Source organism: Phalacrocorax carbo, chromosome 4, assembly GCF_963921805.1.
Source record: "Phalacrocorax carbo chromosome 4, bPhaCar2.1, whole genome shotgun sequence".
Lineage (NCBI taxonomy): Eukaryota > Metazoa > Chordata > Aves > Suliformes > Phalacrocoracidae > Phalacrocorax > Phalacrocorax carbo.
In genome coordinates, this window is record NC_087516.1 from 74,344,681 (window position 1) to 74,633,038 (window position 288,358).

The 288,358-nt window shown below is 39.4% G+C and overlaps 3 protein-coding genes across 13 annotated transcripts; 1 reads left to right on the forward strand and 2 right to left on the reverse strand.

The window, feature by feature from the left end:
• Positions 1-128,770: 128,770 nt before the first annotated feature.
• Positions 128,771-146,686, reverse strand: C4H4orf33 (chromosome 4 C4orf33 homolog). Of its 4 annotated transcripts, none has more exons than XM_064450468.1 (7): positions 146,554-146,686; positions 146,001-146,119; positions 142,957-143,146; positions 141,021-141,081; positions 140,779-140,830; positions 140,448-140,647; positions 128,771-138,766 (listed from the first exon to the last, which is right to left on the reverse strand). In XM_064450468.1, exons 3-7 carry the CDS (start codon positions 143,135-143,137, stop codon positions 138,667-138,669), a joined length of 594 nt encoding a protein of 197 aa, XP_064306538.1. In that variant the 5' UTR covers positions 143,138-143,146; positions 146,001-146,119; positions 146,554-146,686; the 3' UTR covers positions 128,771-138,666. The 4 variants fall into 4 exon arrangements, with proteins under 4 accessions (XP_064306538.1, XP_064306537.1, XP_064306536.1 ...); XM_064450467.1 differs by lacking the exons at positions 146,001-146,119; positions 146,554-146,686 and adding exons at positions 145,892-145,926; positions 146,416-146,489; XM_064450466.1 differs by lacking the exon at positions 146,554-146,686 and adding an exon at positions 145,155-145,233 and having other exon boundaries at positions 146,001-146,069.
• Positions 146,687-146,722: 36 nt separating this feature from the next.
• On the forward strand, positions 146,723-192,659 carry SCLT1 (sodium channel and clathrin linker 1). 3 transcript variants are annotated; one of them, XM_064450463.1, is made up of 21 exons: positions 146,723-146,963; positions 150,036-150,103; positions 150,822-150,874; positions 151,809-151,878; positions 152,970-153,025; positions 153,402-153,534; positions 154,319-154,441; positions 156,412-156,477; positions 159,109-159,179; positions 165,007-165,097; positions 165,251-165,342; positions 167,027-167,204; positions 170,725-170,823; positions 172,494-172,565; positions 173,519-173,593; positions 174,098-174,243; positions 175,142-175,334; positions 176,706-176,902; positions 188,006-188,084; positions 189,159-189,254; positions 191,978-192,659. In XM_064450463.1, the coding sequence occupies exons 1-21, from the start codon at positions 146,930-146,932 to the stop codon at positions 192,038-192,040; spliced, it is 2,055 nt and encodes a 684-aa protein (XP_064306533.1). In that variant the 5' UTR covers positions 146,723-146,929; the 3' UTR covers positions 192,041-192,659. The 3 variants fall into 3 exon arrangements, with proteins under 3 accessions (XP_064306533.1, XP_064306534.1, XP_064306535.1); XM_064450464.1 differs by having other exon boundaries at positions 188,006-188,075; XM_064450465.1 differs by lacking the exon at positions 150,036-150,103.
• A 5,321-nt stretch (positions 192,660-197,980) lies between these two features.
• On the reverse strand, positions 197,981-241,909 carry JADE1 (jade family PHD finger 1). 6 transcript variants are annotated; one of them, XM_064450462.1, is made up of 11 exons: positions 241,891-241,909; positions 231,767-231,844; positions 220,153-220,235; positions 216,465-216,622; positions 212,531-212,718; positions 209,097-209,308; positions 207,451-207,618; positions 206,704-206,820; positions 202,415-202,945; positions 199,988-200,105; positions 197,981-199,068 (listed from the first exon to the last, which is right to left on the reverse strand). In XM_064450462.1, the coding sequence occupies exons 2-11, from the start codon at positions 231,816-231,818 to the stop codon at positions 198,167-198,169; spliced, it is 2,529 nt and encodes an 842-aa protein (XP_064306532.1). In that variant the 5' UTR covers positions 231,819-231,844; positions 241,891-241,909; the 3' UTR covers positions 197,981-198,166. The 6 variants fall into 6 exon arrangements, with proteins under 6 accessions (XP_064306532.1, XP_064306527.1, XP_064306530.1 ...); XM_064450457.1 differs by lacking the exon at positions 241,891-241,909 and adding an exon at positions 241,682-241,814; XM_064450460.1 differs by lacking the exon at positions 241,891-241,909 and adding an exon at positions 241,527-241,611.
• Positions 241,910-288,358: the final 46,449 nt, after the last annotated feature.

Sequence of the window (288,358 nt, forward strand, 5' to 3'; positions counted from 1 at the left end):
TGTTTGGACAGTCAATAGTTATGTCAAATATAGCAAAATGGAGAGTGATTTTAAGTTCTCTAGGTAGGATTTGGAGATAACAGAGGAAAACACACATTGGTGGATCTGTCAACAGTGGAGCCCCCTATGCCAACCTAAACAGTATGAACCATTCAAAGAGAACCGATTTTAAACACACTTATCTAATATTAAAGTGACAATAGGTAATTTGAAGAGAAAGATATACTTGTTCAAATTATCCTTCACGGCTCATAACTACCTCCCTTTGTGCTCTCAGAGTTTATCAGTGTTGTAGAAGGCATGTACTGACTTTTATTTTACCTTCTGTTGCCAAAGCACACCAAGGTTAATGAAGTTACTCAGCACCTCTGATGCAGCCAGGACGACATTTGACTTTAAAACATAGACACTTCAACAAAGCAAGTATCAAATTGCTTAAGGAAATAGTAACAAGAATTGTTTCCAAAGTATCATAAGTTAGTAAATGATGATGACAACTCTGCTTTTTACTTCATGTAAGGGCAAAAACTAACAAGGAACTGAGCATCTGCAGAAACCCAATGAGGTCAGAGAATTAGACAACACCCCACAAAAAAGCCATCGAGAAGTTGTTGAAGTGGAACCTCACGAAATTGATAAATACTTATCAACGGGCCTTTCTATTGGAGAAAAAAGACCCTTCTTAGGTTGCCAGGTGAATTCCTCAAACTACTTTTCTGTTTTCTCTTGGTCACATTGGAGACATGAACCACAGGAACCTTTTTATTCAGTCCCTATACTGCATGAGTCTTCTGGGAAGAAGAAAAAAAAAAAAAAAAAAAACCAGACAAAACCCACCACACCAAAAAAACCCATACCAAACAAAAAAAAAGAGGAATAAAACAACCCACCACGCACACAAAAGGAAGCAACTCCTTTAAAGAAACCTGACACCTTTTTCAATAATAAGTGTACCATATGCCTAATTTAGGAAGCTAAACTCCCCTTTAAGCCAAGAGTGCACACTTTCCCTTAAAATCTAATACATTGACATATGCTTCTTTGTCCACCATCCTAGATGCAATTCACTTGCGTACAGCCTGTTCAGGTGAATTGCAGGATTCCACTCACTAACTTTCCAGCCTTCATGCAAATAAAAATCCATCAGGTTTTCTTAAAACATGAACTACAAGCACTGTAAACATGCACAAATTATAAACTTCAACAATTACAAAGTTGTTATTAAAAGCTAAGGTAGCCGAGGGGTAGATGGCTTTCCACTGAAGTTTAACAGTTCTTTCTTGTGAAAGAAAGAAAACTTTCTTTAGCACAAATCACAGCCACTCCTTGCACTTGAAAACATCATTTGAAATATACTGCAGGTCTGCATGGAAATCCCAGAGCAGTGGAAGCAGGAAATCAAATTGTGATTTATTTTTTTTAATTCCACTTAGTCACATAAATCTTGTGCCATCAGACTTATCTAAATCCATTATAAGACCTGCTTTATCTTTTAGCTTCAATTTCTTTCATTCTAGCTTTTCATTTTTGAAGAGGACTTTATAATCTACTTTATTATTGCTCGTATTAGACATGGCAATTGTATTCCCAGGTGGAGGTTATTTCTTACAATCTGCTTTTACTATTTCCAGGCCACCAGTTCCTGATGTGATACAGTGAGCTCAGAAGACAGACAGAGAGTAGAGTAAAACAAAATACCCTGACATTGCAAAGACAGACATTTTCTACACTAAATATTGTTACTGTACTATGCCTAGTGTAAACCACAACATCTACCTCCAGCAAGTATTGATAAATATCCATTTGCCTAATTTAGATGAAAGATTCTATTAGAAGCTTATTTCCTCTGTTTACTAATGCACTACAACATGAAAAATATTTAAGCTTATTCCCAGCTGAATAGTATGAAATATCTAGGTCATTCACCTGCATGCTATTCCTTAATTACATAGCTCTTGGTACTCCCACTGAAAGAATACATTCCATTATAAAACCAAGAAGTAAACTGCTGAAATAGCATTTGCTGACTAACTCCAGCAAAAAGGTTTTCCAAACTGATTCAAGCTTTAATTTAAAACTGAGATCAGCATAACAGGGGTAGACACAGGGATACACACCAAAAGAGGAGGCTCTCTGTTTACAGGTGACGATGTATGTATTTTTGGTCTAAATACTCTCACACTATGAAATGGAGTATGCCATTAAGTTATAAATTTTGCCAATTTTTTTTTATATTCAGTACCTTCTAATACCTATTTAACATAGACTAACATAATTACAACATGAAACTATCAAATGGTTAACTGAATGCAAAGTATAAAGGTAGAAAATAAATGAAGTCCTTGTAAAAAGTGAACCAACAAAGATGTTTACTTGTGTAACTATTAATGTACTAGCTCCTATGAACAACTGATCTATTCCAAAGACACAAAAAAGCCCTGATGAGAAAAATTCCCTGCTCAACTCTTTTTGCATCAGTTTTTTAACATGACACCGCTCACACCTGTGAAGCTATACTATCATATTATAAGCAAAAGATTAATCAAGACACTGATCACTACCAGAAACGGAACACAGTCAGAATCTTAAATCCAGGCATTAATCTCCTAAAATTTAAAGTTTTCTCCTGAACTTTTTGATCCAAAGCTGTTCTTTGACTTTGAACTGCACCAAAAATGTTACAAGAAGCGTGAGACCTATTTTCTAGATGTACTTAAGTTAGCGCGAGCTGGTTGGAATCTCAAGAGATCAGTGCTTCTTTTATTTTTTACCTTTTTAATCCATATGATGATAATTTGAGTCCCTCATGTTTAATAGATTATTCACTGCAGTTATCAGCCACTTTTTTTTCTTTTTTAAATATTCTGCTCATATGGAACAAGTCTTTCTTTTCCCTTCCTTGAATTCAACAGATCCAGAACATCTAAAAAGCACATGTGTTTTCACCTTGAATTTGCCTTCACATTAATGCATCTGTATTTCACTGTAAGAAACATCTGGGACAACTTCAGGCAGCCTTTCAAAAATATGGTAGTCCATATGGCAGAACAAATGCCAAGAGACAAAAATAAATCCTGCTGTTGTTGCCATTTAGTTTCACTTTTAGTTAGATGAGAAAATAACAAAAGGTGTTTCTACAGCCAGCAGCCTGATATGCTGACATCACGTGCCTCCACGCCAGAAGACGCAACAATAGCCCTCTTGTCTTGGCCTCATTACCTTATATTGAAAAAGGGCTATGAAAATATTATTCTCTTAAAAGACAGGATGCCCAACCAAGCCCAGTAATTACTATTACAAGTCATATTCTTTAAGAAGAAGCTAAAATCTAAACTACATGATACACTGATTGAAAGACAACTGCCACAGGGCCTTTAATGCACAATGACAAGAACATGCAGGTCTAGAATACAACTTACATATTTTGCAGTGAACACACACTATTCAAAGCTCAGCTCAGAAAATCTAGTAAGCAGGGATGGGAGCCCAGGTCTTGCCACTTGCAAATAAGCATCCTCACAACGAGCCACGCTTCCTCCTAGTTTGGGGCATTCTTTACTTGTAACAGTCAATTCTGCTCCGAGAATACATTTCACCTTGTTAAAAATCTTACCCACACTACATAAGCATCATGTGTTTTAACTGATATACTAAAACAAACTTAAGACAGAAATAATCCCCACTATCACCATTTACTTCACTCAGTAAAACAGTAGGTTACACTGAAAGAATATAAATACACCAACTTGCTACTTTTTTTTTTTATTAGTAATGATTCTAAAGCATTGCATTGAACTGAATGTGCACAAAATAGAAAAATCCGTTCTGTTCACAATTGTAAGTTACAGGTGCAGAGTGTATTATATCACAGTAACAACTTACATACAGGCTAGAGAAAAACATTTTACTGAGAGTGATAATCCCGAGATGGGTAAGTAGCTCACAGACACTAGATTTCTCCATTGTGCTATGTGAAAGTTATAGCTGTAACAGACTTAGCTAAATTCTCTGGGTAAGGAGACATGGTGAGGACATATCAGACAGCCCTGAGCAAGGAGCTACACAAGACCAACCACTGTAGGAACTCTCATGCTCAGAAACATCCTCAAGGCATAATTCTGTTATTAGTCCCTTTATAAGAGGGGATTAAGAAGTAGCTGCTGATAGACCTTGGTTAAAGATGACTATCTTTTCTGAGCTAGCTTCCCTATGGCTCTCAGAGTGGGGGGAGAGGTGAAAAAAAATAGGAGGGGTAGGGGGTAGGAACTGCATCAAAAGAGGGAACTTTCCCCTGCCCAAAAAAACATAATAGCAACTACGTAGGAATCACCTGAGCTCTAGATAATTCCCTGTAGGTCATGAACAAAGAGGAAGGGTGAAGGCAGGTTCCCCTAATACAATCGTGCCAATCAAATTCCTGTTTCAACTTAAAGCAGCAAGAATTTAGCATCTCTATTGACTGCCAAGACCTGACTAGACAGCGGAAGTTCATCTCGATCTCAAGTTTCACTCTTGTTGCAAATATTTTCCTACATCAGGCAAGTACTGCTAAAATAATATAATGCTACTCAGCTACTGCACTTCTCAGAGTATGCTTCTAAGACTTATTAGAATAGTATTTGTGCCACTGGCATAGCTGTGTCCCTCACTAGAGGCATCTGCTTACATTATAAACTTTTAATGGAAGCAGAAGTTTTAATGTTTATGGTATTTTATGCAAGACATTTCATAGCTATAGAATGCAATCAGTAGACTTCTTTCCTTAAAAGGCTTTATAAACATTGTATACGCCTCAGAAGAAATCATGCTGAATCTGGTGTCACATCTTTATGTAATATTATGGTAACAACTGTTTAACACCCCTTAAAAAAAAAAAAAGAAATCCCTAAATATCCTCAAGCACAATTTAAAAGTTAAAAATTCCAATAGGAAGGAAAAAATGTTTAGTACTTGAACTGTACAGAGTACAGATAACAAAGTAGCTGATTTTTCAGCAGATTCCTAAAATGCCATTTTGAAGAAGATGAAAGCGTAAATCTTGATTGGAATACTTCTGTCACTGACCTTTTAACCTTCCCAAAGTTCTTTGTGGATTTATTAAAGGGTTTTTCTTCCCAGGCTTCAACTACAGACTTAACAGGTGCAGCATTAATCAAAATCCTGGTGTGCAACCTCCAGCTAGCCAGTTGTACCAAGTGTTTGTCAGTCTCACCCTCCTGCTGAACCCAAGCAAGCCCACCCGTTCAGGACTATCTGTAGGGTACAGGAAATCAAAGCATCAGGTCATGAATGAATCCTCTTTCTTTGGACAAATCTCTAAGGAAAAAGGCTCCACATGCTGACTCAGTACCAGCGCTTTGCTTCAGGAAGGCAGCGGCTGATCTAAAGAACATTTCCATCAGCAGGAGCTACAGATCTGCTCCCAGCTGCATCTTGCTTTCCCCTTTTCAAATTCCTCCCTCTGTGTCCAACATCTCTCATAGGCTTATCAAGGCGTGACTGACCAAGTTCACCCCTCCTATTAACCCCATTAGAGACCTACAAAAGACAGGCCCAGGTTCACCTGCCTGAAATAGGAAGATAACTGAAAGCGAATTTGGAGCCACAAACAACTAAAAGGCCCTGCACTATGATAGCGGGCTGCTCCAGGCAGCCATCCGTGACCAGCACAGAGTCCAGAGCATCATTCAGAAAGCAGTGGGGGCCAGCTGAAAATCAGCTCTGTTTCCTTACAATTTAAGTACAGGTCATCCCCAAGCAACGAGCCTGAAAGTCATGGTAGGCACCTAATCAAGCCAGAAATTGCTTCCCTGGTGTCAGCTCAGATGGAAAAAGGAACCTGCATGTCATCACCCCAAATAGCTAGCTGGAGTTATATTTCTGCACAATGCCAACTTTCAAGTAATACACAAACAGAACAGCATGGGTCAAAAAATTTGCCCTGTGGGATTTCTCAGAGGACTTTGACTAGACTAGGAGAAAATCCCATCCATAAAATTACACTTACTGCGTGAAATAAAGTTAGCATGAGAGACTTCACGCATCCTCCAGATATTTAAAAAGATATTGAGAGCAACTTTGCTGAAGAAATAAAGGAAAACCAATTGTAGTGAAGGAGATGTTATAAACTATGATTTACACATGAATCATTAACACATTAAAGACACAATTGCGCTCTGGAAACATCTGAATCCCAAATGAAGCACTACTGTAATACTGTTCCATGTACTGTAACAGTAAAAAAAAAGTAATACATTGCTATTTTACATAAGAAAGGGACTGGAATAAGGTGAAAGATAAAGTCTTCACAGAAATCAAATTTATACTCAAGTGGCATATTGTGTTCGCTTGAAGATTGCTCATTTCAAAAGGAACAGATGATAGCTGATTAATTCAGAGACAGGTAATAGATGTGATTGGAAGTGCTTGGTCTCTATACCCAAGCGATAGGGCAAGGAAGAGATTCTCAAAGAAATATAATAATCTGACAGAAAATATAATTTATTAATTTCTGTTCATCTTTTCTTGCAAAATATGACCGCTCAGATAAGCAAAAAGAAAAATTCAGAACACCTATTTATAATCCCTTCTTCCCTACATAGGGCAATTAGTCTGTGAGATTCATTGCTACAAGTTTATGACCTAAATGACAACAGCAGAATAAATAAGCAGTCAAAGTAAATTTTTTGTAATCAGTCAGGAGTAACGATGAACAGAAACCAACCAGCAACTAGCAAGGTCAGCCTTATCAGTTCCCAAGTACAGGGAAGAAAATTTCCTCTGTCTTTTCAAGGAATGTCTTTGAACCCTCTTTTCCTGTTTCATTCTTGTTTTTCTTTCTCATCTCCTTTCTTAGCCAGTATTTGAAGAGAACAAATTCAAACACTCAAGTTTCAGTTAAGAAGTCCAAACATGATAAAGGATGTTCTTAAAGCTACTGTCTTCCCAAACATTTTTTTAAACACACACACATCGCATTTAGTTATTACAGACTTACCACCAATTTCCACTAGTATTAAGTTTATCAGGGGAGGTGGGATATCTTCTTATGGAAAGCATTTCATTTACCACACAATTATAATTTTACAGTGGGCACTGTGTGTGAAGAAGGATGAAGCATGCTTACCATAAACACACCCTTCTTGCACACATATCTTTTCCCCCAGGGATAATTATTCCTTTAAGCATCTCTATAAAGCAGAGATCCATCCCTGGATAGAAGCCATTCTGTTACAAAACGGAATCTAGAAAATAGAGCAACAAAGCTGAATTTTTTAAAACAAGGGAAACTAGATTGCACTTTTACTAAAGAAAAGATTTCATTTACACCTATTCAGCTGTTTAATCTTGAACACATCTTGCTCTCTCTTCAGAGGAGCATGCTCCACTTCAACATCTCACTACAATGTAATATCAAATTATCTGTCTTCTTTCAGTTGAACTGTTCTTCAATTGAAAGTGATTATCTACATTTCCCTTCATTTTGATTTTCTTTTTTTTTTTCTGGATGGCTCATTATTCCCTAGTTTGCATATGAAATCAGTCTTCCTTTTAAACTGGCAATTATCTCTGCTTCCCGGAGAGGACAGAGTGCTCAGCCTGTAATGAACTTTATATGAACTACATAGAATAAGACCATACAATATGGAGCAAAAGGATTTAAAACATATATATACCTATAGCATTATTAGAGGTCAAAAGTAACAAAGTTGTTTTAAGTGTTACTATCTGTGAGATTAAACTGAATAATCTTCTAAGAAAACAGCCAATTTGACAGCACAAACAGGCTTGGATTATGCTGATAACAGTGAAGTATCATTCTGGAATTTAGGAGGGTGGGTGGGCTATTAAGAGATGTTCCTGCCTGCCTGTTTTTCCACTAGGCTACTCTGCTGCCCAGCCATCAGCAGAACAAAGCAAAGACATAAAGCAAGCCTCAGAGCAGTGTTTTCATGCACATCTTAAAGTGTTATAACTTATAGAAGTTGGCCCTTCTAGCCTAAGTTGACCTTCCTAGCCTAAAAGCAGAACCAGTAGAGATGAAGCATGTAATGCTAGAACTGTATGCCATCCACTGGCTGCATAAAATCAAGAAGGTACCTGGACACCTTGTTTCCCTATTTGACTTTTAAATACCCTGGGTACCTAACGTTAAATCTTTGGGCACATTCAAAACCAGCAAGATATAATCAGCTTGTGTGGAAGACTGATTAAAATCTAAGGACAAGGCAGAGGGAGTTCAGTATCTGCCCTGAGTTGTATTTTCCCAGCTTTCCTGCCTGCTAGGCTACAGATTTGGGCTCCTTCTTGAAGCTAGCCCAGTGATACTATAGCAGATAGGTATAGACACAGCTCACATGTACCATCAAGGCACAACTTTGTAGAGTCACTACCAAGCCCAACCAAGGACACATGGCGCACACTCATTATTTCCAAATATGTAACTTTGCATACGATCAACATGATAAACCAGCTCTGTTTTCCCTCCGTCTTCCAAAGATTTACCATTACCTCAGTCCTTTGTGTTTACAGACTTTTTCCAATAATTATTTCACATTTTCTTCCACTTCATTGGTATGATTTCTGATTCAAGTACATTAAGCCCTATCAATTACTATTTTCCATCCATTTAATATGCACGGGCTGACTGTACATTTGCTCATTTTCTTAGCTAAAACACCAGATGGTAGCAAGTCAAATGCTCTAAATACTTCCATTGCATTAATAACACTACCGTTAGAAACCAAACGTGTTATCTCATCAGAAGAGATAAAGTGAGTTTAAGAAAATCTATTGTCTATAAATGCATGCCAATTGGCATTAATTATCTTATAACTTCTTTTAATATTGTATTAATTGACTCTTGTATCGGGCTCTTCATTATCTTGCCTGGATTAATATTGGTCTGACAAGCCTATAATTATCCTGCCCATTGAATTTACCCATATTAAATACAGCACAGCATTATCTTATTTGCAATCCTCTGGAACCTACCTAATATTCTGAGACTTTTTGAAAATCAAAATTCTATTAATTTCTTCCTACTGTATATTTAATTTTCTGGTAAGTAGTCACAATTCAACTTGTAAGTAATTTTATTTTTATAGATATAGATATGTATAAAACCCCATATACACCTTATTTCTTTTAGTGAGACACTGCCCCCATTTTAATAGTTGATAGTTTCATTTTCTCTTTATTCTTTGCATTATTCTCACATAAACATACAAGTAACTTCTTTAGTCACTCCTTTTCAATAAACACCACAAGCTACTGTCTTTATCTGTTTTTACCCTAATTTAGCAAAACACTTGAGCTTATGCACCGTGTTAATCACACAATTCAAGAAATTAAGCTCATTAATTTTCTTTTTAAGAACTGTAAGCATATTTAAAGGTGAGGGGGGAAAAAAGGCAGTTCTTCAGTTACAAACTTGCTTCCTCGGAAATAAGCACACGTAATGGGGCTTTGATACAGTAAGAAGTAACAACCTTAAGTTACTTAAGCTTCCTCTGCCATCTGTACATAACTATAACATGAAAAAAAAAGAAAAGAAACATTTCCTTTGAATTCTCACAGAAACTTCTGCATTCCTTTTCAACAAGAGATAAAAGTCTTTTATTAGTCAGAGTAGATCAAGAACTATTTTAAATTTGTGTTGAAATTTTGATAAAGAACTGTGAACATGTATCCTAATTGCTTTGAATATAAGTGTTAACAAATAATCATATTCCATTCTTAAGCAGAGAAAGAAAAAAATGCTTAAAACACTCAGGCATTATCCTACTGGTTTTTAAACTAACCAGTTATAAACTATGATTTTGGTCTGGTTTAATTTAGACTGATTCCTAACTGATCTTATCAGGATAGTAACCTAAATCCCTCAGCAAGCATCTACTAGAAGAGGTCTTTCTGCCTTTGCAATCAAAGTTACAAATAACAGAAAGAATATTTTTTTTTTTTTTTTTAAAGAGAAGCAAGCAGCAAAAAACTTCTGGAATTTTTCCAAATTAAAGAATTAACTTTACTGTCAAATGCAGCAAATTCGTGAACTTGAAACCAAAGGCTAGTACATATTTGAACGCAGTTTCCCATCTACCTAGTATAGACAATTCCACATGTGACAGCATAAACCCTAGATCTGTTTCATGCCATTTTGTCTCACTTTCACTACTTTCTGTTTAATATGGCTGAGTTCACTTGTTTAGGAGGCAGTTCACATCTCTCCCATTTTTGCTATATCCTGTTTATATGTTCGCTTAGAGACGGACTATTGTCTAACAATAGCTCTTCTCAATATCCCAGAAGCCCAGGCTCTCCACTGCAAAACATTGTTTACAAAATATTTTTGGCACTCTGGAAGAATTAGAGGTTCTCATTTAAATTTTATGACACAGAAGCCAGAAGCAGCATTAAAATTTTTAGGTCTAGAAGGGACATCCAAATGCCATCACAAATTCTAATCATATGCTGCTGGGACACCTAGTCTTGTAAGCATAAGTGTCTTTTGGCAAGGAGAAAATCCTTTGAGTAAACATCAAAAACTCATTTTCACATCTGGCATTTCCAATTGGAGGGTCACATTTCAGCTCCTCTCACTTTCTTCCTTACCTTTACCTAAGTCCTGTGAAAAATGCTGATAACACCTTTGCCTCCTGACCGCACAAGAGAACACAGAGAACAAAAACACTGCCATACACCAAGATAGGTCAATCGGAGACTACACCCAAATTTTTAGCCAGCTACGAAAACTTTAATATGTACACACCAGCTGGAATTTAGAGGTTTCTCTATGCCTTGGTTCAGGGAAGCACTTAAGCAAGTGCTTAACACCAGCCTCATCTCAGAACAGTTGCATTTCAGCATCTTTGTAACGCAGAACAGACTTTGAGGCAGCACGCCCTGCCACACGCGCACACACATCATTGCCCAGTCCCCTAGCAAAACGCATTTTAACTTCAACACATGCGCTAATATTTTGGTAAGAGTAGACACATGCACATACCCAAGCAATCGACAGGTATCTGCATCCTCAGGAGCTCCCGGCTCAGGTGCAGGTTTTGCCTGGTGCATTTCCCTTGCGTGTCAGGATTGGAGGACCAGGACTGAGAGCTGAGAGGAGCCCCTCTTGTCATCAACCAGGTCAAGGACCAGCTCTTCGGTGCTACTGTGGCTAAGTCAAGGGGATTTCCTCCCCTTGCAAAGTGCTTTTCACTGCCATTCAGCTAGCCTTGTCACATACAACAAACGAGCATTCACTTCCTACTTCTCTGCTACTCTTAACTGAAATGAGATCAGCCTTTATCCTCAAATTTTTGTTTGTTTTTACCCTCAACTCATTTGGACAACCTGGAAAGGTTTTGTCCTGCAACATGAATCAAAGCTAATATTAACCATTATGTTTTCCTTCAGTATCTGAACTCGCTTCTTCCTGGATGTCCTGGATTTTAACTTAACATTTGCATTAAAAACTTCGTCAGTTTTCTACTAATCAATATTAAAATGCCCAAAGTATTCTTCTCAGGTATGGCAAGAATTAAGCATGCAATTTTCTTATTTCTGTGAAGCTCCTACAATAGTAACTATTCCAAGTACCCCCTGCAGCACACAAAAAAAACAACACAAATGCAGTGTTGTTAACACATTTTTTTTTTCAGTCCCACACATCAGTCTGCTGTGTTTTTCTCAAATCCTCAGGTCCTAACCTCGTGTGATTACATAAATTCAGGATGATTTACTTTTGTTTGCCTTTTTTTCTAATATATTTACAGTTCTGTGATTGCTGAAAAAAAATTTCAAAACTCAATTCAGATGTTCCCAAACACCCATCTATAACACATACAGCCTTTCAAACGATCTGTTAAATCACCTGAAAAACGTCAGAGTGAATTTCCTAACTGGAGAACCTTAAAAGAAAGAACAGAGGTTTATCTACCTCTAAGTCCTTAAGCACAGCATTCAGCCCCAAAGTTTGGTTTCATCTAGCCAAGGAAAGCAGCTATACACACAGTGACTCAATGTTTAAGAGGAACGGAGAGCTGAGCACCTTGTAAACCCTGAACTTAAATATTTGGTTTTGCATGCTGGAAACAGGATGTTCTCCAATCACACATGCTGCAGACTAGAAGCTATTTACATAGCCACACATATGTGACATGGATATCTTTCTCGGCACTGCCTTGTGAAACTTAGAAAGGACTTCACTTTTCCCCATCATGTTTATGATCTTCTCAGAATAAATAAAAAAAAAAGTATTTTGTCCTTCTTTCAGGAATAATACTATAATAAAATAACCAGATGTAAGAACAACTTGTACATTCAAATGCTACGAATCTTGATTAATATGTACTATGACTCCATTTTACAACGTATAATTTACAGGGTTCTTCCTATGCAAAAATTGCTTTTTTTCTTGCGGTTATCTCAGATTCATTGCAGCTAATTTTGTTGCATATTCCAGCAATTAAAGCTGCAGTCACAAGGTGCTCCTTCAATTTCATTAATGCCAAAGTGCCTCAGAGTTTTGTTCGGCACCAGTAGTACTAGATTTGCCAGGATCTTGATGGTCAAAAACATTTTCCAGGGTAGTCCAGGGACTTCATATCAAGAGCACTCCATGAGGTGAACTCTTCCTGATCCTTATTTAGGTCTAGTAACAACTGTAAAGCCATAAAAGTAGAATGTCTTTTTTTTTTTTTTTTTTTTGGCCTAATATTCATAATATTTAAGACACTGGAAAAAAAAAAAAGAGGGGAGCGTAAAGCCATGAAGGAAAACAAAATCCTTGTTTGATTTTCTTTCATTACCTGTTTAGATATGCAGGCAAGTCCCTTACAGCATGTATCTCTGCAAAAATTAACTACAGCTTCAAAAAAAATACAGTTCTCCTCAATAGAATTAGGGAAGAGGAAGGAAGTGTCTTAACGTCCACTCATCTTAGGTTTAGCTCTCAGCACAGCAAGCATTCACCTTAAAAAGAAGTGTGCAAGGAGAGAAGTAAAACAGCTTGACCAAAAGTGTATATTTTGTTGCTTGAATAATGGTGGGGAGTCTCATTTATTTTAAAATATATATATATATGCAAGTAAGAAGAAAGATACTAATATTGCTTCTAGGTTAAGTAAGATTGCCACAAAGCCTTGTGAAATAGATTTTAAAGCTTTCACTAGGGTGAAGGTAGCTCACGTTTGCTGAAATACGATTCTACACAAAGAAAAGGAAATTGAAGATACCCATTGAAAATGCACTTAGAAAAACAGAGTCACAGTGATATAAAGCCATTTTTAATCAAGTGCTACATTTACTTGAGCCCATTTTGAAACCCCACATAAAGGTATTGTGCGGAATGCCTTGGTTTTTGTAGTAAGCACAGGGACGATGTGCAAACACAACAGAAACCATTTGATAATCTGACCACCCTGACAGGATGACAGTGCTTCCATCATTGCACCTATGAAAAAATTCTCCCATAAGCACATATCATCTTGACACTGTTACACTAAAGCCAATGCATTTTCTCACATGCACAAAGATAAGCAGTGACTTAAAAACAGCTGTGCATGATCAGTGGCATGGTGAGTGATCTACATATACAGATAATGAAGGGCATGACTACCCCTCAAAGCCTGTTACCCTACAGATTTATGAGAGTAACTCTACACTCAACAGAGCACTGCCAACTGACAAAAGCTGGGTACCTATCCCAAATCTGCAGTCTTCCTTGCCAGCTCACAGCAACCTGCAGCCTTTATATCCATGAGCAGTAATGACAGCTAGAGGCAGTCACCCCACTTAAAAAATAAGTCCATTTATTCCACGTCTACTAGCCTGCTGCATTCACCAAATAAAAACTGAAATGAGTTTAAAAAAAATTGTCTGGAGTTTAATTCAAAGATACAAAAACCACATGAAAGAAAACTCAACTGTACTGGGTAAAATATATATGTATACACACAACAATATTTTAAAAGTACCAAGAGGAACAGAAGTAAAGTTAGAGCTATGACATAAGGATTTCCAGCAGCTAAAGTGTTTGTTGCAGAAGTGTTCCTCATGAAGCAATAGTCTGAGTAGAAAAACATTATATCACTGGCCTTGACTATTAGCTTCAGTAGCACATTTCAGTAACGGGTTTTTTTTTTTGCAGTACACAGAAAATATGGTCAGTCTATGTATATGCAAGAGTGAAGTGACAGCCTTCAGCATCATTACATACTAAGTTACTGTCAAGTTTTGCAGCACAGAAGGATTATACATTCAGTTTCAATCTTTTGATGACATTTGATCATCCTTTACTCATTATTGTCTTGGTCCTAAAATAATCACAAGGATAAATAAAAGAGGGATGCATGGGGAAATCAAGTTTATGAGTTGTATGTCTTTTCCACATTCCCTATTATCCCCTGCTCATTTTCCCTCCTTTTTGAAACAAAACAAAAATAAAACAAAAAACTGCAAAACCAAACGAAAAAAGGACTCCTCTTACACTGAATTAGAAAGAAACTGGCATTGAAAATCCCTGTCTAGCTCATTAGCTCCTGGTACCGCAAACCTTTTTTATGTTATTACAGTGGGTCGATTAAGAGTTTTCAGTCAACATCCGTACAAATAGGACCAGGGAAATGCAAATCACAAAATTGCCCAGAGCCATACATTTTTCTTATTAAAAAGCAAAAGCTGTCAATAGACACATATTTTCAACATTTTGGTCTTTGAATCAGTCAACAAGAGATTTGCAGGAATATACTTTGTCCAATGAGTGTTCTCCACAGAAACCGCTTTGGACATGTGCTGTTTAATCTGGCCAACAAATACATAGTGGGTGACTTAAAACCTCAGCTTGCAAGAAGGGTGCATTGGTGCTAGTGTGAATTTTCACTGAATCAAATACTTACTGGCTGTTTTTGAATCTCCAAAAAACTGCAAGTATTTTTTATGTACAAAAATTCTATTAGATACAGTTGTTTAAGAATGAGTCTCTGACATGACAGGAGGATAAATTTTCTGTTATGGCCTACAATGGGAGCTCAGACCAAGAAAGGAAATCATAGTACTTTCATACACTGTCTCCCTCCACCTTCAAAGCAGGTTGGGTTATCAAAGTTGTTGATTTTACTCCAAGTAGAAAAGCTGTTCCAGAACTAGGCTGATTTCAAGGTTAGCAGCCTTTTCTCTGCAGATAGCGCCTGGGGAGCTGGCACAGATCAAGTGATTTGCCAATGTCTCAAAAGGAAAAAAGGATCCCAATCCAAGCCAGGCAACCGTGCAAGAACTCTCCAGACCTACCTCAGTGCCCAGCTTGCTAGGCCAGCTTTTTCTACATAATCAATAAAGCCAGTCACATAATCCACAGAGGGAAAATGTTTACTGAAAAGAGAGCACTGAAGTAAGACAGACATGCAGTCCCTTCATTTAAGTCTGTAAAGATCAGAGCCCCCAGCACAGACAACATACAGGAGCAATCTGTAGGACTCTGACAGACTGGCTCAGGTACGGCTCTGACAGGTGTTTTGCACCCCTGCAGACTGCACTTGCTATAATGTCGCAACCCAAAGCCAGACCTTTCCTCAACTGAATGCTGCTGGAAAGCCTTGCCTTCCCTTTAGCGTCCTCAGCTTTGAAAAAGTTGCACAAACTCAGATGGCTAAAAACATTTAAATTAGACTAAAGAGTCAGATGTGAAGACCAGCCAGACCTCCTGGTCAGTCCTACTGAAGAATTAACCACTTTTGATATTTGCCACTAAGTCATTTAGACACAGAATTAATAAAAAACCCACACACCTAATATTGATCTGCATGGTTCATAAGTGACCTGTCATTTATGCCCACTATGAATCAATAACTTTTATCCTTTTGCTTTCTATCCTTAATGCAGTTGAGCTGTTCCAACATTTTTTGCTCACATCAAATGCCAAAACGAAGTGATTTAGTTCGAATACTTCTGCAGACTTTGTATGCTCTCCATTCTCCTTCTTTGTGACCCTTCAGCCCTTTTTGTTCCCTATACATGTAAAAACAATGTCACTATTTTCTCTACAGTACAGATAAACCATATCCTGTCTTCTCACTCAGTATGCCAATTGCGCCCTCCTTTTATATAAAAGTCTGCAATTTTATTTTTGCATACATAACATACATATGTATATATGGATGGACTTTAAAACATGGGTTTGCAATTATATATAATAGTTAATACTAATGTATACTGTTATGTATATAAAAATGCCTTTTTTATACTTATATTATAGTCCCTACATACATTTAGAACCTACTTTATACTTTAAGGTATTAAAACTGCTGTTCAGCAGCTGGTGCTCTGAAATGTCACCATCCCCCAATACATACTTGTATTTCCTTTAGTACCTCACTCTATTTCAGGAGTATCTGCAACTTAAAACATGTAGATTTTTCTGAGCTATCAAACAGTATATGTATTAAAGCATTAAAGAAAACAAAAAAAAAAAAACCACAAACCACACGCACCAAAAAAAACCAAAACACCATAGCACAACCACAACATTATTTGCCTGTATCAGCTGGTTTTGTCCCCGAAATGATAAATTATAATCTTCAAATTCCGTGCTGAGTCAGAGAATGTGTTTTGGTCCACTGCAGTATTCTTCTTCTGTCCTTGTACACTGAACTTTGTCCGCATTACTGCCTCATGCACATGGTTATGTTTACATTTAAAATGTAGGGGGACTTGCAGATTAATAACATCCTAGTTCATTATGATTCAATAGATTCAACTGGGGTGCAATATGCTGCTGGGGAGTAGTGGCTCCCAGAAAGCACACTCTCAATTTACACAAAGGCACAGGCTCACCTGTGGATGTAGGAGTTACGTTTCACAACAAACTGCAACAAAGAATTGGAAGTGCGAAAAGCAAACCAGAATGCGAGCAGAAAGCAGAGTTACACTTGCCTGCACTTCCAAAGCAGTTGAAAAGAGCTGAAGAGCCTCCTTCCATGTGAACGCCCCCAGATGGGCACTAGAAACACAAAGCTGTGAGGAAGCCGTGAGGCATTTCTGCCACGGGACTGGTAAATTTTTAAGCAAGAGTTGATAGCTTTCAGGTCAATTAAATCATGCATGTTTACATTCTTTGGATAAGGAGTGCCAAAAGCACCAGCCTTCGTCACCAAATTCACAGAAACAGAAACAACCTGGAACGAACACAAGTATCACTAATTTCTTAGACTGATTAATGTTATGGTACATAAGACAGCTGAAAAACACATTTCCTTTCAAATTCATCCTTCATCCACATTTCCACCCACAAACGGTGAAACAAAACTAATGTTTCTACAACTGAGTTTAACAGACACAGTACATTACTTTGATTACAGCATACATTAGGCTTAGACAACTAACTCTTACAAGCAGTCTGAGAGCTGATCGCAAACTGAAAGCGTAAAAACAAAATTGGGTCCTTCACCTAAAGTACCAAGAAAAAAAAAAAAAAGAATCAATACTCACAAAATACCTACAGGAGTGTAGGTACAAATGTTTCACACCACACGAAAACCTCGATAAATTATACTGAAAATGTACCGTATGAAGATGATTTAAAAATACTTCCAGGGAAGCTAATCAACTGTACTATTTGCTCTTTCCTTATTAAAGATACCAATCTGTTTTGTAAGCCCGAGTGATTATTTTTGAAGGAAATGGCACAAATGTACTTTAACAGCCTTTAGAATAAGAAGGAAGCTCTCCTCTTTTTTCTCCTTCAAGAAAAGAAAAAAACCCCTCTGAGCTGTCTGAAGGGCTTTCAAGGATTTTGCATGCTTAAACCTTTAGCAGGAGTATCCATAAGAAACATGTCACCACGTTTCAAAAAAAGAATGCTTCAGTGGCATTTTTGTAGGAAAGGTATTCTATCAAGGCAGTTACCAAAAAATACAATACGGACAGAAACTTGTCCTGAAGCAAAACATCCCTTTCTCGATCTAAAACCACACCAACAGGGTTAATCAAGTCCCTTGCCCATGAAGGACTCTGGTAACACACAGCTGGCATCGCCTGGGCTTGCAGCAGGTGCTGCTGTTATATGCCACAGCCCAGGAACCTTTACCTTGTGGATCCACCATTGCTTGCAACAGTTCTCAATTATGCTGATGGCTGGTGGGCTGCAGGCATTTGGTTTCCTGCTCAGCCTCGAGTAGGGACAGCTTTTGCACACTCACTAGTGTAAAATAATTGATCGTTAATCCATTGCTTATAAAGAAAAATGTGCGATTTCCTATAGTTAAAAGAAGTTTTAAGCACCCAGATCTTGTCACAAAGTATTTTGAGACACTTGTGCAAGTTCCGAGCTGAGAGGAAACAGAATTATTGGACGTTATATTAACAGAGGTAGGACTTCCAGGAAGATTCTGTGTTGTTTCTGAACAAAAATACTATTTTTAAATAAAGATTACTCAAAATTATAACGATTCTTAAAAGTAAATGGATTACTTAAGAAATGACATAAGGGAAGGCTTGAAACTTAACAGCATTTTCGATAAATTCGGATGCAATTTCCTGATCAAATATTTTCTAACCAAACAACTGCAATTTCATAAAATCCTACATCTATTTAGCATATAACGGTGAAGTATAACTGACTAGTTTGCTAATGACAAATCAAAGCATCAAAGCATAGCGGATCCTGAAAGTTTCCTGTTCACCATTATTCTCAAATCATTAAGTTTTCTTCTATTCAGGTTAAGACTCTTTGGGCCCTATACTCACAGCATGAAGTTCTCACATGAGAAACTCTCATTTAAATTAAGCAGCTATTGGGATTTACCCATTAAAAAGAGAGGGTTTTAAGGTATGTTGGGAAAGCTCACCGATTGTGGCTACAAAATCAATACCTACCAGATATTACCATAATATATACTATTACTTAGGATCATCCTATCAAAGTAGTTAATAAAAAAACAAGTCATTCTGAAGTGTTTCTTCCTGGCAGAAAACCAAGCAATCCATTGAAGTCCAAGAATTCATTCAAATCAAAATAATTCACATAAAGAATTGACCTGAGGCAAAGTGCAATTAATTCATGCATTGCTGGATTAGTGCTTATTGGTGATAATTAATTATTCATTTTCAAAGTAATTAACAATATCTCACTTATAAAGTTAGAATTCTGAAAAATAACCAACACTTGTAGATCATGAAAAGGTAGCCCTCATCTTTTGGGGGTTCTTCTGAGTTTGCTGGAGGTTTTTTCAGGCTTTTGGTTTTGTTTGGTTTTTTTTATTTAATCTCCACCGATGGTGCCCATTCTTCCTTCAGATTCTGTTCTGAGACCCTGCAAGTGAGAGGCAGTGCAGTTTGCTTTCTTCAAACTGTAGGAGCAAGCAAACTTTGCAAGTGATGAGCAAACTACATGACCCCTTAATTTGCTTTCCAACGCTATGTAATTCTCTGATTATGCAAATATACCCAGTCTGTAAGGAACAAAAGTTTTCTTTTATACAGGAAGTGACATTAACACCAGAGTCTGCAAACAGAATAAGTGGGAGGTCTGGCGCTACTACAAATACATCAGTAACAACAGTAACCAGTATTTCTATAGTCCCAAGGACAAAGAAAAGAGAGAAAGAGAGACCGAGCTGTTCAAAATGATTTACATTAAACTTAGGCAATCAACCCTCCAGGCAGCTCTGCAAAGCGAAGCCTAAAAATTCTTTTTATCTTAATCTTCCTTTAAAATTCTAGCCAGAGGATGAAATTCAAGGGTACCTTTTCTGTGGAATAATGCCATCATTTATCATCCAGGCTGATATGCAAAGTGACATAGGATATGGAAAATCTCTTTACAAGATATGGGATAAAATCCTGGACTCCTTGCAGTTTCTAACAAAATTTGCATGACCGTTCATTGGACAAATTTGCATCAGTGGTCCTTATTTCCAAACACTATGATTACAACCTTTCAGTTTGCAAGGAAGTCTCCTAAAATATGGATGTGTAATTCTTACAGCTATTTTTACATTCATTCTTTCTAAGACTCATTTTCTAGAGCACAGATTTTTTGTTATTATTATTCTAATTTTTTCCTCAAAATGAATTATTCAAGATTTACGTTCTTCAGTGCACACATCATCTAATGTTAAAGACGGACATACTTGGTAATTATAGTTTGATCAGGTGAAATCCAAATCAATGGTATATAGTACTGTAGAAATTATAACAGCAATTAACTTATGTATTGCTCCAACCTACCTGCTTATACCTATTACGCAAATATCAAATGCTATTGAAATTACAGTTTTAAAGGAGTAGGACACGGCCTGAATCTTGTTAGACATTAGAACTAGCTTAGCTGTTTGTCTTCTATCTTGACTACCCGTATACCTGAGGAACCCATTGAATATAATTTGGTAATTAAATATAGAGTATTCTACAGTTCAGAAGACTTATGTATGAAGCTGAATAGAAGCAGGAGAAATTTAGCACTGTAAAAGGGCGCACAAGCTTACTTAAGTACAGGTGTTACACTGAACAGAATAATGAAGGAAAAGGATAGGCGAGTGGCAAGAGCAGAAGATGCCATGACAAACTACAAGAGATATGATGAACTGAGCAGATCTTCAATCAAATTCCAAAAGCAAATGAGGAGTGCACTCCTAGTACAGGCAAGACACAAGACAGATATGCATAGGGAAGAACCTGTGAGAAGGACAACGAATTTTTACAAAAATTCTCAAAAAAAAAAAAACCAGATAGAAGATAAGTGGCTTGTCAAAAGAGGATTAAAAAGAGAAACTGAGAGCTTAATTATCGCCTCATAGGAATAGACTACTCATGCAAGATAAGTAGAGGTAAGATAGATGATAAGAAAGATTTAAGTCTGGAATATCAGATGCATAGCTAAGCCTCAGAGCTATTAGTTATAAGTGGATGTACCAAGCTGGCCAGAGATGAGTATGAAGTACAGCATGATAAAGTTGGCAGAGCTGTGCACTGCTTGCTTTGTAAAGAATGATCTACAGGCAGTACTACCATCTGCCAGACAAAGTTGGAGAACATAAGAGGAAAATTTCATAATATTTTTACACTCTTGTTATTCTTCATGAATCATACACTATAAAACTGGTTAGAGTATGACAAAATATTTCACTGGAAGTACAAGAAAGGATTCTGTTAAATGGGAATTGGGAAAATCTTGGTCATAGAAAAACATGTACATAATACTGATATTTTTTTTTTTCTCATGCTTTAGGAACTCACAACGATGATCTCATTACAAAACTACGTAAAATCGTAGATGGCCAACGTTGAGAATATAGATCTTTCCCCCAAAACTCCAATAGGCATCTCTCAAGTACTTATTCAGGTGACAGCATTCTGAATTCACCCAGGCATTGGCCCACAGAGCTGCAATGCAACAAAGCAAATCCCAGATCATCAGATCCCACGTGAAGGAAACAAGAGTCAGTCAACTATGAAACCACTTATCAAAACAGTCCATTAATTTATTTTACAAAACAGTATTTGCAAATGCTAGAGTTAGAGCTTTCTAACAGCTCAATGTCCAAACGGAAATCAGTAACAAGTGACGTCCCTCAGGGGTCCACATTGGGATCAGTACTATTCAGTATCTTCATTAATGACATAGGAGATCAAGTGCACCCTCAGCAGGTTTGCACGGGTCACCAAGCTGAGGAGTGCAGGTGAGAGCTAGAGGGAACGGATGCCATCCAGAGAGACCTTGACAGGCTTAAGGAGTGGGTCTACACAGATCTCAGGAAGTTCAACGATGCCAAGTGAAGGTCCTGCACCAGGCTCAGAGCACTCCCCTGTACCAATACAGACTGGAGGATGAATGGATCAAGAGCAACCTTGCAGAGAAGGGCTTGGGAGTACTGCTGGACGAAAGGTTGGTCATGAGCCGGCAATGTGCACTCGCAATCCAGAAAGCAAATAGTATCCTAGACTTCATAAAAAGAAGTGTGGCCAGCAGGTCGAGGGAGGCAAATCTGGGCAAGTTATAAGTCTTCAGAAAAACATTACTTTGTAGTTAGTAGATCGTGATCCAAGTTGATCTCATGATTCAAGTTAAATTCCCTGAAGAATACAGCCATTCTAGGCATGATCTCACAGCTGCAGGATCTGAGCAGGATTTCCCTGCATTTTGCATCCTCTAGGCTGCTATGGGCCACAAGCTCTCTTTGAGATGGCTCTTCTCAAAGAGCTGATTAAGAGATCAGCAAGCAGAACAGAGACATCAGCCAGATTTTAAGAGACAAATGAGACAAGACCTAAACATTAACCACAGGAGTACATGAGTAGAACAGAATAAAAGAATAAAATGCAGCAAATGGAAGTCAATAAATTAAATAAAACAAGGACCAACCTAACAAATAGACTAAAACTCAAAGCAGTTGTCAGTAGCCACAGGAAACAGGGACCAGACTGTCCAGAAGACTAAGTCAGCAGTCAAAAAGGGAAATGGGATAGGACACTAGTGTCTAAATGATGAAAAACTAACATACTTCAATTTGGAGGGCATGGATACTTCATATGAGGCACATGATAATTTTTTTATTAATAGAAACGTATATAGCGATGAGTATGGTCAAAAGAAAAAACAATGAGTATGTGACTGAGCACTTCGACTGAGCACTTGGATATTCCTGTGAAATATGTATTGCTGAAATCAATAGCTCTATTGTGAATAAAGACTTTCATTTTACTAAGAGAAAGAAAACAATCCAAACAGATAAATGTACATGACCATTTACAACACGCTTTCAGCCCAACTCAGCATTTAGACAGCAATCAAAACATCTTAAGTTTGCACTCAAATCATTGCAGAGAATGCTGGAAGCTGCTAGCTGAAAATAATAATACAAATTCTTTTCCCCTTTCACTCTTCTCTTTAGCAGTGTGGCACTCATGAAGCTGCCATTTGCTCCATTAGGATTCATTATTATGTACACAGAGCCTCCCACACAACAATATTGCTATTTGCCACCTCAAAGTAAACTAATAGCATTTTCAGAATGCAATTAGAACCTTTCAGGAGAAAGCTCAAGCTGTGTTTGGATAATATGAAGTTAACTCTCTGCTACATTTCACAGACAGGCACACCAAAGCTAATAAATTCTTCTCATGTCTTCAGATTATTAACACACCTACTAGCAATGTCAAGATGTTAGTTTAAAGAATTTCAAATATGAAACAGTTCAATAATCTGGTTTACGACAGCTGACTGACAAAGCTAATTAACTGCCTGGAGAAGATTCTTTATAAACGAAGCAAATTCTGTCTGAACATATTTCCAGGAAGAACAAAATGTTCGTTTTGTCTTTCTCTCTTCTCCCTCACAGCCCTCTCCATCCCATCTAGTCTTTGATTAAATGTTTCTTGACAGTGTTTATTGCATTGCTCTTCCTGTGATTTGGTGGTTTCTTCTTTTCTGTGCCCTTTGTAGCTTCCTGCTGGACGTTTCTACTTGTTTCCTCTAGACGTTTTTGTTAAAAGGTATCTTTTCAGGCACTCTACGCAGAGCACTTTCACATCTCCCCTTGCATCCTGAGGGAGTTTCATGTTTGAGTATCTACAAGCTTTCCCCAGCTGTGCGGTTGCCATTTCACAACATCCGCCTACTTTCAGGAATTGTTCTCATTTACAGCCCTTCCACCATGCATCGTTTCCAAAAAATAGAGATCCTGTTTGTATCCAATTCTAGTTACACAGAAGGAAAACAGTACTTTGGGGTTTTTTTCCCCCACTTGACTCATAGAATGCTCCTATTTGGGGGGAATTTTTATGCAGACGAAGCCAACACTGACAGCTCTAGTTATTATTAGTCTTTATTGTAAGGAGGCACTATGCAAGCACAGTATGTTGCTCTGCCAACACATCTCAGGTCTTGGCCTGAAAGACATCATTATGCCCATCAGATGGTGTCTCCTTAGTGAGAACAACGTATTTATTACACCAGATAATGTACCAGTTTTATGAAATGAACATACAGTAGAGCCAATAAAATTACCTATTGCTTAATATTGATTACAAATTAAGGGCACTGACAGTACTGAGATTAGAAAATACCTGCAAAATCCAGATAGAAACACCTGTGACGAGAAGAGTTGTTTTATGAAGATGAACAACATCAGACTTTTGTTCCCATCAGAATCCAACTCTAAATGTAACTATTGCTGCATTTGAACGTTACAGGCAGAAAAACAGCAGCAGAACTGGAAATGCTTATTTTTAGGCTGATGCTAAATGGTGCCAGTGACGCAGACCAGCAGCAGCAGATTAATTTTATCTGGATTTTTTCTTTTTCTTTTGTCATCCTAAGTTCATAAAGAACTATAGATATTCTTCATACAATGCAATTTATTGCTCAGATCTTTTTCTAACAGCAACGGAACAGACTGAAAATATTAGCACACCTCATTGTAAATAACAAAATATCGAGAGATCAGCAGATTACCAGCAAGACTTGCAGAAATTCTAGTTTCAGGTGCCTGATCCTGCTCAATCCTCTCAGAATGAGCAAAACCCACCCAGAGTCAATAAAGAGGACATATCTGTCCTGTGACTTCCTGCCTCATTTGCACCCTGCCCTTTCCCTTGCTGGTAGCATATTCAGAAAAGGCTCAGGTTTTCACACTGAATCATCACTTCAAGCAAATGAGCGGCATTATGCCCATTTTGCAGAACATCCTTGAGGAAGAGGGCGAGGTAAAAATAGTGGAGCAACCATCCCTTGCTGCATCGCCTCTCATCTTGGTAATTTCTCTTAAAGAGGAATAACTTTGCTGATCCTGCTACGCCTACCCTCCTAGCTTTGTTGTGGAAGACATTCACTGTCTTAAAACACCTACAACTCCCACCACTCCAATAAAGGAAGGACAAATATTAGTAATTTACAGAAGGCTAAATGAGACATGGAAACTGACTGGTACTGCTGCAAAACTGAAATCTGAGTTATTACCATTCTCCTTCCCCATTCTGCCCTCTCCAAAAGTTAGCGATATTCATATATGAACCTCTACTTAGACTCAAATTCGTGGAGTGCGTCTATTTAGAATCAAGTACTTTGCACAGTTTCAATCACAAACTGGACTGGAATTATCATTTTCCTTTTTGTTGTCCCATGAATTGGATCTGAATACAATTCTCGACAGACTAGCTGGGCATTAGATTTTGGGGAAATAAAACCACATGAATATGTGTTTAAGTATGCATATATTATTAAAGAATAATTGGTAAATAATCCTTATTAATGAGTATGTCAGGCTTGAGTCAACGAGTCCAGCCACAGATGAGTCATTTTTCCCCATCTCTCTTTAAAACTCACTGATTGTGCTTTGCTTTTAAGGTCTATGCTAGCTAATTAGGGAATTTCAGTAATCTATTTTTAATATGTACCATCTTCTGTTCTTTTTAGTGCAGCCTTAAGATAGACTTTTATCTTTATTGCTGTGCACAGATCATCTGAAAATATAAGTTCCCTACTACATGACAACTCATAATGAGCCTTAATGAAGCTTGGGAACAGCTGTTAAAAACTCCAGTTGAATAGGTTTGCCCAAGCAGCAGTAGCTTAGGATGCTTTTTCTCTTATAGCACTGTTGAGTCATCTGCTCACCATACATATAATGAGAAAAATCAAAAATGAAACACCAAAGCAGCTTAATCCTTTTTCCTTAGACATTTTATTTTAATCAGAGCTTTAATAAGTACATTATGAACCATCATCTCTTAAGCCTTTCACCTTTTTAATTATATTCCTGCTCTGAACATCGACAAAAGCAAATGTTATTATGCAAATTTTGCTCCGAATTCGTGTCCTTACCAAGTGCATAAGAAACAGAGTTCAAACTCCATTTTTAATTATACTATAGATAAGCCAGCTGCAAATTATTAGAAATTACAATGAGCTCTCATGATTTTACATGTTACCTAAGCTAAAAAAGATTATATATTTTGGGTAGGATAAAGGACTTAAGAACTATGAAGGTTAAACATGGCTGAAACAAACAAATTCCATTACTTCATATTGTTTGTCGTCTCTTGTTGACCTTTCAGTGCTTAGACACTAAGCATGAGAGACACTCAAGGTTTTTGTACTGCTTTTCTCCTTGCAAGGATGTGTAGGTTCCCTCCAGCCCTCCAATTTTTTTAAATGTAATTTACCAATCATGGGAGCAGTTCGCTTTCATGTATTAACTGCAAAGCACTACTTCATGAAACATCAGAATTTTTTTCCTCCAGTATGCTCGTTATCTGGTTTTGTTCCAGTAACACCTATAGGCCTAATTCCCACTCTACTAGGCACAGTACAGCTGCAGCAAAGAGATAGTAGAGTTCAAAAGCACATAGCTTAAGTCTAGAGCCAATGGATGAAAATAAGAACTCAGATGACAGGAGATAGGAGGAGATAGACGATTGCATTGATGCTGATAAACAGAATCCACAGAACATCTGATAAACTTTTTCTCTTCTTCCTTCAATCAATGTTTCCCAATAAATGTTTCAAAAAGCCAACACTGCTTGCCATTGCCAACATTTTGAATTATTTACATCAACCTAATAGAGCCAAAAACTAGCCATAGGCATCGGGCTCCAGATCTTTAGTTAATGTTTCTGAGCTTTGAATGTTTCATTATGAAATTTTTCAGTTGCTCTGTAGGAAAATGCCAAGAAATAGAAGATTCTTAGTAGATCTGTACATGCTGAGCAACAGGAAGTCTGTCGATGCCCTGATCTGGTGAAGTTTTACTATTAACTATAATGGCAGCAGAATTTCCTTTTATTACCTGGTTTTGAACTCCAGTACGATTTGACTGTCTTGCACAAAGACTTGGAACTGTTTGCTTGTGGAGAGAGTGTTATTTGCTGAGTTTTTCAAAGTTCCAGTCTCATGGGTCATAATGCTAGTGACACCGACAGTTTATTTTCCATGATGGTTTGCTTTGGAGGATACTACACAATTACCACAACACCACTTACAAATAAAAAGAATCACAGAGCCACCACAGAGCCACCGGTTGGAAGGGACCTGAGGGATCATGTAACATGGAAAAAAATAGATCTGCACAACTTAGACCTGAAGTTGGCAGCTTATACACTGGCTTCCTTTCCAAACTGTGACCGTTCTAGCAACACTGCTATTCTAAGCTCACTGCAAACAAATAATGCGCTATATCTAATAACTCTTGAACACAAAAATAAAGACTAAGGCCATGATTCTTAGTTTTAAGTACCTTATCTGAAGTAGTTGCATTGAAAAGAGCATAAAGCATCCTAGCAAGTATCTGATGCAAGACAGTTTGGGATTTGCAAGTTTCTGTAACGCACAGCGTTACGCACCAGAGTCTTCTGCATAAAGCTGAAATTTAAAGCTGCTTGAACTCCTTTATTTTCAGACGGGAAAAGTAAAAACAGAATAAGGATGGGGATTCTGAGGCAGCCACTTTCTCTGATGTGGCTCTCATAGGTCCCATTATCTGCATTTGGTTAGCAAATTCACTCCCGAGAGTCACAAAATAAAGGGAGGATGGTGGCAATGCTGTATAATTCAAAAGTTCTCATAAGTAAAATTAGCAAACATTGTAAGTAGTAATGGAACTATGCATGTGAAAAATAGAACGGTGACAGTGAGACTTCACAACAGCAAATAGAAGGAACATATTACAGTTCCAGAGTCATTCACAAACAGGCCTTTCCATGCATGAGAAACGGTTGTGAAAAATGCTCCGCGCGATTTGGATTAAAATCTTTACACACTATAAAAGGACAAGAGTACTAAGCAGCCCCCAAAAGTTGAATTAAAAGTCTATGTCCTGATTTAGTCCCAGTCAGCAACTGAGCCTCACCCAACCACTCGCTCATCCCCCCACCCCAGTGGGGCGGAGGAGAGAATTGCAAGAGCAAAGGCAAGAAAATGGGTGGGTTGAGATAAGAACAGTTTAATAATTAAAATAAAACAGTAATAGTAGTAGTAGTAATAAAAACAACAACAACAATAATAATAATAATATAATGAAAAGGAAAATAACGAGAGAGAGGTGAAACCAAGGCGGGGGTTCATTAAACAACCAAACCAAACACCAAGGGATGCAACTTCTCACCACCCGCAGACTGATGCCGCCAGTCCCCCAGCCGCGATCGCTGCTCCCCCGGCCAACTCTCCCAGTTAATATACTGGGCATGACGTCATATGGTATGGAACATCCCTTTGGTCGGTTTGGATCAGCTGCCTTGGCTGTGCCCCCTCCCTTCTTATGCCCCTGGCAGAGCATGGGAAGCTCTGTCCTTGACTAGCACAGACACTACTTAGGGACACTTAGCCGCTACTTAACAACAACTAAATCATCTATGGGCCATCAGCTTTGTTCTCATACCACCTCCAAAACACAGCACTACACCAGCTACAGTGAAGAAAATTGACTCTACCCCAGCCAAATCCAGGACAGTCTAGAAGCTGTTTCAGGAGAAAGGAAAAATAATCAAAACAAAACCAAGAAAACCCCCAACCAACTTCCCAATCTCATCCACTAATCTACCTAGTCTGAAAGCAAGGTGGCTTTATCAGGTTTATCAGGCCATTCATCTATCATACTTGGTGCCTTTAAGCATTATTCCCAAAGAAGCTATTTAGTCACTCTAAAGAAAATTCACCCCTTTGCATCATAAGGAAAAAAAACCAGCAGAAACCTACTGGCTCACAGACTGTTTTGCACAACTGCTCTCTTTTTCCTTGATATATGTAGGAAAGAGTTTGGATTTATTGAGAGAGAGGAAAGTGGGGAAAGAAGGAATTTTTCTGTCAGATTAGATATAGGTTTAGCTGGAGGGCAAGAGAGGACCATCTTCCAATACTTCAGGGACAACTCCATACAGAAGACTGCAGAAATTATATTCTGGCAGATTCCCAGGCAAACTGATCATTCCTAGAGAGTCAGGTTCCTGGCTCAACAGGAAACGTCGTCTTAAGAAATATGTTAAATAGCCCTCCCCCCTTTCTCTGTCAGCTTACGTATTTTAGAAAAGAATTGGCAAAGGGATCTCAGCACACCACACATCAGATGACGTAAACAGCTTCCCAAAGCCCGTCTTCACGTATATGGATTACTACCATGACAACATAGAGTAGATGAGCTAATAAAATTGCATTCGAGTTGCACCCTGTTCCTGGAATCTTGCCTCTGAGAGTGCCTTGTCAAGGCGCTATGTATGCTAAGAAACTGAAGAAATAAGCAATTGCAGATACATAACATTTTTTTCCCCACAAACACATAGCTCTTCAACTTCTTTCTCAAGGGGTTTAAATTATCAGCTGTTGTAAACATAAAATGCCATGAAACGTGAAGTCAAACAGGGAGAATGGAAGTCTAGTTCTAGTAATTGAGTCTCCCTAATGAAGTTACTGTGTAAAACTCTCAGGGACACACACTCCATTTTTATTCTTCTAAACATGAACAGTCAAGTTCAGCCTTCAGAGTAAACAAAACATGATTTACTTTAGCAAAGGACTTTTGGGGAAAAAATCATTATATATCAGTGGCAGGCAATCATTTGCTGAAAGAGATCCTTTTCTCTTGCCAATAGTTTTATTAAAACAGATTTTTAGCCTAGCCTTTTAAGGGGAGCACAGGTAGCATGCTATCCCAATTGTCAACAAGTTCAGAACCCATTAGTAAAATCCGGCTGAAATATGAAAACAGGGTAATAGTCTCAGACACAGAATACTCTATGATATGTGAAAATCAGCTGCTGAGCAGAGACTAGACATCTCAGTTATTACCTCTGTTAAGGCTATTGTGTGTTTCCATAGCCAGTAAAATTTCCAGCTAGTCAACTCAGCACGTATGTAGCTTCAGATCAGCAAGCTTAGGCAATGGCACTCACCTGAGCCACATTGGTAAGGGACACTGAAGGGAGAGGTGGGTTTGGTAAACAGAGGTAGACAGTATTATGAAAGGCAAAGGCAGGCATTTGGAGGCTTAAAGGCACAAAGCGAACCAGGGTCTACAGAAAATTATATTTTGTTACGGTTCAAATTGGTTTAAATTATTGTTCTCATTCAAAACTGTTCTACAAGTAGGCTGAATCCAGTCTTCCATAAACTATTCAGACTGTTTGGTGTTTTAACAGGACATAGAAGAGTGAAAAATGGACCATGTATACTGCACACCAGTTCTTGATCTCATCTGATCAAGATGTCTTGAATACTGTCTATTGTCAATACTAGCACTTATCACAGATATTCACCCACATTCAGCTTTGTGTAATTAGCTGATTCAGTCATACCGTATGGTTTCAACTGAATAGCTTGTTATAATTCAAAAGAAACAATGCAGAGAACATCTCAGAAGTCTCAGCATACTTGAAGGGCTTTAAGGATCTATCTTGTTACCACAAATGGGTCATCAGAGTTGATGAACCTTCTTTGAGACTTAGATGGCTTTGGGTACTTGGACACAGTCAGATAAGCTAGCTACATTGGTTAATGCTCAAGTTCAGATCTACTGCTCATCTGTGTTATTTGCGTGTTACTTCAGACTTGGGCTCCCTTTTGATGTGAACCATTGCTCAAAAAAAGCAAACAAAACCAAGACAAACCAGAACTTGATCATGGTTCTAGGTTTCATTCACTCCAGGAATGGCCCTTGTAAGTCAACACAGGTCAAATTAGGCTTGGGTCTCTGTACCCAACCAGGCCTCCAACACAATCCCAGCTAACACTGCTCTCAGACTTTCCCCTGAACATCCATATCACACAACACTGCCTCTGGTAGACTACAATATATACTTGAAACTTAAAAAAAAGAGAGAAAAATATTCTTAATGACTCAGAACAGAGCTAGGCAAAAGCTATGCAATACGGATGGATCCAGTCCACCCCACACCACTTCAGTTCAGGATCAGAGACTGGTCCTGAGGCAGCAGCTTTAGAAGCACACTCAAACCTAGTTGACTACACAGAAACAACAAACAACCATGTCCCTGTTCTGTGTACAGTGAAGACTCCACATGGCAGAGCACAGACAGGCTTGTAGCTTGCACAAAGAGAGAAAATAATACCATAAATTAAAGCTTTGCACTTCTATTTTAGATCTGTGAAAGACAGAATTTTCAAAGACATCCTGTACACCGGAGGTAACATCCTGTCCCAGGAAGTCCACTGGAGTTTTGCCATTAATTTCCATGGGGATGGGGCTTCTCTCACTCTTTTATCCAGATTTTTGTCTATGATATTAACTGTGCATTTAAGTAGTTATTCCAGGGAAAACAGGAATGAATTTCAGAGAAGAGTAATGCACATGTTTTTCTAGTCCTTGATCAGGCAGCTAGTGACAATAACTGGCTACTAAGTCAAACGTTAGACTTACAAAAAAGAGCAAGGGTAGAAGTATATGTTAGAGCAAACAGGAAAATTCATTTATTAAGTGGGAATATAAAAATAATCATGTAATTCTTCAGTACATCACCTGATCCAATCCATGAACAGCTTTGCAGTTTGTGTCAGATTACATTGGGCAGAAGTTACCCATCTTTAAAAATGCAATGATCACTGCCAGATGAAAATAGGCTGAAGGTATCAATCATCTGATCTGGCATAGGAAAGTCTCCTCCAGCCCCGGAACATGACAGTCCTACACCTTAAGCTACTGCAGCAAGGAATAACAGAATCTTCATTTCAGTTCGTATTGAGGAGAGGGGAAACTAATATTAAGGCAAGTACTTGGCCTACTCAGATTCCTACTTCTTCGGTTTAAACTGTACCTAATGAAATCTAACTGGACTAAAGATTTAGCACGGATATTCCATTGGTTTGAGAAAAACTTCTAGTAATCACATAAAAGGAGAAATTGCTTGAATCTTAATGAAGGTATAAAAGATTTTTAAAAAGAAATAAAAGACTGGTTAATAATAATAAAAACCTAAAGTGTACTGGTAAGACCATGAATTCAAGCCTTGATTAAGCTCTGTAATTACATATCAGGTAAAGACCGAAGCATCAAAACTAAACAGTACCAGTTTGTACAACAGCAGTATGCTTTAATGAATCCCTGGAGCTACTGTTTCAATTATTAGCAGGTTTTTTGGTTCTTTTATGATAATCACTCAAACAGGGTTGCTTTTCTAGGTAGACTAGAAAAAAAGTGCTAGTTTTTGCTGAGACTATCCAATTCGTTCCAGAATTCCACTGATGTTATATAAATGACATAATAGATTCCAGTAGCATATTAAAAATCAGTACAGAAAATGACTAGCAGCTTCTCTCTTCCCATTCACACTTCCTTCACTTCTACATATACTTAAAATGTGCATATTTCTACTCATTTTCTGTTCTTCCCAATGTCCCTCTAAAATTAAAAGCAAAACTTGCATTTTCAAAGCTAACATCTGTGTTTCATAAATTCCCCCTACTGCTCTATGTTCCCTAATTAACGTTCTTCCAAGCCAGAATATTCAGAAATAAATATTAACAAATATTCTAATAAAGTGATCACAGAATGGCGGGGGTTGGAAGGGACCTCTGGAGATCACCCCGTCCAACCCCCTGCTTGAGCAGGCACACCCAGAGCAGGGGGCACAGGGACGCGTCCAGGCGGGGTGTGAATGTCTCCAGGGAAGGGACTCCACAGCCTCCCTGGGCAGCCTGTGCCCCTGCTCTGGCACCCGCACAGGGAAGGGGTTTTTCCTCATATTGAGGTGGAACTTCCTGTGTTCCAGCTTGTGCCCATTGCCCCGTGTCCCCATCATTGGGCACTAATGAAGAGAGTCCAGTCTGACACCCACTCTTTAGATATTTATAGGTATTGATGCGATCCCCCTCAGTCTTCTCTTCTCCAGGCTGAACAAACCCAGGTCTCTCAGCCTTTCCTCATAATGGAGATGCTCCAGCCCCCGATCATCTTCATAGGTCTCTGCTCAAGCAATTCCACATGTTTCTTAAACTGGGGGGGGCCAAAACTGGACACAGTACCCCAAACGCGGTCTACTAGGGCTGAGTAGAGGGGGGAGGATAGCCTCTCTCGACCTGCTGGCCACGCTCCTTTTGATGGCATTGTTTTAACCAATACTTTTTTCTTTTCTCTGTTCACTAAGTCTCTCTTATTTATAGGCTTAGCTCTTCTAAAACCTTCCCTCTTTCCATCCTCCAACATACTAAAGGATATTTCCTTATATTCTCTAACTGGGTGCTCTAATATAATTTCATTCCTCTGTTTTTTTTTTTCCTGTTTTTGTTTTGGCTTTTTTTCCCCCCATGATTCTAACAGCTTGCTTTATTGACAATTTCAGCTGGCTGCATAACAGGCTACAGCAGGAGATCAGTGCCTGTAATAACATTCTCCACAATATCTACTTGTAAACAAATTTATAAGGCTCGTTTTGTTAATAAGCCAGACTAAGAAAACTTTATGAACACACCTAGTATTTATAGAAACTACTGTTTGGATGTCAGCAAAATTTAAATTTCTTCATGAGTCCTAGCAAAACAATCAAGAGAGCTACAGCATCAAATCTTGCAGGCCAGAACCTTGACACCAGCCACAGAGGGAAGCAGGGTACCACTAGACACATTCAAAAGCAAAAATTCTAATCTAGTAGGACTGCCTTTATTCTGAGCTGGTATGATTTTGTGTACATGCAATGTATTGCAAAAGGAGCAACTAGCAAACCAAACACCAGTTTCACACTGTGGCAGAAAGGTGTCCGTAGTGACAAAAACTGCCAGAAAACACTGCTAACAAAATACCTGCAGTTGATAGCATGGTTAATGTTTCAGAGAGAGCGAGCAAAAGTCTGAGATGCATTACTTCCACTTCTTTGCTACCACTGCTTTCATCAGTATTAGACAAGTGTACAACACAGCCCCACTATAAAACACACTTGAACGGTGTCTGAAGTGACACTGAAAGGATGAGATCCTGGCACATCATCAGCAAAATCAAGCACAGGATAGTTTTCACATATACCAAAGCAATTAAAGGAAAGGTATCTGAAACAGATGTGTGTGCATAAATATCTGGAAAATCTGCTGTTATCACCCGTGACTTACCCAGACATTGCCAGAAAACATGTGCATCCTGTTAATTGCCCATGAAAATTCAGACTATTTTGCCAAATCTGAATTTTCAGCTGACAGTCAGATTGGCAACAGGAAGAACAAAAACATATTTTGAAGACCTCCTAACCACCTTCTTCCTAGCAGGAGATAAATAGTACAAATTTTCACAGCCCATATTTTACATGTGTTTGTCACCGGAAGGTATAGCAAGTATTTAACCCACATGTTGTACAAGACACAAAACAAAAGCATTTAAAGTTTCTTTAACATCTTTGCTACCTATTTAGTGAGCTATTTCAGCATGCGTATAGACACTGTAGAACTAGCTTTGTACCACACGTGCTTTTCAAATAGGAACAGTGTTATAGCAAACATTGCTACTACTTTTGTTGTCCTTTTACCAAACTTATTCTGTATCCTGTTGTCACTGAAATCCAAGCACAAGATAGTCCAGCCATTTTAAATCTCCATAATGGTTAGTAATAAAATTATCCATTAATAGGAAATTTTTTCTAAATTTTGCACTATTAATTCAGAAGAGAGGTACAGAAGCATATGCTTTCCAGTGTAAATTTTCTTTAAAACTTTAATATCCTGGAATTTTGTGCCAACTACCTGTTTTGTGTCCTGACTGGGTTTTTTATTTGTTTGGGTTTTTTCTTCTTTCCACAGATCAGCAGTAAGTATTTGATATCACCAACCTAGACACTGATGTGGAAAAATGCCTACTGCTCATGTGTTTCATGCTGAAAAATGTACCACACTTTCCTCCTCTGGTTATGTTTCTCATGTTTCTTAGTTTTCGATACAGAAGAAAAACAAAATCTTGTGTTGTATGGTATGACGAGCTATCTTAACAGCCATTTAGAAATGAATTGCCAAAACCCTTTTACAAGTACAAAAACTATAATGAACATCTACTGCTGAATATTTATCACTGTATCCAAAGACAGAGATAGATGAAAGATGTAGTATTTTCCTCTGCTTAAGAAGTTTACTAGTTATAATATATCACTTTATCATTCTGCTTTATGGGGGTGAGGTGTTCAGCCAGTTTTCCTTATAGGAGGATAAGACTTACTTTTATATATTCCCAGTGCTTCTTAAAAAAAAAAAAAAGAAAATGTTTTTTAACACAGTTTTAACAATCTGTCCTTCCTGCAACTTGAAAAATGAACTGAATGACAGGTTAAATATCTGGCAGACTGGCCACTTCATACCTGTGTTCCTGTACAGCTTTTTTGACGCTTAGCAACTGTGCAAGCTGACCTAAGTGCTCCACAAGGTACTGATCCTGAAAGGATGTAATGCTCACCTTTTTGCCTGTGGAACAGCCCACATGCAAATAAACAAGGATAGGCTACCTTATCAAACTACGTCTAAAGATGCAAGTAAATACAAATAGATAGTACTTCAGAATAAAAATATATTTGCAACATATTTCTTTCAGAGCGAGATACAGTTATGTCCCTAAAGAAACTGATATTCACTGCATTTTTTAATCTTACTATATGCCAGTACTAGCCTATAATCATTCACCTTTCAGTATCACTGACCACTGTTTTGTAGGTTTCCCGCACACACAATTAAAAGTAATTGGGTTATTTCTAGCCATTAATGTCTTCAGCTACTTCTCACAGCTCTGTATGAGTACTGACACATTCAGAATAAAGAAAAGATCTCATGACAAGAAATACAGATCCATATTGTCTTTAAGGAAGGATCTTTAGGGAAGTTCTGATAAGATACTAGAAAAATAATGTTTAGTAGAAGAACAATGGAAGACTGGAGCAGGTTGCCCAGAGGCGCTGTGGAAAGCCTTACAGATATTCCAAGCCCAACAGGACAAGGCCCTGAGCAACCTCAGCTGATCTTGGTTTAACTGGGGCGTGTGTGTGCACACGTGTGTTAGAGCTGATAACCTCCAGAGGTTCCTTCAAACATAAGTTACCGAGATTTGGATTTTAATACAAGAATCCTACATAATGTAAGCCCACATACAGACTCACTATCCCCGCTTTCCACACCTCCTCTTAGTTTTTCAGCAGGTATCAGTAAATATGCAAACATCTTATCCTTTTGTAATGTCTCCACTGTTAACATCTGCTGTAGGATTGCACAATATCAGGATTACGAAAACTTGAAAATACATAAGTGAAAGTTTTATTGTTCTACCTACACACGTTGGAATCACACACATGCACAAAAGCCTTCACAAAAAGAACTACTGTTTCTCAGTGTGAAATAAAGCTTCCCCTCCCTCCCACATATTAGCATCAATAAGACTCGTTTGTAACACAGGTAGTATATTTTTTGTAAACTCTTGGGAGCTGCACAGAAAAGCAAAACTCTGTTTGCAGCACACCCTCTGCCTATGCTTTCTGGTTTTGAAGGGGAGGGTTTTGAACCCAGATTTGCCCACTGTTCTGTGGTTGCAACCTAGCAAAATTTAACCTTGACCAATCTGTTGAAAATGAGAAGATATCTATATTTTTATTAATGTCATGGTGACAGTCTAACAAATAGAATAGGGTCTGGAGTAAGTTGGGGGTGGGGGGTGTCAGTGGGTTGGGTGGGTTTTGGGATTGGGGGCAGGTTGAGTTTGTTGGGTTTTCTGGGGTTTTTTTAAGTCACGTTGGAAACTATTGCTAGTATATTCCTGGGCTGATATCACTCTTACTTATTATACCACTTATGAAAGAGCCATTATTATTAGAACTAGCGCTATAATCCAAAACACTTCTGGAGGATATCCAACACCCAACATCCACATGCAACTCCCCTTACAGCATATATTGTGTAAACGTGTATACAGACATTTTTCCTGCAAGTTTTCTTGTCCCTTGCAAGTTTCTTTTGTAAATATATTAAGGACAATTACTAGAAAAATACCTATTTTAATCTCCCACCTTTTACAAAATATGGCTTCATATTATCAAGTCACATAAATACTGAAGTCACAAATAGCCATAAATAAGGGAAAGTTGATTAGGAGCTTATTAGCCTGTACTTTTATTACTCCCAAGACTTCACACACTTACATGTAGGCATCCCTATCTTCCCAGAAATGCTTAGTTATGGTGCACACTTGCAATGGCTTCTCAGACCATTGCAGTGTCATTAAACACCATTATGTCATTATTGTTTCTTTATTTTTCAGTTCTGTTCACACAAGACAAAGACCATTAGCCACAGCCAGAATTTAGTTCAGTAGAGGCAGCAACACATGAAATGTCCCAGCACAAGTCAGCAGAATACTTGAAGAGTGAGAAGCAGTTATTTTTTCTCACCCATCACCACAGTGGTATACTCAAATTTTTAAGTTATCATTACTCATTTTCTTGATGAAATTCTAACCAATTTCAAAACAGTTAGACAAACAAACAAAATATCTTTCAAACTGTGTCTATCTGTAGCATGGTTCCAGTAGCCCTGGTGAAAATAATAGCAATGCTTTAAATTATGGTTGTTCAAGGAACATGTTATTTAAAGCTACCAAGACAGGTATATTGTCATTTAGTATAAAATAATTAATAATTACTTAATCATACAGGGAATTAGCACGAAAGATATAACACCGTAGCTGTATAAACACCTAATCCTTCTCATTTTATATAACGATACTACTTACTTTTAACTTAAATGTATTTACATGAAACTGATAAAAGTCACATAGTAGCCAAAGTCTTTTACCACCTTGCTCTTAATCGCCTTGCAACTTGACAAGAAACCGTAAAACGTAGGCCATAGGCTATTGCTTTCCAAACATAACCCTCCAGAATTTTTCCAACAAAGAACAGTTTAATTTTAGGGTGGTATCAAAGGCTGAGATGCCTCCTGAAATGAAAGGGGTATTGATAAAATACAATCTGAACACTGTTGGGATGCCCAGGGTTTCCTCGAATAAAACACTTGGGCTTTAAACCTCCAACACATTTAGCAAATTTTCTCTAAGGGAATACTAATTAAAGAAAAAAATGTCTTGGCAACTGAACCAGGTGCTATGTCATTCATTAACTCTGCTACAGCAGTTACATGCCCCAAACCCTAACAATGCCCTCAATGCAAATAATGCAGGTTGCCTTAAAATAATGAGCCAACTTTAATCTGGGTGCACTTCCAGGGAATCAATTAGAGCTAAGCCAATGCTAAATATGACCCACTGTACACTGGCTATCTTACGTGCAATAGCCGCTGATTTTATGCTGATACTTTGCCAAGCAGCCAGCTTGGCAAAAATTGAAATGGTCTTTAATCACAGTTTCAGTTAAATTACATTCTTCAGCAAAACATGCTCATGACAAACAAACTGACAAACATTAGCTTCACAAATTTAAGGTACAGCTAACTCAAACAGAGCCATTGCCAAATAAGTAAAATAATTTGAATAAAAAATATGGCCCAATAATGAACCTATTCCTTGGGCAGTGGCATGCTGCCATATGCAGACATAAGACACAAAATGGCATAGCTTTTCTAGAGTAGGTCTTTCCTTCCAACCATAAATGTCAATATTTTGAATTTAACTGAATGCATTTTTATAACTAAGTTTCATAAATTTGTATTGCAATGAGAACATTCAGTCAAAAATTCCAAACTAATTCTCTTTGCAAGCTGTTAAGTCTTAAGGCACTATTAAAAGCAACAGTACGGGGATAAGGAGATCAGCAGAGATAAAAACAGTGATCCCACTTTATTATTTTAGGTAAAATAGATACCAAGAAGGGATGAAAAATAGCAGGTACTTTAGGTCTGTTTCACCAAAGGATACTAAAAAGCATTTGCTTAATTATAGCACTAGCTTAGTAGAGATCAACAGGATTGCACAAGTACTTAAAGCTAAGCATCTACTGAGCTGCTTTGTGATTTAAGGTGTTGGTAAGCACATTTCAAAGGTCTTCTAAATTTATTTCTGTTTCTATTCTATAAGTGACACTAGTCAGAATGGCTATGTTAAGCACAGAAAACAAAAAATTTTCACCTCACATCTTCAACTTTTAAAAACTTCAAAACAAGTGAAGATTTTTCACTTAATTTTCACCTGTTAACCAGCAGATACAAGGTCTCTGAAGTGTAATTACAACCTAATTTATCAGGTGTAAACTACCCAGAGTAAAAAAATATCTGCTCACAGCAATCCTATTCAAGGGACAGAGAATCCTATCCTTGAGCAGCAACACAGAAACTATTTTTTTTTTTTTTTTTTTTTAAGGGAATGGTCTGTCTTGCAGCTGGACACTACTTTGTCAGCTGTCATTGCTCAGGCTACAGTTGCCAAACATTCTTCTGTTCCTCAAGTGCTTAAGACTCTATGGGTTAAAGCTGCCAAAAGAATGGGTACAGAATAATGCCTTAAATTCTGGTAGCAATAATGGGACTAAGGCAAGGCATTCCCTACTGTACTGCTGTGAAAGCATGCTTCAATAAGCTGCTGCATGTTGTTATTAGAGCTCTCTTAATAAATGTCATCAGTAGAGATACAAAAGCGGTAAGTTATTTGATTTCAAATTCTATTTCAGGTCATTTATTTTATTTGTTGTTATTGGCTTTCTTCTGTAACACTGACAGACAAAATAGTCATTTATATGATTCAGACACCTAGCCATCTCATTTTCACACTACGTGCCCCAAGAAAAGGCAAAGAATTACATGCAATGTTGACAATTTATATTCAGCAGAGCCACTGTGTGACATCTCAATCTGTTGAGATATATCATACAGTTACCACTGTAGGCCACTTTAAAATTATCCTACTTTCTTTCATAATGCCATGTGGGTAGGGACACATGCTGGCTTCTTTTTAAGTTCTTGCACCTCCTCACTCTAAAGACCTCTGCTGAGTAAAAATAGCTGTCAGCCTGCAGATTTCATTGTCATCTACTTTCAACATATTGATTTCCCCAGAGACATAAGTCAATTGATTTTTTTCTTTTAAGCTACCTTATACTTCAACAGAGATGCTAAAGTAGCAGCAAAACTAGAGACTTTCAAGGTACTATTGTATGCAAGTGTCTCTACACGGTTCTGTTTCCCTATGCTAACTAAAGGGGCTTCTATCTTTTCCAAGAGAGTCTTAACACATTAGACTAGACCTTTCTTCTGAAGGTGTTATAGTGAGTCAACAGAAACCAAAGAATGACATTAGAGAAACAGACTTGTAGTAGACTAGCTGATTTTTCCTAACATTAATGATGAGCTGTGAATATTCTTTACACATTTTGTCAGAATTTTCTTCACCTTTGATTTAACACACACAATCAGCTAGGCAATATCAAGACAGTAACTTCAGTACACAGCATTAAGGGGCATCTTTTTCATTCCACCCTGCTCAGCTTATGTCCTCTTAGCATAACCAGAATTAAAGACAGGCCTCAACATACAGTTTTTAAAGTGAAAAAACCAAAGTCTTGTAGAAAAGGTAACTTTATAAAAATACCATACATCAATACATTAGTCTATTTCTTGCAGGCAAATGCTGTGAAGTTTTGAAGTTTCATGAGCACATACAAATGAATGGTCAGCAGAACTGAGTAAGTAGCTGAAAAGACCTGTTTTGTTTTAGCTTCCTTTCAGTGTCTTAACAAATGCTTTGCATTCAGAAAGTATAAACAGACAGGGAAATGCATTTTTAAAAATATACACATATATATTTATTCTGAGTAAAATTTGACAGCAAAGAATCTTGACAGACCATCACATTGCTAAACCCTCACATTTTCTCATTCATGTGAATTAGTTTGTGACCCTATCACCAGAAACAGACGAAAGATCATATTTAATTTTTGACGGTATCTTCCATAGCAAGACACGCTAACCCATCTCTGGATTATTATTTCACTAGTAGGAGTTTCGAAAACACTATTAAGCAGTATTAAACATTCCTAAATGAAAGAAAGAGCTGACAGAAGACAACACGGGCACGTGTAACAACCATATTCTCAGTATTCAAAAGCTGGTTGATTTCTTATCATTTCTGTACAAATACAGCAGGGTACTGAGGGCCTCGATACTTCTTAAGGAGGCAAGAATTCAAGAGTTGTCAGGTTGCCAAAAAAATGCCATTCGGGGCAGCAGCTGTGCATGCTGTCAACAACCACTTCCACACAAAATGTAGTAAACCAATGACAAGCATAATTTTTGGTTTTGCTGTTAACAGATTACTGCAGGGAACGCGTAAATGGGAGCACAATCTTCTGCAACTGGAGAGAAAAGCATGAGAAGAAGAAAAGGTAGGTAATCTACTTCTTGGTATTGAAAAGTCACGGTGCTGCAAAACAGATATTAGAAATCTGATTTCTATAGTGCAGAAAAAAAATAAATTAGTAGCATAGTTTTACAATTGTGGGTTATTAAGAGATCGATACCTACAGTACGATTTACTATCAGTCCAACTGTTTATCTTTTCAGTCACAAAAGACTGTTAGGTAGTATTGAATCAAACATAATTTACAATTCAGCAAACATCTACAGTAACATAAGTCCAGGACAATAAATTGCAGTGCCAAGAATTCACTGACAACTACAAACGCTTCCTCATTTACTGTTTGCATGATCTGGAATTCAGAGTCTTAAAGACTCTTCACTAATTATCATCATCTTTGATCTCCAAAAAATTACTATGGTGTGTGTAGAACTGAAATCCATAAAAATCCTTACCGTCTTGGCAGAGAAATTAATTTAGTGATTATATTGCATATTAAAAAAAAGAAACTAAACAAAAGCCAAGTTAAAATTCGAACAAAACAGATTGAGCCAAGTAATCACCATCCATATTCAGAATGGCATGAAGGACTTTATCCTGAAAATGAAAGAAAGTTCCATGAATCTGGACAGGGTGCTGGGCCATCTTGTCTAGACTGTGCTCTTCCTAGAAAGGTCGGACTAGATGATCCCTGAGGTGCCTTCCAACCTGGGATTCTGTGAATCCATTTGCAGCCTGCCATACATATTTGTTTCATCATATTGCACCATGAATTATTCTTTCATAATCTCTACTAAGATCATTTGTACACTCATTTAGGTCTCATGCCTTCCAAATATGACAAATCTTTTCCTCTACATTTCTAAGTACCATTGAAGATATTAAAAAAAAAAAAAAAATCATTGCAGTATTAGTTGTTCAAGCTGTTTTGTATCTACACCACAAAGGAAGAAGATTGCTTCACTGAGTAACTTGTTGAATTTGGGTTCACGTTTCAAATATTTTCCAGTCCTGGCTGAAAGACCTCATCTTCACTCATGACATCATTAACTACTAATATCATGGTTTGAATCTAGTCTTCCATAACATTATAAACCAACAAACAACAGATACCTTCAAGTAGTTACACACATACATCTGACTTCAGAGGATCGCTTCACTCCTCAGTACAAAATATGGAAAACATTAAGGCTTTTTGTGAGATATTTTGAGTCATAAAATAATATCCTTGCCCAAAACCCTCTCTTCAATTACTTGTCTTATCTATACAACAGCCACAATAAGAGTCATGACCAGCTCCTGATTTAACTTAAATTCTTCATAGGTAACTGGGTCTTTCCTGGAACCCAGAAGAGTCAGAGCACCTGTACCCATTTACCACATTAGAAGCTCCATGACACAGCACTGTGAGAGAGTACAGAGAGAAATACAAGAAAGCTGAAGCCCTAATAAGTTCCAAGACCAACTTCTTAAGCAAGCTTTACCCAAGTCTACTTTACATATGCTATCAAAGACACTAGACCCTCATTCAGCAAGCAATTTCTACAATAGCAATTTTGTTCTATTATAGGAAGCATTACAGCCATCACCACTAAAATCTCCTTAGAGAAAGCAGAAGCAGGAGAAAAAAAGGACTAAAATTGGTCTGTAAAGCAGCAGTATTAGTGTTTTCCTGGAATAACAATTAGTACTTATGCTTTGCAAGTTTTAAGACAGTTGCCTGTTGCATTACAGTGACTAAAAGGTTCTAAACATTAAAAAAAAAAACAAAAACCAAAAAGAGGTTAATGTTTTTTCTTACTGAATCAAGTCCTACATAAGTAAATGCCAAAATCTCTGGTTATTTTAAAGAAAGCACCACACTAAACAATTTAACTAGAAGAGGATAACAATTTCCAGTGACAAGCTTTGTTAGAAGACTGCTCATTTTTAAGGAAAAAAAATATTTACAGTACTATGAGGCTGTTGCCACCAGCAATACTCAGCTGGTCATCACAGCATTATTTTGGACACTACAAGATTACTAAAGACTGGAAAATCAAGTTTTTCACTACACTGCTTCTTAAGCAAAACCGAGAAATTGCTGTATCTCTAAATCAACAGTAATAAGAGGAACCAGCATGAACATTTGTTGTACCATATGCAGTTCCCCAACTCCACACCCAGAGAAAACATACCTTCACAACCAGGTGGTTTGGGACTCAAGAAGTCTTTTAGTAGTTTTCACAGTGAAAAATGCTACACGAGCTCTGTTGCACAGAATGCCCTTTTGCCTCTACAGGAACAAACACGCCTCCTTCCCCCAGAGACAAAAGCAAAACCTCGAGGCACGAAGGAAAAAAAAATCGAAAGGAACTTTTAAGCCTCTCTTCCCCATATACAATCACTAATAGCACCTGGCAGCCTCCCTTTTGTCAGGAGCACTCATTAGTTTCACCTGAAGGCCATTTCTCTCTCACTAGAGCACTAAGCTATTAATTGCAGGGTGAAACAAGTTATTTGCTTCAAACTAGGAATGTAGCCTATTCCTTTCTTGCTAAGTTTAGTGGATAGAATATGTTCTGTTGAAGGCATGCACTTCGATTTTGAGACTGAGTTTAGCTTATTAGCTAATGTTCAAAGAATAGAAAAGAAGGGTGGTTTTGTGATTAAGAAAATAAGTGTGAACTATGTAGCGCAAGTTCTCAAGTTCTCAAAAAGTTCTTTCCCATACTTATTTTTCTCTGTATCAGGCAAGCATATGACATATTTAATGTTTCTCAGCCAGGATATGTTACCTGCTGTAGCCAATAGCATTTCTTTCAATAACAGCCTTTTTTATTCCATGTGAAGTACACAAGCTCAGTGCCTCAGTCTCCTTTTAGTATTATTCATTAGACTTAGATGAAAAATGCATACGATAGCCTCCAAGATCTTCCCCTTTTTCATATTTGTTATGTTCTTTCCTTCTTTTCAGGAGTTACCGTACCCGTATCCCTTTTCCTGATGCTGCTATCATTAGACTTTACATCTTAGTCCCTGAATACAGTAGAGCTCTAAGCATGCCCAGGACCCACTTTAAGCAGACTTAATGTAATCAATGAAGTATTATAGCATTGCTAACCAGTGTACCGCAGGATTAAGTATCCCATAATATGCTCCAGAAAACCCAAAGCTCACCCACAGCTGCCATGATTTCTTCTGAAAGAAGCTATCTGGGAAATTTTGTAAGATTTAAACTTGAAGCATATCTACACGGTACATTCAGCATTCATTACAATAATGGCCAGTGACTATATAGTAATGTACCAAGTGTGCTTTTAACAACAATCAAGGGAGTAAAATACATAGATGAACTTTTGATCAAAGTCCTAACATTACTATTACTGTGATTTTAACTGTGCAACCCTAATGCTGCATTAAAAGTTTATGGCAATTGCCTTTTCCCCCTTCTTGGGGCAAGCAACACTGCACATTTCAGAGTCAAAGGCCCCACAGTAAGGTGAATAAACCTTTTGAATAGACATATCTAGGGACTGTCATTTTTAAGAACTTCCTTAAGGGTGTCTACAGCCCAGTGTTGACATATAGGGGAGCCCAAGATGGGCTCAGAGTCCTCACTCTTCTAAGGAAATACCATCTCATTAGTATGAGGGCAGCTCTTTTGTCCAGTGTATAAGTACACAATGCCCAGAGAACTGATAAACTCTGAAGAGATTACTTAATTGCACCCAACAGTGTGAACATTGGTATAGACCCTTCTGCTAGAGTAAGCCAATATTCTGCAACCCATTTCACTGTTATCCTGAGGAACATCTCCAAATAAAGCCATGAAAACAATCCGCTCTGAAAACAGTGAATTGACATGGGAAAATTCAAAGAAAGCTACATCTTTCTTGCATTTTGCTTTCTCTCACTTTTTACCAGCATTTTATGCGATCTTAAAGAAGGTCCCTAGAACCCTATTAAACAGAGCTCAATGGATTTAATCCATTACATATTGCGCAGGACGTCTTTCGCAGAGGTGAAGCCTGAAAATTGAGGCACTTACACCTAGCTTTACAAAGATCTCCCTGCAGAGTGACTGCTGCAGTCATCCAGCAGCCCTTATAGAAGAGAACTCTAATTAAGGGCCTAACAACACAGTTAGATATCTAACATGAGGTATCTCCTTCGAAAAATACCATCCCCTTAACAGCTTGGTTTGGAAACCTGCTCAGAGAAATTTGCTTTAAATCTGCCCATAAAAAACACACTTAGCCTCTTTTGCAGTGGTAAAGAGGTCACTAAGAAGAATTGTTATTAATCATTCTCTTCTATGAGACACTGCCACCATCAATAATGCTATTCATTTTCTCACAAATTTCATACTCATTATAGAACTTTTAGATTTTTATTCTTCAGTACAGCTAGGAAAGAGATTACTCTGGTTGAGGTCAGTGTAATTACAGAGAACCTGGCAGGTTTGGTATCCTTTTCTTTCCTGTTAAATCACAGTCATTAGCCTCAAGTTGGACAACCATGATTTGGCAATGTAATATCGGCAAAACCCGCCTTCACACAGGTCTGGTAAAGCTCCTACAACTGGGCACTTATCAGATTGCTGAGTTTGTGCACTCTAACAACTAGCTTAATTTCTGTAGGATGCAGTGCCAGTTCTGTCCTTGGCTTGCCCAGTACTCTTGTTGTGCACAAGCCATCTCTGCCTGCCATCTGTTTGTGTAAATGAGATTTTGCAGCACAACTCCCCAACGCTGCATGTTCAGACCTGATCTTCCAGACTCATCAACAAAGACATCCTCTTCTGGTGCTGTGCTCTGACTTATCAATTAATCATTTCAAAGACATATGACAGCTGAATCAAACAGTACACAAGCCTTGCAATGGTTTCCAGAAAAATACACTGTGCTTTAAATAGTACAAGAGAAAGATACAAGTAAGCAAAACACTTCCACACATCTTATTTAATATGTGCTGGTAAATAATGTGAAAATCCTAAAAGTAACCATATCCAGGAGGCATTTAGCTCCCTAACTTCCAGTAAAATCAACAGGATTTAGGTAGATATGTGATTTTGAGAAGACAAACTTATTATAGGGCAGCTAAATATTTTTTTCAAACTAGCTTTAAGTCACTTATGAAAACAGGACTTAGGTAAATCATTATTGCTGGATTCTATGTGTAGTGAAAGCCTGTAAGTGAAGTCAAATCTACAAAGGCATTTTAGGCATCTGATTCCTATTGAGCCAATGAGAGTTAGGAGCCTATATGATTTAGCGCATGAGAACCTAAGCACATTTTAAATATATGCTTTTTCAGAAGTTATTAAATAGAAAATTGCCATTTTAGAAGCTTAGGCAAAATTCACTAGAATAAATTAAATCTGAGAGCCTTGATGCAACAGGAAATGCCTCAATTTATTTAATCGCAGTGCAGACCCACCTTTGGGTATTACAAAAAGAAGAAAGCAATACTGTGCTGCATCTTATTAAATACCTTACACTATGAGTTTTGTCTGGAGCTTATGCAGCTCAAGACTCTATTATATTGACAGCCTGAATGTGTAAAACATACCTGTTAGACTAACATCCAAGAAAACTGTTTCAAAAGCTTAAAAACTCACCTTCGCCATTCTATGAAAGTTGAAAGTCACAGTATTATCTGCACTCTGGAAATTGTTTCAGTAATGCTTAAGACTACTGGAAATGAGAATTTGAAAGATATAAGAATTATGTAGCATTCTGAAGAATCCACGCAGATTAAAATTGTTGCAACACAGGGTAGCATTTTCATCAGAAAGTTGTATTTAACGGGCTCAAGTCTGAAACATTGAAATCATACCATATATCCTTCTTCCACATTATTTCATGGCATCAGACCTAATCACTTCCCTTGACTTGATGAATCTTATGGAATTACTGTTAACCTATATTTGGCTGAGAGATCTGTTTATATGAAGCTGATTTGTAGTTTTGCTGCTGAGTAAAAAGATAAATCCATCTGCTGTCTTTCATCTCACCTTTTTATGAAAGCCTGCAAGATGAAGCCTGTAACAATTTTTTTTAATCTTACTTTGGCTGCTCTATTTTCAAATATCAAACGAGGTTTTCAGCACAGCCCACTGAAGCTTCTCTCTACTGAGGTTATAAAGCATCATTAATTCTTAGCTCTAAAAGCTACACATGCAAGATGGTCACATATTCAAATGCTCATCAGCCTCCTGCTTCAAACAACGGTTGTAGTGCAAGAAATATCATGAACAGGTTCTTTCCATATTGAATTAGTTACTTGAACTTCATTCCAAAGAGTCTATTACTTACAGCCAAAGAAGAAAGGCAGGATATCTCACCTCCTTAACACTCAATATTTTGAGTCTGTTTAATATTTGGGGGCCTGTCTTCCTCTGTTGACATACTTTTTAAATTCTAGACTGTCAAAGCCTTCAAGTTAACATTAAACACACTCCACAGTAAGAGGTACCCATGTTGTTTTAGTACAGCATGGATCCACCTGTAGGAAACTGAAAAGGGATTCTAATGAGATGCCTAAAGCCATTCACATCTGCAGCAGCTCATGGCTTTTAAAAAACAGCCTCAGATTAAGGGCTAAAATAAAACTAAACCTGAAATGTTCATCTGATTAGAGGAGAGGATCTTTGCCTAGCACAGGAGCAGGCACACTTCGGCTGCTCAGAAGCGAACAAGAGTAGGCATCCAGCTCTGCTGACTACCTGGCTGCTCAGTCTTACAAGAGTCCTGCTAGCATTTATGGATCACAGAACATCATTGCTCACGGATGCTCCATCTTCCCCTGTCAATCATCTAGTGCCACCTGTGCAGACAATGCTAACTAAAAATTGCACCTTTTCTGTTCATGAAGGAGATACATGCACTGACATAGTGGCAGATTTTTTGTGAAATTTGGATTTATATCACAGGATAAAATTTGCAGTAACATCTGGCAATAGGCTGCAGTTTAGAGTTTACATTTTATTCAGAGAAGTACAGAAGGTTTGGGCATGAAGCCATAAATTCATAACAATCCTAAATAGTGTCACTAAATACTAAATTTTGGAGTAAAAAAATGCACATCTTGCTCAATAAAGTGAAAGGTTGCACCAATGAAGCATGAGTCATTACCTGTTAACATTTAATTTACAGAACATTGAGAACAAGAACCCTTATAATGCTGGAAGTTGATATCAAAGAAACAGAGAATTTGAAAATTTAGGAAGGCAAAGATACAGTCAAACAGAAAAAATATTATGATGATTTCAGTGCAAAGAAGTCACACAGTGTACAACTACGATGGTACTCAATAATGCATATTAGAAGGGACGTATCAACAGGGCTACTCCACTAATTCACAGCTTCGTGACCCTAGATACATGCTCTCTGGGGAGGAACAGGCAGATCTTTCAGCCTCCAGCTGTAGAGGGAGTAAAAGTCACTGTTCTGCCCAAAAAGGCCTTGGACAGGCAACTTTCCAAGGTGGTTTTGCACAGAACAGTTGACTTAAATCCCCTCGACTTCTGGAGGAAGTTTGTTAAGACATGGTACTGTTGCAATAAAAAGACTAGTGCTCTCTGACAACAGCAATGCAGATCTCCAGTGACATATGAAACCTGGAAGTCCCAGTGACCTTAGAAGGCCCTTAAAAATGAAATTATGTGAGTTTGCTTCCACCTGGTTGAAACGTACAGATAACACTGTGCCATATACATGCTGGCTGGTTTTTGCGACGGACTGAAACCACATCATCTGCAAATTTAGAACTGTACCACAACACATATACCTGTCCATGGGCTGCAAGAGCACTGTTAACCTCTTGTTGGTCTTCAGGATAGTGAAAGTTATATTTGCTATTCCAATCTCTTTCCTAAAACAAAACGGAGCATCTGATGCTGGCTTACACAATATACACCTGGACTTTTTCCACTTACTTGCTCAACAGACTGGTCTTTGCATGTGATGCCCCCATTTGATCCTTCCCTTGTCTATATGCCATGGTTAACACAGAACCTAAATTAAGAACCGCCTTTACTTGTGATCATTTCTTCGTTTGCTAAGTGACAGGTTTATTGGCCATGTTAGTGATGTCACAGATTTTCTATGTATTTCAGTCATCTGGAGTGGCATTTGGAAAGGGCATTTTCTGCCTAAAATCAATAGCTTCTCTAGCTGCTGTAATATTTCTTCTTACTTAGAAATATTACTCAGAATATAAAAGCAATTGATTGTAGGCAGAAAATATACTTGCCAATTACTGATGGAGAGGGGAAGAATACAAAGTGCCCTCTAGCTTAAGTAGTTCCAGCTGGTGGCAGACCAGTACTAATCAGCACATGTGTTTCAGAGGCACCACAGCCCTCTCAAGCAAATGCCTGGTTTTCCTTCTTATAAGTTGAAACCCAAAGTCTGGTTTATTCCAATGAAAACATGAACCCAGATTTCCAATGCTGGATTTCTCAGAGATCTACTTTCACAGTAACTGAATCAGAATATCCTGTTGTTGAATTAAGGTGGTGAAAATGCAAGTTAACTTTGCTTATTTTTTATGCAAACCCTCCAGTAACTTTAACAGAATTGGAACACACAACCAGATCAGTGGAACCAATTTAAAATACAGGAAATCTTTCCTTTCTTCTTTGGACTGAGGTTAAAGTAAATAAGAAGTTGTGTACTTGATTGTGACAGGTTGTGATTACCTAAGAATGGTGATCCTAATTACTATACAGTAGAATATCAGCATAGCTTTGGTTTGGCACACTGCCAGAAAAGCTTCCAGTTCTACAGTCCAGCCTGATAGCCACAGCATTGAAAGTGGAACAGACACATACATACTTGCCCCATTTCATACTTTATGTAGACACAATTGCACCCAGCAAATTGCTCCAAACAACACAGTTCTTCCCTGTTCGTCATCTTACCTCCAAACCAGCTGCAACCACTTCAGCACTCATTTATTTTCTCCACTGTAACTAGCTGCAAGGAAGTATTGTAGATTTATGTCGTACTTCTCGTCATATACTGCTCATTCCCATGTTCCCCAGCTATGCATAGAGTATGCATCAGATGATCACAGTAAAGATGGAAGAAGAAAGGCCCAAAAAGGAGTTACACAGTTTCAACAAGCTTGACATAAGCCACGGCCAAATGGCCAAATCCCTGAAAAGGTTGGTTTGAGCAAGTTTTCTCAGTGAAATTATGGTATTTCATTTGTTTCTCTGCATATCAAAGCACTTTTGTTAGAGCTATTTTAAGGCTAATATTTTCTCATGCACCCCAGTGAGACAGAAGTACAAGTTCCAGTGACACTGGATTGGAGAACCTAACAAACTTTCTGCAGAACAGAGATGAGCACTCGTTAGCAAAAAATTGGTTTTGATTGTTTTCCATGCAGTTTTCAGAGATTAAGGCAAGTACACTTTTCTGGGCAGCTGAGGCCATTAGACCCTGCTGTACAGGGAATTCTGGATTCATCATTCAGAAACACTACTTTTAACACTTTTCTTCAAGATCTGAAATTCAGATACCAGTGCCAAACCTAATTAAAGTGTAAATCTTTCTTTTTTTCTTACATATGCCAAATAAACCCTTTCATTAGAAGGAAGCCCTTACTTTCATAGGTGCCCCAAAAGCATCTGTATGTTAAATCACCTAATAATAATACAATAATTTGAGAAATTATATCTTTCTATACTTACACAATTTAATTATGTAAGGATCTAAAATAAATCCCTTGATAAACTTGAGTCCTCCTTGATATATGTTGAGACCTAGAAGCCAATTCCCAGTCTTTTCTTTTGGGTTCTTTCCTTATGAATTTCTATATACTACCACTTTATGTACATCCCAGACATTTACTCAAATCAGGTGTCAAAAAGTGCTTTAGTGTGTTTTTAGTACCAGCAAAAAGAAATTTTGAAAAAATATTTTATTCAGGAACTATCGTAAACCAGAAATAAAAGATAGTATGACTTTTAAAGCAAAAAACCTAAAACCAAAAAATGCTTTGGCCAGTTTCTTTTCACAGCTAATTCCTTCTTCTTGCCCTGACATTATTCAGAGTCATTAAAGCAGGCAAAGCTTTCAGTTAGCACACTTAGTAGGTTATTTACATTTTAAAAGGAAGTCTTGGAACATGCTCAATTCCAAGCAAGCATTACCTAAAATTGAATTTTATACATTGGGCAATACTGAACTCCATTTGACATGCTGCTTAACACAGAATATGTTGACAAGTATGTCAGCAAAGAATACGTTTGCAAAGAATCTACAGCTTCATCCTTCCAAAATATTTTCTTCCGTCTATCAGGGAAAGTTTTTCACCACCACATGTGTTGCTAAGGTGATAAAGAAACATGTAACAACAGAAAACTACCCTCAAAAATACAAACAAAAACTTTGCACTTGAACCACAAATTTCTGGTTTCAAAACTGCATATATGAATTTAATTATTACTGTGTTGGACAGATAAACGAATAAACCTCTAAAGGACAAATTTCCAGGACATGTTTTTGTTTCAGGATGATTTTTAGTATGATTAAGCTTGAAATATCGAGACTTCACTAGGAGATTTAACAGTGTTTCAGTCCAGCTGTTACCGAATAAGGCAAATGACATAATGCTGCTCACATCCAACGGACCAATGAAGATAATAATGAGTTGTATTGAAAATTTATCATCCACTCAGGGATAAACCTGCTCTTCTCTAACTTTTTAAGTAGGATGAAAAGAACTTATTCATTCTCCATATCAGATGGTTTCTTGTAACTCTATTCACTTCTAAATACATCTAAATATTAAAATATATCCTACTACATAATAGACTTGTAACATGCATTAAAAAAAAGGGCTAGGAAGAGCAAGCAAATAGATTCATTTGGGCAGACAGAAAATGAACATTGTCATGAAAAGTTTCAATCGCTCACTTTATGCTTCACCATTTTTTAGGTGAGTCTACTACTCATATGGCAACCTTCTAAACTTGGTTTGCCCAAAATTCATTTTACATCAGTTTGGTCTGTTGCCCAGCAAAGAACTTAATAAACCTTATCAAACTGAAAAATTAAATGGACTGCCACCTTAGTCATCCCTTGTATCTCAGTCTCTTTTCCTCAGTCATCCCACTTATCTGCTCTGCAGTGCATAACCACTGTCCAACTAGGTAAGTGCTACAGTCAGCAGCTTTGCACTAGATCCAGTTTGAATCTATCATACTACCACAACTGAAGAGTCACTGTCATTTCTGCTCAGCCCAATATAACATATTTATTGTTTCTATTCTGATATGCTTTCGTTCTTCTAACTCCTAGCCAGACCCAGAAGCATAAGCAGAAAAATTGATTGTTCCACAATTTATTTTCTGAGAAACATGGAAACAGGAATTATCAGTAACCCTTGAATAATTCTCACTTCCAAAATTTGACCTTTCTTTTTGAGAATCATATGCTTTGAGAATTTGGGGTACTCACCTAAACCCAGCTGATTTTGCACAAGCTCAACATAGTCAAAAGGTGAGGATCATCCTCAGGAAGAGCATTTGTGCTGCTAGTCAGGATTTCTTCTGACACACCACTACTCAAAAGAATTTTCCATGCTGTCATTGCCCTAAAGATTCTTTTCACGGTTTCAGTAACAGTGGCATCTGTAGAGGGGAGCTCCAGCCACTTGAAACTCATTAAAACATACTTGAGATTGACAATGAGTTGAAAACATCTGTCAGACTTGGCCAAGATTTCAATCAAGTGTGATGCTGCTGTGTTACTTTGCTACATTGACTTAATAAATGACTTGGCTGCTGTCAATGCAAGGAAAGTTGGGTTCTAATTACTAGCCTGATTTTTTTTTTCTGTATCTGAAATGTACTTTCACTTAAAGGTTCATAGTCTACATGACATGCATTAAAATTAATTTGCTGAATCTAGAAGCTGAGGTAAAGTAATACAGACTTGCTTTTTAACATGCTGTATTAGGCATCAGCTAATGTATAACATGGAGTACATATAAAGAGTCTGCAACAGAAAGAAATCATATACTTCTCCCAAACATCCTAAGAAGAGTAAACAAGTGACTACCTGATACTTTCAGCCTCATTTCTATTTTATTAACCTCAACAAGTCCCAAACAACTCTGAGTAAAAAGCTTCTAAGAACTTAGTGTCATTTTTGAAAAATAATGTCCAGGAAAACCTCTGAGTTACACAAGTTATTTTTCAAAGAAGCTAAAGAAGCAAACACCTAAGTGAATATGTGCCAAATTAAAAAAAAAAAAAAATCAAAGGGCTGCATTACTATTTCAAATGGAATGGGAAAGAAGTAGCACACAGTTAATTCTTACCCTGAGAAAGCAGTGTTTTCTTTCAGATGTAAGTGAAGGGAATCCAATCTGTGGACTGTTGGGCTTCATCCTTTCTCTCTACTTTTTTTCAGCATCCATTTCATCCAAAGGTGTTACAGGGATTTCTTGAGCTCTGCCTTCTTGGGAACGGTCCCCTAAACAGGGTACTTTAGAGAAACAGTTTTACATGAAGTAAGGCCCTCAATAAAATCAACACCTTAGAGTCTAGAAAGCTGTTATAATATGATTTAGATGATTTAAAACTGTCATACATGATGAGTATGCTATATAGTAAATCTGTAGGTGCAGGGAGACCATGTCAATGAAACATTAATATTGATATAAAGCTGCATCACTTTCATTTTACCATTCTGATATGTGCAAAGTATTCTGGTAGTTATTTTACCAAAGGGATTATTTTATGAAAGTTGACTTCCAATAAGCAGATTTATTTTATTTTTTGGCCAGATTTCCGGTATTTTTCTTAAAATGTAAAATAAAAGAGCAAGTGTAAAAAAGTAGTCAGACTTACTAACTGTTCCGGGAAGCTTCTGCTTCTACTAAATCCACTGTAAAGATTCGTCTGAAGCCACCAGGACACATGAAGGCCAATAAGAAGTGCTTTTAAACATCCTACCCAGGCTGCATGCAGATATATGGGGGCTTTAATTCAAGGCTTTGTGTGTGGCCAGAAAGAATGAAAAGTTAACACACAGGTGTTGTTCTTTAAGAGGCAATCTGTCATTCCCTTTTGCAAGCACTGACATGTTCAGATTGTGTGTGCACCAAAACTGCAGCTCAAAGAGCGCTTTGTTTGTTTGTTTATTGCTTTTTTTTCTGAAACTGCTCCAATTCTTTGAAGTTATGGATATTACCTGAAGAAACAACAAAGATTTTGTTACCCATTATTTCAGGCATAAATTACTCCCAATTTGAATAAAGATCATTTAGATAAATATAATGAAAATCTTAAGTTTTGCCTGATGTGAAATTTCCTATATTCATGGAAAATCTCTTTTCCTTTGCTTGCTGTGCAGGAGCTTTATGAAAGAAGAAAAATTTTAATCTTTGGGTTATCACCTGTGGCCAGTCAAGACATCCTTTTCCCTACCTGTACTTTGAAATGACATATAAATGCAAAACCCCCCCATTTTTTCAAATGATGGAAGGCATTGTGCTGTGTTTTGTTTTGTTTTGCAGTATGGAGTCCTGTCACATGCATGGTTCCTCTGTGAGAGGCTGGCAGGCAGTCCATTTGCAGCTGTATTCTTATTTTTCAAAGTAAAATTCTTTATGCAGTCAGCAAGCACCTTTTCTAATAATTTTTCACTTCAGAGGAGCACCTCTACTTACACTAAGATTACAACATGAAATAATATAATACACACATATTCTTGCATGCATACTCAACAGTTTAAGCAATGTTTTGAAACACCATTATTGCAATTACTTCTCTTTTTCCTTTGGCTAAATGACAACAATAGATGTGTTCACAACATGCTACCCTGACAAAGCAAGGTGCTTTGCTCTATAAATTTGCCCTTCTTTTTCTTCATGATCTAAATCTGATGAAAAACTGCAGTTTCATGGGCGAGGGGAAGGGATGAGGGTCAAGGGCCAAGCTCAGCCTATAGTAATAAGGTATGTTTAACCTAAGGGCTACTCATACTTCAGAGACTCTCACTCCGTGAGCAAACTAAGAAATCAGAGGATTACACACAGAGTAAGGTGAAACCCAGTTCAAGAAGAGATGACGAAAATCTAGTCTTCATAAAACTGTAACAAGGTCCTTTGAGGCTTTTTAGTCCTTAGGATTTAATAATGATATCCATTGACAGTTTAGTCATTGAAGTTCTTGGTGGTGTACCAAGCACTTTAACAGTCATCCAGAGAACACGTCTGTTTCTTCCAATTCATAAATGCAAATTTATTTTACACAAGGCATGAGTAACCCACTCATTCATCCTCAAGTACAATCAGATGAAAACACATGTGTTGAGCAACAAGCCATACATTATTATTTGTTATGGATCTGCTATATCTACATTAATTTCTCTCCCTTATCAGAGGAGGGACAGACAAGATGACTAAACAGGCAATATAAATTTCAAGATTACAGTCAGGAAACACATCTTCATTACAAAGAGTTCTCTAGAAGCCCCTATAAACCCATAATATCTCACAGTCTCTAACAACACGTTATTGATGTTCACTTCTCAAAAACCGTCACTTGAAAATTCTGGTTAGGTTGTAATTTCTGGCTGATCTCCTGTCTTTCTTATATAAATAGAACTGCGTGGGTGAAATAGAACAGAAAGTCATTCTTGCATCTCCAGCCTCCAGGCTAGGAGAGACTATCAATGGTATGCTCCTCTTATGATGAACATTCACTAAACCTTTTGTTGAACTAGTTTCTAACTTGCTTATCTGTATAAAGTAGTTTTGCAATGTAAAAATATGCTTTACTCTGTTTTCTTAAGAACATTGTATCAATGCTTACAAATATATTTGCTCTATACATTCACCATGCTGAGCTCTGCTGTAAATCTGTAGCCTCCCAAATTAAATGTGGAATATGCTAACAAGTAACATATAGCAGTTGTGCTTGAGCATCATTTTGAATAAAGTTAACATCAATATGTAATTCTGCATTATTTTTGTTAAATACCTAAAGCAAGAAAATTAGTCTAACATTCATTTAGCAGCAACACAATATGTACCAAAGCATACAGTTGCAATAAAAAAAAAGTACATCTTCATATGCAGCTAAAGACAAATGCAAGCAAATTTTGTCTCTGTTCAAAGCCAACTTCAAGAAAACCAACCCAATCTTGGCTTAGCCCTATCAAAAAAGACAATGTCCTTGAGCTAGCAGCACCCATTTTTCAGACTTGACCCTATCTTCCTTATCCTTCTTCTATCATGCCTTGACTTTTATTGAGAAAATGTTCAGCTCCTAGAAACTACACCATCTTGTATCACCTAGCAATGACTGTGAAAAAACCAAGTGATCCTAACAGGTATAGAACAACTCCAATCCTGTCCTTCAGGTGTTTAAAAAAAAACAACAAAACAAACGACAATATCATGTACAATTTTTCGAAAGAAAAATATACAGGAACCTTGAAAAAAACCTGCAGAAGTAGTCCATTATTTAGCAATCATGACCGATGCACTCAACCTCTCAACCAAACTAGCAGCAGTTTGGTACAGGCCCCAAAGGAGGTAAAGGCCTGAGCTGTGGCCGAGCCAAGAACTCCTCTGGTTCTGGTCTGTTCTCTGAGAAGTCACAAAAGAGCTGAGTGGCATGGAGAGCATCAATGCATACAAGCTTGGAACACCATCATGCCATTGACACATGAATAGCAGGTGGCTTTCCTAAGACTCATTTATCAAGGAAAAATGTGACTACGCCAACTTGTCATGACAGCAATACATATTGTATTTTAATAAATATGAGTAATAGACATTGTTGTATCACTTTAAAAAATGAGATAAGATTTCCAAATTATTTCTATACAGGATGGCGCTCTCCTAAATGCATACAGACCTCCTAGTCTAATGAGTATCAAATTTTCAATAATAAAATCTAGAGAACATCTTGTGTATGCTCTAGAATTAATTTTACTCATTAAAACCAAAATTTCATAAACACCATGACTTCAAAATCGTCCTTTATACTTGTTTTAATCTCAAAAAAAAAAGATTTTTCTTTTGGAAATCAAAGTCTTTCTGCATGGCCTATTTGTGCTTCAAAACCTCTTACCACTGCTGTGTAACTAGCACCTTTAGTCTCACACAGAAGTAAATTTAGCATCCTATGGCATTCCTAGGAACAAAAATGAACATTACTATGAGCCAGTGAATCACTTTCAAAGCAAACACAAGCCCATTTTCATGTCTTTGTATTCTGTTGAAGTTTGTCAATGTCAAATCAACCCTCCCTAAAGACAACACATCTCCAATTAGAGATGTAAAAAACAGTTTGCATGCAATTTAAATCCTGCAAACTGGCAATCTTCTCATGAAAACCACAAACAATTCTTTCCGTTCTCATGCCTCAGTACTCCTGATTTACCATCATTTTTCAGTTACATGAATTGATCCTTAATTTCCAAGACAGGAAAAAAAAAATCAGCATTTTTGACAGGGGTTAGTGATTTGCCATTTAGTCACCACACATAGTCAAGCTTACACTGCTGACAGTTTAAGCGACATACTAAAATAATATTCTTCTCTGCTAAATTCTTAATGTACCTCATGGATTCCCACTCCACCCTCATAAAGAATAGTTGGTCTTTTCTCATCTTCCCCACTAAAACAATATAGAACTGGTTTCTGAGCATTTGCAGTTTGCAAACTTTCTTATGCTGAACGCCAATCAAATATGTTACCATGCAGCAATTACTGGAGATATATACTTAAGACCATTAGAACACCAGAAGAGACCCTGAATTTTGATTTAAATATATAAGGTTGTGTTCTTGTGAGACCAGATCTTCAGCTGGTTAAATCAGTATACTTCCTTTGCCTTCAGGGAAACTGCTGATTTAGATCCCAAATCAGCACAGCACTGTAGTCCCACTGAAGTCAGTCGGACATTGCTAATACTGGTGGACTGCTGAATCACAATTTTACCGTGATCAGGAATAAGAACCTTGTCTTTCAGGTTACTGAAATGGTGCTCAGAGACACATGGAAAACTGAAAATGAATGGGGAAATGTCACAATTCAAAAGAAGCTGACACCTGTCAATGCGCTTTAAAAAAGAAATGTTCTATTTAGCAAAAATGGTAGAATAATGATCTGTTCTGAGGAGTACTCATTCAAAATTAGGACTCTATTCATTAAAACATCTCTTGGCTTTTTGTGTGTGTGTGTTAGAAAACTAAAACTTCTGTTCTGATTTAAAAAATAGTACTTCCAAAACAGTCCAAAAAGATGGCATTTTGAAATTTACCGTATATTTGTTTTAGACTTTCAGAATGTTTCATTTCCCGTTCTCACTCATAACCCTATTGAACTTTTATTGATTTTACTCCCCTACCTTTTTTTAAGGCCTCAGCTTTTTTTAATTAACGTAATTTCTCTCTCCTCCCCTTTTTCTGCAGCATTTTGTCTTTTTATTTTTTTGAGTTTCCAGAAACTCTGGAAGAGTCTAAAGTTTGCTAGAAGATATTGAAGGTGTTCTGTGGTTTGTGGTGTGTCCTGTGACTGAATGACAGTGAAGAAAGTACATAAGAAATCTTCTACGACAGTACTACTGTACTCAGCACACCAGCTGGCCAAAGTCCGTGTGCCCCTGTTTATGCAGTATTAAGCCCATGCTCCTAGATGCTAAATTGATTTCTAACACAAAACGTTTAAGTAGCACGCAATTTCAATTTGAGTATTTACTTTTAGAATTTTTTTTTAATTCAAAATTACAAACTTCTGTGAAGCATTTTGATTTAGATGAAAGCACAATTTGCAGAAGAAAACTGCCATAGTGAGCATTTTTGGGCAAGTCTGCTTTGGAGAGAAAAAAATGAAGTCTTATTATTTAAAAAAAAAAAAAAATCTTTCTTTTAGGCAAAAATGTCAACTTGCTTCAGAAGAAGCAGATTTCTTCACAGGACATACTTCCAAAAGGAAATTTTTCAAAGCATGACATTACCCCGTCATTGCCCTGCACAGCTCAGTGGGGGCAGAGAAAGTAAAGGAGTAAAGATGAACTTGGGAGAGGGTGGGAGGACAAGCATTGTTTTAATGTTTGTCTTTGTTTCTCACCACTCTTATCTATTTTAATTGGCAACAAATTAGTCTTCCTCAGATTGAGTCTGTTTTGCCCTCAAGGGTAACCGCTAAGTGGTCTCCCTGTCTTTAGCTCAACCCAGGAGCTTTCTCATCCTGTTTGTTTTCTCTCTGTGTCCTGCTAAGTGAGAAAGCAGCTGGGTGGGTGTTTGGCTCTTAGCCAAGGTTAACTCACCCCACTGCATTGGGCTAGATTTTTCATAGAGGACTGGGAACTCTCAGCTACTTTGAACAACTTCAAAATCCTAACAATGGCTCTGATTCTGCAGCTCTTTGTATCCAGGAAAAGGCACAGGTCTGTGCACAGCCCTGTTGATTTCAATGTACCTGCCTGCAAGCACAACTGCTATACACAGAAGACCAAGCTGGATGGAGCCAGTGAGGCTCCATCAGAGCACAAAGCTCCACCTGCCTCAAGACAACTGCAGGATTGGGACCATGAATTGCTCAAACGAACCTGAAGCCAGTATAACCATCAAAAGCATATAAACCAAAACAAGAAAATCTCTTCACAATTAGCCCACAACCACTTAGCTATATGGTCATCAAAATACTAAGAAGAAAACCTGTTGCCAATATAGTCAGGGCTCTCTTAATTTCATGCACTGTGACTTCAACTATTTCTTCGTTTCTCATTTTATTTCTCTAAAAGTGGCTTCATTTAGAAGCAGGGAAACCACATTTCATGCTCTTCAGTTTCATTAAAGATATACAAAAGCCCTTACCAAAAGAAGACTACTCTAATTAAACCATTGTAGCAGAAGAAAATATTGAAATGATGAATCTGAAAGGATTCTGACATGGCCTATATTCTCTTGCACATCATTCCTTATGGTATAAAAAAAAAAGAGGAGAGCGCTCCTCCCTTTAGAAAAAGGGTTTAGAATCACATGATGAAACATGTAAAACTCAACCCAGAGTAACACAAATGGGCAATCTCACAGATTTTCTGAAGTACATCAAGAAAGGTCATTGATCACTTCTTCAACCGTGTGAGAACGTAATATTACACCCTCAGAAAAATCAACCTGTATCTGCTTGACAAGGAAGGTATTGTTAAATCCTGTGCTTAAAACTCATTCCATAGGAAATGTGATGTAAATACCACATGAATTACATAAGAGAAATTCAGCATCATTCAATATGTGCTGCTTAATCAGCACTTCAATTAAACCATTGCTGAAAATAAAATAAAAAAGTAAACCCTGAGTATTACTCCTTCCCTCAGGAACTGCAAAAGAATCTATCTTTTTGAATTACATATTTCCAGGAGCAAGAAAAATGGCAATGGCTATTCAAAGTCTGACAGCGGGAACAGAATGAAGTGGGGTTTTCTTTCACTTTCGAAGCACATGAAACTAGGGCTATAAGTTGGCTCACAGTGAACTCAATTTTGTGATTAATTAATTGCTGCAAATTCCAACAGTATTTTAGGGATCTTTTAGTTACAGGACAAATACATAAATCAACAGTTTGTTTCCACATGGGTAAGCAACCATTTCTGGAGCTGGCTCGAACCAAAGAACAGCTTATACTTATTCAAATCCTATTTCGTAGTGAATAAGGATCTTTAGCGCCCCTTTAGCATTCGAATCCCATACAGATAACCACAGTCTGTTGGTTGTTGCATCAGATGAGGCTGACAAACTATTCCAGTTAAATTCCCCATTGGTGAAGATCTCTATCACAGCCTCTTCTTTTCTTTTCTGGTTGGTCTGCAAAACAGCTTAAAAAGAAAAATGTGGGGGGAAAAAATTAAAAAAGCCTCTCCTATTGTTCTTGTAAATCTGTCCAAGGAAAGGAGATTACCATAACCTCTCTATCGGGGAGCCTCCTCCGTAAACACACCTGCCACCTTCAGTTCGTTATGTTCTTTACCTCCTCCGTCAGAGCTGTGCTACCTCACACTCCCGTAGCTCCAAGCTTCCTGAAGAAGCATCCTTCAGGCACTTTCTACATGGAAAGGAAAAACTGGGAATGCATATGAATATTCCCAGTCCTGACAAAGCCTGTGCAGCCCATATCATATCATGCTTCCATGTGGTTTCTCATACGCTAAGACTTCCTTCTAGCTCCAAGACAACAGAGAAATGGCATTGAGACAGGTGATTAGATTTCTTTATCCTTTTTTTTCATTCCAGAAAGAAACACCTTCACAGGCCTTTTGAATTATCTTCTCAGCCACGCAAAGGATGAGTGAAACAGATCCTAATTCTGTGGGGTTTTTTGATTCCTATTGACCTTGTCATATTAGCCCAGTGTCTAACAGAAGACCCAGAAAATAATTTCCAGTAATCCAAACCCTACTTATAATAAGCAAGATGCACAAGAGAGCAGAATCCAAGGAGGTCAAGAAACCAAAATGTTGGGTTTTTTCATAGCCTGAATGACAAAGACATACCTTCCAACCAGAAGAGCAGATGAATTAGTGAGCCTTTTCAATCTCACAAAAACCTCCCTATCAAATTAAGAGCCATGAAATATTAACTCCATTATTTTAAAATCACTTCTGTTACTCTCCTTACAATCTGCTGGAAATACTGAAATACTAGAAATACCTAGTAAACACACGTTCATAGCTCTGGCCCTACTATCAACCATGATCAAAGCAGTGAAGAGTGCAAATGCATTACTGACTGACTCTTGGGAGACTTTAATCTTTTCTCATAAATCACTTCTCTCCAGTTACCTGATCATTTGGATTTCAGAATAAAATGCATGTTTTCTGAAAGGTTCTGACTGATCTGAGTGGCTCACAAGTAGGACCATAAGGAGTCTTAAATGGCAAAGGCCACATGCTGTCCTGGGTTTTATGCATCTATTCAGGTAGATTGCCTGAAATGAACCATGACATCAGCTCATGAGGAAAGGTTTAATTTTTTTAAAAGAAACTGACTATTGGAGAGAACTGTAACTAATCTGGGTTTTTTTCTAGCTTGTAAAGTTTAGATGAAGTTGTATTGAAAATATATTTCAAAAATATTTGCTAAATTCATTCACTGAAACCAAATAATTTAAAAGCTTGCAGTATATCCATTTCTCACTTGCTTAGTCCATGTTAAACAATGGATTGCACACTACATATGCTGGTGGGAGAGTGGGTTCCCTAAAACAACACACTGGGAACCTGTGGTCTGACATACCTTGCCAATTTTGCCTGAAGCTGTTTCCATCAACAACAAAGAAAAGGAGGTATCATTGATTTCAACGGATGCTGGCTCAGATGCAAAGACAGTATACACAAATAAAGCTTTAGGGACTGGTTTTGATCACCCAGGGTTCTTTTTTTTATTGTTGCTCATCTCTGCATTTCCTGATTTTGCTGAAATAAAGAACAGCTGTTCTCACAAGCTTACCAATTCAAAGCTGTGAAGACAAAAGTTGCATCCAAATTTCCTTTTTCTTTAATAGCATAGTATAGATCTTATCTCTTTCAATGGAGAACAAAATAAGACCAAAAAAGGGAGGGAGGGGAGTCAGTCTCACAATTCTGCTAGTTGTGGAAAAATGGATCTCCCTGCATGTGTATCTAGACACGCTCTGCTGGAATTTCTTGCTCCCCAATAAGTGGCCAACAGAATAGATACAGATACTGTGGTGAAAAGGTTCACGCCCTGAGGACCATTCCCTCTAGGGTCATTACAGTGACAAGCCTGAGAACCTCAGCAGAGCTGGCATTTTTGCTGGACAAAAAGATACATGTGTATTCTTCACCACATGTGACCCTTGCACTGAGTTGTGATACATATGCATATCAGTTGTAGGCACAGCACAACCGAGGCAAATGTGCTCAGTGGACATGTTCCGGTTTTCTGGACATTCAGCACTCCAAACAAACATCCTGAACCCTTGTTTTCTGCCTCAACATTTTGCAGAATAAGTGGATACGGCCAGAGGAACATGAACATCAGAGTTAGATGTAACAGGCACAACCCCATCCAAGTATGTAGCTTAGCGTGTTCTACAAAACCTGCCCAGAGAGTTGGTCAAGTGTTTTACTACTGCAGACACACCACCAAAATAGCCCTACGTGCCACAGTTCTCCAGAAAGATACAGTAGCTTTCTCTCAGCTTTCCAACAGCATGAATCAGTCCAGGGGAAACACTGCACCCACACAGCTGCCATGTTTTCAGGTGAAACGTCTCAGTTTGGATCAGACTGTGCAATGCAGATGAAACGTACCTGCAGCCTCTGTACTCTCTAGTTAGCTCAAGCATCACCACACCACAGTCACTGCCATAACAAAAGTTTACATAATCCTTGAAGTGGGATATAGTCTGTCACTGAGGAACAGGAGCTCCACATTTGACCCTCGCTCCCTTTGTAAACTCAAGGAAACAAATTAGGCACTGTGCCTCCATGCCTGTTGCTCAAGAGCCAGGCTGCTGTGCTTTTCAAACCAAAAGGACAAAGATTGCTGGCTGCACGTAGGTGGGGGTAGACAATTAGTGCACTACACGCTCACACTCACGGCTAGAAAGAGGTCTGTCTCTCTGAAGACAGCAGCAAACAAGGGAGCATGACTTCTAGGTCTAGCACTTTTTTCTTCCTTTCCCTGCTGTCTCAGACAGTGAAATGAGGCAGGGATGACAGGTATCAAATAAGTCACTACTTACCTGCAAGTCAAGTGCCACACACAACTAGTTGGCAGTATAGATTCCCACATACATGAAGGGCCCATTCAGAATTCCAAATAAGAATTTACCTCACAAGAGTTTGCTCATTATGAGCTTTGCCTGGCCCTTGTGCTCTTGTAAAGCCCTCTTTGAGTATGTAGGCATGAAATAATCTCCTGCTGCCTGTAGCACTGGCCTTTTTTTCTTTTCATGTGACTGCAAACAGAAACTCCTTATTCAAAAAGGAAAAGGTTATTAAACTCAGCAGAGTTATTTTAAAAAAGATAGAAATGAACTGTGACTGCAATCTTAAGTGTGAGTCTTGCCTGGAAAGCTGTTTGACACACAAAGGGCAAGCAGAAAGCACAGATTCAAGTGAAGTGTGGCCATTTTCATGTATAGTCACTGTTAGGCTGACAAGACAGTAATCTGCTAGCTCATTTTGTTATGAATGGTCCTTTAATTTGGGGTTATTATTATTTTTATTAAAGGTTGCTTTAATCTATATGCCCTCTTGACATGACTCTCCCTTTTCCAAACAAGGGACACATCTCTAAAAGGATTTAGACATTGCTTGTACTTTACACCAGTGAGTTGCCTCACTGATGTCAGAGTGACTCACATGAGTAACATGAAGGCTGGTAAGTCTAAGCAGCACTGGAGCCCTGTCTGATTAAATCTTTAAATCCATAGCAGTTCACCTGTAAAACAGCATCACGGTCATGACAGGAAAAGTCAGCAGCTGGTAAGCCAATGAATCAACACCACATACCTCCAAAGGCCAGGTTTTAACTTACCTGTTTGTTTTAAGTAAGACGATGAAAGATGGTAAAATGGCACTCTTCATCTCTTTCATGCCCTTGTTTCTTTAATGGCTGGACTGCCCAGCTACAATATTTCTTTTACACATAAAGCTTATTAAGTGTACTCCAAACTTGAAGTTTTAATGCTGTTCTCTATACTAACATTTGCCTGACGCATAAACTGCCACTACAATCTCACAGCTACGCTGATGACAGTACAATGCCGTGAAACAACACAGTCTCGAGCTGGTCAGAATGATTATTAGCACCAGTCACACTTGACTGAAAATAAAACAGATAAGCTGTATTAAACCATCTTATTGGTAACCATCAAGAAATGAAATGAGCTAATTACTATTTCCTTCCTTTTCCCAGTGATCTGCAATCCCTGGATGAATGCTGTGTAAACCAGAAAGGTTTTTGTGGCCATCCTTTAGCAATTGACCTTTAGCTCTCCCCATTTCATTTGCCCTAAGTGTTAATTGACTTTGAAAAAGCAGTATATTATCCTTTTAGAAAAAAAAAAAAAATTCTGATTTGTGCCCGCCAACATCTTACAGCATCAAAGCCCTGTTAAATCATAGTGCAGTACAGCTGGAAATGAGTCTCCAGAAGAAATGGAAAGAGGGTGGGGGAAGGAAGCAGGTCTATTATTGAAAGAGCTCCACTGCCATCTAGAGAGAATCTGCACTAGCCAAGTTTCTGAAAGGGAGGATCAGGTTGTTAGTCAAAATATTTCCATTCTGATGCTGTTTTGAGGGAAGGTAGGGACTCCATTCAGGTTCTCTGCATCTATACATTTTTTTAAACCAACTTTGTAGTAATTTGCACTAAAAATAACGTATCCTGGAATACAATCCACATAAATCCTAAGGAAATCATCAGAGATAGCTTTAGAGGCTCACTTATAGGCTCTCCTGCAATGAGGAATGACATCTGTACAGTTTTGTTTCAAAGAAGCTCCTCTGAAGAGGTAGGTGCTCTATCTTTGCAGAAGGGTGCTTCAGTCACAAACAATTTACATTTTGACAGACATGCTTTGCTCCCAGCAGCTGCTTTTATGATATTGCCTGTCAGTTAGAAAGAAAGAATGTCCTATTTCAGGCTGTGATTTTTCTCTCTTTCAAATATATAAAATTGTCTTTTCTGAGTGTGTTATATGCAGCAGCTTCACAGAGACCAAGTCAGACAGAGAGCAGGAATCACCCGTGAAATATGTTACTAGTAGCAGTCTACTTTAATCTGACCAATTTAATTTACTCTGCCTCTGTCCAAAGAGCAACTGAACTCCATTTAGCGTACGTGATGGGTCAGCTGCTATGAAAACTGGAGAGGTGTTCCTCACCACCAGCACCTAATTCAGTTACATTCTCAAGACAGCCGACGCATGGGTACATGGCTAACTGTGTCTGGAACAAAAAAAATTAATTTGTAGCTTAGGGTACAGTCAGCAAGTAATGAAACTACATTGCTAATGCACCTCAAAAGGGAGAGTTCATTACTGCTGTCTCACAAAAACACTCACTGCCTATTGTGGTCCTCTTGGTCTCCCTCACTGTTATTTACTTGCTAATTAAAGAGCAATGTGGGGCTTGTAACAGCTAATAGGAACTCACAGGTTCCTCTGTCTACTGACTCCCTGAAAATTTCAAAACCAAAACCTGTTTGAGGACTAAGGACTGCTAGTACGAACCTAGCCGTAACTATCAAAATACTGCCTGGGTTTTTTTCATATTACAGTGCAATTTGTGTTTGCTTCCTTTGTAAAACCCTGTTGGGCTGAAATATCTTGAGAACAACAAAATTACTAAATTAGTTTGTGGCTACCTCCTTTAGCTAGCCAGTGAGGGGCTCTGTGATAGTGCAAGGTATTTGCCTGCTATGGCAGCAGTGGTGAATTAATACACATAATAATACACAGAAATAATATACACATAAATATATACACATAAATATACACAGAATGATAATACAGAGAAAAAGATGACAGTAGTTATGCTCTAGCTAAGAATATGTAAAACATGCTGTATTATACAATTATGAAGGGCAGTATCTGAATTATTTATACTCTTCATTTCTGAGGATGAAACATCAAAACAGGATTATCAAGGAAATTACACCCAGAAGAAACATTCTTCATTTTCACTGAAATACACTGAAATGAGAAACATTTGATTCCACACTGCCCTGCACTCCTTGACATTTATCCTGACTGGATGCTAAATCAGACCAATCTGAACACTTATTTTATATGGGCATGGGTGGCTACTCAAGGTGAAAGCAATGGAGAATCAAGCCTACAGAACCTATTATGCAAACCATAAGGTTCACTAAGCCAAGAACTGGTCTCAGTGAGGTGACTGGCTGTCTTCTCATTTCTGTTAACGGTAACACTGACGATTCCTGGATGGACAAACATAATGATTTTGAGCGATGGGTTTGTGAGGAGAAAGAATCCACCACTTCGATAGAGTATTAGGAAACACACAATACAGAAGAATGAAGTGGATGACTGACTAGATAGATCTTCCAGTCCAAACATGTTGCAAAATGCAGGAGGCACTGCTTCCATTCATTACAGCCAACAGACTTGTCAGGAGGAAATACCCCAATGCACCTTTAAAACCCAATTTGTCCTTTTTGCTGACAAACACAATTAAGCTGTGCAATTCAGGGGGAGAACAGTAGGCATAAGAATAGTTATCGTGAAAGGGCAAACCTTTAAACATGGCTAGACTGAGCTCTTTGCTGTTATCCTGCTTCTTACCTTGCCCAGAGACCTCAAAGACAGTCCTGAAATAATGACAAAGAAGAAGAGCTCACCTTATAACAACTAAGCATTAAAACTGAAACAGGTAAATGTCAAAAGCCAGGCAGTTGTAGACATAATACTGCTTCTGGTGAAGCAGAAGTGTACACTTTCTTCTTCTTCTTTTTTTAAAGGCAAATGAATTCAGCCCATAATGCTTGCAACATGCAGACCAACCCTTCGTCTACTATATTTTACACCAGAAGTTGGTTTAGGCATTATTGTCAACAGATAGTCCTGTTAATGTCAGACACAAGTACATGAACTAGAAATAGAAGGGAAGAAAACATTCATACTGAGGAAATGAAAGGATAGCATCTCTTTTGTGCCTGGAATTTATTGTGGAGTCAAAGGGCACTGAGGAAATTCTGTTTGATTTGTTCATGCCACTGGATATAATAGGATGGGCTTCATGAAGATACGAATCTCTCAGCTTTTTTGAACACTCACTTAATATGTATTATTTTTCAAGGGATATAAATAAAACTCCTTTACAGCCACTTATGTACAGTGTGACTGTAATCAATTTGCTTCACATCTTGATGCTTCCCATCCCTCGCTTGTTTATTGAAACTCTACACTTTGAAGGGTAGACTGTCCCTCGCTACTTTGCAGGGTTTTTTTTTGTGAAATGACTGGTACAATAAGACCAAGTGCCCACTCCAAAGGTAACTGTCATGTCAGGGTTCAGTCCTTGTTCAAAATTAAATTCCCTAGAACATATTCCCTCATGCTAGCTGATTTTCTGCATTTCAGCAAAAAGACAGGCATGGATAGATTTGCCTACTCTTTTCACAAACTTCTTCCTCATAAATTCATTGACTAACAAACCTCATTCTAGACAGAGGTTTATGTGTAGGCTTCTCATTAAATACCATGTAAAATATGACATAGCTGGTAGTGCTGCAATGCAATATTTAATTACTTTGTAGGATGTTTATTTTTATATTGATTGTAAATGTTTTGGCAAATAGGCTGGGTCTGCTCTGGAGAAAGCAAAAGCAGCAGTTTGATGTTGTTTGCTTAGTTCCTTCGATGACCAATGCAAGGAGTTACAACAGTCTAGTACTCGTCTGGAGATAACAGTTGCCCTTCTTGCACAAATGTCAGGGAGTTGCCTTCTTGGTATAGAGTGTCTCTTGAGTTTTATCATGATGGAAGGTCATCATGCGTGCATGTAGTCATGATACTCGATATCAAAGTCACAAAATCATATTCAGGGACAGCAAATATTATCCTGGCAGGGCACTAATGTTATTCATCACTTAAGCAGCCTGAGCCAGGTGCTAATCAAGCATAAATCACCATAACACCATTGCAACTAGTCAAGCTTCACCAATTTTCACCAGCTAAAAAACTGTCCATCATATAATAATATACAGAAGAGCCTCACAACACAGAGACAAGAATGAGCAAAGAGGCAGCAGATATGAGCACTTTAGACTAATATGTAAGTATTTGAGCAAGAATATAAGTAAATGAGTATATTCATCTGTAAGTAACCTCTAGGGATAACCTCTCTGAATTTGTTTACTTTTTAAAAAGCTTGAACAACTTCTTGGTCAGCCTGTTCCAGGCCTGAGTGGAAGCAGCAGTGTTTGACTTCCAATGAAGAATGCTGCAAGATGCTTTGCAAATTGTTGCATATTCATTTTAATACATGAGATGGGTGATGAACTGCTTGAGTGGATAAAAACTAGCTAGCATACTAGGGCCAGAAGGTACTTACAACTAGAAGCAGTTCCAAACGGAAGGAGTTGACTTGTGGAATACCGTAACATGAGTATTGATTTTGTTTACTTTATAAACCTGAAAGGAGGAAAATGCAGTAAAGCGATGAAATGTGCTGATGATACAAAATGGATGAATCAACAAATACACAATAGGAAAGCAATAAAAGTCACAGGAACTTGGCTAGGCTAGAATCATGGGCAGATAAGTGGCTTATGCAATTCAATTTGGAAAAGGTAAGATAATGAATCTACAGACAAAATAACAAGGGAACTCTATCTTCAATGGACAGAGAGGTGACTGCTGAAAAGGTTTGCATTTTAACATTCTCATGGAGGAAACGGTATGCTGTAAACTCAGGTTTCTCTGAAAAAAGCTCCCTTTCTGCCAGCCCTTTTTTTTTCATTAGTTCCTGCTGTATGGTAAAAGGCATTAGCCAGAAGAGAGAATTGAAAAGAATATGTGAAATCCTTCAACTTTTGGCCAATTGACTCCTTTTTTTATATAAAAAAAAAAAGAGACAAGAAACAATCTTTAAGCACATGGAAGTTAAAGGAGATTATTTTAATACAGGCCCAGATTAGGTGTTATGAAAGTGATATTTATAATATATGTACCACTTTGGTTAATAAAATGAAGCAGAACTGGGAAAGTAGGATGTGAAGAAGACAACAAGGAGAAATATATATCGGCTAATACAAGATACCTATTTAGGAAGTCTGAGAAACATTTGGAAAGAGGTGAGGAAGATTAACTACATCACTCTTAACGGCTTTACAGAAGCACAAATCCCAGGATATTGTTGTGAAACCTGTAAATGGACTGTTAAGAGGAAAAAGGAAAAATAAAAACCAAACCCTGACATCTGAGACAGGATTTAGTAAGGACTAAAAAATCCCAGAGCTGTCAGGATTATCCCAGTAACTTCTGTACGCTACTGAGAGCTCCCAAGCATTGCTAACACCACTTTGACCCCAAACCTTCTGTACCATGCCAGGAGTAGTAAGTAGCCACTATTTTTTAATATTTTACTCATCAGCAGTACAGTTTTAGCTGCCACAGGCTTATTTCTGCTTAACTTTGTGGTTTTGGATGAAAAACTGTTCTGAGGAGATGACTGGGAGGGTTAAGAAATGGAGGTAGGAAAATGTCACAAACCCAAGGAAAAATTAGTGAGAGCTGGAACATCCCTTTCCTTCAAAATATCCCCTCAGATGGGATATTTACTTGCACTGTGCAATTTAAATCTGGATCCCACTCCAGGCTTGACAAGGAGGGAAGTTTTGAATCCTCCTCTCCCACCTGGCAGGAGGCTACCTTAAATGCCCTATTGCCTGGTATTCTCTGATGAACTTCTGTTGGCCCTTTCTGTGGGAACATTTCCACTTTGCACATAATACCAGAATATTTGCTGGTGCAGAGACAATAACTCAAGTATTTTGTCTGTACTGTAACACACCTAAAGGCAGGTCACACACAGTCACTTCCATGCCACTCTGTTGCAGCAGGCACTTCACAAGACTGAATTACTAGCAAAAAAATTGTAAGTCTGCCTCCTCATCCTTCCCCTCTTCTGTTCAGTTCAGAAATGTTAGAAAGGCAAAAAACCCTCCCAGAATTCCTCAAAAGCAAGAAAGCTAACATTTCTATGGTCAACATACCAGTTCTCTCTTCATACAAGCAGCCACAGCAGAGAGTATCCACAAAACAACAAGTACCCAAACACATTTCCTCTCTCATACATGCCCATTACTGGAAGAGGCAGCATACAAGACCAGATCCTAAAAGCTCAACAATGCAATGAAACCTACTTTTAATAAATAGTAAATTACTAATAACAAATAAAAGACTCCAGTAATGTTCCAAACAGGGAAATATTGGGGGAAGAAAGAGATAATGAGGGCTTAGGTCTGCTCTGCAGTTTTTTTGGGGAAAAGAATAGCATTTTGCCCTTCAATGACTCGGAGGTCAAATACATGCACTTTGTGTGCACATACAGGCTTTGTTTTAACTTCCAACAATGCAAAGTTTATCTGGACCAAAGAGACTCTATGAGGTCTTTCCCTTTAATATCTAAATATTAGCCATCATTGTTGTTTTGTTTTCCCAAGCCATTACAGTCAAACTGATCCTACAGTCCACGATGCTCTTGTAAGGTCTTCAGTAACACCTGACTGGCCATGAACCTGACCGAACTCACCAGCAAAACTTGGCCAGCAACACTACTGACAGAACAGGAAGGACAAAATCCTACTCACTGGTAAAACTACACTTGCAACCAAGTTTTTCAAATCTGAATTGCTGCTCCTAAAAATAATAATAAGAACTATCAACACATGACAACACCCAGAGAAAAGACCATATGACAGGAAAGGCTATATTTTCTTGAAAACAAGATACAAGTTCAGTTTCAATGGTGGCCCACTTTACCTCACAGGAGCCACCCAATTTTCTAGTAGTGCCTAGAAAAACTAGAAAAGCATTGTTCAGGCACGTCAGATTACAGATATTTGTTCTGACATTCAAGAACAAATCACAGCAATAGGCAACCAGCAGAACAGAAGAAAAGCCACCAGTCAATCTAATTCCATGATTTTCACTGTGGCAGTTAAGTAAGTTACCATCCTTTACGCTCCTTTTACACGTCTGAAACATGTATAGGACATCCCAGTCCTCTCATTTAACCTTTCATGACAGTGACAGAAATGGTAACATGTATTACACTCTTATGTTAAAGAGGCCAAGTGTGACAAATGGCACAAGGCATATGCTCCGGGTGGCACATAGAAGTTTTGCACATTTGTGAAATATCCCTATTTAAGAACTACTCAGATGATTACAGCTTTCATTTGTTTCACACAACCACAAGGGGTGAAGGTAGGCATTACACACACACAGAGTATCGCAAATTTTTTAATATTTTGTGGATAATTACACTACTGCTAGAGGCTGAATACTAATTGCCTCAAATCAAAGTAAAATAAAAAGCAACCCTCGTAGCTGTTAATTTGACAGCTGGTCATTTCCTCAAATCTGATAAAGAATCCTTGGGCCGAGGCAGCTTTTAGAACCGCATAAGGCACATTCCTGTAGGAGGCAACAAAGCAGCAGGGCTTCAAGGAGGGAACCTGATCTTTATTTAATAGACTGGCAGCTACAAGAGAGAACTCCAGCACATTTGCAAATGTGCCTGTAGCTAATGAGTGCATGTGCAGCTCAGAAGGGTTACAGATCTCCACATATAACTCTGACCTAAAGCTAACACTCAATTTAGAATCAAATTATAGGGGGAAAAAATGTGTAAATAATTCATAAGAATTTTAATTGACATTTCTTTTCTGTGGCAACAAGCCCATTAGCATTATGGGTGATTACCTGTTTTTTAAATCACTCTTTGTGTTATAGTTGTGTATTATATAAACCACCCAGTCCCAATACACTGGAACAATCTAATGACTAATTCTGCAATAGTACTTGAGTGCAGTCACACAAGCAGCCCTATTTTTTTCAGTGGAATCATACTAGTAAAGGCAACTTATCAGTGAGAATGTATTGCACCATACCTTAATTCTGAGACAAATTATACCAACATTTTATGCACTCTGAAGTCCAACTGGTTTCCACACCACTAATTACAGGGTAAGATATTAGTTAATTCAGGGACAGCTGATCTTAGTACTTTTTCAGATAAGACTGGTGTCACAGCAAGAGTAAAGGAACAGCACAGCACACTACATTTATACATATTCTCACCCACTCCAACTTTTTATAACAGTACATTACTAGTATTATTAAGCCTACCCTCTAAGCATCATCCCATGGAGATATTGTAGCCTATCAATCTCTCTTTCTTAGCCTATGTTTAGCTTTTTTTCACTTTTGGAAAACACAGTGGCGGTAGCTTAAAGGTATCTTAGGATTCGCTGTCAAAGCAGCTTACAGAGAGGGAAAGCTACACAAGCAGTAAAACCTCGGCCTTGGGACCAGATAATATCAGTTCATCAGGTAAGTCTATTTGCTGGTCACTGGTGTTGATCATCTCATTTCAGGAGTAGCACGTCTGTGTAAATAAAGTTACTCTCAGAGTATATCATTAATGCACGTCACCAGCTTTGCCTCCAGTGTAAAGTCATGTCTAGACAGAATGGGAAGTGATATTACAAAAAAGTTTAAGTTATTAATTTTTTTTCCCAAATGCAATCATGTGTGTTGATAGATTTCAAGTTCCTTCTGGAAACCTCTGCCAATGCTCTAGCACATTCCCTTCCGCTGCTCTGCACAAGTCTGCACTGGGAAAAGCTGGTGAAAATGACAGCCCAGGAGATACTGGGTAATTATTGTGCTCAGCAATAGCTTCCAGAATCCCTTGAGGTCCCAAACGCTCTCTCTTGTCAGGAAATGTCATACCCAAAAAAGACAATGTTTGTGTGTTGTATTAGAAGATGTTCTTACGGTGAGTATTATGTATGCACCAGAAGAAGCAGCATGAGAAGCATTTATGGGAACACATAAATAATAAACAAAAGCAAAAATAAAATGAACAGTGCAAGCTTGCAGATGAGACATGTTTTTCTCTTTGAGGACTCTTAACCTGGTGGCTACAATGAGTCAGAAACAATATTTTGCAGTAAAATAATGTCAACTGTCATTAATGCAGCTTTTTGTATTCAAAGTGATTAAAGTACTCTGACCAGTTCTACACGTCGATTTACAAGCAATGCCCCAATCCTGCCCAACACCCCCATAAGTCTATAGAAAACTAAACCCGTGAGTAGCTCCAACTGCTAAGAAAACAGCTCACTTGCCTCAAGTTGTGCATGTGCTTAAGTGTTTGCAAGAGTTGGGCCTAAATTACAAATTACATTCCTTACGCCTCTGTGATCGAGAATAGCAGCTGTTTTAGTTTCATACATCAACACGACATAGCCACTGAGGTGAAAGAGTATCTGACCTCATGATACTACAGGGAGAATTGCAGGTAGGCTGATTAAAATTACTTAGTCGAATGAGTCTTAAAATATGAAGCTTATATAGCCCTGTCAATGCCAAGGGGGCAGACTACGCAGCAACTTCCATACACTTATTCTCAGTTTCACTCAACCACAGTTTGGGGGTAAAGTTTGAACGCCAGCATCACGCAGAAGAGAAAGCAGAGTAGCAGACTTCCTGCCAGGTAAAGAGGGGAGAGAAGGAAACAAACCCATTGGAATAATCAAGCTAAAAGCATTTCTTTTAACAACAGTATTAATTGCATTAAAATTAAAACTATAATTTTGTAATCTGACCACCTGCAGACTAGAAGCGAAGTACCGGACTGCCATCTGCTGGCGGTACCCTGTAATGAAAGCATGGCAATAAAATGACTTTTCGGAAGCTCCTGCAGGACGTGGCTCTTGGCGAATCGCTGGCGGTACCGTGCCAAAATAACTGCACTGGCTTGCACTGCCGAGGCACGTGCTGCCTACAGCAACTATATTAAATGCATCAAGAAATACCGAGATTTTGTCTTCTGACATGTACTATAAGATGTAATAGGGACCAACGTAAGTTTACACCGAACACCAAAAGCAAAGGGAAACTGCAGAAACAGAGCAAATGTTTGCTCGCATCTGCAAACCTGGAAGCAGGCTCTAATCCAGCTAGTACACAAATTCAATACGAGATGAAAGTCCAGCAAAACAGAAAAGTATTAATCAGCCTGAAGACTATTTTTGTCTGAGGAAAACGAGCATCTTTTGATGTACACTCATGGTGTGTATTTTCATGCCATACATCTCCACGTAACAAGCTGGTTGGAGCCTTCAACTCACTGTTTTTTCTGAAACTAAGGATAACATCTCATGTATGTTAACTTAATGTTACTGTAAATTCATAAGCTATTTTGATTCAAAAAATGTCATACCAAGAAAATCAATACTGCATACATTTCCTTCTAATATTCCCTAGGGTCTTCCCTTAACTATAAAACCATTTATGGCTAAAATTAAGCTGCCCAATTGTTCCATTACTTCCTCGTTCTCATTATGTACTAAAACATCCATTCAGCATTTTTTCCCTCTACTAATGTAACAGAAACTCATCTGCTCAGAGAGATTTATTGCTTGCTTTTTTTCCTGTGTTCACAAGAGATTGTTGTGCATTTTGCAGTAGGTCTTTATTATCTAGTAATGATGGCTTGCAAATTAAATTAGTTTTTAATGGCACAGTTAAATTCTAATTTATGTTTTGGAGCTTTGTTTAATTCATTTAGTTGTAATGTAATCGCTTTCTCACTACTATCTTACATTACACAGAAAGAACAAAAGAATAGCGACTTCTCTCCTCATATTCAGTTGTTTTGCTTTTATTAAATCTTGTTACTAATTGCATTTCCCTGAGCAACTTTTTAAACTACTGTAGGCTTATCTGAAGGGAGAGGGCGGGGGGGTAAACTCTGTGGTTGCTTGGGATTCAGAGCCTTGAAGGAGTCAAAGAGAACATTTACTGCAGCTCGCTGGGGTCTGACTGTACACATTGCTTTAGAGGCATGACTCATTACTGCCCTACAGATTTTTGGCAACAGCTATGTATGAAAACAGGGCAGTAAAGAAAAGGCAACAGCTCTTTACCTCCACTTTTTCAGCTGTGAAGATCTGGCCCCAAACCAGTCTGTTACTAGCAACCTTCATAAGAGCTATTTTGGAGGCCTGAAATGAGACTTAAGGAGTGATTGTGCCTCCAGGTCTGCCTCAGAGTAATTTTCTCCCCTGTATTCCCAACAGGTCATGTTCTGCCCTCTAAATCTTTGCTTTTGTGATAACGGTTTCTTACAGGCATCCCACCTGTTCAGCAGGAGGTTAAAAGGAAAGTACTTATTCAGTACTTCATGTAAGATATAGTTATATATATATATAGTTAGTCTGTTATGTGTTTGTCTAGTTAATCTGTTATGTGTAGGGAGTTCGGAGAACACGGTGCACTACAGATGATTTCATTTAGGAATTAATATAGCCCTACAATATAAAATGAGAAAGATGTTTTATTGGGTGGGGAAACTAAAACACTGAGGCTAAATAACTTCTGAAAGCTTATACACTAAATACCTGGTAAGAAATATATCTTACACTTCCGACATATTAGTTTTGAGTCAATAAGGTTGATTTTGTCCACAAAATTTCATAAACTAGTTAACCTTGAAGTCAATCACATATATTTTTAAAGTTCTTCACCTCTGCTTTTCCATAACCTGTGCTTTCCAAATTTGAATAAATAAGTGTAAACTGGTTTTAGTTTAGCAGTTTAAAACAACACAGGCAACTATATGCAAAACTAAAAATTCTGTCTTCTCTGATTTACGTGCCACAGCACTGTAAGGTGTTCAGGTCTCAAGAGCAAACATGTTCCAGATGTCTCCAGAAGAGATCAGCAGCCGGGGCTTCAGAGGTCTGTTTCCTGCTAAGGTGACAGCTCCCTAAATAACCCAACAGAAGACACATCCCTTTTCAGTGGTCCTCTTTCTAGTCTGTAACCTGGTAACAGCAGCTTTTACCCTTCAGTCTATTCAGAAGGATGGCTCATTTTTTTACAAACCAATGATTAAATCCATTTAAGTAAAATTAAAAGAGCTACAGACGTTTAGATATTCACTACCATAAAATTGGAACCAGTTGCGTTTAAATGCCTAACTACAAAAAGAGTAGGAACTTTCTGGATTGACATATTTTGGTATAGTTTCATTGCAGCTTCAATGTCTTCTGACATGCCATTTCTAGAATTGACCCTGGAGAGCCTAGCAAGCTGACTTTACCCTCTGCAGTCTGCTACGCCTCATCAACTAATAAAAGCCGTTCCTGAATGTTTGTGGTATAAGAAGAGGTCCTGAAATTAATTACAGGTCTATATTCAGTCTAGGGATGGTTGCATTATTCATGTGCACTGTTTTCTGATGTTACAAACCTTCAGAGAACACCTTTTGTGGTTTATGACTCATAGGTGTAAATTCAGTTTTGTACAGCCTTGTATGTTAAATGTCATTAATGTGGCACTCCAAAAAAAAAAAATTTAGTACTGACATGCACTACAGAAAACTTAAGATTTTTATCCTACTCTTGAACAAATAATATCAAAGATGCTCACGTGGGAAGAATTTGCATTTTTCAACTGCATACCAACATTCATCTCTAAAAATACATAGATCCCTATCTCACTGTTTGCCTTTAATTATACTATCAATAGATTAATAATTATCAATAATCATTTGGTGACATTATTTTAAAAGTTCAAATCCTCTCAGAAGCAAGAGAATCTGAAGTACTGCTGTGAACATATTTTTGATTAATGCTTCATAAGGGTAAAACGCCTTTTCCTCAACTTATTTTTTAAGATCTAGGAGACAACATTCATTTGTTTGTTTTTGACAGCTTTAACTTATTTCTAATAGGCACAATCATTTTCCAGTTCTACACTATGCTTAAAGTCCTCCAAAATTAACAAAACTATCCAAGACGAATCTTCTGAAAAAAGAAACTTTTCTGCACAAAACTTATAATTTACTCAGCTCAAAATATTTCTCACCTGTTTGCTGCTGAATACAACAGCCAAATATTGCCTGCTACAAGACAGTCACGTAATTAGTGTGACAGACCACTACAGATTTCAATTACTATATCATGATCAGTGCCTATAATACAGAGGGGATTTTTGTAGAAGAAATCCATAGGAACTAAACTGGACTGACAACTGACTAGAATTCAATTTTGCTGAAGTGATATTGAAATATGGAGAAGTAGCAGTACATTGATTAAGTTTCAAACTGCTGCATTACTAATACTGTCTCATGAACCTGTATGCTCTGTTATCACCATGGCAACATGATCATCAGAGCAATCCAGAGAGCATGCAACACTACAGACTGTTCATTTACATTTGTGATAGACGCTGAAAAGACCTGGGATTTAATAAGCCCAAATTTCTTCTAGCGCTTGGAGGAAAATGAAGTCTCGAACCATAACTGAAGTTCATAAATAAAAGCTATAGAAAAGCAAAGGGGAAAATGTTCTTAGTATTTTAAAGACATAGATTTATTCTAGATTTTATAATAAGAATTTCCACCCTCCAAAATTCTCATAATCCATTATGCTACTGGAAACAGTGTACTGTTGAAGTCTTGTGCTCCATCCAAACAGAAATACTATTATTTTCATCTTAGTCACATCTACTCTGCAGCTGAAGTGGTCTTCAGATTCTGGACTTCAATCTTCACCTTTAGAATCTGAGTAGTTTGCTGAAAAATTCAGATTTAGACTTCATACTAGACTTCCTAATTTGTGGATATTTATATCTGAATTACCATGATGTACATGTAATAAGAGCCTACAAAGATCTTTAAAAACATCAGAATTTATGTCTCCAGGCTCATAATTCTGAGCAAAGTATAAGACAGGTCTGCATCAATCCTCTGGACATTACCTGCATTCACTCTCTAAGCATGTACAAAGTTGCAGCCAATACGATCCTTCTGTGAGAGGAGGAGGATGCTCAGATGATGATCCTGTTTACAGCATGGTTCCACATATAGCTGTTCCAATACAAGTCACAGGGCTGCAAATTAAATTAAAGTAGGAATAATCAGCTAAGAAAAGGTATATAGGAATTATAGACTCTGCCAGAAAGACTACACACTATCAGACTTAGATGTACAGTATTATAATATGCAAAAAGCTGTTATTGTGGTGGCATCTTTAGGTTTATGAGTAAGCAAGCAATAGTTCACTTTGAATTATGGTAAAAAAGGGATTCAGGCTGACACAAGTGAACTTATTTTCAAAACATCATTTTGACAAAAAAGTCTAAGGAATTTGTTTACAGCTACCATATTAAACATGTGTTTTTCTAAATAAAAGCCTCCCAGAGTAGGGTGGTGAGCTGGGCTGAAACTGTTGTCTGAATGACATGACTTCACAGAACGTTATTATCTGAACACCTGCACACAGCCCTTCCTGTAAATCATCTCTTTTGAGATAAGAGATTAATAGTCATGGTACTACAAAAGCTGGCTTTATGAAGAAAACTTGCTAAGAAGAACAAGTAACTTTTCAAAAATTCAGAAAAGTATGTTTTAATAACATATGTTATGTCTATTAACCTGCATTCTACACTTGTGTATTTTACGTACTGAAAATTACAGAGAGACTTCTCCACCGGTCACTAGCGAAACTCAGCCGTGACACATCCACTAACCAAATGCATGTATTCAGCTCACACCAGCATGGACTTCTCCAGTTATAGAGTATGTCTGGCAAAATATGAAGTTCTGTTAGGGCTGGAGTGGAGCTCCACTTGGGGGAGGAGGAGGAGGAGGACTGTAAGAGAAAGTGTTTTCCTCTGAGTTTTTTTTTTTTTTAATGGCAGTTATTTGCAACGCCTCATGAAACTGAAATGCCACTGTAAATCCTGCAGAGAGATATTAAAAGGCATAGAGCAAGCAAAGCAGTCAGGGGCTCAGGATAAAGATATCAAATACATTTCAGCTACACATACATGGTATGTAAACAGAGATGGGCTTATATGGCATGTATATATACACCATCGAAATGGCAGATGATTTAGCAGTTTATATATTGACTGGAATTTGAAGCCAGAACAATCAGACACACCAACATTATAAAATCCATCAAATTGAACCCAAGCAAACACTCAAAAATAATAAAAGTAATAAGACCAGATTAGCGGTATTAAACAGCAAACAAATGCAATTTAGAGCCATTACAAGGTACTTCTTGTCTACAGTCATCTGGTCTTCTGAACAATGAGGAAAAGTAAAATGCCTTCATTTTCCAAATGTATAATTACAGCAGTTCACAAAGCTAATTACAAATGAGTATCACCAGCTCCAGTTCCCTGCAAAGCAGAAACTTCATAGACAAGAATGTAATTATTATAATTTGTCATGTTCCCGTGTGATCGGCTGCGCTACTGACACAACACGTGTGTTGCAGAACGCCTGCGGAAACAGACGTCAAGCCCAGCTACTACATTAAGGGAGATCATTTCTAGCACAAGCTGAGAGTTTATGTGACGGAAGAATACATGCTAGAGGAAATCCAGCATGTAAACATCCAATTAGAAGCAGAAAAAAAAAAATTATATTGAAATCAGCCCCAGACTGTACTTGCAATTTCTTTTCAAACTAAAAAAGGGCACATTTCTTGGCTTCTATCAAAAAAGTTGAGAACGATTCTTGTGGTTTTTTTCAACCAAAAAAATCAGAGAAACATGACAACACCAAATGGTAACATAAAATCAAATATCAGGTGGCCACGTCACATAGTTTTCAGGTTGGCCTGGAAGATGAATCACAACCTTAAGCCCCAAATCTTCCTTCCATGATTCATGTTTACTCAAGTCCCTCTCTCCCCTTCTCTCTCTCCAGTTTTCCCCACAAATGCTAAAACCAGAAAACCTGCTTCCTCACTGAGATTTTGTAAGGACCAAGTATTACACTCATATTAGTATATGGTTTTAAATAATGTGGAAGATAGTTTTTAAGCCTCTGCATATAACTGAGATAAGAAGTCACTGCCCTTTTATTCATTCACATTTCCTGCTACAGCAATCAAAACACTTTCCACTTACAGAAAAAAGCCCAACACATGCCAGACACTCAAGGATTTTTCAAAAACTGAATTACCCCTAATAAAAATAAAAAATAAGGAAGCATTCCGCAAATATATGCTAGTCTTCTGAAACACATTAACAACTTGGTCAGGTGCCTGCTGTAACTTAATACCAAAAAAGCTTTAAACACAATTGCCTTTGACTAACAGATATCTATGTTAAGGGATAACCTAGAATTCTGCTCCAAGAAGTACATACTTGCCATTCTCTGCAGACGTTAGGAATTATGATTAAGATATATGAATGGAAGTCATCCTGGGGGGGAAAAAAGTCCATATAAACTTAAGTGAATCAACATTGGACATTGGAAGTAAAATTGTGAAGTTAAGGAATAATCAGTAGAACTCAGAGCCAAAGCAAAATGAATTCTAAGACCTACCAGATGATTTGTATCTCAGTAAGACAAAGTACTTATAGGGACATACCAATGCCATGTATCACCACGTAAAACAAATCCTGGGAGGGAGTCAGGAAGAAATTTCTCAAAATAATGTCCTAGTTTGTTAAACGCAGTACGGCACAGACCAGTTCCCATGTAACTCAGTAAAAAATGGGTTCTAGTAGCAGTGGGAGCTACATTTATCTCTATGAGATGTCCAGCTTTCCTATGAGACTCAATACCACACAAGACTGGCTTTGTACACACTTCAAAAGGGCAAAACCCAGCTCCTTTATTTCTGTGTTCCAACAGCCTCTGCAGTTCTTCAAGTCTTATAAATGAGTGTCTGAAAAGACAGTCTTTCCCTAATGCCCACAGAAGATTATTCTTAGCCCAAGTGTGGTCACTAAGATTAAACAGGCCAGGTCCTGAAAACATGGCCTTGAAAAAAACATTATAAATAAATAGAGGTGCAGTCAGAGGCTGTGTCTACAAAGACTATATACTTAAGTGCTGCCCCAGTCACACCCCAGGACAAAACCTGGCAGTGCACCATCCTTTTTTCCATTCCCCGCTCCCTAATCCCCTAACAGGAGCTGACGAAAGCCTGACCTGAAGACAAGGGACACAAGCACGTAGGCACCATAGAGCTCCAGCTGCTTACCCTCGGGCAGCAGTGCCAGCACCTCTGCTGCTAATGAAAAATGCTCAGAACAGCACTCTTTTTCCCCCGCCGAGCATTCCTTCCTGTCACCCTGTTGTCAACATTTTTCGTTGTTTTTAATTTAAACATTATTTCTTAGCATTCCTGGTTTTACCTGCCACTTGTTGTGGCACTGTCCTGCTAAAGGTCGCCAGGTTCTGTGAAAGGGAACCCCGAGGACTTTGCCATTATTAGGAGCCAGCAGGATGGCGAGCACAGGCTGCATGGAAGCAGGAGGTAGCTCTGGTCAGGGTCAGCTTTCCCCCGAGACTTAAATGTGCCAAGAGCTCTGAAAGTGGAAGACAAGTTTTGTTTGAACAAAAATTACAATGGCAAGCTTTCAAAAGGCAAAAGGCCACCTGTGCAGTTCGGACGGCCAAACGCAGGGCTGGTGAGCAGACCCCTTTCCCATCCCATCCCAGCTCTGCCCTTGGCCCCATGGTCAGACCAGCAAGGGTGGTCTTGGTGACTCCTTTCCAGTAGTCTCTCTAAGTCCCAAGGAAAAACATCTTTCTTCCCCTGAATTTCCTCCCAGGCTGCCCACTGGCCTCTGCAGTCAGCACCATGGCTGCCAGTGGCTACAATTAGCCCCTTGTGGGGCTGGCTGGCTAATTACAGCTAGCTATAATTAGCCTTTTACAGATTGCCAAGCTGAAATTTGATCACGTAAAGGCAGGCCTTTTAAAAACAGTTTCTTGGCAGCTGTATACTAAGCCCCTGTGGAGGCAAAGAGTGTACATATAGGAATGGTTATTCCACGGGAAGCAAGCAATCACTCACAGGGATTTCTTTTAATGCCTCTTCATGTTAACACTGCATAATGAAAGAAATTAACCGTAAGCTTCCTAATATGGAAGCACACACTGCTGAATGAAAAATCACAGCATTTTCTAAGCAAAAGACAGGGGAACAAAATAGTTTTCATCTTGAACTATTCATTACTAGACCAATGATAAATTATTTAGCAAAGGACGCAGGGACTGTACAGCAAAGGTGTAGTTTTCTGCATGTACAGCATGTACAAATGTTTGGGGATATCATGAAGCCTGTATCAGTTTGAAGATACCAAAGCAACAGGTTTCTCTACTGTTTATATTCCCAGACATCATCAAAAGGGGCAGGCAGCCATCTCTTTTGTTTTAAACGCAGCCAACAGTAATTGCAATTTAAGACACTCTTGCAGTACCCAGTAATTTCATATATACTAATTTTTTTTTGGCAGCTGTGCCATGCATTCATTACACTACAAGTATAAAGGAAAAAATGCAAGGTGAATCTGTGGTTTCATTTCTAGGGGAAGGTTTCAAATAAGCAAGCTATGATGAGAAATACTTGTTATGAAACTGCTGTCTATCTCTTCATGTGCTTGCAAAGTGACAAAAATCTGTATGTTTGCCATTTCCTACAAATATATAAGGTTTGGTCTTAATTCTTAATATGCAGATATCTCAATATGCAGAGTCTTAAATATGCAGGATCAATTAAAATTATGTCCTTATGACTCTGTCCGGAGATGTCAATTATTTCCTTGAGAAATATATTCAAACATTGTTCAGAGAGGAAAAATCCATTAGCAAAGGAAGAGCTTGTACCTACAACTTTAAAATGGATTGCAGTAAAAACTGAGAAAATAACCTTTCAAGGCAGAATTATATGTATACTAGACATCTTTTATTTAAAAAATAAGATCACTGAATAATAATCTAATGCTTAAAAAGAAGGAAGTGTTTTTCCCAACATAATCCCTCTAAAGAAATCCACCCCCCCTTCCAAAGCTTCAGGTGTGCAGTAAGATCCATTTTAGGAGAAAGGTAATTGCAGCAATTTGAGGGCAAAATATGGACAGGAAGGAGGAAAAGAGTAGCCACTCCTTTCCATTCTCCTTCCATCTTCGGATATAGTAGTTAGTACACAGTTTGGAGTAGTAAAGGGTACTCAAAGCAGGGAATAGTTATTCTGAGTGCTCACCTCAGGGCAAAAAAAGACTTCCAGCTGAACAGTCTACCTGGCAATTACCGGCAACAACAATAGTTGCAATTCTACCCCTTCATCCAGCCAGGCTTCAGTGGGAAAAGTACCACACAAACAGCTGTGTGGTCACACTCATCTTCCTGCAATGATGTTTCTCCTGCCTGCACACACGTCCCTGCACAGACCTCTGTTTACTTACACATTTCAAGTCGTAACAGCTGGTTCTTTTTGTTCTCCACCATACACCTACCAGTCTTTCCACAGAAATATTTGCAAATGATAATTCAACAGTTCTCAAACCGTACTGCTGAGAATCGTACCTGTGACATCAGATAACAATTTAAACGGAAAGAGATGTTCTGTAATACCTCCAAGTTTTGATTTGCACTGTACCAAAAAATTCACATTTTTCCCTGCTAAGCTCTATTACCTCTACTGTTAATGTAGGTCCAGACTTCTTACTTTCAAAGGTGAAGGGTTTTAAAATGCTTAAGTAGTTCTTAAGTACTATTTTTTTTTCCCAGAAAACATATCTTTATCCTTTCAGGGTCTGATCTGAATTTCAGCAGTCAGTAGGTTGATTCTTCTTGATTTCAGCAGTCATCTGCAGAGCAAAACCAAACCAAGTTATCATCACTTAGACCCTGAAACAGAAGTGGTGCGTTGTCTGATGAAAATGATTTCCAGGATGGAATATGTAAAGTAATTACCAGCAAAAATAGCTGACATTTGATACTAGTTTACAATCAGTTAAATAAACAGTCCTAGAAATGCCAAACCTGTCAGATGTTATTTAGGCAGGCACTGGACCTACAACTACCGACCCATAACTGTTGGCCTTTTTCCCTTGTGTTTTGTCTCTTATATCCATGTATTCGTTCCCACCTCACAAAAGTTTTGAGAGGCTACCTTTTTTGTTTGCTTTTCGTTTTTTTTAAGAAAGTTTTCCTGTGGTCTTCACCTCCAAGAATTACTATGATACAAATAAAAAAATACCAAACACTCATTTTTGAAGTGCACATGGGTGAAAAGGCTGTTCCAGCTGATTCAGAATTAATTTATTCTGCCTGTTGTTGAGACCTGGCTTTGAGGCATAGTCCCTGTAAAATGAGAAGGACAAGCAACCAATCCTCCATGTCTTCCATCAGATTTCACAGGATTTTCAAAACCAGCATAATCTTAAATAAGAAACTTATTTAGAATTTGCTTGTTAGTGCACAACAATCAAAGTGATTTAAAGGAAGATTTCTTGCCCTGACCAAAATGTTAAGTATGGCCAGTTCAGCTGCTGCCTTATTTCAAACAAGGAAATAGCAGCAGTATTCATATGCTTTCCACAACACAAAACTAATACTGTTATTTGCTTTAATGACAACTTGACCACAGATGCTGGTGCCAGTACTCCAGCATAAATCCACGCTATTAGATGTCCTGCTTCAGCCTGATGCTACGAGCTTTACACCCAGAAGCTTTACGCTGACAAGCAGCAAGTTATATAAAAATGGAGTCCAGTCTTAGCAATTAGTTTTAACAAAATAGATATCACACAGACAGATCAATCCTCAGCATCTTATCCCCCTTTCAGCAACTTACCCTTCTACAGCTTCACATTTCTCAATAACCAAGCCCTTGAGGTAGGGACATTATCATTTTTCCTCCTTTGTCTATAAAGGACAATACAATTCCTGGCGTTACAAAAACAATAGTAACGTCCTGATTGCATTAGTTTGCCACTATTTGCCTAGAATAGAATGAGCCCCTCAAAAAAAAAAAAGTTATTTTTTGAGGATGGAAGAAATAGAGTGAGTTTTAACTATATTTGATATTGGCTGTATGCCCTGTAACATCATTTCAGAAAACTCTGTATTCGATTTGGGCTGAGGCTATGCTCCCACAGCTGAAGCTTCTCTTTCATAATTCAGATTTTTTTGGGTTTCAGATTTACAAATATAAAGCTTCTTCCACGCATAAATGGTACAGTAATCACTGCTCCCTCAATGTTTATCCTTCCCTTTTTCCTTATGAAAGGCACGAATTATTTTAAACCAAGTTGTCCTTCATGGTTCACACCAACAGCTGTTTTCCAGCTTTGGACATTAGTGAGTATTTCATTGTATAAATTTGAGTAATAAATTCTGGTCCTGTAATACTTTACCCAAATTTCTGACAACTCAGTTGAACACTGAAGTATAAAACATTAAAAATAATACCTTGTTATTTTATTAAAGATGTCTTGTTTCCCAGAAACTTCAAATACATTTCCAGCATAGTAACCACCCTAAGCAACATTTCCAAATGGAAGTGGTTGCTTACACATGGTGTTGATTGCACACAAGATATCAAGTTCTTCTTTTACATTGCTTCAATATTTTAGAGGACTCCACCAGTTCTCTCAGCAAGATTAATTTATATAAGTTATCTTGAACATTCCTTTGAAGAAAGCCTTGTACGCTGTCGCTCACAGTAAATGCTTCTTTAAATGCAAGGATCATTGACTGGTGGCTCATTTTCCCCGAGTTCCAGCAAAGAACCCAGGACAAGAGGGGTGCACAGGATAGTGGCAGCTTATCTATCTGTAATAGATCTGTTTACTCCAGCTGCGCCACGATGAAACACTACTGAAATCAAGGGAATTCCACCACTGAAGTATAAAAGAGTTATCAGTCAGGTGGAAATCTTAAAAATCTGATGGTTGGAGCTCCATTTCCACTCTTGTTCCCTATCCTCTGAAGTATTCAGTTCAATTTGTGAAATAATTAGGGGATAAAGCAATTCTTAATTGGGTACAGGACTAGGTACCAGGAGGAACAGGTTCAGTTCTGCCACTTTTCAGTTCTAAAGTCCACAGCAGTGAAATAATTCTATGGACTGTGGAAAAATTAAAATACAGCAAACCAAGACAAAGCCCTCTCTTTTAACTCCAGAATTTTTTCCAAAAGTAAATCTCAGCAAGTCTTTTCTCACTCACGCTCCATCCTGCCCGGACAGGTGGAAGACACTACACTATATCCATCAGAGAAGAGAAAAAAAATCTTCCAAAATAAAATAATATTCAAAAATATCATAAGGCTGGGCAGGTAGTAACCCCAGTGTTTATTCATGCTGACAAACCTTTTGGGTAAAGCCTATTAAACCTGCTTTTATGCTCAGTTCAATAGTAGTCGCTTCAATAATGTCCAGTAAAGAATTCTTTTAATGGGAATATCGTTTTTGGAAGCAAAAGACACTGAGCTCTAATTTCCATGCTCTGCTCAGACAACTGGCAGAGTGAGAGAGTTACTACGCTCTGGACTATGTGGCTTGTGTTTGGTGTAGAGGGACAGTTTTCAGACTGACTGGTGGGCTCAGGTTTTGTAACACATTATAATATGCGCTCCACTGTAAGCCCACCATTGCAATGTCAAGAGAAGACAGGCACAGAATTGCTTAGTCAAAGATTCCAGTCAGCAGCTCATTGCCATCTCCATCACAGACAGAAAACATATGCTACAAAGCTAAAACATCCTGCCGCCTCTGTCTGCTGAATTTCACATTTGCTAATGACTGATGTAGAAACAGGTGCTGCTGTAAAGTCATGGGAAACCACTGAGTTAGCCATATGACTATGGCAGTAACGCAAAGTTGTCCACAAGAGGGGAAGACTTCAAATTAAAACATGTGTAATTCATTTCCTTCGCAGACTATTCTCTGGTGACATTTGTGTAGACCTCCATGTGTTAGCAATCTATTTGTGATGTTTTGCAATTGGTTCGAAAGCAGTTTTTGCTCTGTGGAGTGACAGCAGCAGCAGTGATTAAATGAAGCTGGAATGCAAGGTCCTGCTGAGCTTCCCCTGCCGGGGAGCAGCCAAGCCACTGTACTTGGGAACTTTAGGGAGCTTCTGAGGGTTTTTTTTCTTGTTTTCCTTGCCAATTTCTGATTTGTTCTGTTTGACTTATTCCACTTTCCTTAAGATTGTCACTATCTATGACAAGCTAATTACAATACATTCATTTCAGAATACTGTTAGAGACATGTCCCAGAATGTCAAATAATGTTGTAACAGAGATGAGGAGAAAACAGCAGGTGCTTGACATCTAATTCAGTTCGAGCTGCCAGCCTGAAATAAGAGAAGAAATGAACATACAACACGTACCACACCAATATTTATTAAATCTCTATGTACCTGCATAGCAGAGAACTTGAATTAACCTAGCCAATAGATTTCACTGTTCCATATCTCTCCTCTACTATACATTTACAGAGAAGGAGGAATGCAGTTTGGAACACCCATCTTCTCTGCAACTGTTAACCTGCAGAGATTCATCAGAAGTGGAACTAGGACTCAATACCTGGATATTCCCATCGCATTCAGTAGCAGCTGAAGCTGTTCCACATCTCACAGAAGAGGTATCACACTTTTCAAGGTTTGCAGTTAGATGAGCATTGGTCAGAGAAAATGCTCATAAATATTACTGGCACAGTCTTGAACAGTCCTGCCTGTCCCGTCTAGGAAGCCATGATCTTACAGGAGTGAGTCATTCCTAACAAAACCAAGAATTAAAATGCAAGTTCACCCAGATTTCCTCTGACACCTAGATCTCATGCAGTTTGTTGAGAAAATCCTTCTCAGTTCACCAAAACACAAGCTTACAAGACAGTAGCAACATTAGTGGGCTTTAGGGAGATAGACAAAGCTGTAACAAGGAAGATTTTAGGCAGAAACAGACATGTCTTCTTATCACTTATGTTGGTTTTAGCTACCTTCTAGTAATACTTGCATTATTTTACCATTTTAATGCTTTCTTATCCCAGCTCTGGCACTATGACTACACACAAATCACCATACTGCCTTTCCCTCCAGACAGGTATGCAGAAGAGAAATATAAGCTATAAAACCCTCTCAGAGGGTTTTGACTCTCAAAGAAAATTTGTCTTGGGTCTCAGCTTCCCTTGAAGCTGATGGGACTTCAGGGAGCTCCAAAAAATCTCGCTGGAAATTAGTGGAAAGTCTTCCCCAGAAACTTGGCCAGACATTAAGTGTGGGGCTATACCACTTTTTTTCCTACTAGGATTCTTTCTTTCAGGCAGTTTTCCACATGTATCCTTGGCTCATTGCAGTTTAGATTTGTTTAATGTGCATTTCCACTGGAACAAGTTTAGAAAGGCTTGGATTTATTTTACTAGCTTCATTTCCTCTGGTAGATATCAATTTTCTTACACTGTTAGATACCTACGCATCATAGGTATTCTTGTGATGCCTGGGATTCCCTGCTTTCCCATTTGGACACTGAGAGCAAGACCTACGGAGCAACCTAATCTAGCAGCCTATTACTCTGAGCTGCATGTAACATTAACAGATATAGGCAGAGTTGCTAAACCATCCTCTAGCTGTGACTCTTTTCTGTCTCTCTCCACCCACTTGATAGGAGTTTAGAAACTCTAGTCAAGCATCTGTAAAATTATGTGGCTAGGCAGTACTAGCTATGCAGAGTGGGTACAGCAGAAATCTGCAAAACATCAAGAAAACAGTATGATTAGATATTAACTCTGCCTCACTATAGTTACTCTTTCTGTATTTGCATATTGTTTTATCCACTAGCAAGCAGTGTTACGCACTCTGAGTTCAAACTGGGTATCTCAAAATATGTCTAAGAGCAACCAGTCTGAGGCCAGCATTCTTTTTGTGTAGCCGCTTTTGACACCTACCCAATATATGCCCGACTTTCTATGACTGCAAAAAGAATACAATTATTCTGACAAGAAAAAAAAGCATGACCAACCTTGATATTCTTTTCAGCTCCTTATTGTGAAAGGTGCAATCCACAGCTACTGCCTTCTGTATGTGCAAAGACTCCTTAATGCTCAGGAGACAAAGGGCAGAGGGCTGCATAGCTCCACAGACCTCCTGAGAGAGCTGCAAGCAAACTCTCCAGATGGCAGGCAGCTTTGCATTAGATGAGTGAACCCTCAAAGCCAATAACGCTGTTGTAGAAAATCATGTCACCATTCTTGAATCAGAACTGGCCCATGACAGAAATCTGCATTCTTTTGCATTGAAGTTTCCTCCGTCCCATGATTGCTCCAGGACAAAACCAAAACCGTGCTGTCCTATTCACAAGGCATTCCACAAGCCCTAAAAATAGGGCTGCGGAGACCTGCTTAGGTAGAAATTTACTTAAACTCTCCTATGATACAGTACTTTATTTCTATGCCATTCAGACCTTCTAAGGTTTGGCAAGGGTAGTAGGACGACCTGTAGGCAACAATGAAGTACTATGTTTCTTTGTACATTAGGGCAGAGTGGCTTTGGCTTTTCTCTGTCAGCTCTCAAGATTCAATAACAGCAATGATAACCTTCAGCATTAAAAATATCATGGTCTGTTTCACATAGAAATATATATATTATAGGGTCTTATTAACAAAACAAAGTTTTCTTTGCATGCTCTGCCATCTCTGAAATATGCAAGCATTTGAGGAGTGGGGAGAAAAGACATTAATTATTGAACTTAGAATGGAGGAACATAGTCCTCGTGAGATTCCAAAGACCCCCGGGAAACCGGACTTCCTTGTAAAGCACTTCTGAGACTGATGCGCTCATGGATCAAGTGCTTTTGCTTTCTTTAAAGCAGCTGAATGGATACAAAGAAGTCCTACATATAACAGTACTCTCTTCAAGACCTCAGAAATGACAACTTCATTCACCACTGCAAATTGCTCACTCAGTAACCCTCATCCTCAGATACGGTATTCACTTTTTTCCAGCACAAAAAATGCAGCTCTCTCAGAATTTATGAAACTGAACCTATAAACAAGTCTCAAATTCAAGCATATGTCCTGCACTGCCCTTCAGCAGACCCACATCAAGTTGGTACTTTCACATTTAAGTAATTTAAACCTGGAAAGAGTTGACTATGCCTCTAGATATTTCAGAATGCTGTGCGCAACTAACGAAAAAAGAAATCTTGTAACAAAGAACCTGGCATAACATAAAGATTAAGTATTTCCAACAGTGTAATGGCCAAAACCTACATTTTATGGATGGCACTACACATTCTTTGTAATGCTAGCAATACCTGTAGCAAACTGCACTTATTAACCAGAAGCCTAGGGCTATCATGGTCACCTCAATAAATTAATGCTGCATGCAGTGCTCAAGTCAAAATGCAAAGCTGGGCTAACATAAAAATGTGCAAAGCCCTTGCCGCAATAAGCAGTATGTTTTAACAGACAGCTGTGACACCAGTGTACTATGATCCAGGCTGGCTGTCTGCCAGCGTCCAAATCATTGGTCTGAAACTTTAAAGCTATGGAGTCTTACTTCTATGCTAAAACGGGTACCCTCTGGGGCTAATCAGTCTGGACAAAGGATTAGATAAACATCACAACATTTCTGCTAGAATCCAAGCTAGCTGTCAGTATAAATGTGCCTGTTGTGTAAAAACACTCCAAGTGTAACAACTCCCAGGTAAGACACCAGCTCTTAGCAAAGACCCTAGTGACACTGTCTAAACTGGTAGATGTAGAAGCACTAAGTTTCCCAGTCTAGATAGATACCCCAGCTGCAACCACTCCCATACTGCAGTGAAATTTGCACCTTGATCTTTGCAGGAGAGAAACCCAGGAACGCATGCTGGAGTACATAAGAGCACTCCAGGTCCTTCACTGGGCATTTCAGGAACAGGACCCTAGGACACACTGAGGAATGCACCTATCCCCCACCATAAATGCAGTATTAAAAAAGATGGGGTTTTTGCTTTATGCAAGACAAACTCAGCAGAATTTCCCTCTTTCTTTCAGACACTGTTAAAAGAGTTATCAATCATGTGTTCTTTTTCAGATGGAGGGCAGTTTTATACTTGGCTTCCTCTGCACCAGTTAACTCAAAACTAGCTAAACACCACAAAAAGAGTCAAGCTAGCTGTTATCTTACGTAAGACTATTTTCTGACTGTCTTCCTTCTTCCTTGTTCCTCTTGCTTATATATATTAAACAACGAAGTGCCATTTAAAACTTCTCTGATTGTCCTTGTGGTTTCTGGAACGTTCCTCTCTGGAAGAACTTTTACGTGCTCTATCGTTCCTCTCAGAGTACTTCTGTAGTTGAGTTTGCTTCTGATGCAGCGTGCTGTTCTGTAATCAGAGCCAATTGAGAATCAGGCAGAGACCTGCTTCCTTCAATGCCTGACTAATAGGTCAGAGTTGCTTAATATAGCACAATAACCCAGTCCTAACCGTCGCTTGCAAGAGAACCTTTCAAATGCATAAAAGCTATTTCAGACTAAGGATAGAACAAGTCCTCAAACAAATCCTGCCAGCAACCCTCCCTGTTTTCTGGTAAGCTCTAAAGCCTTCATAAGCACATCCATAGCAATGCCTTGGAAATATACGTCTGTGTGAGAAATCAGGTAAACTAAAATTTAACATTCTTAGGAAGTTATGGAATCTTTTGCTGAGAGGCTCTCAAATTATCAAACTGTAAATTCCTCCAGTCCCTGATGTTCTAGAGGGTTTTGTTACAGGTATTTCATTAAGACATTGTGATCTCCTGCAAGCTGATTGTCTCAACATAAAATTTAAGAGCAGCAGTCCTTATGCATCTGGAAGTCACATGCAAAGAAATCACAAATAGGTTTTCACACCAGATTCTCAGAGGTGCCCTGTAACACACAGAAAATAGTTTTACAGTTACTTACCAATTCTCTCTTCCCTGCCCCACCTCATCAGTGACCAGGTAGGACCAATTAACCCAATCCATTCATGGTAAGTCAATGAAAATATTCTTTCAGACTAGACCCAACTTTGGATCCAGCCCAAAATCCAGAAAAAAAAACCAACAACAAAAAAAAAAGAAAAAAAGACCACCACCAACCAACCAAAAACAAACCAACCAACCCCAAACAGGCCACATCATTTAAATCCTTAATCATAGAGCTATGGGGAGAAAACAGCAGCAAGCCCAAGGTACTTTCTTACAGCACAAATCATTGAAAGAACATACATATCCCAAGTTTGGATGACAAAACAAATTTAACTGACAGAATAACCAAAGGAGAGTTCAACAGCCTGCTCTGACACATTAGTAAATGTATTGCACTGTCAGATGAAGGTTTTATAATGAAAGTATTCAGCAACTTTGGTAGCTTTTATTGCTCACTATACCCTTCCTTGATCTTATGCCTCCTCACTTTTCTAATACAACCTAATACACAATTTGCCTATTCTACTGAAACTGTTCAATGGGATCATGGTTTCAACAATTTTTTTCCACGATAATCCCCAAGCCTTTTTCTTGATCACTGTGCTAGATGATTGTTCCACTTAGCAGGTATTCCCCAGATTATTTAGTTCCTTCAGCTTTAATTATTTTGCATTTCTCTACATTGATCTCTAGTTGCCATCTGCTGGCCTAGTCTCAAGTGAAACAATTCCTTATAATTTTGATCACATTACTCTGCATTATTTGTTCTGCCTCTGATCCTGGTATACGCAATCTAGGAGGTTTTGTTTTCAATATTCTTTTTCAAGTCAGCTTCACAGGTGTCAAGAGAAATGGCTCAGTCAGTTCAAAAAAGAAATAAATGTTTTAGGAAAAAAAAAATCTTTGGTCCATATGAATTCAGGTGTTCTTCAGTAACTCAAAAAAATAAAGAAGTTCATGTTTCACATAATACAGGAAACATAAATTACATATTGCCATAAATAACCTGTGTGCTGTATCCTTCTTTCCCAAATAAAGACATAAAACTCAGGGCTTGGAATAAAATTTTCACCATTCTGGAAACTCTTCTAAGTTTGTGAAAACTATTTATTCTTAACAACATGTCCGTTCCCCCTTGTCCTCTCCATGGGACTCCTTGTAAAAAGGGAGTCTCCATCTTCTTCATAGCTACCCCTTAAGTACTGGTACATGGTGATGAGATCCCCTCTGAGCCTCCTTTTCTCAAGGCTGAACAAACCCAGCTCTCCCAGCCTATCCTCGTATGGCAGCTTCCCAGTCCTTTGGTCATCTTGGAGGCCCTTCTCTGGACCCCTTCCAGCCTGTCCACATCCTTTTTGTATAGCGGGGACCAGAACTGCACACAGTACTCCAGGTGTGGCCTGACAAGTGCTGAGTAGAGCGGGATAATGACTTCTTCCTCTCTGCTGGCGATGCCCTTTTTGATGCAACCCAGCACCCTGTTGGCCTTCTTGGCCACAGCAGCCACTGTTTGCTCATGTTGAGCTTCCTGTCCACCAGGACCCCCAGGTCCCTTTCCACAGAGCTGCTCTCCAGCCTGGTGGATCCCAGTCTGTGCTGCATTCCCGGATTATATTTTCCCAGGTGCAAGACCTTACACTTGTCCTTGTTGACCTTCATAAGGTTCTTGCTGGCCCACTCCTCCAGCCTAACCAGATCTCCCTGCAGAGCAGCTCTCCCTTCCAGTGCCTACTTCCCCACTCAACTTGGTGTCATCCGCAAAATTCATCAGGCTACACTTGATCCTGTTATCCAGATCACTTATAAACGTGTTGAATAACATTGAGCCTAATATCAACCCCTGGGGGACCCCACTAGTGACAGGTTGCCAGTTTGAGAAAGAGCTATTTCCCACCACCCTTTGGGTGCGGCCTGTCAGCCAGTTCCCCACCCACTGCACCGACCACTTGTCTAGGCCATAACGCATTAATTTCTCCAGGAGGAGGCTGTGGGGAACCGTATTAGCATATCCCTGGAAGCAGACTTTATCTGTAGATTCTATCTGAAGACTGTGAGGTTAACTAACAGTCAGATTAGAAGTCATTAACTCTCTACCTCAGGAGTTTTGTAATGAGTGGGTTTTTTTCCTACCAGCAGAAAAAGAACCAAAATATAGCAAACAATTTTTTTTGTCACCTGCTGAGCAGCAGGTTTTGATTTTCTCTGCCACTGTAATGATATCCTTTAAGAAGGGCAAAGAATTGAGTTTTCTAAAGATCAGAGATTCTGATGACAACTGCAGTTAGCAAAACAGTACCTTGAACACAGGTCCCACTAAGGAAAGGTGGGTTTCTTACCAATATTTCTAAATGGCTTTGTCTGCTTCAAATCCATAAATGTGTTCAAGTTTGACTGGAGCAACCTCCTTTAGCCAGACCTGTTTTGACATCCCTTCCAACCTGGGTTCTGTGATTCTAAAGCCCTGGAAACGGATGCGCTTACACACACCAGCGGTCTTCCTTAAAGACAAATGCAACACGTCCTGGAGGTGACTGGCATGAGAGACATTTTTACATTTGAATTCTAGAAGATGCTTTCGTATCTTACTGAGATTTCTCAATAACATCACTTCATAAGGATATTGCAAGAGCTTCAAAATACTAGGAATTCCAGATGTTTTTAAATTATTTGTATTATATTTAAGGAAAGCGTTAATTTAAACTGAGCAATTTGCTTTCAAAACCAAGTTTTTTTGCATACTCACACCCTTCACTTCTGAGGGGGACTGTGGCATCTGAATGGTTAGGTTTGGAATGCATCTACGTATATAGTCTAACAGACTGAACTCTAAAATAACAACCCGGTCTATCAATCATACTGCAGAAACACAACTCTTAGGTTACCCTTGGGGGCTGACCCCTTCCTATTCAATTTCCTGCTATGATGAAGCAGTTGCTCTCGTCTAATTTCTGACGGGCTTTGTTTAGCTCAGTAACAGCATTGACTATGTATAAAATTACCAATTATCTAGTATTATTGTTTATAAAGTGGCATCATCCTCACATATATTTACAGAAGACTCACTCTCTGTGGCTGTTTTATTTGTTTCCACAAAATGAGCACCTTTACTTGAACACTGTCTTTTGAAAAACATCAGAGGAATCAGTTATATGCAAATTCATTTTGCCTAGGCTTTATAAAAAACACAGAAGTGTTTATGCTCTACCAGCCCTCTTAGCAGGGGCTTAAATTATGAACAGGAACCTCTGCCCTAGTGGCACAAAGGAGTTGGCACAGAAGTATGTCAGTCTCCTGCTGCTCTCCCTTATCCCTCAGCCACCTCTGGCACGGTTCTCCTGTGAAGGAGAACGAGTGAGGGCAGTCACTGCTATTTCTAAAGCAGCTTTAATTCTCCATCATCTTCCTGCCAAGAAATCTGCAGGGTCAAGAGGGAACGTTGTTAGGGAGTCACAATTCTTGTTGCTTGGGTTTTAAGCTTTATTGAAGCCTGAGCTTTGTTAAATGTTTATAATACCTTAAGAAATACACTGTAAGCACTGATAAGGGACATCTGCACCATACAGAATATTCCTTTCACTCCACTAATAATGGACCCAACCATGCCTTTAAGAGGCATGTTCTTGCACTTGCTAAGAGGTGCAGTTATCCAAGTCCTGGTGCTTCATTTGATTCTCAAAGCATTCCCTATCTTACTAGTTCCAGATTATTATTATTTCCTTCTATTCTTGTGAAATCTTATTTCACCATTTCTTCCATGTAGTAGCCTGGTACTGGCCCTCCACAGTCTGAGTGCTACTAGACATATCAGGGGACTCTTCCACTTTAAGTGAACTGTACACTAATTTAAAAATATATAAATAAAACAGGAGCTGCCTTCATCACACACTGAGAATATCTGAAGCCAGTTTCTTCTTCAACACTTAATATCTTTTTAGTCATTGTGGTTATAGCTATGTCATGATAACTTAGATGCATCAGGGCATCCATTGTCTCAGCTAGTGTCAAGAGCAAGACATTCAGCCTTCCATCTTATCCTATTATTTGCCTCTGCACAAAATAAATGTCATACCTATCAACAGCAGTATTTAACTCTCAGTGGTAGGCTTGCACACAGTTTCTACTACAAGATCCATAATGGCTTCCTGCAAATGACTTCAGGATATAGAATATTTACTAGATTGGTACACAACTTTACTAGATTTACTGCAAAATTAAACCACACCTCAAAGCTACTCTGCAAAATCTCCTAGCATCTCCATCAAGCTCTGGTAAATATTATGGATTTCCACTGATTTTCAGATTACATTTAGAGAAGGGGCTATAATTCAGTGTGAATTCTACAGCGCTGAGATTCAGATTCATCACACTCAACTGAGGTACCAAAGGTAGGGTAGGCGTGCAATAACCATAAGCTCCCTCTATAATCATTAGAGACAGAGACTTTCAGAAAGCAATTCAGATTTTCAATGGAATGAATGGCTTTTGGAGTGTGCTTACCTTCTTTAAGTGACTACAGAGGGAGCCTGAGACAACATTGTCAGTTTAGGCATGTCAGCATATTGCTAAAAGTTAAGTGGCTGGAGGGTCCAAGCTGTTTCTATCAGATATTGTTACACTAGATAAAAATAACACGGGTGCACATTTCTCTCTCAGAATCAAACGCTGAACAGAATTAAGGGACCAAATGTAAGGACTTTAGCCAATTGATTGACATCATTTGAATGTAATAGAGTTATGAACTGTACAACAGCCAGTAAATGTCAATCCTAGCCTTATTTAGAGCACCCATATCCTTTCTAGAGCTATTCACAACAGTGTCCATGTTATACAATCATCCCTAACTGCAACACCTACATCTGGATTTAAATGCCAAACAGTAAAATGGCCCCTCATTCTTGCTTTAAAAACTTTGCATGCATGACTCGCATGGAAAAATAGTAACTTTCTTCAGGAACATGCTGACCAGGATCAGACGTAGTTAATTGCAATAAAATCATTACAGGTTGTAATGCTACATGATGTTCATAGGAAAGTGAACTCACTAAGAACAAAAAGTAGTGGTGTGTCTACTCCCTTGTAAGGGAACAGCATCATTATACTAAGTCAGCCAAGCTTCATTAGCAAAACAGCAGCATTTGTGAGTCAGAGCAGCACTAGCAGACAGCAGGCTAGCCTATTTGATCCATTTTTAAATCCATTTCTATTAGCCTTCAACAACTATTTTCAACAGTACAATGTTTAAACTGCTTACCATAACACAAAATCACCTCCTTCAATATATAACCAAAGCATTCAATAAACGAGGTATTCTGGCAAGTAATGAAAAACAGGGCACTATATACAACAGTAAATATTTGACTGGTTCTTCAAAAGAAAATTGCAGCATTTCAATATTTACTTTCACTCAGAAGTGTTGATGATTTCCCTGCTGAGCAATAAAAGAGGAAAATTAAAAGTGCCTCCATAATCACTTGATCTTCCTTTTAAAAAATAATATTTGCCAAAATATTCTCTGTATTCCTATTGTTTGTGAATCGGAAAATGTAAACTTGCAAATACATTTGGAAGCACTACTGCTTTAAAACAGCATCTCAAACTTTGATTTTCCTATCTGCTCTCTGCCCTAAAGCAAAGAGCAATTTCTCACTATGACAAGATGGATTTGGCATCCTCAAGCTATATCAGCATGAACTATCATTAGCGCTTGCTGAGCATCTATCTCACATTATATACAGTTCCTAACACATTTATGCTACAATGGCAATTATAAAAGTAACATTGGCTGCCTGCAGATGGTTATTTGATCCGTAACAAAAATGAGTCCTCTTATTGTTTATTATCACTGGTATGAAATCCATCCTGTCTTAGCAGAAGACAGATAACAGATATCTCTTTAACTATGTAGTCTCTTGAGAGTAAATCATCAGTTATACACGGTGATAAGGATGCCCCAAAATGTCATTTCAATTTTGATCATTCAAAACATTTGGAATAAATCTTGTCTAAAGCAGTAACAATAGCCTGCCTGCCCACGCCTTTCTTCAGAATTAGATGTGTATTTAACACAACTAGGTATAATTCACAAGATAGAAAGTCACCTCATTTGCTGGCTCCCAGCTACCAGGCATGCAATTGGTACCAATTTATGAATCTCGTCTCCATCTTCACCTGGCAAAAATCACTGAATTGGGTAGTGTGCTGTTCCTAGGACTGCTAGGATGATATAATTTATTTTCTTTTAAAGATTCAATCTGACACTTATTTTGAAATACTTACTGTATAAATAAAGGGCCAAATACTTCGACTGCTTGAAAGCAGCTCTTAAGCATTAACCTTATTTATCCATGCCAAACCTCAAGTTTTTCATGATAAAAAGTAAACAGAGAGGTCTGATGTTCCTTACTTTGACTACCTGAAGTTATACCATTAGGCTAAGCAAGTCCTCTAGGCTCTCCTTAGAGTCAACAGTGAGAAACAGGCATCTCCAAAGGGCAATTTATCCCATCCCAAAACAAATGTTATGATACATCATTGCTGTCACCTCTCTGTTCACCACTGAATAACTGAGATACCTGCTTTTTTAGGTAGCTAAAGATGAGAAAGTCCTCTCAGAGAGTGTTTTTGTCTAAAGTAACACCCCACTCAGTAAAAGCAAACCCAAATCAGCATTCATGGAGTAGTGGCTACAGCCAACCAGTAATTCCTGGACTAATTGTAGGACAATGGCAATAGTATTTCAGAGAAGAACAAATAATATGTTATGATTAATTAAAACTATGCTACAGATAGTTAAGTTCCGGTATATATAAAAAGCTGTATAAATTTTAACAGAGGTTTTTTTTTTTTCCTGTTATCAGAACACTCCTTTAAAAGCCTTTGGAAAGAAAATGTGTTCTTTTTCAAAGAACATGTGACTGAAAAACATTAGCCCATTCACTTACCTGAGGAGACTGGATTTTGTGGATACCTACGAAATGAGGAAAATGTTGTCAAGCCGAATTTTATATTTTCTGATTTTGTCAGCTTGCATGAGTAACTTCCATCCCCTTTTGCACAGCTCTTAATGTATTAAAAATAATGAATAAAGGAGAGTCTAAACGGAGAAGTCAAATATGACAATATAATTAAATTACTCAGCATCCAGAAATCTCTTGCTTTTCAGATCTATGAGTTAAATATATGCCAATTCAATTTCCTTAAACACTTGACAGGACCTATTTTCTATGAGATTTCTTGCTAACAGGCTTTCAGTCACATTAAGTGCTCACAAAGTGCACAGAAGTTGTATTTTACTGCACAGCCCTAATTGAGCTGTCTGGGCTAAAGTAGCTGAATATTACAGAAATGTTTATTATACAAGCCCACTTACTCTCAAACTAGAAAAGAACATTCCTATACATTTGAGTGTAATTTAACCTAGAAAAAAGAAAGCAAAAGGTCTTTTATCGCCCTCTCATTTCAGTGAATTATGCTTATAGAGTTCTTTTACAACTCAAAATCTGGTTTCACTCCAAACTGCAAAAGAGCAAAGTCTCAAATACCTTTCCGTTGGCTCTCATTACATTTGATGTCTCTTTCTGACCAAGAAGTATAACTTGGTTCCTTGCAGCATTCAGTAGCAACCTCCTAATTATAACTGATAAGCGTTCATACCTCAGCAACATTCTACGAATGGCATTTTTGTTCTCAATAAGCATCTTGTGCATATTTGCCTTTTTCCTATAACTTCATTTAGTATTTTTCTCCATTTCTTTCAAGCATCTATTCATCAGTCTAAGTTAAAAGTCATGTTTAAAGACACATAAAATACAAAGAAAACAGATGTAAAAAAATCCTGCACGTGAAGTGCAGCTGTGGCTGAAAAGTCGCACACACCCAAAATCCCTATCTATTTGCCCCATACACCTTCCTTGTGGCAGCAAAGGAGGTAAAGGGTGGAAATCTACTTCTCTCAAGCAGGAGACTAAATTCCAGCTCTCTTACAGAGAAGGGATATGTTGCACCAACCAATTTATTGCTAAAAGATATAGCAAAGCTATTTTAGTTGTAAAGTCAACATTAACATAAAACCTGGTATCAACACTTACCCGATCAGGACCCCTAGCTCACCTGACCCAGTCTTGAACAACTCCCTGTATCTCTGCAGCATGGCTTCAAAGCTCCCAGCTGTGCAAAGTCACCTGATCTGACCCCACAACTTCCACCAGTGTAGATCAGCAAAATCTATTCATTTGATATTTGTGTCACACCTTATCTGCAACTGTGCTAGTAGCTCACCGACTCAGTACATGGCTTGGAGAAGAAACAACAACCTCAATGAGAACCTTAAATACTAGATTTTACCTGTTTTCCTTTATTTCTGAATCTCTCTGTGGTTTCTTTAATAGATAAACTGTAAAAACCCAACATAAAAACTGCGTATCATCTTAGTGGGTTCTTCAAGGCCACGGAAAACTGATTTGAATCCAGTTTTTACCTCAGCCTAGCCCTACTCACGCAGGCTTATTATCAAAAAACCAAACCAAGATACTTCAACCTGAGAAGACAATGGAGGAAAAAACACTAATGAAAAGCAGAGACTAACTGTGTTCGTTTGTTTGTAACCAAAAAGCCCCAAAATAAAGTAATATATACTAAAAACATTCTTTTGTAGGCTCCCTTCCCGACATGCAATCAGTGGAATTACAGGCAGGGATATTAGATCACAAGATAGAAAGGTGCTTGCACACAGGACCATAAAGTGTCTGCTCTCCTGTCAAATCTTCTTTCCCCGCTGTGTACTACCTCTGCTTTTCCAACTATTTAATTTTATTTAATTTACTTTTCTCAAGTGTCCTTTTACTATAACTCAGTGTCTACACTAGACCTGCACCTTGACTGACCAATTTTTTTTTCCCCTTATGTCCATGCTTGGCAAGTATTTAATGGTCATTAAATATTTCTCTACTCTATTCAAAGGGTACACAGATAATCAACAGGTAGTGGCTTTGATTGATGGTCACTGTCATGAAAACTGGAGGATGAAAACTTTGAGTGAATTTCCTTGAAGAAAACCTTTATAGATAGTATGTTCCAAACTACGACTGAGATATTTTTTACCACATGCCAGTGTTGCTTAGAAAGATGGTACAGACTACCAGAGATTGGCACAATGAAAGAGATTTGCTGCAGCCATCTGAATTTCTCAGTGATCTCATTTGCCCTGGGGTATCTCACCCTCTCAATATTACTTTAGACTCCTTAGTGGTATGACATGGCAACAGAAAATCAATAGCAATAAAACTACAGCAAAGCAACCTTCATTGCTGAGAAATTAAGACAGAAAGTGAATCTCATGGATTTCAAAAAAACAGCAGCAATGGTAAAAGGGCAAGAACAGTTAAAGGGTCTCCATGGGTCATCATTGCAAAACACTACTTCTGCACATATACACTTGATTTAGTGCTGGTTACATGAGGTCTACAGTACCACAAAAGCTAATAAGTCATTGCCTTGGATGACAGCCTTTGCACCTGTGCTTCATCAAACAGCGGGAAGCCTTGTAAATTACCCACAGAAGCAACTGGTGACCATACAGCATGCCTGTGAGAATCTTGCAAATCCTATTTCAGCATACTGATTAGGTTCATTTCATTTTCAATATTATTAAAGCCCACATAAACACTTTATAGTACTATTTATCCATTTGCCCTGATTACTGCTTTTAGGTTCAAGTTAATATCACTTTTGCTTCTTGTGCTAGCAGAGACGCATTATTCCTGATTTTTGAAGTAGTGCCAGCATGTCTTTCACAACAGTCTGGAGCATCTACTAATTTAAAAGGAAAAGTAATGGCTAGAGAGTGATGTTATACAAGACCCTAGGTATTTGTATTTGAAGAGAGATGGATTGTTTACTTATATGAGAGTGAAGTGACAGGAAAACCTTTAAAAGTATTTGATTTGGTACTGAAAGTCTTTGGGTTTTCTTTTTAAGTCAAATTGCACCAAACATTTCTCCATGTCGATGAAATTTACTCAGAGTTTAATAGAAATATTAGATTATGTGTCAGCATCAAGGAGAAAAATTCCACTGAGGTGACTAGACCTCTATTTATATCAGCAGGGAACAGTGTCATGGGGTCTTGATAGTGTGCAGACAAATGTGAAACAAAGTACTTCATGGCTTACATCTCAAATTCCATCCTGGAAATGTTTAAGATCATTCTGAGATTTATTGTTGCCAGCAAATAAAGTGATTTTATGCAGGTTTAAAAAAGTTTCAAAAAGGAGAAAACACAAAGAAAACAAGTCTGCTTCAAATAATAAGAGATGTGAATTAACTCAATGGATTTGAAAGTAATTGAAGTAGAAATCTACCATTAATTCCACCTTTAAACAAATGAAAAAAAAACCAAACCAAAAAACACCCAAACAAACAAACAGAAAAACCCCAAACCCTGAATTCATGCAGAGGATACACAAATAGCCACTAGTAACAAAGAGAAATGCTGCACCAAAATTCTTGATGTGTTGAACTCTTACTTCTGAGTTCTGTGTTTTAATAGATTATGCAGCATGACTTTACACCTGAGACAAATTTGGTCATTTTCCCCTTCCCTCTTTTGAAGACTAGACCACAACTACATTATAAACTTCTGCCATAAGAGATCTTGCAGCAGTAGAGAGCTGCAAGAACTCTTTTTTGAAAAAAGAAGGCACGTTTAAAGAAATGTGACTATCCACAGGGGAAGGCAGAAGTCACATTGAATTCATTCCACAATCTTCAGCCACTACTGCAGAAACTGTCTCCCTTCAAGGCAGTTTCTACCTTTCCATAAATACCAGCAGTGTTCTTTATCCCAAAGGTTTAAGCAATCAGTCAGTTATCCTGAATTCATGCCACAGAACCCACTAAAGATAAGAAACAAGACTTCTAACTCAATCAAGAGCTCTGCCGGAGTTCAGTACTTGTATTGCTGAGATCTGCTGCAATGTTTGTAACTGGGTAGAACCTCCTAAGTACTGAAGATGTACCCATATACATATAGCACTGGTCTAGACTAGGTAAGGAGCAACAGGAAAATGAGCGGTCAAGTCAAGCTGTGGTCCATCAAGAACATGGTTGAAAGCTCCTGCTACATGACAGCAAGCTATAGCCCACATTTATTAACCATAGCGACCGTCTACCAAGGAGATCACACCAAATCTGCAAACGTCCTAAAATACTTTACTGTGCCTATCAGTATTACCTGAGTATTAGTTTCATCTTCAGTTGGTTTATATCCACGAATGTGCTTCAACCCCTGGCAATCTTCATAGAAGTAGCATTTTTGCATGAGATGAAGAATAACTAGAAATGCATAACATCTGCATATTGAAGGCATGTAAGCTCTTCACATATATTAATTCACCTAAGTAGTCACAACCTAGATCTGGAAATAAGCTAGAAGGCCATGGGACAGGGGAACTACCCGGGCTAAGCATCAGACCCAAACAGGGCTCTCCTGTCACTATTCCGGCCAGAAGCTACAGTTTCACCCTTCACCTAAAGGCCACCTTTCCCAGCTGTGAACTCTGAGTATTGTGAGCTGTAACACACTACAGCCTTAACATAAGCATGTCTTCTTGAAGTTTACTTCTCAACAATACAGATTTGATCAGATTCTTCCCACTCTCAGAAACTGATGACAGCCACAATCAGTAGAGATTTAATACAACTGGAGAAAGTTTATACCCATTTTGAATATGATTCACATAATTTTGAAATGAATATTCAATTCTATTGAATATCCACTTGAATGCATGTCTTATAAAAAAAACATACAAATGGGTTCCATCAGCTGGACTACACCAATAGGAGGTCATTATCCAAGGAATATCAGGACAACATTATAGCCTTAAGACTGTAATAAGAACAACTTGTAAAAATGGTATAAAGATTGTCCACTCTTATTTTGGTCTCTACTAATAAAAATATTTTGAGTAAGGTTTTCATTTTCCTTTAAGATGGCTCCATATGTCACAGGACTGAGGTTCAGAAGATTAATGCTTTAAAGCCTCTGAAAATTGCAAAGAACTTGCAATCCTCATTTCAGCCTATATTAGCAATCAGCCACTCTACTGGTGCAATTGATAGGTCATTCTATTTGCTTCTCAACCTTCTGCTAAGTTCTACCTTCACTAAATTGTCATTCACAAGTGAAGTAAATACCCATACAGCACACAGACTTCAGAAGACCATAGCTGATATAGCTTAATGTTGTCTTAGCTCTAACTGTCCTGCCTACCTCTAACAATCATTCTTTCTACAATGTGTCTGATTTATCACTCCCAGTGAGGAAACCAGGTACAAAAGACATCAAGTAGGGAGCCCAAAGAATTAAACATGCTATTATTATTTGCTACTCATAACTAGGAGTATGAGCAGCTCAATGCAGAAAGGACGCCCAACATGGAGCAAAAAAATAAAGTATACACACCTATCAGTCGTGAATTCAAAGATCAGACAGACAGCTATATTCCTATAGCTTAATGAGCCGCTAATCAACGGAACAGCAGTCACAGCGTATGCGCATGATTTTGGCCAGCTACATATGAAAACTGTTAACTCAAACAACAAAGACATTTACATTCTCACTTGTATCACACTGAAAACGTGCAGGGAGCTAGTTACTATAGCTGAGCTGATGCATGTGAAGTTATATGTCTGAGCTCTTAATAAGGAAAAAGACATAAAGACTAGATCCACAAAGGAGAGAGAGCATTTAACAGCATAAAAGCAGGAAAAAAAAATCTGAGCTTTCATGGCTAGCAGCAGGCATATTTTTTTGCAGGATCCACAATGTGTTTATAAAATAAATTGAATAAAGACTGTATCCATGATCCTTGAACAAGTTACTGGCCTAGTCAGACATTGTCATTTGTAGTCATGGCTGAAAGACTTGGCTTAATCTGTTCATTTAGAAGTTCTATATTGGCATCCTCTTCTCGATTTTACCATGAAATTCTTTAACATTTATGGGGTGTATTTCAAATCTAAATTATTCAGTCATCTTCAAGACTATTTTTTGTTACAGAAAACTAGCAGTAAAGAACTGCTTACTTATTTTGAATCTGATTTTTACCCCTCCTTTTAAATAAAATTTCTGTTTCATCTTTGCATTCTTGCAAATCACTTAGAGATCTCTTTAAGGGCAAAAAGACTTCCCAGACATTCCGTGTGCACCCAGGGCACACCTGGCTCAGGGGACGATAACTAATCAGGGACATGCTTACTGCTGGAAAGAATTCTAGATCTGTCTGATTAACAAAGGGAAATGGGAATGCACAAAAGCAAGACATTATAGCAGTTTATATTTGCCTGCTCAAGTTAAATAATTATATTCAGTTATTTATAAATAGCTGGCCTATTAGCAAAGCCTAGCAGACTATTCCAGTTTCACTGGCACACACTGGGAGTTCAGGAAGTGGACATATCATCTTCCCCTTTCAGAGAACTGGCATGTTGTGAGGCAGATTGTAATATCAGTATTCAGAGCAAGTATTTTGTACTGTGTGTAGTCCCACAATAGCCAACAGGACCACTTACAAGATACAACTTGACCTGAAAAACAGATCCAGTGACTGAAGAGTGGAAGTTGAAAATACATTATTGAAGAGGGTTTTTTCTTCTCTCTCTTTTTTTTTTTTTTTTCTTTTAAACAGTAAGGGTAATTATCGCTTGGGACAACAACTAGTTGATCTGATTGATTTCCCATCGCTTAATGCCAAAGAGTCGAGTGTAGATTTCTTCCTAAAACATACATTCTAATTCAAATAGAAATTTGTTATAATACAAGAAATTTGGGGTCAGAATCCTATTATCCATGACCACATATTTGGTAAAATGTTGCCTGGAATTAACTTGAATCTTATTTTGCAGACATTTAAGCAAAAGTGAAGTGAACCTCTGAGTATACAATTCTAGGTGATCTTAAACTTCACATAAGCTAAACCAAAAGGTTATTAATTTAAAATAACAGCCTTAAGACTTTCAGGAGAGGTCTCCCTGAAGTGAACAACTTGGTTGGAACTCATACTTCAGGATAAATCCATGTTTGTTTGTTTTTTAAGCACAGATTAACACTTATGAAGAAGACAGAATAACAAAGATGTCCCTTTACAGACTTAAAACCTCTCATAATGTGGGTTTTTCCCTGAAGAGGGGGATGAACACTAACAATCAATTAAAAAAAACCCCCGCTGTCTGCAATAGCTTTTTAGCCATTCACTTAAATAAAAATTAAAATCTCCTAAAGAAATCTACACCACTTTTCTAATGGCTTAGCTGTATATTTTAAAATATAGGGGTCTCTTACCACTCATACATGCTAGCTGTAACATAGTTGCATTATAATACTATAGTTACGCTATCATACAACTATATTTAGAAATCATAGTATCGGTATTTAGAAATTGGTATCGATAACATTTGTGATTCCTTTATTTGGCAAAAAGCCATGGATGAAATGGTGGTAAAATAACAAACCGTGCTAGAACTCACAGATAGAGAAGGATTAGCAGACAGATGCTACTTCAGTCATACCTGCCACAACCTAGAACCACACCATCACTGCCACACAGAGCCAGAAGCCGAGCGAGTAGAGAGATGATTCAACCATGCTGCAAGTTCCTTAACTCAGTAGGAAAGAAACATTGCCTGGCAATAGCTTCTATAAGTGCTCAGCCTTTCCTTACACATCCCTACTAGAAAGCTCTCGGGCTTTCTGCTTCCCTCCTCTTCAGACAGGTGCTAGGAATACCCAACTTCCCTTTGGACACATTAAAGTGTTGAGGAAAAGGACACTGTATCCGTACGTCACCAAGAAGAGACTCTGCTTTCAGGCTTCCTTACAGGCTTTCACTGAAGCTTATGGCCAGCTCCAACAAAAGATGTCACAGCTGTGGGGTATCGACCCCTTCTGTCACTCATACCTGGGCCGGCCCCACTGGCACCCCTTCCATGCAGTTGACAGCTACAGCTGCCCATCACTCTCACCACTGAAGCCAAAGGAGGCAATCGAGACCTTAAAGCTTTGTTTTCTCATACCAGCCAGATGCACCCCACTTTCCCTGTCTCAGTAACCAAATCATACAAAGCTTTAGAGCGCATATTGTTTCATGGAGGCCAAACATCAAATTTCTCTTGAACATGACATCTTTTGATCCCCTGAAGCCTTTCATGCAAGCTGGGATTTAGGCACAGAGGTACAGTGGGAGCAGAGAAATTATTCCATTACTGCCTACATTGTGTCTGCAAATAAATGGCTCTGTGCTCCAGGCCTTCTCTTTTAACCAACAAAGCCACCTACACATTTGCAAAAGGTTACACTGTATTCTTTAAAAAAAAAAAATTCCCATTTAGATGAATCTAAAATGAACTTTCCTGCATTAGACTGCTAACCTGTAGAACAATCTGGCTGCAGCTTTTATCAATTTCACCCAATAGTATTTTGACAAACAAGTTTAACATTGAAACCAACAGTTGCAATTTGGCAGCCAGGAAATTTTCCTCTTTCATTTTAATAATGTTTCTTCCAGCACTCACTGTTCTTATTATTCAAGGTACAGGAGCCATAACTCATGTCTGCTGGGGCATTATTGTATGTATACTTTGGAGTAAAAAGAGCTCTTAGGAAGTCTAATATGATGTCCTTTGCAATCTGTTATTAGAGTGTGAATCACCTTGCCAGTTAATCATATCATTATGAATGCTGAAGACAGGAAAACCAAGAGGGATTGAAATGCATATATTCCCAGATTAAGAAAAGCTATCTGAAAAATATAGGCAGGCTAGTGAAGATAGGTGGAACCGTGTTGTATTGGTGCACAAACCCGAAAAAATTTAATCAAAAGGGCTTTTTGCCTTAGTTGCTTGTAATCATACTGGCAAAGAAAGGGAAACAACACACACACTTCCACTATATCTCCACTGCTAAAAGCGGAGATATAAAAGGAGGAATTCAGTGCATTTAGATGAAACCAAATATAATTAAAAATCAATAGATAAATACATCAGCCCTCTATTTACCCGCACTGTCATTCTAAGCTAGAGGAGGCTGATGCATTTAGTCAGAGTCATCATCAGTACTGCACAGCATCATTAATCTCTTGCTTGTTTATGCTTTAGTGTTCATTTTACTTTCCTCGTGTGTACTTTGCTGCCACCTCCAGGATGCTGTGGTTATAAGACTGGAAGTTTAAAAAACCTGAAAGTTACTTTGCTCTGAGGTGCAATATTTCAAATTGTAAGCATGGCTTTAGTTTCATTAAAAAAAAAAAAAAAAAAATCACCAAAAATCCGTTTGCAGACACCATTCACAAGCATGGGTGTCACAACGGCTTACAGATGCAAAAGCTGCAGGCTGCTGCTTAGAAAAGTAAAACGGTGCTTTAAAATAATAGCCTATTTAGCATAATGCTAAATTACAGAGGAATCCCTATAAAAAGATATTTCTGGCATACATTCAGTCCGAATGAGGCTTTTGTGAATGTTATTCCACCTAATTCCAGGAAAAGAAAGAGTAAACAGACAGCTCTTAAATGGAAGTATTTTACAGGGTTAGGATTTTAATTTTTCTCTTTTTTATTTTTTTTTAAACTATGTTAAGCCATTCAAGGCACAGCGCTAGCCCCTTAGAATTAGGCAATAATTGCAGTGAAAGAAAAGGTTGAAAATCCTCTAGAATGAGAGGGTACTAGTGGTACCTTTCTTCCTCCTTTACTAATAAGAGGATCAAGGTCAAGTCAACGGAATATCAGGTGTCATTAAGGAATTCATTTTTCCAAAAACTGTATGAGACTTAGCATCTCATCAGTGCACAGTCGTACACAGTGGACTATAGGAAATTTATCCTAAAATTAAGACTAACATTAGATTAGAGCTAAACTTTTCAAATGCTATACAATTAGTAATATCTACTTAATATAACTCATGTACAACAGTAATTTTTTTCCTCATATATAAATCTTTTCATCCTTCTCATCTTTTCTATAACCTTCCTTTGGATATTTCCTGACATTCTATCAGTATGTTAATTCTGTACTATACTTTACTCTCTTGACCGCATACCACGCACCTTCACTTGGTCACAACCCCAAAGCTATGCCCGCATTGATAATGGGTTCTTTACCTCTCTCTCTGAACATCAACCATTTCCAAAACATATCACTTGCCTCTCCTACATTCACCTTCCATGGTCCCTTGCTTGCCTAACCACATTTTGGGCCGTTCACACAATACTGCACCCTTCATTAGCTAAATGAATTTGACCTGTGCCAAGCCAGTGTCCTAACTGGCTATGACATAATACTTATTAAATCCTGATATATCTCACTGTCATTCTTTTAAAAGGATTTAACACTTGCTAAGACTAACAGTATGTTCTGGCAGTAGACACACTATACTACTATTTTTTTTTTTTTTGGTACCTCTAAAAACATAGTATCTTGAAGCCATAATTTACAACCATGAAGGAAAGCTCACCAAAGAGATGCTACCAGGATTAGTTTTTATTAAAAATAAGATTCGGTGAAAACTAGGTCATATCCTACTAGGACTTTCATTTTGATTATGAATCTTTCTTTCTCAAAAGTATAGGATGCAGCCTATTTCCATTGCCTAGAATCTACACGCCAGATTTTTCAGTCCCTGATTAACTGTAAGAACAGACAAATGAACATATCACACGCGATGGCAGAAACGGTGTGTACCACTGGATTAGGCATTGCCACACTCCTCCTCTGTAGAGACCAGCATAGGTACTATATATCACAGAATCCAAAAATGAGTCTAGTGACATTTAAGCGAGGTCTTTGTTAGACTTTTGCAGAGTTTATCCTACTGGCAAGCATTTCTGTACAAATCATGTAGATGGCAAGCTACAATGCAAACACAGATAAACATCTTTCCATATCATAGCTGAAACGCTTTGCCAAAAATAATTCAAAATTATGTATACAGCATAAGTTATTTAGCTCCACTTTTATTTTTATTCTTGCAGTTATTTAAATAAAGACTTAGGTTGCTAAAGATGACGTGTGTGGTCACTTGGCAGTAATCTTTCTAGAAAAAGTGGAAAGCACAGTAATGTGACTTTCATTGATTTCCTGCACTAAGATCATTACAAATGTACCAGAGCCATAAAAATGCATAGAATAGGCGCTCACTGTGTTTACAATAATACTGTACTATACTTACCTTTTGGAATTCAAAAGACTCAATTACTTTTCCTCTACTTCAAACAGAATTAACTTGCTTCTCAATCTGATCAGAATTTGAAGCAGTTATTAATTTGTACACAGTAAACATAATATTTTTTATAGTTGAAGAGAGTAGTTTGAGAGGAAGCAAGACAAAAACTTCAGTAGAGAGCTTGCATGTAACCTGATAAAATCTGAGCCACAATTCAGAAAATAGTGCATTATATGTCAATATTTCAGAATACTTCAGAATTATGAAACAAATTATACCAAAATAAAAGCATCAAACTCAGAGTAAGGACTCAACTGCCTGGAAAATTCATCCACAGTAGCCTGAACTGAAACAGTCAACTAACTCTGGGATTTGGGACTAACGTGATTGTTTCCTGAAGATCCCTTTAAAAAGACATTGTAACACAGACTCTTTTATTGATATTAGGCATCCTGAAGAACAAAAATTTAACATGAATATATTTTGTTCAAAAGCGAAACCTGTGGTAATTCACAGCATATCAGCACCTCATCAACATGGCATAGCTGTGGTTATTATTTGGACAAGGGTGTGTCTGTTAAAAGAAATTCAATCACTCAAGTAGTAATAAGGATTTTTTTGATCCTTTTGCTCTGGCTTTTTTGTTTGCTTTTTACGTGCTCTATAAATCCTAGGATTTACTTTTTAAAATGTCTGTAATCCAAGAAAAGCTAGAAATTAAAATGAAAATAGTAAATAAATTGAGAATTCCTGAGAAGAGATAATTTTCTGTTATTCACACCAACTTCTTTCTTACGCAGATCAGAAATAAAAGGTTTGTACAGCCTGTATATCTGAAATTCAGTTTTAAAATGTGTTTCTAGAACATATTAACTCCGTTACTGTTATAATACTTTATAGGTTTTTCAAAGCAGAACTCTGGATTCCATTTTTCTCACTATTGTTAACCTTCTATAGTTCAATGTAAACATAATCCCAATTAGATGTTCATCACATACAGACTTCTGCTGTCAATATTCAGTATGGTCCTTCACCAGAAGCCATCGATATGACCTACACACTGTATTTTCTAACTGACAGGTCATGCATCAGCCACATGCTGTTTATTTGTTAGCTTCATTGATTTAAATGCTTTCTTATGCTTTCATTTGCATATCCAGGAGGGGGATGGTATTAGCAGAGGCCCCACAACACACATGCAATGGACTACTCAAAGCGAACACACCCTGAGGTGAGCACCCATGACTTGAAGAGCAAGAGAAAATTAAATACTCTAAGTATATCAAGCTGCTTTTGCCACCTCGATTAAAGGGTAGCAAGCTTTCAGGCTTACATTTCCTCCCTAACAGAGTTTATACACTCCACTTACCATGTAGTGGTAAATGTCTCATTTTTTCAACTAAGCCTTGTCTCATTTTTTAAAATACAAAAATGCAATTATTTTTAATAGTTTACACTGCTGTTGTGATAGCTAATATGGACAGGAGAAAGAGTTCAAGTCTCCACTGAAGAATGAATCACAATTTCTGACACTTTTAAATCAGATGGAATTAAGACTCTTCCTCATCACATGAGGTCGAATGGAAACAGTATTGCTTTTTGCTAAAAGAAGGATTTAATGTGCCTTTAACCTTGCTTTATAGTCTTCATGAGATTACAGCAACTACAAAAAAACCCAAGAAGGTGTAATTTATAATTCCACCCCACAACAGCAATGGGATCTCTGAACATAGGCAGAAAATTAATGACATCAAAGAGCACACAAAAAAATCCTGATCAAGACAAACCACAAAGGAAAAAAATCAAATTAGTGACCACTGTGGGCATAGCACACCTCCTATTTCAGACTAAACCTTATTGAGATGAGAGTCCCAAGATGGTCCCATTTAAACTAACTTCGCATAAAATACCACTCAATATAATGGTGGCAACGGCTAGGCTCAACTGTCTACTGCAATTTACCTTTAATCTATAACATTCACCACCTCCTGTGCAATTTCATAGCATAAAAATAATACTTATAAAGGCTACTTTAAAATAGTGATTCTGGTTACAGGCCATTAGTTGTAAAGACAGTGAAGTACCTTAGTGCTTCAATTCAAAAGTAAATATTTGTGATTTTTAACACTTTACTATTTAAAGAAAAATAATCTTTCTTTATTCAAAACACTGAAAAGTAAAATGTTGACTGTAAACATTATTCAAGGAAAGTATTTTTTCCCCTTGTTCAATAACAATTGTCTTTCAAACATTGCTATCACTATTACTACTAAATACTATGGCATCTTTTTCAGAAGTTATAACAACTGCAGAAAAAGATAAAATATTTCAATTACAAAAGCAAGTTGTAAATAATAAATTGGGCAGTTCAAAACTGCTGTGCCTCAGCAGGAGCTGAAGGCAGGACCTTTGAAATAATTATAATTATTTCCTTGCTACCTTTTGTCTCAAGACTTTTATCTGTAATAGGTTAGTTCTTCCCAGTTCCCACCCCCTCCCCATGTTCACCCTCCCCAGTATGAGTTAGAAAGGCCGGCACAGCAAAGGCTAAAATGTAATTGCTGGCCATCCCCCATCCCCCTCAACTCACATCATTCAGCAAAAGCAACGGACACAACAGACAGCAGGAAAGGGGCAGCAGCGAAAACAATCATGCAGAAGAATGCACTGAAGATCACTTACCCACTTACGGCCAGGCATCCTGGCCCTCAGCAACCAAGGAAGTCAATGCTGAATATTCCAGTAAGATCACACTATTTGAGTAAACAACTGTGTATAACCGTTTTTTTAGCTGACAGAAAACGATGCAGTATTCTACTATCTACACTGACAAGCGATTTATTGGTATATTTTTTATTCCTCAAAACTGTTTTGGGTATTACACTTCTCCACAACTGTAGCAAATTTCGAACTCTATGTGAAATTCTATGTCTGAACAGTAGCGCTAGAGATCCTTAATTGTTAATGATAAATTAGTGCATTTTTCCCCCAATACATGTTTCCTTAGCAATATTTTTACAGCTACTTTATTACAATGTTTGAAGGCTGATTTCAAAGTCCTTAAATTTGTGTTTCATAGCAGATGTTTTACTTGTGTCTTGTGCCCTCTCCAAAATTACACACAATCAAATGAGACAGGAATACTTCTCTACCAATATTTTGTTTAACCACCATGCAGTTTAGCATATTTCACACCACAGCTTTTCAGATGACCTCTAGGTTGCTAGCTAGCTGATTCCAAGTAACCAACTTGAGAAATTTAAGATCATTTTGAGCTATTTCCCAGCTATTTTTTAAAGGATCAATGAGGCTGCATTTTCCCAAAGTTCTCAGCAATTCTCCTCTCATTGTATTCCAGAAAGTCTAATGATTTGCACAGAAATAATTAATAAAGGGGCAAATGTTTTAAATACAAGTATTGTTAATGCACTGGACAAGCTACACTGCCTAGAATCATTCTGTTCTCACAGACACTGCAAAGGCATTTTTCCTACCTTAACTGCAACTAAATAATAATCTGATACTTATGTAATAAATAAAAAAAAAGAAATCCAAATTCATTGCAAAACAGAATTCAAGAACTGAACTACTTTCATGAGAAATTTCAAATATTAACAAGAGAAAAACAGTTCCAAAGTACAAAATTAGGTCTTTTCCCTCAAAAGTTATTTATGATATATATAGAAGATCTACGCATTTGTGCTTCATATTCCCATTTAAGTAGTCACGAATGGAATATACCTGGCCTGAGCCCGAATCTCAGTAAATCAGCTGCTACTAAAGTAGAAATATTAACATTCACGACTGTTTTAACAGTAGTTAGAGACAATATCCTCAAGCTTCCAGTAGTAACCTGGAGTGCAAAGTTACTGAAGTTACTTCTGTAGCATTTAAGAACCTCTTTCTTTCTTTAATATTACTTGCATGACTACTAGACTAGTTGCCTCTTCAGAAAAGACATGTTTAATGCTGCTCAGTGCCAGCTATTAAAAAGGGTAATCCTAAATATAATTAATAGATTAATGCAGTGTCTTTTTGACTACATTTATGTCTCCTAGTTTATGACCAGATTTGCCTGTACCTGTTCAGTCACATTACTCCTCGTTCTCTAAGATAATATGTAGGGACTTCATTCAACTTCCATAATACACAGTATGGTCTCTCCTCTTTCGTCTACTCCGAGCTCAGGCTATTCTGAGTCTGGAAAAAATTCTAGTATAGATAATTGGTGCAGTCTCTAAAAAAAAGAAAAGAAAAAAGTAAGAATGTCCCCCAAAGCCCTGTTATCATAATCATTACTCTTTATGCCTCTGCCTTCTAAGTCTTTTCCCTTCCCTTGTACTTCAGGGGAAAGTAATGGACCTTCGACCACACCCTTTTTCAGCCCAGCCTCCCACGCACCAGACATTAAACAGGTTGCTTCCAGGAATGGGAATACACAGTAAACAACATCCTGCTTTCAGAGTCACAACTCCCTCTTCAGCTCTAGAGCAGAGTACCTGCCCACTACCTCTTGCACTTACCCCATTCGAAAAAGTATTAAAGCCAGAGATGGGGGGGAAGCATTGATTTTTTTGTTTTTAAGAGAAGAAAATTCTAAGTGACACCAAAAAGTTAAACAACAATCAAGCAAAATTCCCTTTTTACTGCATTATATACCTAAAAGAAGGTATACTGAAATATAAATAAAGTGAAAAGTTTTAAAGGCAGTTTTTGCTATTTTAGAATATTTTAGTTCTTAAGGGATGCTATTAAAGGAATTTGAAGTTTCCTTTTGTTTAAGTAAGCTTGCAAACATCTCTGAAAAACACATCACCCTATTAAAAAAAGCAAAGCTTTCAAATCTCGAGTCCACCAAAAATAGCAAAACATTGCGCAACTGTGGGAAACAAGCTCTCCATGAACTAAAAATCCCATTTCTTGCTTGGCTTTGCTCAATGATTCCATATGAACTCTATTTTTCTGCACTGCAGGAGTTAGCTAGCGTTACAAGTCCTGAGCCTTAGCTGATTGCTCCTAGAGGTCTCTATTTCTTATAGAACCAGAATAAAACCTATGGAACTTTGCAGTAGAGCATCTGAACTGGCTTTGCCTTGGCCTGGATAATGCACATGACTGTATCACATGTGACTTTTGTGAAGACTGTTCTGTGTGAACGGGTTACTAAGTTCTTAAGTCATATTGTCTGTTCACTCAGTTTAACTGAGGAGTTTGCCAAGTCTACCCCCCTTTTCTGGGTCTGGGAATATGTATACCCACAAACATATAACCTACAGAAAGACACCATGGCACAAGCTTCTCCTTTCTGTTAAAATGAATCTCTTCTGCCTTAGAGAAGAGCCAGTGAAGTACCTGAGTCCTTGTGAATTTTTCATTAAACAAGCTATGTAGCCATTGCCGCTTGTGAACTCTTTTTCTAGAATCTAATTAGTCAGCTTGTTCACAAGGCCTTCAGAAAACTCAAGGCATAAAACAAGTTACACAATTTTCTTTAAAAGAAGATAAAACATGAGAAGGAATAATCTAATAAAAAAGAGTAAATACCTCAAAAAAGGTTTGTTTTCATTTTCTAACATGTTCTACTTTTTTTTAACAAAAGGTATATTCAAAGAGTAATTAATTTTCAATGAAGGGGCAAGATTAACATTTTTTTACTATACAGTGATAGCTATGTATGAACCAGCTTTCAGCCCAGAAAACAGTTCTAGGTGCATTTAGACTTTAAGACAATGCTGTGCATTAATTTTGGGTAATCATTCTCACAAGTTTCACAAAACTATGCCACACATGGTTTCAAGATCAGCAGGAAGCTCATGAGATCTCAACTTTTCTGTATTCTAGTCTAATAGAAGGCAAAAGATAGGAAATTAAGAGACAGCTTGATGATACCCTAGATCCCCCTAAGGAAAAGCAAGTTATTTCGTTGCTTAGGTCCACAGCAGCATGCCAAACAGTGTTTATGAACTTGGATACCCTTCTTAAAACTGCAGTTCTGCAGCTGAGCCATTGATATACATACTTCAGAGGTGCATAAAATTAGGACTGAGGGAGACTGCTGACCAAATAAACTTTTCATTAGAACTTTTTCAGGTATCGTTTTTACCGAAGTCATAAGAAAACCAAGACGCAGGGAAGGCCCACTGATTTCAAGGAACAGTCCCACCCTGTTCCATAGTGACCCCACTGACTTCAGCAGGGTAGCTGATGCTACCAAAGTACGAACTCAAACACTGTGCTTGACAACAGCCTGAGTAGGCATTGAGATAGAACCATTTTGTTTCACCCTCTGCAGCCAGAGTTACAGCATGTTCCTCAGGAACACAAGGGAATTGGCAATAAAGTTGCTCTTTATACAAGAGACAGGTGCAGTAAAACACTGACCTTGGATTGCCAGATATTTTCAAGGATATCATGTTGGCATTTTTCAGGAGCACTAAATTTAGTGAAATGGAATGGGGTTTATTAGATTAATTGGTAATTATTAACTTAGCAGTGAAGTGACAATAGTACCTGAGAGTTTTGCCTTCAGGACCCTACCTAACCAGTAATAAAGGATTTAGCTAGAATCTAGTTTAGTGTGAACTTGCAAACAAAATAAGTTTACTGATAATAAAATAAGCCCGAAGTTCTATTTTTTTATCAAATATATTCACAGGACTTCCTGAGAATGGACAACTTCAATGCTATTTCAAAGTGCTATGAATTGGTTGCACTATGCAAGTGATAAGTAAAACATGAGGGGAATACTGTAATAATTGCCAATATCGATGTGATATTCTTGCAAGAAAGCATAATTAATGGACTTTAACGCCCACTCACTGTTGTGTCAGAAAAGCAAGATTGTCTCCCGCACACCTCCCTCCCCTTTTTAAAGCAAGAATGTGGGCAATACGTAGAGGAGCACTAAGATAAAAATGAAGTCTTAATCCACCAAAAGACTTAAAGACAACTAAACACTGCTTCCAGTAAATATCCTTTTGAACTCTTTCACTGGTATAAGCACAACTGGTTGATGCCACAAAGCTACCAAACAACTATGGAGCTGGTCTAGGAGTTTAAGACATACCATTTTAAGTTATTTTCTCACTTCAGAATGACAAACAATGAATCCAAATTCCTTAATTTTGAGTCATTATAAATACACTTCATTCCATTGTAAGAGAACCATCATTATTTATCATGACCCAATGAATATGGTAAATTGCTAAGAATAATGGCATCTATTTTTCTTCTAATTTTTCTGGGAAAGAAGCGAGAAATGTACATCCGTACTAAGGGAGATGTCTCATATCAAAGTACATGCAACAGCTCGGCACACATGAAAACTCGGAAGAGGACAAATGAATTCAAAGTGAGAGTTTTGGAAGCCTATAAAGTCTGGCTTTATTTTAGTGTCTTCTATGCTACTCAGGTTCAACTCATTTAATAAACTCAACAGCTTAAAGCTTAAACGATTAAAGAAAGGACATGTAGTAAGAAAAGACATTAAAAGTAAAAGCCACACTGAGATGAAGCCATGTTAAAAAATAGAAAAATTGTAATGAGCCCTATGCTTAGGAGAGAGCATTGTGCAGTTAATGTAAGTAATGAACCTTTCATGTGAAATGATGTAGTGTCACAACTCATTTGCATCCCACTTAAAGTGTAATTAAGTTTCCCTGACAGCATGGCTTATGGCTGAAAGAACAGACCTGGCTGCTAAATTAATCCAGAATCCCTCTACTTAATAACACTCTGCAAAGAAAACTTAACACACTTTCATTTAAAGTTTCTAAACTTACATTTAAAGTGGCACTATAAGGAATTTCAGAGAATGTTTTTAAAGACTTCAAGCCACACTCAGTCACACAGCTGACCTCAGGATAGGTGTACTGAATCCAAGACAGGTGTACTCATGCTAACCATAGCGCACAAGATAATGCAGCAACGTGTCTAACCACGTTTCCATTTTCTGTTACTCTCGGAACACTGACCTATGCATTGCAGGAACTCCATCACCAGGGGAATGTTCTCAACCACAGAGATACAAAGGTCACAGTCAAAAGGTGCTCCTAACTACAGGAAAACAGATGATCATCAGCTGGCTCATTACTTGTAATGACACCAATGTCTGATTTTTTGATAGAATAACAACATCCAGCAATGCTCAGTAACAGTCAACTGTTGTTTGGGCTTTAATGGAAAGAAGCCTGTTATTAACCATTCTTTTCAGTCACCCATAAAATCCATGCTCTAAAAAGGAGTTACTAAAAACATGATAGAAGGATTGTCTGGATAAAGCAGTCATGCTTTTATGTTTTATAAATCAGTTTGTTCTTTAGAATTTCATCTTAAAGGTTCTATTTAGAGCAAAGAAATGTGAAACACCCCAGAATACATAAATCCTGTAAAAGTCACATGGATCCAAGAAAAGTTTACTCATTACCATGAACCACAAGTTATGGACTGTCTAGAAGAAACAGTTCATAAAGACTGCACCTTATTTACCATTATATTCCTGTATGCATGGTACAAATAGCGAGGAACCTGCACAGGCTCCCCATTATTCTGAAAATCTCATTAGAGAGAATTCTGTTCTGCCACTTGGAAAAAATCCAATTTTAGCAGCTCCACAAGACCATTCCCAAGAGTCACTCTGAAATACATTACATGCAAAATCTGCAAAGTCAGGTTCTGGATCCAAAAGAACAGGTACACAGTGGCTAAAATTAAACTGTAGCTGTTACAAAGTGCTTATTCCTTCCCTACAACAGGATTAGTTATAACAGCTTTTGTGACTACCAAGTACGGCTAATTGAAAAACAAAAAACATGCTTTGCAAAGTGTTTTGATGTTCTGGAAAACAATTTTACCCTATAGTTGAAGAAAAAGAAAGCTGGTAGCAGTTATTTTTTTATATAAACAAATGTTCCAACTAGTCACAAAAAACATGGGTTTACAGCTGTGGTGATAGAACATGAACAACCAGGTCTCTCTAAATTTAAGAGATTAAGCTATAGCTTTATAATATGAATACCATCACTACTTAGAACATTGGTCAAAATAATTAAATTTAAAAATAAACATAATATTTTCTGTTAAGGGGATGCTTCAGAAAAGCACGTTGTGCCCAGGAAGAGAAGATTAGAGCACCAATTACCCCTCCACAGCCATAATTTATAGCAACCAATGCAAAACAACCAACACAAAAAGGATGTGGACAGGCTGGAAGGGGTCCAGAGAAGGGCCATCAGGATGACCAAAGGACTGGGAAGCTGCCATACGAGTATAGGCTGGGAGAGCTGGGTTTGTTCAGCCTTGAGAAAAGGAGGCTCAGAGGGGATCTCATCACCATGTACCAGTACTTAAGGGGCAGCTACAAAGAAGATGGAGACTCCCTTTTTACAAGGAGTCCCATGGGGAGGGGAAGGGGGAAGGGACACAAGTTGCTCTTGGGGAGATTCCGGTTGGACACCAGAGGGAAATTTTTCACACTGAGGACAGTCAACCATTGGAATAATCTCCCCAGGGAAGTGGTTGACTTGGCTATGTTGGACACCTTCAAGAGCCATCTGGACAGGGTGCTGGGCCATCTTGTCTAGACTGTGCTCTTCCTAGAAAGGTTGGACTAGATGATCCCTGAGGGATCCCAACCTGGGTTCTGCGATTCTGTGAAAACCTAAGAAGTACTTGAAGCACAGCCCCTTAGATGACAGAACTTGCTCATTTGCCTGAATGTGACTTTCAACGTAAGACAACACAGCTTTAACAATCCGGACCAGATGTTTGTTTTCAAGTAGTTTTAGTCATTACTTGACAATAGGAACTGATTTATCTATATCCACAATAGTAAGGCAGCTGGTTCCCAAATCTCTCCCAGATTCCATTTTTGACTTAATATTTTGAAATATACCAAATGGTAACTAAGGGAGAAAATAAGGAACAGGAAAACAGCGTGCAAGTAAATGTTATGAGTTCCACTAATAATTTCACTTAAAAACTTAGTCTTAGATGCAATGAAACCAGAATTCATAGTCTCTGGCTTTCCTATGGAGGCACTTGCAAGTCTAACATTTTACTCAAGGCCACATATGAATTTCAACAGATACAACTGTTTCTTGGCCACACATTTCAGGGCAGCAAAATTCAATTTTGCTTTAAATGCAATGAGGCTTTGAGTTGGTTTTGCAAGCGATCAAGAGTTTATTGGCATTAACTGAACTGGTATTGGATAATTACAATTGTATAGTAATATCATATGCTAAGAAAATGAATGCTCTTACATTCCCACCAATCAGGTAGTTTGATATCAAAATAGTAAATTTTTTAAAGCAGCAAAGAAATATGCTATTTTTGGCAGGGACAGAGCAATTTCCAACTCCTGTGCTGCAATACTCAATTGGAAAATGTCCTCTAACAGAATATTCTGAGGTACTACAGAACCACCAAGCCTGCAATGAAGGAAAAGCTGCTACAGTAGGTCCTTTTCTCTAACAATATCCTGCTTAAATTCTGAAATCAGGGCCAACGGGCACTATAAATCGGCACTGGAGCTTTGAAATCAACATGTTCCCACATGGAAGGAATAGAGCTGAATATATTCTCTGCAACTGGTCTGCATATAGCTGTTGCATTTCCTCTAGAACATCATTCCTTGTAACTGTATGCAAATAATCAACTTAGATAGGATGCTCCGTATTCTCATTAGCTGAAAAGTCTCATTGCAAATGACAGCCCAGATGACATTCCATTTTGGATCTACTCCAAAACCCATTAAAGCTGAAAGGAAAAAGCTTCTTTCCAGACTTTGGTGGCCTCAGAGCCAGTCTTGCTTTATTGGCAAAAAGAAACTGTTCATACTCACAGATTGGGCTCCTGACCTGGTTCAATCTCTTCTTTAAATATTGGATAAAACGCTTATATATTCTTCCAGTCATATACCCATGGATAACATTGAATTCATTATTCTCAGGTGGCGAGAAAATGACACACCATTCCAACAACTCCAGCTTATATCTACTTTTTATAGCAGGTCAATCCCTTTGCAGGGCAATTAAACGAAAGTCATTAAAATTTCATCCTCATTTGTAATGAATTTTCAAATACTATAAAATATTTTCATTATCTGCATTGTTCAGACAAGGATCTCTAATTTTCTCTATTATTTCACAATTATTTATTATTTAGCGATTATTCAACTGATTCCCCAACAAAAGTTTCAAAATATAAATTTAAGAAATACAGAAGATTAGCTATGGAAAAGAACTATTGAATATTATCATTGCAAGCATTAAAGAGCACATGCTGAAACAGACACTGATTTTAATTACTTTGTAATTTTAAAAAGTATTCTTTTTTAGAAATGCCATACCAATAGTATACTTGAAGATATGTAATGTTTTTGTTAAAGGGACCAAACACCACTAAATTGAGTTGTAAATCCTGCTGGATACAATGGATTGTTTGGAACATCTTCCAAACTACTGCCATTCCTGTATACCTCTTCCTCTCCCATTTGAGACTGCATGGGGATTGACAACCCAAGAACTTTTCTCACGCTTGCTATTAAAATAGTTGTGGTAACTTTAATAATTCCTTAACTGAGAGAATTATCGTTAAAGTAATTTTTAGCTGACTTTAATATATCTGGGCAATGGAAAATGAAATAGCAGTTGGGACTACACATCTAGCTGAATCATCATAGATTGTTGTGTTTTATAGATGAACGTTTGTCAACACAGTAAGGATTAGCTTTTGACAAAAGCAGATTTACAGGTGCTATTAAATGGGGCACCATATTATCTTACAAGTTACAGTGAAATTAATTTCTAAACAGTTCTGTTACTTGTAACAAGTACTTCATAAAGTCTATATATACACACTGAAGAGTGCAGGCCTTCTATCAAAGTGCTCAGTGGTACCATCAGTTTTTCAATTTTTTTAATTTAAATTTTAAATTTTCAATTTGAAAATGACCAATTTTTCAATTCAGCATTGATGTTAAGGGTATAAATTAGTTTCTACATATTGATCTTATAAAACAGTGTGTATGGACATTTTGGGTTAAGACAGCAACATCTAAAACACTACCATGGTGAAAGATAACTGCTTTCATTGTTAAATTCACTCAGTAAAGGAACTAACTTTTTCTTCTACAGCTTTTTCAAAGACTCATTAAATATAAAAGGACAATCATGATGTTGTCCAACCATGTTGTCTAACTACAGACAAGTATAAAAAAATTATGATAAATCAGAAAAATTATTCTTTCCTTTAGCCTTGGTTACTGCACAATTAGGTGTTGCAATACCTGCAACAACAAAAGTGTTACCCATTAGGACAGAAAGTGATGAATGACACAGAATATCTATGTACATTTCAGAACAGCAGGGTCCAATGTTACCTACATTACGTGCTTGCCCACTCACAAGATGCTGCAGATATGCTTGGGAGTACCTGCACATAATCTATGGTTGAGAGACATCGAAAAAAGCTTTAGATGCAATCAAGCACTGAGTTGGAAAAGGCAAAGACCACCTGCAGAAGCCTAGAAGTATACTCTTCCCCTCTCACAGATTTTTGTCCCCACTTGCTTCATTATACATTTGGCAGAGAGTAGGTTCCTGGACAAAAGAAGTTTACCTAGTTTATTACCAGAGATTTTATTTCTGAAGACTGTTCTTCTGCCACAATACTGCATTCAACCCTGTCAATTGTGGCTGCCTATCTTGCACTCCTAAGGTGTGGCAGATTTAACAAAAAAAAAAAACAAAACCAAAAACAAAACCAAGACCAAAACAAATCTCCCCTCTATTTGCAAGAAAAACAACACACCCAAGTCACCAAACTGGCATTTTCAGAAAAATTCTCTTTTGGTCCTGACCAGGCAGCTGGATACACTACAGCACAAATTCCAATCCCTACTGGTAATTTAGCCCATCACGGAAGGAACCGTTGCTTATCTTCCAAATCAGAGAAGAATGGCTAAGCAAGCCTCAGATGAGCCTGAGATTACAAAATTGTAACTAATTCATCTGCCCAACTGAAGACAAGACCTTTTGTTATATTGCAAAAGAAACCATCAAGTTAGTAACTCACCTTGGGATAGCCACCATGCCAAATCCATACCTCAGCAGTGCAAGTAGTGCATTTGTACAAATACACCGTACATGAACAAAAAAAAAAGAAACCCAAACAACCTAACTTAAGAAAGGAGTGATTGCTGCTTCAGTACAAGAAACATTTTTATTGCACTGGGTGAAATGCTATGAGTTTTGTCATTTAATTCAACAGGAGCCAGATTACCACCTTAGAAGTATAATGAAAGACTATAATCAACTGAAGTTTCTGCAGTCTTGATGACACACTCTAACCATTCTCACAACTTCTGTCTTAAATTAATACTCTTCATTAAAGTACACACTCTAAAAGCTACCTGCCAAAGTTTACACACATGACAGAAATCCTATTACTCTAAAAACATTAAGTGTGCAGTTAACAGAGCGAGCTACTGAAGAAATATATTTGTATTCTGCACAGGGTGTTAAAGTGAGGCTGGACTTTTTGACAGGAAAAAACACCAGCTTTGGTCTTCACAGAGCATCCATAAAGCTTAAGTATAAACTTGAATATAAAGAGATATCCACAGAACACTTCTGATTAACTGGATAACCTGAGCCAACTTACAAGGGATATGAAGGTATCCTGTCATTGCTCAAAGTGCATTATTTCAATGATTTATTTTAGGACATTAAAACAAATGAAGTGAAATGTACAAGTTTTAGTAACCTGAAGAAAAAAGAAATCATAAAGGGAAAGATGGTAAAAAGAGCAACAACTGTCAACTTGCAAACCTCTCTGTAAAAGAAAAACTAGGAAAAACATTAAAAGGTGTTAGAGAAATTGATTTTACTTTGACAGTTCTCATCTATCTTTACATCATTAAAAAATGACTTGCATTTATCCTTTAAGATAGTATACTTTATATAGAAGCCTACTAAGTGAAATAGTTGGCAAGGTATGCATTTATTATTAAATAGCAGAAATATTTTACCTATTCCTGGATCTTAAGCTATATTGATCTTGAACAAAGTTACGCTTAAAAATAGCTTGAATAACTCCTTTTCCACTTAAAAGAGAGAACCACATATAAGTAAGCATTTCTTGATTTCCGAGTCTTTTTGTCTTGTGCTGTTATGTATAGAAGTAATTCAGAAAAATATTTCTAAATCCTAGGCTTAAAAAATCCTCAAATCTTATTAGGCACCTAAATTGACTAACCAAACCTGCTTTAGAAGTGACCTACCAAAGAAAATATTTTTAGACCTAATTTTCTTATTCTAGAGATTCTTCTTAATGTGAAAAAGTACATGTGGGCAGAATAGTTAACGTACACATATGAAATAATGTACTTTTATTTCCATATCATTAACATTAGAATACTACAGTACCTCTTAAACCCATATACTTACCTGTTTATTCACAACTCATCATTGTGATATTTTAGTGCCTGGATGAAAACTTACAACCATCAACCTTCTGCTTACTGGCCAAGAGTCTAGAACAGCAAATTGCTAGGACCCACCCTCATCACTGGGACTAGCAAGGAGAAAGGACAAGGGCTCCATTTCCTCCCGTGAATTTCCAGCAACGCAAAAATCTAATCCCAACTCTCCTGCAAGATTTAGAGAGAAATGCTGTACTTACAGAAATAACTATGAAGTCTGTAACACTGTACCCAATTAGCTGAAGCCACCTTATTTATAATCCAACCACTGTCCCCTATTAATGGAGGATTTTGTCAGTATTTTGGGAAACGTACAAATTTTTGTCCTGAAGAGAATTCTCTTCACATGGATCTCAATTGTTTCTAAGCACTGAATACAATTTTCAGACATTTACGTTTTGTTTAATAAGAAGTTGCTAGTCAATCAGTTGACACCTGTACCCAGCATATCAAGCAGATAACCCATCAGCCCCAATAGTGTGTGCATAGCTCCAGGAATAAACCGTCTTCTACTTAGGATAGGTGTAAGAGGAGAGGAAGGCACAGGGAGAACAGAAAACCAAACTATAAGAAACCACCCTTTGGGAAACTGTTTGTAAGCAATATATTCTAACTATGTGATGAAGGATTCTTGGTTCATAATGAAGATTGGTGTGTACATACAATTTGTATGTTTGTTAGGTTTTTAATAACATGGCTCCAAAACTGTCAAGGGCTCTGATCCTGTCAGAAAGGAAGCATCCACAATTCCTAGAATACTGGACTGGATTTCTTGCTAATCACAAACTTGCAGACGCTGCTCAGTGACTCTCAGAATTAGGCCCAAATTTGATTCAGACTATTAATGCTTATATACTTTAAATCCAATCAATATGCCTGTCATTATAGCAAGGCAATTTCAGCAGAGTGTTCTGAGAAAAACAGAGTTGATTTAACAAAGCTGGAATGGACGTTTGAAATTACAACCTCATTACCTACCATAGATTCCCCCCCACACCCCATGCAAACTTTGGTATGAGTCTTCTGGTTTCAGTTTTCAAATTTACTTGCACTCAAGACTGCTTGATTCCAAATGGGCATTCTCTGCTGTATGGTACTAGTCATTGCAACATATGACCTGACATACCTTATGATAAATATTAATATTCGAGAGTGGGTAACAGGTAGCATCAGTGAATTTCTTAAAAATATAGCTCTTCCAGTGTGCAATATCTCCTAAGAGCCAGCCTTTCAGCCTACACATCACTTCAGATTCATTTAACCATTAGATAAAAAAATAACTTTCAATATGAGAGCTAACGGAGCTTAAACAAATGTTAAAAACTTCAGACTATCATCTGATCCAAAAAACCTCCTAAGATGTCAAATGTAAGTTCGTAGACCTTACTGCAAGCTGATGATATGTGTGCAAGCAAAGAAACAGTTAATCTTTTCACCAAAATAATCCCAACATATTCCTGTTTCCTCCATTTGTGAGAAACAGATGACTGATACTCAGCTCAATCAGCGTCTGACAGCAATTACAAGCTCTTAACTGTCACTCTTCTAACAAGACCTAAGATTCCTAAGCGATTTCTAATGCAGATAGAAGGGTTCAGGGAACATGGAACACAAATCCAATGGAAACTAGGCTTCACAAAACAGCTTGTAATTACTATGTTCTAATTAGATGCTGAAAGACACACAATCATCCACAATTAACTCACTCTCTGATACGGCTTAGGGAACATCACAACTAAGTTAGAAATGACCACAACTGCCAAAAAATGTGAAAGCAATGCTAGGTGGCTCCCATTATGTGGCCTACTGATAAACAAAACCTCATCTTGTATAATACCTGGAATTGATTTTAAACAATCCAGTCTTTATGACCATAATTGGTTACATTACAGCTGCTTAAAACTAGACAATTAGTAGTTCTAATAGACTAGCCATTAACTTGTACCTATAAATGCCTGATTTTAGGAGCAGTATGTTTAAGAGTTTAAAAGATTCATTACATTTGTCAATTAGCGCCATCTTTTAATTAAATCATCCTTTCATGAGTAGAGGAAAAAAATACAGGAAATGTTTCCTGAAGTTTAAACAGAACAGGCAGTTCTTCTGACTAAACTCCAATTTTTAAGGGCTGTAATGGTTAAACTGATGTTTTGAGCTGTGAATGTTGATATATGAGCTAAACAGAGAAAGGAGAGAAGTTGCACAGATCTTTGGACAAAATTCTACTTTAAGGAGGTTATTCTGGTCTTGCTAATCAGGAAAGAATAGATTTCAGAAGAAAAAAAACAGACATTGTGAAAACAATAGAGGGCTTTCAGAATATATTTAAGAATCATGGAAGGGAAAGGTGTCAATAACCAAAGAGGGGAATTCAGCAAACCCACATTACAGTGAACACCAAATTAGGTGAATACAGTCAATGCTTGTGATGTAATCTGTGCAGCAGCTCCCATTTTAACAGATAAATCACAATTCTTATAAGCAATGCTATCATGATTTTACGCACTTCAGGCATTGCAGACTCAGGAGCTTGAAAATAAAGACTTGGCACAGTGATACTAACACATGCAGAATGTGATTATTTTTCCCTATATCATTTACTAAACCTGCTAATTAATCTGGAGAGCCTCACCCAAGCATCAAATCCACAGATTAACTGAGATGGAAAGCAGTCAATTTACTTCCCTATTAAAACTAACTAAACAGGTGCAGAAAAAAAAATCCACTTCTCATTAGCTCAGATATCCTTTTCCAATCCTGAATGCTAAATCTCAGTAAGTCTATACACCACAGAGGTACAATGTGTGGAAATGGACTCACGTCTGAAGGAACTTCCAGTATACCAAAAAAAAAAAGAAATCCCCTTTCTTCAAAAGAAGCAAGTGTCTTATATTTGCCAATACCTTGAACTATAGTAGTCATCCCTTCTCCCTGGCCCAATGTCCACATCTAGGTTCCTTTCGTTATGTCAATACTCATTCAACTGAAGTTTATTTTGGTTTAGGGTTTTTGCAGGTGTTTTGGTGTTAGGCTTTCTTCCCCTCTCAGAGAAGGGACCTGTGGTCAAGGTTGGGTGGGGAAAGGGCTTATTTGCTTCTTTATAGACGGAGTTGTTGTCTGTACTGACTCATCTTATGGCTGGAAAAATTCCACTGCAAGCACAAAAGGATATCAAGCCAGAGGCACTGGCAAGACAAAGCTGCCTCCTTTTAAGCAGCAGCTTGCACTCAACTTTCAAAACCATCTTTGATCCCGAGGACTTCACTAACGACCATCTCATCAATAGTATCTGAACAGATGTAACAGTCACCATCTCCTACCCAAAGAACAATATTATCACATGACCTGACAGAGTTTGAAGTATGAAGTCCTTTAAAGGAAGATTTGACTCTCTTCTTCTCTCCACGGATAGTATCAACAATTTAAAAATTCAAATAGCATAGCCAGATCTATTTAACAATATAAGAAAAACATGATTAACACTAGTTTGAACAGTGATTTGTGACATACAGACTGGTATCACTTTGCCTATTGCCCTCAAGGCAAAAGAGCCTGTAGAAGTGATTGAATGGATCCATCACACAATAATAAAGTAGCATAAAAAGCCACTGTAGCGTAAACTACAGAAGAGTTCAGAACTGACCAAGTACTCTGCAGCCTTATATATATTTCATATTTAGTTTCTTGCCTATATGATCCTACACCACACTGAAATACATATACCATATGAACTACCACATTTATGCTGTATTCTCATTTCACATGAGGGAAAGCATGCAGGGAATAAATCTGTTACCAGCATGATTCCTCCGTTTATTGCAGAAGCTGAGAAGAATACTCAGAACAAACAAACCAAAAAAAAAAAACAGACCAAAAGGATGGAATCACAGTTTGGCAACTTGAATGATATCCTGGTAAATGGAATTGTATTTCTTCCTCTGACACAGAATTTTATGTGATGTTTACCAAGTCACCAAAACCTAATTTTCACAACTGACCACTAAATGTAATCCCATCCTGCCCCACTTTCCACCTCTAGGATTTTATTCATGAGGTTGAAATCCCCAGTACAGGTGAAAAGCAATAGCAATGAGAGGCTAGTTATGTTCTTCATGGTCCACCAGACTACAAAAGACAGATTTAGCACTTGGCTTTCATGATGATCTGCTAACAGCAATAAAATGTGAAAGTATTCCTGCATCTAAAGAGAATATCCTGTAGAAGTCACCAAACCTTTTCCCAATTTTTTATTTCCTGGCCCTGTCTCCATATCTGCTTTTCCCTCAAAGCTCTTTCCCTTGACTCTCCTGTACTTTTTGTGAGGCCAAGTCTACTCTCTCCTACTTTCCCTTACTTCTTCAACAATGTATTCCCAGCCATCCCCTTTTGTTTTCTTGTCCAGCTGCTTTTACATTTTACATCCTTTTCCCAGAATTAGTCTCCCTTCATAGCTCCATGTCCCACCCTGCGTTTCCCATCCCCTCTTCATTTCATGGTTCACTCAGCCCACAAAAGCTAAGACTGAGCTTCCCAATTTCCTGAATTCTAGCAGCTTTCTTCTTCCACTCCTGAGTACCTTGGTTCAGCATGAGACTTTTTTGAGAACATGAGCAAGAAGAGCTGCATTGCCCCTCAGTTTAACACACAGTTCTAGCATAACTTATAAGTAATGAGAAACCACTGCTTGGAATTAGAAAACAATTCCTTCAGTTGGGTTTCCAGATATAAGAACAGATAGTGTTTCAGACCATGAATCCATCTAGCATAGTGGCCTTTATCCATAAGTAGATGCCTAAGGAAGAGTAAGAACAGGAAGTAAAGAAAGCAATGCTTATCTTACTCCATTCCCAACCTCCAATTATTTTCAGAGTGGATTTTTTTAACCTTATTTTATATACTTAAAAACCTCTGCTTTATGTTTCTTTGAAGTACCTTTCCCCGTCTCCCACAGAGCCCACAGAAACTTCTCAAACACATGGTGAGAACAGTGTTACGAAAAGTACCTTTCTCAGCTCTGAGCGTGGCACTCACTAGCTCCATATGATGGTCCATCCTCCTCATACTAGAACAAGTCAACCCCCATCCAGCTTCTCTTTGCTGTTACATGCAACCAAACTCTATACAGTAACTTATAGTCCCCTACCACATCCTCAAACCACTTCTTCTCCAGGCTGAAGACAGACCTAGTAGATGCTCATAAGAAAAGAGAATTCCCCATCACACAACCTGTCACTGGGAGGCAGAAAGACCACTCAGCACTGAACAAGTTAAAGCCTGGCAATTCTACCTGCCAGTAGTGTTTCCCACTCCCTGCAGAATCTTCAGAGAATTGACCTGTCAAGATGCAAAAAGCTCTTTTGAAGGCATACAGAATAGTTTCTGAAAAGCTGTTTCACAGAGATTACAAAAGACTCCTCCTGACAACAATATGAACCTCTCACCAAGTCTCAAGATTTCACTTTAAAAGTCGTAAGAATTTACAGAGGTACAAGACCACATTTTTTGTCTTCTGACGTCATGAACTACCTTCCTCCGAAATGGCTAAGTATTTTGCTGAAATTAAAAAAAGATTTTAAGTAGATAACTGGCATAAGAGGTTACAGACCACACAGTTAACATTTAGGAAAGTAATATGCAACTTTAACAACAAAAAACAATTATTTAAAGTGCCAGGCACAATTAAATATAAATACCATGGCTTGTATAAGCTATAAAGCACTGAGAAAGTATCAGTTTCCAAAATGTTTAATTTGCTGATGGAAGCAAACTCAGCAGTAAGAGGGAAGTGAACCAATTACATTGCCTAGAATTAAAGAGATGAATAATTTTATGACAGCTACTACCAGTACCAAGATATAAACTTCATTGCCTGCAGTGACTGAGTTCAAGGGAGCAAACTCATGAAATGAAAGACAAGATTAAACTGGCTAAAACGTGTCCTACAGAGGGGGTTTCTGTATTTTAAGATGACATCTGAAAATTCCTCCCCGCCCCCTCAAGAATCTGTTGCATATTCCAAGAAAGCCACTAAACTAGTCTGGTTAGGTTGGTTTTAGAACAGCAGTAAAGGTGCAGTAATTTAGATTTTATTTCAGTGCTATTTTAACACAATTTAGTTAATTCTGGTTTAACACATATGTAAGAATACATTTATATTTGCAAATAAACTGCATAACTGGCAGAGGGTATTTACGCACATACTCAGTGGTAGTCTAAAGCATTATTTCTGAAAATGAATCACAAACATATTTTGGTATGTTTATAGCTAGTGCAGATACAAACAGCACCTCCTGAACCATCACTTAAAACCCTCCCACAGACACCACAGCTAAGGCTTTTGCTTGTTTTAAACAAGACGAAAGAAAACAAGCAGTGTGGAGTCGTATGCTCGGATAGAACTAGCTTCTCAAACTGAATTGTCCTGATAATACTAATTTCAGCAGATAGACAAGAAGATGGAAAAAGGCATAACTGTGACACACTTTATGTTTAAACTGTTCATTGATCTCACTGGGACTATTTGTATGAGCATGAGCATAGCTGTTTATACAACCAGTGTAAATAAGAGTTCTATAATCAGGCTTAAAGCACTTCCTGGTACTTTTGCTGAAGCACTGTTCAGAGACACTGTAGTAAACTAAAGCTCTCACTGAAAGCAAAAGGAAGGAATAATCAATAAAATAAATGCAGGTTAACTATCAAACTTCAATAGCATTATTATAAATGTACCCTAATTAAATGAAATGAAGTCCACTTCAGAGACGGCTTTGGCAGTGCAAAAGAATAATTTTAAATTTTATGTGCAGCCAATTATGCACTGTGCTGTTGGTATTTTTGAAGTATTTTACATGGTCAGAATTTAAAATACAACAAACGTTCTGTGCTGTGCCTTTCAGAGACACAAAACACCTCAGCCTGGGAAAAAGGAATCGCAAGCAACGTAGCACTTAACAGCAAGTTCATCAGTACTGTGTCATCATAATGCTGGGCAGTACAAATATTAACTGACTTGCATTTCTAATGACTTAACTAGAACAGATAATACAGTAGCTATGCCAGCCATGGCAAACAAAACATATATAATCCAGCATGAAGTTAGAGCTTACTTCAGGGGACGTTTAGATGGGATATTAGGAAACATTTCTTTACTGAAGGAGTGGTCAGGCACTGGAACAGGCTGCTCAGAGAGGTGGTTGAGTCACCATCCCTGGAGGTGTTTAAAAGGTGTGTAGATGTGACACTTCAGGCCATGTTTTAGGAGGCCTGGGGGTGTTGGGTGACGTTTGGACTTGATGATCCTAGAGGTCTTTTCCAACCTTAATGATTCTATGATTCTACAATTCTACTAGCTCTAACATCTGACCTGACATATTAGAGAAAATTATTAGAAAGTATACAAGGACATAATCAAAACTTTACTCCCTGTCAGAGCTTTTGCATAAAAAACTGCCACTACATGCAGTGTTAGATTTTATCACCTACCATACCTGACAGTCTAAGGTGCTCCATCTTTGCATTTAAGACACAAACCACTTCTGCCAGTAGGACATATTACCACTCAAGCTGTCTTTGAAGAAAACTTTCTTTTTGCATTTTTGTATCGAAAAACAATTTTCTGTCCCTCTTAAGCTAGAGTTTTCACATGAGTTCACGTTCTTCTCTAAGCCTCACTCCAGAGTGTTTGCACAACTCAAACCTCACCCTTGAAGGGGTACACCATCTCTTACAAACCAGCTGTATTAAAAAAAAAAAAAATCCTTCAGAATTAAATATAACCTTTTTGGAAAGTTTCCAAGACTCTCCAAGACATTTGTTAAGACGACAAACACACAAAATCCCAACAACCACCACAAACCAAAAAAATACTCAAATCATTTGTGTATCAACACTATCTTTTATATTACAGGCTGACACCTCATGCAATTTATCTTCTGTTAATTTTGTATCAAAATTATAGCAATACTACTGTAGGAAAAGAAACCTTAGAACTACAAAGAATGGCATAGTGTTTCTTGTGAAGAAGATGTCTCAAAAAAACAAAAATAAGCTCTCATCAGCTTGACTTAAACATCTTTTTTCTAAAATCAGAGATATAGTAAGAAGGAATAGATTTGGTTAAGGATAACTAGGCTGGTAGCACCAATGCATAGTTTTGATAACCTTCTTCTTCCACCTAGTGGCAAGAAGCATAAAAAACAAGGTCTTTGGGAGTGCAGTCATAAGATGTTCTCAAACACGAACTCAATAAAAATTCACTGACATTATAAGGAAGACTGAGTTGTATAGAATTCTGGTTTTCATGTTCAATTTCACAAGAAATAAGACTATCACAAGGACCTTAGAAATGCAGTTACGAGATCGAATTGTTGAAACAAACCTAAATTCTCTTTACAGGTATATTTTTCATTCATGAAGCTCAGTATTTTTGTTTTCCAAGTTATTCAGCCTGATCACCTTGTAAGTAAGAGGTTGCAACTATCCAAAGCTGCATTCTGCCTCATCTGCTCAAATGTTTACTAAGAAGATTTGAAAAAAAAAAAAAGTTAAAAAACATTACAGCAAAACTGCTCAGCATTTAATTAAACTTAGTAAATCAAATACCATAATAGTATAAATTAAGACAGGCCATTCTATTGCCCTGTAGAGAGGGGGATGGTTGTAGCAGAATGTAAGAACTAGTTAGAAGTTTCTGCTTAGAAAATGGATTAAACTAGAAGTGTATTTTCAGAGGCAATGACAAGTTGATACTACATCCTTGTGTTTTCAGCTAACCCTGGCATTAAACTTGGGAAAGTCCAGCCCCTGTGCTTTGTGTGGGATCTTCTCCTGAAAAAGGACACAACCAGGGAAATTATTTCCACACGTTTCCAACAAAAAAAAAAAGCATTGAAAATATGCTTGGATATTTACCATGTCTGGTACCTGTTTGCAGCAGGACTAACAAAACATGGCTCCTCACACATTTGTATCTTATGCATATACTCAGTCTCCTAAGCTTCTTACCTGAAGATAACACTAGAGCATAGGTCTATGAAATCTTAGCTCACCTCTGTGACAGCACCTCGTATTCCTTAAGTTCCACACATTTCCTAGTTTCCTAATCAAAGTCTAAAGCTAAGAGGCTTTATGTACAACAGTTGAAGTTAAGCATGCACCAACTGCCTCAAGTATTGGGGACTACAACTACTGAAATTGGCTAATGGATTTAAAAATTGTTGTGGTAGCAGGACAAAAGGTGACAACAACGTTGCCAGAAAGGCAAGAAGGGAGTGATAACCCAACAGCCTAATTTCCTTGGGAATTCTGGCTAAATATAGTAAAATAATTAAAGATTGCCATGAGATTGACATTTTCACGTCACACTTAAGGGCACCTAAAGTTTTTGCAGAGCTTTGAAGAAAAATAATAAAAAAATAAAAATCAAAATCAAACACTGCCCTCCCTGGTGGGAATTCCACTATCTCCAAAGTAATAAAATTCCTGCATCTTAGACTCAGTATGTCACCATATAACTGGAACAAGGCCAAATATTATCCACAGAAAACATTTACAAGACAGGTTGATTTTTTTTTTTTAAGAGAGTAATGGCTAAGAAGTGTTCACAGGGTTGAAGTGTTTAAATCCATTTCAAAGTGAAATGGATGTGCGGATAGAGTGCTTGCATGAGCTATGCTCTCTATCATGCAGCTCTGCATTTTACCAAATTGATATCCTACATAAAGTATATCCAGTGTGACAATTTAGAGAATTTATCTGTATTATTCTTGATACAAGTCTGACAAACGGAAACAGCAGAATGCTGAATGCCTATATATATGTGTGCATGTATACACACACTGAGCTAGACTGGATTGAACCACATTCCTTCTAAACCAGGATTAACAATTAATGACCACGTACTTAAATGGAATGCATGCAGAACAGAGTTTGTCTTTTCCTTGTGTTTGCATGTGCTTAAAAAAGAGGCAGCTGAGGAGAGACAGGCTACAGCTGGACTCCACAGTGGAGAACAAGGCCTGATTAAAAGGCAGAGCAGAGCAAGAAAGCTATGAACTAGCTAGTCATCTCAATGAACACTGATACCCATCCCTGCAAAGTCCTGGGAGCTTTAAACGATGCTGGCAGGCACTGCACTGTCCCTTGATGAGCCATGAATTCACTACTATGGGCCAAGACACCATGTTTCCATCCAGCATATGCCCTAGGTAAAGGCACCCTCCTACACTAAGTTTCTACCAAGGGATTAATTTAATTTTAAACCTTTAGAAACAAGTCAGTGCACAGGTTCTAACTCTGCACTCCATGAACCCATATGGAAATCTTCTGATGAAAGCCAGCATTTACAGTTCAAATAGACTCTTAAAGCTTAGAAACACAAAAGTGAACCACATGACAACAGTATGGAGCAGCATGTGCCTTGAATAAAGTCTGTATGACGATTCCCATTTTCAGAAGCATCTAGCATTGCAATTTGTACTGCAGAGGCAATTATTTTACTTTAAATTACTTATTTAGGGAAAGTAATCTATTCCCCTCAAAGTTTATAACTTGCATCAAAAATAAAGTCTGAAGTAGTCAGTTTGAAGTGAGAACGAATGAGATCAAGCCTCTGAATAATTTGATTTACTGTCCTTTACATACAAAACATCATTCATCACACGAAAGCAACCTTTGTGAGAAAAACAGTAAACTAATTCTGAACCTTTGCACGCACTTTTTTGACAAAGTGTTAAAATGAAGTATAAAAGTTTAGTGGAATGTTTTTTGCTTTTTGACTGAAATTTAAAAAGCAGCTTTGAAATGTTAGTATCTAGAAGATGTTTTTAATCAACAGTTATTGGATTTTTCAGTATTTCAGACTGATGCCATTCTTTAGAAAACTGTACATGGATTGAAGGTAGAAAAGAAGCCAAACAACTGAATGCACAATACTTATAATTTTCAACAGATGGCACTTTATAGCAAGGAATCTATAGTGTCTAATTAAAAGATAGCAAAAACAATTGGATGGCTGAGTGCACTGACGTGCCAAAGTCTGCGTCTGAAAAAGCCTAATATCCTTAAACTTGAAAGTATAGTTCTATAAAACTGAAAGTACAAAGAGAGAAACTAAAGCCCAACAAAAACTCTGAAGTAACATTCTATCCCAGATGTTAATCACACCAAGACGTTCTTCAAAGGCAGCATATTCCCATCTTCTTTTCTTCTCAGGCAGTATTTACAGGCAGAGTTAAGTTTAAAGATAGCAAAGAAAACATGACCATCCGACTGTGGTTATTACTGCATACAAGCTCAGAAGAGAACAGAGAATCCTTGCAGTAATATGAGTTAGAGTGCACTCTTGTGCAAAACTTTACAGACATTTTCACGTCTAAAGCCACACACAAAATTTTTAGAACCGTGTATGTGCTAAATAAACAAGGAAGGCCTGGGAGCATTGCTGCCTCCGACTTACAACCCAACTACACTATTAAATTGTCTGTCAGTATTATCTGAGTGGAAGGTGCTTACTAATGACAGTCACAAAAGGCAAACTGAGAATGACTACATTTAAAGAAGTCCACCAGGAGCTAACAGTTATCTTCTGTTACCTAATCAGTAGTTATACATAAAAAGTCACTCTTCCTGAAGATGCACAGAGAAAGGACAAAAGGTAATTGACACAAGTTGCAGCACGGGAAATTTGATAAGCTTTCATAACAGAACAACTTGACTATTGAAACAGAGCATTTGAAGCTCCATCTCTGGAGTTATTCAACACTTGACAAGGCCCTTCGCAAACTCATCTATCTTCACCAATAACCCTGCTTTGAGCAGTATGTTAAGACTACAAGAACGGCAGTCCAGGTGTTCCAGGAACTTGCAGGGTTCTGAACTGTTCAGTAAAAAATGCTACACAAGAGGATGAGACGGAACACCACATCCCCAGGGCATAACTTCTGAAAGATACTCCCTCAGTTACAACTGAGCCATATTCTCCCAGACCCCCAAAACAATCCTTCTCACAAAATTAGAGAACCCTTTTACCCTGTGACAACAACATTTCAACAGGACACAGGCAGTTCTCTTTCTAGTAAAGGACTAAGGACCATGTCTTGGTCTGAATCCTCATTCTGAACTAAACCAAAGAGATCTGATTTTAAAGTCACCTAACTTTTCAAATGTAGGATCTGGTTCATGGGTAAGCTTCCCATTTTCTAAGTTAACTTATACAGCATCAAGTCAGGAGCCACAATCAAGCAGTACTTACGGTGCTCGGCAAAAAGGAACATCTCATTTGTAAATCCTGTGAGAATTTACAGATTAGATGTTACCATCTAACAGTATTCCGTACTGTTAAAAATGTTCATGCCCATATGTAGAAAACGTAGGCACATACAATTAGAGTATCTCTGATGTTAGGGGGCACGCAAACAAAATTCTCATATGTCTGAGCTGAATCCTTAAGGTGATGTGACCAAGGTATTGGAACAAACAAGCTTTTGTAGGAGCACAACTACATCAAAAGGTTTTACTAAACATTACTTTTCCCAGAAGCTTTTCCAGAATACATAAAACCTTTGTAAATCTACCCTCTCTACCTAAACATCACTAGAAATTCCACACTGAATTTGAGGCAGGTAGGTCTGCTAATGAATTAATACAGATTAAGTCCCCCCTTCGGCACTGTGCAAGGGAAAACTCCAGATATAGGAAGGTATAGGACAGGGTAGTGTTATACACCTCCACACCACCTCACAATGCAAGTACTGGGCCACAAAATGCCATGTCAGAGATACCCAGTTCTGTTCCTGAAGGAGGCATTCTTTCTCCTGATGGCAATCAAAAACATTAGGCATGTAAGAATCTCATTCAACGGCCAAGAAACAAACTAGCAGCAGTGAAAATAGAGTAGAAATGCAGCAACTGCAGGAAACTGAAAGATTCCAAGCCATATACTGGTTTGCCAGGCTTAGAGCTCTCATGAAAACACAGCTGTAATTTTAGCACATTTTTTCCCCTTCATTGGTAGGAGCCGATTCATCATTGCACAGATGAAAAACTCCATACCCAGATGAACTGAAACACAAGCCGTCGCGTACTTCATACACTTAGAATCAACTGGCCCAGATACTTTACAGTTGATTTTAAGATTGATCAATGATTTTGGTGTCAAGGAAAGCCTTACTAATTTGATATTTACAAACTCTGCTCAAAATGAAAAAGTTGTTTCCAAACAGCTTCATCCAGCCTTAATGCTATAAAAACTTATGCCTCAATCTATTTAATTAGTGAGAGACTTCCATATGTCTGATTCAGGCTGCTTCCAATCTTCTCCCGTTAGTTCTTTCAGGTTCAAATCTTTGAAAAATTCAAGGCGATGACTGCAAAGAGAGGAGAAATTGAAAAAAAAAAAAAAAAGAAAAAAAAAAGGTTAAGTCTTGTAGTATGCATCTTAATAAAAGGCAGCATCCTCAATAGGTTTAATTAGTTTTCACTTTCAGGTTTTCTTGGACAGGAATGTAACCAGCGTTCCATGTTCATTTTCCAAAATTTGAGTTTATAAACAAAAACCACTACTGTGTTTCTGAAAATCTTGTCCTGCAAAACACAGGGCAAAATCCTCAGCTATGAACAGGTATCACACAGCATAAGGTGAAGTTAACAAAATGCTCACCTTTTAAATTCCCTCAACTTATGCCGTCTGGAACTGCAGTCAGAGTCAGTGATACCCTGCTTTGTGACTTACCTGCACTCCAACAGAGTAAAAATTTACAACTCTTGACCAATTGAAAAATCATATCACAGAGATATCTTCTCTTTATAGAAAAGGGGAAGGCTGGATAGAATAATGAAGCTAGCAAGTACATTTTTTTTTCCTGTAAGACTAGAAGTCTTGTTTTCTTATAAACATTATGAATCAGTCCTTGCTAAGAATTTCTCCCTTAGGCTACCAGACAGAAACAATAAAAGGAAGACACTGAAGCCAACTGCTAATTAATACTTACATTAAACAACTGCCAAACAGTAGACAGAACATCTGAGACTACACTAATCATTTATAAAGGTAAATGGAATCCTCTTATTAAGAAGTAATTTGTAAGAGTAAAGACAAACTAAGAGCAATGAAAGTAGCAAGGAGCAACCTCTTCATATAATTGCATCTGTTACCAATGTCTGAAAAAGTCAAGGGTTTTTTTGGGAGGGGTACTACAGAAAGAATAGAAAGAATCCTTTCCTGAAAATTATTACAAGCATTTTCCAGTTTACCACAGAAAAATAACTATCTATTTCTTATGGAACACTGATAAAGAGGAAGTATTTTATTAGCAATATAAGCAGTTGCAGATGCCAAGTTTTTCTTAAATAAAGGCAACAAAGGGTAACTTATCTGAAATTTACCTTACCTGGCTGTCATTGTATGTTGAGTAACAAGTTTGAGTAAGAACTATAGCGTACACTCTAGAACTAGTTCATTTATACAAAATGCCCAGAAGGGGCTGGTTTTTTCAAATCGACTCAGCCTCACTGTCAAAGAAAATAAACAGGCCCAAAGCACAATTTAGAAATCAAGATATTCTAGTTTTTCTACTGACACTGGGTATCCTTTTATTACACTTTTCAGTTCAGTCTGCCTTCTCAAATTTTTCCATAATATGGAACCATCTGTAGAGGTGAGGTTGTTTAGAACAGTAGGGGAGAAGCAAAAGAGATTTACTGGAAATGAATCTGGTGAAATTAACACTAAATGGCATTTCAGGAGGTGCTGGAGGCGAGGAAAAAGTAGAACAACCTATCTATGATTTAGCTGAGGAAGGTGATAAAACAGATGCCAATGTTGTTGAATGCATCATTTTCTATCCACCTAGGGGATAACATAGAAATCAAGCACTAATTACAGCTATCTGCGCCACAGTGCTTTTTACCAAGTACAGTGCCAACAGATCTGGGGCTAAGCAGTATAATTAAAATACTAGTGGCACTCAATCCAAAAGCCAGATTAGCTTTTTTAAGTATTCCAAGAATAGTGCAACTATATTACAAAAGAGCTAATTTTGTGCTTACAAATCCGGTTTCTGTCCCTCTTGTAGCTCATGGTGAGGCACAGGATGAAGCGCTTCATATTTTCTCTCTTCTCCTGAGCCATGAATTGCAAATGCATTGAACTTGTTGGTGCATGGTGGAAAATAATTCCAAGGAAGATGAGCTTTACCCTCCCATTTGGTTTTCATTCTGGTCACCTCAAACTCTAAAGGAAGTTCTTCCTGTTAAAGGAGGGGGAAAAAAAAAAGAAAGAAAGAAAGAAAGAAAGAGATAACGTCACCTTCCAGTCAAGCAACACATACCCAAACCCAATTAGTTTTTCTGTACATTATGAATGCACTTGACCACATACTTTCCACACTCTTCTTTTGCCAGAAAGCAGCAGCAACAAGTGTTGTCCATGGCTGTCAAAAAAATCAGAGCACAATTTTCTCAAAATGATGCCAAGTTATTAGTCTAGTGTTCTGCCAAACATGTACATTCCCCATATTGGAACATTTTCTGTATCCAGGCTTCCTCATACATATATCTTACAAGCATTAGAACTGGAAATGCAAATTAACATTTATGACTTTTTCAGAATGCTGTACTTACGGACAAAGTTCAACTTCTAAATACTGTTCAGTTCTGTCACTCAGGAAAAATGCTTCTACAACTTAAAAAAAAAAGGAAAAGGCTGTCAGTATTTTATATCAGCTATTTTATAATATCCTGACACCTTCACATCCCACTAAAACAATTCTGTTTTCAGGATTTTTGGACTATGCCACACCAGAGTTTGTCTAGTTGTCTACATGCTACTGACAGCGTCCTAACTATTGGAAATGCTGTGCCATAATTGTAACTTCAAGAGCTTTTATTTTTAATGCCTATAATCTTAAAAAGCTTTATAAAGCACTGTACTAATTTTATTTACTTTACCAACTCCAGCTTTGGAAACACTCATCTTGATGCAACAGAAAAATGGCAGGTCTACTAACTAATGTTAGCTGCCAACACAGTAAGAAAAGCATTGGCAAGCAGCTATTTCACCTAGTATGCTTGCTGTGAACAAAGCTGACCAAGATAGAGTGATCCTAGTCAATCATACTGACAGCAGGCACTCCAGGTAGAGCACTTAAGTGCAGAAATCTTGTGTTTGCTGGTAGCCTCAGGATTCAGGGCATCAGAGAGCAGAAAAAAAATGAAGAGAGGAACATATGCTCACAGCAGAGCACACACCCCATAAATAAGACTGCTAAATCTCTAGAAATACTAACAAAGCATTTAGCTCTTAAATGGATTTTTCCTGTAGATGGCTGATACTCTGGACAGGGGATTACTGTTCCAGGTGTGCCTGAAAGCCAGGTGTGACTGCTGAGTCACCTTTCAGGAACACAAAGCCGAATTATAATGATGTTTCTCAGAGCAATAACATTATTAGAAAGCTTTAGTTAGAATTATGATTAGATATGATTGATAACTTTATTTTTACATAAGCCTATTTAGTACAATATCATCAGAGAGGTGCTAATACTGTTTCAGTAGAGCTTTAATCAGAATAGCTCAACAATTAGGAAGCAGAGAACTACTGGAAACATTAAATTCTTGCATTATTCAAAGCAGCAGTTAAAAGTGAAAGTGTTTACAGGAAAGGAGAAAGTAAACAGCATTACTAGAAGAATATTCCCCATTCCATTTCAGTACAGTTTTGAAACATATTTCATAAGCTGGCCTTTGTTTCACCCTTCTATTCCTCAAATATACTTTCGGAAAGTGATTAAAATAGACAAATGTTTTATCTATTGCGCTCTACTTCTTAAAGCAAAAGAAGAACCTATCTTTAGGATTTCACTTCTATTTACCAACTGTAAATGCATTTTTGTATACATATATATCCACACACACACATATATATGACACAAAATTATTTGGATATTCAAACTTGCCAAGCTTCTATTATGCCACAAGTTATATCAGTAACCCAGAAGCTAAGTTTACATGCCTATACTATTTACAGGATCAGGAGGAGTCAATCTCATCATTCTTGAAATTAACTCAGTGCATCATGCTCCATTTCTTTATGGCCACTGAGTGGCATAATATATTTGCTCCTTTTCCCAGCCATTTGTATTGTTTCACAAAATAAAACAACCACCCACCTTACAGCCAGTTAGTGATGAAAATCAATTCACCACCTAGAAAAAGAGCATTGCTCTTGATAAAGGTTTGGGGCGGTTTACAGCTGAATAGAGTATGTGGCTTATAGTTACTTAAGGAGCTGTTTAAGGGTAAAGCAGCGATTACAACTAAATTCTTTGCCAGTATTCTTCCCCACAAAAAGGCACTTTTTTACTTTACTTTTCATCTGATCTTTAAAAGCAGTACTGTGACCAGAGAAACCAAACTGAATTACACATCATACACTCACAACTATTCAGATCAGTCTGAAAAAATAGCCATTGTAGACTCTTAAATAAAGACCAGGCATATTAACTACAGAGGAACATCAGTGTCTACACAAGTCAGATATATCTGCAGCAGAACTTACCCTCATAGTCCCACAGCCTTCTAAATGGTTTCCCTGGCTCTCCAAGTGGTGCTGGAGGATCATTAAAGAAGGGAGCATTAACTTCCATTAGCAGTCCTGCATTGCCCGACTTCAGCACAATTGTTACTGGCTCGTGGCTCACAGGCAAACCATCCCATGTGTGCTTAATTGTAAATTCCATCTTCAGGTACTACAGAAATGAGAAACGAAGTTTCTGTCAAAGAGAATCTCAGATTCCATTTCAGCACCAACTACACTGTTCGCTTGGAAAGAAAAACAAAATGAAACCACACTTTGTAAAATCATCAAATCATGGTTTTACACATTAGAAGAGCTGGGATAGTTTAGCTTTATAAACCAACTAAACAGTTACATGAATGCTTTTCGTAAGTTTTTACACCTGCGTGGTTACAAATCACTCTGAAGTCTTACCAAGCTTAAGGCATTTCAACTATGTACCTAAACAAACACCTTTCAAAACCATCAGAAATATTTATCAAGAGATCAGATAAACAAAAAATCTCCACTACATGATCTTAGATCATTTGGTAATATGAGAAAAACACATCGAGAAAAACTTCCATGAATCTGAGATGCAAGATGAAACAACTAGCTAAAACTTTCCTTTGTGGTCATTGCAAACCAGCCAAACTACAGGATTTCAAGGAAAACTGCAAGCATATCTTGTTAAACACACTGAACGTTTGCAGACCAGCAAGAACAGAGAACACTGCACTCCAACAGCTGTTGTTACTTAGAAATAACTGTACAAACCTTAAGCATAGCCTTAAGCTATTTAATAAGCAAATGAATCAGTGGAGACCAGTTTCCAACAGGTTCACAGCCCCTTACCCCTCCCCTCCTCAGTATTAGGAGTTCCTTTCCACCTCCACAAAGGTGATCCTTGATTTGTTCCCTGACACATCTCCTAGCTGTACAAGAAGGGAACTGGCAGCACATAGCCTGAGAATTACGCACATACTGTTTAAGTCCTGTGACCAGAGAGGTACTAGCTCAGTAGCTAAGTTGTAGTAATCACGTTTCCTTCAGTGGGGAACACTAAACTGTGTCATTTCACCTCTTCCCAGACACCCATGTTCTTCAGACTCACAGAAAGGTAAGCATAACTTGCCACATTCTGCAGGTATTGTCAGCAGGTGTAGTACATGAGCAGAATGTAACCACAGGCATCACACTTCCCTACATGCCATAGCCTTGCTCTTACGACTACACATTAACAGTGCCTCATGCCCTCAGCTACAGTCACACTAGTCAGTTTCCATTCACTGACTTTCATGCTGAAAAGCACCAGACCTCCTCTCTTTGAGTTCAAGTCGGTAAAATAGCTAGAGTGACGTCTGGTAAGCAGATACACTCACAATCAAGGAGACAACGATGTGATCAAAGAAGTGTGACAGATTAGAGAAAATCTGAAGCAACAGATTTAGTAATTAGAGACCTTAATTTAAGATGACCAGTAAAAAAGGAAAAATAAATTATTGAACGATCACTTTTGACAAGGTTGTATTTAAACAAACTGAAAGCTAATTAAATTCTTATGTCAGCATTTTACCTGCATGACATGCTAGGCAAGCATCAAATGTGCTTTATGCAAGAGACCTGGGATAGCCCTAGAAACTCTGAAAGACTCTACCATCACTAACGTTCGCTCCAACTCAAATAGCAAGTTTCTGGAAGCAAGATGACACGAGTTGAAAGAAAACAGTCAGTGTACAAAGCATGGGGAGCAAAGACACCCAACAGCCTCCTAACAGCATGCTTAAGTCAGCAGAAACTGGCTCATAGTCCAGTATTAGTAGTACCTCAAACAGGCAAAACTAAATCATCCACAGTTTAAAACAAGAAGAGAGAACTAGTAGGAAAAGGCATTCTAAGCAAGTACAGCAACAACTCTTCTGCAGCAATTACCATGTACGCCATCAAATAAAAGAGCAATATGTTAAATAAGTCCCTTTCACAACACAAACAGCTGCTCAATGGTTATTTTGCCTCAAACTGATCTAGAAAATATTAATCCACAGGAAATGTAGGCACGTGTTATGTTTTCAGATTTCCAAGCTGCAAGCACTGAGCAGCATGAGTATGAAGTATCCACAGAGGGTAACCCCCTTCCTAGTGTTTTTCTGAAATGAACAGAGCTCCCGTAAATGGAGCACACATGCCTTATGCGCACTTACTGTGGAAGGAAACAAGACAGAATTCCACATGCAGGATCACTTACTCAAAAGAGTAAAGTTTAAGAGTAGATGGGTGCATCTAAGAAAGTTAATAAAGTGTTATGAAACCACTTATACTACATTAAATTAACACTGTGTACTTAAAAGTCAACATTTCCTTCTATTATTCTATTTTCAGTGTGTGCTAATATATTTAACTATTTGCATTCACTGGTCAAGGCAAATATCTGAAACACCTACTTGAAAATACTGCCAGATTTCAATAGTGTTTTAAAGCAATATAGCTGTAGTGTCTAAAATGATGAGATAGAAGAAGCATCACATTCCTGTTTGTACCTATATGAGACAGATGACTTTTTTTGTAAAAGCCTTAACTCCTGCAGAAACAGCTTACAGTGCACTTAAATGAATGTACTGAAGATTTAGTCCATTGTTGTAATCCAATATTACTCTTGAAAAAAAAAAATACAATTTTACAAAGAACCATAAAGTAATAAGGCAAATTGCAAAACATTCATTAGCTTTCATTAGAGGTCTACCTAGTACCACACTTGCTCAATTTAAAGGACAGCAGATCCAAGATTTTCCAAAGTAATGGTGGTTTGTGCAAGTTTTATTACATTGCATAGACTTAGGTAAGCTGGCTACTAGCACGCTTTCCAATTATAAATAAAAACAGCAAGACATAGCAATGGTGTAGAAGTCATATAAAAGAGCACGAGGAAACCTCTCATTACCTTTTAACCCTACATCTCAGCCAGTCGTTAATTCACTGTAAAGAGATACAAACGCTGAATGAAATAGTTTTACCGCAAGTTACTTTCTCAGCCATTTAAAAGCACTCACACTGCACGGCCTCAAGCCACACAGAGGCTCAGACCCCGGCCACACGAGAGTCACACTGCACCAGCGAGGCCTCCCCAAATGGGAAGGATTTACGTCTTCCAGCCCAAACCCTACCGACGCTGGTGAGAAGCACAGAAACAAGCAGGAAGTAATTAGGTTGGTGCTTTTCCTAATTGCTGCAAGAGGACAAGGGAAAAGTTGGAAACATGCGTAAGAGACAGCAGCTTTTACTGTAGTTAAGACTTCGTTACTAGAGACAGGCGCGAGCTCCCAGAGGGCTCCACACCGCTCCCGGCTGCGGTCACCACCCGCCTACTCCTAATAGCAGCGGCATTTCCTGAAGAGAAGTTTAACGCGTAAGCGCCTATCTTTGACCCATAAGCTTCGCAGGGAAGTGTAGCAAGGGAATCCTTACACCTCCAGGCACCCGCTGCGACCCTGAGAGAAAACTCTGCTCCCCAGCACGCCGCGCGCTTCCCGCCTCCCCCCGCAGCTGACCAGCGGCCGCCGCGGCGCCCCAGCGCGCATGCGCACGCAGCCTGCCTCGTCTCACCCCCGCCTGCCGCCCGCCTGCCGTCCCGGCGCGTCCGCGGGGCGGGAAGCGGTCGGTTGCCGCCGTGGTGCCGTGAGGCGCCGTGCCGGGCTGAAGGGACGGGGCCGCTGCGGAGGGGGAGCTTCTGATCGCTGCCCACGCCCAGTCGCGGCTTCACTTCCCGAAAGAAGTGCGAGCCGGGAGGCGAGGGCAGCGCGTCCCCGGCGCCCGTTGCCTCCGTCTCTCCCCCGAGCGGCTCTTGCCTTCGCCGTCTGTCGGTGAGGTGCGACCCCGCCGGGCCCCGGGGCGGCGAGCGGCTGGAGTCACCGGCTTTCCCCGGGGCGTTTGCAGGCTTTCCCCGGGGAGGAGAGCGGCGGTGAAGCGTTCCACTGGAAATATGGCCACTGATCTCGGCAGTGGGGGAGAGCCAGGTGAGGTCCCCGCGAGCGGGCGGTTCGCGGGCTGCCCCGGGGCTGGTGGGGGCGCGGAGCCGAGGCCGCCTCTCGGCAGCCGGGGTCAGTTTCCACAGAGGGTAGAAACCCTTTTTTGCCCGTGGTTGTAGCAACGAAGGTTTATATTCTGTAGCTCTTCTAGGGTTTGCTATAGCGAATACTCATCAAAACTGTTTTTTTTTCAGTTAGCTGAAGGCTGATAATTAAAAGCTGGTGGTGAGGGTAACAGCCAAAATCACATGCATTTTATGTCATAATGCCTGTTTTCTGTAGTTACGTTGCTACTCTATTTCCTATGCTCGGCTTGCACCCCAGAGGCAAAAAAGCTGTCTGGCCAATTACTCATAAAATTTGCTTTACAGACTAAAATAAGTATTTTTAATTAAGTATTCATTGTTATAATTTTGATAATTCTAATGTCAGCTTAATATGATTGAATCAGAGTATGCTTTAATTACCAGCAAAATACTGGCAAAAGTTGCTTCTGCACAGCTTATATCCCTATAAATAGGGAATGGGTTGATGTGGTGTCCCAAGTGTTACCGTCCCCGTCGCTAATTAGCGTTGCGGTACAACTTGATAGCACAGCAGGAAGTAGGAGAGGATTGCAGTGCATAAAGTGCATCACTCAAAAATCAAAATTTTAGTTGATATTAAACTTTGACAGCTTTGGGTGGCCAAAGGTGAAAGACCAGCTCTCGATTCCAAGGACCTTAGTAACAGAAAAGCTTCTGTCTCAGCCGGCAGAGTCATCCTGGCTCAAAAGCCCGTATCTTTGTCGAGCTCTGCATGAGTATTTATTGTACTGTGATGTGAACAAATAATGGATTTATAAATACTGGTATTTTGCTTTTTCATATGTATTTAATTTGCCGGGACGTAGCTTCTTATTTTACAAGTCTTTAGGCTTTGGATGGAGCTTAGACTAAATTCACTGCGAAGTGGAAAGAGTTGCCTTTTCTATCATGGAGTTTAATTCTCTCTTTAAAAAACTTCATACATTTTGAAAGGCACCAAATGACAAATCTGAAGTTGGTTGGCATGCCAGCTGAGACATAAGTTATTTGAGGCCTGCTCTAAGTCTGATGTATGGATTGATGTTTCTCTTGTTTCATGAATGTGAAATCGAAGTTCTGAAATGCTGAATGTGTGTAAACACACACAAAAAGAGATTCTCCAAGCACTGTTATGTTTAGCTTTGTAGAATAAATATTTATTGTGTTAAATATGTAGCTGTAAAGAAGGTTCTCAGAATGAAGTGCCAGTCTCTGGCACTGATCAGTTATAAATTGAGTTCTACCTGAATGCTTTTTGCAGTATCAGCAGCCAACCCTACAAGTAATAATTCATCCATTCCATATTTTTTGTGATAAGCTTCTAAATATATAGAACTTTTCAGAATGTATTTAGTGATTCATTGGTGAAGGGGAGTACATCTGTAAGGAGCGTTTAAGATTTGTCCCCTTTTGCATCTATGGCCTCTCATGTTTGCAGACTGCTTTGGCTGGTGAGAGCAACCAGTTACCCCTTCCTGTTCCTTGGTATCCTTTTACTATTACCTCCTTTCTATCCCCTTTGTCTTTTTCCTATATCCTCCTTCAGAAGATTAGACCCAGAAAAAGAACCATGGGATGTATATCAAGAAAAATAGGCAAGAAGCTGTTTTAAATCGAAATGTGTGTGTTATCTTCCTGACTTCCTTTTTCTTCCTCTTTACCCATTCCAGTTACAACAGTGTCACCCAGATTCTTACAGAACAGAAGATTTAACCTGGAAGAGAGCTACAACGATTATATACTCCTGACCAATTCAGGGCTGACCAAAAGTTAAAGCATGTTGTTGAGGGCATTGTCCAAATGCCTCTTGAACACTGACAGGCTGGGGACACTGACCACCTCTCTAGGAAGCCTGTTCCAGTGTTTGACCACCCTTTTTGTGAAGAGCTGTTTCCTAATGTCAAGTCTGAACTACCCCTGGCACAGCTTTGAACCATTCCTGTGCGTCCTATCGCTGGATGCCAGGGAGAAGAGCAGCTCCCTCTCTGCTTCCCCTCCTCAGGAAGCTGTAGAGAGCAATGAGGTCACCCCTCAGCCTCCTTTTCTCCAGCCTAGATGAGCCCAAAGTCCTCAGCCGCTCCTCGCAGGACATTCTTTCTGCCCTTTCACCAGCTTTGTTGCTTTCCTCTGGACGCATTCAAAGATGTTCACATCACATCCTTAAATTGTAGGGCCCAGAACTGCTCACAGCACTCAAGGTGGGGTCACACCAATGCTGAATACAGCAGGATGATCCCCTCTTTTGACTGGCTGGTTATACTGTGCTTTTGTAATATCAAAGAACACTCCATGAACAAGTGGAGAGAGCTGTTATTTCTCCCTTCCAACCTTCCGCTAGCTCTTTTATTTGTAATACAAGTAGTGTGTGAAATTTGCATAGCCAAAGTTGGATGAGTAAGGAAGAATGATGCCTTAGTTGACGTTCCCAGCACAGCAGTGTGAAATCTTTTTACTCGTTATACTTCGCTGCTTTTAGAAAAAGTAGATACTCACAGACTGCATTTCTTCATTCTGTTGGGGTTTCTTCTGGATGTACTTCAGTGCACAGATTATTTTTCAGTGAATCTCTCTTGACCTAAGTTTGTTAAAAGTTTATTGAGAAGTGCAGGCTTGAGTTCCCAGCAACAGGTTAATTGTCAAACATCCACCTAATTGAATTGGACACACGGTGTGATTTGTTGCGCTTAGGTCTTATGAACCTTTAAGTTGTGTGTATGTTTGTGGGTTTTCTAGGCAGAAAATTCATTTTTTTAAAATCTGTGAAAGAAAACAGAAGGCATATGGAAGAAATGGAATTCATTGCTATTACACAGTCTTCATAGGCTTTTTCAAGTCCTATTTTCATTAAAATAATTGTGTGAAATGGAAGAATTTCATGAAGCGTGTTGTGTTCCTTCAAAGCACTACACTGTTAAATATATTTCTCACTGCCCATCAGGTTTACCTAGATAATGGCCTGTGTTGTAGCTTTGATTCTCAAATTTTGTATTTTCAGATCAGAGGCTAAATGTGGCACTTGGACAGTATGAAACAGATGAGATTTTGAGAGCTACTGCTGAGCAGGTATGTGAACTCAGGGATGGAAGTAGTAAGAATTTTTCTGATGAGGTTTTGAGACAAACATCTTTGCATATATAGAGCACAGCCCACTTTATCGTGGCCTGGCCTTGCCTTAGGTCCATCGCTCAGCTCTAGAGTTGCTTGGTTTTCCAAGCAGCAGCAGAATAAAATGGTCTAAACAGTGAATTCTGGGTATTTTGATGTATTTTCAAGAGTTTGTCATATGCAGGACAACATATCCCTGAAAGAATACTTGCTTTGTACTTTAGCAGACTTTTTCACTTTTATAGGCTTTTCTATATGGTCTCATGTGAAGGCAACTTTTTGTGCTGGGTACCATAAACCTGTCTGAAAGTCTGTGCAGAAGCTAGGGCATCTGTGCAGAAGCTGGGGCATCGCACTTTCCTGATGCCAAGATGCACGGAAATGAACTTAGCACCTACACAAACTTACGATTGTTCTTTTAAGAGCGAGATGATTCCCCCTCAGATGCAGTTATGCTTTATGAGAGAGCATCTCCAGGGGGAAACAAAAAAAACCTATAATTTTTTTCAAATTGGGCCAACGTTCGAGGATTTTTGAACATAAACCTGGAATTGATCACGTGGGATATTGTGCATGATTACAGTACAGGCAGGACAACAGCTTTGAGTTGCGTACAAAAATTTAAAACTTCATGCAGTCATGTGCAAGTACTAACACATAAAATATACCATTACAGAAAACTGTGCCTGGTGGTGATGGCATATCAGGATCCAGGATGATGGACCAAAGGTAACTGATTCCAAATGGTAACTGGGAATACTACAAAGTATTCAAAAGAAATTGACATGTGCTTTTAAAAGTGTAAATATCCAGGTGAACCTGGCCTTATGTACGCGTGTTCACCGCTCTGAGAACTTGTGAACAGAGGTCTGTAAAAGTGTTCCCGTAACAGTTGTTTTTTAGATACTATTCTGTTTATTCAGTAAATGAAATACATAGCTTTTCTTGCACAATTTGTAAAATAAAGGATGAGAGTTGAATGAAGGAGAGTTCTCTAGTCTAAATTTAAAAATAATAAAAGTTGAGGTAAGGTTGTACTGATCTAGGTAACAGAGGTAACTGCAGTCTGTTGGGGTCAGGTGGATGTTTTTAAATATGCTCTCTTGACAGTCTTCAGCTAACAGTTGCCTGTTAGTAAATTTTGACTTAGTGAAGTTAGGCAATGTTTAATAAACATTGTAATTTCCTTTCTGTTATAAAAATAATCTGTCTTTTCATGTTAGCTTTTAAGGCATTATGATTCCAGACTAATACAGAATTTTCAGGGAATTACTATCAATTACAAAAATATTAGGAAGGAAAAAGTACATAGGTAGAGCTACATTATTTTACATTCTCACATAGGCCACTTTACTGTTGTATGTGAAAGCAGTAAAAGTCTAGTCTTTGATCGTTTGGAATTCTATGGAGGAAATATTAATGTTGTATTAATGCTCATTTATAATGTCCCATGTCCTAGTTCTCCTAGAGAGGAACTCTGCTGTTAATTACTGCTTTTAAAGTATGATCATTAAATTTGTTCACTTGGTTCTAGTGAATGTCAAGCTTGGAAATAGAGAAGTGCCTGGCTTGTTCTGTTCTCTAGGCTAATAATTCTGTAATTATCAGAATAACATTTCAGCATCTACCAAACTTATTTTAGGCATGTTTTTCAACTTTTTAGGTTGTCAACTCTAATCACAGGGTATGATAAACACTTGGAAGAAATGAGAGAACAGCTGCAGCTTTATCAGGTATGGAGGCTTGTAATGTTTCAGACTGTATATTCTTAGTATTTTATAGTATTAGTATCTAGGCCATTAGTTTTTGTCAGTAAAGGAAGGTGTGCTTGTGCTGTGTTTCACAAACTTGCTGGGCTGCAGCCTGCCACGCATGGATGAATGGAGAGCTTTCTATGAAGAGACTGGGAGATTGGCCAAATTGCACAGATTACTGTGTTTTGAGAAGCAGTGGTGTGAAATGAAACATCCATGCTTTATTTCTGTAGATGGTCTGATATGGTTGCAGGTATTTCCTAGGTGATGTTCAGATGAGGCAGCTGTTTCCCCCTTTCCTTGCAGGTCTGATCTTGGCCATGCAGTCCAGCTCAGTCCTGCAAGTGTAGATACACCCAGCCTTCTTCATTCCTAATAATTCTTCACATACAAATAATTCTTTAAATGTTTATTATCATGGAGGCTGAGGTGGGGGACTGTCCTCCTTTCAACCACAGAAGAATGAAACTTTTTAATGCTCCATATGATCACTGAAAAGCAAAGCGATATGTTTAATAATTAGATCTGTGGCATACAGAAAGCAATTTTTGCTTGTGATCTACATGCAGAAGTTTTACTCTGGTTTTGTTTTAATGCACATAATTTGTTTGATCTGTCCATCATAAAGGTTCTGCAAATACAGTTTTCCGGCTTGGCTAATTTCAGAAGGCAATAAAGCACTATGGTGTTGTTGCACTATTTTGTTAACAAAACAGTCTATTTGACTCATGTAACTCACGTTTCTCCTCAGTTAATTCCTAAACTCTTATCTCAAATGCTTACTGCATAAAAGATGAGAGTTATCCACTGTATCTCTAAAGGAACTTGAGTTAATTAAGAATCAATCTGTAAGAGCGGTAAGTTTAATGCTTGTGATAACTTCTGAATGCTCAGGTATAACAGGGCTTAGCAGCTGTTAAATTTAAGTGCTGTCCTGTGACTTTCATTTACTGTATTATGCTGAATGAAATTGTCCGTCTTTTACAGTATCAACCAGAATTAAAAGATGAAAGAATTACCGAAGTTTATGTCACTTAAATGATTGTTACTCTTGCATGTTTTTGTGTTAGGCACAAATGAGTGAGATGAGACTAAAATTTGAACAAGTCACCAAGGAAAATGAAAGGTAAATAATTGCGCTGCCCTGTTACTACTGCTGCTTTTCTTGATTTCTAAACCTTAAAAGGCTTTTTTCTAGGACCTTGAAATCTTTTGACTCTACTTAATAGTTGAAGATCTCGTACTCACGAGCTTAATGCTGGAGTCTTCAAGTGCTTAATACAGATTACATCACCAGGTTTAGGAGACTTAACCAGATCTCTAAAAGTACTAGATATTAAACTATTTCACACTGTCTGTTTGTTTATAGAACATATCTTAATAGATTTGAAAATGAGTTAGAAGTAAACAGTATGTACAGGTTGAAGGTACAGTATACTTCAGTTGTTAAAAACATCACTGTTAAAGAAATACTTTGCTGAACTTAGTTCTTTGAATTTCAGGCTGCACGCAGAGTTGAAAGAAGCTCTTGAGAATCAGTTGGAGGCTCTTCCTTTCTTGTCTCTGGGAGCTGATATTCTTGCAGATGAAGGGATAGTGAGAAACCTTCAAGAACAACTACGACTGATGAATCAAGTGTGTGAGATGAAACATTTGTCCTCTTTTCTCTTGTTGTGCCTTGGCAGATAACAGGAAGATGTTTTATTTTTTTATTCAGAATACATTTGTTCAGAGTTCCTTGAGACTATTTTGAGGCCCTCTTGACATTCTACACCTAAAGAAACAAGTACTTATATGTTCACCTTAAAAACCTTGAAGGAACTTCTCCTAGATTCATATAGGAAGTTTTAAATATTGATTTATGCCTGTAATTTTACCTGGTTGACTTGATCTTTGTATTGCATTCCTAACCAACAAATTAATGAAATACTTTCTTCAATTCATATTTTTTAGTAGCTTGTCATTTTAATCAAAACCATTGTAATGTGATAGAAGGAGACAAGTATATGTGGGATATAGAAAATAATATTTAAATCTAAAAAGATGAGGGAAATTGAGCTTATTACAATGATGTATTAATCCTGTTGCATATGATTAAGTTGAAGGTAAACTGTCAGCTGAATTTTGGTATTTGAATATTACTGTAGGCCTACAATAAACACCTGTAAAAATCTGAGCTCTAAAAAAACCCTGGAAAACCTGCAATTAACTTTTAGGTGGAATTTGAACTTGTAAGCATCTGTTCTTCTGTGTCTGAATTTGGTATTTAGTCTCTGTAGTTGTAATGTGTGCAGAGAAGTGTACAGAAAATGACATTTCTTCAGAATTGAAGTTAAGACTTCTCTTTTTAGAGAATGATGGATGAAGGTAAAAGTGCTGTTATAGAATATTTTATCCAAATCATTGTTCTGTAATTTAGGAAAAAGAACAAGCAATAGAGCTGTGGCAGACGGTATTACAGGAGCATGATCGACTCCAGCAGCAATACCAGGAACGCATGACTGAAACGCAGATTCACGTGGCTGAAAGGCAAAAGCAGAAAGTAATTTTCATTTATGTTTTTTGTAAATTTTGGAATGTCTTTCTATACTGTAGAGATTCTGGGTCTGTGTGTAGTCAGACTGAAGTGGGGGGGCTTTCTACCAATACTGTTAATGATTTTCCCTAATAACTGTTAACGATTGAAAAAGTTCTTTATTTCAAATATAGGGGCGGGAACATGGGGAGTGCACTGAGTCTTGATGCATATATACGTATATGCGCACCATTTATGCATGTGCATCTAAATATTCATCTGTTTGAATTGCATGGTTGGAAATCTTTAGTAGAGTTCAACATCTGAAAAAGCTGCTAAAGATTTCTGAATTCTAAGGTAGAAGTCTTTCATGTTTCCTCCAGAGTTTGAATGCTGAATTTTGTAAGGTCACAGTGGGATAGTGGGAAAAGTAGTCTCTGTTTCTTGTTGTCATTCAGTAAAGAAGTACGTGTAAACAGATGAAAGATCAAGTTCACCAGTATTCTTCTAACGGTAGCTTGCGTTAAGAAGCCTGTTTCTCTTCTGCTGTTCCTGGGGAAGGCTGTTCAGGTATTGTTAGTTCAGAAAAGAAGCTGTTTTGCTCTCACAAGCTATATAAAGATGCTCTGTGTGGTGTGAAAACCTAATAGAAACTTCACGCCTGTATGTTCCTCACTACAGATATTTCTACGTGTCTCTAGAGATGCTATGAATCTGTAATGTTTGCTTTCCATTTTCATGTGCACTAGACTTGAGGGCACAGTAACAGCTCACCTTTATAACAGGGTTTTTTCTTACTGTTTGTTGTTCTTTTGTGGTATTAAGTTCACCTCAGAATATGCTTTTTTCTGAGAAACAGGAAAAATATCTATTGTGCTCTGTCAAGTTTCATAATTATTTCAAGTAATAGTTATGAGGACTCTTATCTACATGTAGTTCCAACTTTTTGCTCCTGTTCCTTCTATTAGATGATTTATTGTGTTGCATTGTCAGTTACTGGTAAGGTACACATAGTAGAGCATACAGAGTAGCTGTTGGAGGTTTTAGGGCTGTCAGATTCTGCGTTTCATTGGTAGCTAACCTCTTGGTGGATTTTAATGTCATTGTAACAAAAATGAGATTGAGCTGCCTTTTATTCTAAACGCTACTGGTCTCCCACAGAAAAAGACTTTTCAGTAAAACTTCTTTGGTTTAGGTTTTGCTTTTAATGGAGGAGCAGAAAAGAGCTATCAAAGGTAAATAGGTAAGACCAACTAGAATTAGAATTGACAGAAAGCAAAGATGAAAGAGGATATTGTTGTTAGGTTGGACATAGTAAATAAGGGAGTTGTTGGATTAGGTTTCTGGCACGTACTTGGCCTTGAGGCTATTAAACACAGTGCAACTAGTAGATATTCCACCTCAGGGACTTGTACCCTCTCTGTGCTCTGAAGACACGTGGCATGCTGCAGATGGTGGTGTTTTTTGGTTTGTTTTTTTTTTTGATTGTGTTAGGCTAGTTTTCCCAGGAAGACAGTTCATGTTCAAGGACTCAAGAGTTGTATTAAAGAATTTTTTTGTGTGGACACAAGACATCCTATATGGCAAAGAGCAAACACTGCATGTCCATATAGTAATTTTTTGATTAAGGGGTACATGTCTGCTGCTGTGCTTAGCAAAAATGCTTATAGTAGCTTATAGTAGTTTATAGTAGTTTGTGTGGCTCTTTAAAGGTACTACTCATGTATGCTTTCATATTTTGACAGTAAGCCTGCATGAGTTGTGAAAGGAGACAATTTGTAACAGAGTGAAATTCAGATACATTCTTAAGTAATAAATCTAATTTGCCAGATTACTAGGTCAACAGCTAAAAACAATCCAAAATCTACGAAGGCATATTGAATTTCCTGCAACACGTATAAGTGTTTTTGAAAACGTTTTCAACTGACTTTGAAACTCTTAATTATACACTCTTTATGATAATAATGATTTTAAGAAGCTCTGAATAGTCTCTTTAGGATCAACTGACTGGCTTTCAACAGTTGACTCGGCAACTGCATATAGCCAATGAGAAAATAGAGTTGGTAAGTAAAACCTTCTGAACAGTGACCTAGTAAATTATGTTTTTTTCCTACTAGAGCCTCCAAGTATATAAGAAAAGCAAGAAGTCCTTCATATATACCTGGTTGGAAAAGAACTTGTGCCACTTGGGGTTGCATACTTCTCTAGCGACCAGTCAAAAATCAAGTAGTAATGGCTTTTTTCCTGAACTCCAGACACCAGGGCAGGGCGGTTGAGAGGTTAGCTCGTAATAACGTATGAGCTCTTTCTTCAAGAAGTCAGTGGTAAGCTTACACTTAGAATTTTAGTATGTGGGAAGTGTACTTCAGTCATACCATTCAAAACCATTTTCACAAAGAAAAAATTTATTAAAATGATGACCTCGTATGTAGCCTAGCTCTGCTGCATGTTTATCAGTTCCTAGTTTGGCATTGCTGGCTTTAATGTCTGTCATTGACCTTCTCAGGGATTTTTCTGAGCTCTAGTCATCTTCTAATGCTTCAACCATATCCTTAGATTGTAAGACTTTTTCTTAGTCTCTAAGCTTTAGCCTAGGACTTCCAGGATTGACAAATAATTTTAATATGATAGAAAAACTGAGTCAACAGTCTTGAAGTTTTTTGCTAAGCAGCTTCTCTGAAAGACATGATTCCTGGGTGATTTTTGATTAAAGTTTGTCTTGGATACTGGCAATGCAAAAAGACTCCTAACATGCTCTAGGCAGTCTCTTGTGTCTTTATCACTGGAACCTTTTTTCCTCACATCTGAACAATTGTTGAAATATAAGCCTGTTTCTTTGGTGAGAAATATTGTAGGTAGGAAGGAAATATTACTACATCCTTTGTCACAGTGCCTGTTACTGTAAACTTTTAAATTGCCATCTTTTCCCTTTCCCCACTTTTCTGTTCTGTTCAAAGCAAGTCAAGTCTATAAATATTCTTTGACTATGTTTTTAAGATGTGTAATCATTCTCTTGCTCACCTTTAAATTCTTTCCAATTGTGCCATCTTCTTGAACTGTGATGCTGGAACCAGTGCAGTCCTCCAGCTGAGCCCGTACCGATGTTGAGTAGTATATTGCAGATTACTACAGAACTGTATCTTGCAAGCAGTTGTCCTGTTTATAAGCTATTTTGTTAGTGTCAATAAAAGCAAAGTAATGCACTCAGAGAGTAACTTTTGCCTTATGTAGTCAGTGATGGTCTCAGAATTAACTGTTCTCTGAAGATGGATACTTTAGGGTTACCGGGAGGTTGCTGGCTGAAAACAATCTCAAGCAAATACAGTGATGGTCTTTTCAAGCAGTTTTGCTGAAGATTTGGAAGTTACAGGATGTTCTGTCTGCCGTTACAAGCAAATCGGTAGTAGGTACCTCAAAAGAATAGAATCACCGAATGCTTAAAATCATAAAATTGCAAAGAGATTATGTGGAGAGGAGAGAGTGAAATATGTGAACTCTTAGAAAGAGATGAAACAGACGATGTTATGTAAACGTAATCCATTTGTTTGCATTATCCAAAAAACATTTGGCAAGGTCTGTTACCAAAGACATAAAGATCTTATGGGATAAAGAAGCATGCCCATCCTTGAACTAACAAACTGAAAAATAGGAAGTGAAGAGACAGAGTAATTAGGTTTTTTTATTGTGGTAAAACAGCTGTGTTTCCTAGATGTGCTGAGGTTAGAGTTGTTCAGCATATTTATAAATGTTCTGGAAATGGGATTTGGTATTGAGGCAACAGTGTTCACTACTGATGTTGAAGTATTTAGGGTAGTGAAAACCGAAGTAAACTGCAGAAATTTGCAGAAAGATCTCACAATGTTGAGAATCTGAATTTTATCTGACGTTTCATTGCTATGAATAAAAGCAAAGTAATGCATGTGGGCAAAAGGGAGCTTTCACTTTGGGTACTGTATGATGGTCTTGAAATTAACTATTACAACTCAGAATAGGTATTCTGGAAGTAGGAAGTGTCTAAAAACAATTCTTAGCAATGGTCAAAAAAAGCAAGAAGAATGTTAGTAATTATTAGGAGAGGAGGAAAAGGAATATATTGTGCTTACGTCCACAGTACGGTAACATCTTGAATGCTACCTGCAATTGTGGTCATCTCTGATATCTCAAAGTAAGATATACGTATGTGTAAGATCTAGAAAAGGCTAGTAGGATAACAAAAATATGAAATGATTCTCAAATGAGAAGCCAGTTGAAGAATGACACCTCCAGCACTATGGTTGGCATAGAAAAAATGAAGGAGGAGCAATTGTGCATTGTTTCTTGTCTCTAAAACAAAGGAATTCTTTTCAGCAATATGGTCTACTGTGGTACTCCTTGTGACAAGGGTTTCTAGGCACCAAATCTAGATGGGAATGCAGATGGTAGGTCTGAGCTATTACAGTTCTCATCTTAGGAAGTTCCTATACTACCAAAATACGGGGAAAGAAGGGGAGGATTAGGTAACATCACTCTGCATTTGCCTTTCTAAAATACTCTACCTAAACCTTGGCACTTGGAACACCAACCACAGTGTTAAATAGACCTTATGGGCTATTTTTATGGTAATATATTCTGTAGAAATGCCCTATAACAATTCTGAATATATAACAATTTCAATGCAATAAGGAACATATTACAAATATCTTCTTATTTTGCAGAGTAATCAACAGTTTCTGAAAACCGTAACAGAACAGAATGTGGAACTAGAGCAGCTACGAAAACAACTGAGGTATAAAACAGGCAATTAAAAAAAAATTAAATACCTTTTCTATAGCTTTTTCTAACCTGCTGCTGTATCATGGGCCTCATTTGTACTGTAAACTGACTTGATAGTGATAGTTACAATGCTTTCAGTTAATGCCTCTTAAGTTTGTTACAAATGTGTGTATCGTTAGTGTTAGGGTAGCATATTTCCAGTTAGTTTGTTTGGTTTGCTGTTTCCTGAAATATTCAACATTTGACCTATGATTTGAAAGGAACAAAGTGTCAGCATTGCAACAAAACTGACTCTGAAGATAGGTTTTCATTAGAATACAATTTGCTCAAAACCCGGTTACATAATTACTCATTATAGTTGTGAAATTTGAATGTTCAAGTAGTTTAAAATGTCAATATTTTAAATAAAATTTCCATTCACTGCTTCTCAATAAAGAGCTCTAAACCATAGCCTGTTTGGAAGTTAGAGGTAAGAGAAGCATTAATTATATTCCTGCAGCATATCAAGGAAAATGAGAAAAATACCTGTGACACAATTTCAGTTATTTGTATTTACAGCTGTAGTCTGTTTAATGCCAGTTTACTCTATCTGTTAGCTCTTTTAATTAGTGATGGTTGAGGTCAAACTCAAATTTAATTTCAGTAAACAGTGCATTTGTGGACTGACAATAAAAAGGAAATGGATTCATTAACAACCAGTGATATTTTTTTGTATAGCATTACAGAAAGCTTTAATAAGCTTTTCAAAATAAACTTAAGTTTATAAGATAAAAATTGATAATGTACTTAAATTTTGGTTTAAGTATTAAGTTTTCCTTTGAGTTTAGTGATTGTAACTTCCTTTGATACTGTGATTAAAATATTAAATGTGGTTGGACTGCTATCATGTTTTAGACAGTTTTTGTCTTCTGATTTTTAAAGAATGCCACCCCAAAAAATTGTAAAAATAATTTCTGGTTTTATGTAGAAAGTTAAAGATGGCTGTGTATGTTTGTGCATGTACATGTGTTCATGCACTCTATCTTCTATGCAGCTTGTGCAGGTAATGCTGGTATTTAGAAACCTAGGTTGGCTGAATGCATGCTGATAATGATTTTACCCCTCCAAGAAGAAATGGCTGCATCAGATGTTCCCTCTCCCCTCTTCCAAATCCATACAATACATGACATGAAGAGCACTGTCATCTGTTGTAATGCGAAATGCTTGTTGCTGTAAAGATTGAGTGTTATGCAAATTTTGGCATCCGTTTAATGAGTCTAGTTGTACTATTTGTCAATATTAAAGTTACTGTGTTACAATACCCACAGTAAAAGATACAGGTTTGGAGTGAATGAATAGATTAATTAGTGTTGAATATTGGTCATTGTTGACTATTTATTAACTAATTTAAAAATTGGTCTCTCTTTCAAGGTTGGTTGTATCTGAACTTCCTTGCTCTAAGAGCAATAAAAATTAGCTGCTTCTAGTATTAAGCTTTCACCCCCTGCTTGGTATGTTATGGTTTATTTACTAGAAGAATTTCATTTGTTTTAAAACATATTTATTTTTACATTTCCTTTGTACAATAAACTCAGGACCAGACCTGCTTACAAATGTCAAGTTACCTCAGTCACCAAAGATGTGTTTTTGAGGCGGACTTGTTAGCACTCCTTATTTTTATTAGCCAAGATTTTTCCATGGAAAAACTATTTTCAAAATTCATGTGTTTTGGAAAAGGAAAATGTTGTGAAGAACAATCAAAGATTAAGGTGGTATTCAGGGTGTTTTGCTAAAATAAAGTATTTACAAACTGAGCCATCACTTCCAATTTGCTTGTGCTTGCTACTATTTAATTCTTAAAAGGGAAAGAACAACATTTTCCTATCCCTACTTTTTTGGAATTTCTTTCCTTGCAGAGGGTATTAATATTGAATTACTGTTCTGGTGTCTCACTCATCTATAAATCTTTGGTCTTGGCATTGACATGCCTACATTAACTCATGTAATAAGTGGGTATGAAAGCAATTAGCGTTAACTCAACCTATTTTAGACATTCAGTAAATGCTATCAACATTCAGTTTATTACTGCCTTTCTAACACTCCCAAGGGTTTTGATTTAAAAACAAACAATATAATTCGCGTTGTAGTTGACCAGCCAGTTGAGTGTGTTTGTCAAAATTACAGATGTCATGGTTTCCTCTGGTCTCATCATTATTTCAGTTTTTAAACTGAATCTCCTTTTTAGGCCTGATACTTGCAGTTATATGAAATTCTTTAATGATATCACTTTGATCAAATAATTTGGAATATGGCACGACAACTAAAACGGCCAAACTCTGATTCATAGCCCTGCATACACACAAGGATCTGTATATCTGTTGATAAGGCAATGAGCATGGATAGCAGAAGGGAAGTGCATGTGTTCTGCTTAAACTGGTGCTTCAGGAAGGAGGCATATTAAAAGGTAGCAGTCTCTGGGACTGGCTGAAAGCTAGTGGATCATCTTGCTGTGAACTTTTACTCATACATGCCCAAACAGCTATACATATTTTAAATTAGTTTTATAAATAGTGAAATTGTGAGTGAATTTAGACTTCCATCTAATATCCACAGGGCTGGAGTAGTTGTCATCTTTCTCACTTCAGAACACTAGGTTTCTGTTTTAATATGTTCTAGCTGGGCAAGACTGCTGTCAATCAAAGCAGTTAACTCTATGCCATTAATAAATCAATAAATGGGCAATCAGTGGCCTGTACATTAATGATCAGTATTAATAGCAGGCAAACCAGGATACTGGGCATTTGCAATATATAAACACAAATCTCTGAATAGCCTTCTGTAATTGATCCCATGAAGTACTGATCTTCCATACTCTTCCTTGCTTGCTCTTATATCAGTACACACACCCTCTCTCACCAGAAGCATGGATTAAAAGTATGTGTGCAGATATTCCCTTTTTGGGAAGTACGTGTTTCCCCCATGTGCACACCCCTCCTGCTGGAGGTGGGGCTGCTCCAGCTTTATGGGTATTTTTGCTGATTCCTGAAGTCTGCTGCTTGTGCCCTGCTGAGAAAGCATCCCTTGGGTTCCCATACACACACCTGTTCATTTCCCCCTGTGCTGCCAGCTGGGTGCAGGCTACTCCTGGGCCCTGGTGGGGCAGCAGCCCTCAGGCTTGGGAAGGGGTGACAGTGCCTGTGGGGTGACTCCTGCCAGGGTCAAACACAGCTTCACTGCTGGGCTGTTACTCTAAGGTGACAGTCTTAGATTGACAAACCTCACCCACAGTCACAGGTTTTCATGTTGCCTTTCAAGTTGTCACCTTAGAAGTCTCTTCGTAACTGTTTAATCTGGCTGGTGATGATCACGAGCAACCTTTGTCATTGTAACTCTCCCCATCCCGTTCTTGGTTTTGGGCAAAGAGGCCCTCAGAGGAACTTTGCATCTCTAATTACAGGCCCTGATTACACTTGCGTTCTCCTTGGATTAGCTAGAAGTTCTTTCAACCCTAAAAACAGTACTATCTTATACTCAAATCTACTGACGGCAGCTCTGTATAGCTCTAAAGTAAGTGCTGCAGTGATTCTTAAAGAAGTCTGAAATATTTTCACCAGTTGCTTCTTTAACATGAAGTTGCATACATGTAGTTTGCATGGATTATATAGTCTATATTGCAGACAATTCTAATTCTTTTGGATGTTTTTAATACATTTACATTCATTTATTGAGACAGTAACAAGCCTGGAGAGGAAAAGTAGATTTAAAAAACAACTAACATATAAGATAATTTAGGTTTGTATGGCCTAGATTCAGTGTAATTTTGGAGCTTTCGATATTGCTAAGCTTATAAGTGTGCGTTGATAAATTTTAGGTATTTTAAGATTAATCCATAGCAAATTATAGCCTGACACATGCATCCATGAAACGCTCTAAACATGCTCTTGATGTATCTCCAGTATGTGTGCCTAAAGGAAGACTGCCAGATTAGGTTTTAGCAAGTAATCTGGCAAAAGGAAGACAAAATTAAGAGTTCTTCTGGAAGTTATTTTCAGTATGATATTAGCTTTTATTCTTTAGATCAGAAGCTGTCCTTACCCAAAATAAAAAGTTGAAATTTGGGCAAAAACTACTGAAGAAGCATTTGAGAACTGAGTCATTGCTTCTCATCAGTGTTAACATAAACTCAATATAAAATGTGAAGTTACACTGTACTGTTTACATACTATTTGTGTACTGTTGCACTACCTATTAAGGGGTCATAATATGCCACGCATAGAGACAATTTAATATTTGATATATTTCTGTAGAGGATTGAGGTTTGAATGGATTTCACTTATTTATATGCTAGAATTTTGATTAAAACCTTTATTAGTGCTTTAGTGTTTTGAAGCTCTGTTGGCATTGCTAGGGCAGGTATCTGCCTTTCAAAATCTTAAAGCTTTTAAACAGAGATAACTTGCCAAGATTATCTTAAAAGTATATTGCACAGCGAAGAATAAAAGTTGCATCTTTACAATCAGTTTGTTGGTTGTTGAACACACACCTCTGAATTTTGTCTGAATTTGGTCATTAAAATACATTTTTAATACTTAAACTGTTCTGAATCTTACGACCTCTGTATTTTTCCTATTTTTCCTTTCTTATGCTGGGTTTTGAGTTTTTATTTTGTTTTGGTTTACAGCATGTTTAAATATTTTTAAATATTTTGGGGGAAGCAACTTAATGTCCTCATAAAACGAGTAGTTTTTGTAGGAGAAAGGTGCACAATTCAGATGGAGTAAGATCAAAGGTTTGGACCTGCAATGAGGACTGTGCCTGGGAATAATGTTTTTGTTTTTGCTTTTTATATAAATGAAAACAAAATCAGCCTTTCTGATTAATTATGCTGAAAAGAATATTTGCTGTAGAATTGTGGGGGTTATGTATATTTTGCTTAAGATTTTCATATAGGTATAATATGCTCTTGTCTTTTATGCCATTGAATCCATATTATTATTTCAATAAGGAATTTTTTGCTTGAGGTTGATTCTTAACAGTATCAAACGTTTTCTAGCTTCTTTCATCGCTATTAGTGCTCCAGTTTGCATTAGCTTAGCTAATACGTTTGCTCTTTTTCAACTTTATCATACATTCTATCATTGGTCTTTAAATTTAGCCTAATACGCAGCCTGAATAACTGGGTTACACCCCAGGTGAAGGACTCTGTATGTCTTCCTGTTCCCAAGTCAGAGGAGTAGGAGCGTTGCTCATTTCAGTAAGCTTTTCTACTGAGGAGGAAGTCTGATTCATTAACCAGTCCTTTTTTAAAATTTTTGTTTCCCTTTTCTGTTTCAGCTTGTCAGACCTCATCAGATAACAAAGCACATCAGTTAAATTCTTTAGAATTTGTTAATGATTTTTTTTAATTCCTAGTCAGATTGCTTTAAAAAGAGAAATCTAGTTCTGAAAAAGATTTCTCTATTAAGTATCTGTGGCCAATTATATTTAAGTTATTGAATAACTTACAAGTTTTTGATTGCCTAGTCCTCCCAAGTAGTTAATCAACACATACACCTTCTTGTTAAACTATCTTAAGAAACGTTGGACTAGATGATCCCTGAGGTCCCTTCCAACCTGTGATTCTGTGATCTTTAAGAAGTAATTTCCACAGGACAATTGTATAATGAATTTGGAATTCCTCTCTCACTGCCATATAGTAAGAAGCAGAAGAAGGGGTAAACCTTTTCTGCCCTGTTAGAACAGTATTATGAAATCTGACTGCCCTTCACAACTATTTCAACGAAGTTGTAATGGAATAATTCCCCCCCCCCCCCCCCCCGTAATAATTGAAATGTAATTCATAGACTGTTTTCTTTATACAGGCAAGCCAAAATAGATGGGCGGGCAGCAAACGCTAAGGTTGATGAAATGACCAGATTGACAGAGAAGCTTCAAGGCCAACTGGAGAGAAAGGTACTCTAAAGAAAGGAATCATTTTCTGTTGCAATTGAATGGCTGACGTTAAATTAATCGTAGGTCATTCTCTAACTTGTTTTATGTTAGTTTATCTTTATTTTGTTCAGGAAAGCTCACATGATGTCTGGATAATACATATATTCTTTCTAGGAGGAAGACGTGATATCTGCCCAGCAAAGAGAAACAGCATCTGACAAACGCTTGCAGCAAATGCAGTCTAGCATAAAACAATTAGAAACAAGGTAATCGGGTGTTAATGACAGGGTACGTGCAACTGAGATAAAATACTATGGGTTTTTTTAGCCTCTGGGTTTTAGGTTTCTGAGCGGTTCTGTTTTCTCAAAATACAGGTATCTTGTGCTTGGCTGCTCTCTATCTTATTTGTTCTGTTCTGCAACCTTTCAGAAGAGCTTTAAATTTCAATGTATTTAAAATGATAAAACAGACCACCTGATTTTATTGACTGTACTGGAGAAAAAATGAGGCATATATATTTTTCATTCTCATGCATAAGTTCTAGTTAATCAACTCTCATTAGCTTTAGGTGGAGTTCTAAAGAAAACATTCACACTGGAATTTGAAAATATTTATGTAAACTGGCTGGTTTTGAGGCGAATACAGATTTTTCTTTCCATGTTAAACAAGGCTTGGTTTCAGATCTTAGTTCAGCAATCCTTATACAGAAAAGACTATTTAATAAACCTGTTAAACCACACTTCTTAACAATAAATGCTAGTTACAAAAGTAGTTCAAATACCTGCTAAGGAGTAGAACTTTAATTCCAGCACTATCTACTGGAAGATCTAAGACTCTATCAGGTTCCTTTGTTAGGGGTTTTCTTTCCCCCTTCACGATCCAAGGATATCACACTCAGCTGAGCACAGTGATTTTGATTTAAGTATCACAAACAGTTCTTGAACTATTAACATTAGTCAAATGACCTGATAGCTAAGAAGGACTCATAAATTTCATATTGAAATAATTGTGTGACTGTATCTTCACCTCTTGGTCACAGCCTCGCGAGCATGTTTAGCAGACTCTCCAGTAACTCTAGGACCCAAATAATTACTGGGGAACCAACCTTGTGACTATGTGGCCCAGTACTGCCTCGAGGAGTTGCACAGACTTGTGTGGCTACCTCTACTAGCTGAATTTCCCTGACCTAAGCATAGTGGAGGCTCTTAAGTTTATTTTAGAAGATCTTAAGGAATTAGCTAGTTTTTTTATTTTCTGTAAGTTTTTGGTTCTACAAAAATTGTGCTTTGGTTCTACAAAAATAGAGTAGTTGTCTGTGTGTGTTTTATCACAAGCATGCTAGAAGGTAAAAAAAAAAGGCTGCTTTAAAAGGCGGCCCAAGTGTTACCGAAGTGCTCGCTCTGGATGTGTACAACCGTGCACTTTATTGAACCAGCAGTACTTGTGGAACTTACTGAGATTTTTTTGAGGATACCTCTGAGACTGTCTTGCCCTTTTCTGTGCCTGCCAATTCTGACAATCATAATTAAACAATAAGAATTTCTGAGCTGTTGTAAAATTACCAGTGGTTTTCTTGTTCTAATGGTATATCTGCAGCTTCATTGCCCACATGCAATTATTCCATTTCCTCCACAGAGGAAAACTTCATTCCTTCTGGGGCTGTTCTATGCTGTTTTAATATAGAACATTTTCAGTGATGTATCCCAGGATAGCAACATTCTCCTAAGGATCTTCTGAGATCAGATATCTGAGTTAACTCCTTTAATTCTGTTACTTTCTAGGACTTGATGAATATTAAACTCAAAGAGTCGGTCTGAAAACAAGCAGAAAACCAGGAATGCAGTTTTGGCAACTTAAGAATAAATACTTCCTATTGGTTTAGTTTGCAAGAATTAGTGTCTTAATTAAGCATCTTATTGTTAAATGAGTGAAATTATTACTGTCTTACAGATTACGTGTTACCGTCCAAGACGCTGAACAGCTGAGAACAGAAAGAACAACCCTGGAGAAACAAATTGGAGAGCTCCAGACAAAGTACGCTAATCTAGAAAGGGAGAAGTATGATGCTGTTGCAAAGGTCCAAGATTGCATACAGCTCTTAGAAGAAGCTAACCTACAAAAAAGTCAGGTAAGGCAATGTATGAAGATATTTCACAGACATTTGAATGCTTTCATCACTTACAGTTGAGAAGTGCCTGATTACGTATTCTTACAGGTGTACGCATGCATACACAGCCAAGCTTCTTTTATGTCTGTTGTACTAAAATTAGTAATGCATAAGATAGCAAACTCTGATATGACCGTACATTACTTAGGCTTGTCATGCATTATAAATTTCAAAGAATATGTTGAGTGCCTGGATAAAGGTGATCTAAGCAATAATACTGTACCTGAACTTGAATTTTCAAAAAATTTTGACAGCGTTTCTTATCAAATACTTACGAACAAATTGGCCTGTCAGAATGAAAAGGAATCTCCTGTTATGAATTTATAATTTCTTAATGGTTAAGAAAGAAGGGCTAAAACTAAAGAGACTTTTGTTCTCTGATGGACGCAGGTCACCAAGAGAGTGAATTCTCTGTTTGGATTTTAGTTATTCGGAAGAAATCTGGAGAAGTGACTGAGTAATGAGTGGATGAAGTCTGCAGTCAGGAGAAAATTTCAAAGGCGTTTATTAGTGTATTATAAAACGGCAGAAGAAATAAAAATGTGCCATACTGGGTGCTGAGTTTGGTCTTAGCAGTCAAAAAGCGGTTTAGGAGATGCTGTGGGTGTTTCTTAAGAATACATTCACACAATCCTCAGTGGTACTCGATACAATGAATAGAATGTTCAGAATGAGAGTTAAAAATGCCTTGAAACAGAGTGCACCTTCGTGTAGAGTTTTGATCAGCCCATTTCAGGCAAGATATAGGAGAATTAGGAAAGTGCAGGAGGAGTCAACAAGGAAAACCGGACATGGTGGAGAGGCCTTAAAGCAAATTTTTATATACAATGTGTGACTAAACTGTCATAGGATGATGCATCTGCCAAAAGTATAGATATGAAAACAGTCAAATTCATGACCGGACAGTCCACCAAAACTTCCTAAAGGACAGGGTCTAATCCAGCAAGTCTTGACATGTCTATTGATCAAGAAAAAATAGTCACCCTGTTCTCCCAGTTCTTAACTTTCCTGAAGCATCTGGTGTTTCCCCCTTTAGGAGACAGGATACAGGGCTTGGTGCACGTTTGTCTAATATGGGCTCTTTGTGTTTTAATGCTAAGCTCCGGTTTGAGTCAGGCGTTTAGAAATCTAATGAATTGTGTTTGCGAGCAAGGCAGAACTCTAGTGCACATCTGATGACTGTAGCCATCAGTATGTGAAAGCCAGTTTACGGTAATGACTGTGGGAATAAATGGAGAGTCTTAGAACTGATTCTTTTTGGGCTAACCTGTTGAACTGTTGGGCAGTTAAGGAGATAAAGGCTCCCTTTTTGTCTGAAGTTTCTTTTCAAACTTGAGGAGCCTTCTGAGTATCTAAACTAGCTTTTTACTTTTGCTTTTGGAATATTAAAGTTAGCGTTGCTCATGCTGATTTCAGTTCTGTGACAAAGGAGGCAGACCTGCGTCCTTTTTTTCTGACAGAAAAGGGAACTAACTTCTTTAAAGAGATCCTGCTACCTTCTGGCCTGCTTCCAGAATAGATTAAAATATTGACAAAGCTTAGGGTTCTGGTCATTACTGCAGTTAAACGGCCATGATTCTTCTTGTTATACAAAAGAGGATTATCATTGTGTTATAGTCTTTCTTCCTATATATTTATAGTCATTTAGGAAAGCCTTTGGTGGCATCTTTTCCTTTCCATAATTTCCTCCTAATTTTCTGCATCTCATTTGCTTTTTGAACTAATCTTCTACAATTCCCTTTATCTGTTAGGCTCTGGTTCAGAAAGGGGTGAAAAACGAAGTTTTACATCCTCCAGCTCTTGATGGCCACGTTTGGACTTGGCAGTTCCTTTTTCATAGTAAAATGTTTTGATCCTTAACAGCGTTCGCCTACAGCCTGGTAGTGGGCAGAATATGAAGAATGGAAGGTAAAAATAAAATCATTATTCTGAGATTTTAAAAACCAGAAAACAGTCTTTCATTTGAAAATTACTGGTATGGAGTATAAATCACATCTCCAGTCTGCCAAGTATTAGTTCATCAGAGCAGTGTTAGAACACCATTTTTCATCCAAAAGTAGTTCAGCAGATCGTTTGATGCCACTTGCTACAAACTCACATGAAGCTGACAGGAAGAAGTAGCCCAGTAAAAATTATTGTGATGTAAATTGTGTCTCTAAGACAGTAACTGAACTGTTAGAGATAAATAAGTGGCTTGTTATAAGTAACAGTTTAGATTAATGCTGTAATAAGAACAAACTGGAATTTGCAGACACTTGTTAATTTACTGGTCTGGCTAAAACATCCTCAGTTTTTCACTCTGGGAGGTTTCTTAATGAACAGGACAAAAATTGCAGCAAAATACACATATCAGTTAACTCTTTGTGTCTTAAACTGTGGCCACAGAAGTTTCTCCCTGCTCTGTAAGAGACTGAAGGGTGGGAATAACAGGCTGTCATAATAATGCTGCTTCTGTTATGTTAACCTTTTAAAGCATGCAAAGCTAAGCTTACAATAAGACATCAGAAGAATTTTGAGAGTAGTTTGAAAAATATAATAGAAAGTTGAATTGAACGGGAGTGGTAAAAGAGAGTGTGACCGATGAAGTGGCATGTTACTGCCTGAAGTGAGTAACCTTCTATAGGCTGAATTCATATCATCCAACAGGGACGTCTTTATGTCTTTTTCCCTTTATGCATCTACATATTGTCTGTATGCTACCCAGGATTTTTCATCTCACCTATCAAGAATTCTGTATTCTTTAGTCTTTTCAGACCAGTGTCTCCTGTAATACTTTGTCCTCAGTAGCTTCCTTGCATCCTCCAGAAGAAGGGTTCCTTGCCACACCTTTTTCTGTAATTCTCGCCATTCTTTTATGCTAAAGAGCTGTTTGGTTCATTGTTGTCCACTGTGAAAGGGATGGCATACACATTCCTTAGTTGCTTATAAATTTTTATTCCTTTACTTTTAGTTTTCTGGGAGATGAGTAACATAGTGTATCAACCATCAAAAACGCTATATGTGTGTATATATATGTATATTAGCTGTATGTAGGAGCGTGTGTGTACGTGTGTATACAGGTATTCGGCTTCCTAACAGAGAACTTCCTCTGTGTCATTGTTGGCATTCTTTGTTACAGGTCGTGGCCCCAGATGAGAACACTGGAGAGTAGCTTTGCCTTTTGGACTGAGCTCCTATGCTTTCTACTGTATAATTCCATGCCCAGCCAAAATCTGAAAGTCCCAATAATAAGTTCCAATAGGAAAAGGCATCTATCGACACTAACTTTTTGTTTGGTTCTGATTTACAAGAATGTTCATTTAGTGCAAATTGTTCTCGCTGTTCTTGCCTTCTTGTTGGGTCTCGATGTCAGCTACTCCGAAGTAAAAAGGAAAATAGTTTGTTTGAACAGTGACTGTGTGTGGTTTATTCTCTAAGTGCCCGGTCGTATGTCACCACTGAAATATTATCAGTACTATTTCAAGTTGTTATTTTTTTCTAGGCGCTCTTCGGGGAGAAACAAAAGGAAGAAGAGATCCAAAAAATGAAAGATGAAATGTCTCAACTTGCAGAAGATACTGCTGCAAGAATTAGAAAGGCTGTAAGTTGTTGTGTTTCGAAAGAATAGGAAGTCTTTTTAGTTTTCCTCAGCATGAAAAGCTATTGATGGTGCTTGGTTATCGTGAGCAGTTCTCTTACAAGTGTTTTGATAACGTAGGTAGCAAGGCAGCATGCTGACAGGACTGTACTCTTCAGCTTTGTTATCTAGACATGCATTCTTCCAAACTAAATGATATTCTTAAATCTCTCAAGAACCAAAAGTGTTGATGTCTGTGCAGACACTGGTACAGAGGCGGCTGCACTGTGAAGAAGTAAAGAATGGCCCTTCGATTTCCGAGGTTCTGCACGGTAGCACATCAACCGAGTGTTGTATTGGTGTCGGGGTATTTAATTGATGATACATGGCCTCATCTTGGAGGTTGCTGATGGAAGCTTATGATATACATTCAGATGATAGGACCTGTTGAAAGTTATACTATCGTTTTTTGGCATCTCAGTACTTAAAAATATTCCCCTGTATAGGCAAGTGAGACTCTTCTACCAAGTACAGCTGACAATCAAAAGGCTCAATATCACGGCACACTTAGAATTTCATAGAGAAACGACTGAAAAAAAAAGTTGTAGTCTCTTAATTATTTTTGTTCCTGTTGTTATAAGCAGCTGAAAAATTGAAGTTCTTCTGATAAAAGACTAGTCACAAAATTGGTTTTCTCGAAGTTGTGTCCCATCTGCAGTTAAAATGCAGGCTAATCTACCTGGAGGTTCTCAGTAATTATCTGCACGTCATAGAGACTTGATTTATTTTAAGGCAAACTCCAGAGGAAATAAAGGCTTGTTAGAGGCATGTGCTGGCCATGCCTTTTGTTGTGAGCGGACAACAGTGTAAAGCAATTACCTCATTTGTAAGTTTTCCGTGGTGTAATTGATTCTGCCTCTTTTCAGTTCATTCACTATGACACAGTGTGCATATGGATTGCATAGGGATGAAAGGATTCCTTTTCTTTCGAGTCCTTTCTTTTTGAGAGGTTTCTGGAATATACTGCCTAAATTTTTTGAGCCTTTAAAATGAGGGTAAAGATGGTTTCTCTCTTCTGTTTGGTCATTATCTGAAAGAATCACAAAAATCATGTGGATTACTTAAAACTGCGATATTTAATGTCATACGTTATTTGGAGAAGGTGCAAGAACTAAAGAGCAACTAGGATAAGCACTCAGGTTGTGACAATGATTTACTTGTCAGAATTTAGAAATTTAGAAATGCCCTATTTCTTACTTTGAAATTATCTCAGTAAAAGTGAATCTATCCAAAGCATAAAAAGTAAAGTTTTAAAGTATGAGTTGTCATGTTTCTCCAGGTGTTAACAAATACTTCTTTTGTGATGTGATCTAAAAATACCTGTTACACAGATTGCAAATAACTTGCACCCAATGGAGAGCAGCTTTCCTGAGAGTCCGTTGTTCTTTTTGTAAGGCCTTGTTGGGATGTCTTCCTTTCTGCTTTCTTTTTCTAAACACCCTTAGTTAAAGTAGAATGTATAGATAATAAACATTCTTTCTAATATTTATGTAGTAAGATTTGTCAGTTATTGCAGTCCCATATATTTCCATATTTATATACATGCACCACATCTAGAAAATTTATATATAAAAACAGGATGGAAAAATAGTCCACAGGATTAATTTTTTGTTTTACTTTGGTTTTGATCACAGGTAGAGTCTGCAAAGAAGCAATATAACGTGCAGATTTCTCGACTAACAGAAGAACTTTCAGCTCTTCAGATGGTATGGTGTTGACTGATGAAAGTATTTTTGATAGCAAAACATTTGAGGGTTCTAGTCTTTGTTTATCGAGTAAAATACTAAAGTCAGGTAAAACTCAGTCAAGTAAAATGTGATTAATGGATAATTGTCCAGGACTATGCTTTATTAATGTATAGCACTTTGTTCTGCGTGTCTCCAGGCTTTAATGCAACACACTGTCTTTCATGTTACTTGACACAAGCGGCTGCGTGCAGTCTTAACAGTCAGTGCAGTGATTCATATGTAGGTGTAAAGGATATTTGCTTTGAAAATTCATTTTTAATGTGCTGATTTGCCTTATGTGTATACAGTCATATCTTACTTTTATTGAGCATCTTGCCTGGCTCTGTATGAAATAATACAGCTCTGCAAATCCGTACATTTCTCTGTGGAAGTTTATTCCTTGAGTTATGTGTATTGTTATCATAGTTCACAAGCATCTTAACAGTGGGGTTCTGTGCTCTAGGAAACATTGCCCATGTGATGGCTTTTCTTAAGTATCCCTGTTTCTTTCAGGGATGAAGAAAGCATGGAAAGCTGAATATTGTGTATCTATAGTTGGGTGTGTAGAAATGAAGTATATAGAAGTTGATAAAGTGTGCTGAGAGAAAGTCTGTGCCTCACAATCATCGTATTCTTGAATGAACCAGGAACCTGTAACAAATTATGTGGGAGACCAAAAGAGCTCAGTACATTTGCACCTATTTATGGGTTAAATTTATTTTTAAAATTTTTAGTTTTACATGTCTCAGTATGCATAGCAAATGAGACTGGTCCTATAGAGAAAATAATGAGCAGGTAAATATAACCAAATGCATACATACCAGCGGCAAGAATTACATTTACAATGGCTGTTTTTGGGCTTTGGCACTAATAGAATTTTTATTTCGAGTTATTTTTTATTAGATTTATTTTAAAAAGGCTTTTTAAAATAGGAATGTGGAGAAAAACAGGATCAAATAGAACGAGCCATTAGAGAAAAGAGAGCAGTGGAAGAAGAACTTGAGAAGGTAAGGCAATCGCATGCATCTTTACATCACGTTCAAGATATCTTTTCAGAAGGAAAAGATACATTGATTTTTCCCATTTTTAATGGGATTTTTTGTTCCCTTAATTTTCTTATTTTGCTTTGTGAGTAGATTTTCTTACCTGTAAATTTTCATGTAATTATTTTCATGTGGCTTTTTTTAATCCAGAAAACTTTTTAAGGGTGTAATAGTAAAGTGAAAAAGAGGGTTCTTTGAAAAGTGTAAGAAGTAAAAGGAGAGATGTTTGACATAATCAGAAAGAATGTTGGTACATATTCTGGTTCAACTTGAGCTCAATAGACAGAAAACTAAACGAATGCCAGATCTTTGAAAACTTTTTTCCAAGCAGCAGCAACAATGATAGAAATTCAGTTTGGTTTTAAATCCCTGGAAAATAGGACACAATGAGCAGCAGCCTCCTTGTCAGTATTACACTGCCAGTCACCAGTGCAAGTTGAGGTGATCTTACATATAAGTATTCCTCAGATTTACAGGGAAGAGAGAGGACATGAATCTGACAACAGAAAACTAGAGCAACTGCATCAGAAATATTTACTTGCAGAAACTACAAGAGGTGACCTTCAGCTGAGTCTACAGACCACGCAAAATAAACTGAAACAACTGGAAATGAAGTAAGTAATGGATGTTACAGAAATCGGAATGGGAAATAATGGAAATTATGTCTGGCTAATTAAATTGTTGGTTTATGTGTTACGTTTTTGTCACACCTTTTTAACCAGTAGCAGGAATAGTATCAACATACCGTAATTCTGAAGCAAGGGTGATCATGAATCGCTATATAAGAATTGAAGGGGATAACGTGTTATAGAAGGAAAGATTTTCTTTACAAGATGAGAACTGCAAACAGTTATGTGACAAAAAATGAAAATAGCAGTATATTATTTGGATCTCACTGCATTTTTAAATACTGTTACTCTATGAAATATTCAGGCAGAATTTATTACTTTATAAATTCATCTACAGGGCGGTATCTCTTAGTACCTGCAGAACACTACATTTACATAGCATACTGAGTTTCAGGTCTGTGGTCAGAGCTAATAGACATTATTGCAGTTCAATAATAAAATGGTGGAAAGTACAACATGGTACACATTTTTAGAGCAGGTTGTTGTTTTCAGCATGAAAAGTGTAGGATTCTCTAGAAACTTCAGTCATTTCTGTGCTCTAATGATTGTAAATCCTGTCACTTTGCCAGAGCAATCCTCAGCTGGGAATCTGGAAATGTTACAAAAATGAAAATCTTCTGTTTCACACCATCATTTTACTGAGATTGCTACAATATTAGTTGGTTTTATGAATTCTGTCATCTTGATAAAATTCATTGCTGACTTGTGCATAGTTCTAGCTGTCAAACCCATTAAATATCCTGAGCGGATACAAACTTGGAGGAAGGAACAGGAACAGCTGTGCTGGGTCAGACCAAAGATCTGTCCCAATGTATGTATTTTTTTCTCTAGTACAGCAGTCGTTCAGCTCCTGAGTTCCAACAAGACTTCTCTCTTCTTTCAGCTCTGAGGAAGAGAAATCTCGTTGCCAGGAAGTGATCTGTAAATTGCAAAGCATTCTGGATTCCGAAAGAGAAAAGAGTGCCTTTGTCAGTGAACAAAGGTTAAAACTTCAGCAAGAGAATGAACAATTGCAAAAAGAAATGGAGGGCTTGAGAAAACTGGCCACAGAGGCTCAACAAAAAGCTAAAATAAAGGTATGGTTTATATGTTGTTTTTATTTTAAACATAAGACTGATATTTGCTTAAGAAGGCAGCGGTTCTAAGAGAAAATAATTGAAAGATTAAATTAAGGGTGAAAGTTTCAATGATGCTTCCTGGTTTCTGCTTAAAAGTAATTTTGTTGTAGCATTCCGTGTCCTCAGGATCTATTGGGTAACTCAGGCTCTGCTAATTCAGTTGTATTTTCATATGTATTAAATTCTGGTTGATAAGAAGATCCCAAATGTTCTTTGCTTTTTATAAGATGAACAGGTTAAACAATGCCAGATTTTCCTTCAAGTATTCCAATCCCAGATCTTCATTAATCTGCTTTCTGTAAAGTGTTAGGAATCTCTGTATAACTTTCAGTCCAGAGTGTTCCTCTACTTGTATGCCCACCGTGTTGTCAGGGCAGTGTGTAACTAATAAATAACTTAATAGTGTGGTTGTCAAACATTGGTTCTGCATTTTCTGGACAGAGAACCTTTTTCTGTATGAACAGGTAACAAGATAATTAGCTGAAAGATGGATGTTCTCTTTGAAAGTGTTTCATTAAATGCACCTGAAGAGGCTGCGGGTGGGATAATGAATTAATAGTAACCTCAGCAGATTCAGGGTACCTTTGGCTTCTGCAGGGAGTAACAGCTTTGATCGTCGATGTACTTTCTAAACGTACAAAGGTGGGACTTTCCCCTCTGCTCTTAACTCCAGGACTATGAAGAGATTGAAAAGGGATCTAAGAATCCGCAGCAATGAAGAAGACTTCAATGAGCAGTTTTACAAGTTACGAACGGGGACCAGCTCAAACCCAGTTTCCACTTTGCACCATGAGATAAAGGAAGCAGCCAAATTAAACCAGAAATCTTGTTCCAACCCCAGAACCCTTTGGTCAAATGTAGTTTAAAAACAAAGGAACAGGTCTTGTAGCAGATAGGTAGTGGTTATAAAGCAAGCATATACCAGATCTTTGTCTCATTTTTAAACAGACAGGCTTCCATTATAGTCACAGGTAAGATTTATTGCTTGCTTTCATTTTCCTCTGACGTACAAAGGATTTTAGATGCATCCTAACACATTTTAGCTAGATGAAAAAGAAAGAACATGTTTCTGTGGAGAAAACACAAGGGAGAAAGATAAAGATTATTTACAAAAATAAGCATACACAGCTCATTATCCCTTATTGTCAGTTGTACTATTTGCTTAAATTGGCTTTGGGAACATGTATCTCTTTGAGCATATAATTACAAGTTTAATTATTGTATGTTACATGCTTTCAACAAATGTTTATAAATTTAACTCCTGTCGTTAGGAAAAAGAAACAGTAAAAAGTGAGAGACTTGATTGTACCTGATTTGTATTTTTTCCAGATAAGCACAATGGAGCATGAGCATGCTGTGAAAGAACATGGATACGAAGCTCGACTTAAGGAAATGGAAGACACCAGTCAAAAGTCTACTGCTGAACTTCGACGTCTGTTAGTAGCTCAGCAAAAAGCAACAAATCGGTGGAAAGAAGAAACAAAAAATCTTACTGAAACTGCAGAAGCCAGGATCAGTAAGCTAAAGTAAGTGCAATTTTGTTCCTCTTCTGGAAGCTGTTACAGTTGTAGTTACTGTTTGGCGTATGGCAGTAGACCTGTGGTCGGAAGCCATGGAGAGGAAACCATCCGGACTAGATGCCGTGCCTCCCGCAAAACCAGAAAGTATGTTCTGAAGAGAACTTTTGATGTTCTTTGTGAAGTTAGCACTGAAGGAAAGATTTCACGTTTTGTTGATGTGTGAGAATTTTGTGATGACAAAAAGTAAACAGAATATATTCCTTTTAATCTTCTCTTCCAAGATACAGCACAGTCAATTCACAAAACTTTAGCTTTGGATATGAAAACCTCTATATTTGTAGCTATTCAGAACAGTCACCATAAAATCAGTTTTGGAGTGAGTCTCCACACTTCTAAAATAAGCTGGAAAAAAAACCTGTTGGGACATCCATCTAATGTTCTTTGTGAGCAGTTGCTGTCATAAATGAGGATACAAATGAGTTCTGTGATTGCCCTAAGCAAAAATATGATATAAACTTTACTTTTCTCTTAATTCATACGGGTTGCCAGGTAACTAGCTGATACTTGTATTCCCAGCACAGAATATAAGAATATTTTCAGTTTTGGAAGGGCACAGTAACACGGGCATCTCACGCAACAGACACAGATGCAGGCTGCATATCATCCCTACATGCCAGGGAGTACAAGCACCTCTGGTGCCCGTGAGCCTATATACAGACAGGCATCAACTGGTTCAGAGTCGACAGTGGTGTTATTGGCAATGAGTGAGTGGAGAAAGAAGTATCCCAGGGAGAGATTAGCCATTTGCAAGTTATGTCTGAAATAAATTCTGCAAACTTATCTTTGTTTTAAATGTGTACTGCTATAGATAGTGTTTGCTTCTACGTGGATGTTAATATCCATTAAAAACATGTTACGAATGCACACCGATCAGGTTATGAAATAAGCAGATACGGCACCTACATTCATCCTGGTTTTCCGTTGCAGTGCGGGGACACATTGCACAGTATTAAAATGTAAATGAATTGATCTGCGCACAGCAGACTTGTAGTGTCTTTTCTTCTCTGGTATTGTCTTCCTCCACCTCAGCTTCCTCGCATGTCTTGTGTTTGGCTGGCAAGTAACAGCCAAACTGTGGCTAGCTGCAAGCTGGCACGCTTGCTCTGGTCAGCCGGCTAGCTGGTGCTTGTAGGAGGGCAGCCTTTATATGGGCTTTCTCTCCACAGAGGCAAAGATACATGTTTGCCTCATGCTTTATTTGATTTCTAAGCTCAGGAAACTCTGTAAGTTAAATCAGGTAGACTATAAATTAGAGATTTAATTAGCCTGATGTCTTTATAGAACTTGTTAGAAGTTTATGTCCTCAAGATCTCTTACTCTTCAAAATCGGTTGAATAGTGGAGGACACTGACAGACTGGTACACAGTAACTTCTAAACAAGGAAGCCTGATTTCATAAATCTCATTTCTTTAAAATGAAAATGGCTAGAGAAGAATATAACATTGCATGCATCATTATCTTTTTGGAAGTGCATTCAGTGGTTTTCAGAAGAAAAAATCAGGGTATGCAGCTCTTAATTTGAGAAATTCGAAATGACCCTTTAACTGAAGTGATGGAGCACAGGATGCACGTATCTTCTTTGCTCAGATTTATTCTAGAAGTTGCTTGCTATTGTGTTAACCATGAAGCAAAGCTTTTGCCCTGTTAACATTGGAAACCTGTGAATTCTAGCTTCTATTTCCTTTGGAATAATCTTTGGCTTTTTTATGTTTCATTATTATAATGGCTTACATGTTCTCAGCTTGAACGACAATATTTCCAGAAATCTACACAATTTTTGGAGTCACGATTTTTAAGCATGGCTTGATGTTTCTTAGTTGTCAGAATGCCAGCGGTGCGAGTGCAATTAGAACCCACGTTTCTAATCCTGACCAAGGGAAATAACTTCCTGAGAATGTTGCCTGTAACAAATCTACCCTACCACTACTCCAACTTGGGTTTCCATCTTTTTTAGAGCTGTGAATTTGATCTCCAGTGAACTTTGCAAAGAGCAGTCGCGTATGTAGTAGTTCTTCCCTTTGAAAGTAGTTTCATTCTCTTTAAAGGGACACAGCGTGTATCATGACTAGTTGTACCTATTGTCAGTCCAAACAGAGGAATGCTAGGAGTTCTGTCCTCGTTCAAATACAATGATTGTATTGATATTGATAAAAGGTTTATTGATGACCTTTCTGTCTTACTAGCAGCTTCACTGATCTACTTTTTAATTTTTCAAGGGCTCCTTTTCTGAGTGTTTAGAACACTCTGTAGTAGTAATGGATCATTACCTGTGACAACTAGTTCAGGTTAAATTTTTCAAGAAGTTAAAAATCATCCTAAATCCAAATCGAGATAACATTTTTGCCCATTTTCATAGAAAAACAAATCCTACATAATCATTTTTACCACTCCTAAGTAAAGAGTTTGGGTTTTTTTACCTTATCTGTCCAGATACAGGCTGGCTTTATTTTGCCTTAAAACATACTGCGTTTTGCCAAGATTACTCAGTCGTTCTTTAGAAAGGCAAAAAGTCTTTCAGAAGAGCTCCCAGTGTCGCGCATGTCTGTGAGACACTGGGAGCTGTGCTTGTTCGCTGACAGTTTTAGTGGTATCGCTTCACTGTGTGTAAGTTGCTGGGGCTTAATAATGCTTTTTGACATCTTTTGTAAGTGCAGTAACTAGAGATGAAAAATATTTTGCAGCGTTTTCATGCTAAGGTAAATGTACGCTGCTAAAGTTGTAGTTTATTTTCTGTAAATGAAACCACAAAAACCCTCACAGCTGAGCATCTGGGTTCATAACTAGGTCCTGAATGTGGTTCGGCAACTTCCAATTAAAAAAGGGAAAAATTGCAGACTTCCAAAAGATTAAAGTTGTCTGTGAAACAGCTGCTTTCCTTCTTAACATTAAAGCTTTAAGTGTTAAAATATTGCTGTAGTGGACCAAAAGCTTTAGACCTGCTTTACTTGCAGCAAAATGCTGACATAGAAAATGTAACAGACCTGAGAGGAAGTCTGCTTTGTGAATCTCTATGAAAAATAGGTAGTAAATTTTGAAAATGTCCCTGTTCATGTGAGAGGCTGCCTATGTGACATCATCTGGAAAACTCCTGCAATAATTTAACACCCTGTATCAGAGAATACTGCCTGATGAGCAGAACTCTAAGTCTACACTAAGTCCACATGATTCTTTGTGACTTCTGTAGGTATTTTGGTGCAAGTGTAAAAGCAGAGTCAGTTTCTTTTTAAGATGATTTTGTAGGTGGTGCTCTGTATAAGCTAGAAGCAGTTGTTTTTCTCAGACGTTTGCTTTACCTAACAGGGAAGCTGGCGATAGAAACAAATTTGTTCTCTGCTAGAAGGCTGTAATTTAAACTGACATAAGGAATCTCGTAATTAAATCTTTGCAGTGACGCTCTGATGTTAGAGTGACAAGTGGCTAAACAGAACCTAGAAGTATTATGTGAAAAATAAGCTGGTTTTAAATTTTCTGTGTTATATGCATTACCAGATACCTAGCTATATAGTGCAGAATGCAGTTGGTATGAAAATTAGCTCCCAAGTTACACGGTAGTAGTTATTTAATGCAAAATCCTTGCTTATATTATAAATTAATAATTATCATATTTAATCTTACCACAGTAACATTTTGAGTAAGTATTTTGAGTGCAAGTACAGAATGGCAAATCACTTCTTACTTCGTTGTGAACTAAAATAAAGTTGCTGATTATTTAAAAAGCAAAATAATTTTGCAGCAAATGCATTTATCACGGAAATACCAGCCAGACCACTAAATCATAGGCTGATACTGGGTAAGCAGGGTCTGTCAAATTAAAGGCTCTGTTTCAAAGTCCTCTTGAGGCTAATGCAGGAAGTGGTATCACCAGGCCTTATAGCCGGGTCAAAGTGAAAGGCCGACGTTCACCCAGCTTCCCTATATACATACATTTTTAAGTTTATGTGGTTTTGAGAGTGTTAGTTAAGCTGTGAGCTTGTAAAGAAAACTTAGTATCTCCCTTAGAAACTTCATCTTGTCACGACTGGGCAGCAGGGCTATGAACTTAAGATGAAGATATCAACATAGCCTTTAAATTGCTTTCCAAGTTTAGCAACGTATCATGGTTATTTCATATAAGTGGAGGACAGTGTGAGACGTTCCTTGGCAATTCATGAAGTTACTGTTTTATGTATCGGATTCATGTAAATACGTGAGCAAATACAGACGTTGTGTTAGTGACACTTAGCAGCATTTCAGTTTTTAATATGAACTATTACTCCTACGGCATAGTAATGTGCTTTATAAGTGACTGTTTTTCAGTAAGTTACAAGCTTCCTAACAAAGTCATATCCATGTATACTGGGGAGGTCGTTTACATAAAAGCATTTTGTATTGCATTTCACCAGAAGTTTGCCGTTAGCACAGCTCTCATAAGCTTTGAGTCCATGTCCTGTTTGTTAGTGTTGGTGTTTCCCATTCCTTTGCCTTAAATTCATGATCTGTCGCTGTTTTTCAGTTCTATCCTCATTACTTTCATTTTCCATGTGAAGGTGTCTGAAACATTTTGGCTTCTTTACTAACTTCCCAGCAGCAGCTATTAACTTTTCCATACTCTGTGCTGCTCATTTGTCATCTTTTCAGTCTGCAGTGTTTTGTTTGTGAGGTGTAACACATATGCATAAAGGAAGCATTAAATAAATACTTGTAAGAACAGCAACCTCAGTGATTGTTAGGTGATTTTTAATTTTTAAAAAATTAAGAAGGAAAAGTAAATTTTGCAACCTGAAACAGTAGAGCAGAGTGATGATTTTTTTTTAAATAATATGTGAATCTTGTATATCGATGAAACGTGTAGATAAAAATGCTGATAAATAAATAGATACTTTAAGGCTTCACTGAAATGTAATTGTTGCCTATAAAACTATGAACTTGGAATTAAAAACCAGCGGTGAAACAGTAGGCAATGCACTGAATACTTGTAGACTAAATTCCACCAGTTCCTTCATGAAAACACATTATACCCTTCATTTATGAGAAGCGTTTTTTCTTCCCTCTAAGCATCTTAAGGTGCTGGATGCTTTTAGGAGGACTTACTGGTAATAGACCTCACCTTCACCTTTCAAGAGGGCAAGGAACCAGTTTTGCTTCAATATCCTTGTGCCAAAAGCCAATCTTGAAGGTAACTAAGAAGGTCAGTGCTTCTTGAAACATAGGTCACGGTTCCAAATAAAACCATTGCTCTTGGCAGCTTGACCAACAACTCAAGACCAGTGTTTATTCTCTTTATTCCTGCAAAACGTCTAGTCTGGCAGACCATGAAAGGAAGCTGTTCCGTCTTCTGATTGCATCCATTTTAGATGTACTTTGAGTTCTAATGACACTTACTGAAATGAACTTAGCAAATACTTACAATTACAAAATAGTTATGCCAATGAACGATTAATGTTAAAGGCTGTAAAAAAAGCGGCATAGCACTCCTGTGTATTTAAAGATGAGTTGTCCCAAGGCTTTTCTATTGAATTGAGGTTGCTTCTTTCTCTAAGAGTGTGTATGTGTGTAAAAAATTAATCTATATCTGCTCAAATGTGTTTATAAGCACATAAAAAACTACCACCCTCAGATTAAGTTTGGGGGAATTTTGTATTTTAAGTTAATTTAATGCTTCTTGAAAACCTATACTGGCTTTGGCTGGGATGGAGTTAATTTTCTTTATAGCAGCCTGTATGGTGCTGTGTTTTAGATTTATGACAAAAATAGTGTTGATAACACAGCAGTGTTTTAGCTGTTGCTGAACAGCACTAGCACAGCATCGAGGCCTTCTCTGTTTTGCGCTGTGCCGCCCCAGCGAGCAGGCTGGGGGCGGGCCAGAAGCTGGGAGGGGACGCAGATGGGACAGCTGACCCCAGCTGACCAAAGGGATATCCCACACCACCTAATGTCATGTTCACCAGTAAAACTGGGTGGAAGTTCTGCCTGAGTAACTGCTTTTTGGATACTGGCTGGGCATTTGGTCTGCTGGTGATGAGTGATTGCTTTTGTCTCAATTTTTTTCTTCTCCTTCACTTATTAAACTGTCTTTCTCTTGACCCATGAGGTTTTTTTCACACCTGTACCCTTCCAGACCTCTCCCCCTATCCTGTAGGGGGAGTGAGTGAGCAACTGGGTGGGGGATTACCTGCCAGCTGGGTCAATCCACCTCAAGACTGAAGGAGGCTTTTGAGACAGAAATGCGCATTAATGTTTCATTTCAGTGGAATTGGTTTGGTTACTTGCTGGCTTTCAACAGGCTTGGATTTTGACAGTTGCATCTCTGCTAGGGTCTGAGATAGAAGCACCAATTCAGTTCTGGCCAGGAATAATTGGTAGAATGAAGTGAACTTCTGAGAGGCAAAAGGTCATGTTTCACATTCTTTATAGGGGTTTAAATGGAAAATAGTAAGGAGAGAAGTACAGAAATTCTATGAAATTAGCAAACTTATCTCTAAAGGTAATTTTTTTTTCATAGGGCACAAAAAGCTTTAAGTCTGTAGAATGTAGTAACTGACACTTACCTGAGTTTCTATTTTATTTTTTTCTCCCCTGATACTGGAACTTCGTTTAAGTAATCTAAATACCCAAATCAGAATTAGGTTTAATGTTTAAAAAGTTATTTTGATCTTCAGTGCCACTTCTCCACACATTTGTGTGGAATTTGGTAAGAAATAAAGCAATCCATGTTGTTGCTGATCTACAAAGTGTAGAGCTTCCAAGTGTAAAGTTGGCAGCTCTAAGATCACTGTCCGTTTGAATGTCCCAGAGCTGCAAGGGCCTGAGGTGATCGGCCTTTGGCAGCTGTGGTAAAATAATAATATCAACCGCTTCCAGCTTCTTTTACATTTCTTGCTTTCATTTGAAAGAATTTACTTCTGAAAGAAATGAGGAATACTCACACACATTTTTAAAGGGTCTTGCTTTCACTGAAGTACCACTGTCTAGAGAAATGGTTCCTATGCCTGTCTTTGGGGGGAAGAGGCTGGCTAGGGCTGCTGTTATTACCTTCCAGCATGTGGCATAACGCTATACAGTCCTGCAGGCTTGAGCTGAGAAGAATAAATGACAGCAGAGATAGAAAGCTAAATCAGCAATACCAAAGGAATACTTAGGAAGTCTGTAAACTGGAAGGAAACAAACTTCAGTAACAACAGAATACAGGATAGATTGAGAAGGGCTGAGAGAGAAGTTCCAAGAACAGAATTTAAGCAAAAACAGGGTTATGATATCTGCCAGCATTTACTAAAAGAAAATAAAGTGAAAGACTGTATGCAAGTGTGAAAAATAGGGGCAGATTATTCATTCATTCTGTAAAGCCCACCTTGACTGGCCTGTATGTGTGTTAACCAGGATAAACAAATAAATAAAAAAGAGGTCGTAATACACGTAGCAGTAGATGGTTAACCCCTTCTAATTGGCGTATCAGTATTTTTCATAGATTTTTATGTCCTAATCCTGCGAGTGGAGAAAAGGATTGGGGTAAATTGAGGAAGAATTTGTCAGATAACCAGTGGTTGTAGGTAAGCCCTTACCAGGCTCCTCACCGGTGGCCAACACCAAGAGCCTATCTTTGTTGAACCCGATTCTGGGCCAGGGATCAGAACAGGATTCACACTGATAAGCCAAGTGTCACGTCCAACCAGCTGGGTGGCTTCCCCATAGAATGCCCTTCAGTGGAGCAGATCTACAAAACTGCAGGTGGGAAAAAGGTAGATTTGGTAACTTGAAAACTTGTCAGGAAATTGACAGTTCTCTCAGCTTTTCTACAAATACTACTTTGGCCTGTTAGGTAGATGATTGCCCAGTTAAGGTACAGCCTAGCCTGCGTGGGGGTAGTGATAGGTACACACACGTCTGCTCTCCTTATAGAAATATAAACTGAATCTGCAATACAAACAGTACATGAGACAATTTCTAAACATTGGCTTAAATGATGAGGGTGAGTACTTTAGAAGTTACTTCCATGTAACAATGCATGTGAGGAGCTTTAAAAATCTTAACTTGTTAAGTAATGACATTTAATACTAATACATAGTATGAACAAATTGGTAAATTAATAACTGTAACCATCCACCACTATTGTCTAGTAGTAAGATATAAATTGGGGGGGAATAAAAAACATGTAACATAAAGCCATTATATGTGAACAACTATACTGGATGGCTTAATTTTTGTTAATATTCATTTGAATTATAATTGTCAGTACTTACAAAAAGGGAATCTTTGCCATACTGTTTTTAAATGTAAGTGCTTTACTTAGCTTAAGTCATCTGATTGCAGCTATGCTGGGTGTCTTTGTTCCAGTTTCTGCTTCTGAAACGTTTCTGTGTCATAGTTGGAGTCTCTGACTCATCAGTAGCCATGTTCGGTTTTTGGAGTTCTCAGTTTATCTTTTCTATAATTGAAAAGAATCTGCCTCTGACAAATGACCTTTTAGGTGGCTCTGCATGAGGCGTTGGCCAGGACTGCCTTCTCCTCCTCCCCGTGTCCCGTACAGGACATCGAGTGAATCGCACAGCATCTTGAGATGAAGAAGTTTCCTCCATTTCTCAAACATTATTCTTGGCTGCACTTCTGTAACATTTGGCAGCCATAGCTGCTTATTTTAAGATGTTCATTGAAGAAAAAAATTAACAGGATGAGCGACAGCTGCAGGTACTGGCAGTATACAAAATCCGTAATTACTAAGAGTAACTGAAGCATATTATAGTATAATTCAACCGAAAAAACAGCTGGCACGTGCTATATTTGTCATATGAGAGCTTCGCAGAACGTACTTGGTACAGCTGGCGGATTTATCACCCGTCTGCCAAAATGCTAAAATCTCACCTTTTGTTTCCCTCTCACTTAACAAAGACAATATGGAGTAGGGACTGATTTGATTATTCAGCAGTTGGGGTGACTGCTCAATTTTAATACTAAAATCCCGTAATGTGTGTTTGGGGGAAGGTTAACAATCAGACTGGATCAACTGCCTAGCTCAGTAGCCATCACGTTTCCTTATGCTTACAAGGTTAAACTGTATTCTTTAAATACATGTTCAGTGTAATCTAATTATAAAAATAATTCCTTGACATACAGCTGTGTATGAGCACGTAAACTCTGTTTACGGCCTGTGCTGCTAAGAAGGCTAATTCCACACCTCAGTACAAGTGTAGGAGACAGAATGTTTTCAGTAACTAGGAATTTTTAATGTAGAACATGAACCTATTTGGATAGTCTTCTGAGATGACGTAACAATAAAGATAGTTTGTCAGGACTTAAGAATTTCCTTATTTTCAAAGCCTCTTTTACTAGCGTAGTCAAACTTGAACGTGAGCAGCCTACACATTGTAAGGAGCAGTGTTTGAATACTTTCTGGGGAGTTTATTTTGAAAAGGTATGTATGAAAAGATACGACAGGAATTATATAAAATAAATAGAACCGTTTATAAAAACGGAACTTTCAAAAAGCAGCTGTTCATCAGGGCTCCTAGATTGAAAATGCTTCATCTTGATGCTGGGTACTGATTAAGAGGACAAAGCGCAATAATAGTGTTAAGTATTGACATACTGTCTCGATCCTGCAATTCTAATCCATCTTTAATTCTTATTTTATATAAAAATGTTCACATATGGCAACACAGGTATAATCTATGTATAATTTTAACTGTTTAACATTATTTAAGTATCTGCCTACATACTCTCATTTTTATAGCAGCTAGTCAAAAGAGGTAGAACTGTGTTCATGTTACCTGCCTGGGACTGGTTAAAGGGGTTGGTTGAGAACAAGGGAGTGGAAACTACCAGCCAGGTATGCTCACATCCTTACGTTAGCAGATCTATTGCAACCTTGTATTTCAGGTGCCATATAGGGGTTTTCAGTCAAACTTTTATGAAATACTAAGTTTAGAAGTTTTTCAGAGTAAATTATTGTTGAGAACTAAATGCCATCATTAAAATAGCAGAGGCTTTTTAAGATGAAGATCTGAGGTTAAAGTCCCTCCTACCTTACCTGCATTCGCCCAGAAAGAACGACGGCTTTAGTTCCATTACAGTGCACACAGTTTCAGTAATGGGCAGAGCACCCTAAAGGTCAGGCTTGGCTTTCTGAGTATCGTCAACGTGCTGCTTATTCATGACGGTGACTGCATTTCAGCATACTTTCAGCTTGGGAAAGGAAGGTAAAGTGAGAATAGGTTTGAACATTCTTCACAAATATGTTTGAACCTCAGCGTAGAAGGTGAAACTGGTGGCAAGAATCTTGATCACATGAATTTTTGTGATGGCCAGTGATTGCTAGTGGACTGGCAGCCCCCCCCCCACCCCCCTCCGGTCAGAGGTCAGAGCAGGTCATTTAGTTTTGCATCTTCCTCTGGCTAAAATTGCCAAAGTTTATAGATTTTTCCATCTTTGGTCATCCCTCTTCAGCAGCTTGTGATGACAGGAAGCAAGAACTGTTTCCTTTGAGCACCAGCTCAAAGATGCCTACCATAACCCAGATATTTTTTGTCTTCAGTACTGTACAAATTCAGGATCACTAGCCCTCATTCAGTGTAAAGGTAAAAGGACCACTCTGAAGAAGGTGGCATTTTCCTTTTCCTCATGCCGTGTTACGTTGTTGTCTGTCTCAAAAATACAGAACGGTTTGGTTTAGATACTTCAAAGCACCTTCAAAAATGTCCACATTGAAGTCTGGTTATGGGACACTAATTAGAATGTTAATCTAAATATTGAATTGCAAATGCAGCCTATATTTTTAGCATATTTGATGTGTCTGCAAAATAACATTCAATAAACAGCAAAAAAACCCTGTAAAATGTCAAATGCTCTTGACAAAGTGCTGTTGATTCAAATACATCTCATTCCTCTGCTGTTATAGTTTTGAATACACATCATGAAGTACTCGCTGCGTAGTGCTTTTGAAATCAATGTTTTAAGAGTAACGCTCTAATTAAAAATACACCATAAGCCCCTACAATGCAAGAAAGTACCTGTGAAATTATAATCCAATAACGGATGTGCTACTGCGTGCTAATCAGCATCTTTTCTTCTGGTTAATAGAAGTGAGCTGAGTCAACAAAAACTTCGAAGCCAGGAGCTCATTTCTCAGCTGGAAATGGCAAACGAAAAGGTAACTGAGGTAAGATAATGGCTGATAAGCCGACTACTGGCAGTTACAGCCTGATGGACGCACACTAGGATCCTAACAGAAACCTGTGTAGATGAGTTATGGTGCTGGTTTAGAAAAAATTAGGGATTTTTGACAGGAGCAGTCCTAGCTGGAACACCCCACTGCTTCTGCTGACATGTTCAAATGGCAGGAAGACAAAACAACTTTGCTCTCAAATTACAAGAAAAGGTAAAGGAGAGATCGTCTTTCAAGGTTACTAATCTGGCAATTTTAGACAATTCAGGAAGTGTTTCTGAAGTCGCTGACACCTACGTATGCGTGCACACCGCTAGGCATCGTGTTACAGGTAATGGAGCATATGCAGAGATGTCAGATTCTCAGCGTACTACGTGTCTAGTAGAATTTACAGTGTATGTACATATATGTATATAGATAAAAGTGTTATCCATTAAAGATTAAGGGCAGGGTTGTTTTGAAATGTGCATTGTTCAATAATTAATGGCCACTTCAGAAAACAGCGATCCCGTCAGCCTCATAAATCTGGGATAATATCCAATCCTATCTAGAATAAGCCTTCTGTGTTCTGTTTTGTAGTGCTCTATTATTTACAGGAAAAAAAGGGGGCTGATGCAAGAATAGATTTCTGTAAGTGAAGGATGGTTAAGAAACACTTTTTACATACCCTTTGATGAAGAGAACAGAAGCAAACCGTAGCAAGGATATCACCTCATTTGTATTATCTAGTATGTGCTTTTTCCCTTGGAGTATCGCCAAAACATTTACATTGTAGGATTGCGTAAATTAAATGACCTGGATTAAAATGTCAGCTTTTATGCATCTTACTTCAAGATGGTGAAATGAGCAAAACTTCCTCTGCAGATTACTGTGATTGGAAAAGTCATATGATGTCATATTTGAGCTGGAAATTCTCTCTAATGTGTCAGCAGTATGTCTTCAGGCTTATTGTAAGTGGTCAACAGTTCCGCTTCTTAAGTTCTTCTTGTTTCAAGCTTTTTCGCTACAGTATGTATGGATCCAGTACAAAGAACTTTGCATTTGTCATAAGATGTTTCATTTACACAGGATGAAAAATTAATGATGGAATATCGAGAACACATCAATAGGCTTCAAAGGCGACTGAGCCAGGCAGAGCAGAGGGCAGCTACGGCATCTCAAAAGGTACAGAACTAACAAAATACATGTTTTCTCTAAGCGCATTTAAAAAATGCCATTGAATATTACAAAGATATTCACTTTGTATCATTCCTGAGGCAGAGGTGAACATTTATGTGTGTTATTACTAACATAATTGTAACAACAAGCTTCTATTTTGGATGCCTCATCACAAAACTGATGCATATTCAATTAAATGCCACCTTCTGACAGGATGCTTAAGTGACGGCAAAGATTTGTTTATGGAAACAAATTGGATGCGAATTAAACTTGTTTGGTTCAAAATGTGTGAATGAAGGTGTGCGATCATCTTCATCTTCAGAAGCGGCAGCAAGTTAAAAAAGAGGAAAAAACCTCCTGAAATAACTGCAGCTTCTGGTTACACAAAGCAGGCTTTTTTAGCTTGGCGTAACCTGCCGCAGCTGTTGCAGACGATGCCTTCCTGTGATAAAGAGCAAATGTTGCGCTGATTCCTGCACCTGTCTCCTGGGGAGGCCAATGTAAAACAAAGCGCATCTTAGTTGATGGCTAGAGAACGGCCTTTATAAAAACTGCTGGGCAGCAGAGCTTTTGGTGGGAATGCTGTCTGGGGGGGTTTGGGCAAATAAGTTCCCGGGTCTAATCCATTGTGTGGCTGCACAGAGTGTGGGGAAACGGTGTGCAGTGGCACGGCACAGAACTGATAGTGTGGACCTGTTCCGTGTTCATCAAATAGCAACCTCAAGCATCTTCTGCCACGTCTTGTGAACTCCCCGTCTGTCCGCCTGCATTCTCCTCAATGCCCCCGGTAGCTGTGTCCCCAGCGGCTGTTGGAGAAGTACGCCCCACTGCAGTCAGCAGCAGTCATGTAACAGCCGCAATAAGTCCTGTAATGTCAAAAACACCGACACTTGTGCAGACGGAATAGGAAATACTTGTTTTTTTCGAGGCCATGGGGTGGGATGGAAGGGATGGCGTGCGTATCTCGCTACCGTAGTGAACATGCCTAGAACGTGTTTCAGTGATTCTGAAAACTGCAGACAAGGTGTTTCTGTTAGAGCCGTTTATACGCCCAAGACTGCACTGTGATCACTTAACGGGCTGAGTTGTTGCTGCCTTTTTCCAGTTCTCTTACAGCTCAGTTCCAGCTTTGAGCAGTACTATTCAGTGTTTCTAGATGTTAGGGATATTGGGAGCAGAGGTTTCCTCCAGAGGGAGAAACTTTGGGCTTTCATTGTCTAAACCCTGCGCTACCCATAATTCTGTATTTTCTCTGCTGAACAGTAGGTGGGGTTTTTTCCATCCAGCTTTCTTTTTTCCATACTATTCAAGCTGTACATCTTGAAGCAAACCCCATGCGGGGTTTATACACCGGGTTCACTTATTTGCAAAGCAAATTTGTTACTCAAGTTTGCCTCCTATTAAGTAAAGGTGGTCTTTTTGCCTCCTAATTTTTTACAGTGATTTAGGAAACCCATTTGCAAATTTTAGCTCTTTAATGCGAGTGATCCCATGCGATGAGTTGCAGAGAGGAAATGTTTGGTTGATCTAAATTGTCCAATTAGGACAAAGGGCATTTTTTTCCCCAACAGCAGTGAATAAACGGGCACAGCTGCCAAGCTATCATAACATAAGCTGTGTTTCCTGGCTGTAAATGCTCTGTCATGACAAGGTCTATCCAGCTGGTGAAGACTTGCTCTGAAAGAGTGATTAATTTTTTTACCTCCTGTTTGTTACTTGGATCTGTTCAGCTGTGATACTTCCGAGGTGCTATCTGCTCTTAAAAAACATGGCCTCGGTGCCCATATAGGAAGATGTTTTGCTGTTCCCGAAAACATTGATAATTCACTGTTTCTCACCAGTCTCCCTCTGAAAGGTAACAGAGAGACTTGGTAAGATGTTGAGCAGCTAAATTGTTGTCCAGATCTTATTGCCAGTCTTCAGAACGGCCGTGCCCTCTTCAGGCCGGGCAGAGGTCACTGCTGCCTGCGGTCGGACAGGGCTTCTTTGTAGCGGCTTCTGAACTTCAGTGCCAAGCCCCTTCCTCTCTCTGCCCCCCACCCCAAAAAAAAAAAGATGTACCAGTTCCTTTTTTTCCTGCCAAAGGCTGGAAAAAGCGATCTCCAGGAGTACTGCTACAGGAGTGTCCACGCCCCTAAATCTGAAGAAACAAGGTGTTTATTCTCTTGAGCCTCCCAGGAGACTGAATGTTCATGTGTGTGCTTCCTCAGGTGCAGAATGGTAACTCTTCTCTGTATCCTGAGTCTGTAGGTGAGGGCTGCTTTCTGACTTGACTTAATCATGTCATTTTGTTACATTATCCGGCTTACTTGTTAAATTAATCCAATATAGGCTAGAGCTGGGCTATTAGGGAGTCTAGAAATTATATTTTTATTGTGGTTAGTTCAATGACTATAAATCTTAGCTTATTAAATAATAGTAATTTACAAAGAAACATAAAAAATAGAGGCTTATGTTTGCACAGATCTAAAATGTGTGTAATCTATGTGGATGTCTTTAAAGTGTACTCCTGCTACCTCATCCTTCATCATCGTGAATTCTCTGGGACCTGAAATAAGGCAAAAGCAGCAGTCAGCTGTAGAGTGCACTGTAAATTCCTGTTTACCCCAAATTCCCACTTATCTGTGCTTGTTCCCTCTCCTTCGTGACACCTTCATATTGGAGTTCTACTGATAGTTCGATCTTACAAAAAAATATGTAAGAAACTCCCTCCTTGTTCTTAATTACAGCTCAGCCTGATAAGTACACAGAAGAAAAAAGCTGCTTCCCTGAAGGATCTGGAAAATATTTAAACATATGTATTGGTCATTCACACCATGTTGGAGTTAAGACGATTGCTGGAGGAACTTCGTATTGGAGCACTGAAGTCAAATGCATAGCGAGGCTTGTAAAACTTAGATAAACATTTTCTAGTTTATTTAGGTAAGAGAGGGGGTGGATGAAGATCCTGTATCTGTATGCACAGCAAAGATCGGAAGACGACTGCAAAACGATGTAATTAAAGTCTTTTAATGTAGCAGATGAAACAATCTGATACAGGGCTGTGGCGTACTGGTCTCTTTTGATCTAAAACCCACCAGCTCCAGCTATGACAAGATTGTGTACAGGAACAGGTAGCATTATATTGAAATGCACGGACAGCTTTGCTCACGTACACTCGATACCTTTATTTTTTCTTTGTGCAGTAACTTGGGAACATTTTGAAGACCTTTTATGAATTGTAGTAAGTACTAGTTACATCATGAATGTCAAACAGTTGCTGGTTTTATGGTAGGCCTTGTAGCTGCAAAATGCCTCCACTGCCTTCCAGTTTTAAGAATTCGGTTCACTTTGTTCTAATGCCCCTGGGAAACGGTTCATAAATAAAATGCTGCTACGGCTGTTCATACAGCTCGTTTCCAAGGACAGTAACCTCTCTTCAGTTGTGCTTTTTCTTCCTAATTACTATTTTACAATTGATCCTTGCTTTTCTGTTGATCTGCTCTCTTGGTTTGTGCATGTCTGGGAACTTCAGTTCCCTGTTACCTCAGTTTGCGGAAAGCTGGTGAAGTCATCCAGTCACCCAGCTTTTATGCGTTCTGAAATGATAATTCTACAGCTACGGGTGTGTGGGAATCCTCTTGCACACGTTTTTCTTTCATAGTTGAGAAACTTCATACATATAATTCTAAAATTAGAGCTGAACTGTCTTTGCTCTTTCAGCATGTATGATGAACATTTGATAGGTGTTAACTGATTTTGAAGTGCTCCCAGCTTGGACTTAAGTGACATAATTTCTTGTCCTTCCTCTTAAATGTGAAGAGTGTAATTCTGGTTTATAACTTCTAATTCAGTTGAATGGATAGGCTTACCCAATGCTTTATGAAAACTGTTTTGGACTAGCAAACCCATCCGCCTGGCGCAGAGGCTCTTCACCGTATTTGCAGTTCAGAGGACAGGCCTGGGTCGGTCACCACGTAAGAGTTTGTGCCCCCTCCTGCACACCCGGCTGTTCAAGCGCAGCCTGCAAGATGGACGCGACCTCAAGAACTTTTCTGCTTACCGCAGAGGAAGCTACTATTTCCTCACAGCTGTACACACTTCTTTCCTAGTGCTTTCTCAGTTTGATATATGCCTGTATCCAGTGCAAGCTCCAATTTTGCTGAAAGACCTCAAAGATTTTTCAATGGAGCGTGGATATATTGTCCAGAAGCTCCAAACATCTGTTGCGGTGAGATTTTCATCAATCAACCGTGTATATGATACGGAGGGAGGTAAGTAAGTCCCAAGCACCTTATTTTCATTTGTATAACGCACATCACAGATGATGACAGACCACCTGGAAGGTTTTGTGTGGGTTATTGCTGCCTTCGCTCCTTAAAGAGAGGCTCTGGCTGTGAAGCGAAACCTGGCTGAAAATGGCAGGTAGCTAAGCTTTTGAGCAACAGTATTTGTGTATTATGTCCTTGAGGCACAGAAGGGCACCTCCTTGGTTCCCTTTTAATAACGGGTATATTCTTTTAAACTCGGGATGTAGCTCTCATGTAATGGTTACTTGCCAGAATAGGAACTGCAACGATAACACAAGCACCCAATAGTAAAGTTAAGGGGCAGCAGAGCAATTCTGGCAGATGACACAGGAAAGGAAAAGATTTCCTGCTTCCATCTGTCTGCCGAATCCTCTGAGCAGCTAACAACTGACCAAACACAGCTGTGTCAACCAGAGAAGGGAATGTGGTCAAGGTAAGCTCGCCATCCTACCACCACCACCTTCCATTTCTGTTTGGCTTCTAGAGGAGGCTGCTGGCATGTTGCTCACAAATTGGCCTTTCAGAGGAAAGGCACTTGCTGAGGCAGTTAAAAGTTGAGGCTTGCTGGTTAGATAAGTTTTCCCTCATGACAGGTAACTGTTTCGTGCCATTGCGCAGCAGGCTTTCCAGCCGTCTATATTTGTTTCTGTGTATTTCTTGCCCATCTTCCATGGAAGAGTTTTTGTTTCCCCTACCTTCCTTTCCCACCCCAACACCAGGTTTTGAGAGTTTTAAAGCTTCCCTAGTGTGGTATTAATGCTTCCCATGGAGTAAAACTTTGTTCCTATGTTTATTTACAAAGACTGTCTAGGTGACTAGTTACTTCCATTCAGCGGGTGAGGGAAACTGACTATGACAGTAGTACGCGTTTCATCTTGCGGCTTCCCAAGAGCCCTGCACCTTCTGGCATAGGCCAGATCTTGAAAATCTATCGCCGCGTACCAGACACGCTTTCCCAGTCTCTGTAAGTGGTTAGCAAGTGGCCCTCAGCTCTGACCTGCTCTTACTCAGCTAACCCCAGTAGCGCAGAAAGGCTGCTGGCAGCAAGAGCAGTAAAGCTGCTGCAAGAACCTCTCCCAGACTTTTATTCACACCTTGAAGAGCTTGTGCTAGTAACTCTTCGGAGGGCATCCTTTCATCTTCATTCTTTGAAATGTTTTTGATGGGTGCCACTCACGCTTGCCCACACTGTGAATGCACGTGATACAAGTACAGGTCTGAGAAGGATTATTTACCCATAGCTGCGTCCCTGGATGTACTGCTAGCCATGTGCCTTCACAGCCTCCTCCTTTTCATGCTCTGCTCCAAGTCCGTTCCGTGTTTCTGCACCTTGAGTTTAGAGGAAGCAAGAGGAAAGGACCTACTGTGCCCTTCATGCCTTGTCTCCTAGAGAGCCTGCAAACATTCTGACAGCGTTGCTTGACTATAGGCAGTTCATAGCGTGATGTACATCCAGCATGCTTATCTTGAAGGTCTATAGGTAAGAAATGTCATGTTCCTCTTCCAGTGGAACGTGTATGAAGATGATGGACTTTGGAAGAACATCATCTATGAACAAATGTAAACTGTCTGAGGTAAGCACCATCTCTTTGAGGATCTCGAGTTAAAAAGCATGCAATTTTCTGTTGTTGGGGCAGGCGCAGCTGGTAGTAACCAGACCCTATACTGTTCCTCAAAAAACCCCCATCTTCCTCTTGCGATCGCAGCGTGCATTTTGATACCTGCCATCATCCAAACTGAATGCTCGTTTTAACCGTGTAAGTTGTTCAGATCGGTACAGTGAGGTGTTTATGTGAAACTCCAAACAAAAGAACTGCTGCAAATTCTAAAACACTGCTGGCAAGGATACTGCAAAAATGTACAGCATTTATTCACATACAGACAAAAAGGCACAAGTCTACTGAATATTTTAACAAAAAATACAGCTGTCTTCAACTAGGTCTTTATAAATACTTCAGAAAAGGGAGAAAATAAATACAGGATTGGGCCATGTAATATAAAATAGTCATCTCTACATATACTTTTTATTTCTGTCTGTTTCTCTTCATGCACCTTTTTTTAATTAATTTCAGCTGAATGGACACCAAAGCTAGGCACATAGTGAAAAAATCTTCTGTACAAGGTTTTACAAATGTAATGACAATTTTTCTCAAATTTCTGAAATTCAGCTTTATACACAACATGTATAACCCTTCATTTAGATTTGTGTGAGTTTATAACCTAACAAATGGCGTTCCAGGCAACTTTACAGAAGTTCAACTAGCCTACAGTTTGACAGAACACACCGATCATAATCGAAGGTCTCTTGGTCAGTCTGCACAAGGAAAGCTAATGCTTAAGAACAGAAATCCAGCAAACGGTTTTATCCCAATAAAATACGGGGGAGGGTTGGTGTTGTCACTGCTGTACTTACGACACCTCTTCTGCTGAGCGCTAAGCATGGGAGACCAAACTAACCTACGGAGCTGGTCACGCTGCAGTCTTCTTACAGCTTTTTTGGTTTTGGTTCAGCTCAACTCGAAACATTAGAAAGCTTATTAACCTAAACATCGGGGAGCAAAACAGATAAGGCATTAATTCTGCACAACGTTAGCATTCATCATAGTGCAAATTAACAAGGTACCTCTTCCAACCTGGCGTGAGGTGAAATGTTTACTCAGAATCAAAATTTAGTTATTCCAGCTATGGCTTGACAAACAATTCCCTGTACGGGCACGAGCTTCCTCCTTACCAAAAACAACAGTGCCTGTCTGGAAAGCATTGCCGTACGGCGAGTAGACCTGACCTGCATCTACCTTTTCTCTGTCTGCTGTTGTTTGATCAAGTAAGTACTTCGAACACATCGCAAGAGTGACTACCTGATCTCAGAGTCACCAGTGCCCCGTTTGACTTTCACCTCTGTCAGTAACACAAGAAGTTCAGCTAACTTCTTGGGACCAGCAATGGTATTCTAAAAGTACGCTATCTTACCAAAAATTCCCCTTCCTCAACATCATCCCAAAAAGTATCAAAAGGTTAAGACTTCTGTGTTTAAAACAAATGGTAGGGATGCAGCCTGTTGAAATAGTTAAGTGCTAACTTGCATAGGAAGATGGGGGTTAATAAGCCTTTTTTTTTTTTTTTAATTTTATTTGATTGAATCCTCTGGAAGACTCGGTTATGGCAGAGTTCTACTGTGTTTTAAATGTTCCCTGCTCGAGGCAGGGGCCTAACATTAAAAAGTCAGTGGCAGGCTAGGAGTAGGAAGGGGGGTGGGGGGAGAAGGGGGTTCTTTACGCCTGTCTTCCTGTAACACATTGCTGCTTCAACTTCTTTACCAGTGCATACCTGACTTACATCTATGCAGAATACCAAATTTTACAGGCTCCAAACGCTCCACTGGTACCTGTGCACTCTACTCGGTACAGAACTGTAGCCTCATGATCCATTAATATTATTGCTCATAGCTTACTAGTTATTGCCATTTGCAATTATTAAAAAAAAAAGGTACACAATCAGAACATGAGTTCCCTCTTCCATCAAATCTAGTCCAGAATAGAAGGAAATATTTTTTTGTCCTCATTTGACTGTAAAGCGCTAATCACAATTTATTGCCTTTCCATTTTATTCTCTTTAAAAATATATATTCGTGTCCATTTTAAAGCAACCCTTTAGTGTCATAAGCCTGGCTTTCCCAATACATACCATTAGTGCATATGTGGTGGGCTTTGGGAAATCCTACTGACTAGTGCCTTAGAAATTTTTTATCTTGAATTGTCACGGTACTCCCAGAAGCAGGTGACTGACTGACCGGTGGCGGGTTGTTCCCGGGGGTGCAGTAACCCCCAGGCCTGCCCCCTTTCTCAGAACTGAGCCACTCACGCGTGACCGCTGGGCTCAGGCCGAGTCTTTTCAAGCTGTTGCACTGTACGGCAGCTGCAGCCCTGCCCCGGCCCTTCTTCCTACTCCAGTACAATGCTGTGGTCAAATCTGGCCACCGCGTGGGTGCAGTTACATATAAACTGTGGCGCCTCTGGAGGGCCATGAGCTGCCATCTGTGCTCTGACTGAGCGCAACAGAAACCATCCCGCACCCGGAGGAGAAAGACCTATCACCATCCAAGGAAAGTGACCATTCGTAATGGGGTTGAGCAGTGCAGTATGGCTAAGCAACCATCCTCGATTCCATCCACACTAGTTAAATTAAGAGCTTGTGCTTTTCCTGAAGGCAGGGGAAGGGAATAACATTTTATCAGTGCTTTTTAGCTAAAAGGGATGAATGCAGCCTATTTCCCCCTATCCCCCCATCCCCTTCTAAAAGGGTTTTTTTGAGTTATTTTAGTGTTCATCACAAATCCTGTCTTAGTAGTGATGTCATTTCGCTGCTTACTCAGGGAAGTTGCAAACAAAGGAGATCCAAACTTCTCACAGAATTGGCCGGGGGAACAAAAAACAAACAAATGAAAAAAAAAAAAACCAGCTTTTAAGTGCATGTAAACATGTTTATACAGCTCAGGAATAATGGGTTATCAATTTGTCAGTCCGTAGCCATGTCTAAGAACTCTCCTCTCTCACACCAATAAATAATGTGGAGTTGGCTTGTAGGCAGTGACTACTGACCACGGTGCTGGCACCACATGCCTGTGTCCAGTCAGGATGCCAGGATGCTTCTCCTGATAATGTCCGTCCTTCTGCTGATAGCGCTGTTTGGACTCAGCCTCTGCTGCCTGCACTTTTTTTCAGCCACTTCAGTCTCCGAGTCGCTCATTTCAGCGTCGGGGATGTACCCGTCATTCTCGCTGTCAGGCTTTAGCTTGCTTTTCGCCCTGTCCTTCGGTGAAACTCTGCCCACGCCCAGGTAAGGGTAGCTGGAGTTCTGGCGGCAGGCCTCCTCTGGGCTCTCGCCCTGCTGTTGCCTCTCCCCCTTCTTTGGAATTCGGAATCCGCCCCAGTTTTTCACTGGGCTTGTGGGCGTCGTAGGCACTTTAACTACTGTCTGATTAGAGTTTACTTTGACAAGACCCCCGTTGCATTTAGGCACTATATCCCTCCGCGTGCCAGGTGCTGACCTACCACTGGAGTGGTTCACAGCCCTTTTATTTTCCGATTGCCTCTGAGAGAGTTCTGTGGGTCTCAGTGGTTTGTGGTTGTGTTTAGAAGTCTTTTCCTTTAGCTCTGCCTTCACCACCTCACACTGCGGACGATTGTCTCTTCTTTTTCTGTGGTCTGGTATAACTATGCCATTCTTCTGCTGTGCTGATACAATCCGTGTTTCTGCGAAGGTCTTGTCGAAATTCAAAAAGCTACCTGGAGCTGCGCTGCCCTCCCTTTGGCCAGGCTGCCTCAGCGTGGATTTGCTGTCGTTCCCAGAGCTGTTTCTCACTCCGTCTCTCTTGTGTGGTTTTTTCAAAGAGTGGGTTAGAGATGTGCCCATTTGCTTCCTGAAGAACGCAGAATGCCATTTCAAATCCTCGATCTTGGGGGCGTTGGGGCCCAGAGATGGACTATTGAACAACACTGTGTTTTCCATTGAGGAGAATGAGGAAGGCACACCTAAGTGTAAAGAAATTAAGTTCAAGTCAAGCAATTCGTGTCTGGGTAAATACCACTTTCGAATGTACCTGTTTTAACTCTGTTCCTCACGCCTGACACGTTCTTCAGCATAGATGGGTACTTGGTTGCCTATCCAGCACCTTTACGTCACAATTATGCGGCTATGTCGTGGTTTCACAACGCACTGCTGCGGTAGCTTACTTTCCTGTAGCACCTAGTTACACTTGTAGCAAATGCAAATCTAGTGCTACTCTATCCACTAAGACAGAGAGACTCCTCAGAGCAGGGGCAGAAAGCAACCAGCGAGTGAGTCTGATTGATTCTGGCCAAAATCTCAAAATCTGGTTTATTAGTTACTGACGACGTTAAGGATAACCTAGTTAAAGCAGTAACTTTGAAAGTTATTAATCTTTCTGAGAAAAGACTACTGTCAAGGAGATTAGGCAGAAACCCCCCCCCCCCCGTATTATTTAAAAACCAGAGCGCTACCTTCTCAAAATTCATTTTGTTAAGCCTCCATCTATGATGCAAAGAAGCACACGCTAAACACTAATGCAGCGGCACTAATAAACCACGGACTTACTAGGTACCATATGGCACCTGACCGTAAGTCATGGGCTCTCTGTCACAAGGAGCCGTTAAAGAATGGCACCAGAAAGGCTCTGAAGCAGCAAGCCATCCAGTGCCCCACGGATAAGGACACAGACTTACTGGTTTCTATAGCAATGTCCCCACCATTAGAGCTACACGGGTTCTCATTTTTTCTTCCAATCTGCTGCTGCATGGTGGACTACACAGGATTTTAATGAGAATAAATGAGGTCCTGTTTGTCCTTCAAAATGCGTCATTAGCCTGTAAACCAAACCCTGCAATGCTTGTGCCTGCGGTCTCCTGTGGAAAAGGTAATGCTGAAGCATACCTGAAACTCTTTCTTGTTCCAACTGCTTTGCGTAGATATTAAATATCTGCTCTTGAACTTTGCAAACAGATCTCTTGATTTTTTCCCTTCGGGTCACCATGTAAGTGAGATTACGCACCTAGGAGACATGAAGTCGGTGAGTTTTACAGGAATTGCGTTTCTATACTCTTGTCAACCTGGGCTCCGAATTAATTCAGTTTAAGTACTATGCACCGTTTAAACAAGTTAGTAATGCCTTAAAATTTAACCTTCTTCAACACACTTCTTAGAAAAGAGTCTTAAATACCATTTCATTGATAGATTATTCCATCAGATTTGGGAGGGCCACAGCACAGAAGTAAGTGCTGTGAACACCTGAATCACATATATATATATATATATATACACGCACACACATATACACATACACATACACACAGAGGAAATCTAGAGAAATGCTGGAAGTGCTTAAGTATACTCAGTATTAAATAGCCTAGCACCATTTGCTTCTTAATGTTTGAGACACAACAGAAAATTGTACTTAATAGCACGAAGATGCGGAGAGCTATTCAGCAGTACCGGTCATGCCGATGACCCTGCCACGGCAGTGTGACTGACTAAAATGAAGGCAGACCAGTCGATTCATGCTGTAGCACAATGGAGGTAGCTGGGACTGGAACCAGTAACAAATGGTTATTTATTTTGACTATATCATCTCAGGTGTTTTTCAGAAGAAAACTACATTTCTGCCCTTAAAACACGACTGTCTAATCCAGACAGCTGTGAGCGTTTCACAACCACCACTCTTCTAGAGCTTAGAAGCTATTTCTTTCCCAGATGAGGGAATCACTGAGAAGCGGACGTGGTGTTCCCAAGGCTCCCTTCTCATTTCAGGGGAGCTGCATGCAGCGTGGTGCCCTGGAAATTACAACCCTGTAGGCTGATCTCGCAGTCATTGAAGGAGGAGCCATCTAACAAGCGTGACTCTTTTTGCTAGGGCCCTGCTCTATTTAAGGCTTCTAGTCCTGGGACAACCAGTTCTTAAAAGTAACTGTCATTACTCTGTGGATTTGAACTAGAAGGGATCTGTCTAGGCTGGTACCCTTTCTGATACAGTCGCGGTCTTTGTTCTTTGCCTTCTCTGAGCCGAGCCGTGCCACAGATGTGTCATGTCCGTCCACAGAAGTACCTGTTTCATTAGGTGAACTGGATGACACAATTTCAAAATCTGTTTCTAGATGGACAACACCATCACTAATGTCATTCATCATCAAGTCTACCTTGGATGTACAGTCAGTGGGAACAACGGAGTACTAAAATATTAAAAATATTACTATTACTGTTGTGACATTGCACTTAAAAATGGAAAGGATAGATATAGAATAATTTAAGATCTGGAACACATAGTGACAGACCCAACTTATTTAGCTGATTGAAGAGAAGCTTAAAAGAGATCTTGAGCGCACAGGGCAGAAACAGAAGACACTAGATAACAGCTGTCTTGCCGAGCAAGGGAAGGGTCATGGGCTGGAAACTAGAAAAAAAATGTCAAAGGGAAAACTGCAGTGATTCATTAGAAGAGTAGTTAGCCATTGGGAGCCTTTACAAAGGATGCAGTAGATGCATGAGCACCTGCTGGCCTGACTTAAAGCCTAGGTTGTGTTCCAGAAGAAAGACTAGTTCACCCACAGTTACTGAGCCTGAGGTAGGACCTCCTGAGCCGGGCTCCATATGTGGCCTACGCGAGCCATATGCTGTATGGACACGAAAAACTAAACCAATTTCAGTCCTCTCTCTGGCTCTCGCATATCTTAAACTCTACTAGTTAACCTCAAAAACTAAACAGGAAGGAATTCAGGTCATTACAGGATCAGATGTACTTAAGATAAAACACCAAACTGATCCTACTGAGCTGTTCTTTAAACATTCAAAACCTAATGGAGTGGAATGTCATGTGCCTCCCAAACCTGCTGCACAGATAGTCCAGGGAAATGGCATCCTACTGCGCTGTGTGTCAATGAAAAACAGATCTGCTGCAAATCAAGGGTAAGTTCCATCATCTTTTCCTTCATGTGCACAGGAAGAGAGGATCAGAGAAAAGCCCTTAAAGGCTAAAGAAGCTCCAGCTGGGGGTTGCAGTACAGTCCACAGCCATCAGTCTTCATCAGTAAAAAAGCATATGTGGCTGTATGACAATCCAGTTGGAAGGAGCTTGGACACTACACGCCAAGACCCGCTGGCCCTGTGAACTAACCCTCTATTTGGAAAGGGCAATTGGTGTGGTCTGTAGAGATTTAGTGTTAATGGTCTTCTCTGACAATACAACTTTGAGTTAAGATGCAGCATGGCGGGCCTGCACGCAAGGGCAATAACTGAGGGCATAGTTTGGAAACTTGGCTAACGAAGGCCAGCACACCTCGCACAAGCGCAGGCAGTGCAGTGGCTTACCCGCTCTAGATCCTGCCGGAGGTGTGTGAAGAGCTGCAATCTTCTGAACAGAACATCCTGTTCCCGTTTAGCCAGATTGTCCTCTTCATCCTTCTTTGGGGTAATCAAAGGCTTATTGAAGTTGGCTTTTCTCTTCAGCTTCCAGTACTGGTAAAGGAATCCCACCGGCTCCTCGGGCAGCCGCAGCACTTTAGCCACTTCTGAAGACTCAACAAAGGTATAGAACTCATCCTCCAGCTGCTGGAGCTTTTGCTTGCGGAGGCTCACTCTGTGGGCCTCCTCCTGGTTTTGATCCATGCTGTGGAAAGGGTCGAGGTGGGCAGGAGGAGAGCTGTCCTGAATCCCGTTCCCGTTCTCCTGACCTGGGCTTTCATTGAAAGTCTCATCATCCGCTTTCTTGGTGGAGCTGTGCTTGGGACAGTATGACTTAAATTTGACCTCATCGTTCTCTGCCAGTATGGTCTTCATCTCCAAGCCACGGTCAAACGCACAGGTGACATGAAAGGCTGTTCTGCAGTTCTTCACTGAGCACTACAGAAATTAAATTAAAATTAATCAAACATAAATTTAAGAAGCCACGCTGCCTAAAACTATTCGAGCAGCCAGGACTGCTTTGGAAGAACAACCCTGTTACCGCGCGCTGCTTCTGAGCCGCATGTACTTTCTTGCTCTCTTTTAATTAGGTTTACGATTTAGTGCTTTCAGGCCAGGCAACGATCAAGTGGCCCAGTGGGACAGGAGTGGTTAACCCCTCCCTAGCCCAATCCCGCTATTCAATAACCAGCAAATCCACAAGAGGAGCGTTCGTACCGTCACCGGAGCCACTTGCGTAAGGCAGTGTTACACAAAGGGAAATGTTCCCCCTTTGACCGTGCCAGCATGAGAGAGAGGGAAAATCGTCTCGGTGGCTCCAGGCCAGCCCGGTATTTTTAATTAAAAGGCTTTCCCAGCACCTGGACCCACGCTACCCAAAAGGCCTCAACCAAGGGGAATTTTTTTTTCCTGCTATCCCAATTTTATAATGTCAAATATTAAATTACTGTCAATCACTACTTCACTGACTGCAGCCTTCGCTTTACCTGGGGGAGAGGGAGAACAGGAAATTCAATTTTTTGCCATTTTATTTCCCTCCCAGTGAACCCAGCTGTCGGGGAATCATGGGCACTAGTTCAGCTGATTTAGCACTTCATTTCAATGATATGTAACTTTCTCTTGCAAAATGCTGTCATAGCTATTGCCAGCCACAAACTGAAAGGTTTAAATATATATGTGTGTGTGCATATACACACACACGCACACATATGCATTTGTATCAACTCACACCTCTGCCTCCAGTGAAAAGAACTCGAAGTGGAAATGAACATTAGTGCTATTAACTAGGAGGAAACCAAACTATGCTTAAGCCAAGTCAGCTAAGCTTAAAGAGAAACGCACTGCACTAGGATGTTGATACAGAGCTTTGTAAAGAAGCCAAGTATCTTTCTCCTCTGGGTTTTCCTGCTCAGGTTGACTCAGCAGCCAGATGGCGTATAAAGGTACAACAGAGTTTAAGCCGCAGAAGTTGCAAATGAACATTCTTTAATAAAATCAACGTATAAAAGGAATTAAAAGATACCAAAGCATCTTTTGCCCTTTCCTCTCTTACTAACAAACAGGGCAAAAGCAGCCCAACCTAACACCCCACAGCACAGAAGAGCACATCAGCCATGGTTTCCAAGCTGCTGTGACTGAGAACAATCGGCTCTTGGTGCGGCTAATGTTTTAGTGGGAGAAGAGGGGAAAGCCTGCCTCATCAGAATGAAATCTGCTGAACCTGGGAGGATATGCAGTCTCATTTTTCCCAGCTTACTGCAGCTGCTCCATGCCCAGCCTGATGCACGCTTCCAGCTGCCGGCTTTTCTAATTGTTGTGCACATCTCATAACATCTCTGGAGGATCTCTCTCTCTCAGTTCATCCACTTAATGCTACTTCCTTTCTATTGCAGTGGCTTTGTATAACGGTCTTCTCTGCTGTATAAGATTTCACAACACAAATCTTAATATTTCTCACCACTAGCTTTAATGATACCAAGATTTACACAACTCCTGTAAAATGTCAGGCAAAACTGTAATTTTTTTGTTTCTCCCCCTTAATTTCAGATGCAGAACTGTCTGAAGCAGCAGCCATCACGCCTGCATGTCATCCTGTGTTGTCACTAGAAGGGGAGAGGTGGTATCAGAACATGGAAGGACTCTCCCTGTCCCTTGCACACTAACATACATAAATACTTAACTGTTCAACTCAAATTGCTCCAAGTTACCCCTCAGAACAGGTCTGGAGAACGGACAAAACAGTTTCAACTATGTAACAGCGGCCAAGAGGAAGGGGACAGCTCCGCAAGGAGGTATTATGATTGCAAATTTATATGCTGTGGACAGATTTATTTCCTCTACTTAACATTCACTATTTTATACATTCCTGAAACAGAATGATAGGTTTCACTGGAACTACTGCTGCATTGCCGTTTTACAACTTTTTCTGGCAACCTCATCAAATGACTCAGAGCAGAGGGAAAAAGGAAATGGATAAAACCTAATTTTAAAAAAGTGTAGGACTTTAGAAATTTCTGCGTCTTAATGCTGGCCTTACCATCATGGATCCTGTAACATTAGGCTAGCCACAAAACAGGAAAGCTCTACTTCTTCAGACTTCTTACGAGACAGTAATATCTTCCTGTCTGTCTCAGGGAGCTTTCTGAGGATCACTTTGCTGAAGTATATGAGCCCTTTGAAGGTGAAGAGCATTACTGTAATACTAAGCTATGTTTTTTTGTCCTTTTCTACACAATGGCGACAGTGCCCCGAGTGGGGCACCTGTCCTTCCTCTCATCGTTTGTACTCCAGTACGGCAGATCAAAGTTTTGTCTCGTGTCTCAGGAAACAAAGTATCTCCTCTTCCAAAAATCTGGGGCTTGGTAACGCATTGTCTCAATCTCTCTAGATTTTAAAATTGTTCTTAAAATTATTATTTAACATTTCCGAGTGAGTTTCCACTGTAAAGGATATCCAAGTGCTTTATAACTAACAACCCAATATAAATATGCATGTAAAACCACACTGCCCAGTCTGAAATGCTCTGCTGCAGATCAGTTATTTAAAAGCGACAATTCACAGGCTATGGTGAGAAAGGCTGAATCCAGATCCAACTGAAACTGCAGAGGGAATTTCAGAAGTCTGCAATGAGACAAACTGGCACTGGCCCAAGAATGTGAGTTGTTGGTAAGAAACAAACGGCTTTATAGTGCTGGCTTTATGGTTTAATTATTTATTGCATACGGAAATAATTCTTTTTGGAACTATGAAGACTAGACGTTTGATTCTGTCCCGTCCTGCTGTTTTGGGCAGTCATCATCCCTGAGCTCAAGCGAGTACCACAAGTCAGAATGATAACGTGGCACTGCTTCCGCAGCAACATGAACTGGGAAACTCACACCCGGGAGGTTTTTTTTCCCCTTAGAAACACCAAGAGCTCCAGAATCTACCCGCAACTGATGGAGGAAATGGAGCTCATTTCCTCAGCTTGTGGCTTGCTTGAATCTCAGAGCAGACCAGTCAAACAATCTGTTTCTTTCCTACAGCTCAAAAAGCCTACTATTGCATGATCAGATATTCTCCTCAGCAACTTAAAAGCTGGGCAAACAACAGAACAGTTACAGAAAAAACAGTTACAGCTGCAACAGTCCAGTGTTCAGAAGCACCTAAAATAAGAAATTCAAAGCTACAACGACCTTTATTATCAAAGTGAAGGTGTTCACCTCCACTGACTTCGCTGCAAGCTGGGCACGCTCATCTCCTTAAAATTTCAGGTTGTTTCAGGAAATACTCAACCCCCACTGAGGGATCCAACTTGTCTCAGAAGTTACTAAATCGGCACTAGCACATAGGCTTCAGCACAGAAGCTTTCAGCATTCAAGCTTCATTTTTGTATGAGGTACATCACAGAAGTTTAGGGTTTTTTTCCTCCACTCAACAACATCTAAGTTTTATTTCAGTGCACTAATAAATGTATCAGCACATCTACCAGTTAGGAAGTCTTGTGGGAGGACCTGGCTATTATTAGTAACATTTACTAGAAAGTAAGAGTGCACTAACATTCAAAAGCACTTTGTGTGCAATTAAGTCCCACAGTAACAAACAGGAAATCAAAGTTTACCACGGATACACATTTTGTGTATCTTCGAAAAGGCAAAACAAAACCAGACTGTCTGAAAAACAAACAAAACACACGGATGTTTGTGCGATTAGACTACCTGTATAGATGCTCCAACTTTTTCATTACAGAGGCTGCACACTAGTGCCCATCTACTGCTGGGAATGTGAGAAACCTTTGTAATGGGCTCCATCTTTTCTGGGCTTCCAATGCTCACCTAAGAGAGAAAAGGTTAAAACAAACCAGTGACTATTATGCTGTTAACTGAGAAGGGAAACAATTTTATCAAAGAAATCAAATTCCTTGTGTGCATATGCAAAATTAGCAAGTTCCAAGTTCCTCAGTTTATAAGGAACTAAAGAGATTAAAATTTCTTGTTTAAAATAAAAAAAGAAAAAGAGTTCCTCGTGGCATGAACAAAACAGTTTCAAGGTGAAGCTCTCCGATTTAAAATTATCATACAGGATGAATATTTATTATGAGAACCCAGAGGAATTCTCACTGTCACATCCAAACCTTCCTGATTCACCTTTAATGTTCCGTTTACAAAATAAAATGGTACTTTGTGTGCTTGTTAAATGAGCTTTGCCAGCAGCAAAGGCCTACTTTTTTTGAGGCCTAATTTTGGTTGACAAAGGTAACGTAATTACTTTCTTTACAGATGACGCTTCATGCTGCCAGACTTTACATCTAATGGAAAATCTTTTATACTCTCTTCCTAAGGAGTACCATATATATGCTACACTCCGTGTAGCAGCACACACTAGAGGTTGAGCAATGTTTTTTAACATACAACCTCTCTCCCGGAGTCACCGCAGCCCTGAACTCCTGGAGGGTCGGCACCTACCTCTGGAATCCACAGAGCACAGCTAACATGGACCCACTTGGTGCCGCTCCGGGTCGGCTTCATGGCACCACCCTTCTTGGGACACAGCAAACACTTGGGCTGAACACCAAGCGCGCAGGTCCTGCACAGCCAGCTGCCTTCCGGCACCTTCAGGATCCCGTAACATGCCTGTATTCCCAGTTACAGAAAAGGGAAAGAAAAGAAAGGAAACAACATGCATTTCTGTTACTTTTTAGCTGTTTACACGTAGCCTCTCACAACTTTCAAATGTTCTTTATGGAATTTCTAACACTACAGAAACATTAGCTTGTGGAGGATCTCAGCACGCTTTCATGAACTTAGCCAACCACGCTATCCATTCATTCCCCAAAAAGATCTTTCAGTGAAAGGAGCAGAAGTCAGGACCAGCTGTTACACAAAAAAACACTGCCCACTTCAACTGGGAAAATGAAGAACATATTTGCCAGCCCAAAGAGCAAGGGGACTCCGACAGAGCACCCTGCCAGCAGCAAGCTACGATGATGTTCAGTATCACAAAGACTACAAGTAACAGGAACTGGACTGTATCTGATTCAAAAGGCAAGAACCACAAATTCAAGAACTCTGCTGTGCAATGCTCAGTGTTATTCCAAAGCACTGGGGTTTACTTCTTAGTCAGAGGGAAAAGTGCAGAATGGCAACTAATTAACATCACTTTTTTCAGAAGATCACATCTTCACAGAGAACTCTGTCCAAATCACTGTCTGTTTTAACCCTCTTAAGTCAGATTTGATGTGATCAGAGACTAAGGATCAGAGAACTGCTACAGGTCTAAAAACAACCACTTTGAGTATCTTGCAAGGTAGCCATTTGTGCCTTACAGCTGTCATTAGCATTCTTCTTTATCATCGGTACAAATGCGTTTAAGTAACACATGCAAGAAAATGCCATTCTTGCTCACTGGACAACAGAGTTTTCCAAACACTGAAAAACAAATCAAACTTCTTAAAGCTAAGGAGGGAGGACTGGCTGACAGGAAGGCATCTGCCACAGTAAGAAGCATCTATGGAAACAGATACACTAAAATTCTATCTGTTCTTTCATGCTAAGACTTCTTAACTGCCACAAAAAGGTAGCACATAACAGTGCTTCATTAGCTCAGCTCAGGTCAGTAGGTTCTCCATTAAATTAAAATCACTGTAATAAATCCTACCTGTGTCCCTACTGATTGCCTAAAGGTTCTTTTTTCCCCTCTCTGCTGAGCCTAAGTTGCTGATACTAAAGGTGTCTTAGCCCCAGAAGTGTGCAAAACAAGAGGAAAAGACTAAGCAAGAGACGTGACCAGGTGAGAACGTGCAGCAATACACACGTGTATGTTTTTGGGAGGCTATTCCTCACCTTGTAACTTCCTCCACACAGACACAATACCACTTTTAACCCTCTTAGCGTGACATTTCTAGAATTACATGTAACAATTATCTTTCTCAATTACACAATTTCTGAATTCATCCCACTGCTCAATGGTGAACTCTGCAAGAACTTAATAGATCAATGCCTGTCGCTGGAAAAAAATCCAACCTGTTATCTTTAATGGTTTGGAAGAGTTTCTGTCACCACCCGGAGCAGTGCCACTACACCCCTCCCCCGCTGTGCCCTGGCCGCCATACCTGGTGCACACAAATATTGCATTTGTCACAAAACACCATTTCGTTGCCATCTTCGCCATCTGGAGACTGACAGACGTCACAGACAACATCTTCATCGTATTCAATTCCAAGTCCTTCTTCCGTCTCGATGGCATGGTTCATGTTATCATAGCATCGTTGTTCAAACTCCTCTATGACCCTTTCCATCGTGTACTCATCCAGCTCAGGCATCCCTGGGAAACAGAAGTTGCTACTTATTTAAAGGAAAGCGTGATAACTGCTGCCACACACAACTCCAGCATCTTTCTTAACAGATGAGTAGACACAGCCGACCCTCGCACGTACACATCATTCCTAGACAGTCATGCCTATTCCAGCATAAATTAGGGAAACTGGGAAACAAAAAAAGTCAAAGAAGTCTTATAACTGTAGTAAACCAATCTTTCAAAATCCTGAGAAAAATGTTCATAAACTGATTTTGGCTTCTTGGTCTTGTTCTCATTTTTCCTTCTGGGACAGCAGTGGCTTTTCCTTCAATTTTTCAGCCCAGATGTTTACTCTCTGGTGAAAGATTTGAGAGTGTTTTGCACCAAAAGTAATGGGGGTAGAGGGGGAAAAATCAATGACAAAATCTGCTGTGATATTTGTAGCAAATCTGCAGTTCCTAATGACAGCTGTTGGTTTTTCACAAGTTCCAACCCGACTGAGGTCTCCATCAGACCCTGCTACACCAATAAATTATTTTGTTTTAAAAGGTGAAAAACACAGTTGTAATAAATGCAACATCTAATCTGGGATTTGGTCTTTTCAAACAGCACCCATCAGAAAATTACTCCTGACACCACAGCTTCAGGCTGATTACATCACAGTATTCTATAATTCAAACTTATTAATTATATTAGATTTTTTTCAGGTCTATAATACCAATTTATCATAGAAGCAGCAAGAAAAATACCAAAAAAGAGCACAGTACTTCCCCCTCAGTCTTCCACCTCTCATGCTGTGACAATGAGCTGGCTGCAATACTTCCAAGTTGGTACTACACTGACCTTTACCACAAAATCGTGCCATGCAATTCACCCTTGTGAAACCAAGAAAGCTGTGCTACTGCAAACAATCAGTCTCTTCCTGCGAAGTCAGTTTAGCACAAGTGTTTCCATATACTTCAATCACTCCAATGAAGCATAGGTTTAGGATATCCGGCTTTTCGTCTAATTCCCAATACCTAATGTTCACTGTGACACACAGAAGACTGCAACCTCATGATGTGTGTTTTAACAAGAAAATCCTCCCTTTGGCTCTCCCTGTGAATAACTGAGCCACAAATTCCACAGACGAAGAAGAAAAAACCTCTCTAGCTCCCTCAGATCAGAAGACAAACACTACAGAAGTACCAGCTTCCCCTACTGACAGGTAAACCCTCGCAGCAGAGATCAGTGCATCCCACACCACCCAAACTGAGCAGCTGAAAGGCAGCAAGAAGGAACATCCAAAATCCTGCTGATGAAAGAGAGTGAACTTTGCCCTGCAGCCCAGAAACATTGCACCAGCAAAGCAGATGATGGCAGGTTTTAGACCAGTTTGCAACTGAATTCTAACCTCACGATTGCTACCACTTTATAAAAAATTCTTCGAGATATGTCACTGACTGTGCATTTAGACGGTTAAAAAAAGGGAATCAAGGGGCTGCGGCTTCAGTTCAAATGTTTACATTCATTCTTTTAAAGACAGAATATACGGTTACAGTACCTGAAGCACTCCAACAGGTATCAAAGAAAACACAGGGAATTCACAGCTGCAGGGACACCACAAAGGAAGCACTACAACCATGGATCAGGAAATATTTCACTTTTTAAATGCCCATTAATAGGATCTGTAGAGTGCAGTGTCTGATAGAGCTCCCGGGTACATATTTCAAGACCCACACTGTACTGACAGGAACACTTCCTTCCCGCTGCACACCGCAAAACTGAGTGGATAAAGATTTAGAGTAAATGAACTACAAGAAACTACACCAAAACACAACACTGAAGATCAGATCTGTCAAATTCCAGCTGTTCAGTGTTTCATGTACATGTACTTTTGAAGGTTATGTTGGTGTGGCACAATGAGTACCACAGGGCTCCATGCACAGGTACAAATCTACATGATGAGGAGCCCCTCCTGTGTGCTTTAGTGTAACACTGCAGTAGCCGTCCTCTGGTTTTGGCAGAAGACAGACAGAAGGAATTATCTACATTGGATAGATGGGTATCAATGACAAATCACAAAAGGTATTGTTAATTTTTCACTGAAAAAAGCTAAGGCGACTTGCTGCTGCTGTTTTCCTGAAGGTAACTGGAAACGTTAAAGCCTAAACTCTTGAATCATGAACTGTTTTGAAATTGCTGAAGCCCAGCACTAAACCTAAGCAGGCCTGACTTGGGAGCTGGAAAAAAGGCTTGGGTAAGAGACCAGCTCAAGGTTGGGTCATCTGTTTCTTCCATATATGAGTTTATAAAGGAGAAACTTTAGAAGAATTATAAATGGTCACTTTGTGGTTTACCAGGTCTTGAGCCATGCCACATATGGGCTACAGCCAGGTAAAACTCATATGACTAAACTGTAACCTAAAGCAGGGAACTGCCACAATGCCGAAACAAAAATCAACAGTGTTCACCAACACGTCCAAACCTCTTCCATCTGGCACTGCATCTCTCCCTTATCTAAACAATGTGGTTAAGCGCTGTGCTGACTTACATCCTCTACAGTTCCATTGAAATCCTCCCCTGAAGCACACACCTTCCCAAAGAAATGTCCCTGTTGTTGCCCTGCTCCCCTGCCCCTTCCCCCACACAGGCCATCCTGTGGAACAGGGAACAGTCACTCCCCTTGTGACAGCTCCTCCTCCCGCTTCGAACAAGAGCATATGGTCACAGCAAGGTTCAGGAGGTTCCTCCAATAAATCACTGCAGGAATTCCTTACTGTGTCACTCCCTGCACAGCTCAGCTGGCACAAGTTCTCTAAATCTCCCAAGACTCCTTGTCTACCTTCTTTGCACTGAACACCACTAGCTAAAAAGATGATGGGGGTATGTGATGCAGAGGAAAATAAATACATAAATTAAAGGACTAACTGGAGCAACTGCCGGAATGGTCCATCTGATTTCTCTTCAAGGACCTTGATGGCAAAATGGGAACTTTGTGAGAACTCCCTTGCAAAATGGAAAGCAGCAGAGGAAAAAAAAACACATGACCAGATTCTGACCTGGTCTAAGCAGATACAACTCAGCAGTTATGAAAGCATATATCTTAGGGCTTAATCACATCAGGTCTGGTTTCCCGTGGCTACCCCATCTCTTCATACCTCTATCATCTCTTCCCACTGCTGCCCTCCCTAAAATTATTCTTAAGACTGACAGTTTTAAATACAAAAATAAAAAAAGGAAACGAAACTGCAAGCACTCATTGCTCACCCATTTCTTTGAATTCTTCATTGGCAAGTTGCAACCACGCTACATCCACATCATTGAGATCGTAGCGACACACACTGTCTGCTAAGGTTCGAATGTCAACGTAGCCCAGCTCTGGAGGCTCCGAACCTGATGAAACAATGTACTTCCTGGGACGTGTAAAGGTGACAGCTTTCGTCTCAGACACAACCCTAAAACAAACAGACAAGCAGACGTCAGGTATGCTGGGTTGCTGAGGGACTTTTTCTAGATGAATTTTCTAGAGAATTCAAAACGCCTCATTCTACGTGACTAACAATCAGCAGCAATCATCTAACCAGCCAAGCAATCACCTTGCACCAGAGGTGGGAAGAGGAAACAGTACAGTGCACTTCTAGAACAGATTGGCGGTATTGTAAGAAATGAATCAGAGTTGTCTAGAAACCCATTTCATTACCAGAATTCCGAATAAAATTAAAAGCTTAGAGAATAGAGCTGTGCTTACTCTTACCTGGAATTCACACTTGTTTAAAGCTAGAGAAGGAACACTGTATTTATATAGTGATGGCTGCCATCTGCACAGATGTTAAACTCTGTTTTAAGACTTTCTTAAAATCAATCTGTTTAACTACAATACCAAGATTAAGAAAATTCAAGGAAAGAAGCAGTATTTCCTGCCACATTTGAGGTTTTCTTTCTTACAGTATGTTTCTTCTGGGTTTTTTTTTTTTTTTTGGTATGTATCTGTGTGTAGCTACTGAATGCCATCTTTGTGAAATTCAGAAGACCTTTCCACAGAGAATCAGTAATTAGCACTAGCTTCACCTTCACTTACCCAAGCAGATCCAACCTCTGGCATCCTGGGTCTGCATTTCCTCTTTCACAGTCACTAGGGTCATGCTGGGCCAAGCGCAAATATTCATCAGCCGCTGCTGAAACTACCTTCTCTCAGGTTTTGCAGGCTCCACTTGGCCAACACCCAACCATGAAAGCGTATTTTAGCTGCAAGCCAACTGAAGTTTTGTTCGACTACAGGCATTGGATCAGGAAAGGGTAAAGTACCTACAGCATGTAACTTGTTCTAGGTCAGGTTCCTGCAATGCTGCAACTTTGCAAAGCCAGGAGCTGGGGGCAAAACCTCCCAATTCACAAAGGACAGCAGCCGTTCTACCAGCAAGCTGGTGACTTGCCTCCAAACAGCAAGATAACTGTGTCAGTCCACCCGCAGCACAGTTCTCTCAGTAGAGGATGTTGCACCTTCTCTTGGCTAAATGCACACACTGAATTTCAGTTCAGGTAAAACCCATTTCACGATGTAACTCTGGTACCTCCAGGAGTGACAGGCCACACTGCCAAATGACTGCCCTCCTGCAGCACGAGTGTTGGGTGATTTTTTGGTGTTCTGGTGCTACAAGGGAGAAGAGAGTGCTACTCTGTGTAGATACAGCTTTCTGCTGGGAACAGCCTGAGCCTGAGCTCCACAACAAGCAGGACATCTTCCACCCTATTTTGCCCCTACCTGAAGTCCAAGGTGTCAAGTCCTCCTCCTTTTAGAAGACCCTAATCTGCTGCTACTGTATTGCACACACAGATCTCAGTAAATCCTCTACCTGCTTCAGTCTCCTGCACAGCCCTTAACCCTCCCTTGATCTAGCTTATTTCAGACAACCATCTGAGAAATGGTGGGCAAGCGCCAAATGCTGAATTTGGGGCTTCTGAGGTGCACAAGGGGACTATGGAAGAATACGTATCTGACTGACCTTGCCAGCCTAACTGCACTGCCACAACTGTCCCTCATCATACTGCACAGTATTAAAATACTACAGACTACTACATCTCTCAGACAATTTACTTTAAACCTGGCACTGCTCTCCGAATCTTCTGTACCATAAATTCCTTCCTAAGTACCTCTCCATGCTGAAATCATAACCTCTGGGCAGCGCCCTGCACATGCTGTCTGAATACCACTGTAGTGGCACAGCAGAAACAAGCACAGGTAGTTTGGCTTTAAAACAAACCACCTTCAATCTCTCTATTTCTGTGAGAGAAAGTAGTAAAAAAAGGCAACGCTTACTGCATATCAAAAAACACATTCACCTGAATTATCCATCTGACTGCCTGCTTACACTGAATCACCACACAGACTCGCTCCTTTCCCCACCCCTCTGAACCTACTCTTGCTGCTCTGAGCAGTCGCTGCAAGGCCAAAACTTTTTATTCTCTATTATGTACCTCATTAGCATCAGCTATTTGTATTGTATCTTGCTTCTGTTCTACACCAGCTACTCTTGGACTATTGCTGATCCAATTTACAGAACGTCTCCCTCCCTCCCAAAGTTAGGTACAGAACAGTTCTAGCACTCCAGCACCACCATGGCAGGGCTCTCCCAGTGTTTTGTGAGGGAGCAAACTTGATATTAATCAGGCATCAGACGGCCACTCTGACCAGCAGGTGCTCACCAGTAGGACCACACAACATAGCTCAGCAACTAAAAAAGAGTGGTGCTTCCTGTGCTGATACCTACAACTGTGGGTGCCTGCTTTCCCTACCTCCTTTAATATCTTAAGTTTGGAGCAACATCTCTATTGGCCATTGGCAGAGAAAAGCTTGCTCCTAAGAGAGTACCTGGATCTTATATAGGCACCAAACCACCTCCCTGGAAGATACAGGGTGGGCATCCCCTGGAAGGTCTCCTCCCTCTGCTAAAGTCCACAGGTCTCCTGTCCCTCATGCAGCCTTGGGAGATGCTTGAAAGACAAAGCCACAAGGGGAAGATAATGTGAGCACACACGTACAATGTGCGTGCATTTATGCAGGGACTAGGTGAGGTCTGTGTGGAGCCGGCTACGAGCACTGCAGGGAAACAGTATGTTCCCATGTTCTAAAGTGCACAGCAGAGGGGAAAATGCCGAGTTCTCCTCGGAGCTCCAGCTCCAATCCTTCAGAAGGAAGGAAGGAAAGGGTTTACCTGATGTGCGGCTAAGTTCCTCATTATACAGATCTAGTGGGGCTGTGCAGTGGTCTGCAGGTTGCTGCACAGAACACAAAAAGCACTAACAAATATTCCTGTAGTCCCCCTGCTCCAAGGTTAAAGCTGGCAGATACAGACCTAACAGAAGCAGCATAGCATCACCCAGAATTTTTTGCTGTATATCAGAGATTGGGCTGTTGTGACCCCACCAGCCCTGGTGGGTCATCTGGTAACACCTTATGGGCCAGCCTGGACTTACTCAAAGAGATCTAGTATGATTACTTGATAATAACCCTTGTTCTTCTCACTTTCTCCAATCCCAGCTAAGCATAAAATAGACGGGCTGCAGCACGTTCCTGCCCTTACAACTGTACTGTTTAATTTGAAACAGAAAACAATCTCTAAGTGTAACAAACAAGGTATAGAAAAGAAGGGTTTCTTGGATGGGAGCTAGAATATCTCACATTAACGTATTCAGTTACGTGCACATCTGGATGGTAAAACAGCTGAAATGTTGTACAATGAACAACTTCCTAAGTTAGTAAAAGAAAGAACCAAAAATATAATGTGAAACCAAAATAAATGCTTTATTTTCTATAGCCCTTAAATCTGGCTTGTCCAATGTTCATTGAAAAGAAACTATGGCTTGGAATTAAGCACAAGAAGCATCAGGCAAAAGCTCTCCCAGCAATGCTGAGTCTGGGCTTAAAAATAAATTCTGCTTTTAAGGTTCTATCATCACACTCCATCCTAATGTAATGCCAAAAATGGTTCTCTGACATTCATATTTCAACACACAGGCAGAACAGGCCTAACTCTTGACTTCTCTGACCATTCAAAAAGCTGAGGAGGCAGTTCTCATAGACAAAGAGCAAAGACCTTTCTAGCTGAACACCGTGGAATAAAGCTCAAGAAGCCAAAGCAATGTAGACATAAGCTGCTAGCATAAACGTATGTGCATTTGTTCACATTCCTCCAAACTATACCTGGCTACTGGTTCTGGGATGGTCCCTGGGCTAACTGGCACCTGAACTCCCTTTTCCCACTCCTGCCTCCAGGGGTCTGCCAGCACATAGTATTCATCAGGGTTCAGCTGGAAGGAGTCATGTAACTTCATGGCAGTGATCAGGTCCGTTCTGAACACCTGCAAAGAGAGTGACCAAGAGAGAAAAATAGACACACTGACATTTGATATTTACACTCTATGATTCACAGCTTCAGGGTAACCATGGAGCACGGTGTGTAACAAGGTCACTGTATCACCAGTGAACTAACCCAGCCTACTGCAGGACAGAAGTTTAGCTTCATCGCAGGGAAAGGGGTGGCTGAAGGTGCAAATACTGACAGAATGACTTCCAGCTAACTCCACAATGAGTCCTGGCACTCCCCCTGCACTGGAGATATGATGCTAAAAGGTGCTACCCACTTTTACCTCCATTTTGGCTGCAATAAAAGCTGCAGAAGCTTTGCGTCCTAAAACAGCAGCACGAGGAAGACTCATTTTTGCTCCAAGGTTTTTTTGGGTTTTTTTAATTATTGGAGCTCTGACTAATCCAAAGACATTCTAGAAATTCCCTGTGGTAGAAATCAAGGCGTGACTCTACCATGACCAGCCGCAAGAGGAAATTCTAAGGAGATGACTCTTTGTGCAAGTATTTAAAGTAATAACCCAAAAGATCAAATAAAATAAGACCCAAACCGGAATTCTGGTGGCAGCTCCGTGTTCAGCACAGGTGCTTGTTATTTGATCAGCTACAGACACTTCTGCATCACAGCTGTAATCTTACTTTGTCTTTGCAAAGGCATCCACCTCTAAAATAAGTGGGATGTTTGGCAACTTTTGGGTTAGCAGCCATAAACAAGCAGCAATTCCGCCTTCAACAAGCCATAGAATGAAATAAAAAGGGATTCACTCTTGTAGCAGGCATGCTGTGGTACAGTTGTGGCAGCTTCAGCCTGGTTTGCACTGCCTGTCAGCACTGCAGAAAGCAAAGGGTGCCATCACAGGCATCAGAACTACAAGCCTGCACTTGTCTATACCTATTCCAGCTCTCCCCACCCTCCTCTTCCTGTAAGGCAAGCCTGCTGTAGACTACAGCAACTGCACTCAGCACTACTCACCTCCACAACCCCAAATTTTTAACTGCTCAATGCCACGTTCAAAGGAAAGGGTTAAAAAGCAACCACGTGACAGAAAATAAGCATCGCCAGGACAAGAAAAAAGACAGGTAACATCTTCAGAAGAGTTCCCCTGCAGACTTCTCCATTCGTGGTAGACAAAGTCAACACCCACCCAGCCCCACCTTGCCGAGTTACAAAGGAAAAGACAGATTATCAGGGCAGTGCTCCTAGATGCTCTTACGGAGCTGCTAATGGGGCCAAGCAACACAACTTCCCAGTCTCCTACCCAGTCCCAAACCAGTGGTGACACTGGCTGTCTACGTTAGCTCCAGCCAACTGTTGCATATGGCTGAGGAAGACCCAGATCTATCCAGAGTGCTAATTAGGCAGGCCTCCCCAGGACTGCAATTTCTGTTGTACACTATTCACACACCTGAAATCTCAATAGATTCCCTATGATTTTTGGGAAGTACTTTAGGGAAACAGTGAACCTGATGGTTAATTATGCTTCTGAGCATATTTCGAAGTGTGATTTGCCTTACCACACTGCACATCTTGAAACCTCTCCTCCCTCCCAATGCGCACATACTATCCCACTTCTGTCTCAGTATGCTTCTGTTTCCACTCTGGTTTTGTCATAAAAATAGCATAAAATCAGGACGTTTTTCTTAACACTTGTCTTGACATGTTCAGAGAAACTGCCAACGTTGAAAAATAAAGAATAATATTACCATATGAAGAAAAGGGTGAATGCAGGTAATGAAATATAATGAAATATTTTTAAAAAAATCAAATTACAAGTCCTGTGAGGCTCCAATCACAAAATGAAAAATAAGCCACAAAGTAAACTGGCTCACAGAACAAACAAGCACAGCTGGCCAGGGGATTCTGCACTTAAGAAGTTATTTGAATTAAAGCAATCAAACGTCAAATGAAGAGACGACTAAAAATATAAAATGGGACATAAAACTTGCTCAATCTGAGAGCCAAAGTAGCTCAGGCTCTCAGACAAATTTGTTGCTAAACTCCCTCAGAAGCAAAGATAATGCAGCACCTGACAGCCAAGAAACTCCCTCCCAGGCCAGTGGCCCTGTGACACCATTCTTTCTGCTCTAATTTCTGATGCAATCGGACTGCCCGGAGCAAAGCAGAGCTTACAGAAGTGCTGGCTCTCAGAAGCACTGAACACTTCAAAGCTAAAGGGTGAAACCCTGGCCACGCTGAAGTCAATGGGAATTGTGCCACCAACTTCAATGAGACCAGGATTTCACCCCGGGCATTTAGCAAGTGTCACTTTTCTGCCAACACACTTACAATCAGAATAGCGTGCTGTGGCGAGTGGAGACAATGCAAATGGAGGGAGGGAGGGAGAGGGGGAGAGGGGGGACCAGGCTGTAGAACAGAGCTAAAGGGAGGTATATGAGAAGTCCATCCAGGCTGAGAAAACAAGACAGAACAGCACAAAACAGCAAAGATTGTGACAACAAATGCAAGGAAAGGGAGAGGAGAAAACAGAAGCAGCAAAAAACAACAGCAAGATTTGTAATTACCTCAGATTATTTCTTGATAGCCTGTCATGAGGTAGTTCTCAAAACTGGGTCTAAGGGGCTACTTCTAAGGGATGGACAAAAGATAACTCAAGAAAGCAAGCCTATCACCAGCAAGAATAAATTCACCAGGGGTCTCCACGTTCACCAAAATATAATAGGTCTTTAACAGACAACGATCAAGAAGTATTCTGGAGAACACCAGTACTAGGCGTAGCTCACACTGAACAATGAATGGGATTCTTCTGTTGAAAACTCTTCCCTGGGACTTCGGTATATTGTCATTGGAGAGATTAACAAAGCATGTTTTTTCTCAACATCAATCACTCACTAATGCATCAGAAGTACATGTATTGGGCAAGCAAGCCAAATGAAGAAATTCCATCTCCCAAAGCTACTGCTTTCTTTGCAGCCTCCACAAAGTCCACAGTGTAGTATTTGCCTGAAGATAGGGAGATTAAGCAAGACTATTTCCAAAGAACTGGATCGCATTTATATGTTACTAACAGTTGATCCATCCAGGAAAGTTCAAAGATTTATATCTCCCTTGACAGGATTTCCTCAAAGCACTACACAAGACAGAACTGTCAGGAAGCAGATTTCTAGTTTGACAAGCACTTTAACAAAGATCACATAGCAAGATCCAATACCAACTATGTAATAAATGCACCTAATGTAGATTTTCACTGTTCACAAATCAAGCTACAAATAAACCCCGATGCCTAAAATACTAGAAGAAAGACTCCGCAGCTATGTTGAATGGGTGTCAGACTATAACAAAATTCAGGCAGAAACCGATACTGGCAGTGGCTGTGCCAACAGCCGAACACCCTCATCGCCTGGCAAGTGATAAAAAGGGGGGTGGAGGGTGGGGGGCAGATGCCAGCTAAAATGTAGCAAAAAGAAAAGGATATGTAAATCAGAATAAATGGATCCATTACCACAACATGTATAAAGCTTTGTACGTGATAGATGTAACAAAATGCAAACTGAATTCCAGAAATACCTCAGAAGGTTTTCGATCTTCATGTCTGGAACACGAAGTCCTCCGATGTCGAGATCTGGAATGCTGGGACCAGGTGGACAGACCTAGGATACAGAAACAATCATTTGCAGACACTGCTGCCGTCTGTCAATAAAAGCCTTTGCTCGCTCTGCACACCCAAGAAGGCCAATTGACTTCAGTGGGACGATATGAGTAAGGCAAAGCCATAGTCAGGCTTCTATAACAAACCTCCAAAAGACTCTCAAAATGAACCAGAAAATAAAAGTTACTCAGTTGTAAACGTCTATGATCACTCTTTTGGTTTGTTTTGTTCATTATTTTCCACTGATACATGCATGTATTTGCTGCACCGCACTTATCGGCCTTCCACCCAGCATTTGAAGAAAGCTACCTGATAACATGCTTACTCCGAGCATCAATAAACCACTTTCTGCAGATTAGTAACTGACCAGGAGATCTGCTGATAGCCTGAGATGTACTCTTTGAAGCTAATGTATTGATGTCCTAAATATCTATCTCGGTTACCCAATTTTTACCAGAGCAAGCCTTTTCAAAACGAAGCACACTGCCAGGTACACACAGTTGAGCCCACGAAACAAGCTGTTGTCTCTTCTGAGCAAGCCTCTCAGGGTGGTTTTACAATTTTTGTCTGCTTAATTATTCATTACATTCCAAACAAATTATACCTTTTTGCCTTGAAACCTTTTGACAGAGTCTGTCAGCTTTCAGAAATATTGTAACAGGAAAAAAGTAAAAAGATAAAGAATCTACCCTCCCTTGACAAGGCAGTGCTTTGACACCATTGTATATTACACCTGTGCAAATCAACTGATTTTAATTCAGTAAGATTTACAGCTACGGCAGGTATTTTCCACTGCCAACTACACAGCAGTAATGAAAAAAAAAAAGGCAATAAATCCTTATGGGTTGGAGAGGTGAAGGACTTGTAATAAGGTCTATATGATAGGGAAGCTAGGATCTACACATGGAACTCTGAAGGATGAACACAGATTTTGCAGCTCTGGGCATTAACTGCAGACAAATAAAACAGAACCGAAGCAAAGGCCTTCCCACACTGCTCATTTCTTCGCTGTCTGTGATTCTAAGAATTAGAAGTGTATGGCTACAGTCCATAAGAGCAACATCGCCTCGCATCACCCAGCAGAAACCTCCTGGGGACCAGAAAGCACTGTTCAAAAACAGCTTGCATAATTTGGGAGTTCTCTATTAAAAATAAAAGTCATTTTCAAAGTGAAATGACTGTCCAAGACTTTTCTTGGAAAGATATGACTGAGTAACAAGTTATCAGAAGAATTTGTTATGTTGTAGCTATGCTTTTGTCTTCTCTTTTCAGTTAGTAATACATTAAGGAATCTGCCCCATTAAAATCCACTCTGTAACACAGCAATGAATAACAACAGATGTTACGCAGAACATGCGTAATGGTCAAAATTGAAGCAAGGTATGCAGCAAACAGCTAAAAATCTTATCTGCTGAGGTAAGAATACAGAAAAGATTATTTTAAGCAAATGTTAGTGTTTTACTATAAAAGCTGGTGATTTGAAACGTTTTTAAAATGTCACGGGCACTTTTCCTAAGCCCCTCGACTTTGCAGTTATCATTTTCTATTTCTATGAAGGGAAAAAAGGAAAAAAGAAAAAAAAAGGGGGGGGGGAAGTGACCAACTACCATTTACTAATCTGTGTTCTAATCTACCATCTACGAATCTGTGTTAACTATCATTCCATTAAATGTTCTCTTGAAAACTGAAGAAAAAACACAAGCAGCAGTATAAACTCCTTCTGAGTATCCTATTAGCCCGTAGCCAAACTCAAGTTAAAAAACTCAGAGAGGCATGAGATCACTCAAAAAGTGTCAGATATACAGCTAAAATTCACAACAGAAGAACATTTTTTTCCTGCAATGTAACAATATTAACATTTTAATATTCAGACAGATGTGATTTCCTTAATCAACTGCCTCACTAGAAGACACAGACCACATACATACCCACACAGGCTAGTATTCAGTTCTCATGGGTTCTGCTATTTTCCATCAGCAAGACATTAATATCTGACCAACTACTTGCTGCTGAGGTATTCAGCTAGTTAGATCACCACACCAGCAGGTCAAACACTTTTAAATTTCTAATTCATTTATGGATCTGACTGTTCTGTACACTCTTGGACCTGGGGGAGGGAGCCTGTGTACAAGAGAAGGAATTAAGAACAACAAGCTGTACTGGCAAGCGGTGTTTGATTCTGAAGTTTCTGTGGGAGATGAGCTGGTGAGTCTGGAGGCTTTAACACAGTTCATAGAATCATAGAATGGTTTCGGTTGGAAGGGACCTTTAGAGGTCATCTAGTCCAACCCCCCTGCAGTGAGCAGGGACATCTTCAACTAGATCAGGTTGCCCAGAGCCCCATCCAGCCTGACATTGAATGTTTCCAGGGATGGGGCATCTGCCACCTCTCTCAGCAACCTGGTCCAGTGTTTTACCACCCTCATAGTAAAAAATTATATCCAGCCTACCTCCATCCAGTTGTTCCCAAGTAACACGTGCAGCTGGCAAAATGAGAGCAGTAGCAGTATGAGGTCCTTCTGGATCTTTACCCATGTGCTTTAACTCAGCTCTCACGACAACTTATCATAAACTGAAGACAAGTAAGCAAGCATATGGGCTTCTTTTTTTTTTTAATGTGGGTATTAAAAGATGCATTTCCAGGTCTCTCACGCCACAGAGAAGCTACAAAGTTGAGAAGTAAAATAAACCCTGCTGTATCTTCCATCTCCATTTCTTTACTGTGTCATCTGCAGATGCTACACATCAAAACAGTCTCTTAGGTGTGTACTTCTATTTTAGACACAGTCCATGTACACAAGGGTTAGGCCACTGGATTAATTAACTATTCCATGCAACTGAAAGGTCAACTCATAGCACCAAAACTACAGAATCTTAATTTTAAATTACATTTTTAAAGTGCTATACGAAAGCACACTATGTAAAATTTCCATGCGTAAGGACAACACAGCCAGCCTTTCTCAGGATATATTGTAACAAGTAATTTTTCCATGCCAACTAACGGCCTACAATGAATAAGGGAAGAAACAGTTTATTACATAGTTCTGTAATAGCTGTTTCCTTGCACATAAAATTGGTGAATGCACAGTGAAAACACACAATGTTTTTACTAAGTTACTGAAGAGACTATTGTATTTTTCAGAGCAGTGTAAACTGACTGTACACAATACTAGAAGAAAAAGGTGGAAGGACTTCTCATGGGACTGAGATTTTACGACTCACTAAGATCTGTAACTGTAGCTAACAGATGAGCTCTGGCAAGGGCTTCACTTCAACAGGGAAACATTTACTCACTGAATAAACAAAACCCAACTCTAAGGCATGCATTCACAGATTCAAACAATTGCCACTACTTAGACACAAGAGTGCAAGAAATTGAAGGAGCCAGTCAAATGATAGTACAACATCCAGCCTATAACAGTATTAAATTTAACTACATTTTAAGTCTCAAGTTGGAGTTTCAACTCTGCTTCCAGTAAAGTTAATAGCAAAATATCACTGCCTTCAACAGTGCCAAGACCAGGTCGCTGAATTACCCAAAGCTGCTTTTATTAATAAGCAATCCACCCACTCTGAGTATACTAATAAAAGTGCAGGAGGAAAATGAAGGATGTTGTTGGTCTTTTAAGCATCTTTTCCATATTTTCATACCTAATCCAGGAGAGGGACCTCTCTGGAAGAAAACGTTCACAAGCAATTACAGCTACTACAGTGATTAATGATCTGTTTTTTACATCTAATTACATGGAGTAAGAACCATCCCTGGATTATATGGAAGGAACAATCTACTGTGGTCAAAACAAACACAGGATTCAAAACAGCGTTTCTGTGTTATAAAAGCACATGAACCTAATGGAGTTATTTTAGAAAGATTCCAGACACTTTTCACCAAAATTATCCTCTTGCATTAGGTATCCAAAATGACTATATTCATCAACAGTTTTCTGAATCCTAGCCTTAGTCCCAAACTGGATTAGGATCACCGAGACTAGACAAACAACTGAAGAACAAGACAGAGTTAAACTCAGCTTTGGTAAAATTAACAAAAAACCGTAAGGGAAGTCTGAATCACTGGGATTTGGAAGACACAAAACTTTTCTAAGATAACATTATATAACTCATGGGAGAAATGAGTTCTACGGCAGATGGAAAATTAATGAGATGTTAAGAGAGCCCGTACTACCAAGAGCCATGTGAATAACAGTGAATATGAAAAATACACAACTCCAAAGCACAAAGCTAAACAAACACATCCAAACCATGCATCGGAGATAAAGGTGTCTTATTAAGTGCCTATCCTGTTACATGATTGTGCAAGTTAAGGACGAACATGGTAGCCTAGCTAGCATCGTCACTCCAGGAGATACACCACCACCATTCTGACTCTTTTAAGTTAGGATCCTTTTTGTTGGCCTAGGTGTTTGTATGTTTTAGAAGGTTTTCATCACTGAGAACAAGGGGAGGAGGATCTTGCTCTTACTACATGTCTCAGTTTTCCCTTTGCATTTATCCACTTACAGACAAAAAGAAAAAAAGAAATCCCAAACCACTAACGAGGTGTAACTCACAGCAAGAGAGGCAAACCTCTAACACATTACTGGTGTTGGAAAGGCCACTTCTAAGACTAGAGTAAGAAAGCTTTCTGTTCCCCAAGGCTATTATATACACCTTACACACTGTAAACACAGTGTTTTTATAATACCACTATAGGGTGGATATAACACGTACACCTCCTGATAATAAAAGAAAGCAATCAAGGAGTGTGAAATCTTTCTCCCTATTTGTGAAGAACACACACTTCCCAAAAGGAAAAATATAATCAATTTTAACTGTATCGATTTATTAAATGATCCATCAAGAATATGTTTTGATTCAAAAAATGCCCATCAAAACAGAAAATTCCTTGGGACCAATAAAGCAATTCAAGCCCTAGGGGAATTCTCCCCCACAACTAATATACTACTCAGCATGAGCAGAAAAGGCTCAGCTATTATGTATCATGAGCAACGCTGTTGTAAAGCCACCTGCAAGGCACCCAGCTGTGTCCCTGGAGAATTACCTGCTGCTGCAGCCTCTGAACACTTCAAAGGCTCAGATCACTGGGCATCTGAAAGCACTTCTCCCACCGTAAATACACTCCCGCAACACCACTACACCAGGCAGCACAACAGAGCAAAACATCCCTGACATGGATGTATGTCTGGCTGTCACTTCTGCTTAACACTGGCATTTCCAGATGCCTACGCTGTTCCTCAGCTCACTCTGAGACCAGCTAGGTGATGCTGCCAACACTCTGTCAGAAAGATCTGCAGCCTGAAGAGAAAATATAGGTGCTCAGAGTCTCCCCATTTTACTGCCTGGCCCACAACTCTCTACAGTAAGGCTTCATGTCACTTAGACATAATTCCACATGTCTAGACCCAAATTCCAGCACAAATAAAGCCGAGGCAGACTATTCTAAGGGCAGTTTTCCATTATGTTAGGTATAGAAGGAGCTGTCTGTGCAGAAGTCTTCAGGCCCTATCACAGAGAAAGCAGCACGTATGCAAACAAAACCTATGACATCGTTTCACATAGCTGAATTCCCCTTCTCATGTTTCGGTTGCTGGAGGATTTGCCCATCTATCTTCCTTATCTTTATATAATAGCGTATTATTATACAATAATCCCACTCAAGATCAAAACAGAAAAAGCAACGGCCTTTTATCTCTTGTCAACACAGATCCCACTCAAAATTTAATATAATTTGACAACTACCCAACTGCAGCTGCTGAGCAATGCATGGATCCATATGATCTCTGCAGTGCTTTACAACAACGCTGCACAATTGCTCAGTATCTGACACACATAATGAACAGCCTTTGCAGCTCCCTGAACAGCAGTTCAACACGAGCTCCCTCCTATGACCCTTTTCCCAGTACCACACATTTGTGTTTTACAATCCGAAAGAACATACACATGACATGTCACTCTTCTCACAGTGAAGAATTCCTAGACCCCATCTTATTTATCATGAGACCCAAGTGCCACTCTAGCTCCCTAGCCCGAGGCTTCCCACTGTAGCAATGTTTCACCGTAACAGTATACGAAGTTTTAGTGGGAGTTCAATAGAGGTTATCAAAGTCAATTTGAGCACCTCCCATGCTAGCATTCATAGATTGATAACATGATGCTGTCAGGCCTTAAAACTCTAGTGGAGTTAGGTGTACTCAATATTAGCAGTCTTGTAAAGGAAAACATGCCTCTTGGAGAGGCAACAGTGTTGATTATGCGATTTCCCTTCCTCAGATGCGATATTCTATCAGCCCAGGTAAGTCTTTCAAATCACTCTTCCAGAGTGCTCAAAAGCGTCACAACTTCACCAGAATTCACCCTGTCCCAGCTAGCCCAACCTTCAGGTAAGATGCTAGTTGTGACCATTTGTCATCGCTCCAAATGCCACAACCCTTTCTCAAAAGCATAGTAGCGACCGCTGAACCTGCTGCTTTGCCCCAATTCTAGCACTCTAACTATGTTACATTCTGCTGTTTAATTGCCATCCCTCACCTACCACCCAGCTCAACTGAAAACTGAAAAATGTTCTTCACTTCCTTCACTTCCACACTTTTCATTTTCATAAAATGCTGCACAGCATCACACGCACTGCTAAGTAATTGCCACATTTGAGGCCAGCAGCAGCTGCAATTCTGTGGTAAATGACATACGCACCTAAGGTTATGTACTCAGCAACCTTTGCAAAGGCACTCTGGGATCCATCTCAAACACAACTGGAATCCACTGGGATGAAAAGCCCTTTCTAAATCTAAGATCCCCATCATTCACTCGGAGCAATGGATATTGGCAAAATATGTTTAACTTTAAAATAACATTTGTTTAGCAATAATAGGATAAGGGTCCATCTAAATTACAAAACTGTATTCCACAATCCATAAGTATTGAATCTTTCATTTCTCGGAACTGACGTGAAACCTTCTAACTCTTAGAAGTATTTCTCATCTGCAAGTGTCTTCAGTTCTCCTCTCCGACACTCTGCATGTAGGAGTACAATGAATTGATAACCTGTCCAAGAATAAATGAAGAGGCTTCATGGGAGGAAGTAAAGTGTGAAGAAAATCACGCTCTGAATTCCTTGCTCACAGAAAACAGGGACCAAACTCTCTTTGATATCAAGGAGGGCCTGGATTTCACCCAAGCTCCCTAAAACACAACTGTCTGAGCTTCAGATCTTGTCTCTAACACAATCTGTCCACATGTCCATGCAATTTGTGAAAAAGGAATGCCCTAAAGCTATAAATGGAAACTGCTTCACTGCATAACTTTATCTCACCAAGAAACAAAGCACATGGAATATTCAGCACAAACCACCTCTGCAGATTTACAGACCAATGAGGCTAAAAAGTGAGGTCAAACACTCAGCAGGAAAGACAGAACAGCTTCAGTCTCTAATATTTAATTAGAGTAAGACTTGGAATCATGAAGAGAAGGAGTTTTTGCAATGGAGGAGCAAGCTGACACACAACATAACAAAAATTGGTTAAGAACTGTCGAAGCCCTAGCCAGCCACGTAGATAACAGGGACATAATTGAGTTTGAGGTAAACATTACTAATTTACTTAATACCGGTTTTGAAGAAGATGGCATGTACATCACAAGGCTTTTATGATGGGCCTGGCTAATATTAACATCTATTATAGCTGCTGTAATACATTATCTAGAAAGGGACAGAAACTAACAAGCTGCCAGATGACAGAAAAAGGATTACTTTGAGGTGCCAATAATCTTAAACCCTTCCCCAAGCCTCTCCCAATACCATTCCTCTGTATTTAGACAAAAGTTCAAAATCCAGAACTATGCCTGCAGCCATTTTTCATTCAATTATATTTCATGGATAAAAACGTTCAAAAGTGACCTATAATTTCAGAAAACGAAATCTCTGAGAACACACTCGGATATCCAGGGACTAACTGCAGAACTGCTGTGCACAACTTTCACTGACACCTCTTGCTCAGTGCTTCAAATATGCTATTTTGGCCTCATGTCTAAATGAGGATTTAGAACTCTGATTTTAAGGGGACGCAGCTCAATGATTTTCAGCAGTTACACTGAAGGACAAAAAATAAACACTTTTTGGGGGCTTGAAGTCTACGCTTAGCTTTTCGGAAAAAAATCCAGTCAGAAGGCAAAAAAGAAGTGATGAGAAAAGCAACGGTTCTACTTTAAGCTGCAAGGCTTGAAAATACTGCAAATAATATATAACCACCCACACTAAAATATCTTACCTAAGCCAGTAAATACATGTATGCGCTCTAGCACTGCATCCATGTTGTTAAGCATTCTTCTGATCTGTATTTCACTGCTAAAGGGAAACGATTCTCCCCTCTCTCATCTCACAAAAAGAGAGCACCTTTTTCTTCCACTGAGGAAGCACAGATACCCTTGTATCTTCAGTATAATACATTTTTAGTGCTTGGGGTACCAGGTTTGTTTTTCAATCACCTCGTGACTACCAAGGAAACCGATTCAGTTCAGCGACCTACTGGAAAACAATCTTGTATGTTCTTTATTTTTTCAGATAAATGCCATTTTTAGTAGTATCATTATTACTACTGTATAAATATTCAGGTCCCTGAGTTCAATAAAATAAAATGTGTATTTCTTACTGCCAAAGCATTTTCCAGGTAGCACTGGTCTCCATGCTGGAGTCTCCCCCAGACAAGCATCATCAACATCCAGATTACTCTGACAGCATTTGTCCAGTGACACTCGTGATGAATCTGGGGCGCCTGATGACACGGTCTACTGAGGCACAGCATGAAAACTCCCACTTCAGAACTGAAGAAACCCACAGCTGGAGGCCCAGTCCTCACCGCGCGAGATGAGGGAGAGCAGTGCTGAGCTCTAAGCTGAAGGACTATGGAGTTCAGTAGGATGGGAAATGCAAGAAGCGCGCTGGAGGGTCAAGAGGTGCCACTGACTGAAGGCAAGCAGATGTTTGGCAATAGGATTCCAACTAAGTGTTGATTAAAATTTCAACTTTTCAATTAGAAGACGTCTGCTTGAAGTGCTCAGAATAGTCTACTTAATTGATTTCTGCCTCTGGAAACCCTGAGAAGGAAAAATAGCTAGTGAAAAACTTCAAGCCCTCAACACAGAGCCCAGAAATTTGCAGAAATTTTTACCTTTTATTTTTTTAGGCAACATAATTTGCTCACCATTCTAATACTAGCATCAGCCCAGTGAATCAGAGGTACTACTGACAAAGTAATAGTACAGAAACTAACATAGTGAGAGTACTCAGTAATTCTACTAAAGACAAAGTAAGAGTAAATGAAAGTGAAACCTGTAAGGGGAGACCCTGGACATTCACAGTTGCAAGGAACTACCGGTATCTCCTATAACGGGGAAAGTGGAGAGAAGGGGCCTGAGCGTCAGACATTGTTCTCAAGGAAGCGTGAGTGACAAAGGCCTCCGAGATGCTGTAAATCAGCATTCTCTTAGCTTCTGTGTATTAACCCTTGGTCTTCTTAAGCACATGTATACTAATAGAATGAACATGCAGGGATGTGTATCTGAATTTGCTCAGTGAATTCATAAGGGGAAAGAACCATGATCAAGTAAAGAAAAAAAAAGTGCAATGAAACAGAAGTGGTATATATTTCAAACAACACTTGAAATTCCTTTTAAAATTTCACTGCCTTTTGCCATGTAATTTATTCAACAAACGGTTATTCATTTTAATTAGGCTTTAAAATAGAGAGATCACAAAAGTGCAAAGGTTTGTTTTTCTTGTCCTAACTCATTTTCTTAGATCTTGATCTATGGAACAGATTAACTACGGTTTTTTGGAAAACATAAATTCGGTAAGTCGACAGCTCTCTTCCAGATAGTTGTATATCAAATGACATTACAAACAAGCATTATAATCAGATACAGATTGGTCAACTGTATCTATTGCAAAACTTCAATTCCAAGATTATCTGCCCCATATTTTACTTGGTAAAGCCTGCAACACAAGGCACGTGAAGGGATCAAAGAGTAAAGAAAAAGAAAAACCAGACAAGAGAGTGAAAATAAACATTATTGCCAAAATGGAACACTACTGTATAAAACTGCTAGGGAATGAAAAAAGGGTAAAGCAAAATTCTAATGAAAGATATCACATTTGCTGCTACTTGTCTATTTTACAAGTAAAAACACATCTTTGTTTTGGGGAAGTACACCTCACCTTTGAGGAAATACACCGGCTTCAACTTTTAGAACCCCAAGTAAACTTAGAGAAAAAACAGGCCTGGTTCAGGTTTTTTTTTTCCCTTCCAAAATCCCCCAACTGCCCATAGTTCTCAAAAAACAAGCCAAATCCCACACCTCTAATAGATTTCACTCAATCCTTGTTTGGACTAACTCCTAATCAGTTTGCTAAGCTCTCACCTCCTCCTATCCTTTCACCACTCCTTCATTTCAGCAATAGTTTGCCTAAGGTCTTCAGGTGCAGATTTGGCCATACCTGAGCAGACTCCCATACAGCACAGCCACACCTCATAAATGCAAGCAGGTGAAGCAGTCACCTATGCAGGGCCACAGCGTGGCACAAGGCTACATTCTCAGAGTAAAGCTTTCAAAAGCACCTGGAAAACCTCCCTGATCATTTTCTGTTACATTGCAGACTGAAGTCTCACAAAAGACTTCAGATTTGAAGATGTGCACCAAGACAGATCAAATTAAAACCAGGGAAATCTCTCTGACAACTAAGGGCTAAGCTGCACTATTGTCAGGTACAATCAACTTGCTTGTTTGGGCAAATTAAACACCTTGGCACATATCCCAAATTGCCATTTTATCTCCCTCTCCCCCCCTTCTTTTTTTTCCTGCTTAAATGAAAGATTATCAGCCCCTGGAATCCAAACATGAGAGAGACGTATGCCATACAGAGATCAGTGTTAGTTATGTCAGTACAGAAACAGTTAAAAAAAAAAATACATTCAGTATCCAAATTACTGATTTACTGAATTCAAATTCTTGGAAGTTATTCCTCAAATAAGATAATCTTCAAACAAAGTAACAAAGTTAACAAAGTAACAACTTCTATGCACCATCAATCATTTCCACTTAGTATGAAGCAACATACCTTTCCATTGCATAAGAGAGTATGAGAACACTGAAGCAAATTTAAAATCCTAATGCGAACTTCTATTAAATACTATGCTGTGGACAATATTAGCAGATGCCTCCATGCAAGTTCTGTCCTTGTAACAATAAATTATGCTACTTGCAAAGATTTTAAAGAGGATGACCAATTTTTTCTCTTAAAAAACTAACTAAAATGAACTAACACTGTATAGTCAATACAGCAGGGGGGATCCTGAATCTACTATCCACCTGTACTCAGAATGACCAAGCTCAAAACTAGATCCTTATAATGCACATTTTTACCAGCCCAACCAATATGCAAAATGCCTCTGTCACATAAAACAGTGCATTAAAACGTGTTTTCAAACTCATAACCTCTGCACTCTACAACAAAGGAGCACTTACTGCCATTGTCGTCAGAATCCTCACTGCTGCTAGGAAGCCGACGTCGTTTCATGATCTCCACGGGAAACAGCAGGCAGCCTGCAAAGCAATGAGACAGCACTTAACCCAAGATAATAATACACAGTCATCAAGTTGTGTTTCTGATGGCATTCGAGGATTTACAGCACACAAAGGAAAACAAACAACTTTAAACAGCATCTGAAATAGGAACAGTGAATATCTCAAGGATGCTTAATTAGGCAGTCATCATATGAGCAGGTGAACAAAACTGGAGAGTATCAATGACAACCCCACCAAGTCTTTCACCCCAAAACAAAAGCATATTTTGTTCCAAGAGGTCTTAAAAATCACTAAGTATCTGGAGTCAATGTGCTTCACTTCCCCTGCCCATTCTGACACTAGATTTGCAATACAGTAACATTTCTACTGCTTGCGTAAATATTTACTTTGGCTAATACTTTTTTGGAACCATTTTATTCCTGTTTAAAGTGCCAGATTTACAAAATCAAAGATTAAAGTCATCCACTTATATATATATAAAAAGAAAAAAGAAACATTAGCAGTAGTAAGCCAAGTTTTCCCAGATGAACTAAACATGTATCATCTGTGCCCTGGAAGGCACCACCCTCTAAGGTAAGAGAGTTACTTCCTCCTGCAGGCACATTTTGAGCGCCATGCCTAACACTAACTGTTCTTCAGGTATCAGACCACCAATTGATTACACAGAAGCTCCTCCAAACTGCCAAACTTCTAGCAATACTGAGTGCAACTGCACATGAACCAGCGATGTAGAGGCAAAAAGTTCCATTATCTTTTTAGTTGCTGTTCGCCGGGTGTTGGTATCTTCACATATATTCTCAGTAGAATGAAACCAGATTCAGAAAAATTAAGGAAGCTGTAAATAGCTGGTCAGCATTTACATGTAAAAAGTTATTAAAAAGTGTAAGTTGAAGAGCAGAAAAAACACGACAAGACAAGTACAGAAAGGCATATCCACCAGTTAAACTGGCAAGGACTCTAGATGCACATCAAACCCCCCAAGTCTTTGCTTACCACATATCAATTGTGGTAACAACAAGGTCTGCACATCCTGCTAGCAGCAAAGCCCTCATATACACCTCTGGGGTGCAGATTTGGAAATCAGATGCCAAAATACTTTTTTGCTTCTAGGTAGGTGCAGAAAATCTAACCTCCTCATTTTCATGTGAGTCAGGATTTCCTAGAAACCTTTCAACAAAACGCTTTTCATTGACCCTTCAGTATACAGCTAACTACTTCAACTTTGCTCACTGAGAACACATCTCACTGTAGTAAAGTCAATAACGCTTTCAACTTCTGTAAGACTAATTCCCAAAATAAGGAAACCCAAAACGCCTAACCAAAGCCTGACACTGTTTCCAAAAAAGCACGAAAATATCTTCTCTTCCAAAAGTGATTCATATAAAAAGAAATAAGCATTTTTTGAGGGAATTCATTCTATCATCGCTAGCAAATCACAAGCAACTGAATCTGAGACTCTATTTCACACTTCCAGTGAACTTAACACAGTTGCAAGAGCCCAAGCATTGCAAGATTGCCTCCTTTTTCATATTTTACATGCAAACAGAGGCTGGGGGAAGCCTCCCTCTTCTGGGGTGACTTTTGAGACTGGGATTTAATATGGCCGTCTTTGAAACATGTAACGGTTTTGAGCTGCAAACTTTGCTCACTAAAGAGAAACTGAATGGTTCACCTTACCAATACCTTTTGTCAGCGTTTCATAGAGTAAAAGCTCGTATGTAACATCTGATACCAGAGAATAAAGAATCATAAACAACAACCTCTTACAGTGCTAGAAGAATTCTCTCCAAAAGAAATGCTTTGAAGCAGACCAGAACTTTGCGTGTATGGCAGACAGAAATGCTGCCAATGAATAAATACACAGACCAGCCCCAATCACCAAAATCATCTGGATGCAGATCTGGTATAAACGTAGTAGATCCAGAGCCAAGCTCTGATACGGTCACTTTTAAAGACAGAAAGCCAACATTCAAATCCAAAACAGGCTAAGACAGAACTGAAAAATCAATTAGCTGCTACAAGGCCCAAACGAGGTGGATAAACATCTATTCTCTAAGGTACTTTTTCTAGTAGTTCACCTACTTTTCCTGTAATTGAAAGAAATATTAACAACTGCAATGTAAAAGAACGTACTCCCTTAGAATGGAAGCGTCTCCCATAAAGTAAAGAGGATATGGAGGAAAATGAAGAAAAAATAAGTTATCTCAAAAATGGAACATTTATGTTCCTGGTCAAAACCCTCACTTCTTGGTTCATTCCCACATGGTCTGAAAAGTACTATATGCACTGTAAAGCAAAATAACATAGCGCGTATGCACTGAGACACACTCGTGAGCTTGCAATAAACACGAACATTTGAAATTCTACTCTTCCACATCTTTTTGGATGAGTGTATTTTGAGTTCATTTTCCCCTAGCCATACTTGCTGCAAATTCACAAAATACAGAAAGACCAGAAGCTTCTCCTTCCTACCATCTGTCTTTAAAAAACAAACTAAACCCCATTTTTTTTTGTTGTTGTTTAAAGGAGAGAGTGGTATTCACACATCCCAGTTCAAGCACTTTCCACAGTTCTTCAGGAAATAAGCCCGAACAGAAGCCACTTTCCTGGAGTACAGAGTATTAGATGAGGCAGCGAACTTCCCTGTCCACTCTAGTCAGGTTTCTGAAGTTGGCCACGTTGAAAAGCCTGTGTTCTCAAAAGTATCATTAAAAGAAATACCCAATTCCATGAGGCTTCTGTAAGATACCTTTATAGATGCACATGAAAAAGAGAGTTAAAATCCAGAGATCTCGTTCTCCTGTCTTTGAATCTTACCTGAGTTTCCAGAGAGTTAAACCACAGATGGAAAAGCAGCATTTGGCTTCTTAGAGCAAGTCTCAAACCTCATAAGAATAACCCCCTAGAATTTTTGTCATTAGAAGTAATAAAACAACTTTTTTCAACTTCTAAAATAATTTTCAACCATTCCCACCAGATGTTCATATCCACAGCTCAGAAGACACGTTCTAGAGATAACATTAGAACAACAACACAGATGGAAATGCTGCTGCTGCTAAGGGTATCACAGTGCCTCTGCCTCAAAGACTATCGGTTTCCATCAGGTGATGGTGTCCTCAAAGTCATTCAAGAACTGCATTAAAAATAAACATGGGTTAGGTTATGTGGTGGTTAGGTGCAGGTTGAAGGTGCACACTTTCCCTCTTCAACCACAGACATGCCCATTTCCCCAGCATGCTTAGAGAACACGGAATTCAAGTAGTGCTTTTCTCATCTTCAGGGAAAAAAAACCCAAACTATAGCCAATCATGGGACATCCTTAACTAAAAATAAGGAGATATTTTTATACTGAAAAAGGCAGAATGGAAAAACTATCAAACTTTGAGTAAAATCACTTATCTCATTCTCTTTCCTAATCTGAGATTTGAGTGCTAGCAATATTACTTTTCTTTGAAATTCTCACTCTCCAGAGTCATGAAAATGTTGGTATTTTTCACTTGACTTTATTTTGAAATACTCTTAGTTCCTCAGGTGCATATACAGTGCATCTGATCCAACTCTGATCTCATTAAGACATTCTGAAACTGAAGTAGGTCTGTCAATTCCAACGGGTCAGAAGGCAAGGCAGGTTCATCAAGACTGACTGTACCACAGCTAGTTTAATGGTACAAATCAGCTATGATCACTACGCCTGTAAGCAAAGAGAATTCACATGTAAGCATAAAGAGGGAGAAACACTTAAGCCAAGGCTTAAGATTCATACCAACAGTAAGTAAAAACTATGCACTTGGCCAGAAACACTTGCAGGACAGGAAGAGACCACCCAGGTTACAGAGCTCAATTCCCAACAACTGCATGCAACCACATAATTGCTGTTTAGTCCAGAAGTTTCCACAAAACATTCACTGCACCCACACATGCCACAGAACAGCTTCCCAACCCCCTTCGCAAAATGAATGCTTCTCTGAAGCAAGGAAGCAGCCAACCAAGCAGTGCCCTTGAACCATGTATCTTCTATCACAAACATTTCTACGGCTGTTTTTCCCGAGTTCTTATACTGGCCCCAGAAAGGCATCTGCCAATATGCTGTTCACCTGCGGAGCAAGCCCAACACTTGAAAGGCAACAACAGAGTCCAGCAGACCTAGTGTAACAAAGGCTGCTGCGTCACTAAGCCAAGCATTCCCCGAATTTTCAGTGACATGGGTAAATTCCTGACAACCCAGCAACTTCTGTAAGCCCCTTCAGTTTCATTTCCTCGAAAGATGTCTGTTTCTTCATGTTAAGACCACCCTTTCAAAAATCAGACGGACCAACACCCAGCATGCTGATAGTTATTTCTCCTGAGGACTCTATTGTAACACTTACCCATTTATCGGGGGGGGGGAGGAGGTGGGGAGTGGACTCAGGCAAATGCCAGCCTTCAACCAAGCACAGCTTTATAGAAACAGCCATGACTCTGCTGGCAGCGCTAACCCATTTCCAAGGGTGGGCAAAGCATCCAAGAGTGCCTCATGCAATCACATCACCACAATAAATGACATAGAAGGAGCAGAGGCTGTGACTGTCTGGCCATCAAGCACCCTCAGGTGAGCCAGGTGCCCCAGGGCAGTACTGGTGAGGCTGGCACAGCGTCCAACACGCTCTACTGCACTGCTCCAGTGGCTGAAGGCACTGTGCTTCACAGAGGCATGTCACCAGTGGATCTTCCATCCTTTTGCATCATGCTAGCTCCGAAAACTAAGCTCTGGGTTTTACTCATCGACTGGGTACAAACTTCAGACATACAAATGTAACCCTGGACTTACACGGTACAATCGCTCAGATCGTTTTTAAAGGCAAGATTACAATATGCCTGAAACGTTTCTTCTGGCTACTGTGTTTTGGAAAGATCACTAAGCCTTTTTCAAAATACCTGTAAAATGTTATTCAAATGAAATGACTAGATTATAACCCAATATAATCAATGTCAAGCCAGAAAATAACATTTGGATTTACATATCGTTGTGGAGGCGAGCAACCAACACCTAACTCCACACAAATAACTAGATACAGTTCGGAATACAGGCATTTCTGCCTACTTCCTAGTATTTGCTGGCAGATGCAGCGCAAGGGGGTTGAATCAGCAACATGACACAGTACAGCAAATTCACTGTTTTGCCCACTGTGCGTTATCGTGCTCCTTCGTTCTTAGCTCTGCAAAAGATGAATTTAAAAGAACCAGCAAAACCCAAAAACCACACTGGACTGCAATGCCAAGATCTTCCCTTTTACTTTTTTTCTCCCACTCTGAGGTCCCAGGAGTTGCACAAATAAGAGTGGAAGAAAACTCTGAATTCTTTTTCCTAGCTTCCTCCAAGCAGAAATCCAGACATTACCCCATAAAACTGGCACGGCAGCGGGCACACACGTATACCCATGTGCAACCCGCCACAGAACTTTTTATGCTGCTACTGCGCAGCTAAGAACACCATATACTTTCTCAGTTTGACCCCAAGTTAGAGAGACGATCAAAGAGAAAGCTGTAAAGTGTGTCATTCTTTGTTATGCAAATAACTAAACAGAACCAGGTTTTAAAAAATAATTATACATGAAAAAAAATCTACATCCTCAGGTCAAAGCTTTTACACAGCACAATTCTTAGTAAAGTTGTTTTAAGGGCTATATAAAACTCTAGGTAAAAAGAGTGTATAATTCAAACTCTGGCAGACAATCAACTGTAACTGTGTTAACGGGTGACACTATAATAAACTGCACTGAGCAGCTGCAGAGACAGAATGGGAAGAAAGCAGAATTATGAGAGATATACACCCTGAAGACAAACTGAAAAACTGGCTTTTCCTGAAAGTAATCCGCTAACTGCAATGAAACTAAGACCTAATTATCTCTAGTACACGAGAAATCGTTTCAGAACACTTACTGTACAAATGGAAGTAAAGTGTGACACAGTCGTAATGAAATGGACAGCAGATTAAGACACTTCCCTTCTACTGTCCTCTTTTTAAATAGCTTGTTTATGACACCACCCCAGTCTTTACCAGCCGACACCTGACATAGCAGGAAAAAACCCACCTTTTTCCTTCTACGCCCAGACCAAAGTTACACAATTAAAATCCACCTAAAACTTTATAATTCCTCTTTATCACCTATAAAAGCTTCAATAGTGACATTTTATAGTCACAAAGATACAAGAAGAGTTCTGAAATGAAATAGTACAGTATTATGTAGCACAGTCCACAGTACAAGAACGCCACAGACCTTAAATTTGGAAACAAAATCCTCCAAGTCCCATGAAACAAAAAAAGTGTGTTGCAAAGCCAAGAGTGTTCTCCTCAAGAAATATTTCTACTGACTTCAGCACACCTATGCAAAGTTTCACAAGGGAAAGCAGAAGCACATTTTGGACATATCAGCCCAACACTTCTCAGCAATCCACATGCTCATTTATGCACCTGTGCAAGTCAGCTCATCACGTCACCTTACAATCTGGGCAGCGGCAGCAAATTACTCCCAGACCATGCTGGTGAAATTGACTGCCCAAAATCTTGAGCAATGATAAACTGGGCTCCGTGAGTTAATTCAACCCACCCTGCACCCACTGCAGTTCGCCTCTTCCATCTAGAAAGAGCTGTCAGCTTGGTCAGCTCCAGCTGAAAACAGGAGCGCGAAGCAGCAGTACTAACCACATGGAGAAAACATTTGAGGAAAGACTGAAAGTTGTTTGGTTTGTTTTTTTACTATATTCTGTGAATTGGGAATGAAACCAGAGAAGCTAGAAGGGAAATCTGCAGCTGTGAGGGGAAAGGGGAGTTTATTATTTTATTTTAAACATATGTATTAAACGTAGCTCAAAAGCAAGGAGCAAGCAGTATCTGAAGCCAGAGGGAAAATCCTGCCACTAAAACGTACAACCCTTGCTGTTTCAACAATATCCCACTGAGTGTGAGAAACCTCTAGAAATAGAATCATAACAAGCATACTTTGGCGTAACTTTTATCAGGTTTTAGGTTTGCAAGCGTGGGCAGCTTTTGACTTACTTAAAAGACAGCGCCTACTTAAAAAGGAAATTGTTGCAAACCTTTCACTAAAAAGTAAAAAAAAGAAAGAGGCTAGCATAAAAGCATCTTCCTGCTTTAACATTAAAATGTCAGCTAAAACGTGTTGCCGAATGCTATCGTGATTTCTAATAGTACGTAACGGCTATCCGAGGAGAAGCCATCTATTTTTAATGCCCGCCGTTTGCATGTCACACACGGCCAGTTCTCACTGGCCGACCGACACGTCTCAGGATCCCACGGACTTCACCTACGGGCGAATCTAACACACTTTATTAGAAGCAAGCTGTCAGCTGAAGGGCAAAAGAAGAGACACCGGCGGAGGGGGGGGGGGAAGTCGGCCTGGCGCAGGCACCCCGCCGGGAAGCGCGGCTTTCTGGGCCGGCCCGGCAGGTGAGCGGTGCCCCGGCCGGTGCCAGGGCGCGGTCGCCACCCGCCGGGCCAACGGTCGCCAACTCGGGGCCGCCTTTTCCAGAGGGCTTGAAGAGTGAATTCAAAAGCGGCGCCTCACGCTCGCCGGCTCTGGGCCGGCCGGCTGCCGCTCGGCGCGGGGCGGGGCGGGGCGGCTCTCCTCCTCCTCCCGCAACGATCGCACCTCAGACGCCCGCCGGCCGTTACCGCCCGCGCCGAGGGCTCCTGGCGCCGGCTCCGGAGGGGCCGAGAGACGGAGCCGCCGGGCTACGCCTCCCCCCGCGGGGGCGGCACCTTCCCCGGCAGCTGCACGGCCGCCGGTTCCCATTTGAAACGGCCCGGCCCGGCTCGGCTCGTCCCCTCCTCCTCCCGGCTCCCTCTCCCGCTCCTCCCCGCCGCCGGCCGCACCAATCCGCTCGGCCCCGGCTGCAAATCAAACTTGGTGCCCCCGGCTCGCCTCCCTCTCCCCCAAACCCCTGTCACGGCCAGAGCACCCTCCCCACCCCCGCCCTGCGACGGGGGGAGCGGGGAGGGCGGCACGGGACGGCGGTTCGGCGGCTCGAGCGGCGGCAGCACGGAGGAGACTTGAGCTCGGCTTCTCTGTCTGTCTCTCCTCCCACTCCCAGACAGTTCTGGAAACTGTGTATCACCTCTTGTCACAGGAAACCAACCAGCAGGCGGTGCAAACAAACAAACACCCTTTGCCTCCACCCTCCCCAAAAATAATGCACGCCCCACCGCCCGGTCTTAAGGAACTGGCGGGCGCGAACGGGAAGAGAAAAGCGAAAAAAAAACTATAAAAATAAAAAAAAATCATCCTCGGAGCAGGCAACCGCCCGAGCCCGGGGACAGGCAGGGTGGCGGTGCCATCAGGGCGGCTTTGTCTAATTTCAGCAAGTGGAATAATCGCCGGAGCCGCGCTCGCCTCCCGCGGGAGGCCCGTTACACAGAAATAAGGCGGGTATCTGGCACGCCGCAGCCCAGACCCGTCCTCCTTGCCAGGCCCCGGGGGAAGAGCGGAACCGCGGAGCTACCCTGACCGGCGCCCAGCAACTTCAGGCGTTTGCCGCCGCCGCTCCCCCGCGCTTGTTGTTCTGTTACGTTCGCGTTTCGACACCGCCGGTGACGGTTCGCTCATCAACAAACTCCGGCACGGCCAGGCCGATGCACCCCCCCCGGCGCCCAGCCGAAGTTTGCACCGCACCCCCCGCCCCTCTCCCGCACTTCGCCTCCCCTTCCCGCGGCAGACGTAGGGCGATGCGGGGCCGCCGTGCACCTGCCGCCCCGCTCCCCGGCGGCCCCGCACGCATCCCGCACACACGCTCCCAAACACGTGCGTTTCGGGGCTCCCGCAAGTTGCTCTGCAGCGGGAGACAGCCGTGCGGGGGGGGGGGGACGGGACGCGGGGAGCGGGGCACCGGTGACAGCCCGCCCCGCTCCCCCTCTCCAGTCCAGCACCCGCCGGTGCCCCAGGGCACACCCTCCTGCGCCCGCCGAGCGCACGACTAACCGGCTCTCCCGCTCCGAAACGCAACTTCTGCTTAATTTCACCGATGAGCAGTTTTTATGCTTTCCAAGCATTTTTTTTTTCTACCGGCAAAAGCCAAGTGCGACTGGGGCGGGGGGGGGGAAGTGTCAGTGTAACTACAAAGCTGCTCCTGCACACAAACACCTCCTCCCCCACGCACACGCTCCCCGCCCTCGGTGGGTCTCGTGGACATGTAGGTGACACGGTGACAGACACCGGCCATGGCTCCCCCCCGCTCCCTTCCCCGCACATCAACACCCGAGCAGGACCTGCGCTCTGCTATTGCCATCTGTCTACCAAGTTGCTCCGAGGCTTCCCGCGGCGGGGGATGCCCGCCGGTGCCCCCGTGGCGCTCCCCCTCCCACCACCACCGGCACAGCCTGCAGCGACCGCCCGGAGCGCCGCGGGGCCGGGGGCGCCGCACGCCGGCAGCTCACTTGGCCGCTCCGACCACCTTCAAACCTCGGCGCTCCTCGCTCGCCGCCCCGCAGCGGAACAAAAAAAAGCCGCTGCCGGCACCGGCCCGCCGTCAGCGGCGGCACAACCTTCACCGCCCCCCCCCCCCCGCCCCTTCCCTCCCTCCTCCCGCCGGCCCGGCCCGGCACAAGTTGGTTGTGGGATAGCGGAGCCGCAACTCGGCCGCCTCCCCTCCCTCCCCTCGCCCCGCACCGAGCCGCACGGCTCTTGGCGCCATGTTAATGACGTACTATCTTATTTCCACTAGGCAGCGACCTTCGGCACGAAACTGCTCTCTCGCCGCCTCCGGAGCGACACACACAAAAAAAAAAAAAAAAAAAGCATCAAATATGGCTGTGCTGGCGGCTCCCCCGGCTGGCGCTGCGGCGGCGGCGGGCACGGTTACCTGCTGGCGGCGAGGCGGCGGCGGCGGCGAGGGCGGGCGGCGCGGCCGGGCTCCCCCTGCGCGGAGGGCTCGGGGCCGCCTCATGAGTTCGGCGGCGGGAGCGGCGGCGGGGAGCGGGCGCGGAGAGCGGCTGCCTGCGCCACACGCCACACACACCCGCGCGCGCTCCCCTCACACTCACACACACACAGAGACTCCCTCTGACTGACGTTTGTACTTGTTATGGAGGAAGGACTCCGTGAATCAAACTCGTTTCTGGGTCACTGCTGCCACAGGGGGGAGCTACTTTAATCCCCTGCCAAAACTGGAAGCTGAGGGAAGGAGGAGGAGGAGGAGGAAGGAGGGGGGGGAATAATAATAGTGTAGCGGCGGGGTGGGGAGGCGGCGGCGGCCCCGGGGGAGCCGCCGTTAACTCTTGGCGGGGCGGGGGGCTCCCGGCTGGCGGGCGGGGTCCCCCCTCGGCGAGGGGGGCGGCTTCCCGGGGACCCCCCCGGGCAGCCCCCCGCTCCCGACCGCAGCCACCCGCCCGCGGCCCGAGGGAGCGCGGCCGCCCGCTCCCCGCCGCCTCCCGCCTCCCTTGTGTTCGAGCGGGCTCCAAAACGAAGACAAGAGGCAACGCTACAAGGCCGGCAGCTGGGAAATTACACGCCTGTGGCACTGCTGGCGTTACCCTGCAACCATTTAACTCTTCTCTCCGAAAAAAAATTCAGCCGATTTCACAACCAGGAATCATAATGCTGCACAGGCTCCCCCTGCGTAACGCGTAATTCAGTGTTTTTCAGGCGGAGAAACTGAGGCCCGTAAGAGTTAAACGCTGCGGCCACATACATAGCGCATAATTGCCAGGGACAGAATAAATCTGCAGGCTCCCTATTCTCAGCCCCCAGCGTTATCCCTCCAGCTCCCTAACTTTGATACCTCTCAAAGCCTAGAAAGAGCTAACGCATACTGCGGCTCGGTTCACATCTTCCTAGCAGGAAACGAAATTATCTTAAATTGGCGCCAAATTACATACTAAACTTTCCATTATCAAAAAAGTATGTTTCAATGCAGATTTCTTTATTTTCCACAGAAATCGCTTTACCTCACGCCATGCACCTGCGCTCCCTAAGCGAAGGAGAACTCCCCCTTTTGAGCAGAATTCCTGAGCAAATACAGTATGAGGTAATAACCACCACAGAGAAGATTCAGCGTAATCTCAGACACGGAATTAAGGTGATCTGTGGAAAGCAGTGCCCATAGTATGCAAATACAAATTAATGCAGCCTCCACAGCAATATTAGCCTGCCAAAGAATCACACTGTAGTTCACCAGAGGAATTGGGTCGTTACTCATCCGTACAAACCGAGTCATTTACCCTGCTCTCTCACCCACCCACCTACCCAATCATGAAACAGCACTGACACTGCTACACATCCTAAAAAGTTGTAGTTTACTACAAAAATATCCTTTCCCCCCCAAGATATTTTTTCACTGTGAAAATAAGACGGCCGTGGTTTTATGCATAGAACAGCCTGAGGTATCTTCAGATTTTAGAGCCTAAACTAAGGCTTTGATTCCCCTTGTTTTCATCCACCTGAAAATAAACCCACACACACATTCTATACTTTCTCCTGTGCTTACCTTGGCGTCCAGGCCCGTGAAGATACCTGCTGGAGCAGCTTTGCACGTGTCAGAGGTCTAGTTAGGAGTAGCTCCACTGATGGCATCGATATTTGCAGGATCGGGGCCTGAGCTTTTTGCCGTGCGTGGTGCAGCCATCGGGCACCTGTGATGGTCCGTGTGACACACCGGATCGTGTTGTCTGACAAACAGTCCCCACTTATTGCCAGAATTACATTCACGCACCCATCACCTTACCCCTGAGCTTCCAGGAACCTACCCCATGCACCCATTTTCAGTAGTGCCAAAGGAGTTGGTGGCTGGAGACTTTGTTGATCTGTATTATCTGAACAGCGTGTGCCCGCTGCTGTGCTACGGTATAAACCCGGAACGGACTAGGTCAGAGTTTTTTCACTCAGTGGTCTGCAGGCGCCTTGGGGGCTCATGGACTACATCTCATAAGGCCATAAAAAGTAATCAAGATCAGCAAAGCTGTGCTCAGTTGGCATTTACTGTACAGAGGTATGCACCTCTGCTGGATGAATTTGTTTGTTTGGGTTTGGTTTCTTTTTTTTAAATGTTGTCCATTGTAAAAGACCGAAGATTCACAGGAAATGCTGTTTGTCCTGCTTTTCTGAATTCCTTCCAAGAAAGTTCAGAACTAGCTTCTAAGAACACCTTAAATGTGAACGTGCACGAATTTCTAAAGAGGAATGATAGAAACTTTCCTCTCTCAAACTCCTTGGATTTGAGGCAATATTTTTGTTTTTCTGTAATTAGTTTTCCTTTGCGTATACAGCCAAGTTTAGGTTACATCTTGTATTTTAGGAAACATTTCTCTTGGAAGCCATGCAACGCCATACCCATAGGAACAGCACACGAATGTTTGCAGAATGGCAGGCTGTGTTTTAGAAAGTAGCAACTGGAAATGTTATCTAAATTACTGTAGAAAACTCACCAGATGTGAGCCCTCTGTGCTGTAAAAGCAGCTAGTCCGGTCTTCACGGGGAAGGTAGCACAACTGGAACAAAGATGCTATTCTGTCTGTGCGTGCAGCGTATCGCCAAGACTGTTCTGGAATAATGTATGTGTTAAAAGGAAATATTGAAAAATTGAAGGGCTAGTATCTGGAAGAATATTTTTGGAGATTATTGGAAAACACAAAGAAAAGGTTAAATCCTGTACTACTTCAACACTACAGGTATAAAGTTATATGCTAATATAGCTATGGTCAAACAGGAAAGAATATAGACCATACCAGAGGAAGCCACTGGCATCATTAATACAAAAGAGTGCTAAAAAAAGGGATCTACATGTGATCTAAATAAAGCAATGAGTTGTTCACTGCAGAATCAGCTTTAGCATCTTGAGACACCATTATGACTCCTGCCTGGGAATGCCAGCGGCAGACACCAGAATGGACTATGAGCAGTCCTCACTCACTTCTCTACAAAGGGAGTGCCCGGCCCAGCCTGCCAGCGCAGGCAGGCTGCCTGCCGTGAAACAGAGGATGGTAAAAGCAAACCACATGAGGCAAAGAAAGAAATATTAATTCTGCATTAAACATCTGGCCGCAATCTGGCCGTAAACGTTAGGAGCCAAACCAGTGAGAGACGACCTCACAGTAGTCTTCTACCACCTCCACTGGCTACATTTCAAGGTGATGGGTAAAATTCTGCTGGAGGTAGAGTCAATAGACGTTTTGCCATGGATATCAGCCGGGCCAGAATTTCAGCCTTCGTCTCTAAGAGATATTTACCCCCCCAGCAAAGAAAGCATTTTGTTATAATAAATAATGTCATTAGGCTCTGTGCCTCACTCGGTCATCTTTATGTCAATATTAACACTTATTCCAGGAGCACTCAGAGAATATGGATCAGGCTTAGAGTTAGGCTTTGTACTAACACACAGAACTTCTGGTCTCTCCTCCAATCGTTTCATCAGATATAGTCACTCATATATTAAATTTTATTTCAAATATTTTGATTATTTGTTTAGGTTCTTAATGTCTCCCTCTTGACCGATATCTCTGAGCAGATGCACAAAGCCAAATACAGAATACGTGGCTTTTCAGCACTTTTTTTTCCAGCCTTTCATGGAAATCTGTTGCTGCAGCAGTGTCTGATAAAATATTTTCTTTCTTCCTTTTTTTTTTTTCTTTTTTAATTTGATAATATTCCTTTTACCCTTGGAATCTTCCACCAATTCTTGAACAGTCTGCACATGAAGGTGGAGCTAATGAAATGCAGTTTCTCCCCACTGGTAAATTTAGCCCAAGTATCACTTAGAACTGAAAACTGTTCTCTAGCTCTTCTGGCTCCAGTTTTTGAGCACTTCTACTTCCATTTTCTACTTTCCTTTGAAGATTTGCAACTTGAGGGGAAGAAGAAAGCAGTATGGATCCAAACAGGCACTGTCAAGACAAACTCATGCATAATCTTCAAGACCAAGAACTTCCAGAGAGCTTTCACATCTCCTGTGAGATATATATGTATTGCAGAGAGATAGGACAGGTCTGCAATTGGGCCAAATCCTGTTGAGGTCCATTTTGTCTCTAGCTGGTCTACTTACATAAACAAGGGAGAAAAAAGATTTTGACTCATGCGTATGTAAATCTATACTGCTTACAAATGACATAAGTGCAATATTTTTAACTCCTGCAGAAATAAAACTTGCTCACACGGCTTACGTATGGACCGTAGAGGAACATAGTTGTCACAGTTTTGCCCAATCCAAATACATCATTTATGGCACCATGGCACCTGACCACTTCACAAAATTATGCACAAAAAGTTAATTGCCGTTCTTTCTCTTCTTTCTCCTTATCTACAGGCACTGAATTCTGGGGTGTTTGCATTAGGGAGGTCAAAAAGGCTAAGCTCAGGTAGCATGGTATTTCCTTTTACTCTGAAGCTGAGGTTTGCAGCTACCAGGACTGCTTGTGGGAATGATTTGCAGATTCACAAGCCATACTCTAAAGATGTGCTTTCTCCTGTGCTCACAAGCCTCGTTCTTCTGGTTTCTAGTTCCGATGTTTTACTGAAATGTAGTTGTTATGAGAGGTCACCAGCTGGGTGTATGAGCCAGTACCCCAGTAAGCAGAAGCTGGGCCATTAAGGGATGAGGATGGAGAGGGATGAAAATTAATCTTTAGAGCTGAACTTCATATTTTACACGCTATCAAACAGGGTGCTTGCAACAGAGGGACTAGCGTAGTCTTTTTAATGACAAAACTTGAGAAGTAGAGATTATAATACCCATTTTATGTGTGGGTAGGCAGGGGCATACAAAGGTTAAATCACTTGCACAAGTCACATGTTAAGTCAGCATTAAAACCAAGAATAGAAACCTAAAGTCATGCCACTCAGTCCAAGGTTTCTAATGATTAAACTATATCCTCTCCTTTGGCCTGGTCTGTAGCACATAACACAGTACAAAGTATACCTCCACGACAGTTTGCACATTGATATCTTGAAACATTTTTGCAAGTCAAACACAATCATTGCGTGGATATGCAACTGCTGACATAGTGTATTCATCTGAATGTGAAGTGAGAGCAGGTATGCCCAATAATAAGATTTCCTAAATTCCAAGATCTAGAAGTAGAGCTACTGAAATCAAGTGTTTCCAGATTATCCTAACTGAAAAGCGGAAGCTGACAGGAAACCAGTAGAACAAGAACATCAAGGGAAGAACCAGAAGCAGGCAGTTAACTTGCAGGTCTGCGAGTTACGCGTGATGAAGCTGATGCATCACCTTTTAGGTAAACAACACAATTTTGTACATGATGAGAGAAGTAATTAGCAGCCAAGGTAATGGCCTAAGAACAGGAAGAATGGCTTGGGAAAACCTCAGGCAAGAGAGAGTTTAGCAGCAACAGATCAAATCTCCGCTGAAGTATCCACACGTGCCTATCTGGCAGCTCATCAAGCAACGTTACACTGGCTAATCTAAATGAATGTCAATATTAAATTGTGTTTGTGCAGGCAGAAATCATGTAGTGAAAGAAAGGTGCTGTGGCAAGACTCAGAGTTCAAAAGAATCTGATTATAGATTTTCTGATTGAAAAGTGTGTCCTGATAACTGGTTGCTAAACGTAGAGTAGTGTTACCAGTTTACTGGGGGAACTACAACAAAAATCTATTTCTTTTTTCAGTAGCAACCTAGTGCCAAAATTACGTCAAAAAATGAATTTATTTTTTTTAAAAAAAAGGAACTTCAACTCTGGATCCTTAAGGGTCAGAAAAAGATTAACCTAAAAAAAAAAATCATCAGCTGTTGAAATTGCTCTGAGCAGCTTGAGGTAACATTTCTGGAAAGAGCGGAAACCTTGCAAGTAGCTTGCCATGTGGCCCTTCTGGGTCCCACTGGGTACTTTACGGAATCACCCCAGAGTTGCTTCTATTTATGGTCTGTCCTCGGACAGGCTCTTCCAAATGCGGTGCCTCATGGTTGACTGAATTTAAAGCTGTTTCCAGACCATGGAACTGAGGTGTCCCACAAGGCCCAGGAGATCATACACCCTCCAAGGCAGGAAACAGACCTAGGACAATTAGATGTAAGTTACAACACAGAGGAGATATTCTGGTTATCCTCAGTAGATACGCAGCTCCCTCTCTTCAGTTTACCAGCTTATCACTTTCCATGCTTGAAATCCCCCTGAGGAGATGTGCCAATCATCATTTTGACAAAGGGCAAATTTTCTCCCCTAGTTATTAAGAGGTCCACTGATTTCAGATGCGGTTGTCCTGAAACCTACTTCAAATATTAGTAACTTTAGCTCAATAGTACACAAATACAAGGCAACAAGGGCATAAAGAAGCCATCATTTCTAAACAAAGAAAATGGAAGTCAAAGAGGCAACTGTTGTTTACTTCAGCTATTTTACTTTATCAATTATATGGTTAGAAATTAAGTTATTCAGTGTTTAACACACAGGAAAAATTATTGAGAAAACAAAATTAAATGTCTTTTTCTTGTGGCAATATTGATTGCTGAGCTTTTCTACAAGTTTCACTGCATAAGTGAGCACTATAAACAGTTTAGAAAGTTTTAATCTGCATAAATGTAATAAAAGCTGCCTCACGTACTTCCATTTCACTGTTATATGTATTCAGAGGTTCAACACTGCCAAACACGACTCGGAACAAGAGGCTCAGAATATCCAGGAGAAAAGAACCTTTACACAGTAGGGGAAGTTGAGTCCTCCTCTAACCTCCCTACCACCTTCTCTCACCTCAGAAAAAGGGCGGGGGGGTATTGGGATAAACAGGGCAGTTTATCCCGTGTCTCAATGGGCCTCATAACCTTGGAGCACATGGCCCTGGCTGTCTGCCTCTGTATCTGGCTGGCATTAGTACATACCCAAAACAGCACTGTCCACACTGCTATGCTTCCACTTTGCTAAGAGCTTATCAGAAATACACACCCAGTAAAAAATTCACAAACATAAGAAAAGCCGCAGTACCCTTATCAGGTAGAGAGTTATTATCTATTTCGCAAATAAGACATTGAGACATAATAGTAAAGAGATACAAATGAAAACTGCCCCTGGCAAAACAAAGAGACTCCATCTCATGATTCAGCCCAACATATTTCAATAACATAATTCCTTCAGCGCTGTTTCAAACATACACAGAAGGTCAGCTATTAACACTGCATTTGCACCCTGGGTGTGCCTAACCCCCAATTTCTGCTTCAGACTCGAGGAGAGCAGTGAGAGTTCCAGGAGGTAGCAGAGCCTGCACGTGAAGATGTTCAGAGGCAGAACCTTGAACAGCTGCATAGTAAGTTTTAAGTGCACATAATGTGCACTCAGGATGTAAACAGCCCTCGAGTCATTTCATACCATTTATAACAGTAATTCTGAAGTTCCCTTTTTTTCTTTTAAATGGACAGAAAGGTTTATTGCTTATTTAGAAGTTACAGCTTCTTTGCTCATGCTCAAAGCCGAGACTGCCACAGATATATTTAACTAAGCACTTAAGTGGAGAATGAAGAAAACTTGGGAATCAAATCATTACTCTGGCTCCTGTGAACTTTGCTTCACTAAGCAAAAAAAACCTGTAGCAAACAAAATAGTCTCTGACCTTCCAGAACAACATCTAAAAAAAAAAGAAAGGTCCGATCTGCTTATGTGGGCAGATTTTGGCACAGGGTAAACATCTATGTTTGCTCCTCAAATTGCACAAGTCAGAAAAGAATCTTTCTCTCTCTTTTATCCAGGACATGCTTTTAAACATTGCGCATTTATGTTTCTTGGACAATCCGAGGCAGGTTACTTTCTTCACATGGAAGTGCAAGTACTGGGGCGAAGTAAATGTGCCAACTGCCTGTAATCTGGTATCTCTAAAGGAGGAACGGGCACATCCTGCAGTGAGCACACGTATCCTTATGTGACTGCCAAAAACCGCAGCTCCAGCCTACTCGGCTTCTCAAATATTCAGCCAACGACAGCAGCATCTCTGCCCTCGGCCAAAGCTAAAGGTGAGCCCACAGTGTCTCAGATCTCTTTTGGAAAAGGGCCCAACTACTTAAGGGAGCCAGGCAGAGTCTTCAGCCACAGCACACAGAGCGGAGAAAAAAGTTCACAGAAAATAAGTTCAGGAAAGCCTGAAAGAGCGCCAGCCCCATAGCAGGCAGTCCCATGCCAGAGTACAACTTGTACTGGCACTCCGGTGTAGCACTTTGGATCAATAACATCTGTAATAAAGCACATATTGACTGGTAGGCTGGGCAGATGCACAGAGGGAGGAAAGGGATTCCTCCCCTCCCAACATGCCGGTGCTGGAGCCTAGAGCAAGGATTTGCCTCTACCTCTACATGTTCATCTTTATTTCATGCTTTTCAAAGAGCTGCTCGGGTGGTTCTTTGGGGTCCCCCCCTTTTTAAGGAAATTAAGTATCTTTCATGACCACCTTAATAAAACATTGCAAGTATTGTGCACTCAGTGGTGCCTGACACACGCCTCAGACATCCTAGTTAGCTTGTTTGCAGGAGCTTGATTTCAGCGAAGGAAATCAGTGGCAGCAGAAGGTCCCAAACCTCGGGCAAGACGACCGAGAGACTGAGACAGACCGAGACCACAGATCGCATAAGCCCTGTCATTTCTGGTGAACAGAATGAAGAAGTGTTGGAAGTGTGTGTATCTGTCATGTAGTGGCCCCAGCTGGGGAGCCCCTTTAACCAAGTAAGCTGGTTACCCTTCTCAATACAATCAACATCAGCTGGTTAAATGTTTTAAATCTTTTTAAAGTTGCCAAAAATAGGCTAATACCCTGAATTCTATATTTTTCCATGAAAAAATAGTGGTCCAGAAAATCAAGCTACAACCTACACGCAAAATCCTTTCCTACTACATACACCTGTGCAAGATTTGTTTTCGCAAGTGTCTCAAAATCAGGAGGTCTCCGAGCTCAGCTAAGGGAAGAAGACACTGACACTTGCCTGTCTCTAAAAATTCCTTTCATGTACCTACAGTCCGTGAGCAACCACTGAAACCAAGCGCATGAGTTGAAATTCTCTTTTCACTGGGAATGAGCGTATATGCCACTAACTTCTGCGGAGCTAGGATTTCTCCTGAGCCTACGTTTTATAATTACAGACAATTCTATGTAGCCATTGCCATTCAAACTGTGTGATATTTTTTAATAAACTGACGTGTCAAAGGCAACACATTGTACCCTGATTGGAGACCACCATCTCAGCCTGAACGTCAAATGAGGAATTAGTTGACGGAGGGTTTAAAATGCACATTATTGCCAGCATATGCACGAAATGAAATCATACTTAGCAAGGTGTTTGCTACACTAACCACATTTACACTTCATAGCACAAAAATAGACACATTTAACCCTGTGAAAATTTAGGCCAGGTCTGAGAGCATTAAGCGCAAGTAAAGCCAAAAATGTGCTAGGTTACTGAGACTAGGTTTGAAGGTCTTTGATGTCCAAGGCTAAAAATGAAGTTCAGCAAATTCTTGCTCATTTGTCTGGCTCTGGAATAGTCTAAACTTACTTAGTGCCTCCCTGCATGATTGCAACATTCCTTGAAGAACTGCAGCTCTTATTTTTTTGGCACGATCTGAACTGCTTCGGTTTGCATAACAAGGTCGTAACTTCAGTCTCAGCCCAATGAAGCCAGATGCGATGGTCTAGGGCTACCTATTGGTTAGATGCTTCCACTTTCTCCAAGCTGAATTTCGCAACGCTCTGCTGCAGAGCCAAAGGGCCTGCTTGTTCTCATCCCGCTTCATGACTCGTACGTGCTCTGTTGCACAATGCCTCAACTTTAATAAATGGGATGGAGAACACACATCCCAGCCCGAGTTTTGGGCTAAATCATTATATCTCATACCTTTGTACTTACTAGTTTTGTTCTGACTCTACTACTTTTTAAATACTGCAGGCAAAAACTCTTAATGCTTGACTTATATTTTAAACCAATGCTAATATTTTAAGTCTCAGACTTGCATAAGACTTTTGCTAGTTAAGCTACGGACACAGGACACCAACTAAAATACCATAAATTTTTTGTATTTTTAACCTCTATTAATAATACCGGCATGTTCGGCTTACACCTCTTTATTGAAAAATCATTTTATTCCACATAAAGGAAAATCTCCTGTATATGTAGGCCACAGCTTGCAAAAACAAACAAATTATACATTTTCTAAGAAATTAAGTTCATAAGTAAGTTATACTGCTTGACAGTGACAAAAAGCCACATGAATTTCCTGAAGAAAAAAAAACAACTTCTGCAAGAAACAAGTGAAGAGCAATTTTTTTATTTTGCCCTAAGATTACGTCACTTATCTCTTGGGTACAGATGACACTAATAACCACATGCCTGGATCCAGCTAAATTATCAGTTTCCTTTAAATAGTTTGAGGGAAGAAAAACAGCGAGAATTCTGTATAGAAAAATAGGGAGGCTTGGTCCTGAGCCTAATTTTGAAAATTCTTCCAGTTTAGCCTCCAATTTTTATTCTACAAGTTTTCATATACAAAAATTTATCATTGTTTCATGCAGACTCAGTAGCTGCATAGGCCCAAACTGCACACAATGTGGGCACAGCACCTGCGCACACTAAAGCTGTCTCTAGACAAGTTCTAGCTATTCAGCCCAAGCATTTTAAATGATCTCCACCCTTCAGGAGAGGCTCCTTGCCTTTGCTGAAGGTACTTTAACCCCAAAGTCACTGGTCCTCATGAGTAGCATTACGCTTTCCAGTGACATTACACGGAAGCGTGCATACCCAAACATTTGTAAGTCAAGTGCTGAAGAGGACACCTTAATCCCTCGACTCCCATAAAATGTTATCACCCTTAAAGAATTGTCTCATATAGTTGCTGTGTAGAAGACTTCAGAAAGATCAGGTAGCTGAGGCTTAAAAAAAAAACCAAACAACAAACCCCAAAACGGGGCGGGGTAGGGGGAGAGTAATATGCCCTGCACACTCAATTAACTGCTGGTACTTCAGGTGAATCCACCACGTCTCTACAAATACCTTTTAAAGTTAAAAGAGTATCTGCCCATAACACAGGGTCCTGTCCACCAGGATTCAGCTAAACATTCAGGTCCTATTCATGACCAGAAATTCACAGCCAAACACAAGTAGTACTGAGAGCATTCTAAGATTTCCACAGCAAAATGTAATGACTTCATTTTAATAGGTAAACATGATGAGCTCCTCAAACGACTGCCGAGGCATTAGAGATCATTAGTCCCACAGAGAAAGCACTAACATCCTGCAGTATCAATTTGTTTATCACTAATTCACGGAGACTGAATCCACAAATACATTTCTATCACTTTGTAGTTGCTTAATTAATGACATATATTAAGCAAATTAAACCGAAGGATGCAGCGAGTACTCCCAGGGCAACCAATGGCTATGTCACCAGCAATTTGCTTCTTTTCCATTCAGAGAAGTCCTCCCAGTTTTCTTTTTCTTTTAGTGGCAAATAGGATCATAAAGGATGAAAGCTGTGATCTCACCAGCACCATGGAAATCAAGAGAGACTGCTATTGCATTGAGCTAAGTGAGATAATTCCAGGAGAAGAACTTCATAAACATGTGCACGAGTGAACAAGCAACCCAAACTTTGGGGACTCTTCAGATCACAATCAGAACATCCCAGTACAGCTTTTCGTTTTAAGACCAGAAGCAGCCCACAGAGAGCAATAAAGCACATAGGTATTTGTAAATTAATTCTAAATTCCATAGGTGGAGTCTTCTAGAAAAGTATGATTTATAAGAACTAACATTTAAATAGTTTGTTTTAATATACCAGATTAACACTAATGACTATAACATGTACCGATTTGTTATCTTTATATACAGTGTTGTTAGAGGCAATTGTAAGCTTGTAGTTAATAACTTTTAGGATAAAGCCATTCCGCTAATTCATTTTCCTCTTGTATGAAATAGTGCAAAAGAAAAATCAATGCTCAGATCTCAAGTGGTTAAAAAAATAGAATGTTGTTTTGCTTGGAAACAAAGCAAAACCACGAACAACAAATTTTTCGTCCAGTATTTTCCATACCAGAAAGGCTGCTGTAAGAAAGTTTGCCTGCCAGGCAGACCCAGTACCTCCACAAGCACTGTTTTACACATGTTTAGGTCCAGAGGCATCAACTGGACTATTATCATACTTAAAATTAGACAACTTCATAAGTTTTTGTCAGACTAGGTGCTAATGTACCCCAGGCAATTAACAATCTAGTTTTTTATTAAAAAGCAATATACCGATGATTTCAATTTAAATATTTAGGAGGTATTTCTCCTTTTGGTATTATTCCTTAACACCTGTTCAGTCCTTGTACCATGTCACCCCTGTTGTATGTACATTTATATTTGTGGTCACACAGACCACAGAACCTAGACATGAAATACTAGCACAGTCAGTTTATTTAAAATGTACCCATTTTTGTTAACTTTAAAAAATACAGTTTCTTCCTGATAATCCAAAATCATCTTATAAAAATAATATTCGGTATTTGTGGAGTTCTTTTTTGTATTTTGAAAAAAATATTGTTGGCATTCATTTTTCCCATACTATAAGAGTACAGGACATTGAAGCATCATGTCTTCCTCTCCCATACAAAAAAAACCAAAACAAAACAACAACAAAAAAAGAACCCAAACCCAACCAAACCAATAAAACAACAACAAAAAAACCCCTCACGACCCAAACAAGAAGGAAACATACATAAAGGGCAATTCCACAGCTATTTTGTGGTAACTGATAAACCACAAAGGGTCCCTTAGTGGATGTGCAGAATGTATGATCCAGAGTTTGGAATGTCCTCATTTCCTGACACTTTTCCCTTTTTTCATCCGTGTAAGAACTGCTGACTGCTACATTTCATAGGGAGAGGCAACCTTATTCTTCACCGTTTTAGGTGCCAGACTTAGGAATGACTAATTCTTCTGTTCTAGTATTGCAGTAGCAGTTCTGAAAGGAAAAAGATATAAAATATCTTTTTTACTCCAACTTTTGGGACATAATTTTTAGAATCTTATTGGAATAGGCTGTGAAGTGTTATATTTGTCCCATGATACAAGGTCAAACACTTCTTCCACACTCATTGATACCAGCCTTCATACTTTGAATTAAAGGTCAAATTAATCAAACAACTTATATTCTATCCAACTAAAGGAAAACAGCAGAACATTTGAACTCTTTCACTCCAGGTCCTCCAGACCCTTCTAGTGGTTTTACTTTAATGTCCAAATCGATGCCATGATTACACTAAACCTTTCTTGAATGAACAAAAAGTCCTCTGATAAACAGCAGAACTAGTGGGTGAATTAAAGAATTTCATTGATATAGACCACAGCAATAACATTTTCAGGAGAAAATTGCTTGTTAGATGTACCAAGCTCCAACTATCTCAGAAAACAATCTGCACTTTGGTTTCGTACTTCAAAGCAGAAGCTGGCTATACAAATTTTCCTGGAAAATGTACTAGCTTGAACCCAAATTCTGACGAGCCATCCCTTCCTATGAATAGGTAACTAAAGCGTAACAGCATTTTACTCATGTATTTATAATCTACATGGCCGAAGTAAATAGCACTTTTCGAAGTATCTCTTCGATCACAGGCTGCCAAAACACAAATTATATGTTTTCCTCAAAGGTTACTCTGCTTCACTTAATATAAAATTTCCTCATCAAAATTCTTCCATTAACTGAGGAGAACCTGTCTTGTGGCTCCTTTTATTTCAATGCTTCTTATTTCCACTTCTCCTGTTTCTCATAGATATTCTTTATGTTGTTTCCGTTCCTGGCAGCTGTTCCTCTCAGCAGCTGCAACAGCAGCGAGAGACAGGAGTCACTTGGACTCCGTTGGCCACAGAAGAGCATCACACTGGTGGTCCCCTGGTTACTAAATGCAGCATGGTTAGTTGAGCAAGAGCACCCTCTTTCTGAAGCAATTTTTGTACTAGGAAGCCTGCTGGTTTTCACAGCGGGCAAGTATCCTGTGACTGAATGAGATTTGGACTTCTCCAGCCAGCTCAGTGTTATAAACACATCACAGTCTGAAACAGCTGCCTAGACATTCATCAAGCTGTTGGGTTTCAGCCCTCCATATTTAGTCTTCGTGTGAGTAGGCTTGCTTGGATTGAACAGGCTTAAATATTCTTTCTTCGGCACCTTTGGTACATTTCCAGAGTGCTCACCAGCTCTCTGTCAGTCACTCTTACATGAGACTTCCTAGTCCAACTGTTCTTCTTGATCAACCAATACTAACCTTCCTCAAAACAGGCCCATTTTTAAATCTGTGCCTCAGGACACTCTGATTTTCAGCTCATTTCTTCAGGAGGCACATGGCTACTGAAGCAAACTGATCCTTAACTCTGTGTGCAACACAATACCTGCAAATCTCCATTTTAAGAAGCACAAGCAGTTTGTAGATTTAGCTTTTAAAAATTTCTTTTGTACTAAATACACCCGTGTACATACCTGCCTGTTTCTCTACATAGTCTAAAAGGTGTCCAAGACTAGGATTAAAGTCCTCCAAGAAGCATGCAGTTACCCCTGTTCTACACAGAGCTGCTTCTCTGACACGGAAGGCCCATCAAACATTAGCTTTTCCTCACTTCTCAGTTAGTGTACCTGTTTACTCCATTCCACATGCAGCTAGCAAAAGACCTGTAAATCCATATTTCTTTTCATGGTATTACACAGATAAGCTTTAAAGTTCCTTCTTCTGCCACGTGAGCCATTACTCACGTGGCAGAACGGTCAGGGGTTTGTTCTGACCACTACTTCTAGCATGTTTGCTAAATTGTACTCCCAATTAAAATGTCATTGTATTATAATAGGCCAGGCACCTAATACACAGTAGTCAATGCAGGGACAGTTGCATCTTCTCTTCTTCCACTCCCAGGAATCATTCCTGTAGGGATGACCATACACTGATCTTAATTAACAAAGCTACACAGAAATAAAACAGTCACATAAAACTTGTGGAACACTCCACAGAAATAATGCAGAAGCGGCTTTATTCTTTGCATCAAAAAGCTGACATTTCTCTGAGTGCATTTTCTCAGTTGTTGTACGCTTTTTAAGAACTAAAGAGAATTCAGAAAGAAGGCGGAATTTACTAATTTATCAGTAAATATTGAGGTTTATATTTAGGACTACCTCCATAGCAAAGGTGATCTGCAGAGTCTTTTTGTCAAAAAGCAGCAGGTATTACTTTTGTTCAGTTTGACTGGCTTTAGTAACAAACATTAAGAGAAAAATCACAATGGCAATTTTTTTAAAAGCGTTCATGCCATAGTTTGAGCTGTGCCAGAAGTTATGCTATCTATATTCTTGCAGTTTAGAAGGAAAGCCACCCTGTAAAAACAAACAGCCCAAGATTTTAAACAGGAAACCTTTTCTCTGGAGTTCGACGACAATAAGCAAGATTCAGGTCTGAAAGTACAGTTCCATTTAAGTCATCACTATTAAGAAACAGCTCTCCTGCACTTCAGAAATGTGTTCTCTCAATACAGATTAGAGTCCTTTGCATTTATTTTAGTGATGAAAATAAGATCTGCTACTCTGCTAATGCAGAAAGAACATCTGTGGAAGAACTGAATTCTATTTCACTCTGGTAACCATCAATGGAATTCCCTACTAAACTTCCATCACAAACATCAGGATCAAATAGATACTAAATATTAAGCATCTGCTTTAAAGACTAGGACACTGAACTACAGTGCTGATGACCTGTATTTTTCAGTGGACTTTATTAATGATGGTAAGGTCTAAACTGAGCTTGTAGGCTATCATTTATTAAAATGCTATTCTGTTGAAAACAGCATCAAAATGCTAGTATTTAAGCCTATTTATAGGACTCACTCCTCACTTCTTTTTTTTGAGGTTGATGAGAATACAGCATAATTGTGGCTATGCTTTCATTAGCAAGTTGCGCAGCACAATCTGAGCAAGTCTGAAGAGCAAAACAGGTGTTGCTGGAATCCAAAAACGCACACTACAGGTGTTTCTGAAGGGAAGGGGAAATGCCTTATACTAGCTCTACCCCAGCCTCCTGCACTGAATGACTGTTAGCAGTTAAAGCACTTTAAATACGCTCCTGTACCCTACCTTTTGTTTGAGTTTAATCTAGAAGGAATTCAGTTTGTTCTCCAAGGCAATTTGACAACAAACACCAACACGAGGCAAGGAAGGAGGTTGGAAAGATTCATGTCAACAGGACATCCCCTCTCTGAACTAACACATTAACATATACACAACCTGTGATGGTCAGCAGAAATACTTGAGGCACAAACCATTTAATATGGAAAAAAAGGGTAGAGGAACAGCATGTTTTCCATGAGGGTTCTACTCTTAAAAGCTTTCCCTTATTTAATAACCTAGTACCTTTTCAGGAACATTACAAAGCCTGCTAACTTTGGAGTAGCCATTTAGGAATGGCAGAAAGGTTACAGCCAAGATGTCTGTTTAGTATTAAAGTACCGTAAGGAAACTTAAATGGGACTGTGGTAGGAAAAGTAAAATTAGAATTCTAAGCTGCACTTCTCAGACATTTTTCTTTGAAAGAAAAGCAATTGTCTGTAACAATATGGGCACAGATGTTTTCAGATACAGAAATAAAATACAGATGCTGGAGACTGAGTGAACTTCGTATCTGTATGAAGAATCTAGATTGTCTCAAGAAGAATGAGAATCAGATTCTGCTCTTCATTTCATGTGCACACCATCACTAAAGCACCAAGGGGTTCTCCAAGTTGTAAATTCATTCAACATTACATGTAAGAGTGGGACATCTCCTGGTAAGCCTGACCATTCAACATTCATCCCCACTAAAATTAAAGGATATAACAAGACAGTGTAATTAAACAGGAATTCTGAGATATTGAGCCAATGCCATCTCTTGTCTGTAAATTGAACCCAGACCCATGGCCCAGGAGTTCAGACTTCTGTGGTCTGAGGCTGAGTCCTGCAGAGCACAGAGGTATGACCTTGGCTCAGCTTTATGGAAAAATTATTGTTGAGCTGTGAGAGAGTATGCGAGCTAAAACAATGCAAGATAAAAAGAAGTAAAAGCAGTAAGAAGAAGTAAAAACAAAGACTGAAGTAAAATTTTTGAGTTGGAAGCAGTAACTCAAGGACTCAAGAGACAAATACTGCCATGAAAAGATGTAAAATGCCAAAGAAGTAATAGTCAAAAGTCAGCAAGAGGAAGGAACAGTTTGTTCCAAGAAGCAGCAGAGGCCAATGATTCTTCACCTGACTGACCAGCAGAGACTCATCAGATGTTTGCATTAGGGGTGGTGCACACATTTCTGGTTGGCCTAATAGAATATTGTTCCTACCAACATGTTAGCCAATAAATAATTACTGGGTACACATTGGTCGTATATACACCCACTTTCAAGTCTCTAGGCATAGTAAAGATATTGATACTACCAATTTTGACACCTATGTTGATACCAATAGGCATTGCTACTTATTGATTTCAATATCCATTGGCATTGCTACCCATCGTTGCCTATTGATTTCAAAACTTTTATCTTGATAGGCATTGATACCTATATGTATCACTACCTTTTGATATCAATAGGCATCAACAGGCATCAATACCTATCAATATCAACACTTTCCAATACTGATAGGCATCAATACCTATAATTTTTAATACTGATTTAAATATAAATCAAAAAGCATTGATACCTACTGCTAAGCATAGTTATCAGTAACTCTTGATTTTGAAATCCAATTTCAATATTAGCACACATCAAAACCTATTTCAATACCAATTTTGGTAAAAATAGGCATTCGAAGAGTATGGTACCTATTGAAAGGGATCAATACCTTTTAATCTCAATGTCTGTCAACACCAATCTCAATATCAATAGGCATCAATAGCTATCAGTTTCAATATTGATTTTGATATCATTAGACATTGATACTTACTGATATCGAGAGGTATCAAAAGGTAGGCATTGATACCTATCAATTTTGATACTGATTTTGAAATCAGTAGGCATCAATAGACATTGATAGGCATCAATATCTATTAATTTCAAGAGCTACAGATTTCAATAGACATCTATACCTATTGGGTTTGATACTGTTTTTTATATCAATAGGCATCTATACCTATCAATATTGATTCCTTTCAATAGCAATATTCTTTAATACCTATAATTTTTAATACCTGTTGATAGGTAGGTATCGCTAGACTAATTTGGGTACGCACAGATACCTATCAATATTGATACCTTTTGATAGATGTACTTATTGCTATGGTAGTCATCAGCAGACTTCAATACCAGTTGATAGGCATTTATACCTGTGAATTTTAATACCAGTTTATTTTTATACCTATCAATATCAATCCATTTCAATACCTGGGTATATTAAGAGGCATCAGTTCATATTGATGTCACCTTCTGGCCAAAGAGCCACATGAAGTTTTGGTATGTAGGTTATAGGAGATATTGTTTGGTACAGAGCTTGTTCACTTCTGCTATACCTCCCAGAACAAAATATTGAAGAAAAAAACCCATATTATCCTATAACATACTTTACATTCAAAATCAGGTGTGCAAAATCCTGCATAGCAAAGGATTTGCTATGCATGTGCAAAATCCCAGGCACAGGTGCAGAGATCATTTGTTAATAACTGGTCCTTGATATTTAGACAAAGGACAAAAATATAATAGTCTTGCTGTTTCATTATTTCCAGGAATTCTGAGTACTTACATACTGCTCAAATTAATTTGGTGTTCTTGGAAGTCAGTTCTCTTCAAAACAGGTAAGTTTCCCTTCAGCATCTCTCCAGATGGCTCAGTTTCAGCCTCTAGAGGTGTACTTCTTTCTTTCAGGTTTTGCAGAGTTATTAGCTCTGTTTAGGTTTCTCTCTACAGCACTGGGTCCTCTGACATGCCCACAGTTTTATTTCTGAAGGCTGACAACACAGCCAGCCATAACAGCTTTTTTACTTTCAGCTGCAAACATCATTTCTCAGTCCCACACACATACCTCCAAACCCAGCAGGGCAAGACAGACACACGCCCACAGAGCTGCCTAAGAAGCAACAGTGCCACATGGAAAGACAGTTGGATTTACTGGCATTGTTTCTCATTCTCAATATTTTGTCAACTCTGGATTTTGGGTTTCAATTTGCTTATGTGACTAAAGGAAAACTGATAGCTACAAAAGAGATTGCTTGCTCATGTGATCCTAACATGGATCAGTGTTGCAACCAGAGTATCAGTGTATGTGGTGTCACTGGCACCTCCTGTAGAGGCAAGTTTTCAAAGTTCACCTCTTGCCTGCTGGAGGAGGCTAGGGATCCCCAGAGTAATGCTTCCTGCTGATGGTAAATGTCACCATGGGATCACATTACCACAACTAATTAAAAAAAGTCTGACATTTAAAAGTTACCAACTTAGAAATCACCTCCCAACTACACCACTGACGAAGTACAGAATGGCAAGGAAAAACCACTATCTAGCAAGTCAGACAAATTTCCTCCAGTGCTTTTGTTTTTTCCAAGGGCATTTCCCATGCAAATAGTGACTCTGCCCAAATCCCATTACCTTAAAAACTTTACCAAGATCACAACGTTAAGGAGCACAGATGATGGCCAGTACAGAATCCAGTAAGTCAGGATGGATATGATACATTAGAACAACACCTGCCACACCAAACCCGAGAATGAAAAATAAGACAGGTCTCCACCCTTAAGTGATGTATCCCGATATAAATGGTATCCCAACATCTGTGCAGTTGCTTCATTAAAAAAAAGGGTCATGAAGTGTGATGGAGGTTTTTAATAAAAACTGGCATAGTTTTCGCAAGTTATAACAGATCCCTTTGTGAGTATTTAGCTACGGAAACAGGGTGATGCCCTTTGCAAACAAAATGAGTTAAAGACAAAATGGCTGAAAGGACTGAGGGCAAACACTTTAGCCTTCAGGTTATTTCACATCAGGAAGTAACTTAGCCCAAAGAGAGCAGTTTAGCAGATCTCCATGATACGTGGTTTAGCAGGATACTTTGGATCAAAGCCTGGGCTAGGGCCAAAACATCTTCACAAAACTATTCAAAACTTTCTGAAGGGAAGTTATCCTCCAGGGTTTCACTACCTAAACTACAGGTCTCTCCAAGAAGCACTGCACTGCCTCCTTACAAATGTTTCAGCACCACATTAACACCACTTATGAATGCAGTGAGACACAAAGAAGAAAGCAGATCCTCTGCAGCATTTGGGTGCCCACTTACACCATGGGACATGCTGCAGACCTGCTGCACCTCTTGTACTGGGTCTGTTAACTCTGGGATGGAGTTAACTTTCTTCATAGCAGCACATATAGTGCTGTGTTTCAGATTTGTGACTAAAACAGTGTTGATAACACAGCAATGTTTTGGCTATGGTTGAATAGTGCTTGCAGTGTCAAGGCTGCCTTTTTTCCCCACTCTGCACTGGAAAGCAGGCTGGGGTGGGCAGGAAATTGGGAAGGGACACAGCCAGGACAGGTGACCCAAAGGGATATCCCAGACCATATAATGTCATGCTTAACAATAAAAACCAGGAGGTTTTATCTTCCAAGGTGGCTGTTGCTCAGAGGCTAGCTGGTCATTGGTGTGATAAAGGGAAGAGGTGAGTGAATGCCCTTGCATCACTTGGGTTTTTTTCCCCCCCTTTCTGTCACTTATGAGACTGTCTTTACCTTTACCCATGAGGTTTTTTTTTTTGCTTTTGGTCTTCCTATTCTCTCCCTCATCCCACTGAGGGGGGTCCAAGTGAGTGGCTGTGTGGGTTCTTAGCTGCTAGCTGGGGTCAACCCACAGCAGTCAGAGCCATACCCTTCTACTATCAAGCTACTAAGAGAAAGGACAGGTGAAGGAAAGCTTAGTAAGAACTGTTAAGGGAGCAGCCTTAGCACAGCAGAGGGAAAATCAATAAGAGTTAAGGAATCAGATGGCAGAACCAGCTTGGGTGGGAGGGATGACACCTTCTCAGCGAGAAAACCTTCATTTTCCCCCTTTTATTGAGACATGAACTTCTGTCCCATCCTGCACCCCCCTTTTTGTAGCCTGTGCCATAGAGAAAGGAGGTAGAAAATCTCCTGTTGCCCAAGAGTAATGGATAAGTGATCTCAGGACAGCAGGGTCCTCTTACCAGCATTTCCTGGGAATCTACTCGATTCCCTGCAGACTTGTGCTAGGGGGCTGTGAAGAACACCATGGGATGCCCTCTCTAGCATTCCTTCTGATGCACAAGTCTGCCTACACCTCCACCCCATACTGGTAATAGTATAATACTGCATGAACTCAACATCCTCTTTAGAGTAATGGCATAACAGCACACAATAGCTGTCAGTAGCCCTTTCTCTCTTTCCCACCCCAGGAGACTTATAACTGATCCTGTCTGCAAGCTGTTTGCTGAACCTAGGAACCAACAGAGCTCCCAGCTTTCTAAAATGAGAGGGATGACTCTGTGCTGCAGAGCATTTCTGCGGAGGGACTCACACAACTACAGAAAAATCACAGCAGCAGGATTGCATCCTTGCGGCTCCCCTTCGGGGGCTGGCTGAGGATGGGTGACACAGCAACTTCTGCTTGTTGAGACGTGCAGGGGAAAGAGGGGTTACTGCAATCATCCAGCACCTCAGCCAATAACTGCTTTGTATTTCAGATAAATAGAAACCTCCAAAAGGTACTTCCTCTTCTGTTTGCGGGTCAGGGACAGGCTCCACAAGGTTACTGCCCTGTGGGCAGGCTAATCGATGGCAGTTAGTGTGAGAAAGGGGCTGCGTTGTAGGTTCTCAGCACACAAGCCTAGGGGAGTTGTGCTTTCGCAGCATGCATTAAACACAGCTCCCCGATACTGGGGCTGTGCTAGGCACTCACACAGAGTTGGGACTGGAGAGGTAATTTCTGAGATAGCTGCTCCATGCAGGAATTTTTCCACAGCTGATGGCTCTAGTGGAAGTATTTTAAAGGTGGAATGGCCTCAGTCAGACCAGCAGTGTGCCCAGTTTTCCTGTGGCTCTGACTGATTACAGCCTGATGCTCTAAGCCTACAAGAAAGGTCAGGCACCGACTCCCTCTGCCCCAGAGAGACATACAGAAAAAGTAGCACACTTTGTGGGGCTGGAATCCAGAGCATTGGCACAAGGGGTCAGTGACACCAGGGCTGGCTGGAAACATGGAAGGAGGTATTTCTTGGCCTGACCCTGCAGGAGCCTTCTATGGGGAACAGGGATCCTGGAGGAAACGCCAGAATGGGAACTCTCCTCTAGATTCTCCTACACAGTGTTTCTGTTCTAGGGGGTGCTGGAGTCCAGACATGACACCAGCTTGCTGGCATGCTCCCAAGCAAAGATCCTTTCAAGCTCCACATAAGGAGGGCACATCTGCTCTGGTGTTCCCAAGCATGGATGTTGTTCCTGACCTTCAAGGACTCTACCTTCCCTTTTTTATCTGGTTGAATTCCTCGTTGCTTGCCAGTCTCCTCTATCAGCAGCCATCACAAGATGAATGCCTTCCAGGTAGGCAGCAGGATTATTTGATAGCACTAAAATCCCAACCCTTGCACAACTCAAAGACTATCAGTTCCTTGAGGCTCCAAGTTGCAGGTGAATTTTATGATGTAAACCAGGTAACTATAAGCTCAGCAGAAGGTGGTGAACAAAGTAGAAAAGGCGTTCTAGAAAGTGGAAACAAAAAGAAACTGGAATAAAGCAAGGGAAGATAGCAAGAGAAAGATGGGCAGTCACAAGAGGAAAAGGATTTCAAATCTGAATAGGCACAGATGAATGAGGAAGGAACACCAGAATTGCAAAAAAGAGCAGAGGGCTGGCAGTCAGCAGTAAATAGGAAAGTGTTCATGGCATTTAGCCCCTTACAGAGCACCAGAACTAATTCAGGGTGCTGTGAGAGTGGTCAGCGTTTGAGATCCTTTTCTTGACCCTTGTGTATTGGGGTCTTCCCAGATGAATTCATGGTGGCAAAACCCAAACTGAGGGATAGAGCCTAATGAACTCCAACAAGCATTGGAGTATATTTGGACTTGAACTTCCAGTTTTGTTTTCTCCTAGAGGGATCTAGTTGATGCTAGACCACTTTGAGAACTGATTCAATATGCAGTAAATTGGGACAATCAAAGGTTTCAGTTCAAAACCATGCTTTTGTTTAAAATCCAGTTGCTAATACAGAATCACAGAATGGCAGGGGTTGGAAGGGACCTCTGGAGATCATCTTGTCCAACCCCCTGCTTGAGCAGGCACACCCAGAGCAGGGGGCACAGGGACGCGTCCAGGTGGGGTTTGAATGTCTCCAGGGAAGGGACTCCACAGCCTCCCTGGGCAGCCTGTGCCACTGCTCTGGCACCCGCACAGAGAAGATTTTTCTCATATTGAGGTGGAATTTCCTGTGTTCCAACTTGTGCCCATTGCCCCGTGTTCTGTCATCAGGCACTAATGAAAAGAGCCTAGTCCCGTCATCCTGACACCCGGCCTTTAGATATTTACAGGTATTTATGAGATCCCCCCTCAGTCTTCTCTTCTCCAGGCTAAACAAACCCAGTCTCTCAGCCTCATAAGGGAGATGCTCTAGTCCCCTGATCATCTTGGTAGCTCTCTGCTGGACTTGCTCAAGCACTTCCCCGTCCTTCTTAAAGTAGGGGGGCCAAAACTGGACACAGTACCCCAAATGTGGTCTCACTAGGGCTGAGTAAAAGGGGAGGATAACCTCTCTTGACCTACTGGCCACACTCCTTTTAATGCAGCCCAGGACACCATTGGCCTTCTTGGCCACAAGGGCACATTGTTGGCTCATGGTCATCTTGCTGCCTGCCAGCACTCCCAGGTCCTTCTCAACAGACACAGCTTTAGTCTTGCCATTACTGCTCTAAACCTTGACTAGGTAATTTTTCTCTTCTCTTTTTATTTACAAACTGGTCATTATTTTCTTGTACTTATATCTGGAGAACCCAGTATTTGTAATTTACAAAAATTCTCGTCCATCACTAAATGAACAGCACCCGTTGCCTAGCTAACAGACATCCCTCCTCCTCCTCCACCACAAGTCTTCAAACACCAGTTTAACCTCATAGTCTAAGGATTAAATAGATACAGGATCTGATGTAAAAATGATGGTTTCTATTGAAAAGCATCTAAAGACTTAATTTAGGGATTAGACTCCCTTTATGCTGGTCACTGGTTAAATATGGCATCCACTCCATTTAGTTCCCATGCTTTCAGAATAAAAAAAGTGCCTGTAAAAATTGCAGGGGTTTGGATCACAGCACTCGAATTATTTGGGAGAGTTGGGTGGAGTGCGTTAGCTTTTCACCTTGCTCTTAGAGTCAGGGTTGAAGGATACATATTAGGCAATGTAAGTAAACTTTAAAATATGTATAGCACAGGCAATATTTTATTAAAAAAATTGAGGCTAGTCCACCTGTCGGGGCGAAAAAAAGTGTCTTCAAGTTCCATTACAAAAAGTAAAAATCAATCTCTGTAAATCCTAAGGACTGTGAAGTCTAACCTACATCCTCAGTTTTGTGGTGTTAAACTAGGAAGGTTCACATGCAATGTCTGACCTACATAGTCTTCCCACATATGCATTTACATAAGCGCTCCAAAGCTTTACAAGGGCACAGGGTTCTAGAAAAAGAGCAAAAAGGGAGCATCCCCAAAGAATTTCCCTGCCAAGTATAAATCTTCCCCAAACCACACTATTGGCCACAGCTCTTGTGCATGGTTCAGCTGAGAAAGCCTTTAATTGCAAAGCACTACTGATCCTCTCGTGGATTTAGGAGCCTCTGGAAAATGAAAACAGCAACCTGCAATTCAGCAGCTAATAACACAAAAATTCTTTCTCTGAATAATGCTGACAAGCTCACATAAATTTCAGTGTCCTTGAGGTACTGTAACTGCACCCGAGGTCATTTCCAACTGATGTTGGTCCCGCGGGGAATTTCTTTAACTACTGTTCACTAGGCTGTAGTAATTCCTACTTTTTATGTCAATAAATCATGGTATTCATGCAGCCAACCAGAAGTAGCTGTGGCCTGGTAGCCTGGTCACATCATCATATTGGGATCTAATATAATATAGATAACCAGCACAGAAGAGGCCAAAACATGCTAAGTGAGCCTTGCCTAATTATTTTGTCCAGGATTTAGGCACGTGTTCATTCAAATCCATTAAGTTTGTTTTTGATAGAATCTACTCTAGCTACAATTATATTCAAAACGGTAATTTCAAAGTTTGTTGAAAGCCAAGGACAGATTTGCCATAGTTCTAATACCTTTTTCCAATAGCTCACTTTAAATAATACATCTCCATTGATCTAAGCAAGTCCCAGGAATCTTGAAGGAAGATCACAGAATCCATGAAATCACCCTCTTGGCCCTGCTGGACTCTCCGTCTGCTTACCCATTCCTACTTGTAACTTAGGATCTATATATATCTTTGCAAATACACCACTTCCAGCACTGCTCGGGACTTTACTGTTACTATTGTACTTGCCCATTCATCTGCATCATGTTCCTAAGCTGTTTGTCATTTGTGTTGGAGAATTCCTTTAAAGGGAAAGTTTGGATTTGCAATTGATACTTATGAAGACTATCTGGTAGAATGCAGTTTATATCTTAAGATATGCACTCCTTCTTCTTAAGCTCCCTCTGTAAAAATGTTTAGGTCACCACACAGGAAAAGATACGATACTCTAAGAGATACTACATACACGCAAACTAAGACAAGCCTGTATCATCTCCAAACATCAGAACTGTGGGATTTCTTCCTGTGATGAGTTTACCACAAGAGCACTACTTAAAGATAAGGTCCGGCTTATTTTGCAGCTACCCAAACTTTTCGTGTGAAGTGCCACGTATTTTGCAATTCTTTTTGCCTTCAACAATAGGCTTTGTCAAATAATCTTGAAATTTTTTGGGGGAAAAAAAAAAAAAAAAAAAAAGAAAGAGAAGAAAAACCCTACAAGGCACTTCAAGCTTTTGAAACACTGTATCTATTTAATATTAGAGTTACTTCAAATACTGTGAGCCATCTGGAACATTATGGCTCTGTCTTGACTGCCAGAAATGGGTTTCTTTTGTTTATTCACTAGTAGAGACAGTTTCTGGTCTACAGAGAGTCTTTAGTCTTATCACAAAACAAACCAGATAGTCAGCCATGAGCAAATGAGCGCAGTGAACCCTGTCCTTAAATACCCCACAGAAACAGCCTGCCTCCCTTGGGATTTCACAGTAGGTAGTTCATCTACCACAGGTAGGCAAAGCCTGAAATCACATTATTGCTGGTGTTAGAACTGGTTTTTCCTTTATTTTATTTTATTTTTCTGCAAAGGCAAAGCCCAGTATTTGAGAACTTGTAATTTCTAATGAATTTTCTGGAGAAAATATAGACCGTGTGTAGAAGGAAAAGCATATCTTAATGCACATGTACTTCAGCATAAAAAGGTGACACAACCAAGACTTTTTGTCTTAGCTCTCAAGAAGGCATCTAAAAACTATACGCTAATAAAATACATGATGCAAATACCTTTGTGTATGTGGTATGGGTGTAACATCTTTATTACTCAAATTTAAAGCAAACAAGAGAGCACCAAACCCTACAGCTTGTAAACTTGTCACTTCTTTCAGGGTTAGAAAGCAAGCATAGAAGAAAATTCTCTTTAAAAAGGAAAAAAACCCAAACACACCACCTCAAAATTATTCACCAAAGAAACAAAAACCCACAATTGAGACAGAACCTTTTTGGTACCCTTACCCAGACACAAAGTGGAGCTGCCTTGTTTTACAAAGTGAGTTGACATCTGTTGGACTGAGACAAGCCTGTCCTGCCCCAACGTGTTCTCTTGCTCACAGGGTAACCTGCAGCTAGCCGCATCCTCAGGGCCAGATCTGATAACTACCAGAGCCCAGAGGAAATCTGCCTCAGTACTACCAAAGAAATCATGCCATTTTAAAGCATATGTATGTTCTTATCATTGTTTGTTTGTAAAGCAATAAAGTAACTTACTCTTGCCTAACCAAACTCAACTGCTAGGAGTAAATACATTCGCTTTAGATGTGGTCTTTATTGTTAAGCTACTTTAGTACCTCTCTCTCTTCTCCCCCCTCCTTCTTTTTTGAGGATATAAGAACATTGCTTTATTTTCACACTGTGGGGAAGCTTTTGCTGGGAAAGGTGGGAGAAAAAGACTAAACAAAGCCAAAAAAATCAAAACAACTTATTTTTCCCTTTCCTTCACTCCTGTCCAGTAAAAGCCATGCAGTAAACCTTTGTGAATTTATTTCCTTTTCCCTTTAATCCTCCCAACCTTGTACATAGAAATTTAATAAATTACTATATCTAAAAAACTGTGTTCTATTGCATTTTAAACTTGCAAGTGCAGGATATAAAAGAAGCAGCTAGTGGGTTTCTTCTGCCTCAAAACAGAAAGAGGTTTACAGCTACAACCTAATCAGCTTTTTCCTCTGCCATTAGATTACCAGAGGTTACATCTTGCAGCTCTCAGCTACAGTTTCTCCCTTCCAGCTGAACTACTACATGCACAATTCAAAAGCCACTTACAAAGCAAGATAGCATCAGCATCCAATTTCTTATCAAATACAACTTCAATCCTTTTTTTTGACCTCTTTCAGCCATGGCATTCAAGGAGCTTATTTTTGCCAATTAAATTATTAAAGTATTTGGGAAATTTGCCTTAAAGTATTTGGGAAAAGCATGCATCTATAAAAACCAAGCCAACAAACAACTTCTTTGTGCCAGACCGCCAGCAGCTGAGCACTAGGGCAGGAATGCCACTAAAAGAAGGCAGATGTGCACTCTCTGCTGTGGCCCCCTGGTTTGAGGACTTGCACCCCCACCCCCTACAAACTAGTTCTAGTTTATGGACTTTCAGGGCACACTAAAAGGCCCATTTGTTTTCCCTGGCTGCGAGAAGACTGGGAGGACCCTGGTGAGAGATCATAAAATTGGCTCCATTCTCACTTACGACAGTAGTGATTTGTATGTTAATAATAGGAAATCTGAGGGAGAGGAGTCTCCAGAGAAGTCTGTGTGTAACACTGCTCCCAAAGTGTGTCAGAAACAAAGCCAGGCACTTAATTTCTAAACATGTAGTTAGAACGAAAGAAATCCATGTTGGTACCTAAATAAAAAAGTTCTCTTATTATCAGAGGTGCACAGCACATACAAGATCACACTAGCCCAGCAGTCATTTGTACAGAACATAACATTTTCCTCAGCTTTTTGGGTTTGACCAGGCAGGAAAAGAAAATGATACCAACCATGAAACTTTCTTCGTACATGTGCTCAATTTAAGACTACCATAGGTCTGCATTTGCCTGCACAGTTTTCCAGTGCTCCAGTGTCTCTCGCAACTGGTACATGCCTTCAGTCACGTGAGCTTTTAAATGTGGCAACATGACTTAATTTAATTATTTCAGTCACATTTGAGATCTCTTCTCCTTTTCTCCACTATTGAGCTGAACATACGAAATGGATGAAAGTAGGTGAGGAGGCAGAAAGATGAAGCAAGACATGCTATTTAAAAGCATTTCTCTGTATATCTACCTGAACATGAGAAATTCTGAACAATATATCCAATCAGAGAAAAGTCTTGCTAAAGTTCTAGCTGTAAGGGGGCAGAACCCTAATAATTTTGGTGAGAAACCAAAATGGGATGAATTAGTAACTGTACCATTACTGAAAGAGTATAAAAAAACCAGGTAGTGACAAACAGAGGAGAGGGACTTCAACAGTTACCACTGGAAGGGAGGAGCTACCAGAAGCATCACGGAAGGCAATCTAACACACAATTTGGAATCACAGGCAAATTAACACATAAGATCACTACACCTTCGTGAATTAAAAAAAAGAAGCATAACATAAGATTTTAAAAGCAACAGCATTGAGGAAAGAACCTGTGGGATGTGAAAGTGCAATGAAAGAAAGGAGTATGATTAACTGTGAAACAAATTTTGGGTTCGAAAACAAAGATTTTCAGAAGCTAAACTGTATACATTAATTTGTTTTCCACAGTCCTTGGGACTCATTATTTTAAATATGCTTATTAGCTGGTATGTAGTTGAAAAAATCATGCACATATTATGCTCTAGAGAAAGAAGAGAATGAGAGGTAATTGCTGCAAACTTCCATCACAGATGAAGGTACAATAAAGACCTTCCCTCAAGGAGGCACATCAATGAGAGCCTAGGATAAAAGGTGTAGTACTAAGACAGCAAAGACGGACATTTGTTCTGCTTGAAAAAATGGCTAGAAGAATTTGCAAAGCTAGCTGTACAGCCTTATTTTCCACATTTAAATTAGAAATTGCAGTAGAAAGTCCTTCTTCAGTTAAATCAGAATATTAAAATATCTCGTTTAACAATACAGTTCCTCTAGTGGTTTTCTGTTTAGGCATGAATGCAGATTCTCTCTCCTGGGTCATTACCAAACAGAAAGCAACTGTATAATTGGTGAGGAACATGATATACTCAATAATTACAAATGCTCAGTTGACAGCACTAAACTACAAGTATAGGGTTTTTTAATTATTGAAGTAGACCAGAAAGATATATTTCCATTAAAAACAAAACCTTTCCAGAGAGTCAAACCCATGACTGCATGACGATAAGAGGCCAGTGTGGAATTAGTCAGAGCTACAATGGCAACATCAAAATTTATCTTCAAGAGATGATGGCCGAACTTATCAAGTAACGACCAGCAAAGAGTTCCTTACAGAGGGTAGATAAGTTCCACCTCTCCAAACCACATATTTTATAATCTGCTTATGCAGCAGCTCATCCGTACAGCTGTCCCTTCATTTTAAATCCACCTGCTGTTTTAGCTGCTTCTAGTGTGATAGCCAATGTGCAATAAAGTGCTGAATTGGGTCTTCAGGATAAAGAGGGCGAAAAATACACAAGCCCCCGCTATTCTGAAATTAAAGGTAAAGCAAGCTGTTTGCTTTTCTTTTAACTACATGCTCTTACTTCATACCCTGCTTCAGAAACCCTGTGGCAGGAAAAGAGAGAGGCAAATTATCTGCAGTAGACACATGATGCAATGCGCTGTATGATGTAACTTAAACTGTATTATATGTATGATGTTGCTACACACATCTCAATCTGGCAAACTGTTCCGTGTTAACAGGCCCCACTGGTATCCCACTGGGCACAAAGGTCAGGCTGAGAACGTCCCATTGTAGGATCCATTGTTTTCCTATGAACTGTGCCTTGTCTATCGAATTAGTCACTTAAAGACATGAAACAGTTACTTGGTTAAATGACTGTTTCCCCTGGCTATTAGACAAAATGTATTACATCTCCAGGCATGTGATTGAGAGTTTGACCTAAATTTACTTACTGTGCTAAACAACCAAAGGAACAAAAGGAATTACGCTTCACTGCCTACTGTCAGCTACAAAGAATATCTATCAGTCTATAACTGCAGATGAAATGCAGTTTTGTAGTTTTCTGTGCCGGCTTCTTGTAGCAATTGCAGTTCAGGTGACAAAAGACATTTCAAGGAGTTCAGTTCTTTTTTTGTTGTTTGGTTGTGGTGGTTTGTTTTTGGGGTTGTTTTTTTTTGTTTGTTTTTTTTTCCCCTTGAAGCTTTCTGCCGACTGACTTTGCAATTTTGGGACCCTAAAATTATGCGCTTTAGAGGTGCCTTGACATCAACATAGCTAAGCTTGTGTGGAATTTCCACTTAAGACAGATGCACTTTGAATCCTTACAAAAATACCAGTCTCAAAGCAGCAGAAGTACAAACAGATCACAGTCTCACACATTTGATAAACCAGACTAAAAACACATGCACTTTTCAGAAATAATCTTTCTTTAGGGGGAGGGCGCATTCTGAAATTACATAGACTCCCTTGATTTCTGGAGCACCTGCTAGAAGCTATTAGCATGCAGTCATTTAAAAACAGGTTGAGTTCTTTTATCATGATGTCTTTTAGAAGAAAGCTGGCAAAATAATACATTCAGTTAACAGGGCTGGATATTTCCAATTGAAATTGAAACGTTTTGGGCACCCAACTCCCTTTAATTCTTTTATAAGGAGATTTTCATATTCTGGTAACAATAGTTTTTCAGTCCATAACACCCCTGAATGTGTGGCTCGTGGCCATTTTGAGAAGCAGCAGGGAATGAGAAATAGGGCTAAGGGAGAGATCTACACCAACAAAATAGTACTTATGTGCAAAGCAGAAAACTTATGTGTGTGTCTATTCAGTCTCCTTCAACACAAAGGAACTTGCAGTTTTACAGGGAAAACCAAGGAGAGCTATGGAATAAACACTAGTGTGCAACAAACCTAGATGCCACAGTTCAGAGAAGCCCAAAGCAGCAGGGCCTGGTTCCAGTCTATGAGATCAAAGGGTCTGGCCCATTTTAATAGAAGTATTGGTACTGTGCTATGGGCAAAGCCTGTCAGAAGAAGAGATCACTGCAGGACTAGAGGCTTTATCAGGTGACACGGCCAGCAGAACAGGGAAAACAAAAAGAGCACAAAAAAGGGACTTAGTGCTTGCTTATGAACACACAGCCCATACTGACACACTTGGATAACTCTGTATACCAGTATAAAATTTGTGAGCTTAAGTGTGCTTGCAAAGGTCATTTCGTATACTGTTCTTCCCAGGTGTAGCTTTGCTCTTTGGTCTGTTAGAACATTTAAATTTACGAGTTGCATTTAGTGTTAAAGGTGTTTTAACTTGACAGAAATATAACGTAAAGTAAGTTTTATATGCATTCCTCCCTTCATCTGCTCAACATCAAGCATCTCTCAGCCCCAGCTTCCTCTTGACACCTCTCACCTGGCTCAGCAAAAACAGTTTATTCTTGGATATTCCTTTAACCACTTTTCTCTCACAAAAACTGCCAACCAAAGCTTAGCTTCAGCTCTTAAAGGTTTGTAGGATTGTTTTCAGGTTTTCTTCTTTGTTTTCCTGTGAGCATACCCTTTAACAATTATAAATGTCTTTTTTCCCCAAGATGTAAAGGGAAAGGATTGAGGAATGACCAAGTTTATTCCCAGTCCTAGGCACAGCCCAGCTTTATTTTACAAGATCAACCAACAGGACATTCAACAAAAGGCAGGGTGAGGGGAAGAGGCACACATCCTGACACATTGACATTATGCTGACAAACTTCTTTCAGCATCAAAAGGCTTCCTTCTTTTTGAAATTCATTTAAAACTCTTGCTCAAGGTTTTTGAACGAATGGGCTATTGGCAGTCCCTCAAGGATTAATTTCCAAAAATTATAGCTCCCAAAAAACCACACTGCTTACAGATAAACATTTACTTCTATGAGTCAAACCAGCGCCCCCACCCACCCACGCACCCACACCCCCCTCCACACAGAGCCACATTTCAGATTCTGAAGATGAGCATTGGAGCTGACGTTTTAAAGGCACTTTGAATATACCTCTGGTGGCTCAAAAATGTCTTAAATCTATTTTCTTTCTAGAGACAACATGATGCAGTGAACATTTATCTGATGTTTCAGATTATTAAGCCCGGATAATAATTCCTTGCTGCTGGCACAATGAATTTCTCTCCACCTGCCCCAAGCCCCGCATCCCCCCCCAACCACACCCCCCGTAACGCAAATCTATGCTCTTCTTATACCAAATAAAGAACTGCAATCAGAGACAAGGGAGTTGCCTGCAGCTGAGCTGGCAGTGACAAACTTCAGGTTATACAAAAGATCTCCTTATAAGCTATGCCAAACAGTATTACAAGCAAAGCCAGCAATCTGAACCAGCAGCTCTCTAGTTCTCACTGCCTGTGCTATATTCCTACCTTCAGCAAAAAATCCTTCAGGGCAGCAAGAACAGCAGTAAACCTGTCATTAACAGCCACAGTACTGTCACATCAGCGTCTCTCCCACGTCAGCTACAATCTTTAGCTCAGCTGTTTGCCTCTTTGGGGAGAACTTTTCTTGGCTGTCGGGAAATAGAACATGTACGTTGCTCCTTCATAAGCATATACAATCATTCCAAGGCACAAAGAAACAAAACAGTCCTATTCTTTGGGAAATCACATTGATTCTTAAAAAGAAGCCAAAAGATGCCTATGAATAGTCCTATACATGAACTAGCATGGTAGAACTTACATATAAATATGTCACATAGAATAAAGCACTGTCACTCGTTTCCTTTCCCTGCACCAACACTGGAAAGCAGGGTGTTTTTGCCACATGCTTGCTACAGAACTGTGTTTCCACAACACATAGTTCAAGTCCTTGAATCACAGCCAAACAATTGGCTAAAACCCTAGAAACCTACAGATCATTACCTTGGGCACTGGCAGCCAGAAGCACAAAAACAGATCTCTCTCTTCATGTTGCATCAGCCTTTGTGCCCCTGTCAACATCAGTTGAAAACAACTACTACAAATAGGGGAGCGTATCTGCTCAACAAAAAAATCCAAGGTGCTATCCATTAGATAACAGCATCTGAAGAGAGAGGAATTTCATGAAAGTCACTTTTTGGTACAGCCAAAGCATTTATACCACAGCCGAGTTGTCGCAGTGGAAAACTAATGGCATTCTGGTAAAGTAACATAAGCTTCAGAGAAACTTGGAGCCTTAAGACAAGGGTTTTGAGGGCACCAAAATTGCTGGAGCTTACTCATACCTCTGGCCATATGAAATACAGCTGCTAGGACACATCATGTGAAAGTGGGCAGAGAAGTAACAACACTATCAGAACATACTTGGCAGTGCAGTTAAGCGGCAGAAGAAACAAAAAATATAAATGTCTTAAAGTTACAATCTCCCACAGTACTGAAGTCTGTAGGAAATTATTTCAGAGCATATGTTGGAAGGCTTGATTACCTAAGTACTCTCAGAAATCCAAATTAATCTAATGGAATACTTAAGCCTTGTGTGGGACTCTTGTTCAGAATTATGGTGGATTTAACATAGTTAATCTTGAATTCATTTTCAAGGCTAACTACTTACCATCATCATATGCCTCATTCTTACAATTATTTACACAGTGAACCCAAGAGGAACCAAGGTGTGACTCAGACTACAATAGCACTGTGTACCTGAATATAAAAGCCCTTAACAATAGATACAAACAAATGCTGCCGTTCATCTCCCAAACAGCAGACGTGTGTGTGTCCCCCACTACACTTGCTGGTTTTCCATAGCATAGCAAAACAAATTGAAAGCCTCAGCCCTCAAGAGCAATCAATGATCTAAGCCCAGCACGTACAAATAAGCGATGCACTGGAGACTATGAAGCGAAAGAACTCCCTTCCCAAAAGCAACTCATCTGCGCGGGAGAAAGATGCAAGAGCTAGCCAAGTCTGTGGAAATAGCTTCTCATGGGTACCAAAGTCAATGACAAGTCCAGGGACCTAACAGCAACAAACGAAGACAGGGTTTAAATGCAAGTATACACCAAGTGAGGCACTCCACCCCTGCCTGTGGGAAAGACAATGAAGGAAGACGGTAGCTGTAAATTAACACACTATATTAAGTTATTCTGGTGATTAATGCAGACCCTGTAGTGAGTAGATTCACTTAAAAGGGCTTTGGCAGCCCAGTCATGGTAGCTGGCTGATCTCTTTTACATCTCGCAGCAGAAGAGGCTTATGTAGTAAAAGAGACCAGCAGTAAACCAGAAAAGGACAGAATTGTTCAGGGCCTTATAAGAGAAATAGTAATTTGATATAACGGGAGTCAGGGTGTGAAGCTGAAGAAGATGCAATTCAGACAGAAATAAACTAAGCTATATAAAAGGTGAGTTTCCACAAACAATAAAAACTACATACCTTTACATACCCAGTGCTAACAAAACACATATTTTGACTCTGGATAAAGCATCATGGTCTCTACAACAAAGCAGTGCTATCAGCCACACATTGGACCTATGTGTGTAATGATGTACATCTTTGCTAGTGTGTCAAGTTCACAAAAAAATCTGTGTACTATATGTACAAATAAATTAAAAATTGTAGTCCACAAAGAAGATATACATTCAATATGGTTTGTCAAGCATTAAATGTTTTCAAAAGGATCTGAGCTATGTCTGTTCCTTAAATTACAACTACTTTTAAATAATTTCTTTAGCAAAGCTTTAATAGTGATGAGTTGCACAGAAGACAGAGAAAACCACAGAAAGCTCTAGAGCTATCTAAGGTAGCTTTCCTGTTAACATTATTCCAAGAAGTTCTACAAAAATTCAACAGGCCTTCTGAGAAGTTCTCTCTGTTAGATTTGCTCAGCTTTACTTCAGTAATGGTTAAATGGCTGAAAAGGAACCTCCTTTACATTCTTGTTCTCCCCCAACACCATTTGCAGCAACCTTCTCTCTGGTGATGACACAAAGCCAGAACTGCAAGTCTATATAGAAATGTGCCATAAGATTCCCATATCTGTCGGCAAGTATGAGATTCAACTAAAACACATTTGAAAGAAAGTTTCAAAACCATGCATAATTTTTAAACAAGGATTTCCACTCTCATTTTCTTCCTATTCTGTATTGCAAACTCCTCCAAACACACTGCATAGTACTTAGACATCCAACCACCTCATTTCTGAGCCATCTCACCCACAACTGGATTATTTTTTTGCCAAGACAGCCTGAGCTTCTAGGATCCCGTTAAAAACATGCTTGCTAAAGACTGCCTCTTCCACAACATACAACATTTTACTCATGAGTGAACTTGATGGTGCTAGCAGTAGGTCTAGTGGGAGAAAATAAAAAGTCTAGGAGAGGATCCCCTGCTGTCCTTTGCATTCGTAAGGTTTCACTCAAGCATATGTCTGTAACAGCTTCAAACTGTAAAAGCTAAACAATGTACCATGTTACTTGTTTGCTTTGCACACATTTCAAGACTGAGAACAAACAGTTGTCACAATGGGCAACTTCAAATAAGTGAACTTGCTGAGTTTTCTTGCCCTCTCCCATGATTATACGTGAGACAATGGAATTTTGCTTAAATGAAAATCTCTATTTTGAATGCCCTGTGGAGGAATTCTCCACTTTTCCCCCCTCAAGAAAAATTTCTGAGATCCTCCTATGAAGAAAGAGGTGTGACATGATTAGTGCAGGAATAATTAGATGCAAAAGAATGCAGAAATTAATCAGGAGGAGTGAAAGCGGGGCCACTCCAGTGCTGAAGATCCGCTAAGCTGCCCCGCCTGGCTGCATCATCAGACAGAAAAAGGCATCTCTACAGGACCATCCAAGTCCACTAGAGTCATTGGAAAAGCTGCAAGAAAACTGACTTTTTTTTTCCTCCACTGGGTGACTTGGAGTGAGAGGAGGTGGGAAGACTCAAAATTAATAGATTGTTTTCAATTGTAAGAAGGTAGGTCCTTTAAGGGGAAACAAAAATCTAAAAAGACGATCTTCTAGATGAAACAGTCTTTTCCAGAACTGCTTCAAGTTTCTCTCTGCACACCAATATATCTCAGTGTGCCAGACACAAATTTAAGAAATGGTTCTGTTGGCCCAAAATAGGGCACTTTGCTTAAAAGTTATTCCAGTGAAGAATTCACTCAGCTCTACTCAGTTGTAGAAAGTAGTTGATGCATGCCTGAAAAGCAGTTATATGAGGCTCTGCAAGAAAGTCTTGCCTGATTTGTTAGATGGAAGCAAGAACCAAACCCTGAACTTACAGAAATTCTTTCATTAAAGACATTCACCATGTCAAAGATCTGCATCTGGAGTTCCTCAGCAACTAAATGAAAATCAGCATTTTAAATGCAAAGAGTACAGTAAGGATACTATAGGTTGAATACTCGATTACCTACTGCCAGAAACAGTCAGCTGCTTTTATAACTTATTAAAAGGTTTTGAAAGCTGACGAAACTGAGGATTCTACCAAAGTACATTAGAAGCATGACTACTGTAGACTAAAGTAGATTATTTTCTTTTAATTGTGAGGCATGTGTCTGTAATCTTTTAGAGTAGGCCATTTCTTCAGCAGGAAAAAAATTCAGATGATAGCTTGTATCTCATTGCATGCCAAGTTTTGGCCTCTTATGGCACAAACTGTATCAACTATAAATGCTTTCTTTTATTTGCCTGTCGACAACTCTTCACTGCTTTCATTTTCAGTCTCATGATTTTCATTTTGCATAGATAGTTTGATTTGTACAAAAATTACTTTGTATTGATCCAAGATGTTCACATCTGTAACATGATATTAATAGGATTATGCCAACATGAAGAAAACTTAGAAAACATGGCAACCTAAAAAACACTTTCTGATACCAAGTAAAAAATATCAAACCTGACACATCAGGTTTTGTGATGTAAAAACATTTTACTGTATCATTTGTGGACCAATTGTGATAAGCAGCAATGAGGGAGACACCAACTTTGTTTCAAAATGCAAATCTTAGATGAAGAGAAACCTATCTGCACTCATCTGAATGTATAATTCCACAGACACACAGATTTGCTAATGCACCTATCGAGAAATTCAATCAATTTTATGAACAGAAAAACTGAAGATCTGGAGGACAAGGAATGGAGAGCATATAGACACAGAATAGGTGTACAGCAGAAACAGAATTAGTACAGGCTCTCACATACTTCACTGGGGCCTGAAGAAAGCCCTTATGTGTATATATAATTATAATTCTGATTCTTACACACATTTATTGATTTTGTACCCTGTCAGGAAAGTGAGCAAGACTGCCCACTTATCTATTTCTATGTTGTGGAAACACATTACATCTTATATAATTATATACTAATGTGCACCAAACAACACATGGCTTAGGTTTACATAAAATAGTGATCCAGTGCATGCTACCTTTAAAATTCCCTTGCTGAGTTTTGAAATAGTGAAGAAAATGATAAGACCATTATTTCTCTCAACTCCTTCCAACCACAAGAAGTCACTACAAATTACGACTGGAATCCTCGCCTAAAGAAACGGTCTCTTGAAGACACATGCCACTTAGGAGAAGCTGGAAAAATTTTGTTTTAGAGATGAAAGAAATGAAGAGTTGACACCCATGAAGTGGGACTGGCTGGAAAAAGAAGTTCATGCTACTCTCCAGCAATTTTAAGGAGTATTTCACAGGGATGCTCCCTGTGTGTCATGTGCTATCAAGAAGCCAGAGCAGATATAATGCTATGAATCCTGTATGGATGAAAATACTGGAGCTATAGACAGAAATAGCAGAGCCTGTTACCTATTAATCTGTTCATTTGTAGCTCCACATCACCAAGAGGCACATTTGGGAAAGGTGAAGACTGAAGCCTATGATATCTAATCCTGATAGCGTTAGCTCTTGAAGAAAAACTATCCATACCCTTAGGGAAATATTCTTTTTTTCTCTACAGCAGAGCAACATCAAGATACTGGCTGTCACTGCTGTTGCCCACAGGGAGCACTAGAACCATCACAGAAAGAGTCTGAAGGCTCAGAAAAAGGCCGGTCTATCTTGGATTGACTGCCAAAGGGAGGAAGAAAAAGAGCACAGCTTGTGAGACAGGTGCTTACAAGTCAGCACTGGAAGTGTGAACCTACCCCTACCTGTAGGTGTTGTTCTGGTCAGTTGGCGTGCAAATTGTCAGAGTGGTGGTTTGTACTACAATGAAAAGTCATCAACAGGTATGCTGAGGTTCACTGGCTTTACCTGAGTCCTGATCAGATAACTTCAAAAGATAAGTAGGATTCTTGACTGGATACATAACCCATGTTTAACATATATATGTGTGACTTGTGTGTGCATGTGTTTAAGGCTATTGTAAGGAGTGAAAGAATCTCTGCATCTGGATTCATCCTTTGGATAGTCTCTTTTCCCCACAGGTCACGTCAAAAACCGCCATACATACACGAATCTCACACAGCCTAACCTGCAAGATACTTAACTCATCCCAAGTCTTGATTAGACTTCTATGCTTGCTCTGTGTCTGAAGTGAGAAAAACATATGTACGGGAATAGGTAAAAAGGTTTGAAAAAGGGTTACTGAAAGCGTTATGCAGCTTCATAATTCTGTGGGATCAAAGTTGATCCTTCTCCAAGTCAGACCATGGAGTTTCTGTTTCCTGTAATGGAGATTATGAACCAAGTTATGCTGACCACTCAAGGCTTACAAACCTTTCTAGTATTAATCAGCCAAGAAACCAAGAAGAGAGCTGTCCTGTTGTTTTGTTATTTAAATAAGCAGACCTTTCTTGGGTTGTTGGTTCAGAAACACTTTTATATCTGAAAAGTCATATACATGCCTTATCTTCTTAGAAATAAAACACAAAAGTTACTTCCCCACTCTTTCCCTCTTCCCTAAACAAAATTTTAAAAGCTGGAGTATTTTCTTAACAGAAAATTCTCCAACCTAAGTAAATTCCAAGTTCCAATTCTCAACTCCAGTACTGCACGAGAAAGGGAGTTGAGATTTTGACCCAAAAAGGCAGATTCTTAATTAGTACAAAGCTCAAAGTTCCAAATTAATCTAACATGAATCACTGCTTCCAACTGTTGAAGTAAATTTAGTATACGTCAGCAGCACAGCATCCCTTCCTACAAATGAAGGGAGAACAAGGGGAAACTAGGTTTTGAATAAGGTTTTGCACTATCATTTTTTGCTCATAGTTTGTCTTCAGAAGTAGAAACATTAGCATTGACTGATATAATCAACTTCTAGTCAGGTTTTTTTACTGCAAGATAAATTTGGCTGGTTTGATACACCCTTCCCACACAAAGCTGCATATTTCCTTTTGCTTGATGGAGAAACTGGAACTGGCTAACTTTAGGCTCTTAAATTACAATTAACTTTAGCAATGTTAAGAATGCCTTCATTCAGTTATTCATATTATTGTGATTGAAGGTTTTCTCATGGCATAATTGTTGCTGTTCCAGTTACATTATAACTAAAAGAAGAAATGTTTTGTGTTCTCGCTTTCTTCTTCTTAAAAGACTCACTAAAGCAAAATTTCAGTGAAGGATTAATGCAGCTCTGGAGGAGATAAGTTTCTAACAAACAGCAAAATTTGAGTGTTAATTATCAGCATGAATTGAAATAAAGTTCCTTCTTAGGAGGTTTCTATTTTGAATTTCCAGTGTAAAAGGGAATAACTTGCCTTTCCTTATCTTATATATTATGCTAATTAATTTACTTTAAACAAAGTGGGAGATGGTATTTCCCCAGCCTTTCCTCTCCTTGTTGTTTGTTTCCTTGAAGAGATTTTAATTCAGAGCTACATGCATTGGGAAATATTTTGAAGGGAAGGTATGATTTGGCTTAGAGGTAGAGATGTTGTTTTGCTGTGATTTGGGACTGATTCAGTAGCACACTTCAATTATGATTCTTTGAGCATTTACTAAAAAAGTGGAAAATGCTCCAGAGTGGTAAGGAAAAAGCTCTCCAAAGCAAGAGGCAAGGAGAAATGCATACATCACATTTACAAAAAGAAAAGCCATTTTAGGTTTCATAGTTCCTCACCCCAGAAAGGCAGAACAGTCTTCTAATTGTGCTTTCTGGAGCTTTACCTTTGGCAACTTTTTCTCTTCTTTTCTTTTTTTTTTTTCCTATTTTTCTTTTTTCTTTTTTTTTTTTTTAAACACAACTGAGGGAATGCTATACGATAAATAAATAGAAAAGCATGGATGCCTTAACATGCAATTTCTTCTGTGGTCTGAATACCACAATTACTTAGTGTACCTCCCCTTCTTTTCCCCACCCTTCAGAGATTACTGTATGTAACTCTATTCCATGTCTACAACTTTTTTCCTTCACCTTAGGAGCTCATTTTCTCATCCAGTTTTGCCTCCTTCATCTTCTATGTGCTTAATTTTCTGTTTACCTTTATATAGAGGGATATATCTCCCCATCCTGTATTCTCTCTCAGAAGACCAGGTGCTGGATGAAACATCCAGCAGAAGCTACACAGGCCTGAGCCTCACCTATAGAGCTGAACCTTATGAAAAGAATCTAAGCACACAATTCTTACACTATCAGCACATCCTGATATATGTTAATGCTACCAGTGTATGCAAAACAATGTATTTTAAAGGTGATTTACAGAGGAAAAGACCAGAACAGAAACCTAGTACCAAAAAAGCAAACCCAAAACAGCCTTAATCATTTTGGACTTCCTTAAAAAAGGAATGAAGAAAAACAGAGTTCTTATGTGAGACCGCACTAAAAATCATTATCTTGATACTGATCTTCACTGCCTTATAACTTTTTTATGCCAGGGTTTCCCAAAGAAAGAATCTTTGTGTGCTTGCTCTCACTCTAGTAATTTCTGAATCAATAGGCTAATTTCCTCAAAGACAGTGATTTCCATCAAACGTTATGATATTAGGTAGTTAAGCTGAGGAGGGAGAATATCAAAACCTCAACAGAGAGAAAGGCTGTAACTTGCATTTCAGCCTTACTAGACACCAGAAAATGCATGCATAGTAGAGGTATTGAAATCATCCTATCTGCAAAAAAAGCTTCAGCTGAATCTCACATCTTCCTATGGCACCAAAAACTCCAGCTACTCAGGCAAATCTGTAAGAAACCAGGGTTTATTTGTTCTGCTGATGGAGTGATTTGACTGAGAACTCCTTTCACAGTTTTTATGAAGGCAGTTCAATTAACTTACAAAGCTGATTGGCTGGTCTAATCATCTGATTTAGTTAATCTGAATTCCTTTTATTCCTCATCTTTCCCCACTGCAGCATTTGTCTGTGCTTTGAAGACATAGGCAGCATTCATCACATCTGCAGGACAACTGGGACAGGAACAATTCCTCTTACGGAAAACTTAAGAAACATTCCTCAAAACCATCCACGCATCATAACATAAAAGTTTATGGAAAAAAAAATTACCATGTAATTTAAGCACATGACAATTATGATAGAGTGCATAAGGTGACACAGACGTCTCCCTTCAGGTTATCTTCTGCCAGATGTCTCATCAGATAGCAGATTGGAGTGGTAAAAGGAACGCAAACTCTTATAAGTACATTCAGTAGTCACAGTCATTTTTTCCTCAGTCTGTTATTTTGTAACTAATGTTGGTAGAACTGAAAAAAAAAGAAACATTTTTAGAATTGAAAGAAAAATTTACAATAGCCAAAGTATCTGCTTGTCAACCACACCGTTCTAGTTTTGGCAACCTGAGAATAAATTGTCTAAGAAATTATTTATTGCCTTGTTTGAGAACTAAGTTTAACAGCAGAGCTGGACAAAAATACCCCGCAAGTTGCTGCACGAAAGACAGTGTGATTCCATATTCCTTACCCATCACTGGGAGTTTTGTCAGCATGTGCAGCGTAGACCCAGAGATATTCTTTGGGTAAATAACTCATACTACATACTGATTTAAGGGAATTGCATTCAGCCTATTTCCCCCAATAATTGAGAGTACAGTTAAACAAAAGAATTAAAGCTTTCAATTCTGATATGCAGTTGTGCAAGAGAACAACAATGAATTCATAGTTAGGTGAATAGGTTTTTTTCTCACCTCTCCCCCCACCCCACCATATATGAGCAAGAGTAAGCCATTTGCTGGTCTTGGTTTGGTTTTAGAACAGCTTTGATGATTCACATAATACTCAGCTCAAATTAGCATCACAGGGTCTCTTACCCAGCGTTGTTGAACTAAAAACTGAACACAGTATTAGCAAACAGCAATACACTAAAATAGTCAGTCTGCTAAGTGTCACCTCTTGTATCAAACACCTAAAAGGTTTTCCTGTGATTTACTACTTAATTACAGCTACAGTCACGCTGCAGACAAAGCCCACTCTTAGTGGTTCTTCCTTAGATTTATTTATGTGTACTTTTGAGAAAGTTTATCTTAAAATTAGGGTATGAATTAAAGCTGCCCTACCAGATTTGACAAGCAGGAAGCATTAGTCTATTGTATACCTGAAGTGTACAATACCTGCAGGCAAAGTTCAGAAGCACAATTTATCAAAATTTGTGAAAAGAACACAAACACTGATTACATTTTAAGGTCAGCTGGTCACTTTTTAACTTCCAAGCACTTAATTTTGCAACCCTGTCTGTGCTAGCAATCATACTAAACAATATGAAAGGTTTTGGGGAGACTTTGGGAAACACAGTTGCCTCAGTAAGGAACCTGAATGCCATGTCTTATGGATTTCTCATGTCTTTTTTAAAAATAACATTCTTAAAAGCGTTTGTCCTCCAACCATGGATGTGCACCTGCAACTTCAAGTTCCCTTTGTTAATTCTCCTGCCCCAAATGACCTCCCAATTATAGCTACGAGAAATTGTCTCTTGAAATAATGATACCAATTGTCATGTAGAAAGATATTAATTGACAATTTCCAGAATGAAATCTGATATTTCCAAAGGGAAAAACTGAAAAGGCAGACAGGACTCTACACTGGCTAAGGACATGTGGGCATTGAACGGCTCTCATAGTTTCAACTAATGAAAGACTGAATTTAACTTGTAAATTGATTACATTTTTTCTTCTCTTTTTCTGCTTACTACTATTGCATTTCCATTGTGCCAGGCTAAGCAACTGCAGGTAGCAGTCACCTCAAAATTAACCTGACTGCATGTAATGAGAAGGAAAATGCAATAAACATTAACTGAATTGCAGGAAACACCTACTATCTAGAAGTGACTATAAAGGGCTTGGAAAGCATATGGAAGGAAGAGGTGTAAGTGCACTCGCCACAAGCCCTGATTCCATTCCTGCCTCAAATCCTATTAAAATGAAGACTTGCCCACAGCAAGTTACACCTTACTGCCGTGATATGTGTATATAACGGCACATATTTCACAAAGGATGTCTCTCATTGCTCCTTCACTTTTGCCCCACTCCCCTGCCAAAAAAACCCCAACCCTCACACGTGTACTGGGGTTTACACTCCATTACTCAGAACCACCAGTGGTCACCCTCAGAACACACATGGATCTGATCCACAACTTGTCCTACATAATGGATTTAAGTACTCTTTTTTCATGGAATCCTTCATGTTGTTCCTCTTTAATTTTGACATTTAAAGGCAAACAAGCAAACAACATATGTTCCTCTTCGGTATTTACCTGAAATTCCCGTAGCTGCTAATGGCATGGGCATTAAGATAATAGATTTGAATATTCAACACTGCAGATATTTCATGAACCCCGGGTTTCCAAGAATTAATTCTGCATCTTTTTCCTTACTTTACAGCAACCAACGACAAAGCAAGCGTCGCTTGTTTTATTTAAACACACACACAAAAAATTATAGGAGCTACTTGTTTTGAATTCTCGAGCTATCTATCTCACATAGAGAGGAGTCTGCACTAGAGTGGAGCCAAAACACCAGCCCAGATTATCATGATAGCGTGATCTCCCAGCGCACCGAACTGCACTCTATCACAGAACAGAATGTTCTATTCCAAAATGCAATTCAAACATCTATTTTTCTCTACTGATACCAAGCTTCCCCATGGTAGGTGGAGAACTACATGCCCTCCAAAGCTACGTCTGTCCTTATCATTGCCCTCAGTCAAGGCATTCTCTACGATTCCAGAAGTGGAAACAAATCTGCAAATATTCATACACCATGGACATGTCCAAGTGCCACCACTCCAACTGCCTAGTGCTTCAAATTTTATTCTTTCATATTTTCTCTCCCCTCCCTCTGGCTTGTAGGGCTTCAATTTTAGATTCAGATAATTTAAGGTTACTGCGCCTAATAAGAAATGGTTTAGGATGCTTTCCTCCTCTCCTCTCATTACAAAAAACCAAGAAACACTTACATTATACACATTTCCAGTTCTGTGCCCTATTTGATAATGTTAACTGAACTATGGTGCAGAATTACAATCTGCTACAATGGCGTACTTTTTATACAGTAGTAAGATTTCCTTTAAAAACCTCCAACTACCATACAGTTTCCTACTAGTTGGGATTTTAACTTTAATTTTTAAGGAAAGAAAGATTTTGTGATATTCCTGCAGAAGTGCACATAGACATATATTAGGAGTCCAAATAAATTCTGTAGCCATTGGGCAATTTCAGTCAAAGTGAACTTGTCCATCATCAGAAGGAAGCCACACTGGAGAGGCACATTATGAATAATGCCATCCCAAGAGATGCTTCAGATGGAGTTCACACCTTGTCAGATGGCAGAGGACCTAACCACTGAATGCTATTGTCATGAGTAAGTCTTCCTGCTGCTCACAGAATTAGTTCTGTGTGCCAGCACTGCAGTGAGAAGGGAAAAACAAGAGTCAAGATCCCTTGGAGCAAATTTGCTTTTTTCCTGGTTATATTCACTCCCAGCTAGCTGCTGAGGGTAAGGGAAGGAAGAGCAGGTGGAAGCAGGGAAGGGAGGCTATTAAAATCAAATGCTGAAAGTTAGAGTAGGCAAGACACTCCTTAGAGTACTGTCCTACACCAAAGAATCTCCTCTGAAATATGGTTCACAGCACAAAGTTCTGGAGAGCTCTGCTCTGGAGTCTCTCTCTCCACCAGCCTCAAGAGAAAGGTAACCCCAGAAACTGAGTCGCTGAAATTACACGGTGTGATCATCATGATTTACATGTGCAGAGATAACTTTTATCTGAGTCCAATCTCAGAACATAAACATGTGCACAGTGAAGTACTTCAGTGTAAACTGTCTACGTCAACAAAAAATCAGGTCCAGAGGTAAAAATGCACTCAGTGGCCCTGTTTAATGCTCAAAACTTATGGATGTAAAGCCAAAGAACAAGATTTTTAAAAGAAAAAGAAGAAGCTGTTGAACTTTCTAAGGAGCCCAGAACCCTCACAGTAACTATGTCTGCCATTTTCTTGAACAACAAAATGTCAGCTGTAAGGGAGCCTCTGGAGCAAAAAGACTACAACTTGTCCCACAACTACTCTACAGTTAGACTTCAGGGCAACACAGCTTGCCAATGTTAGAACTAAACATGAATTAGGCAAAATACATATCCAGTGTGTTGAAGCAACAGCTGAAGTTTGATATTAGTTTGGTTGAATCTCTGCCAGCATCCTAACATTTGGATACATATTTGAAACTTCCTTAGACATCACATCAAATGTGTACCATGCAGATTTTCATACATAACCTTCTTAACAGCAATGGCATTTTGTCTGAATAGCCTTGGATTTTAGTCATTACGCTCGTACAGCTTAAAAGGAAGAAACCTATGAGAAAAAGAGGCAAAACCACTTTGCTATTCAACTGAATTCAAATAGCATCCGAAGTATTTACACACCTAAAGAGATTCCAAAAGAAAATCTATACTGTCCCAAAGTGATCATTTCATATTATATTTGCCACATATGACCTGCAGTTCCACATGAACAGCCACACTGAGCCAGACTTTCTGCAACAACAGCCAGTGGCAGATATGTGCAGAAAGAGCACAAGAACAGGGCAAGCATGAAGTGATAGTACAGCAGCATATTCCTCTGTTTTTCAGGAACTTGCTGAGCCACAGAGGACCACTTTGCATTCAGAAGGCCCTCATGGGCTTTCATTTGTCTCATCATTTCTGAACCCAAGCATACTTAAGGCATTTGTATTACCACATGGCGATGAGTTCCCCAGAACTGTTTTCTTCCTTGTACATTTCCAGCCTGCCACATGATCATCTGAGGCTCCCCCA

Bases quoted from the DNA above. Each gene is read 5' to 3' on its own strand.
- JADE1 (XM_064450462.1), bottom strand. From the start codon at position 231,818: ATGAAACGACGTCGGCTTCCTAGCAGCAGTGAGGATTCTGACGACAAT. The intron at 209,309-212,530 runs GTGAGCAATGAG...TCTGTTTCCCAG, and splicing joins TGAAGAATTCAAAGAAATGG to GGATGCCTGAGCTGGATGAG. The intron at 207,619-209,096 runs GTATGGCGGCCA...CTGGGAATACAG, and splicing joins GCAATATTTGTGTGCACCAG to GCATGTTACGGGATCCTGAA.
- SCLT1 (XM_064450463.1), top strand. From the start codon at position 146,930: ATGGCCACTGATCTCGGCAGTGGGGGAGAGCCAG. The intron at 167,205-170,724 runs GTAAGGCAATGT...ATTTTTTTCTAG, and splicing joins CTAACCTACAAAAAAGTCAG to GCGCTCTTCGGGGAGAAACA. The intron at 176,903-188,005 runs GTAAGTGCAATT...TCTGGTTAATAG, and splicing joins GCCAGGATCAGTAAGCTAAA to AAGTGAGCTGAGTCAACAAA.
- C4H4orf33 (XM_064450466.1), bottom strand. From the start codon at position 145,184: ATGTGGAATTCTGTCTTGTTTCCTTCCACA. The intron at 143,147-145,154 runs GTAAGTGCGCAT...TCATTTCTGTAG, and splicing joins CTGTCTTGTTTCCTTCCACA to TACCTGAAGATGGAATTTAC. The intron at 140,831-141,020 runs GTAAGTACAGCA...TTTTTTTGACAG, and splicing joins TTAGAAGTTGAACTTTGTCC to CCATGGACAACACTTGTTGC.